Genomic DNA, 288,358 nt, shown 5'->3' with positions numbered 1-288,358 from the left:
AAAGTTTTGGGCCTGATCATCAGGCCCCAGCTACATTAGAAATTGTGCCTCTGTCCATGGCTGGCCAAGGCAAGTGTGCTCCTCTGGGACAAGGCAAGTCACGAAGGCCAAGAAGACGTGCATGAGATCTTGAGCCGAAGCACTGAGAGGATTTAGCTGTGGAATGAACTTCCAGAGGAGATTAGACAAACGTACAGCCTGACTACTTTTAGGTAATGCTGTGAAATACTCCCTTGTAATACAACTTCTCCACCATAACTAGAGAGGCAGTGTGGTCCCAGGATAGCACACTGTACAGGTCCCAGGAGACCTAGGTCCCATTTCCAGCCCTGCTAGTGAGTTGCTGTGTGACCTGGGATAATGCAATGTCTTGCTTCCTGCCTCAGTTTCCCCTCCCATCCTTTGTCTTGTCAGTTCAGACAGTCAGCTCTTTGGGGCAGGGACTCTCTCTCACTATATGTACGTACAGTGTCTAGCCAAATGGGATCCTCCTCTTGGTTGGTCTCTAGGTGCTATCCTAATACAATAATAACTAGATTGATGCTTATAACAGCCAGTGGTCCTCCTCCCACCCCTGAAAAACCCTACCCCAAGCAAAGCGTCCTAAAGTCAGAGAAGGAAGAAGAGCTGAAGACTCCATAAAAGTCCACATGGGAAGTGCTCAGATACCATGGTGTGGGCAGCAGTCCTAGGATAACTTTATTTCTTTTAGCACCAAGATACGTGATCCTATTCTCCAGCCAGCAACCATGGCTCTATTTTTAAAAAGCGTGGCTTTCTCTCCTCACCCAAGCCCCACATTAAGATGGCATTCACCTTAGACTCTAAACACTAGAATGGGTGTGTTTGACCTGCTTAAAAACAAATAATTTGGAGCCAAATCCAAAACATAAAAACCTAGGCCAAGATTTTCAAACCCAACTCATGATTCTGGGAGCTTCAATTTTTGGGTGCCCAACTTGAAACCTTATAAACGGGCCTTATTTTTAGACAATGTTTCTGAGAGCTGCATGGAAGAAGTTGCACGCCGGCAGCCATTTGCAGTGCACCACAGCAAGAAACATTATTGGTCCTACAATGTTCTTGAACACCATATCCTGGCACCTCATCTATTCACTGTTTATATACATGCAGACATGGAGCTGTGCTGTAACACTGTTCCTTCACCCAGGGCAAGTGGTAAAGGGTTTCAAGCTGGGATCCTGGAAAATTGAGGCATCCAAAATGACTAGTCACTGTTAAAAATCTTGACCCTGGAAAGGCTGCATTGCCGAGCGAGTCTAAACGTCCCTGAAGTAAAGATGGCCTGTGAGAGCTGCCAGAACCTCTTTACTTTCCAGTATTTAGAAGAAATGTACTAGTGAAACAAGACTTGACTGCATTTGGACAAACAGAATCAGGCTGGACATAGCGCAGAGGACACGGGGCTGTGCTATTGCTTATAATTTATAAATACTGCATGGTCTACAGGGTTGATGGTTGTAAAGTGGTTTATTGTATGGAAACAGGGTTGTCATTCAAGAAGCGGCTGAGTGCCCATAGGTAGGAAAGAGTACAGTGACTTCAGATAACCACCATCAGCGACACTTGAGGCAAGGCAGGAGCCATTTGCTTTGCTGTCCTGCCTCCAACCCCTCATTGAGCTCACCGGCCTCGCTGGTCAAGGGGGATGTCCCAGGATGTGAACAGAGAAGAACCTGAAAGCCCAGGATTCTGAGGCAAAGGGTATGTGTGAGAGATAGATGTGCAGTGGTTTTAAAATCCTCTTGCTCTTATGCTACACTTTGTTCCTACTGTTAAAATTAAACAACCCTTTGGTTGACAAAGGCCAGCTGGTTGTTACGGGTCACTCCCGTATGGAAGGCTGGCAGGTGCCAAACGCAGTCAAGGCTGCTGGCTGAGCATGGTCATTACTCAGGGAACCGGAGCCAGGCCCCAGGCTAGGAGTGGGAGAACTGTGGGCTGGCCCCCTGGGAGAGGTGAAGGCCTGAGGGGGGGCACTCAGAGAGACCTGAGAAAGGGTCAAAGGTGCATCTAACCCTTGAGCCATGACACACAGCACCAGGGATATCATTTCAGGCAATCTTGCCTCTTGTTCCTCTACAGTCAGAACATCGGTTTTATACAGGCCCATAGCGCCGATCAGTGCAAACACTACAGTCAAATGCACGCAGCATGTAGTCATGGCAACACTGGAGGCAAGCACTCGAAAGTACACCAGGTAAAATAATAATCATATGCTTTTGGGTCAAATAAACTATTAACTGTGACTAATGGCTTTATAAATAAAAAAACACCCAGCCCACATTTCTCCGCACTAAATTAGTAATGTCTCTCGACATACTGTGTTGCTGTAGGTGGTCCTTGGGGAATCATCCTTAATAAATACATGCTGCATGTATTAGGCCATCGCTCAGCGGGAGGAAATCTCGCCACCTTGCAGGTCGCAACCGCACAGAATAAAATCCAACAGGGAGGACCTGGAAGGACAAAATGAATGTGAAGCGGCAGAGCAAAGTTTCCCCCCCACCCCTGTAGAAATGGTTTGAAGTCGTTATCCATTTGTCAAACAGATTATTTAGTATTTGTGTTGGAGGAGCCAACAGAGCTCAGAGTCCTCTTGTACCAGCACCCTAAACACACGCAGAGGGGACGCCGACACCGCAAGCCAAGGGGCGACAGCACACAGCCTGGAGCGAGCTGTGATAACAAGAGCGGAGATGATGCAGCAGGGTGGGGTTGTACAGCCTTCCCTGCTAGTGTTGTTCAAAGCTAGCTCACATTTTTCCGTACATGCTGTTGCCGATGCGCCTCCAACTGCAGTGCAGATGGGCCCAGAGTGGGGCAGGCAGGGCCTGAAGAGCCGTCAGTTGAAACAGACAAGAGAGATGCAGCGTGTCAGGAATTAAGGCTTGCAAGGGAGCCAGGGACTCGCTAGCTCTACTTTCCCAGCGAGCAGCTGAGGCTATGCAGCTGGCTTGCAACAGAATCACTTGATTGGCCAGACATCGGCATGGCTGGTGGAACTAACAGATGTGCTCTTAAGCCCAGCAGTAGGCCCATGGCTGATCAGTGCTTAGGCCTGCAGCTGTGATGGCTCCTGTTTTCTGCCTTGCTCTGTCCGTGGCTCTGACTCCTGATTCCTGACTCCAGCTTCAACCACTAGATCTGATTGTCCACTTCCCACTCCATGACACAGGCTAAGAGGACAAATGGGGCAAAGTGAAAGACTAGGCCAAGGTCACCCTGCCAATAATGGTAGGGCAGGGCCGGGCACAGAACCCAAGTAGCCGGAGCCCCAGGCGAATGACTTACGTACTGGGCTATGCATATCCAACCAGAAAACCACCCAAAAGAAAACGAGCAGGCCATTGAAATGACAACACCATCAATATTACTGACATCAGGACAAAGGAAGGCAAGCACACATTGCTGCTGCTGTAGGTGCTTTGCTTTTCCTTTTTAAATCTTGAGATGGCCAATTCATGATTCTAATCTCAGTGTGTGCATGTTACAAATGCATGATGATGGGTTTGTACAGCACCTAGCACAATGGCCACCAATCTCACTGAGGCCTTCCAGTGCTACAAATGTTAAATGATGATGGAAAGCATGTGGTTTTAATAGTGTAGGTATATTTCTGTAATATACTTATAAACTGGGGCAAGGAAAAAAATGACCTGGGACAGCTCAAATTGCAGTTGGAATTTTTGAATACTCTAAGATATTGCAAAACAGATATTTTATGCCTAAAAAAGGCAGCCTCTTCCACAGAATTCTCTATCACAATCACCTGCCGATGGAAAGTGAAGTTCTGTTTAGCAACCATGGCCAAAATTTTCAAAAGCAACTCATGCTAATGGGTGTCTCAGTTTGTGGGTGACCCTTAAAGGGGCTTGATTTTCTGTAGGTGCCATGCACCAAACTACCTTAGACCCAACCCCTAAATCTATGCCTTCTTCATACAAACTGCACTTCTCCCCCCATTTCTTCCCTCATCCTCTCTTAAAGAACCTTTCCTCCCTTTGAGAGGCTGCATCATTGGGATTGGATAGCTTTTCATTTCCCTTTCAGCTACTGATTGCAACAGAGCAATTAGACAGAGCAGTTCTAACAGAAGAGCATGTGCCAATGCATACAATACCACTCATGCTATGCAAGAGAATCCGAACTCTGCAAAGCAGTGCTGGGACTTTCAACGGGCTGTTAATTTTGCATCCTGTTTGCATCTTCACAATTTCTTCAGTGTGTTTGCCCTGAGACATTCTAATACATAAAAGGTCATTATTCAATCAATTTTCTAAGGTATCAGCAAGATTACACTGGCATAATAGACACAACAGCATTTGCCATTCCCCCCCACATTTCTAGGCAGCTATTCAAAGACTCAAAATCCTAAGCAAAGGGGATTTGTTGTTTGGCTGTTTATCAGTAGGAAAAAAAAAAAGATTTGACTATATTTTAGGCATGCAGCCATGCCAGGGAAGGAAAGCGTTTCTCTCCATGATGCTGTCTTCAAAATTGACTTTTAAATTGATTTTTTCTCTTTCTAGAGGCTCTTCTTAACCAATTGAAATTCCTTCTGCCAGAGTCCTAAGATGCTTTTTGTATTGGCTTCTGTCGAATAGCACATATGAGCAGATTCAGGGATGTATCACAGTAATAGTGTCATAAATAGTGCAGCAGAATATGGTTATCAGCAACATCTTAGTACAAGCAAATTAACCAGGCTGATGGGAAGAAAAAGCCCCCAGACTATGAACCCAGGAATTTAATCTCTGGGTTGTGTTAATAATACCTAGCTCTTGTCTAGTGCTTCTCCTCAGTAGAACTCCAAGCATTTCACAATCTTTAACGTATATAGCCGCGATATGAATTGAGATTACAAACAGAGACATTATAACTCGGCTGGGTTAGTCGTAGCACTCTGATATGCAGCACACACTTTTCACTAGCTAGACTTGCCCATATTGTATCATAGTTCCAAAAAAGGGGGATAATTACAGAAGGAGAAAAACCTCAGCAAAGGTGAATTCTGTGAATCCAAAAAGTAGCCAGAATGGATTAAGACTCCTTTGAACTCTGCACAGCTCCCCCTCTCTGAACACACACACACACATATCTCCGCTCGATTTGACTTTAGAGGTTTTAAAGCTGCGGCTTGACAAAGCCCTGGCTGGGATGATTTAGCTGAGGTTAGTCCTGCTTTGAGCAGCGGGTTGGAGTAGATGACCTCCTGAGGTCCCTTCCAACTCTAATATTCTATGATTCTATGATTTAAATGCTGTCCTGATGGGTCACTATATCAGAAGCAACGCGAGGCCCTTAGGCCCTAGTTCGGTTGGAATAGTCCTGCTGACGTCTAGGGGACAGCGCATGTCCTGAGGCATGGTGCTAGATGGAGCCATAGGGCCCACGCCAAAGCCTGTGAAGTCTATGGAAAGACTCAACCAGGCGTCAGTCGGCTTTGAGTTGGCCCGTACTGGATCCCCCTCAATTCCAGCTCTGTCCGGATGTTCACTCAACTGTGAGCGAATCAAAGCCCTCACCCATGGCTGGCGCTGGCTGGAGCAGCAGTGAATGCTGATTCTGAGAGGAGCCTTCTCCTAGCAAAGGCCTGATGTTCCTTCATGGTGGCTGTCTGGAAGGCGGGCTGGGGGCACATACATCTGCACATACATCTGCGAGGAGGGCAGCTGAAGCCCCTGGACAGCCTGCTTTCAAGTAGTTATTCCCCACTGGTAGAAAACCTACTGTTCAGCTCAGCGGTGAAGGGCAATGTTTGGATGGACCCATTGTTCAGTGTGTGTTACCCATCCCCCTGGATGCCTGGGACACGGAGAATACGGATCTACTACAGCTAGTGTAAGCCACACCTGCTCAGTGTGATGTGCTGTCCCCGTCCCCGTTTGGTGGCGGCTGGGCCAGAGAGCCCGGTCGATGTGTCTATTATAGATTTTTCTGACAGAGGCAGGACTTCTTGTTCCGGCAGTAGAGGTTTATGCTTCTAGATCCAGACATTCCAGGTCCGAAATCCACAGCTAACAACCCATGCCGGGCTGCAGTGTTACACTAGCTGCCAAAGGACTTCATCCGGTAGCTCAAAAGGAAGAGAGCTATGCCCTTCATTCGGGGGGAGGAGGGCCTCTGATTCCAGAAGGCAGTTGCTACTCTCAATCACTTTTCTACTATACAGTTGTCTTCTTTTTGGCTTCTACAAGAAGCCACGAACTGCCCCAGATCCCAAAGAAGGAACCCCTCTATCAGCAGTGTCGTCTTCAGTGACTTGCTTTCTAGTTTGACTTAGACCTTTAACTGTTTTTTGTAAAGAAGATCATCATACCAACCACTGTGGTTTTAGGGGCCTGCACGACATCGCCAGTAATTAACTTCAGATTAACGCACTTCAAAACCAACGCTGCACTTCTAAATTTCTCAGGAAGCCCGGGGCTCCATACACTCACCCTGGCAAGTAACTGTGTGCATGAGGATAATGGAAGATACCATAAAATATAGGCTGTGAAAGAGCATTTGTGACATGAGTAATTCTTTTCCAGCTCCACACGTTTGTCAGGACGTTTTTTAATTTGTGTTTTACTGAGCAGTGTACAAACCACAGATGTGGAAACAAACAAACTGAAAGAAAGAAAGAAAGAAAGAAAGAAAGAAAGAAACCCCTGGAATTGACTCTAACAGGAAAAAAATCTCTGACAGCCGGTACAGACTAAAAGATACCATCAAAAACTAAATTCAGAAGCTGTGTGGGTCTGTGCATCAAGAGGGCTCCAGCAGAGTAGCTGCTACTCAAGGTAAACACCATCAAACACTGCAACATTTTCCAGACACAACAAAAGCCGAATGACTGAGCAGAGTGCTGTTTTGAATGCAGGCAATGTAAAGTCATAGATAAATGGAGTGCTTTTGATGTATTGATGCACTGATGACAACTACTACACTGGACCGGAGTGGGGATGTCTGGTTCAGTTAACAGCACAGTGCTGGGGTTCCTATATGACCAGATGGCCAAGTCACTTATGCCCAGATCCTCAGGTATTTAGGCTCCTCACTTCCTTTGAAACCAAGGGGAGTGAGGAGCCTAAATACCTTTGAGGATATGGGCCTCTGGGCCTCAGTTTCCCATCTGTGTAAGAGAGATAATAGCACTTCCCTCCTTCCCAGGGGTATATGAGGAGAAATACATTAAAGATTGTGATGTGCTCAGATACTGTGGTGATGGCAGCCATTTACACAGAGAACTGGCCACATTGACATATAGTCCAAATTCTTTCATACACTGTTATGTACTCCTATACCAATAAGGGAGATACATATTTTTGTGCACATGAAATATATGAATAGTTTCAATCAGATAAAAGAAAATATATACAGCAGGCTTAGAGATTCCTATTAAATCATAGGCCATTCATGTTTTGTCATAATTTGTATTACAAAACAGTTCTTGTCCAATGTTTATAGTAGGGTTTATGGCTAGAGCTCCAGATAGGAAACAACTCTCTACTCCCTTTGTTGGTGAAAAGGGAAAAGTGCTGCCATAGAGAACTTCATTAACATAGGCTATTTACCCACAATTCCTCTGGTGACACTTGGGGAGTCACCATAACTAGACAGGATCTTGGATTTTGTTGGCAGTGAGCTCACAGAATGACTTAGGAAGAGACAAAAGTTCTTACTTTAGTAAAGATCTTATTTTTGGGTAGTTGTAACTATGTTTAAGTCACAAAAGTACTGAGGATTTTGTGGTGAGAAACAATGTAGCTGGAGAACATGATGCTTATGAGTAGTATGTCGTGGGTGGGGTCCTGGAACTCTACCACATCTTTATTAGTGCTTGGGAGGAGACAGATTGATGCCAAAGCCACTGAAAGAGGGATATTTTACTCTTTATTTGCAAATCTATTGTGGTAGTCTGTTTCTGACTTTTTTTCCCCCTAAGAAGGATTTCCTTGTTTGTGGGGAGTCTCAGAGTGCTTGTGAGTTGGGAGTTGCTGCCTGAGAAGGGCACCCAGGGAAGTGCATTTTGATTTTCCAGGTTTCTGGGTGGAGTCTCAAGCTAGTTTAGTTACTTATCAAGTAGGATCCTCGTTACTGAACCTGGCCCTTACTATTGCCATTAATCACCTACCGGATGGTTACAGTTACAATAATAGTACTTTGTACTTATATAGCATCTTGTAGCTAAGAATCTCAGATAACTCTGCAATCCGTCACAGCCCATCCTAGGAGGTTGAAGTTACACTATTTTACAGATGGGTATACTGAGGCAGAGGGAAATTAGTCTAGCGTTTTAAAAGCTGGGCGTGTACAGTTAATCATCTAAATCCAAACTTAGGTACTTAAATAAATGGTCTGAGTTTTGAGGAGAGCTAAGCAGAGCTGGCTGAAAAATTCTATAACTTCCCCCCGCTTCCCCCACCAACACACACATCAAATGAAACCAAACATTTTCATTATAGCTGAAATTTTCTATTACATTTTCAGATCTCCGCCTCCCCCCACACACATTACTCTCTCATTTCCTCACTTTTTCCAATAGAAAAAAGAAGTAAGGGAGAACACGAGGGAAAACAGGGGGGAGGGGGAGGAGGGAACTTGAAAAACTACAATTTTTAGGTTTTTTTGGTCAAAAACCCAATTTCAACTAAAGCAAAAACTTTCCACAAACATTTTTGTCTTGGTTGAAAAGCCACTTTTCATTGCAAGAAGTGCTTCCATGATAAGGATGCACGGAGCTCTAGTGCTGAACAGTCAGTGCTTATGGAATCCAGGAGGAGCTCCAGGAACTCAGCACTTTTCTTAGGCCACTTATTAAAGTCCCTTAAAAGAGCTGCCCTTTGAAGAAGTGACGGACATCCCTGCTGCTCTTGTTCTGTGAAGTTTTAAACATCAACAGCTTTTTCATCCCAATTTTAAAATGCAGGCATTTCACAGAAAGTATCTCCAGCAGCATCACTTGACAAATGTTTTTTAGCCATTGGTCTCCATGGTGCAAGCTGAAATTATTGTAAAGAATAGTGCCACTAAAATCAAATGGTGACAGCTTAGATCTATTTAAAACGTACCAGGGAGACAATTTTCAACTCTCAAAATGCAGCCATTTCTTAGCTAGTGGAAGCTGAAAAAGCATTAGATTCAAGATGGAAAGATCAAAAAGATGCCACTCCTCAATTTTTCAGAAATGCAAAGACTGATCTGGAAAATTCATTCCCAGCTCAGAGAGTAGGAGCTGCAATCTTGGGAAGGCAACACTATAGCTTTCCTTGTGCATACAAGAAAGAGATTGATTCCCTGCTTTAAGTACAAAAATCAGTGCAAGTGCCTTAGCAATGGAGCTGTTACCAGCACCTCTATACTACTTCCAGGCATGTGTTTCATGGTCCAATAACAAGCCTCAGGTGGCTGAAGTGAATCAGTCTCTGGGCTGGTGTTTCACAGTGCACCAGGTGTGTATAAGAAGGGGCCACTAAAATATGTCCTCTTGGGGGATGTAATCTTTCATGCTTCTTATATAAACCAACCAGTGGGGAATTGGAAGACATTTCCCCTCTGGGTGTGCTATCTCACACAGGCCCGATCCAGTCTCAACTGAAGTCAGTGGGGCAAAGTGTGTCTTTCAAGGGGCTCTGGATTGGTCCCTAATAGTCCACATAGGGTCTCTTGCACCTTTGATCTGAAGCATCTGGTATTGGTCAGTGGGCCAGGATGCTGGACTAAATTGAGCATGGGTCTGCTAATTCCCAAGTCCCCAAGTGTCTTAACGTTATATTAGTGCAACAGCGTCATCAGAAAGGGGCAAGGAGACATCTGACCATTAGCAAGCTGTGCTGGGTGGAAATGACTAGCAAAGGAAAGCAAGACATAGCGTTTGCTGCAGGAGAGCTTAATGGGCGCTGCATTTAATGACTGCTGCTTTCCGGGCACCATGCATCAGGTCAAAGCCCAGTCAAAAAGCTGGGGGTGCTGCGTAGAGCCCACCTGTGCCAGCGGGAAATTACAACAGCTTTTAAAAGGTTAGAATTCAGGGCCAAACTGGGCTACCTTGGCTCCCCTGGAGTAGCACCTCGCTGTGCAGGCAGCACCATTGATTGCAAGGTACAATGCAGCCCATGTATAAGTGTCAGAATCTGGCCTGAAAAAGGCCATGTAATTCATGTGACTCTGGGGAGGGCCACCGCTCTGGCAGGCACTGTGATGCAGAGAAGCGCTATAGCAAGGGGACGTGGCCTCCCTCTGAGACTGACAAGGAGGGACCACCATCCACCCAGCTGGGCGGAGCCAGGAAGGCCACACCCACCATGCTGGGGAAGCAGAAGGGCGGGACAAGAACAGGAAGTATAAAGGGGGAGCCCTCCAGGTCAGCTTGGAGGGAGCTGCTGCTGGAGAAGGATATCCCTGGCCTGTTGCTGCTGGAGTGGGAATGTGGAGAGGACTCTAGCTGCACTGAGGACTTGCCTGACTCACCTCAGCTGCCCAACAATCCAGATGCTGAGGAACTACTGGAACTACCACTGGCAACTTACTCCAGGGAGGTGGAGGGCAACCCCTGGACACAGGTATACCTAAGGAGAGGAGGGGCAGTAGCTCAGGGAGAGCTCTGTCTGAGCACCAGTTGGTGTGTTTTGGTTGGAGCCCCCCTGACTCAGTGGTGGAATGCTCCATCACTGTTAGGGCCCTGGACTGGGATGCAATGGAGTAGGGTGGGGCTGGGTCCCCCTGCCACCCCAACCTTGGCATGGCCAAATTCCTGCCACTAGGCTGGGAGGCTTGTGTTTGGTGCTCACCCTGGCCTGTGAGCCCCCAGGCTGCGTGATTGCCCTGCCTGAGGGCCTGGGCACCAGAGAGAGCTAATTCCCTGCTTTGAGCCTGCCTGCACAGGTGCGACAGCGAGGGGGCCTGGCCTCCCTCACGGACCGACAAGGAGGGATGGCCCCGCACTCCTACAAACCCTCCGAGATGCAATTCACTCCCTGCCTCCTCCCGGCCTAGAGCTGCAGCAGCAATTCATGGAGCTTCTCCACCGCTCCACGTGCCCAGTTAGCTGTGCGGGCCAGTGGGCAGGGGCAAGCCAGGCTCTGGCTATTCTGCTCACTCTGTCTGTCTGTCTGCTACAGGGAGGGAGGAAGTGAGTGTTCATTTCCTGCTCGCCTCAACCCGAGGCCTAGGTAGCCTGGCTACATGCAAGGATGAGTGCTTGCTCCTCTGCAGGGGAACCTAGCTCAACGGGGGACTGTGTAGACTAGCACTCTGGGCACTGGATTGCAAGTCAGACCACCTGCGTTCTCAGCCCAGCTCTGCTACTTTGTCTCCCTGGGTGAGTCCAACATCCTCGCTGTCTTGTCTATTTACACCGTGAGCTCCTTGGAGCACAGGCTGTCTCTCACTTTGCCTGTGCAGCACCTAGCGCGATGGGGGTACTCTTAGTTTGGGCCTCTTGGTGCCACCATTATACACACAAATAATAACAGTCATCTGAGTCAAAATCTAACCTAAAAGAGAAGTTAGGGAACACTTTGATTTTTATACCATAAGCAAACAGGTGAAACAATTGATACTAGTATGAAAAATACTGCTAATGGGCTTGTCTACATGAACATTGAGTTCCCAGCAAGGTGGGACAGGCATATAGCCTGCACTAGCTTGCCATGCATTAACTTTCCATATGGACCCTGCTGACAGGCATTAATGGTTTGCTAATGCGCTTTGCTCCAGTCATGTTTCATAGAGAACTAGATCAAAGCATGCTAATGAAGTTAACGCACATTGGCAGGATGCCTATGGACAGTCACTGTGCACCAGGTTGGTGTGGGTTAGGCTTATGTCCCTGTTTGCCATGAAATAATGGTATGGGTAGGTAAGCTCTTAGGGTATCGCAGCTGATCTATCCTTAGTGAAAAGGAAATAGACTCAGATTGAGCAGTTTGGTATCTGTTTTTAAAGCCAGAGGAGAAACAGATTATGGTGCTCTCAGTTTAGGAGGTGGAATGAAGACAAATTTCCTAGGATCTACTAAAGAGGAGTCTATTAAACATACACTGTGCTTACCAAGGGAACTCAGCTCCACTGCTGCAGTAGGAGATGGATAACTTTGCAGTTTCTCTCTCTGGATAGATGTAATGCAGGGTTGTTAGCGAGAGAAAGCACTAAAATGCCTTTCCTGGCAGTACTATAGATCCGCAGGAGAGGACTTGCATCTCTCCTGCTTTTTTATTTCCATTTGAAATCTGTAGTTATTGCTCCAGTTGTGGGTTTATTTTAAAAGAAGTTTTCTAGCACTCCCAGCTATTCTGTCGTTAGAGCCACTGGTCAGCCCATCTACATGGTACAGTGCCTTTTCCAGGAAATGAGAGGAAGGTGTCAGACAAGCCTGGGAGGGTATGAAAAGGCTTTTGGCAAAGGAAACATGGTGATAGTTGCAGTGGAGGTTGTCGGCAAGTCTCAGAAAGAGAGAAAGTGAAGTACCCCTCCACCCCATTGGTAGGATGACTGTGCGTGGGGAAAGCTGAATGTACATTGGGCAAAGACTGGCTTATGCATTTGATGTGAATCTTCCCCATTGGTCTCCATCCCCCATCACTCTCCTCAGCTGACTCCTCACCGCTCTGACAGAGCTGCATGGCCAATGGCAAAATTCCCATTGACGTCAAAGGACTTTGGAGTGGGGCCAGAGTGAGCAGATTTTCCCCCTGTAACTTATGCTCTGAGCTACTGGGGGAGACTATTATGAAGAATCAACCTGACCTGGGTCCTAACCGGGACCCTGAATTTAGGTTTCTAAATCTGCACTGAGGTATTAGGAAGAAGCCTGATATTTGGAAGTGCTGAGCACCCATTGGCTTCAGTGAGAGATGCTGGGCGCTCAGCACCTTTGAATGCCAGGACTTAGGAGTCTGACTTTAGGTGCCTGTTTTTTTAACTCTTGCCCAGAGTATTCAATGCATTTAAAAAAGCCATTTTGCAATGGAAGATGTTATAGTCTGTAAAACCAAAAGTTTGTTTGTTACAAAGGTGTTTGTTGTATGTTACCAAGTTTCCTTTATTCTTACTGTATTAATGTGATTAAATATTGCTTGCGTAAAAGAAGCTCAGCAATATTCCAGTTGGTGCATAGCAAAGACTAATGGTAGAAGGATGCAATTAAGACAGAGAGAGAGCCCAAACTAAACCCAATTAGGTCTCTTTAAACCATAAAAATATATGAAAACATAAATTTGAGCACATTCTGGAATTAGAATAAATGCAACGATAAATAAAGGAACCCACTAATGCAATGACCGCACAAGCTAATAATACAATCGCCATGTAGTATCTGCTTAGAAATGGCCATATATAAACCAGGGATAGAGCTATTTTGGAAGTCACTTCCTACAACTGCCAAATGAAAATACAATTCTGTCCAACAAGGCCCCATGGGGCATGTCCTGGAGAGTTCCTGACGTTCAAGGAGAAGTGAAAGGAGGAGAAAATGTATCTGCTGTCCCAGCCATGCTGGCATGTGCGAAACAGAAATTGCACTTGGTCTCTCCTAATCCTGGTTAAAACTTGGTCACTGACTTGACAGGTCTAGCTGATGGATTCCTAAAGGAGTACAGTAGATTTTTTTTTTTTTTATATTTCTACCCTAACTGACTCTGTACAAAATAACCCACAAAATCATCATATAGTAAATACAAACATCAGCTGTAACTGTAACAAGATGAAATGAAAGCAGTTAAATAATTGAGTCTAGATTAGTAACCTAAAATACTGTGGTGCTATATAAACCTCAGGCTTGGCAACAGAACTATATACAGTACTGCATAATTACAGCCATAAAAGTGCGAGTGCTCACTCTCCGAGAAGAACCAAATTCTGCTAAAGTTTGGGAAGCAGTTAACTGGCTTGGTCTCAGTAAGTTTCCACTTGGTCAGCTGGACCCTCAGCTGATGTATATTAGTGTAGCTTCAGTGAATTCAATGCAGCTCCGGTGATTCACACCAGCCAAGGATCCGGGACAATGATTCTTGTCTGAAATTACAGTGAAATGAGCTGCATTATTCATAGGTGCATATAGATTTTTAAGGCCAGAAGGGACCATTACGGTCATCTAGTAAGACTTCCTTCATAACAGACAGCAGAGAACCTCACCCAGTGATTCTTGCATCAAGCCCATAACTTCTGTTTGAATTGGATCATATTTTCTAGAAATACATCCAGCCTGCCTCTAAGCCTTCACATGATGGTGGATCCAGCATGTCCCTAGGTGAATTGTTCTAATGGTTAATTACCCTTACCGTGAACAAATGGTGCCTTATTTCTCATCTATATTTGTCTAGCTTCAGCTTCTAACTGTTGGATCTTGTTCTGCATTTTTCTGCTACATTAAAGAGCCACCAACTATCAGACATCTCTTCCCCATGTAGGTATTTATAGATCATAATCAAATACACTCTTAACCTTCTCTTGGATAAACTAAATACAACATGCTTCTTGAGTCTCTCGTTAGAAGGCAGGTTTTCCAGACCTCAGATCATTCTTATAGCGCTTTTCTGAATCCTTTCCAGGTTTTCAACATCCTTTTGAAAGTGTGCATGTCAGAACTGGACACAGTTTTCCAGTAATGATCTCTCTAACGCCACCTAAGAGGTAATACCATTGCCCCATGCCTACTGGATATTCCTGAGGGCTGGTCAAAAATTTCCCATTGAAATGTTTTGTTTTTTTTACAGAACATTGGATTTTTGATTAAATGAACATTTTCAAGAAAACTGCTGGCTTTCTGTGGAAAAATTTAAAACTCTTTCAGGTGAAAACCAAAAGTTTTTGGTTGAAAACTTTTGGTTTTTGAGTTTTTGGCCAAAAACTCCCAAATTCCCATGGGATAAAAAAATTCAAACCAGCTCTGATATTCCTCTTTTTTCTCCTCCGTCATTCTTCTTTGTCCCATCATGATTGGTAAGATACAGCAGGTATCTATAAAGATCAGGGAACCGATGAGTGAAATAAACCAGTCATTTCCTCCAGCACCGTCATCTGCTCCTGAGGTAAATGGATCATTTGTGAGCATTGTCTGGGTGGTTATTACGTGGGGTTCTCTGGAGCATACAGTGGTTTAATTGTTACCCATGGTTACATCATAGCACTGGTTGGACTCCTGATGCTGTGGGACCTACAAGGGTATTGAAAGGATCTCTAGAGAAGGTCAGAGCCAGTATAAAAAGAACAATTTCTGGATCCTTTCCTTCCTCATGTCTCCTCTGATCACTGAGAGCCACAATGAAGTTGTACTCCCAAACCTGAGAGGCTATTGTGACATGGCTTGCCTGGGACATAGGAGATGTGCATTCTGTTCCCGACTCTGCTATTGTTCTGGTGGGTGGCATTGGACCCATTGCTTCACCTCTTGTGCCTTGGTCTCCTCACTTATAATAAAGGACTAGCACTGATCACCTCCCTCATACAGTGCTTTGAGATCCATGGAAAGCGTTATGAAAGCCAGAGGTGCGATGACTGAGCAGCATCAGGTGAAGGCAGCTATGCTTCCAGGTGCAATGCCTGAGGCTGTCTGCCAGGATTTCTGCATGTTGCCATGTCTTTGATTTTTCAAGAAAAAAAACCATACAAAAATGCCACAGGCAAGATCTTTACATGAACACAGCAATCGTCATCACCAGCGTCCAAACAATTGAGTCATTAAGAAAATACCCAAATTAGGTAATTTTGCAATGGGAATAGTAACAAACACCCAGTGGCAGCTTTCTTATAATGGACTTTGGGTGGTGAGTCGACCTCTGTTGAAGTCAGTACAAGTAATCTGACTTCTCACAGATTCATAGGATTAGGAATGAATCAGCTGATAGGAGCAAAATTGGAATTAGACAAATATTGGAACATCTCCCCCCCTCCATGAAGAGAGCTGGAAACATCTTTCAGGTTTGTATCTGCTTCTCCAGGCCCCGATCCAGCAAACCACATGCATAATTTTAATGGTGTGAGGCCTTCAGTGACACTATTCAGGTGTCATAAAGTTATGCCCATGCTTTGCTGGATTGGGGCCTGTCAGTCCCTCCCCTAATGCAGGCCTAAGGCTGGTTGGCTTCCATTCCGCAAGGGCTGGATTCTGATCCCAGGGACCATTGTAATGTGAAGTCACTCTGGCTTTACACTGGTGTAGGCAAACAGAAGATGGCTCTCCATCTCAGCAATTCCCCTCCGCCATCAGAAAGGTGCCTCTGGAAGGCGGATGCCCAGCATATACCAGCAGCTAGTGTGTTGGGTCCCACTGCTTTGCTCTGGAAAGGGGAGCAGCAAAGGATTCTTTCTGAAATTGTTTGTGTCTTTTCTATGTTGTTTGTTTGTTTTTTTTTTTTTGCTTCTCTAGAACAAAGGCGTGATGGGACTGGGGTGTTTTAATCTTGGCGAGCTCCGTGGCCATGGCTAGTTTCTGTGACTTAAACAAGCCCCTAAGAAGCTCTAACCTGTGCTGGGGTTTTGGGTGCATAGCTCTGGCCTGCAAACTGGGGAGCTGTAACTAGTCCTGAGTCCTTTGTCCTTCATCCCCCAGGATTCTCTTGGCCTGCGTGGACCCTGCAAAGGACACGGCAGATTGGGATGCTACGAAGGCTCTACTTTGCCGTCTCCTATTCACCACTTTGCCAGCAGGCTGGATGCTCAGTGTACTCATTCCCTTCTCAGCTAATCACCCCAGCACATCACACTACCACCGCACCCAGCTCCCACTCAGAAGCAAACGCCTTTAGGGGTGGCATTTGCTCTTCTGCTGCCTTATTCCCTTGCTGGCTGGCCGGCCACTCAGGCATCCAGCCAATAGCTGGCCTTGAAATGGTTTAAGCTCTCCAGTCAATGTAAAGTAGTCTAAAGTTCTTTAAATCCTTAAGGCAGTTTATGGTATTATGGTCCTAAGAGGCTGTGGGAACAGCATCAGCCCAGATCCATGCAATGTCTGAGGACATGGTCTCCTTTCCCCCCAAGTGAAGCCCCCCAGCCCTCCCTGTGGTTGGCTGGGTTTGGAGTCCCAGGCAGCCCCTTTGCACTTGCTTCACAAGCATCACATTCACTTGCACCTTCTGAGCGGTGAGAATAAGCAGAACTGCTGCAGCACGTCTGCCTGGGTGAGCCAGGAGGGAGAGGGGCTGCCTAGAGGGGTTGCAAAGCCACGAGGCCTCTGCTGGGCTAAACGGCCATAGAGAGGAACCTCGCAGCCCTAACAGCAGGTGATCGTGACCAGGGAGGAGATTCAGCCTCGATCTCAGCGTGCCTCGTTGGCTGTCTAGACACAGCTTGGTTTACCCCCGTTTTAACTCAAGGTAATTGATTGTCAGGTATGATGGAGTGGGAGCAGTCTCGTGGGCTTGCTGCTCTGAACACTTCGTAAGGGAGATAATTGATTAGGGCGGGGTGCAGAACCAGCGAACAAGGGGACTGTTAAATGGGAGACAGGAAGGGGGCTGGAAGGCTGGCATAGATGCTCAAGGTCTCGGGTGAGAATATCTTAGCCCCCACCCCTGTGCCTGGGGGAAGGGGAGTACACTGACACTGCGGAGAAGCCTTATGGCAATGGGACATAAAGCAGCATGAGACATTGTAAATCAAGCATGCTGTGTGTGCAGCCTGCCTGCAAAGAGAAATCCAGCGTGAGGGAGCAGGCCCTGTAACTTCGGGTAAAACATCTGCAAAGGGGGATCTAGGCTCCTGTAAAGGTGTGTTCCCCAAGACACAAATATCTGTGGTTAACTCTCAGCTGAGTTAAAACAGGAGCAGAATTGCTAGTCCAGGTGTGCTCTGCCAGAGGCGTTCCTGTGGGAATCTGAAGCCACCCTCTCGCTGTCCCCCTTCAGGACCCTAGTTATACCCCCCTGCTGTCCTCATGGGGCATGACTGCCTCTCTCGGCACATGGGAACCTCTGTGCCAGTGGGGATGAATCAAGCCCATTGTCTTGTTTGATTATCTTATCTAGCCTGGATGTGTGTTTGTGAACGCTGTGCTCTGGTTCCACCGCAGATCAGTGACTCAGTGCAGCGATCAGTGGGAGAAGTCCCGTGGCCTGTTCTATGCAGGAGGTCAGACCAGATGATCAAAATGGTCCCTTCTGGCCTTAAACTCATAGGGATGCAAGCCGGGCCCTGTTGCACTCGGTGGGGGTTTTGACACTGACGTCAGTGCAGCTAGGATTTCACCTTATGGATATATGTACTGGAGTGCTGCAGAATCACCTTTCTTCTGGGCAGAATGGCAGTCTCTCTTCTTTCTTTTCAATCTCCTCTTCCTGTCAGTTCTCTCAGCAGTCTGCAGCACTAACCCATCTGTTCTCCCTGGGCTAAGCACCATCGCACCGACTTCCTCACTAGCTGATGGCTCCTCTGTCTGCAGCACTGGTTTTGCTCTTGAAAAGCCTGATCCCAAACCTACTGAAATCAGCAGAACTCTCATTGACGTCAATGTGCTTTGGATCCAGTCCCAAATCTGTTATTTCCCAAAGCTCACACTAATCGTGCTGCTTCTTGATTGCACATGATGTGGGGTTCTTCATGGTTGCTGCAGTAGGGGTCTGAAATGAGGTTAGTTATTTACCCTCTAGTACAATCTCAGGTGTGCAGATGCCTAAATAATGAAACACAGCCAGTGCTGGTCATGTACAATTGATTCAGTGCACACTGAGAAGTGAGCATACTACTTGAAACATTTGGGATGATCCCTCCCCCCGTGACTTGAAACTCACCTTGTTTCCGATTTTATTGTAAACCCCCAAATTCAGACCAGGTGCCTCAGGGTTCTTGGCAACTCATTCAAGTGACTCTGGGTCCACTTTGGGGTGAATCTGGTCTCAATTTCTGAGTGAATTCTCAGCCTTATGGCTTTGCAGTTTAGATTGTAAGAGTCTAATTTTCAGAATTACTGACCACAGTTGGTTCAGGTTTATTAACACAGCTTCAGCCTGGAGCCATAGCACGATGCAGCAAATATAAGACAAATACAGGTTTCCAAATCAGCATAGCTCAGCACAATGAATACAAATTTCTAAAATACAAACATTAAACCAGCGGCTCAGCCCTCCGGCCCACGATCAGCTACGCCTTTTTAAATCACAATCCCTGACCCAATGTAAAGACATAAAATAACCAGATTTAGGAATACATTATTTCAAATAGGCCACAAAGAGCCTCTCACATACTTTTCTCTCCCCTTCCCCCCCGTTTTTGCAGCTGACTAGGTAAATAGGGCAAGGGCTTGTAGACTCAAACTTAATATTGTGGCTATCACAGTCTCAGGGTTAACCGTGTCTCTGACCCCCCTGGGATTTGCGCAAGAGTTGCCCTCTCAGGGCTCTAACCATCACCTTTCTATAGGCAGAGCCCAGGGGCAGAGCCGGGCTTTGCAATGGGGGGGGGGGGGGGTGATGGGTCATTGGTGGTGGGCTGGAGAGTGAGCCGGCCCCATGCTCCCCCCAGCAGCCTGTCAGGTGGAGCTAGGCCTGGCTCTGCACTGTGGGGACTGCAACATGGCACCCAGGGTTGTAGCGCCATTCAGGTTTGGCCCGGTTACCCCGTCATGGTGGAGGGGTGGGCAGACCAAGTTGGAGTGAGTGGCATGGCGCACAGGGCTGCAGCACCATGCGCCATGTTGTGATGCCCAGTAGCTGCTGCTGCTGGGTGAATCCAGGGTGAGCTCACCCTCCGGGCCGGGAACCAGGCTGCAATTCGCCTGCCCTTCACTGTGCGTCTCCTGGCAGCCATGACCTTACCTCAGCACCTGCAGTTTCATTCTCTCCCTGGGGTGCCGACTGTGAATCCCAGGGACCAGCCAGCCTTTACAAAGCAAAGTACAGTGATATGTAGGACAAAAGCATAACCGAGAACAGATAGAATGAAACAACTGAAGTCTGCACACACATGCTAAGGCTTACCCGGAGGCCAAGTGTCAGAGGCTGGGTAGCTGCATAAATGCACTGGGACTTTGCCTTACTCACCCCTGGAGCTTACAGGTTCTGCAGGCAACCCACCCAAGGAGCCAGGAACATAAAAATACATACAGCACCAAATCCATGTGGCTGGGGCATCTGGCATGTTCCAGTATATTGGTCTTTTGAAGTTTCCACCCTTCCAAGGTCTTGCATCTGTCCCAATGGCTTCGCTGTTTAGACTATCAGAGTCTGATTTTCAGAATCTCTGGTTCCAGTCCATGTTGCGAGTGCTCAAGATTTCTAAAAATCAGTCCCTAAACAACTCTCAGCAGGCCTTCTTTCTGTGTTGCCACCCCCAGACATTCAAACTTCACCAGACAGCTCTCCACCCCAAAACCATGGGATTGGCTAAAAACCAGATGGAACCCAACATTTATTATTCGTTCTTTTCTTTGCTTAATGGTGTTTTGAGTCTTTCAGGGTCAAGTTTCCAAGTTTTTCTCTGTGATCATGAGGGCTAGAAACATACTTTTTAAAATAGGAAAGCTGCAGATTTTCTGGAATCCACCTGAATCCTGGAGAAAAATATCAGATATCAATAAAATCGTAAGAGTTGGCAACACTATCTTTATGGCTCTGTGCAGATCATAAATAACCCCCACTTTTGCACAGTTTCCATGTTACAGCAGGTGAATGTCAAACATCATTTGGTGTGCATTTCATGTTGAGAGCCAGATTTCAGCTGGTATGAATTGATATAGTTCCAGCAACTTCAGTGGGGCCTGCTAGTTTACACCAGCTGGGGACCTGGCTCTGAGTTTGTAGGATCCCTGAACCCCAGAACTCAGTGTGTAAAGCGGAGAGGCACATTGAATGGTTTGCATAAAACTCTGCAAAGCAGAAGCAGTGAGCTTTGCTCCAGGTTAGTCCTGGCTGGCCTGGGGTTTGATCCATTCACTACCAAGGTCAATAGGAGTCTTTCCACTGACTTTCATGGACTTCAGCTCAGGCCTTTAGGAGGGGGTGAATCCTGTTCTCTCTCAGATCAATGGGAGTTTTACCCTCAACCTCAGTGGGAATGGAGTCAGTGCTGAGAGCTTTGGAAAACCCCCACCCTCATGCCACTAGCTGGATTTCACCTCTCAACATCAGCACACAGCCTGGCGTGGTGCAAAATGCAGACCCATGTGGACTCTGGGTGCAACATACCCAGTCACAGATCTTGAGATGCCAGCCTGATTGTGGTCCTGTGCACAGTCTGTACTAGGGAAGGCAGTGTGATCTAGCAGGTAGATCTCAAAGACCAGGGTTCTGTTTCCAGCTCTTCCACTGACCTGCTGGGTCAGCTTGGTAAATTGCATTGCCTCTTTGTGCCTCAGTTTCTCCATCTGTAAAATGAGGCTAATGATATTGACTTCCTTGGTAAAAGCACTTTGAGACCTACTGATGAAAAGCCCTCTGCAAGAGCTAAGTATTGTTATTACTACCACCATTAGAATTTCATGGCTCATTTAACGTTTAGGCTTGTTTTCTTTTCTTCTTCCCCAAAGCTTATTCAGAAGAAACCGATTAATCACTGCTAAATTACTGAAACAATCTCCTTCTGATTTGTTTGACATTCAAGATGTACTACGAGTCAGCTCCTCCAAGAAATACTTGCCCTGGCCTTACTCAGAAAACTTACTCACTTAAAATCTGGATTCCTTGTTGAGATCTTTGGATCAGCCGGCTCTTTGATTTCTTTTCTATTGCTAGGTCTGCACATGCGCACAGACACACACTCCCTCTCCAGTGATTTAAGGTGCAATAATTTCATGCAGAGCTCTAAAGCCTGAATACGCTGAGGTTCCTTTTCATCACTATCTTTGTCCTTATTAAACGGGCTGTTGCTGTGTACAGCAAGGTTCTCTAGCCTCAGGAATGGCAATTCAGACTTATAGAGATCTTGCCTGTATCTGGCAGGGGAAATTGATCCAAGATGGCTGAAGAACAAAGGCAGCTATTTGTTTAAATTAACTATTGTCAGTTATATACACTCCCTGTAACTGATAGCCTTAACTGGACAAGGAAAGCACAGTAGAGTCAAATGTATGTGTCTTTATCACAGCTGAGTCCAGGCTGTCCAGCATGCATTAGTGGAACATTGCTGAAAAAGTCTGCATTGCAGTTGCTTTGAGTTGGACCTTGTGTGGGGATAATTAAAGGCTCTTAATTAGTGCTCTGCACCTGCATCTTCTATAAGCATGCAATAAATCACTTCCAAAATGGGAACTTGTTCTGGTTCCCAAGCAAAATGTATAGTGCAACTTACAAACAGCTGAAGAGGATTTGCAGGATACTTTTTCAAACGTGATTACATACAGTTATAGTACCTTAATTATTTCATATGTGCATGTGTCCCTGTCTCATTGGTTGTCAGATTTTCAAGTGAAATGTTAATTAGAGAGCAGTTATAAAGAGCAAATTTACAGGTTTCTTCCTCTAGATGTTAAAAGACATTTCTGTATGTATATTTTTCCCTCTAGCCCCATATTTTTAGCTCTTTCTACAGTTGGTGCACCCTGAATATACTCAGGCATATCCCTGTTTAAAAGATGCCAGTTACATACATGATGTACTTTATAGGTACAGTTGGTTGACAAACAGGGTAAATGAGATGATGGAAAGTTTTTTTTTTCCAAAGAAAACTTCCTCTTTATTTATCAAAATTAAATATAATATATATATATATATATATATATATATATATATTTTTTTAACAATTCTTTGGTAAAATAAATATATTTTGTTATTGTGAATTTGAAACAACCAGTGCTAGAGGGGTGGTGTTTTTTTTTGTTTTTTTTTTTTTTTTTTTTTCATTTTAAAGGGATGTGATGGGAAATAGTGACATTTTAATAAAAACAAATTTTCACCTGCCAATTTAAATGTTTTTATCACATTTTTTAAAAGTTTTTAATCTCTAATAACAGGGTTATGTTTTGTGTTATTTTTGAGGATGTCTGCCATATGTTTTAGCAACTGCATGAACGTATAGGTGGTCAGCTTTTTATCTTATGAAAAGTATTTTCGTTGAAAAAATGGGGCTCTATCAAAAATGTGTTTTTGGTGGAAGATTTAGTTTTCAATGGAAATACTCAAAAAAACAAAAAAGAAATCTCCCAAACCAAAATGTTTTTTGCAATTGAAAACTTTTCATTTAAACCCCAAAATGTTCATTTTTGGGGGCTTTTAGCGTCTCATCAAAAACTGGAAAATTTTCATGGAACACTTTTGATGAAAATGAAAATATTTTTTATTAAAATTTCTCATTGGAGAAATCCTTTCCAACCAGCTCTAATATGTCTGTGTACATATTATATTATAACAGTAATAGTATCCAACTTTTCTGAAGAGCTTTTCATCAGCAGATCTCAAAGCGCTTTGCAAAGGAGGGTCAGCATCATTCTCTCCATTTTACACAAAGAGAAACTGAAGCTCAGTGATGAAGTGATTTGCCCATGGTTGCCCATTAGGCTAGTGACAGAACTGAGATTAGAACGTAGGTTTCTTGAAACCTTGTCCTGTGCTCTAGCCACTAGGCAAGACTGCCTCTGCGTATAACCATATGTCTCTATATAGTGTATGTGCACGTACATATGATGAAATCCTGGCTCTATTGAAGTCAGTGGGAGTTTTGCCATTTATTTCAATCGGGCCAAGATTTCACTCCTATAGTGTCTCACAGGGGAGGGAGCTTGTTGCTGAGTGGATTACAGCACAGGCTGTATAATAAATGAGGAGGAGGTCAGGAGGTAGTGGGGCTAATTGATCCCTCACCCTACCTAGGATCTGGGTATTTTAGGCTTGGTTTGTTTCCAACAGCTCCCACCAGGTGCTAGGAGCTCTTCAGACATGAGAGAAGGCCCTGTCTCTGCCCCTGCCCCGCACAGCATCCAGCCCCTGAACGCCAGTCTAGCTCTTGCTTTCCTTGACCTTCAATGGAATTCCAGCCTGAATCTGTCTGGTGGATCCTGGCTTGGGCCCTTCCTCAGGGTAAAATTCTCTCCTGGTGCAAAGAGCTGGCACAAGGCCCCCTGCTGCACCAGTTAAACCATACGTAGGGGCTGCCCTTGCAGCGGTGCAATGGAAATAGTCTCCTGGCTGACTTGGGGGAGGCTAGCACATAAGTGGAGCCATGCTGGGGGTGGCCATGGAGCCACATTTATGCTGATCCAGTGATCCCGGTACCCTGTGCAACCACTGGGGGTGAGGGGGATGCTGAAGATGCCCATCCATGCCTTAGACTGGCAGCTGGGGTGGTCGTTATGGTCCCGACATCCCCACAGAGAAGTCCAATGAAACCATAAATACTCTTGTTGGAAGGCTGGAAGGTGACACTTTTATTTCCTAGAATTCAGAGGTGCAGGTGCTAATGTGACCGGCTCAGGCTGTTGCTGAAGGGTCTGGTTTGGAAGGAGACTCACCCGGCGCTCTCGTCTGGCAGTGGATGTTTCTCTCTCATTGGTGGCTCCTAGCTAAATGGCATTTCGGAACAGAGGGGCAGTGAGCAGCTCTCTGTCCTATGTCAGCCACGGGGCTCTCCCTCTCGCCATACGCAATTCCACCCAGGATGTCCTTCTGGGCACATGGTTTAAGGAGCTTGTTCAGGGCATGAAGCTAGAATAAAAGCTGCTGATGGCAGGAACGTAAACATGGACTAGTCACAAAGGGAAATACTTAATGAGTCCCAGTGCGCTAAGCAGACCTTTAAAATAGATGTTGGAACAGCAAGCTCTCATCCGAGCTGTCTCCTTTGCATTTTAGGTGCTGCAGAGAGTCTTGAAACACATTACAGTGCTGCTATCTGTCAAGGGCTGCATGTGTTCTTTCTTTAAACTAACATTTCGTACATTGCTTTGGAAAAATTCAGTCCTGCAGGCCCGAGTGAACACTGCAAAACTCACCTTGATAAGCTGCCCTGCCTGGGCTAACGAGGGGTCTGACGGCTCCGTGCTACTTTTCTTAAGGAAAGTCTGTTCTTTTTGGTTTGTTAAGCACCTAAAATGGCAGGATGAAGTGACAAAGGTTTCTTTAATGATCTCAAGAGAGGATTATGCTGGTTTTCCAGGGTGTGTTCTGCCAGTGATGTAATTGGTAAATAGACAATGGACATGTGAGTCGCTCTTTTGGGGGAGATTGCAAATTAGGCAGTTACTCTGCTGCGAATTAAAGTGAGATGGCATTGGCTATTATCACTGGTCCAGTTCTCTCTGCACAGGGTATTAGTGAGGCTTGAATACCACTGAGACGGTATGCATGGCCTCTCATGGTAGGCTGTGGGCACTGCAGCAATTTAATGTCTGTGTGTAGGACTCTGTGGTCTCTAGATCTGTGCAGGAAGCAGGAAGATTCCCATTGATTTCAGAGGGCCACAGTGTAGCACTAGCCCATGGGTGTCGGAGAGCCATACAAGTATCTCATGGCTCTGAGTAGGAACAGTGGGATTTTAAACATGGCACCTCTTGCTCAAAACAAAAATAACAGGCTAGACCCCAGGAACAGTGGGATTTTCACCCAGTTAGGGGCTGGGTAAAAACTGATCAATAACTTTGTGCTTCAGGCCAATAATAATAGTTTGTGTGTGTACAGCACCTTCTGGCTGTCCCTCATTCTGACTCCCACTTGGGCTGGCTGGAAAACAAACATTTCGGTCTGCGAAAAGTTTTGGGGGTTTGCAAATCGTTTTAGTTTTGCATTGAAATAAAACTGAGACCGTGTGAATTTGTTTTTTACAAAAGGATATGAGTGAGCCTCTCCCCAGAATAGCCAATAGCCCATGGGGTAGGACTCTCCCTTTCAATGGGGGAGAATCAGGAGCAAGTGCCTGTTCTGAATTGCTCTCTCTGACCTGCTGAATATTTATTTGTTACACAAAGTGGAGCAGATTGAACAGGAGAGACTGACTCATGCACAGACTCTGTATGCCAGTGGTAAGCACGCCCATCTGGGATGTGCGAGGCCTAGCTCAAGTCCCTGCTCCAATCAGGCAGAGCAGGCACTGAAGTCTGAGTATCCCATGTGCTATGTGAATGCCTGAATCAGCAACTGATTGGCTATCCAGGGATCTCATTTGGGTTTTGACCAGAAATTCCATCCTGGACCTGAGAAACCTTCCTGATGAAAGTTTAATCAAGGTGTTTCCATGAAAAGCTTTGGTTTTGACAAATCAGCATTTTCCAAGAGAAAAATGTTCCATTGAAAAATTCCCAACCAGCTCTTGTTACAATAGTACAAGAAGGTTCTGCCTGTTACAGTATATTGTATAAGGGCAGGCCGCCCTCAAGGGCCATTATCTGAGAGATGTATAACTAGGCTGCACAAACATTAAAATACACAGCGATGTTAGAAATGGTCTGCATGGGAAAGGAGGTGGACCAGAAAATCTTATCAGTCCTATTCAACTTCTAAATCTTCTGAGCCGGTTCCTCAGCTGGTATGAACTGGTCTAGTTCCATTTCAGTCACTCTTGATCTGTCTTAAGGGTGGCAGGAGGTCCATGCTGATTTCAAAGGACAGAGAGCAAAGCCGCATCATTGAACAGGATAACCATTGTTCCAGTGTCCATCCCCTAGATTCATAGAGTTTAAAGCTAGAAGGGACCATTAGATCATCTCACCGTGACACATATATCACAGGCCATTGAATTTCATTTGGTTACCCCTATATTGAGCCTAGTAACTTGTGTTTGGCTAAAGCAGATCTTCTGGAAAGGCACTCAATCCTGATTTGAAAACATCAGGAGATGGAGAATCCACTGCTTCCCTTGATACTTTGTTCCAGGGTCAATCCCCCTCCCTGTCCAACATTTGTGCCTTATTTCTCATTTGAACTTGTCTGGCTTCAGCTTCCAGCCATTGGTTCTTTTTCTGCCTCTCTGCTAGATTAAAGATCCCTTTAGCTGCCAGTGTTTTCTCCCCATGAAGGTGCTTATAATCAAGTCACCTCAAGATCTATTTTTGGCAAGCTAGCAGATTGAGCTCTCTCAATCTCTCACTGTCAGGCATTTTCTCCAGCCTTTACATCTTTGTTATGGCTCTTTTCTGCCCCCTCTGCAGTTTTTCAGCATGCCCTTAAAATGTGCCCACCAGCACTCGATGCACTATTCAGTATTAGTCTCCCCAAAGCTGTGCACAGAGGTAGAATCACTCCCCTGTTTCTACACCCAAGGATCACATACTCTTTTAGCCACAGCATTGCGCCAGGAGCTCGTGTAGAGTTGCTAGTCCCTTATGATGCCTGAATCCTCTTCAGAGTCCCTGCTTTCCAGCATCTAGCCCTCATTCTGCAGGGATGGCCAGTGTTCCTTGTTCCTAGATGGATGGCCTTGCATTTCACTGCATGTTCACTGTTTTTTGATTGCGCCCAGCTTACCAAGCGGTCTACAGTGCTGTGTATCACTGACTGTTGTTCGTTGTCAGATATGTTCAATATGGCCTATTCTCCATCATCCCATGTTGACTGGCATTAATTCTATTCCTATCCTTTAATTCTTTATCAGTTGAATCCCATATCAGCCTTCCCATTATTGTGCCCAGGGCTGATATCTGGTTAACTGGCCTACAGTTACCAGAGTCAGCCAGCTTACCTTTTAAAATATTGGCACAGCAGTAGCACTCTTCCAATCTTCTGCTATTTCCCTGGCATGCTAAGATTTATGAAAAATGAATAGCAGTGGGCCGGGCATCTCCAGAGCCATCTCTTGCTGGGACTCTTGGGTTCAAGTTATCCAGGCCTGCTACTTTAAACATGTTTATCCCTAGTCAATGTTGTCGATGTTGTTCTCCTTGGTTACAATAGACTGCAAAGTAGCTCATCATCCTCATATAATACAAAATCATTCTTTTGCTCTGGGGCTGAGCTTCCAAGTGGTTGATTTAATGGGTACCTCAATGGGGTCCCAGAGAAACCTGGTAGTTAAAATAGTGAGCTGGGGCAGGAGGGATGGCTAAAATCGGTGACTGTGGCTTTATCATGATCGTTATTTATTTGTATTGTGGTAGCGCCTAGGAGCTGCAGTCATTGAGCAGGGCCCCATTGTGCCAGGCACTGTACAGACAGAATGAAAAGCCAATCCCGGCCCCAAAGAATTCTAGGGGCTCATACTACAGGGTCACTCACACCAGAGGCCCCAATGGCATTTGAGGAGAAGGACTTTTTGGGCTGGAGCTGTTCGCAGAATTTTCCTTGAAAAGCTGTGATTTGAAACTTTGAAAACTGAAAATTTTTGGCCACAACCAAGAAACCTGTTGGTTCTCCAACAAATCCAAACCAAAAGCACAGACTTAACCTGCCTCCACCCTTCCCAGGGTTGAATGTCAGCCTTCCCCAGTACTCTTCCGAGCCTTCCCCAGTACTCTTCTCACTTCTCCTAGGCCATTCTCAGAGGGCAGGAACTCCCTACTTCCTCTCTCCTGGGTTTGCCTCTAATGGAGCTTTCTCAGTCCATTTAAGAAAACCTGACTCCTTTCTGGGTTGCCCTGCTTATCTACCTACTAAGCCTCCATCTAGGAGCCAACAGCTGGGTAAACTGAGTTCCGAAGCTTCCACTAACCTCTCAGTGCCAGTTGGAGAATGTATACATCACAGTGTTACATCCAAGCTCAGAAGTGTGTGCCATGCTATCTTCATCATTTTGATCAGTGCAGTCACAGTGGATTTTCATTCTGACACCCTGCCCCGTATGCCATCTGACTGTGGTCTGCATGCAGATCACAGCTTGTGGACAGCTGCACTAGGCAATCTCTGGCAAAACCTCAGAACTCCTGCTATGCAGCATGGCCAACCACTGGTGTGTTTTGGTTTTGTAGTTTGTTTATTCCCCTGCTTGCATTACTCAAAAGAGTAAAGGGAAAGCTGTTGTTGAGAAAACAGATTTGAATGAAATAGGTTAAAAAGAGATTCACAGTGAGTTAAACCCCAGAGAAGGATCAAGTTCGACTATTAGAACCCTTGGGTATCTACAGTTTGGCTGGAAGGAAGCTGGGAGATAAGACCATTTGTTTGTACTCTCGCCATGCATCCTTATGTGCCTGCCAAAGCCGTTCTGCACCTGACTGTCTGGCAAACAATATTGATCCAAGTATTCCAGTGCAACACTCTGAGCTGTTTCCAATGCGGTCATGTCGCTGTGAAGCTGGCTTCTTAAATTTACTTGGATAAGTTTGGTTTTGTGATACTAAAAGTGCCCCCGATTTCAGATACAGACTTGCTCCGAGTTTGGGGAAGGTCTAGTCTGGGCTTTCGTTTCAGCCCATTATAGGGGACCGGGGAGCTTCCCACCATTAATATTTATGATTTGTGCTGTGGTAGCATCTGGGAGCCCCAGCCATGGACCAGGACCCTGTTCTGAATATGAACCTCCTCAAACCCTGGGGTGTTCAAACCTGGCTTTCAATTCAGCCCATTATATGGACTTAGGAGGCACCATGAACTTTGTAAGGGGGTGCTGAGACCTGTTTTGGTCTGGGTCCATCTAACTCCAAGCAGCAATGAAAATCAGTAAGTGTCAGACTCCCTCAGTCACAGACCCTGCTCCTCGAGCTAGGTGCTCACAATCTGGCCCTAAACAGCCTAGGTGAAAAATGGTGCTCTATCCGTCCTGCGATTGAGCTGCAAGATACAGGGGAAATTCATTTTTTTCTTACCTTGATTCATGTGTGTGCTACCTGGGCTCGTCTTAGAACTAATGGTATTCAGTCCCGGTGCATTTCTAACGTGGCTAAATAGCCGCAGCCTGTAGTTTTAAGCCAACATTTTCCAGTTTAGATGCCTGAAGTTAGATGCGTACCCTAAATGCACAGTTAGCAGCCCAATGTAAATGGTCTGCTTTTCAGAAGTGCTGAGCATCCAAAGTAGAATAGAATAGAAAAAAATGATTGGTTTGATTTTCAGTGGTGCTGGGTCTGAGCACAGATTGTTGGCATGCCACTTGATTTTTATTTTCGGGTCCCAGTCCTATGAGAAGGGTTGTGCTGACAAAGATCACATAAGAGGGGACAGTATCCACTGATTCAGGTAATGACCGTGAAAATCAGGCCAATAATTCAGTTCCATTCAGTTTTTTATTCTACACCCATCATTGTGGTATGTGAGCATCTGCCGTAACTTCAAACATCACAGTTTGAAAACTGCATCTGAATGATCAGGTAAGCCAGGCAGTCCCTAATCAATGATTCTATGTGATGCAATTGTAGTTGGCTATGCAATAGCACTAGATGCAGCTTTTATTTGAATCCTTGCTTTTGGAAGAATTAAAAGCAGTTTCTCTCGGACATTAAGATCTGCAGACAGAACAATAGGGCATTGTATGATCTGTGGCTCTTGTGAGCAGTCTTTGGCTTTTTCCAATAAAGCATCGTCATCCTGTTGTGTTCTTCATGTTTACCACGGATGTCAGTAATTGTAAGCATGGCCTCCTTGTATTTCCTGTATTTTCCTCTGGATTTCCTGTGTCAAGTTCAGAAGGTTCACAGGCTGGGTATTATTGAGTCTTTGCTCCCTCATTTTGTTTTGATTCAATTTTAAAATCCAACTGTTATCAGTCAGACTTGACCAAGTTCTCTTGCAATGCTTTTCCTTCTCTGCTACTGTTAGTTACTCTCCAAACCGGGGCTAGATCCATGGCTAGAATAAATTGGCCTGGCTCCTCTCAAGTAAGTCTGACGATGCTGATTTACACCTGCCAAGGATCTGACCGCATTAGGGTAAGTCCAAAGTCTGCCCTCGCTGTAAGCTGCTAAGACGTGAAGGGGAATATCCTGAAGAATGTAGTATGAATAGAGGAAGATGCATTTACCCAACAGCACATGCTCAGCAAGGGGCAGAAAGGTGAGTGCCACCACAGGACAAAGTACGCAGGCAACCCCAGGGAGGAGGGGGGTAGGACTTCATAGAATCACAGAAAAGTTGGGCTGGTAGTGCCTGAAATCGATGGCTGTGTACTCCGACCGACTCAGCTGGGCCTCTGCGGATGCCACCCATGCTACACTGGCTATGCTGCTGTTCCTACTCACGCTGGCTCGATGAATTGGATGACTATTGGGCACTGAGCATTCCCCAGGGTCCTCCTGGTGGCAGCTGCCCTATGTGCATATCAGGGGAATAATCATATGAAGTTGGCTTGTGGGCTGCCCATTCAGGGCAACTACTGTGAACGCTGCTTCTGTTCCTGTCAGATGATATGCTGTTGATGCTGAAATCCTTCTAATGAAGACAAGCTCTGTGTAGCTCTAAAGCTTGTCTCTTTCATCGACGGAAGTTGCTCCAATAGAAGATATTACCTCACCCACCTTGCCTCTCTTAATAACAATAGCAGCCAGTAGCTGCAAACATCAGAGAGATTGTTTAATTCGAGGACAGGTCAAAGAAAGTCAAGAGGGACACAAGAAGATAAGGAATAGGTGCAGTGCACAAGCTGGTGTAATTCAGACAGCTGTGCTGCAAAGAGCTACTCCAATCTGCCCTTCAAGGTTGCCGCATCCATCCCATTTGAAGGCCGATGAGATGTCAAGTGGAGCTAGTCAGGAATTTTCCAACACAGCATTTTTTCCCCAAACAGAAGATTGTTTTCCCAGTTTTTAATGTTTTTAGTAAAAATTAAAAATCAAAAAGTCAAGGTAGCGAAAAATGTGAGAGGCTGAAATCAAAATGAAACATTTAGGAATTAATTGCCATGCAGTGTTTCGACTGACCCAATCCCTCCCTCCCTCCCCCTCGAATTATCAGTTCACAATTTTTTTTTTTTTGTGCAATTTTGACTTTTAATCCTGATTCAGGGTGGGAGAATTGTTCAAAATCTTGAATGTTCTCATGGGACAGGCAAACTCTTTCCCACCCTGCTCTAACATCTGGACATTTTCAGAAGTAGCAGATCCCACTCCACTGCTTTAAACCTAGTCCTGGCCTTCCTCATCGGGATTGGATATTATTGAAGGATGAACTCACTCCAAATAGACTCGATTGATTCACAAATGGGAAAATGTGACCGTTTCTATGCACGCTTCCTGCATGTGGTTGTGAGGAAGATAAGTGACATGAAGGAAGGGGATCACACACAGCACAATTTTCTGTAGTTAACCCACCTGAAACAACCTGCTTTTTCATGGCCTGAAATGCACTAGAAAGCCCCTAGCTCAACCTTTCAGGCATGTTAACTGACATTAACCACTCTGACAGACAAGCTGGGTGAGGTAATATCTTTTATTAGGCCAGCTTCTTTTATTGGTGCAAAAAAAAAAAAAAAAAAAAAAAACCTCACCCACCTTGTCTGTCTACTATTCTGGGACCAACATGGCTAACACTGCATTAGCCACGCTGGCCAAGACTAAATTGGAAAACAGGATCTGAAAAATCCACGCTGCCTCCCTTTTAGACTCACCCAGAGTCGGCAATAATTTTTTCTGATGCCTGCTCTGCAGCTGTCTCCAGCCTGTCCTCCTTGTGTCTGTGTGTGCATGTGAACTGCTTCAGGGCTGCACGTGGCTCCAGAAGTCAGTTGTCACTGTGGTTAGCATCAGAATATGTTAATATTGCTAGAGGGATGGAAAGACCGTGAAGGTGCTGGGTGTCATGGAGGAGAAAACTTATGTTTCCCTTAATGCTTGGTGTCGTTGGGGCAGAGAGAGGGGGGAGGAGAGGACTCTTCTTTATGGGAGAAAGGAAAAATAACAGTAAAAAAAAGTAAGTGAAAAAATATTTATAAGGTGAACAACTCAGGGCAGGCAACACAGAGGAGAGGTGCGGGGCTGGTGAAGGACGGCAGGTGGAAATGCAGAGGTATAAGTCGTACCCTTTGCATAATGGGAGCACTGGGGAGGGGTTGTTACGGGGCACCCTCAGTGCTGATCCACAGAGTTCATTAGATGTTATAGGCCCAAAATGCAGTGCTTCAGCTCCGGCTGTAGGGCTTACACTTTGGCCACTGGAGGTCCCCGATTCAGCCCCTGCTGTGTTGGCCAAGATGGTGGCCATCCGGGTAAGTGTGTGCGAGTGGAAGAACTCCTACTCTGCAGACAGAGGGCACAGCTGGGGGCAAAACATGCTGTTTCAGAGGGGCAGGATGATCTTGTGGTTAAGGTACTGGACTGGGACTCAGGAGGTTTGGCTTCCGTTCTCAACTCTGCCACAGACCTCCTTCGGCAAGCCAGCTAGTGACTCTCTATGCCTTGTTCCCCACAGCTGTGGCATGTTATCTTCCTGTTCTCCCCCTAAGCTTTGTCTGCCTTGGCTATGTCGGTTATGGTTTCTTTGGGGGCAGGGGCTGTCTCTTGCTGTAGAATCGTAGAAGTGTCGGACTGGAAGGGACCTCAGTTGGTCATCTAGTCCAGTCCCCTGCATTCCAGGCAGGATGACGTAATTACCAGCCCATTCCTCACAGGTGTGTGTTTAACCTGTTCTAACAACATCCAGTGATGGAGATTTCACCACTACCCTAGGTAACTTGTTCCTGTGATTAACTACCCTGGCAGCTAGGACTCTGTGTGTGTGGCCTGCACCCAGCACACAGTGGTTCCAATCTGGGTTGAGGCCTCTTGTTGCTACCATAATAATAAGAGCCTGGATCACTTTAGATATAGAGCGAGTTCCACTTGATGCCTGATCCTGCAGTTGTTGCACAAGCAAAAGTCCCACTGAGTTCCCATGGTGTCCCATCCAAACAGCTCTTTTCGGTAACTAGAATTTCTCAAATAGGGTTTGCTGCAGCAAGAGAATTGATTTAAATGACCTTTGAATGAGGCTTAACTAATTTGTAATGTCTTTGGGTACTACAAAGGCATCACATGAGAAAATCAGCAGTTGTGCTTTCCCTGGGAGGGAATCCCTTATGGAATTCACAGCAAAATAATCAAATCCCTGTGAAAAATGTACTCACAATCTCTTCGTGCCTCAGTTTTCCTCTGTACAATGAGGATAGTAACCCTTCCTTTCTCCTACCCTTTGTCCTTTTTGCCTATTTAGATTTCTTTGAGGCAGGGACTGTCTCCTACTTTTTGTATGTAAGGTAAAGCTGATTGGCAATTTGTTGGAAAAGGCTGATTTGTCGAACTCAGAATGTTTTGTCGAAGCTGATATCTTTCCATGAACTTCTGACGAACCAGAGACAGGTTTTGACCTTGTTTCCTGCTAGTTCATCCGGCAGCTGCTAGGGAGCCTGGGCTTCCAGGGTTTGCAGCTCCAGGGCACGCCTGCCATATGGACTGGCCCCAAGCTGGGGACCCTGGTGCTTCTAAGGGCTTCCAGGCTCCCTGCCATGCAGCTAGGTGCTTCACGGTTTCTAGGCTGCTGCTCTGTGGCAGGGGCTCTCCCTGAGTCCTGGAGACTTCTTGGGCTGACCTCAACTCTCTGAGAGCAGCCAAGTGAGTGTCACAGCTGAAGCACAGGCAATCAGGCCTACTGGTTGGAGCAGGAGTTAGGGTGCTAGGAATCGGGGGTCAAGCCAGAGTCATGAGAAAGTAAGGAAGAAGGGCCGGAGCAGACTGGAGGAAGGCAAGGAGCAAGACAGGATCAAGGTTGGTGTGAAGCTGGGAACAAGGCAGGCGTAAGCATTGAACAGCCACTGGGCTTGTGTCGTTGCTTGGGTGTAAGAGAAGGTCTGGTGACATCTCTCGAGTAGTCTGGGAGTTCGCTCTGGGTGTTCGGCTGCAGGTCAGTTAGCTGGTCCAGGCTCAGCTGCAAGTGTAAGCGGAGGAATGGGCCCGCTGTTGTGGGGAACTTTCCTTGCTTGTACAATACCCCGGTAGAGTTGATTAGCAAAAGGATCTGAGTCCCTGCTCCCACTCCCTTACCCAGAGGCCCCACTTGACCTTGAGGGCTCCCCTCCCACTCCCCTGTGTGGTGGGGTGCCCGTAACCCCGACAAGGCTGGGCCCAGGATTTCTGGGGCTCAACCCCAATCTTGCTGTGGTCCCTTAGGGCAGGGGCTAGGGTGTCCCCACTCCAGGTACTAACTCTGCACTGGGCATTTCCCTGACCCACTGATCATTGCATACAATACAAAGCAATACAATTTATTACACAAACAGCAATCAAATCAATTAAAAAATAAAGAGTAAAAAGGTTAAAGGAAAACATCCCAACACTGCCCCCTGGCCCGGGGCACCACAAACGGTGTCTCTGGGGTTCACAGTCTGTGTCACACGTTGCAGGCCCACTGTCCAGGCCCTGGCTATGCTGCAAGAATGCAGAGTCAGCCCCCTGCTCTGGCAGTAGCCACACACTCCCAAAGTCCCTTTTGTTCTCCCCAGCTGCTCACCACACTCAGCTCCAGATGGCTCCTGCCCCAGCTCGCTCTGCTCCCTGCAGCTGTGCTTCGTTTTCTGAGATGCCCCTCTGCTCTGCTGCTGTAGGTTGGGTCAGCTCGGCTCCATTCAGCTTTCTGTGCTCCTCTTCCAGCTGCTGGCTGCTTTGTCCTTAGCTCCTGATCAGTTCTGCCCCTGCATGCCCCAGCAGGCAGCTCCAGCTCACAGGGAGGGCTGGGCTCCCCCCACCTTCCTGGCTCTCTCAGTAGCCTGCCCGCCCTGTCAATCAGGCTGACCTGAGTTGGCCTCTCTCCACTGGCCCTGCGGGCTGTCCATTCCAGGGTCCTGCTTCCTCCAGAGATGGCCAATCAAAAAGATCCACTAAGTTTCAGTAAGGGGCTAATAGACTCCTTACACAAGCTCCAATTCCTGACAGGGAGCGCCTGGAAGTTGGGGCCAGGCTCAGCTGCAAGCTCCAATTCCTGACAGGTAGTGCCTGGAAGTCAGGGTCACCGGCTGCTACGTTTTCTTTCAAGAAAATGGAACTGAAATGGGTATGTTTTTCCAAAATGAAAAATTCTAGAATTTTTTTTCCATGGAAAATTTCCAACTAGAACTTGTGTGTTCTGACTCAGAGCAACTTTTCTGAAATCTCAGCATTTCCCACGGAACGGGAACTCTGAGTTTTGACCAGCTGTAACATACAGCAGCTAGCACCAGGGGATTCTGGTCTCCAGCCGCGACCGTGGTACCACGGTAAATAACAGTAGCAAAACCGAGGCTTTTCACTGCTTTGTGCGCAGCTGGAGAATTCACCCCACAGTATGAGAAGCTGTAATGTTGGAAGCCTCCTGTCTTTGAACTGATGCTGAAATGCTGGCAGTAGCCTTCCTTGGGCACACCAAGGTCATGACAGTGGGATCTATGTATTATGGCACTTGCTGGAGAAATACAATTTTCAGACCATAGGGAACATTGCATGCCCAGCAATGAGGAAGAGAAGGACACAAAAATCCCTCCCCCCCCCAAGGGAACAGCGGAACGCAGCTTTGCCAGTCGCTTTGCCAGGTGAGCTTGTTTTGTTGGTTCATGCACTTTCCCTTCTAACCTTGTCCTGAACGTTCTTCCTACTCTGTCTCTGAACCGATTTCCCAGTCAATGGTTCATTTTTCCTTAATGGAAACAGAACAGGAAGGAGTCTAAATGCAGGGCAAATGTCCTTATTTCACAGGTTGGGGATTTTTTTTTTTTTTTTGGTGCAGATTGACTGCAGCACAAGGGCACAGTTCATTCATGTGCCTTGTGACGGGGCATCCAGAGCCCACTTTGGCAAGGAGGGGGGGCTAATGAGGGCCTGGGACCCACCTGCAGCGGATGTTGGGTGTGGACGGGGGAGTTTAAAAGGAGAAGAGCTTACTCAGCGTGGGGCTGACCAGAGAGGAGACCAGCGCTCTGCCCCTCCCTGGGTGAGGGAAGCCTGGCTGTAGTGAAGGTCAGACCACTTGCTGCCTGGACGAGCTTCTGCCAGGTGGGATGATTGGGTCCAGGGAGACTGGCCACCTGAAGGCAAGTCCTGCTGCCGGTGCCTCAGGCTACTCTGTCCTTGAGCTTGTAACATTCCTTTATTCCTAACATGCCACTGCACCAGGCGCTGTGAGAGGGGGCCGGCACCCATCCGAGACACCCAGCAGGGTGAGTTGTGCCCCGTTGGGCCACAAGGGGCACCACAGAGGCAGGCCCCATCATGGTTCTTTACTTCTTCATTTTAATTAAATAACATTTAAAAAAAAATCAAAATAGATGCCTGAAACCAGCAACTAATGCTGCCGTAGGCCCAGATCCTGATTGGAAGCAGGTCCACTGAAATCAAGGGAGTGGTGTCAATGTAGCCACGTAACACTAGCCCTGGCGAGCCAGACTTGGACCCAACCTTTGACTGAGTGATTTGTTTGCCCCTGAATTTTCAAACCCATCGTGGTCATTTTTGAAAAGCATAGGGGCTCAAGCAGCATCTCTGCACCCTGTTGGTTGTTACCCAGAATCCACATAGCCGAGGAGATGAGGGGTCAGCTTCCGATTTCAAAAGGCGGAAGGAAGGAATAGTGAGGGTTGTAAGGAATATTCATGATAGTTCTTAGCTCTAAGGACGTTGAAATAAAAATGAATAGTCAATGCACTTTACAAGTACTGGGCAACTTTGTCTCAGGTTCCCATCATTAGTATCGGAGGGTATGTCTGCACTTAAATGATGCAGCTGTCTCCCATCAGCGTAGGTACTCCACCTCTCCCAGAGCTAGGTTAACGGAAGAATTCTTCCTTTGTGCTAATGCTGGCCATCAGGCCCTGTGTCACCAAGGGGTGTGGATTTTTCACACCCCATGAGCAATATAGTTAAGCTGTTTTAGTTTACTAGGGCAGCCCAGGCCTGATTGCCTGCCATTCTTTAATGTATTTATTCTCACAGCAGCCCTGCAAGGTTGGGCAATGCTAGTATCCCCATTGTACAAGCAGGGAGCTGAGACCCAAAGACTCCATCAGGAAGACTATGGTGGAGCAGGGAACTGAACTGAGGTCTCCTAATTCCTAAACTAGCACCCTAGCCACTGGACCATGCTTCTTCTTATGTAATAGTTAATGAGACTGAAGTTACTCCATTCTGGTTTCATGTCACAATCCCATAACAGCACCTTGGAAACCTTAAAGAGACATTAGAGTTCACGTTACACTTCTCATCCCCCAGAATTATATGTTGGTTTAATAATGTCCCTGGACAGGTTTTTTTGAGGCACTTGAACCTTGGCTTCTGGATCCAAAAAGCATGAATTTCTACTGCTTGTGTAGAGACTCAAAGCAGCTTCATAAACTGCAATACACGGGCTGGCCACGAGAGGAAGACAAGGCCTCGCTACATTGGCATGGGTAATATCTGCATATGCTAAATCTTATGCAGACTGATACGACGTGTGGAGAGGGGTCCCAGTACTTGCGGTTCATGGGCGGCAGTAGTATGAAGGAATGAAGAGAGAGGCTGGAGGAGAGCAGCTGTGCGTTAGGAAATGATCCTGAACACGTTCGATTATACCTTGGTATCACGGGCATGAACATGTCTTTAAAAGTGTCGGCTCCTAGTTTTTAATTGGTTCTGATTCTTTGCATGGTGCTGTATTCACCCCTGTCTCCCACTAGCCAGCACTCCCTCCCTGTTAAAAACCAAGATCTCAAAGAGCTGAGTTGTGTCTACCTTTTGCTTCACTAGAACAGTGGTTCTCAACTTATTTACCACTGTGGGCTGCACATGCGGCTCTCTGTGTGTTATGTGGGCTGCATCCACACAATGTATATCCTACCTCCCTGGCTCTGAGGATGTCACATGGGCTGCAGCTGTGTACTGATTGGGCTGCAAGTGGCCCGCGGGCCACAGGTTGAGAACTACTGCACTAGATGCTAAACAGCGTTAATGATATTAATGATACCCTGTAGTCAGTGATACTGATCTCCTCTCACTTCTGCCCAAGGCAGGAGCAGACTGACCTGGTAAAACACCCAGGCCATCATTGAAGTTCTGGAAAAGTGAGGCAGGTGAAATCATGCAGTGTGGGAGCCATGACATGAACAAACGTGCATATATTTTTCACCGACAAAACACTTGACAATGGCTAGGAAGCTGATGCCCTAAGACCATGGCTTATAATACTAGGAAAAATGGTCTCACTTGCACTCTCCCAGTCTGTCTGATCCAAATGTCATCTTTCGTCTATCAATGTTGCAACCCCCAGGCTTTCAAAAATCATGAGGCAGAGCCTACCAAAAATCATGAGTTTGGCTTAAAAACCATGTGATTTTAATCAAATAATAAATGTAGGGGTCGTCTTCTTTTCCTCCTGGGTTTGGAGGCTCTAGGGTGCACTCAGGTCACGTTGTCAAGCTTTTTTTCCACCACCATGAATGCCAGAAATGCAGATTTTTAACACAATGAAAGCTGAGTCATACAAAATAACATGACTCAAGAACCTGGGACTTTAAGAAAAAGGCCAAGGCATAAATTATACAACTTATGAGAGATGGCAAAACAAATATTCAGTGTTCAATTTTTCTGAGGAAAATCTGAAATCTTTCAATGAAAATATTTTGACCCCCCCCCCCCCCCCCCCCAAAAAAAAAAAAAAAATCCAGTTTGGTTGAAATTTTTCATGGGAGGAAAAGATCATTTCCCAACTATGTCAACAATCTGTGTTCATCTTTCCAGGCTCCATGCAGATTGCTTCAAAGCCTGTTCTTCTGCAGATGTGACTCACACAACACTAGTGTGGAGAAACAACAATTAAAAAGACTTCGTTAACAGTGAAGAGAAAATGAAGTTCCAAAACAATCAGTGGGGCCTACATATTAAGACCCTGCCTGTATTTGTATGATTTACCAGGACGTCACTTTAAACTGTATGAACAACAGATGCAGCTCCTCTCTTGATCCAATTTCCTAAATTTTCCAGGGGTTGCAAACAAGCAGCTCTTCAGTATTAGCTCTATTGTACATTGTGAATGCATACGCCACTCCCACGCTCATACAAAAAAATGGAACAGTCAAAGCGGGATCTAGTTATATATTCCAGATATATCTGCCGTTCGGTTCAATATACTCATTACTCTGGTATTGTTCAATGGCCATTGTCATCAATATACTAGAATAGCATAATATACAATAATGAAGAGCAATCGTCCCATTGTTATGCAGATTTAATAACTCCGAACAAAATAAACTTCCCTGTTACCAAGGGCCTGATTTTCCAGTTGCTCAGTAGACTGGATGTATGTGCGGTGCAGAGCGCTTTTGAACATCTAGCCCTTATTTAAGTGCCTAAAAGGGAACTAAACTCTTTTTGAAACTCCAGGCCTGATTGTGCATGCTGAGTGCATGAAAAATCTAGCCTGGAAGGTCTAATCCTGTGCAATGCTCAGTACTGAGTTCCCTCAACTTCCACTGACTCACAGAGCCACAAATTTAGCCACTTGAACACCAAACTTTTGACCCATGCACAATTGTATGTGACCCAAGCGCTGTGCCAGGTGGCTGTGACAGAGAAGCTGGGATGAATGAAATGGCCTTATTAACCAAGCACCCTCGTGGTGGAATTAGCTGCTGAGCCAGGGACTCTGCAACACAATGCCGACGACAAGACTTTAAAAACCAGGTGCCAAAAGTCAAGCTCCTAAAACGCTGAGCATCCTGAACTCTCGCTGAAGACAAAAAAAACTTGAAGGTGCTCAGCACTTCTTGAAAAATCAGATCAAACTTTGAATCCTTAATGGACATTTAGAAACCACTCGTTTCGCATCCAATTTTGAATAAAAGACTGTAAGCCTGTGGGTGACGCAAAGCAGCTGAATCTACAGTGCCATCAGTGAGGCTAACGAACAAGCACAATGATTTGAAGACATTTATGGCTTAGAGATAGCTGCACATGTCTGGCACGTGACCGTCAATGCCTCCTTTAGAGGGGCATTCAAATAAAGGGGTAGTGATGGTTGAAACACTGGGGAATGTACCTCTCTGAGACAGCTGCCGTCAGAGACCTGTGCTTTCGCCTTTGCTTTATTTTGAAGGCATACATTGGAGTTTCTAGGGCTAGCCCCGCTCGTCTTTCAGAACCCTTTAGCTCCCTAGTTCTCTCTTACCCGATGTGGTAAGACCTTAAGAACAGGCCTGGCATCACAAAGAATGACGAGGTGTACCCCTCCCACCGGTGTCAGTATTTATAGCGTATGTTTCCGTAATGAAGGATACTCATGAAGTTTCACCAGGAAAGGATAACAACGTTGGTCCTGGGTTCAGTCTGCCTTTTCCATGGCTTTCATCTCTGGCTGCATAAGCCCATGCTGGCTGTTTTAAGGAGATGGGCACAGTAGGCTGTCTGAGCTTGTAAAAAGCCTGATGGGGCTTTGAGTGATGGGGGAGAAGGAAGCAGGTGAAGCGCTCGCTGGCCTTTGAGCTTCCAAAGCAGCAGGGCATTCAGCCAGAGCGGTTCGACTACCAACAGACTCCATTCGTTAACAGAGGAGCGCAGGCCCCATCAATCTTCTGGCCAGCACGCAGAGCGCCTGGCGGGGCCAGGCGGGCGGGAGAAGTGGAGAGCTCTGCTGGATAGAAGAAGAGCTGTCTTCAGGCACTACTCACTGTAATGAGGAGGGGCGAGTGGTTCTCAGGCTGCTTCCCCACTCTGAGGGATTTGCCAAGGACAAAAGATAACCCAACTGAATTTGATGACTGAAAGACAGTTCCCAAGGAGACAGTTCCCAGTGTGTATGGGGCTGGGCTGGGGGGGGTGGGGGGAGCTCCTGTATATTATCAGTCCAGAAGCAGCAGCTGTCTCTTGGTGCAAGGTGTGATGGGGCTAGACAGTGTCTTTGGGCAAGGCAGTGTGACCTGGCCAGCCTTAGGAGTAGCCCAGGGAAGGGCTGTGTCTCAAAGACACAACTCCCTCTCTGCATGCCCCTGAGTGTGAGATGGGCACTGATTTACCCCCATTCCTCTGCATGCTCGCTCCACCCCTCTGGCTCTGAACTTTCCCTGGCCACTTCCTGGCCCACCTGCCCTGGCCAGCCAGTAAAACTCTGAGCAGCTCTGCTCACTCCTCTGCAGCATGCTGCAGGTCCCGGCAGCCTGCGTAGGGAGGTAAAGTGGGTTCTCACTCCCTTGAGGGGTGCACAGTCCAAGTCAGGCTCTAGCCTCCTGGCCAGTCACATCCCCACATCAGATCTCACTGATAAAATGCACCGTATCAAATGGGAGAGGAGCAGGGACATTCGTCTGACCCCGCACATTGCCGCGCTTGAGCTGCTTAAAGTGGCTTGGGGGCCAGTGAGCTATACACAAGGGCGCGGCCACACTCACCATTTCTTGTAGCTCTGCTTTGAGGTGAAGGGTCGTTCCTAAATCGAATGGCATACACAGGCTAGGGTGTCGGCTCTCCAAAGCAGCGTTCCTTACACAGCTGGAAGCGTTTTAGTTCCTCCTGCCCTACTGACCTAATTTTCGAGCAGCCCATCCCACAAAAGTTTCTCTTCCATCAAACCCAAGACAGAAGGACACGTGCACACATTTGCCTATAAATAGCAGAGCCTCCGCTTGGCTGTGTCCCATTGTGCCCTGAAGAGCCTACATCCTTAATGGGTCACGGCAATGGGTGCCAAGGAGGAAGTGGCATTACCCCATCTTAAAGAGGGGAAGTGAGGTGCAAAGGCCTTACCCAGGGTCAGAGTTTCTGAGGCCCAGATGGGTGCCTAATTCACAAGCCCCTCATCCTTCATCTCTCCCCCTTGCTGGTGAGAGGCTGTGTTAACTGTTGGAGAGGCCGCCTCACAGGACTTGTGGATGCTGGAATATACTGGGCTGTTGTTTTCACTTTCCTCCTCTTGAGTGGCTGGGGGCTGCAGCTGACCCCCGGGGACTTTGAAAGGCCAGGCATGTCTTGTCAGAGAATGGCCATCCTGGTGGGTGGTGATGAAGGTGCCTTTGACAGGGGTCAATCCGTGGGGATTGTAAAATGGGAAACTGAGGTGAGAGTCAACCGTATTTAGGCTTAGCAATTTTCACCTTTATTTATGAATGTTCAGACAGATTCATTGTTTCGTATCGTGTCTGCTCATATACACAGGACAGACAATAAGAGAGTGAAGATGGAACAGGTTGGGACCCAGCTAATCAAGTTCTGGGGTAACGGGGGCCTCTCCACTTCACGATGGTTGTTTCAGTCTCTGGACTGATGACCTCCAACCTGGGCCCTTGTTCACTTGCTTTTTCAACGCATTAAATTGTCCTCCTATGCTATCTACAATCTCACATAACCCGTTTTACAGTTACCCACATTTTCATGGTGGTTGTTTCATTTTTATGGTGTTATAAATCATTAACATTGTATCAACACAACTCGGTTTTACCATTCAACAGACAGTCATAAACTATTAACGTTAAACGGACAAAGTATAGCCTATATTTTTATCATTCAGCGTGACCAAGCACCACATGAAGTTGACCAGGAAGATGCTTCTGACAAAGTGACTCATCCAAAGCCCATTAGAGTGAACAGAAACGTGGAGTCCAGCCCGTAACGTCCATATGGTCAGAGAGCCACCCACTGGCCTATAACAAAATATGGCTGAGTCCAGCTGAAAGCAAGATGCCTTACAGAGTATCAGCTGTGTCCTCCTTTAACCGCCAGATGTTGATAGTGATACAGGCCAGACAAAGGGAAGTGACTTGACCAATGTCAGACAGCAGGGCAGAGTCAGGAACAGAGCCCACATCTCTGCTCAGGGCCTTCCCAGAAGACTGCAATGCCCATCTCAGTTGAGGTATGGCCATCCAGCCCGTAAGTCTGCCCCTGGCTATCCCTCTCCCAGTACACAAACAGCTTCTGAGTTGGATCCAGACCTGGTGCAATCAGCATGGCACTGCTGATTTCAGGGGAGCTGTGCAGATTGACAGCAGCTGAGGTTCTGGTCTTAGCAACTCTTTGTGCGGGACAGGTTTTGGCTCACCTACCTCCTGAGAAATGAGCTCCGGGCCCTCAGCTGCGATACAGATAGTGAACATTTTACTGCTGTCAGCTCGCTCTGTAATTTGCAGGACCTGCTGAAATCTACCCCTCAGCTGTCCTACCTTGGAAGAGCCACTTCTCCAGGCATGGTCAGACTCTCAGCTGCTTGTGAGGCTTTCAAATACGCATGGACTCAGCAACCACTCAGCTGCCTGAAAACCAGCAGTAATGAGTAGCGGGCCATCCAGTCTATGTGGTGCCAGCATTCCTATGATTCATCATGCAGCATGTCTTGCAACTGTTATAAAACTGATGGGCTTTGCCAGAAGGATGGAGGGAAAGAAAGGGACTTTGGGCTTCTTCCCGATGAGCTTTTATTCTTTCTATTTCTAATTCACATATCTTTATTTCCCATCTTTGTTTTCTTCTTTATCTAGTCTCCCCGCTGCACCTTTGGGTGCCATTTCTGGTCTCAGCCCTGTATCTGTTGGAGCAGAAGTGGTATAGTTCTTTCAGCATTAAATTAAGTCTGTGACACTTAGAGAAAATTATAAGGAGGCAGAACAATTGCAGCTGTACATGGGAACAAAACAAAAAAAAAACCCCAAAACCCCCCACAAGTTGGCCAATCCGTTATCTGGGGTTTATATACTTGATTCGTAATTAACCTATGTAATGCGGTGTTTTGAAGGGCATATAGGAAAAGGAAGATGCATGAAGCATTGTAGAAGATGCTGCATCTGCCGTGGGCAATGAAAGATGGTATCACTCACACGGTGAAAAGATTTTCTGACATCACGGAGCAATGGAAAAGGTGTCTCAAACAGAAATGCCTCTTCAACATGCTTTATGTACACAGAGTACCCTATGCAGAGAGGTGTTTGTTTGCTCTTCAGTCTGCCTGTATGTCAATGGATTCCAGTTGTTCTGAACATAGCTGCATAGGAAATATCTATATTTACATTCTCTTTGCTGCAAAACAAGCGAGACATTTGTCTTGCTAGGAAGACGTTGTGACTATTGTATTTTTTCTCCTCATAAAACCTAACAGTAGTGAGCAAGACCCATGTGCGGTATGGGCACAGTAGCAATGAAGGTTCACGTCATTTTCATGATGAACCATGGCAGGAGCGTGGATCCACGCAGTGCCATTTTCTGCTCTCTCTCGTTATAATCTTTGTCACTAGAAGAAGGATTTAATCCACCAAATGTTAGGTGAAAAGACACTCAGGAGGTATAGCAGTTTGATCTTTGCAGCAGTCTGTAATTCGACTGGCTACTAGCCATTCCTGCTGTCCCCTCAGGTTGTATCTGTACTGTGGGAGAGAGAAAGGAGTCATGTTTTTATAGCCAGAGAGGCTACAAAAACAGAAAACCCAATAATAATGGGGGATTTCAGTTGTCCCGATGTTGACTGGGTACATGTCATCTCAGGATAGGCTGAGGGGATGAGCCATACAAAAGAAAATCCAAATCAACTAAATACAGAGAAAAATGTGTGCTTTATTTAAAAGTGCCTGAGGATGTTTCACTGACCTTCAACCATTGTCAGCTGGAAAAGATTGCGGCTCACGAGCATTCAAATGCTGACTGCTCCCCATTCTGAGTGTCAAACATTATATAACAGTAACGGTGCAGATTGCCAAAGAGGGCTGGGGGAGAACAGTTATCTCCCTTTACAGAGTCATGGCAGAGGGCAATTATCTGTGAAAACTTCACAAGTTTGAATCTTACAGGGTGTATAATACCCACAATGGGAAGAAGGAACATGAACTTTAAAATAAATAGGATAAGAGAGTGAAATGACTATGCATTTCAGCCTAATATTGCTGCAATATTAAGACAAAAAAAAAGGATCAAGGCTATTAGACCAAGGCCTAGTTTTCATCTTGTTATATGGGTATTTCAATATAGCAATGTATGAAATCATCATTGTAGGTTATTTTTTGTCTCACAATATCCCAGCTTAGTGAATAAATAAATGCTGGTTCAGCTGGAGTATTATGACATTGGGTGCAGTTTTACCGAGGAAAATGCCTTCCAGTGTGACTGTTATGGAAATGACTCCTCTCAAGAGATTTGATATCACCAGCATGTGATCCTTGATTTTTTTCATTGCTTTTATATGCTCGGGCTGGTCTTTCAGCATTAATGTTCAAAATATACCACTACTTGCTCCGTATTTTATTAATCCACAAATCAATATGGGTGAAAGCGAGAAACTCAATGGGTGATTCCTTCAAACAGATTCTCCATAGCTGGGACGTTGTTGTCTGCTATGTGCTAAGACCTTCCTATTATTGAATTAATTCGTTCCCCTTTGTAGCTTGTTGCTAAGTATCTGTCACCAAGATCTTTTATTTTGAGTCTAGGTTCCTCTTGAATCAATTTCCCGCTGAGTGTTCTGCCTGCAGACCTTGTTAGAATGCATCCCACTGACGCCAAGGGTTAGGTGGTGGGTGTGCTGGGACTTATGTTTATTATATTAATGATAATTGCCACACTGTAACATCCTGATTCCTCTGTTTCCCCCCGCCCCCATCCCTGCCCCCTATCGATCTGACTTATCCACTACGTGTCCTATGTAAAGACTGCAAGCTCTTTGGGACAGGAACTGTCTTTTTGTTTCACTTGTGTAGAGCAGCGCTTAGCACAAAGGGGCCCTGATCTTGCTTGGGACCTTAGTCAGGGCCTGTGTTCCTACTGTAATACAAGTCATAGCATAATACCTGGTGCTGTCTGGCTGCAGGCTCAGGAAGTCGGCATCACATTGGTTGCCGTTCCATAGCACATCTTTGTACCCAAAACTGCTGGAAACATATTTCTTTGTGTTTAAATGAAAACTTGAATTCTGCACAAACTGAAGGTCTAGACCACCACATAGGGAAACGTCCCTCTCCCTAGTGAACAGGTTTTTCCAGCCTCGTTCACTGACCTGGAATGGAAATCACTGATGATGAGGGAGGGAGACTGGGGAGAGAGAGGAAGAGCCAGAAGATGACAATGGAAAGAGGAAGGAATGAGAAGGAGCCGGGATTCTGATGGACAGCAGTGACCCAGCTGGAGAAAGCAGAGATGAGCCAGACAGCATGTTCTTTAAAGGAGGAGAGTGGGCTGGAGTGTGAGAGCAGGAGGCCAGTTGCACTAGAGCACAACGGATGGAACAATGGGGGAAAGAGAGCAGCACAGGGAATGTAAATCGCCGGCTGTGTCAAGGGAGGCAGCCGGGCTTTAAGTGACGTAAGGAGCTGGTGGGAATGGGGAACAGAGATTGAGGCCGGAGGGTGAAATCAGCATGCAGGCGGCAGTGCCTGTGACATGAGAGCTGCCGCCAGCAACCTGGCAAAGATTGCTGCCTCGGCAACGAGGGTGGATGCAAAAGGATGGGCATGATCCAGTCAGCAAATATTCTGCCATCTGCAGCCAGCCCAGGCCATTCTGTTAGCGCTGAGACTTCTGCTGTGGAAGACAGCAGCAATAACTACTCCCGGGATGAATGCTGACTCCAGTTTATTCTGTCACTTACTCCTTATGCGAGAGGCTTCTTTTGTTCCATAGGGTCAATGGGCGGGGTTTGCCCCAAAGGTCCCCCATCCCTGTGCAAACACTTGCATTCATTTCTGTGCAGCAGGGGATACTTGACCTCAGGATAATCCCATGGATTCGATTGTATACGAAACCATCTAATTTTTCACAGACCTTTGGTCATTCAGCCATTTATTGTTACCACCAGGCTAGAGCCTCCTATTCAATCACTATGAAATAGCCTCCATAGGGAAGATAAGAGCCTGCGTTGGGATCATTATGCCTTCATGTTAATCTGCCAGTCCAGGTAGAACGTGTCGTTTGTGTGGCGCTGCTTCAGAGCCTGCGACTGAAGTTCCTGGAGCATGATAAAGCAGGGGGCAGGCTGACACTCCTCCCTAACTCACATCATCCCGGCTCACACAGACACCGGGGAACTCATAGCTTCGAAAGCCACAAGGAACCACTCTGACCATCTAGTCTGACCTCTTGCATTGCATGGGCCATGGAAACTGCCCCACTTATTCCTGAACTGAGCCCAAGGAGGAAGGGTTGAACTAGAGTGTGTCTTTTAGAAAGATATCTCATCTTACTGTAAAGTTTTCAGATAAGAGAGAATCATAGAAGATTAGGGTAGGAAGGGACCTCAGGAGGTCATCTAGTCCAAACCCCTGCTCAAAGCAGGACCAACCCCAACTAAACTATCCCAGCCAGGGCTCTGTCAAGCCAGACCTCAAAAACCCCTAAGGATGGAGATTCCACCACCTCCCTAGGTAACCCATTCCAGTGCTTCACCACCCTCCTAGGGAAAAACTTTTTCCTAATGTCCAACCTAGACCTCACCCACTGCAACTTGAGACCATTGCTCCTAGTTCTGTCATCTGCCACCACTGAGAACAGCCTAACTCCATCCTCCCTGGAACCCTCTTTCAGGTAGTTAAAGGCTGCTATCAACCCCCCCTCATTCTTCTTTTCTGCAGACTAAACAATCCCAGTTCCCTCAGCCTCTCCTCATAAGTCTTGTGCTCCAGCCCCCTAATCATTTTTGTTGCCCTCTGCTGGACTTGTTCCAATTTGTGCACATCCTTCCTGTAGTGGGGGGCCCAAACTGGACACAATACTCCAAATGCGGCCTCACCAATGCCAAATAGAGGGAAATAATCACGTCCCTCGATCTGCTGGCAATGCTCCTACTAACGCAGCCCAATATGCTATTAGCCTTCTTGGCAATAAGGGCACAGTGCTGACTCATATCCAGTTCCTTGTCCACTGCAACCCCCAGGTTCTTTTCTGTAGAACTGCTGCCTAGCCAGTTGGTCCCCAGTCTGTAGCAGTGCATGGGATTCATCCGTCCTAAGTGCAGGACTCTGCACTTGTCCTTGTTGAACCTCGTCAGGTTAAACTGAATCCATCTGGTCCCAGTCGTTCCAACGGTTAGTGACCCTCACGGTTCACAATGGGCACCTTGGTCCATATGTACAAACGGACGTAAGCAGGACTAGAGCCCATTCTGCTCCTTGGGGTCTGCTATTAGCTAGTTAGGCAGCCCCTGCCTAGCACGCTGGTGGCTATGGGTCCCATTCTGAGCCATCTGTCTCTCTCCATGCATTGTATAAGGAGTCTAGGCACCTAACCCAGCATTTGTAAATTCCTCTGAGTGTCTATGGGCTTAAAAGGTGGGTGTTGCAATGCTGAGCATTGCAACATCTGTGTCCCTTCATGGATCTGGGCCCTTATGTCCATTCTGAATTGGTCTAGCTTCAACTTTCAGCCATTAGCTTTAGTTCTGCCTTTGTCTACTTGATTAAAGAGCCTTCTACTATTAGAAATCTTCTCCCTGTGTTGATATTTATAGATTGTGATCAAATCACTTGTAACAGCATGGTCTGTTCTCTTTAAGGGAGATAAGGGTCAGGGCCAGCATGCCCTGTTCCAAGGCCAGCTCCTTTGGGCCAGGCATGCTGGGACATGTAGTTCCCTGGGGAATGTGGGGAATCGTAGTCCGGAGATGGGGCTATCAGGCGGCGATCACATGACCCACCACCATATATAAAGCAAGCCTGTAGCATGGCATAGTTTAGTCAGTGATGCAGAGCAGGTTCTCCAGAGTGCCCAGAAAGAGGAGCTCCTTGAGAGAACAGAAGTTTGCGAAGCGGAACAAACCCAGCTAACTGAGCCCGAGGGAGGAGGCTGGAAGGTTTGGACTATGATCCGTGCGGTAATAAGCCAGATCCAGAAGGGGAGCAGCACCGCGAAAATGCCAGCGGTGCGGGTTTTCCTGATGTGAGCTGGGGCGATGGGTGGGATAATCAGGAGTAGGAGGGATAATACTGCACTAGAAGGCCACCCCTCATTGCAAGGCTGCCTGTGAAAAGAGTTGCTGGCAGTCAACACACGGCATGTTTTCATCAACAGGCAATTGGGTGTTATAGACCGACACGGACCATCTGCAGCAACCACCTGCAGCTCAGACTCCTCCCCTGGGTAAGGGGCACCCCACGCCTATGCCCCCTTTACAAATGGGGGTGTGCTGCATTAGAGTTTGCAGGGCGATGGGGCTAGAAGCACCGCCAGCATTTCAGGGGTGAGGAAGGGGGGCATCTGCGGTTGTCCTGGCACCAGGAGCACCTGTGGCTGCCCCAGGACCCTGAGGGGGAGGATCTGCATCCAAGAGACTGGCTCAGTCTCTGCCTCTCCACCAGGCCTGAGCTGTTGAGGCCATCACACTGCAAGAAGTGGCCACAGCTCAGCTGACTCTGGCTCACAGGGCTAAAAATTGCTGTGTAGACATTTGGGCCCAGAGGTCCCAGGATGAATCCCAGAGACCAGCCCAAACCCGAGCCTGCACCACATTAATTCTAATACACTCCCGCGGCCTGAGTCAATTTTCCTGGGCTCTGAGATGGTGCCATGAGTTTGTTATGACGGTGCAGACGTGCACTAAAGCAGGGTGAAAAACCAGCAATCGGAAAACCTCCCATTGGAGTTGAATTAAATGTTTTGATAAAATGGACACACTTCACTTCAAATCTGAGCCTTTTAAAATGTGTTTGAATTTAAAAAAAAATACAGATTAAAGGAAACTCTTGAACTTCCATAAATTACTTGAAACCAAAAATCAAAAGTTCCATTAAAATGTTGAAAGTGGCTGTTTTGATTTTTTTTTTTTTTTTTTAAATTTCCAGAAAATTTTAGTGTTTTTTTTTAAAAAAAATTCAATGACATAACACCTATTTAAGAAAAAAAAAAGTGATGTCAGATCTGTATTTTGTACCCAGAGAAAGATTTGTGTGTGGAAATATTTTGCTCAACCTTTAGTTCCCAAGTATGTTAATGTAAAGCAGCAGTAACAATACAGACTCTTCTGTTTCCTCTGACTACCATGAGGCAATAGACCTACACCAAGCTAAGTTACCGTCACACACAGCTACACCATACACGTTTGCATGTTACCGTGGAAGCAATTACCATAATCATTGCGCAACTCTTGATGTAGATCTGGGGGCTTCATGGACTGGAATTCATGTCGATATTGCAGCTGGTGGTGGCCCCGCTATGATGCTCTCTTGCTGCCCTTCAAATAGTCGTTAATGGCTAGATTTGTGCAGCCCTCCCTCATGCTGGCGAGCATTCACTACCACCAGCGAGTTCATGGGATACTTGCCTGAGGAGGTATTTTGGCTGAGAAAGAGTTGTGCAGTCTAGCCCTACAGGGCTGTTTTGCTGCTACTCAGGGATGATGCCCCACAGCAAGTTGAGAGACACAGATTAGGCAGAACGATCTTCTCTTTATTCAAAGAGTCGCAAGTTCTTTTTCCCTCTAAGTCTGGCTGAACGAGAGCACAGCGTGTAGCTGTGCATAATGAGAGGGAACAATGCAGTGTCTGTTTACGCAAGATCCCAGTGGCAGCTGGCGCCTGAAAAGAGTAGCAGGGCTGCAGGTAGCTTTATGCCTGTGCTTTCTGCAAGGCTGATCATATGCACAAAGGGAGCATGAGACAGAGTTGCCAGAGGTCCCTCAGAAGCCTCTTGCTGGGGGACCAGGGAAGTTGGTAGGGAAGAAAAAATGGCTCTACCGCCTTCTCTCAGAATGAAAAACTTGCCAGGTGTCTGTCTGTCTGCCTGCCCCCTGATTAGTCCATACCTCTGTGCCCAGGCTGTGGGATCTTTCCCATAGAGCCCCCACCCCCCACTCATCTCCTCTTATTAGATGTCCTTGGGCCATAGCCCCATGGGAAGCAATGTGGCCCAGATCTGCAAAGGTATTTAGGAAATAGGAATCTAATTACTCAGATTTGAAACTGTGAGGCCAGATCCTTTACCAAAGGCCATCCTTCCTCTCCATTTCAGGTCCGGGATATTAATGTGTTTATTTCCTTATCCCCTTTATTGTGAGATCCCTCCTCCCACTCCAAAATCAGATACAGCATAGAAGCATGGGGATTTCCTGACCAGAGTGCACTCTATCCGATCAGGTATCCTGTCTCCAACACTTGCCAACATCAGGTACTTCAGAGGAAGGTGCAAGAAGCTCCTCAGTTGGCAGATACGGGATGATCTGCCCACCCACCTGTTGTGTGCCGATCTGGCCTCCATTACAACCATATCTGAGCACATCATGACCTTTACTGTGCTTATCCTCACAACATCCTTGTGAGGCTATTGTCCCCATGGTACAGGTGGGCAACTGAGACCCAGATGAAGGCCAATATTTTCAAAAGTGACCAATGATTTCAGGAGTCTCCGTTTTTGGGTTCCCAGCCCAGGTTGCATCACCTAAAGGAGGTCTGAGATCTCAGAAAGCACTGAGCACCCAGCCGCTAGAAATTGGGCCCTTCCAAGACCTCTCAAGTTGGTTGCTGAAAAACTAAGTCATTCTTGAAAACATTGACCTAAGTGACTTGCCAAAGGTCACCCAGGAAGTTGGGTGGAGTCAGTATTTGTACCCAGGTCTCTGGAGTCCTATCCTAACTCCTCAGAGTTAGACATTGGCTTAATCCCAGAGACACAAAGTTTTATATCCCTTCCAAAATCTCTTTTGTTAGCATTAACTGTTGTAATTCTAGATATTCTTGTTGCCCACCGAACTGTCCAGGGCCGGCTGACTTTCCGTGTGCTTGGCTCTTTCAGAATCAATTGCACTGCGTGGCTATTATCAGCGCCATCTAGTAAGTTTCCAGCAACTGTTTGTAAAATGGATCAGGTTAATCAGCTACTTGCTCTCGCAGCCAGACTTAGAAGGAAAAAGAACTTGCGACACTTTGAATAAAGAGAAGATCGTTCTGTTGCCTAATCTGTGTCTCCAAACCACATGTGACTTTGTTCATCATCCCTCAAAGCAGGTATGGAGCCAAATTATTGCAGCTGTTGGACACCTGTACAAAATTACTTTTTTTTTTTTTTTTAAATATATTCAGGCATTTTTCCAAATGACACTAATTTTCTGGTGGTAGTGAATGCTCGCCAGCATGAGGGAATGGCTTCTAATTTAATCAAGTAATTTTGAAGTCAGCAAGAGAGCATCATACAGTTCTTCATCAGGACATTGCAATATCGACATGAATTCCAGTCCATGAAGTCCTGGATCTACATCAAGAGTTGCACAATGATTATGGTAATTGCTTCCACGGTAACATGCAAACGTGTATGGTGTAGCTGTGTGTGACACAGGTAACTTAGCTTGGTGTAGGTCTATTGCCTCATGGTAGTCAGAGGAAACAGAAGAGTCTGTATTGTTACTGCTGCTTTACATTAACATACTTGGGAACTAAAGTTGAGCAAAATATTTCCACACACAAATCTTTCTCTGGGTGAAAAATACAGATCTGACATCACTCAAACCTTTCTTAAGTAGGTGTTGATGTCATTGAATTTTTTGATTAAAAAAAAAAGTTAAAGATTTCTGGAAATTTAAAAAAAAAAAAAAAAATCAAAACAGCCACTTTCAACATTTTCTAAACGAACTTTTGATTTTTGGTTTTAAGCGACTTTTCAGTTCAAAGTTTCCTTTAATCTGTATTTTTTTTTAAATTCAAACACATTTTAAAAGGCTCAGATTTGAAGTGAAGTGTGTCTGTTTTATCAAAACATTTAATTCAACTCCAATGGGAGGTTTTCACGATTGCTGGTTTTTCACCCTGCTTTAGTGCACGTCTGCACCGTCATAACAAACTCATGGCACCATCTCAGAGCCCAGGAAAATTGACTCAGGCCGCGGGAGTGTATTAGAATTAATGTAGGCGCTCGGGTTTGGGCTGGTCTCTGGGATTCATCCTGGCGTCTCTGGGCCCAAATGTCTACACAGCAATTTTTAGCCCTGTGAGCCAGAGTCAGCTGAGCTGTGCCGCAAGTCTTCTTGCAGTGTAGAGGCCTCAACAGCTCAGGCCTGGTGGAGAGGCAGAGACTGAGCCAGTCTCTTGGATGCAGAGGTCTCCCCCTCAGGGGTCCTGGGGCAGCTCCAATGGGGCTCTGGTGCCAGGACAATGGGGAGGGAGATGCCCCCAGACTGCCTCACCCCCTGAGAACTCCCGCAGGGTTTTCCCTCGCAGAGACAGTGAGCCAGCCACCATCTCCAGTGGCCTGTGGTTTGTGGGGGCTCCCAGTGGCACAGGACATTATAGAGGACCTGAGCAGCAGCCCAGAGAGGGCAGGACTCCAGCCTTCATGCAGAGCTATTAGGGAGATTGCAGAGAAGAGGCAAGGGCCAGAAACGCTCCCCCACAGGGAGAGGGAGGAGGAGTCAGGAGCCCCATGTATTTCATTTGTCCAAGGGATGGTTAAGAGGTGACACAGCCAGTGCTCAGCTGATTGGCATCAGGATAGGAGGGATAATCCCTCCTACTCCTTTGCCTGGTCCTTGTTGTCTTCTCCTCAGAGATCTGGAATGAGAGATGGGAAAAAAGGGTCATGTTAATGTGACCTTACCTGTGGAGTTCAAAGTCTCCAGGCCAAACCCTGAGGACTGGTGACCACTTTGTGCCCAGAAGAGCTTGGTCAGAGTGCAAGTTCACAACAGAACCATCTCCTCCTTCATCCCCCAGCTGCTGGTCCCGTCCCCAGGAGTAATTTGGAGCAGCCTCAAGATATGAGTCCAAGCTGCCATGGGCTCAGATCTGCAGAGTGCTGGAGTGCCAGGACGTTCCAGTCATGTCCCCTACCCCTAAGGCTTGCAAGGTGGAATAGTGTAGTTCTGGCTGCCACTCCTTTGCCTCCATGCAAGGGGAAAAATTAGCTCCCCCTCCATATTCCCAAAGGCCATGAACCCCCAAACCAGAGTATTTTGGCATTTAGCTACTGAGGCTTCAGACTGTGCCACCTGAGTCCAGCTGTAGCAATAACGTTTGGTCTCTGCCTCCCAACTTGGTCTGGACTTGAGCTAGTGAGTAACTGGAGACTCTGGATCATATTGGCAGCTACCTGCACCATCAAGTCGCCTTCCCGTTCACTCCCACTGACTCCTGTGGCAGCTGGAATGCTGGGCTCGCCGCGTTCAAGAATCATTCTCTTGGGAAGAGGTGATGAATCGCTTGCTGGGCTGGAGAGCAACATCACAGCAAGGATAGTCGTGGAAAAACTGGCTGAGTGCAAGGGAGGGCAGCACCGGCAAAGTGTTGATCGTGGGCTAACGTTCTGTGGAAGCCATCCAGATACTGGAGGCATGGGAGAGCTCACAGCACTCTCAAAGCAGGGGTAAGGATCTGCAGGTCCAGAACCCCTGGCTGCAGGGAGCTGGGCAACCAGGGCTTCCACATCACTCTAGAGAGCCAGGCAAAACAGCACTCAACAATTACTGGCGGCTGGGCACTGCAGGGTGTAGCCCCGAAGGAGGCCGGAGCGACAGAACCTCGACTGGTCTGCACCAAATCTTTAAATTGGCCCAGGGAACTGTCGGAGCAGCGGTGCAGACTCTGGCTTGCCACAGATTTTCTCCCCTCCCCCCCTTCTTGCTCCTGACATCTGCCTTTGCCCCTGGCCTGGCTTGACCTTGGTACTGTCTCCTGCCTTGGTGTGGTAGCTTAGCCTGTCTCCTGCCTTTCTGCTTGGCTCAGTGGGAGCCGCTGGCCTGGCCGCCTTCGGCCCGGCCGTTCCAGCTGGAAGCGCAATTAAAGGCCAAGGATTTCAAACGTGACCAATGAAGGTTGGGCTGTTTGATGTGTAGGCACCCTGTACTTCTGGGGCCTTGGAACTTAATTGGGAGTTTTACAGTTGGGAAGATCCTGGGAGACTACAACCCCCATGATGCCTTGGGGAAAAAGGCAAGAGACTCTTCCCCTTCCAGGGAGTGAGAAAAAAGCATGTGGGGGACTCCACTTTGGTGCTGGGGTGGAGTGCAGCTGAGGCTGGAAGCTGCTGGCTGACTGCTGCTGGGGTCGAAAGCTGCTGCTGAGAGCCTGCTGGAATTTTGATCGAGCAGGGAGCATTGGAAGTTGGTGGCATTGCCCAAGCCAGGGCAGGGACTGAGCTGCAATGAAGTGGTGTGAGTGTTTCCCCCCCCGTTGTTTGGGGCAGGGCTTGTAAAGGAAGGGGCGCAGCAGAGAGACTTTGACTGGGCCTGAGAAGAGGCAGAGAGTCAGAGTCCCTTCAAGCAGGGCTAGGACTGCTGACGTTTGGTTGGGCCAACTTCAAATCTTCAGCTTGATATGTTGGCTGAACTGATTTACACTGAACCAACAGAGTGCTGTCTCCTTCAGATCTTCAAGCGTGCCCACGCAAGCAAGGGGTTAGGGCTCTAAACCTCTAGGGCAGCGGTTCTCAACCGGTGGTACGCGTACCACCAGTGGTACGCGGAAGACGGCTCGGTGGTACACGAGGCAAACCTCGCCGCCGATTCCGCCGCCGAATCCCCCCCCCTTGCTGCCGCCGGAAAAGCTCGCTGCCACCGAATCCTCCCCCCCCCTGCCACCGCCGAGAAACCCCCTTTGCCACCGAATCCTCCCCCCCCCCGCCGCCGCCGAGAAACCCGCTTGCCGCCGAATCCTTCCCCTTGCCACCGCCGATCACTCCCCCGCCGCCCCACTGCCGCTGAAAGTCCCACCCACCCTGCCGCCGAAAACGATCAAATGGCGGCAGGGCTTCGGCGGAGGGTATTGAGCCCTCCACGCAACCCCGCCTATTTACCGAGTTCTACTTGGGCCAGGTACAGTCAGGTGAAGCGGTACTTGACCTGACTGTACCTGACCTGAGTGGTACTCAGGGAAAAAAAGGTTGAGAACCGCTGCTCTAGGGGAGTGTACACTCCGGAGGTGGGGTAAATAATGGCAATGTAAATGCCAGCTAGACAAGTTTCATTTGTTACTGTATACTATTTTTATTAATTGATTTATTCAACTGCCCCTGTGGATTTAAAATAGTAGTGATGTTTAATTTCAGTCTGTTATGCCATATTTCCTTAATTTGTTAAATAAAGACGTGTTAACTCTAACTTAAGTATATTGGATGTTTAGTTTGCATAATTGCAATTGTTGAGTTAGATCTATGTCTCAGATTATTATAATTATTAGACTAAGTTTAGTCCTGGAAGCTCCCAAAGTCCGCTATTGAGCGTGTGCAGGGGCCAGCCAGGTGAAGGCACCGCCAATTTTAAATTCCTTTAGAGGTAAAGGGACTGCGGCAGTGGGGTGGATAGAGGATTCCCACCTATCCTACATCATCACTGGCATACTCAGGATATCCTTTGTTGTCAGCAACCTTAGGTGCCCTTGCACACCAGTGAGTGTTGCCTGCTCCCAAGTAACACAGAAAAAGAAGTGGGTTCCAGATGCAAGGCCTGATTTGCAGGAGTTCAGGGCAGCCAGGCCCTCTGTCTCCAGTTGGACACCTCAAATCACTAGTCACGTCAGAAAATCTAGCCTTTCTGTGGCTGTCAGCTTTGAGCTGGGTGACGAGGGGCTTCCCCTTGCCTAGAGGCTGTGGAGGAGAGCAGGCTCCGGCACAGGTGAGCCTGCTGGGAGCTCTCTGCCCCCTTCCAAGGGGAAGTCGGGAGATGGGCCCGAGCTGACTGCAGTGGCTTAGATCAGGCCCGGTGAGCACAAGAGACAGCGACCCGTGTGGCTTCAGGCACCCCAGAAGGAGATCAGCTGGGCGGAGTCCCGGGCTTTGCTTCTTCAGAGCTGGTGCTTGGATAGCGGTTGGCATGGGGTGCCCCAGTGAAAAGGGGGCAGTAGCTGCTTCTGTGTTGCATGCCCCTCCAGTGCCTGCAGTGCCATAGGGCCTGGGGGAAAACCCTGCAGGGAGAGTCCCTGCGCAAAGGTCAGTGTGGGGGGCCCAAGCATCCGATCCCTGCCCTCTCAGCCTGGCTGTGTGGCTCCAGAAGCCCCGTACTAACCGGGCAGGTGTACCGGAGTCTCAGCTAGGCATTTGAGCGCCCGGGGGAGCAAGTGTATTTGTGCCACCTACCAGAGGTGATGTGTGTCTGTGTGAGGGGGGCACGTAGGGTTATGTGCCTCCCCCTTATTTTTTTGGTTGGGGCCCCTCCCAATCCGTACAGTCTGGGTGGCCCGCTGAGGTTGGCGCTCCCTCCCCACCCCAGAGAACTGGCCCCACGGCCCGACCCACCTGGTGTCACTGCTCGCCCCCCCAAACATTTCTTTGCCAACGCCCCACACGTTGAAACCTCTGTGGGGTGATCATGTGCCCCACCCCCTCACTATCCACTGTTACGTGTCACCTCTGCCCCCTACCGTTTTTTCCCATTGTTTCTTCACCCCATTTTTCCGCCCCTGCGGCTTTGCACCCTGGGCGCTGCCCCACTTGCCCTGCCCTGGTGATGGCCCGCAGGTGCACTGTACGTAATTCACAGCAGAGACACTTCTGTGCACGGCTCATTTTCCAAGAATCCTACTTAGATAAATGAATATGGAAATCAGGCTTGTAATAAAATTTGAATATTTTAATTTATGCATCTGATTGATATTATGCTGTAATTAAACTATATTCCCATGGCATGTATAACGTGAGGATGGTAGTAATATGAAAAATTAGTAATTAAATCTAATTAGTTCAATTAGCGAACGGCAGATTCCAGTTGAGGAAAGGCTTTGCAAGTTGCTCAAGGAAACCACAAAGGTGAGAGAATTTAGCAAAGCTCTTGGCTGGCTGTATAAAAGATGGAAAATGGTAGAAAACTAACTTGGGAGGATCCCAGGGAGGAGGGGAAAGTATAATTTTCTTTAAATAGCCTCCACAAAAACAACCAAACCCTGAGAAGTCTCACCATCTCCTGTGTCAATGAGTGCCCCATCCTTTGCTCTGACCTTGCTTTGAATGCACTCTTGCCCTGTTTCTACCCCGTCAGAATGTTGCCGCAAAGATTCTTTTCGTAGCCTGTCGCTTTCACCAGGTCACCTCGCTTTTTGCAGCCCTCCACTGGCTCTCTCCTCTCTGCTGCATCAAACACAAGCTACTTGTCTTTGCTTTTCAGGGCCCTCTGTAGCCTATCCCCAACACACATCTTTCATTCACTGGTGAGATATCTGTTCCTGCCTCTTCTCTGCCAGTGATGCCAGCCCTTTCTCCATTTCCAGACAAACCACTGCATGCTTTCTCCCATACTGCTGTCCCTCTTGCTTTGGAGCAGCTCCCCAAACATCCACAGAGCTACCTCGTTATTCTTCAAATTTTCCTTTGCTGTGGTACCTACAAACCACTTGGCATTAGTTAAGCTATTTGGTGTAAAGATCATTGCCTGTGCCCACCTGTAGCCATCTATTGTCTCTAGTCTTATAGTTAGATTATAAGCCCCTTGGAGGCAAGGATCATCTTTTTGTCCTGGCTGTACAGCACCCAGCATTCTGAGATGACATAGTGCATCCAGGGGTGATCAGTCCTTGGATGAGAAGAATGGGCCATAATCCTTCCTTTTGCCATACCTTGTTGGTAGTTGAGTACACAGATCTAGACTTAGCATGCTACCCTTTTTATAATTGCTTACAATAACTCTGTAATTAATTAGCATTAACCCTGCCTTTTACCATATCTGTATTTCTGCTACTGTGTTTAAAATACTCTCTGCTCCCTCATTGGCGATTTAATTTTAAACATCACCTTTAATTCACATCTGCGTAAATAGCCTTCCAATAACTATCACTCTAACTAGCATTCTTCCATAAACATTCACATGGCATCTGAAACACTTGTTAGACCAAACGTGTTACAGCATGACCTGAGTTATCTTCCAACTCATTTCTCACTTGCCCCTGAACTGTCTCACTTCACGCCAGCCAGAATTTCTCCCGCCTCATTATTACCAAGCTTAAGTTTAGGCCCAAAAACCTATACTCTACTTACATTTTAGAACATTTCTATTGATTTGAGATAAACATCACCTCTGTAGCCTACAGGTGCTACAGTAAACTAATAATAATTACTAATTAAAACCCTAATAAACAAGGAAGCATACATTAACCCAGTCTAGGGGTGTGTAGCCCTCTAGTGCCTGGAGCAGGTAGGACATTTGACTGTACTGCTTGAAAGCTGCTTGCCATAGGGCTTGTCTTCACCTACTGCACTGGTGCTTTAGTGAAGACGCTACTGTGCAGACGAGGAGGGGTTGTTATGTAGACAGGAGACGCTCATCTGTCGACCCAGCGCTGTCTACACCAGGGGTCAGGACAGTATAATTACGTCGCTCAGGGGTGTGGATTTTTCACATCCCCGAGCAACGTAGTTATACCAGTATAAGTCTATAGTATAGACCTGGCCTGGGTCCCCTAACTCAGGTGATAGAGGCTTCTGTTATTAGACTGAGGGCACCCAAATTCATTTCCCTTTGGACAACCCAGCTGGGTTTGCTACGCATGAGATAAAGTAATTTGGAAATCTCAGACATGCTGTGCTGTTTGCAAGAAAGTCACTTGGGAAAGGCATATTTTCCTCTACAATAAAGTAGCTGCCAGGTGAGTCAATTGAACTGTGCCTCAGAAGTGTGTACTAAAGCCAAGTCCTGTGAATTTGAACAGGACAAGCTGTAATAGCTGGACCAATTAGGGACTGCATTATTTGTAGTGAAACTGATAATCAGGTCAGAGCAAGGTTACCCCAAAAAGCAAACTTGACATTGGAGTTGACATTGGATATTTGCAGGGCTGGTGAAAATTGTGCTTCCCCAATGAAAAGGTTAGCAAAGAGCAGCAGAAATGAGGTGCATTTAATTAGAAAAGCCCACCGAGGTATGAAGATAGAATATAAAGACATATATTCACAATCAGCAGGGTCCCAGCGTGTGGGCAGTAAATGTGGAGGCAAATACAACTCAATTCAGAGCGGTGCACTGTCATGCTTGCAATAAAAACAATCATTTTGCATGTGGGTTTCTCTCCTGCATAAATTGCAAATAAATACAGAAGCAAGATACGTTCATAAGCGTACCACTGGAGTACAAAGCGATGATGATGATGATGATGGTGATGATTAATGATGATATGGAAACAGAGTTCTTTGGTGGATCCCTTAACACATCTAAAACAGCTCTGCTCGGGACTGGGGCCATAAACAAAGATAAAGGATCGAAACTGATACTCCAGCTGCATGCCAGGTCGTTAGGCATGTAATATCCCATGGTATGTTACAATTGAAAATTAAGCTTGCTTGAGGTAGCAGTCACACAATGAATCCAGATGCAAAGCTGCTATGTCTGTATTATTATTATTTTATTACCATAGCACTTAGGTGCCTTTGCCATCTATCAGGCCACCCGTTGTGCTAGGCACTGTACAAACACAGAACAAAGAGATGGGGCCTGCATGGAGGAGCTTAAGGACATTCCACTTGGTAGAGCTGGAAACAAATCCAAAATGTGTGTGTACTTGGGTTGAAGGGCAAGCTGAAAATACAAAGGATCAAACGAGCGATAACCTGCCCACACCGCACGATGCAGGAGACATTCTTAAAGAACTCGCCAAGGCTGTGCCCCTAGTGACGTATTAAGGATGGAACACCTGACACTGATACCTATGCCAGGGCGCCACCAGCAACCCATGCACCGCATTATGTCCTGTCGTTAACACAGAGAAAGCATCAGCTGAACGTGATGTAGTAAAATGAAGTGACTTCAGACGCCAGCTGCATGGTCACGGCTCAGTTTTATTGCAGGTTAAGGAACTGTAGAGATTGGAAGGGTGCCATCGGCGGGGAGCTCTGCTCTCTCAGATCAGCTGAGGTGGTCACGATTAGACCTCAAAATGCAGGAGTAACTTTAGCATTGGGGGCAAGCTGAGGTTTTTGTCTGGCCTGACTTGGCAGAGAAGGGGTAACACTCTGCACCTTCAGCTCTCCTTTGGGGAAATATGTTCTAAGCTGCTGCTCTCTGGTCTAGGATCGTGGTTCGAGCACTGGAACACCTGTGTCTTGCTCTGCTGCTGACCTGCTGGGTGACCTTGGGTAAGTCACCCCCTTCCCCCTTCTGGGCCTCCGTTTCCCTTTCCGTATGTTGCTTTTTGACGCAGGGTCTGTTTCTTGCTATGTATCTGGACAGGGCCTAGCACGTTGGAGCCGGTAGATCCTGCAGTGATATTAATAATCATAATTTATAATTGGCTCTGCGGTGATGCTGAAGTCTCAGGACCCATCCCACAGAGGATCAGGCGGAGGTGGAAGTAATTGTTGCCCATGTGCTGCTCTGGGCACTAGCGATGATCAGCACATAGAGAGATATGTAATGTGCTCAGGAAGAAAGCTGGGCTGATTGAAGTTATTGCCTGGCATGCAGGAGACGTACGCAGTGACAAAGGAGTTTGACTAGGTCTGGACCGATGGAAATGCCCCCAGAACAAGGAGTGTGGCTGAGATACATGGACATATTAACAGAGAAGAAACTGAAATCTAATTGGCAGGCCTTAGTTGAATGTGGGAGTGGATTTAGGATCCCCCTTAGGGTGTGTCGACACTGCAGCTGGTGCTGTGCCTCCCAGCCTGCACGTAGATGCCGGCACAAGCTCCGCTTGAGCTAATAGGAGTGTGGTCATTGCGGCACGGGCTGGCTGCCCGAGTACACGTGTGCCTCACCCCTGGCTCTGAGCTTAGGTGGGCAGCCCAGGCCACCACCCAGGCAGCACCAGTCCCCACATGGCTATTTTCAGTGCACTAGCTCAAGTGGACCTAGAGCCTCTCTGTCCACACGGGCCAGGAGGTTTGCTCCCAGCTGCAATGTCAACATGACCTTCACGTCTGGGATTTGAAGGGGATCCTTGGGATCCAAGCTGTCCATTTGCACCATGGCCAATGTTAGGGAAAGTTGTAGGGTGAACATAAAATTAAAGCGCTAGAGTTAGCTTAAGTTTGGTTAATGAAATATGTGAGTGTTGTAAAGAAAGTTCCTGCCAGTAGAAGGCAGGCCTTGGAAATAATGAATTATAAGGGCAGAAGAAATGAAACAGAGGGTGTCTGATGTCAAAGAATAACTAATGAGCTAATGGAAAGCTTCTGAAAAGAAGGCCTGTGACCAGTAGGGGTGACTGCAGATGGTTTTAAATAAGACAAAGAGAATCTGTCTTAAAATGAGCCCACATGGCCCTTCCCAACCCACCCACCCGTGGGAAAGCCTATGTGAATCCAGGTGCAATGGAAAAACTGTTGGGTAGCAAGAAGGATGAGAAAAGAGGGAGGAAAGGCCTTGGGGAGAAAGAAGAGTGTAAGAGTGTAAGAATTGTCTCCAATTGGTTCTTAGCTGTAGTCAGTAATTGGCAGTGGCATCCATTGTTTGTTAAAGGGTATAAAAAAGTTAACTTGTAAAGGGTTCGTCACTAACACCTGCCTCACCACATTGGAGCCGCCTCATATGGGTCTAAGCACCCTGGGTTTAGCCCGTTTGTAAGTATCTTGATCAAATGCTTATCAATGTTTTGTTACCGTTTGATGTAGTAAATTGCTTATTCTTCAGGCTCTTTAGGCATGTTTAAAGCGAGTGTGTAAGCACAATTTGGCCTTTGGATTTAATAAGGTTAAATTTGTTTTTTTGGTGGTTTCCCATATTAATAATTTCAACAAAAGTCAATAGAAATTTGTCTGGAACATTCATTCCTCAGGCGCTGTGGTGAATCCTGCAGTCTGACACCTCTTTACAATGCAAATGAAAGAAGGGATGATTTTACCGTTATTCCTGGGTTCTTAGCTCTGTCTAAAGGTCTGTCTACACTGCAGCAAAAGTCCTGTGGCTGGCCTGGGATCAGCTGACTTAGGCTCACAGGGTCCAGGCTGTAGGGTGATAAAACTGCAATGTTGACATTGCACTTAAACAGCCTCTTAGCCCAAGTCTCAAGAACCTGCCTCAGAGGACCCAGGCTAGCCGTGTCTGTCCTGTGGGTCTTTTACTGCCATGGAGACTTACCCTCAGACTCCTGATTGCAGGGCTCTGATTTCTTCTCTCCAAGGTGGGTGAGGTCATGTCTTTAATTGGACCAACTTCTCTTGGTGTCTTTTATTGGACAGAAGTTGGTCCAGTAAAAAGGTATCACCTCCCCCATCTTGTCTCACTAATATCCTGGGGCCGTCACGGCTACAGCTAAACTACATCTATTCCTTCTCTGCAGCATTTGAGTGCGAAACTCTGGTTGGCCCACCTATGTGTCTTCTAGCTGGTTGGCTCGCTCAGTCGATGTGGTGAGTCTTGTCATCTGCTGTGTTAACAGCACCCAAAATGACGCTTCTGCATTGGGTGCCGAAAGCTGGCTTGCCTCTTGGGCTTTTGGATCCGGATGTCACAGCGCTCGATGGCTTTAGACATTGAAGACAGCGAAGGGCAATGAATGATGTTCTGCAGAGATGCCGGAGGGCTGGCTCTCCCTGACTGGACTTGCAGGCAAGGATCTTTGCCCGCTCCAGCTTTCAGGCTGGTGTCTTAGAATCAGTCATGACAGGATTTTTCTTAATGATCTTGTGTCAGGATGAGATGAGAAGATGTTAGCGCTAGGGTAGAAAGGATGGACTAGTGGGTAAAGCACTGGGCTCAAGGGCTGGGTTCAATTCCAGCTCTGCAACAGACATTCTGTGACCGGAGACAAGCCACTTCATTGCTTTGTGCCTCAGGTTCCCCACAGATAAAACCCCTCTCCAGTGTTTAGACAGTGAGCTCTGTGCTTGTTTCTGGCTAGGTGTGTGTACAGTGCCTCTCACGTGGGCTGATCTGAGATGGATCTTTTAGGTGCGCCTGCACTATAAAGAATGACCGAAACAGAAAACATTTGAAAGAGGGAGAGAGAAACAGACCGGGAGTCATTCTGGCCTGTTGGCTGGCCCTAGTCCTTGGGCTCCTTGCTGGCTTTGGGAAGAGGACCAGCAGGTCTGTTTGCTTGCAGATTGAAGGATACCGGAGAGGAGAGACCAGCTCCGTACATCTGGGGGTCACAGCTGGGGATTTGAAGCCTGCTCCTGGCAGAGTGCTGGAGGGGAAGACTCAGGTCTCCTGGCCCATCGAGTAGGGGCAAGTTAAACGGGGGCTCTTTGGGAGTTAATTCAAACTTGCTGAGCTACAGCTGCCCTGTGCGCCATCCTGGATTCATCCAGCCGAGCTGCTGGCGGGAGTCTGTCACTTCTTTGCTGAGCTTCTGGTTTGCGCTCAGAGCCGAGGCACTTTGCGTGCTGAATGTACCAGCAGGCAGACAGCCTGCCTGTCAGCTGGAGAAATGACACTCACGTGGGGACACTTTTCTTTTTCTTCAGGCAGAAGCTTTATTCCCCAAAACTCAAGTAACAGAAAAATGAAATCCCCTGGGAAGCAGCTTCCCCTGTAACACGATGTTTTTGCCATCTCGAGGTGGGGCTGGCTGCTGTGACAAGCAGCAGTTTGGGGGGGGGGGGGGGGAATAGCTAGATCTGATTATTATTTTTTTTTCTTTTCTTTTAAAGCTGCTCTGTCACACTCCCTTTATTGTTCCCCCCCACCCCTGGCCATCTGCCTAGCTCGTTCAGCAGGCCCCCCCCCTCCCCCTCGGGCTCAGGAGGACAAGTCCAGGCAAAACAATCTATCAGTTCCAGATCCCCAATCTGCCCCACACCCGCTCTGTCCCACTCTCCTTCTGCTTTTGCTGTCATGCTTTGTCTTTCTCACTGAGGACTTAGTGCGCTCCCGGAGGGTGCTCAGGTACCACGGGGATGGTCATGGTCTGAGAATCAAGAGACTAAAGCAAAATCCTGCCCTGTGTTACAAAGATGCACTAGGTGAGTAAAGGGACCCAGGGCCCATATAGTTGTGATGAGTAGTATAAGAACCTGTGTAGAATCGAATACAATCTGTCCACCCCGGCAGACCCACAGAGCAGCCAAGCAGAAATTCAACTCAGCACTTCTTCCCAAATGCTGGGTGAACGCACCCTGAGGGTACAGCAGGGCAGAAAAGCCCGGCCATGCCTCCAGGCTCCCTTTTCCGGACACTGATGTTGGCAGCAATGTGCTGTGAGATGGGAATGCGCACTGCTCCTTCTTTTCCACAGTCATCCTTGCAACTGCAAGCGCCTTTGCACTCCTCACCCAGTTACCTGCCTCACCTCTGTGTCAGCTCCCCAGAGGATAAAGCTGCCTGTTTGCCTGCTCCAAGATGTAACCCTTTATCTCCATCTGTAGAGGCTCATACTCTTAACTCTGGAAGAAGAGTGGTCAGTGCTGGAGACAGGAAACTAGACAAGATGGGTCCACGGTGGCTATTCCTAAAAGTGTCAGTAAAAAACTGTCTCCCAAGTCTATGACTAGTAGAGCTGTGTGTGAATGGGTATTTCCATTGTGTGGGAAATTACATGATTTTCGTTCTGTGTTTGTACAGCACCTAGCACTAGGGGACTTTGGGAATACAAATAATAATAATTAACAACTTGAGAATGTGTCTGGCTTCAAACTGGAACAAAACATGCAATTCTGAAGTTTCCCACAAAACAAAATTTTCAAAAAATGTTCATGTCAGTTCCCTTGAGACATTTTGCCTTGATAAAACTGAAACATTTTGTTTCAGTTTGGCTACTTATTTTTGGGAATTTTATCATTTTAAAATCAAACACATTTCTAACTGAAAAGGCAAAATGTTCTGTTTCAATGTTATCAAAATGTATCGTTTTGACTTTTTTAAAATGAAATTTCATTGACATTTCATGAACCCGCAAAATTTTTTTGATTCAACGGAAACACCATTTTCCAATGGAAAAAACTGAAATTTTTCAACCAGCTCTAATTACAGGTATGTGCCAGGAGCAAAATGTCAGACAATTCCTGCTGAATTTCACCCATTTTCTGTTAATCAACCTGTGTTACTGAGAAAACTCAATAACTGCTAAGGAACTATTGATTGTGAACACAAAGGAAAGCTACAGAACCAGTCTCATAAAGCAACAAGATAAAGCTAACCTTCGTAACCCGCATTGTTTCTTATTGACTTTCACTCCAAATCCTCTTCAAACACACTTGTCATTCAGCTCCGTACCATGCGCAGCAATGTATACAAGAACAGAAGAGCAGCACGTGTTGGGTTATAATAATTAAAACCAATTAGGGTGTTGGTGGTGTACGCCGTGTGCGCAGCACCACATAATGTAATGGAAATGAACTTATCAGGATGGCAGCAGCTGGGCTGGAATGTAAATGAGGATTGCAACTGTAAATCATTGTCCCCAAGGCCATGCAGAGTACACGTGTATTTCTCTGTCCTTAAATATTCACTAAGGATATTTACATCCTGTGGGCCAGATGCTGTGGCTTTCACTAGTTTGAAATCAATGCATCGAGGTGATGGAAGAGGATTGGGATGCAGGGGGTTGCAGTAGCTCAGAGAAATTTCTTGTTAAAATTCTGCCACTATGCCTAAGAGACATTTGATGCTTAACCTTACCTGATTGCTGCCAAAGATGACTTATTACTATTATGACAGGAGTCGTCAGGCTGCACTGTTATACAAAGTCTTAAAAATGTTTTTTCTTAGCGGCTGAGCTAATGTTCAGTTTTTGGAAGACATCTTGTGATGTTATTTTTCTTTATTTAAGGGTGCTGTGGCTAGCAACAACAGAGTTTTCTCTCTGTGTTATGTGAGGCAAAGTTGCTCTGGGAGCTGAGTATTGGTCTTGGGGTGAGATCCCTGAAAGAAAGATTTTCCCTGCATGCTGCTTGACCATCACTGCTCCAGGACTGGTGTATATGTGAAAATTAAACTAATTGTACCAAGCACATACCCAGACTCTGCATCACTGATTTCTCTTCTAATGGGAAAGCTGACCGACAAGGCCCTGATAACTGTTACAGCTAAGCAGAGGATCAACATTATCATTATTTTTCTATTATAGAAGTACCTAATGGTTCCAACTGAGATCGTGCTAGGCCCTGTGGAATTGCATAAAAAAGGCAGTCCCTGCCCTGGGAAGCTTACAATCTACAGCCTTGTCTCCATGGGAAAGTTTTTTGGGTCTGAATTTAAACTGATATGGTTATGCTGGTATAATCCTCTGGGTGGACACTGATTCTGGTGCCAGAGTGGCCTTTTTTGCTGTTGTTTGGGAAGGGGGGCTGAGCTAAACTGGCGAAAGTCCTGCTTACACAGAGTAAGAGCGTACAGGGGTTGCACCTGTGTAACTCTATCGGTATTTCCTGTGCTGACATGGCCTTTAGAGTTGCCACCTTTCTAAAGGCCGAGGCCCCGCCTCTTCCCTTGAGGCCCTGCCCCTGCTCTGCCTCTTCCCCAGATAATGACCCGGAGCCTCCTGCTGCCCCATGGTAACCAAACTTTTGGTTTGGGTGCCATTTAGGGTAGCCAGATCCTGAAAACCGGACACTGGACACCTGGCAAATGACACCGGACACAGAAGCCAAAAACTAGACAGGCTGGTAAAACCTGGTCGGGTGGCAACCCTCCCCTATCCCCTTCTCTTCTCCCTGCCCCATCCCCTTTCCTCTCCCCACTGTCCTCTGCCCCATCACCTATCCCTACCTCTCCCCACCCCACCCCACCCCGCTTCCTTCCCCTCTTGCCCTACCCCTCCACGGGCACTCCCCATTGCCCAGAAACAGAACCCAGCTCACACAGAAAAGGACATTGACAGGCACTAGGACTTAGGAGGCAGCGTCCCAGAGCTGCCCGCCTCAGCTGGGAAGAGGGGCCAAGTGAACTGGCACAGTGTGGGAAGGACAGGGCCCCCTTTCCTCCCCCGTGCCAGGCCGCACAGAACAAGCCCTGCTCGGCACTCACAGAAGTCGGGGGTGGAGGGGCAATAAGGGGGCAATGCCTTCTCCAATTACACCCATGGCGGGTACGGATACTGCCCCTTGCCTGTGGTAACCGGACTTTTAGTGGTCAGTCAGCAGTAGTGACCGGACACGCTCGGTTCCCTTTTCAACTAGCCTTTCCAGTTGAAAACCAGACACCTGGTAACCCTAGCCTTGATAGATAAGACAGACAAAGGTGGGAGACGGGGCATATTATTATCCCTGTTCTGCAGGTGCGGAATTGAGGCACAGAGGTATTAAGTGACTTGTCCAAGATCACAGAGGAAGTCTATGGCAAAGCCAGGAATTGAACCCAATTCCCTAGTCCAGGGCTTTACCCACAACACTGTCCTTCTTGTCAAAATATATATCTTCAGGGTTCTGGCTTTGGAGTGCCTGCGTGTGCACCAGTGTTCAGGAAACCACTTCCTTGGGTAGGATATTCTCAGCGTCCCTTACGAGGTCTTTGATCTCCATCCCTTGTCAACTGAGACAACGGTGCACTGGGTCACGTTGCCTAAGCTGACAGAGATACTTGTAACAGGCCAACTGCGAAACTAATGCAATTAAGGCCCAGGTTCCCATGTGGCTCAGCTCTCGACATCTGGTGACTTTGTTCATTATGGGCAATGAGTGTTACAAAATGTTGGCTTTTTGTAAATCCCACTTCTGACCGCAGACCTTTTCATTCGAGGTCAGCACCCTCTCTTGGTGCATTTCAATTTTCCACGAGCCCTCCTGACCTACTGTTACTGTGCTTATTCACCTTGGGCTGCTGGGTACAGGGAAAATGGCACAGCTGGACACTCTGTTAGAAGACACGAAACAGTAATTGGCCAGAGGCACAAAGGTTCTATTAATGTATTCAGCAAGGGGGCATGCAGCGCCCAATCAGGACTAGTCAATGTCAATATCAACCAAAGCCAGCAGTCCTACACAGTAGAGTTTTAGCCAAGGAAATTTTGGGAGAGAGGAGGAGGCATTGTAGATGCACTGCTTTGATAACAAAATCCACCATGTGGTGGGGTATTTTTGTAATGTCACATCCTCATGTATCACTGGGAGTAGGACTTGAACCAGGGACCTTTGAGTCTAAAAGACCCCACTGTGGTAGCCCACACTGTAGCAGGCTAACCGGCCTTTGGAGGTGTCCCAGCCACCATTAAAGGGTGACAGCATGCCCAACGGAGCCAGCTACACTTTCACCTAGTGTGTGTATAATAATCTTCAGATCAAAACACATGCATTCTGGAGCAGATTTGAAGCTCCTGGAAATCTTTCCGGATAATGTTGCCTCCCTGTTTTCACTGTTGTAATTGTGCACAAGTGTTTTCATCTGAATGGGAAGACAAATGAATTGAGCAGTTGGAAGCACGGCTAATCTATCCCCACAGCAAGTTTCTCTGGCAGGAGGGATTTATTACCAAATTTCAGGATGTTTTTGGGTTAGAAACCCATGCCAAAATATTGGCGTTGGTCCCTGATTCGACTGGCACCACACCTTCCGGCTGGAACGCACTTTATGTGTAATGAACAGAGCCGGTTTGGGATTCTTTGACAAAATGGTTTTTCATTGGAAAAAACTGATTCAGTGAGACTGAAACTGCTGGTGCCGCCGTACCAGGTTTGAAGAAATTTTTCTCAGACTCCAGATAGACTTCCTGGTCAAAAGGGGAGCCCAAGCTGCCCCCTTCATTCCAGAGTAGCCAATAGCCAGGTGGCTATGGCACCTGTCTGCGTTCAAGTCCCCACTGTACTGAGTTAGCACAGGCCCCTGAAAAGCCAGGTCTCCCACAGCCCAGCTGGGTGCTGTAGCTACCAGCTATTTTCCTGCTAGAGCTGCTGTTCTTAGTGGAGCAGTGGCTTGAAGCTGGATCTCCCACATCTCCCAAGAGGGCCCAAACCACCAGGGCATTGGGAGGGCTTCTGGTTTTTCACTGAAAAGCTTCAAGCGGTCTCTGTTTCCTCCTGATGCAGATGGGGGGAAATTTCCAACATCTTGAAAATATTTGTGGGACAGGAAAATTTTTTCCTGCCCAGCTCTGATTATTACTATCTGTATTCAGTGTCTTCCTGCTCTCCATAGTCTCACGTCCCTCACTGCCTCAAATCACTTATAACTGTCTCCGCTGCACAAAGTTATTCATAACCGAAGCACTTGAGTGCTGATGTGTCATGCATTCACATTTGAAAGAAAATCTATATTCCTTAGCCCAGAGATGGGTTCATCAGACCACTTTTGTCAGTACTTTAGCTAAGCCTGGCATCTTGCGTATGTCTTGAATGGTTAGAAAATAACAAAGACCAGGTCATGACTAAGTTGGTGAAGTTGGTGGCTCCAGGAAATATACTGGGCAATCCAATTCTGTGCTCTAACAAGGAAGTCTGGCCACAGTCTCTTAGTTTATGTTATCAAACGCCCCTCATCTTTTCAAACAAACCTAAGTATGGAGGAATGTCAAAGAGGAGACTAACACCACCCTGTTCTTCCATGAAAAGTAGCCACGAAATGAATCAGACTTGTGTATCCGGGTACTTATATACATCCCTCATCACAGTACCTGTCTACAGCAGGGAAACTAGGGCACAGGAGATGAAAGGCCAGATTCTTAGTGATAAGTAGCCACCTAACTCCCATTGAAAGGCACCTAAATGCCTTTGAGCCTTGTAACTTGTCCAAGGTCATCTAGGAAATCTGCAGCTCCGCTGGAATGGAGCCACATCTCCTGAGTCCCGTTCCAGGGTCTGAACTACACAACTAGCCTTCCTCTGCAGAGCGTCATTTCTCAGGTGGGAATTTGGCCAGGACAAACTTCTCTTGTAAAACTGATCAGAGGAGCTTTACACACTACACCTGTCCGGCACCTTGGTCTTATGCTCCCCCCAGAAACTCACCTGTAATATCCCTCTGTCCCCCAACACGTTGCTTGGGAAGTGTACAGGGAAGCATGCCACCTCCTGACCCATCAACACCTTGCTGCAGTGAGTCTCTGCCTGCCCTCTGATACCTCCCACCAAAGTACGGGCCCAGCTTTCCGGTCTGTGAAATTTCCCAACAGTGTTGCCTGAGCGAGGTCAATCAGCCTTTCAGAGTGAGGCGTGGATGGGTGCAAGGGTAAATGTGGGAAAAAATTAGCAGAGGAGGTGCGGAGAGAAAGGAAATAGAGAGGGACGGAGGGTGAGCAATTTGAGCTGTTTTAGTAGTGTGGTGGCATCAACCAAGACTGGGGCCCCATCACACTAAGTGTCGTGTACATGTATGCTGAGCTACAACTGCCCTCAATAGCTTACAACAGAGAGCGCAGGGAAAGGGTGGGAGAGGATACAGAGATGAAGTAACTTCTCCAAAGTCACCCAGCAGGTCAGTGGCAGAGCCAGGATTAGCCCCCGGTCGCTGACTTGAAGTCCAGGGCCACTGGCCACCAAATCTATTTTCCCATGACCTTTGTTTTAGCATCTGTTCCAGAACTGGGTGACTGACCCTCCAGAGGTGAAGGTTCAGCCATCCCTGGACTATTGTTTTATTTTCATTAGCCAACTTGAAAAGCAGCTGCACAATGAAGAGCTTCCCTGCATGCCTGGTAATGGCATAATTACCGCCAACTGCCCCCCCGCAGCACAGGATAAGCCAGTGTGCTGCGTTCTCCCTGATGCCTTTCAAAAGCAAGAGTTTGATTTTCCTCTTGGTTACTTTTTCAAAGGCAGATGAGGCAGTCTGCACAGCAGGCAAGCAAATAGCCCTTCTGTCATGGGGCGATGAGACTGGCTTTTTACCCCTGCACCGTTTGCTGCTTGGCAATGTAGTTCCTGAAGCCTGACTAATTAGTTATGACCCATAAACACTGGGTCTTCTGAGAGAGCGAGCTTGGTGTGTGAAATGTGCCGTCGATGGGAAGGCGAGGGCAGGCACTGGAATAGTCGACAGAGGTCTGGTCTCCTCTGAGTGTGTCACTGTTATCTGGGCTTTGGGTGAAATTCCTGGAAGCACTGATCTTCAATGCCTGCAGGTTCCCTTTCTAGACCTGCTAACCTCCGCTCAAAATGCAGCTGGAGCTCTTCAGTAGCCATAGAAGAAGTTTAATTTATGGACAACACTGGACTTCATTATTCTGCTTGTGCTTTGTCCTAGCACTACGGGTCATGTTTATACAGCCTGGCAGTCTTCCGGGTATTTGAACTGTTTCCAGCTATGCTTACGCACCTCACTCACACACACAATCATCTCAGTTACTGTACTTGGCGTACGAACAGAAGGCAAGAAGGAAAGTGGCTTTAAGCCACATTTGTGGTGCCAATATGCTGGGGCAGCTACGGGCCTACTCCGTGCCCAGTGTCAGTTAGAGCAGCTTCAGGGCTGCTCTCAGAAATGCTCCGGCCAGCAGAGAATAATCAAAGTGCAGCATGCTCCAGCAGCAACCCCCTCCCACCCCACTGTGCCAGGTTGGGCCAGTGCAGAGCCCTTAGGCTGCAAGCCCTCCCTCAGCTCTTAGAAATAGCACCAGGCTCCCAACGAGCAGCACTATGCACTGCAGAAACAAATGAACTGACAGCAATTATAAGGACATGCTACCTTTCAGGAAAGCAAGAGATGGTGCGGGGTGGACGTTTCCCACCAAGGCTGCATCAGTCCTGTTTGCATGGAGCAGAGGAGGATGTTCTGCTAATTGACAGGTCAGCTTATTATGCAGAGGATGTCCTCATGGTGGTGCAGCGAGGAAAGCAAGCTGACTGCTTCTCTCTTTGTTCACCCCGTGTGTCCGGGGAAGGGCAGATTTACTGTAGAACATTATTCACACCTCAGCTTGTATCCACGAGACGATTCATTACGAAAACATAAGCAGACCAAAAAGTTCTCCCAGTGCCATCCCCAGGCTTCAAAGAATGTCTAGGTAAACAGGTATGAGGTCCCTTTTGAACTCCACATGGACCCACCTCACTGGCAAGGATTAATTTCAGAATCCACTGCTCTTTGTTACACTGAACAAAACCGTGGCTGTTCTGGGCACCTCATTGCACCAGTTTTGCTGAAGGGGGAAATTCCCACTCTTTCTAGAGAAAGGATGCTCTTTAGAATTTGTCACCTGTTGTAAATTACTGCTTTGTGTGTGTGTGTATGTGTGTGTGTGTGTGATGTGTAAATGGAGTAAAATCTTAAAAGATGGCCAGAGAGCAAATGATCAAGGGCTCATGAAAGGGACTGGCTGCAGAGCCCAAAGGGTGTGAAATTGTCTCTTGATCTAAAGAACAGGGCAGGCAGGATGGCTGCCCCGTGCATTTCAAAGCGGAGCTGGAGGGCCCGCTCCTGGAGGGCTGCCTACACCTGAGAAATGTCAGACACCGGGGGAGAATTCAGAACTGTCTTGTATTATGTGTCTGCACCGAACACAATGGAGCCCTGATCTCACTTGGGGTCCTCACGGCATTTGGAACAGAGTCGAATAGAGCTGGACCATTGGCTGGACTCACTATAGCCCTTCTTATGTTCTTCTGCTGGCCCTTTAAGGCTGGGCCTGCGTCAGGATAGGATGTCAGCCCAGGCTGGGGCGGCAAGGCATTCTGGGAAAGGGAACAGGGGGTGTAAAGGCAGCCTTCTCACCTAAAGTAAGAAGAACCCTGAAGAAGGTGGGGCAGTTTATAAGCTCTCTCCCAGCACCTATGATGTGTTTTGGAGAAGAGCAGGGAAGAAGCTGGACACGATGTGGGTCTATGAGCAAAGACAGACCTGGTGGCTTGTGGGTCTCTCTGCCGAAGGATGTGCAGCACCTTGGAGGCCCTTCTGCAAAGGGAGTCAGGCAGAGGGTCCACCCTGCCCTGGGAACGTTTCTTGTGTAAGGGATGCTGGAGTAGGCGCTATATGTGAACCGGAAAGCTGAGATCCAGAACATAAGAATGGCCACACTGGGTCAGACCAATGTCGCCTCTTCCGACAGTGGCCGGTGCCAGGTGCTTCAGAGGGGCAATTATTGAGTGATCCATCCCCTCTCATCCACTCCCAGCTTCTGGCAGTCAGAGGCTAGGGACACCCAGAGCCTGGGGTTGCCTCCCTGACCATGTTGGCTAATAGCCACTGATGGACCTATCCTCCATGAACTTATCTAGTTCTCTTTTGAACTCTGTTATAGTTTTGGCCTTCACAACATCCTCTGGCAAGGAGTTCCACAGATTGACTGTGCATTGTGTGAAGAAATACTTCCTTCTTTTTGTTTTAAACATATTGCCTATTAATTTCAGTAGGAGATCCCTGGTTCTCGCGTTATGTGAAGGGGTAAATAACACTTCCCTATTCACTTCTCCACACTATTCATGACATCATAGATCTCTCTCATATCCCCCTCTTAGTCGTCTCTGTTCCAAATGGAACAGTCCCAGTCTTTTAAATCTCTCCTCATGTTCTATATCTGTAATTGTTTTTGTTGCCCTTCTCTGTAACTATTCCAATTCTAATATATCTTTTTTGAGATGTGACAACCTGACCTACACACAATATTCTAGGTGTAGGTGAGCTATGGATAGTGACATTATGATATTTTCTGTCTTATTATTTATCCCTTTCCTAATGGTTCCTAATGTTCTGTTCTCTTTTTTGACTGCTGCTGCACATTGAGTGGATGTTTTCAGAGAACTATCCACAATGACTCCAAGATCTTTCTTGAGTGGTAACCGTTAATATAGACCCAATCATTTTATATGTATAGTTGGGATTATGTTTTCCAATGTACATTACTTTGCATGCATCAGCATTGAATTTCATCTGCCATTTTGTTGCCCAGACAACCAGTTTTGTGAGATCCCTGTGTAACTCTTGGACTTCACCCAGCTAGTCACTTAAATCAAGGAGCTGAGGCTCTCAGAAACACACCAAACGTTGCAAGATTCAGGGTGAAATCAGGAGAGTTGGCCACACTCTGAGGACTTTGGCCCTGGGCCTGAAGTGAGGCGCTGGGAACCTCAGGGACAAATGGGAAGAAGCCATTGCCGGCTTTTTGGATCTTACAAGAGGCTTGTGGGAGGAGAGCTGCATGTGGGGAGACCAGGCTTCTCTGGTGACCCAGGGAAAATGGTAGAGGAAGAGTTGGTTGGGGTTAAAACATTTTGGTTTGGTGGGAAAACATTGGGGTGGGGAAGAGATAAAAGTGAGAGTGGTTTGTTTTTTTCCCCACCCATGATAATATGTTAAGGCTTTCTCAAACCCCCAGGAATCCTGTGAAAAAAGCAACTGAATAAAACGGCGGGAAATAACATTGTTTCTTCCTACATTTTTTGCAAAATAGATTTTGGTTGGATTTTTACTAAGCCAGAAGAGGAAGAATTTTATTGGTTTAGCCAGTGGGTTAAACTAACCAACCACTGAGGGGACACAGGCTCCACCTCAGCAATGGAAAGGTAAGCTGCAGTGCCACTGCTACTGTAATGCACATAACTAATAACAACCACTTCCGATGCTTTACCTGCCTATGCACTCAGGGTGTCTGTTGTCAGAGACGTTCCATTTGCAGCCACTTCAGCTAGCAGAAAATTCATCCAGAGCAGTGTGGCCAAGGTGCAGTTATGCAGGGATTTTTGGGTGCATACCCAGCCCTGTGGTTCCAGGTGTCACCAGGCTATACTGCTAATATAAGCCTCTTTTCTTAAGTGATAGCCTTTCGTCTTCCATCCCACAGCAGCTGTTGCTCAGAGTGGTACATCTCTCCCACTAATTGCTTGAAATCAAATGAATATTAAAGATCTACCTGGCAAACTGAATGTTGCACAGTATGTTTTAGTTCCCGTTCGCTAAGGGTTCAGTTTTCCTGTTGGATCTAGTTGTCATTTCTACAAACGTGCTTGTACCCTTTTTCTGCAGGCATTTAGGCAACTTTGGCCTGTCGGTACAGCATGGAACGTGTTGGGAATGTGAGTGCCAGGGAGAGTTTTTCTGCCAGGTTCTGAATACATTTCCTACAGCAGAGGACACAGTTCTGTATCCAGTTTCTGTGGCCAGAGCTTACACGTGCATCCAGCCTTTTCACTGTAATGAACAATTCCAAACAAGGCTGTTCAGCCGCTTTATTAAATGTGTAACTGAAGCTCCGACCTGGAGATTTGCCTCTCTGAGCAGCAGAAGCCTTGGAAAATGGCGCTAATTAGTCCCAGAGCAGCAACCCCCTGCTTAGTAGTCCAGGCCACCCTTCAACAGGTCAAAAAATATCCTTCTTGAAGACTGACACCAGCCCCTGGGCTTTAGCCCTTGGAATAGGCCACGGAGACACATCTGGATCCTGAGAAGGAATGCTCGGTAGCTCCATATCTATGGTACAGAGTATACACTAAGAGACACGGGCAATTCAAAATCAATAATTATGACAGATGTTCTTGAACTACAAGCACTGCTGACATCTGCTTCTTTCTCCCCATTTCCAGAGTATGGTAGCAGCCAGTTCTCAGATTTGCCTACTCTCTGAAACAACGACAGCTAAAGCCAGTGATGTCTCTATTCCACAATAGGGAACGAGCATGGATTGAAAAGGCAGAGTCCAGCCCCAGAAAACATGCGGCTGCCTTTGAAATGGCATCCAATTGCAAGGCATGAACAGTTTATCAAAAATCCAATGGAACAGCTAGCGGTGGAGTTTCCGTGGGACTTTGGCCTAAGAGGAGAGCGGTGATTTTTGTGTTCTGAAGGTGCAGTGATTTATTCCAGTTGTGTGGCTTGATTCAGTGCTTGCTGATATCCCTTAACGAGGGGGCAGTACTGACCTAGTTTGGCTAGATTAAAAACCTGGCACTAGCCAACATTGGAGTGGTGAACAGCTAGCAGCAGTTTCTGTGGGAGTTTGGAGGAAGCATGGAATTTTTCCCTCTTTCATTTTTTCCAGGAGTAGGATCTAGGAAGAGAAGACAATGATGGCTAGTGAGGCGGCACTGAAAGCGTCCTGAGGAGGAAAGGAGACAAAGAAGATGGTCGGATGCAGAAGTTGCAGGATATACATCATCCTTCAGTGGGTATCTGATGGAAGTGAGTGAAATAGCACCTGATGGAGCTCATGGCAGAGAAGATCCAAGGAGCAGAGATGCAGATGGAGAGTGTGATGAATTCAGAGGGGGATTTGAAGGGATAATGCAGGAGAGCAGAGAGAAGCGGGTACAGACAGCTCAAGATTTGACAGACCCTTGTCCAACAAAAGGACAGGGTGTGCCAACTGCCAGAAGAGGAAGGGTATCTATGGAAGAATGTGACTGTGAAGACAAGGCAGAGGAGCAGATCAGGTAGTGGTGGTGAAATCGAGGTGAGTAACAGGTTTGCTGCACTGTGGAATGAGGATTAGAAACGGGCAGAAAATGGGATGAAGAGGAAAAGAAGGGAAGCCTGTCCTTGCAGAAGTGAGGAAGAGATCAATGGAGATAGCCAAGGACTAGAGTCCAAGGAAAAATGGGAATGATACACAGGAGGCTGCCAGGCAGAACACAAGACAGATTCACACCACCGGGAAGAGACAGGTCTATGTGACTGGGCACTCCATGCTCAAAAGGTTCAACAGGCCTGTCACCAGATCAGATCCAGAGAACAGAAAAGCATGTTCTCTGCCAGGATCAAGGATACAGGAATGGATGTGAGGCTGAAGACAATCCTGATGGGATCGGGATGAATAAGACTGCTAGATTCCCACTGGAATGGATAAAGGACGACTGTGCTTCGCTGGGCAAGCATGTTAAAGAAGAGGAAGCTCACTTTGGCGACTACTTCCGGTTCTTAGTGAAAGACGGCAAAGGCATGACAAGGTAAAGAAGAACAACAGGTGGCTCAGGAAGTAGTGTGATGAGGAAGGTTTTGGGAGGATCGACCATTGGGAGGCATTTACAGAAAGAAGACACTTCTGAACTAATGGACTGAGGTACTAATCTTCTGGGACAAGGCTGGCACGATTGATCAGAAGGGCTTTAAACTAGGAGATGCGGGGAGAAGGTTGGGAGAGATCTCCACACCTGGCCTCAATACATTGAAGCAGGAAAACTAGCTAACTGAAGGTATAGTAAGGGATAATGGAACACCACAAGGTAAGGGTATGGACAGCAAGGAGAAAGAAACATTGACCAGAGTAGCAGTCAGATAAGTGTTACAGGTAGTGAAAGGGCTATGTGTAATCCAGCTAGAAACCTGGGAGAGATCTGAGAGGAATGGCTGACATGAGTACATGAATGCCAGGGGTCTGGGCAATAAAATGGAGGAACTGGAACTACGGGTGCAGGAGGTCATGCTGGACTTTATAGGGATGACAGAAACCTGGTGGGGCAGTACTCGTGGCTGGAATGCAGGCATTGAGGGGACGTGGTTGTTTGGAGAGAGAGGGTGGGGTAGCATTGTGCATTAATGAAGCAGTAAACTGAAGAAGTAAGACATGACAGTATGGACAAAACATCTGTTTGGGTCAAAATCACTTTGGGGAAGGACTGTAAAAGAGCTTCTATTGGGATAGAGTTGGAGTCATCTCCCCACAGTCAGACTTGGATATGGATAGAGAGCTCTTCAATGTTATTAGAGAGAGAAATACTATTGGGAATTATTATCATTGTCATAATGGGTGACTTTAATTTGCCAGATAAAGACTGGAGAATAAATGCTACTAATACTGGTAGAGCCAATTATTCCTGGAGGTGATAGATGAAGTTTTCTTCATCAAACTGTCACTGAATGAAGAAGAGGTGATGCAATTTTAGATTTGGTTTTGGTAAGTAGGGAAGACAACATGGAAGACCTGATCATAGGAAATAACCTTGGATTGAGTGATCATGAGTTGGTTCAGCATAAATTAAGTGGAAGGACTACCAAAACCAGATAATCAGATACGGTTTTTGATGTCACAAGGGCAGACGTAGGGCAATGAAGGTAATTAATTAAAGAAGCCAACTGGCCAGTAGAGCTGGAGGGCTTAAATTTGGAGGAGGCTTGGAATTTCTTCAAATCAACTATACAAAAACCATCTCAAACTTGCATCCCAAGCAAGGGGGAAAATCCTATAGGGAAAGGCCGGACCCAGCTGGATGAATAACCACCTCAAAAAGGTTATTTGCAATAAGCAGAGAGCCTTTAGGAAATTGAAAAAGAGATCAGCAAAGAAAGCGACCTTGTGGAGGTTAGAAAATGTAGGAATAAAGTCAGAATTGCTAAAAGTCAAGCTGAATTAGCACTTGCCAAGGACATTAAAATAAGTAAGAGTTTTTTAAATTGTATGAATAAGGAAGGATGAGATTGGGCCATTGTGCAATGTGGATGGGGAGCAGGTTACAGATATCTAGGCATGGCCCAAAAACTAAATGAATACTTTGCCTCTGTTAGCAGTAACAATGATAGTATGGAACATGGGCACGCAGGGAGGACAGCTGAAGGAAATGAGTGTCTAGAGATGGAAATGACCACATGAGAGGTGAAAGGAAAACTTTAAAGAGCTCAATGCACTCGTATTGGGGGCAGGAAGGGGGAAGAAAATTTCCAGTCCAGAATACTGAAAGAACTGGCGCATGAGATTGCTAGTAGCAAGAACTGGTAATAAATCTGTCTGGCAGTATTACCATATGGCTGGAGAATAACTAATTTTGTACCTATATTTATGAAAGGGAAATAAAGTGATCCAGGCAATTACAGATCTATTAGACTGCCCTCAGACAGTGCTACTCCTAGTTTTTCCTACAAGGCAGTAAAAAAAATTGTGGTGGAAAGAATAATTAAATTAAAATAGGTAGACAGTAAAGAGGATGTAATGCAACATGGGTTTACCAAAGGTAGATCATGCCAGACTAATCTGATTTTCTTCTTTGAGAAATAACTGATGTTTTATGTAAGGAAAGTGCAGTAGATCTAATGTACTTGGACCTTAGGAAAGCATTTGGCACAGTACCACATGGGAAATTGTTAATTAAATTAGAGAAGATGAAGATCAGTACAAAAATTGCAAGGTGGATAAGGAAGTGGCTAAAGGGGGGAAGGCAATGGGTTGTGCAGAAAGGTGAATTATCGGACTGGAGGGAGGTGACTAGTTGAGTTCCTCAAGGATCGGTCTTGGGACAAATCTTATTCAATATTTTTATTAATAACCTTGGCACAAAAAGTCTCAGCTCTCGAGGAAATACAGACGCTTTGCTTAGATGGACTCTGAGCAAATAACACAGTCAGCTCAGAGACTAATTACACATTACATCTACTGGTTGATAGGATTTCATAACCACTGAGATACTTTCATTGATTCTCAGTGTCTTAGAGTGGAGATCTCAGTAGCTGAGAGCATCGTTTACCACTCCGTCAATCTAAGATGAATTCCCCAGTTCTTCCTGGGAAGCCTGGAGTGTGACTCCCTTGCAGAAGCTTCACTCAGCGGTATTGAGAGGGCAAGCTAAACAAACAGAAGCAAGGCATGAAGTATGCTAAATGCTGTAACCAGATGGCTGATTCTGCCCTCGGATTACAGATCCAGCTTCCATTCTGTTGCTTCTTTTGCCCCTCCTTAATAATCTTCAGACACTACCGCAATAATAATGGTGCCAGTCACTGCAGTAGCTAGGGCCCAGATCTTCAAAGATACGCAAGTGCCTGACTCCCACTGAAATCAAATCATAATTAGTTATGAGGATCTGAGCCTAAATGCCTCTTGAAGACTTAAAGAAAACAAATTCACAAAGAGCCAGTGTTCTAGTTTTCTTCCCTGCTTCCACTTTAATCTCTCCTGGCCTCATGCCCCTATTTAGAGTGTGCCTAATGAGATATGCATTGGTATTTTTATATGGACAGCAAAGGCACATCTTGGAAAGTGTTTAGCACACAGTAGAGTAGGGATGGACCAATAGGTTAGTCACAAAACCAGAACTGGTCCAAACCTTAGTCGCTCTTCAAAACGAAACTCGAGGTTCTTTTTGTTATGCCTGGTGCTGGGACGAGCACAAGCCTTCACTCCAAACGACCCACAGGCCTCCATGGTCATCGAGTTTCAGCCCAGAAGGGACCACCTGATCATCCAGTCCGACCTCCTGTATAGCACAGGCCCCCGCCACCGTCACACTAAGCCCAACAACCAGAATTAGCCCCACGTATTACAGCCCACGGGAGACTAGCCATGCTCATTTACCCCTGCGCAGAGCTGCCTCCCTCTCAGTGCCCTGAAGGCACAAGCCAGGTCAAAGGACACAAGGCCCATGGCTCTGCTCCCTAAAGAACTCTTCATACTGGTTTATGGAGATCATGAGCAATGCCTTCTCCCAGTACTCCCATAAGTACTGCGGCCCTAACCCTCTACCCTGCCTCTAGGAAGCCCTCTTTGCAAAGAAGCATCATGTCTTGGGTTCCCACGTTCTCCATCCTGCCTGCACTTTAGCCAATAAGAGTTCTCGTTTAGCTCGGGTAGTTCCAGAGAGGGAACAACACCAGCTCATTCACCTACTAACTCCGATAGCATGGCCTCACTAGCCCCTCTCCCTTCCCCTATGCTGTGAAATGCTCACGTCCCTTCCCCTGTGCGGTACAAGCCACCTAAAAACCAGTGCCACGGGTACCAGAATAACTGGATCCAGAGCAATCCTGAGGCAGCAGGAAAACAGTATCTCATCTGCGAATAAGGCTAATACTTGTGCCCCCAGCTGTCTGTATCTCGGGTCTGGACCATGTACAAGTGCCAGCTATGTCTGCATACACTAGTTTATATTTCTGCAGCATCTTCCACCGTCTCTCAATGCACTTTACAATGATTAATGAATTCAGTCTTGCATTTAGAACTGGGGGAAAAATGGATTTTTTTTGGTTTGGTGGAAGTTCCAAAAAAATTGAAGAAAAATCTCAGTTCAGGTCCCATTGAAGACGGAAATTTTTTGGAATTTTCAAAAGTCTGCTTTGGCTCTGTCCCAGGGCAGGGATCTGACTCAAGGGCTTCCACACCCAGGGGGAGGGGGGGTCCCCTGAACACTGAGTTACATGTTATAAGCATGTGGGGGGAATATCAGTGGCACCACCATCCTCTGGCTGTCTTGTGAATTGCTGAAACTATTTGTGTCCAATATGTGAATACTTTTGGGTTGCCAAAAACTGCATTTTTGGGGGCAAATACACTTTTTGTCCCAAAAATTTCACCCAGCTCTACTCTCAACGCACTTACGAAGTAGATTGGTGTTAGCGCCGTCTTGCGACTGGGGGAACGAGACACCATGAAGATAAATGGCATTGTTAAAGCCTTCTGGCAAGCCAATAGTAGCACTCCTGATTACAATCCAGATCCTCTGCTCACCCGAACACAGTATAATTACTGGGAAAGTCTTTGCTGGGGTATGGAGTCATGGGGCAGATCATTGATGCCTGAAGGAGAATTGTCTGATTCATGTGTTAGCAATATTTCACTGTAGTAAGAGATGTATGCATCTCTCTGTGTGTGCGCTGTTTGCAGGACCAATGGCTATATCTTCATACAGGTACAGTATACAGTGACAGGGCATTTGATTCTTTTGCTCAGCGGTGGACATATGCAATGAGTTTTAGGAACAGCTGGTACCATGGGGAGAGCAATCGTGCTGCGCCACTTTGCTACCTCATCACTCCAGGCAAAGAATGTTCATTGCAGATAATTTACACAATAGAACTGATCCTTAGCTCACGTAAATGGTCCTTGCTGTTGAAGACAAGCTAGGATCTTTTCTATTTGCACAGCAGGCCCAATTTCTTCTTGTGTATGTGTCATTTTTCAGTATTTGCTGGCTAGTCTATGCAAACAAATTTCAATCTGAGTCGACTGGAGGCCTCACTTCGATTATTTGCTATTCATTATTCATGTTGTGTGATTGGTCATGTCAGTCACATGGCGTTCCTTAACCGGGAGACTAACAATGAATGACAAAAAAGCAAACAAAGATGACTGCACTTTGGGTAGGAATTTTCAGATAATCATTCAGGCTACAGTGTGTGGAACTTCTAGGGCTCATGAATATTCTTATAAAGTAACCAGCAGCGGCTCAGGGAGTTAAATAATGAATAGTATGACCCCCATCAGTAACAGAGGCGTCTCTCGCCACAATGACAATGAATCATGAAGCTCCTCACAAATCGCTCTCTGAGTGTGTAACCCAGGCTAACTCAATGTGGTTCTTCATCCCTTGCTAGTGGGAGGCTGTGTACAAAGGGTTCTGAATCTACTATGGACTACAGTAAGGGCCTGTGCTTTGAGATCCTGCAGCTGACCTATCCAGCAGTGTCTTTCCCCTATCCCCAGTATTTGAGACGAAATCCTTTCATTGCCTTTGTGATGCTGGCAGAGCCGGCGCCAGCTCCTGGCAAGGTCCCTAGGTCTGAACTGAACATGGATAGATGCATAGCTGGACTCTGCCTGGCTCACCTAAGGGTACTAGTGAGAGGATGGGTAATAGAAATAGACGAAGTGAGCAGTCGTTGAACTCTGCCAAATGCTTGTGAGATGCTGCCTGCGTTAATATGACTTGTGATAGCTGCGGTCCGTACTGTAGTGTAATATTTGAGTGGGTGTATTGTGAGCCTCTGGCATGGTATGAATCACCCACACAGGAGAGGGACATTAATTAGTGTGACGAGTTGCAAAAATTGTTACGCTCCCTCCCAAAAGAGGAGACATCTCGATACCAGATGGGTACTGGGGGATCTTACAACTGGAACCTTCCTACATCTGGATTGATAAACCATCAACAAAATGACTAAAGATGCTGATTGTTGTTCTGTTCCCCTCTCTGTGAAGAAGAGTCATGAAAGTGGACTCCTCCCATTGGCTGAATTTGCAGCTCAGGGCATGTGGCAGGAGAGGGATAAAACCCCCAAACTGAAGGAACTAAGCATGTCTATGCTGCTTGGACAGTGTGTGTCACGTGGAGGGGGCATGGTAGGGGGTTTCTAGGTATAAGCAAGAGATCCTCAGCTGCTTAGCCTTGGTTAGCTCTAAAGATCAAACAGAGCTTCCTGATTATAGAAGCCAATATTGCCTTTTGAATCCTAGGACTGTAACTCATTTGTATGTTTATGTTTGCTTGTTTTAACCTGGGCAAATAACTCTCTGATTTCCTTTTCCTATTGAATAGATGTTCAGTTTCCTATAGGACTGGCTGGCAGCATCCTGTTTGGTGGGAGACCTAAAGCACAACTGACCTGGGGCAAGGAGCTGGTCCCTTGGGATTACTAGTAACCTGAATATTGCTGTGATTCTGGGTGCAAGGGGCCACCTATCCCAGAGAGACGCTCATCTGAGTGGCAAGACAGGCCAGAGCACCCGAGGGGATTGTCGGTGACTCCGTGTTCAGGCTGTTAAAGTGCCTGAGAAGTTTGCACTTGGCGCACTTGGTTAGTGACAGCTAAGTTTAGCACTCACAACCAGTTAGGGGTTTGTGCCTTGGTTTTTAACAGCCTGCCCTAAAGTTGGTGCTCACACTCTTGCATCGCTGTTGGGAGTGTTACACCCTCCCTGGGTTGTCATTACTGTCTTGGGGACGACTGCGCTATTCCAGCTGCCTGAATACTACACTGCAGCCTGCAAGCTCTTGTGGGTAGAGGCCTGTCCCTAGATGTCTGCAGAGCATTTGGTGCACTTTTCCGGTCACGATCCTGCCTATGTGTACATGACAGCTCTGTATATTCACCAGCTGGAAGGGACATGTGGGGAAGCTGTAGTGACATAGGAAACACATGGCACAACATTCATCAAGGTTCTTGTTGCTGCTACTCTACCTGTCCTCCAGCCATGACTGGCCACCCCCTCAGCTCCCTCTAGCTTGCTCTTGTGAATGGCAGGCCTTAAATCAGCTCGGAGTTGATTGAAAAAGGCTTTCTGAAAATAGAGAGCGTTCCCACTCCTCAAGCTTTGTCATCAGAGGCCTGGCAACATTTCCATGCCCCTTCAGCCATTGTCTTCCACAGATGCATCGCAGATGGCAAAAGACACATGCTCTGCCAAAATCTAGGCAGGCTTTCCTTTCTTGCTGTGCATCGGCCATGTGCAGCCGCGTAGGGAAGCCAATCTGAATGCTATATACTCGCTCCCTTAACCTCATTGCCACTGTGGGTGGCTGGGCATGGAAAAGTGCTGAAAACATGCTCCTTTCTATGGGTAACTCATGGATCTTAAGCCTGCTCTTCTGCTAGCTTCAGAGACTTAAAGCCTTTCGCTCAAGAGGTTCCCTCAGGCTTTTAGCTGTGTGGGGCCCATGTTCAAACCCTGTTGTTAGCCCAAGGGGAATCCGTTACCAAGGGTGATGTATGCATGTGCCAGGCATAATGAAAAGGGAGTGTGGGCAGTTCTTCATTGCAACAAACTCCCTCCTGTTTTAATAGGAGGCTTTAAATTGTTAGATGTTCCCTGGCCTGGGAGCTTGGGGCAGCAGGGACAGTCTTTCTGGACAGGGACTGTCCAGCCTTCATAATGTGGCCATCATGGAGCTTTGGACTGCCCTGGGTTCGTGACCCAGCCTGGGAGAGCCATAGGGAAGGAACAGATTTCAGGAGGAGTGAATTCAATGTTCAATTTATCCTCCACAAGGCAAACGCCTCTGGTGGGTCCAGGGCGTGTAGCAGAAGCCCCTGGGGCATTTCCTCTCATTCCTCCACTGCATGGGCAAGAGTCAGCATCCTTCTCCTAGTCCAAGAGAAGCCCGGTGCTGGGACCGGCCAGGGATGGGGAACATTGGGGTGCTTTCAGCACAGTCTGAGTATGTCTCCCACTCGGAAGGCTGGCTCCAGCACAGGGGACCATGCTGGACAGGCCTGGCTTGGCAGAAACTCAGCTCGTCACGCTTACTACTCTTGTTGCTGATCAGCAAAATGTGCTATGTCTCATTTTACGCCCCCAGGACTGGTGCTCTGCTGACCACACATGGCCTCTGTTAGGGTCCTTTGTTCCTCCCAGGGGGCTCTGTGCCTGCTGGGGCTGGGTTGCAACCACCTGCTATCCCCTGTGTGATGGGATAATCGGGCACATGCTCAAGCAGTGGTATGCCCTCGCCTGCCAAACGAGCAGCGGCTGGAAGATGTGTGCCCATTTAATGCTAACTGGGTCTCTCTGCAACCCGACTCAGGCTCTGCCCAGAAATTTCCAGTGAGTGCAAAGGACCAGGAGGCCTGCATGCCCCAGTATGGGACATTGGGCTTAAGTTACAGCAAGGGTGGTTTAGGTTGGACGTTAGGACACACTTCCTAACTGTCAGGGTAGTGAAACACTGGAACAAATAGCCTAGGGTGATTGTAGAACCGCCGTCATGGGAGATTTTTAAGAGCAGGTTGATCAGACCCTGGCCAGTGGACAGGGGCATTTTAGCACAGCCAGGTGCCCAAGCCACTGCCAGTTACTGGGATGGACGAGCAATTATTCTGCTTACTGCTTCTAGTCATTTTTAGGCCTCTGTAGCCATAACTAGGCAAACTAGGAGTGGGGGAGGGGGCAGGGTGGTCAGACAGAGAACATATGAAGTGGACTTGACTCTGTGTTCTCTTTCTTTGAATGTGCTGGGGCAGATGTCTGTGAAAAACAGGAAGTCTGGATTTATTTTAGGACTGCAGTTATGGGGCAATTAATGCTAGACTTATAGCTTAGGACTGCTTGCTTAACAATTATTTTTAGTGCCACGTCTCTGTAACTCCTTCTTCTGCCCAGTGATTGATTTGTTTGGTCAGCTGTGTAACAGTCTTTTGCTTGACATGTAGCTTTTGGGGTATAAGCGGGAGGTAGCAAGTCTGAGTCAGGTGGATCGCTTCATGGACACAGTGAAAAGATCTCCAGATGCAGACGGAAAGGCCGGGCATCCAGAAATCTGTAAGTGAATCACCCGAAGACTGCCTCAGATTTGTGGGGTAAACTATTAGTTTGGGATACGCTAATCAACTTCTGGTAAAGGCATTTCAATAGTAATCGTTTGAGCCCAATAAAGTAAAGGGCGAAGATAAAAGCACTTGGTTTTGACTTGTCTGTGCCAGCCATATAGCAGACGGATACCACTGCGTCACACCTGGTTTATGTCCTGATACCAATTCGCAGAGACTAAAAGTCTGGGAACTGCCGGGATGGTCTAGGTAATACTTAGTCCTGCCTGGAGTGCAGAGGACTGAGCTTTATGACCTCTCGAGGCCCCTTCCAGTCCTACGAATCTATGAGTCCATTGCCTCTCCAGTGTCATGGGAGGGTTTTTCTTTCTCCGCATCAGCCACTGCGTGCACTCTGCCTGGTCACAACGGTGTGACCTAGGGTCTCCTCTATGGGTTGGTTAGTTCTGGCGCTAGAATTAGCCCCATTCCGGCCTGGCCAAGTGTAACCAGCATGACCAATTCCAAACCATCAGAAAACAATAGTCAGGCTCCCAAAACCAGGAGATTTGTGTAAAATCATGAGTTTACAAAAAAAACCCAAAAATCTTAAAAAAAAATTTTTTTTTGCCTTTTGTGTCTTTAGGTTACACGCTTGGTCACATTTTCAAGCTTTTCTCTGTGACCTTAAGGGCTAGAAACTAACTTGTCTCCACAAGTTCAGGCACTAACCAGACCTTCTAATGTGGCTCTGAAAATGGTAGGGGCCGGCGGCTGTTGTAGTGCGAGGCTGCAACCACCCCTTTGTCGCCATGGCTGATACACAGCCATGGGTCTGCAACCACCTCTCAGGATATCGCCCCCGCAGCACGTCAGCCGCAGGGGCTCACAAGCTGCAAATGAAGGGGCTAAAAGCCTAAGAAATCTGACAACTCTGAACTCAGTGTGGCGTGTAAAAGCAGAGCTGTGGGTTGACAGCTGTATTTGCAGGGTCGGGGTTTAATACCATTAATAATAGGGAATTGGTCTAGTGTCTGGATTGACAGCTGCCCCCAGGGATGCCCCAGCACCCTCACTGGGGACCCCTTGGCTCCCATACCCCTGCTCCGGGGAGGGACTAACCTGCCCCCACTGTGGCCCCCCTGCTCTCCATAGGGAACAGCCCCCTGGATCCCAAACCCCTTGCCCTGGGAAGGGAGCGACAGATGCTCCCCAGTCCTTGCCCCCCAAGAAGGGATTGAGAGCTCACTCTGCACAGGCAGCAATGCCACCCCTCCCCCCCATGCAAAGACCCCCCCCCAGATCTTGCCCCCACCACCTTGGGGGCAGGCTTAACAGCCCTCCCCCACCAGGGCCAACCTGCACCCCCTTATAAGGACCCCCCCATACCTTGCACTCCTGCAGACCCCCCCTTACAACTCACAAGGAACCCCCAGAGGTCCTGCCCCAGGGAGGGACTGACAGGGCCCCTACCCCGCACCATGGACTCTGGGGATTGACCAACAGACCCCCCCCCACACACCCACTTCCTGGGGACCCACCACCATGTGGAACTTGCCCTGGATCCCACATTCCCCTCCCTTCCCTGAACCACCCTCCAGGAACCCCCAGCATCGCACACCCCCTGTCCTGGGGAGGGCCCCACTAGCGCCCCTCCCCTTCACTCCCCATAGGGAACCTCTCCTGGACCCAGCACCGTCCCAAAGGGATCCCTGTACCTGTCATAGGGGCCCTAGAGTCTGCCCCCTGCCTGCGGGGGGGGGGGGGGTATTGACTGCCCAGCCCTGCCATAGGGAGCCCCCCCACAACCCGAGGATGGGCCTGACAGACTCACACCCCATAAAACCATCCTACATACTGGATGTCACTGACAGACCCACACCCCATAAGACCACCCCCGGCCAGCCCACGCTCCCTGACCAAGGGAGGGACTCACAGACCCATGTATAGCCCCCCTCCCCTCCCCCCCCCAAAACACACGCCAGGAAGGGCCCCACCAACCCAGGCTGGGGCAGTGGGCCACAAAACTACCCACTGGCACCATGGCAGCCCCAGGTTGTGTGTGTGTGGAGCGGGCTGGTTGGGGGGGGAGGTGGGCGGCGCTCCATAGCAGTGGGCCACATAGGCTGGTACAATTGCTGCAGGCTGGTTTCATGCATAACAGCCTGCTCAGTGGCCTGCCAGATGCACCGCTTCAGCCACCATTAACTCATGCAGCAGTCGTGCCTTGCCCCCACAAACCGTGTTGACAGTCTGGGCTACCTTTAGTCCACGTGTGTGTGTGTGTGTGTGTGTGTGTGTGTGTGTGTGTGTGTGTGTGCGTGCGTGCGTCTGCACGCACGCGGCTGTTTAGTGTGAGGCAGCTGATGTACGTGTGCGCGTTGCTGGGGTTTAATGTGCCCCCGCCCCGAAAAAAAAAAGGGTCAAATTTAAGATTCTGTGCATGCCCCTGCCCTCCCAGGACAAACCTCACTTGGCCACCAGGAAACCCACTACGTGCTTCCCCCCGGCCTAGGATTCCTGCTCGTGTCGGGGGCATTCCCTGCCAGTCAGCAGGGAAAGGGTGCACAGCTGGTGGAGGGATGGAGACGCAGCGCAGGGTGCACCCAGCCTTCCTGTTCTTCTGGGAGATGCTATCACTCCCTGCCCCCAGGTCCCTGCCTACCCATCTGGGGGTATGTGTAAACTCCTCCCCTCCAAATAACCCATGATTGAAAGCTGGAGTAATCCCCCCCCGCCCAGCATGTCGGGTGGGGGGAGACCACTCTCTAGCGCCGCCTTCCCTGGGGATGAGATCCTCTTAGTGAGGGTAACACCCCCCCCCCCCCCCCCCCCCCCCCCGGCGGGCCCCAGTCCCTGACAGCACCCACAACTGTCAGCCTGGGGCGTCGCTGCCCCCCCCCGGATCCCAAGGGCCTGCTGATGGAGGCACTGGCGCCTGGCCCCGAAGGACTCGCAGCCCAACATGCACCGATTTAGCTGCAGCTGCAGCTGTTGGTCAGGCGCTGCTGGGCTGGGGTGGGGGGGGGGGGGGGGCCCGCGGGCGAGGTCGGGGCGCTGGAGCCTGGGGGCAAAGCAGCTGCAGCTGCTGGACTTTGGGCATGAGCTGCCTGTGCCAGGCCCAGGCTCTCTGCCTTTGTGGAAAATGGCAGGGGCAGGGTTTGTAACCCAGGGTAACCCCAAGACCCAGCGCTGCCCCTTTTATCTATGCAGGGGGCACCGAGGCACTGGGGGGGGCGCGGGCAGGGTCCTCGCTAAGGCTGTGCCCGTGCTGTGAATGCTGAGCCCAGTGTGTGGCTGGCCGAGGGCTCTGCGCTGGCGTTTGGCTCCAAGCCCAGCACTGGCACTTTGATTATAGATCATGGTCAGACTTGTCGCAAACCCGCACGTAGCTGGTTGTGCCCGGGGCCGCCAGTGTTAAAGGGACTTGTTTGTATGCCAGCTGGATGCACGTTTAATGTGCCATGGCGCTATTCTGGGTCAGCACCACTTTGGTAGGGCATTACCACGGCCTTGCTTTAGCTCAGGGTGTCTCAAACCTTTTTTCCTTGGATCCCCCCTTTGAAAATATTTCAGGCTGTGACAACCCCCCCCCCAAAAACGGTGATGACCCCTCCCATGCCATGCCACATCCCCTCCCCCCACCATGCCACCCTTACTTCTCTGCTGCTGCTGGGGTCAGTGCTGCCTTCAGAGCACCCGGCCAGCAGCTGCTACTCTCCAGCTGTGAAGGGCTCTGGCTGTCAGCCATGCATGGGGGCTGACAGCTCACAATCCCGCCCATAATAACCTCACAACCTCTTGAGGGGTCCTGACCCTCAGTTTGAGAACCCCTGCTTAGCTCATAGCAGAGCACTCATGTCACAGTCACACTATTCTCTTACCCAGGTGTACTCCACTTGCCACCACTTTAGCTCTCAGGCCCTCTTCCTCTGATCATGCCTTTGCTATCATTCCTGGCCCAGAGGTTCCCAACCAGTGCCCTTCAAGTGCTCAGTGTTGGTTGTTGTCGTTGTTAAGGTTTTGCACCTACAAATGCTCTTATGCATTGCCACACACTAGAAAATCAAAGTGGTCTCGCTGTAATGCAGCTATAGACTAAACGGTTGTGTGTTTACCTTACAATCTTGCCTTTTTTTCTCCTCCCCTTCCAGGGCTCATGTTGGCTAAGAAAGTAAATCAAGAAATGTCTTTTGGGAACATTTTTTTTTAAACTTAAATGCACAACCTGCAGTTCCAAGCTTGACTTAATTGCAGCCTTTGCTTTCTTACTCTTCAGACAGGAACATTTGATCAGCAAAATGTCTTCCATGGTCCAAGCGCATAATCTGTTCTGAAACAACCTGCTATTGAGGCCAACAGGGTCGTATTAAGGGCCAGGTATTCTAGGGCCCCATATCCTGAGCTCACGTGATTACAGAAGAATATCAGCACACTTTTTTTTTTTTTTAAGTGACACTTTCCAGTGTTCCTGGTTGTGAAGAACAATTTGAAAACATGACCCAAATGTAACTGAGGCAATGCCATCTGCCTGAGTCTGCAGGCAGCCTGAAACTAGTTTGGAGAAGTGTGAACTGTATCATACATTTCAATATTGAATGTAACACCAAGACCCACTGCTCTGGGGAGCTATGAGAACACTAGGGGGCCCAGGGTATGGCAGGAAGGGGCAGAAGGCAGCCAGCCAAGTGCCCCCATACAAGCAGATACACCCTGGTTGCTGTGGCAGGTACTGGGGTGCACCTTCTTTCAGTAGCTCCTGCTGCTTCTGAAAGGGAAGGGCCCCTGATGCTTCTCCTGGGGGTGGTGGGGCAGGACCACAGGCCTCTGGGTAGGTCTACACTGCAATGAAACATTTGTCAGCTGACTCAGGCTTGCGGGGCTTAGGCTAAGGGGTTATAAAATTGCTGTGTAGATGCTCAGGCCTGGGCTGGAGCCCAAGCTCTATGATTCCCCCACCCCAGCCCTGATGGCTACACTGCAGTTTTATAGCCCAGCAGCCCAAGCCCTGGCAGCCCCAGGCAGCTGAGATGGGCCAGTCACAGGTGTTTGACTGCAGTGTAAAATGTACCCTTGGAATTCCAGATTGCCTCAGTCCTGTGCTAGATTTCTGCAGGGCTTTCCTGGGCAAAGGCTGGGAACTGGAGAAAACTAACGTGAAGACGTTGCTTTCCGCCTCAGTCCTGAAGTGTGGGAGCATTACATCATGGACGTCACTGGCCTCTGGGTCAGGCCCCATCTACACCGCAGAATTGTGTCCTCTTCCCTTCTCGGGTGAACGCAGGAATTACTGTGCCTGGTGTACCAGTCCTGCACATTCTAGCCGTGCGTGGGCAGCTGTGGCTGGCTAAAGAAAGCACCACACATGCAGCAGCAGCTGGAGGCTATGTGTTTTAATAAACTGTATAACTAGCAGAAAAATAGTTCTGAATGGGTTTGTTCGCCCCCTCCCGCCTCCCTCACCTCCAAAAACAACCCCAAACAAAGGGAGAAATTTGGTCTAGCGGAAACCAGACAAGAAGTACAGAATTGGAACAGATGATCCTCAATGACATTCTTTGATAAATAAGTGGTGCCGATAGAACCCAAATGAATCAATATTAAAACAGCCATTTGCAATGATCAATTTTTCAACATTATTATATACACGTAAGGCTGATAAACCAGCTCACTTGAAAGAAATGCCAGATTTGAAAAAGAAAAGGTGGAGCGGGGAGGTGTTAGAAAGAAAATAAGCCTATTTTCCAGTCAGTGAAATGAGGACAATGCTTAATTCCTTTACAATACACCAGTTAAACCATTTCTCGGGGGCACAGCACAGGGAGAAAATGCGATACGTTCTCTCTTCTTGGCAAGGCGGAGCATTTGCTTCATAAGGATGAGGGGGGATGTCATGACGTTGGAATTCGAGCATCATCTTTTGCTGTTCTGTGTCTGAGTCTACTCCGGGGTGGGCTAGGAAGTGTTCCTTTCCTTTGTTAATCCCATGCTTTACCATGAAATATTTCTGCAGGGTGCTTGTATTTAGCTGCTGGATAACCCCCCCTCCCTACCCCGGGGGGGGAAGGTGGAGGCTTTCTGAATGAGTTGGGTGCCCAAGGCGTGCGTCACTGAACAGCAAGAACAGATCCCATGCTACACTAACTTCACATTCAGTTTACTGAGCTTCTTGCTGCTTAGTTGTTTCTATTCACGGCATTGTCCCATTATTTGAATTGGAAATAAACCAAAAGCAGGAAGGAAAAAATCATTTTCTCTTTTTTCCTCTTATGGCATTGAGTAGCCTGCCTCAGTCTCCCCTGTTAGCAAACGAGCCCTATGTTCGAAAGACAACATTTGCATCTTTCCGTTTCAGAAAATGCTCCTCTAAGAACCAGTAGCTGATTGTGCTCCCCTAGAATTCAGTGCAGTGTGGACTAATGTATTAACTAGCAAGCCAGCGGTGGGTGCAAAGTTCTAGATCACCAGTAAGAGCTAGCTTGGCCGGCTTCTTGTAATCACAGTATTGCGTAAAACAAAGAGGAGCTGGAGGATGAAAAGACGCAGGACTTGTGCGTCATAAACCATCAACCCACTGTATCCCATGGTCCCGTCTTTCCAGCATCCAACACCAACACGTGTCTCCTGGGCGCTTTGGAAATGTGCAGTCTGAGCTGCTGTGGGGTTCTGCGCTGCAGGGAGCTGTCCGGGTGGTACTTCTTCTCTCTCTCTCTCTCTCTCTCCCTCTTGCTCAGCTCATAAGTGGTTGTTTTTGGACAAGTAGGCAATCAGGGCCACAGCGACACCCACGTATATGCCTGTTCCGATCGTGATTGACAGCACGGCCAAGAAGAGCGCTCGCCGGGAGCTGGAGCTCGCGTGGTGGAAGTCTCCTTTGGCCACCGCTTTGTTCGTCTGCAAGATAAACCGACAAACCCTGTATTTAGTGGCCTGGAAAAGGACATGGACACACTCCTACGATACAGGGACAAATCTTACTGTTTATAAATTGGTAACAGCTTCTGAGTGGCACTTCATGGAGATAGGCTCAGATTTTTCAAGGTATTTAGGTGCTGCTTTGCTCATGTCACAACACCTAACTGATTTAGGAGCTCAAAGCTCCTTTTCAAAAAGGAGTTGGGCCCTTAGGAGTCTAAATCCTACCCTCGGTCAATGGGATTTAGACTCTTAAGTGCATAAATCCATTTTGAAAAGGAGATGCAGGCTCCTCAATCAGTTAAGTATTGCGATACTGAGCTTAAATACCTTGAAAAATCAAGGCTGTGCAAATTTAGCTCCTAACCCTGCCAGGGATGCTTGCAAGGTCAGGATCTTGTACTTCATTGGGTCCTACGATACCTTTAATCTTCCAAATGTTTCCATGCTACGCCTCATGATACTTCCCGAGGTGCCACAACCTCCACCTGAGTGGCTGGGCAGATGTGCTGTGGTGAAAACGAAGCTGTTGCTAAGCCTCATGTGCCCTTGTCAGCCCTTCCCGTATGAGCTACAACCTGCTTCTCAGATTCTTGGGTTCCAGCCTGATTAGCTTTGCACAGGAAAACAAAGCAGAGCAGAAAATTCTGCTTCACATGCTCGGTGCTAGCCGCAAGACAAGTGTTCTCTCCAAGCTTGCCTCCGCCAGGCTGAAACCGCTACAGACAGCCACTCCATGTGTGTCTGGGGGCAAGAGCCAGAGCCATGCTGGTCAGGGAGAGCTGGGTTGCTGCTGGAGCAGCTGGCGGCTTTGGGGATTCCCACTGACACTGACTATCAAGGTTACTACTCACACGCTTCGGTGCTTTGCGGAATCGGGGCCATTTAAGCATTCAGGGGATCTGGGGGGTGCTTCTCCATGGGTGTGGCTGCATAAAGCTGTATGTAGCCGCTTGATTCCCCTCTTTCTCCCAATAGCAGCGGGGCAGGCTCTGACGTCTCCTTGCCCAGCTGACTCGATGGCTTACCGGTGCAGTCCACAGCTGGCTGAAGCTGATGGGCACTTTGTGTTGCTTTTGGGAGCCCTCCCACTGAAACTAGACCATTGAGTTCTCCCCTCTCTGCCCTAGAAAGCTACATGGCAAGGATGCTAGATGGAAAACGGCAAGGTTGAAAAGGGCTCTTATTATTTTAATACAGCAATTCTATTCACTAACAATGAAAAGAAAGAAGACAAAGTCTCAAACAGCATCCATTCCCTGCTGCAAGTACTACCCATTTTGACCCCAAGCCAGTGAAACACAGGCCCAGACCCCCACATCAATGGGCGTTTGGCTCCTCCAGCCCTTTGCTGACATGGAACTTCGCCTCATTGACTGCAGTGGCATGTTCTTGTGCTTAACATTCTGCATGTGCGTACATGCTTTGCTGGGTGGTGACCCAAGTCATTCATTATTTTGTATTTAAAAGTATCTTACTCCTAGGACCCCTGGATATGAAATGATGCAGTGCATGGGCTGGCCTCACCTGCAGAAGTTTGAAAGGATATTTATTAGTAGTAAGTTTAGTAGAATTCAATTTTGATTTTTTTTTTAAATTTTGACAAAAAATAACGATGTTTATTTTTAAGCATTTTTTTTATTTTTATCTATTTAAATGTTCACAGTTTGTGGGAAATTACTGGGGGTGGGTGGGTCAGACACTAATTATTTAATTACAATAGACACCGCGATTCCAAAAAAGTTGAAGCTTTATAACTGTTAAAACACAAATTGTCAACATCACATGTCAAAATATACAAAGTGAATATTCTTAAATCAAACTTTCTCAAGCAGTATTTTTCTTACTTTGCCTATCTGTAAATTTTAGTGATTAGTGATGGAAATATTTTTTGGTTGGTTTATGTATGTTGAAATTGACATTTACGAATAAAAATCGAATCCTTCCAAGTCTATTTGTTATTATACTATTATTTATTGTTTGCACTGCACTAGCGCCAAGGGCCAGCAGTTAAGAACCAGGTGCTAGACACTGTGCAAACATGGAACAAAAAACGCCAGTTAAAAATGAATGATATCACAGGGTTAGAATGGCTGACTCATAATGATACCTACCTCTGATCTAGTGTGTTTCATCAATAGGTGTCAAAGCGCTTTACAAATGAGGTCAGTGTCATTATCCCCATTATACAGATGGGGAAACTGAGGCACAGCTGGGAATAGAAACTAGGGCTTCAGAGGCCCAACGCTGTACTCTGGCCACTAGGCCTCACAGCCTCCCAAATGTCTTCTGTAACTCAGTGAACTTCATATTGTCACTGGCAGACTTACTTTTGTCACTGAATTACAATATATCAGTGGGGGGAGAAGGAGGGAGGGGCATAATTAATGCTTTAGTCATGTTTCTTGGTGCACAGACCCTCTGGTTTTGACACTCCTCTGCCATCCTCTGGCTTTCTAACTGGTTCCTGCTACGCCTGTGTTTGTCTTTTTAGCATCTTGCTCCCTGAAGCAATTCTGAGCAGCCAAATGACAATCCATGAAGCTGACGAAAAGGCTGCCGGCCCTTACTTAGTGACTCTATTAGAGGAGCTGTCTCCTCTGATCTATCAGCCTCATTCTTTTTAAGTATAATGGCTTATGAGCGTTCAAAGCGAAAACAACGTCAAAGAATACGTTAGCAGAAATAAGGGGTGGGCTGTGGGCAGGCTGGGGAGGAGAATAATTCTTGGGAACAGCAACAAATAAACAACTCCCATGATGAGATTTACCAAGCCTGCACTGCTGTCTCTGGCAAAGCTGCCACTGACTTCCTGAGGATGGCATGGTCTTTTCCCGACTCTTGTCATCTGGCTGGAACACACAAGCCAAAAGTTTCCAAAGCGACTAGTGATTTCAGGTGTCTCCTGCTAGCCCAGCTTGGGCTGTATCCAAAGGGCCGGCGCTCAGCATGTCCTGAAAGGCGGGGCCCTTTGACGGGTCTCAAGCTGACTACAGAAATTGACTAGTGGCTCTTAAAGCTTGGCCGTAGGACCTGAAGTCTCCGGAGCCCAGCTCCTCAAAGGTATGTAGCCAGCTAACCAATGAGAGTTAGGTGCTTAAATACCTTTGAGGAGCTGGGCCTGGGTCTTTCCATTCACCCGACTTTGGATCACAGAGAGAGGAGTTTCCGCTTGCACTATTATACTCCGAACTTGTGCAGAGAGCCACAGAAAGCTCGAGAGATTGCTGTTCCTTCCCCAGGGGACTGCAATAGCTTCGATTTGCTCTCCCTCTCCCTATGCCTCTGCAGCAGTGTTAACAAATGGCCTGATCCAAAACTCTCTGAAGTGAATAAAACTCACTGAAGGGAATAAAAAACTCCTACTGAACTGAAGGGCTCTGGCTCTGGCCCATACTCCCTTGGGAAAGCTTTTCTGGAACACAACTCCCATGTCAAGATCCGCTCTCAGGAACCATTCTGACCCTAGCCACCCCGTGTTCACACCCTACACACTATTGTAATCATCTTTGTACAAAATATGCCTTGTGAGGTATCAGTTGAAAACTACTAACTTGCTGGTCAATAACATGAGGAAATGTCTGTAGCAACAGTTCTGAATTCCCGCTGCATGCTGTTACTAGTGCATGGTCAAGACCAGACAGCCCTGCTGAGGCAAAAAGGTAAAACCAATCTGTCTTAACCAAAGCCATGTGGGTTTACCTCAATTTACATATAAACAGTAAACAGGGCCATCACGCTACCAAGGGGAGGGGATGGCAGGAAATGGAACAATTTGCCCGGCAGGGGAAGAAAACAGCAGGGAGCTTCCTTAACCACAAGGCTACCACGTTGCCTTCCTCACAACTTGAATAAACTTTACTTGGAGGGATAGCCCACAGAAGAATCCGTTTTAGCGGGTCACTGGATTATAAAAGAAAAGCGCAAAGAACCCCAAGTTATCTCGTTCAGTGAAGGAGACAAAGGAACAAGCACTTTGGGCTTCTCTAGGAGATCCTGGCCAAGGAGGGTGGCATCAGTTATCTTGCTGGAAATCTCTGGGTGAGAAAAGCCATCTTGAGCAAAGACTTAGAATCATAGAATCATAGAGTTGGAAGGGACCTCAGGAGGTCATCTAGTCCAACCCCCTGCTCAGAGCAGGACTAACCTCAGCTAAATAATCCCAGCGAGGGTTTTGTCAAGCCGCAGTTTAAAAACCTCTAAAGATGGAGATTCCACCACCTCCCTAGGTAACCCATTCCAGTGTTTCACCACCCTCCTAGTGAAAAACTTTTTCCTAATGTCCAACCTAGACCTCCCCCTCTGCAACTTGAGACCGTTGCTCCTTGTTCTGTCATCTGCCACCACTGAGAACAGCCTAGCTCCATCCTCCCTAGAACCCCCTTTCAAGTAGTTAAAGGCTGCTATCAAATCCCTCCTCATTCTTCTCTTCTGTAGACTGAACAAGCCTAGTTCCTTCAGCCTCTCCTCATAAGTCTTGTGCTCCAGCCCCCTAATCATTTTTGTTGCCCTCCGCTGGACTCTCTCTAACTTCTCCACATCCTTGTTGTAGTGGGGGGCCCAAAACTGGACAATACTCCAAATGCGGCCTCACCAATGCCGAATAGAGCGAAATGATCACTTCCCGTGATCTGCTGGCAATGCTCCTACTAATGCAGCCCAATATGCTATTAGTCTTCTTGGCAACCAGGGCACACTGCTGACTCATATCCAGCTTCTTATCCACTGTTACCCCCAGGTCCTTTTCTGCAGAACTGCTGCCTAGCTCGTCGGTCCCCAGTCTGTAGCTGTGACTTATATTGCTAGGTTCAGTTTTAGTCTCTAGAAAGTATATGGCAGGGGGAATTATTTTCTTGGCCACACTGTCCATTGTTTAAGGGTTTCCACTGTCACCTTTTTATTTACTGATGATTTTGATGTTCAGTTAAAAGGAATAATTACATCATAAAGCACCATATGGCAGGGTGTGCAGACAAGATCTGAACTCACCCTTCGCATGATCATTGCTTAAATCACATAGCCTGCAGCTTCGCGAGTTATAATCCACTTTGAAGCAGATCACTTTTCAACTCCCAGGGAAATTATTTTGCACTACACACCTCAACCTCAGTATCTCTCTCTGTAGGTGATGTATGTTATCTTTAGTATCCAGTCATATGCATAATGTTTTATTTCCTTTGTGTTGAATCCTGTTAGGAATTGCCATACCAGATCAGAGAAATTGGAAAGGGTTCAGAAGAGAGCTAGGAGAATGATCTGAGGTCTGTAAAACCTGCCTTATGGCAAGAGGCTAAGGGAGTTCATCTATTTTGCTTATCCAAGAAAAGGCAAAGAGATGATTTGATCGTTGTCTACAAGTACCTACACGGGGAAGAGATGACTGATAGTTAGAGCCCTGCACGGATATGAAATTTGTATCCACAACTGATCCATGATCCACAAAAATGATCTGCAGATATAAAGCAGATATCCACAGATCTGTGGGGCTTTAAATATAAAATTTAGATCTGCATCCATCTGCGATCCACAAAAATGGTCCATGGGATCTGCAGATATGAAGCAGATATTTGTGGATTTGCAGGGCTCTACTGATAGTTGATGGCTCTTTAATCTAGCAGAAAAAGGCGTAGCAAGATCCATGGCTGGAAGCCGAAGCTAGACAAATTCAGATTAGAAATAAGGCCCACATTTTGAATAGTGAGATAATTAACCATTGGAACAAGTTGCCTGGTCTGTGGTAGATTCTCCATCACTGGGAGTGTTTTAATGAGGACAAGTGTCTTTCTAAAAGATAAGCTGCAGCCCAAGCAGAAGTTCTGGCCTGGTGCAGAAATGACAAGATGAGGTTCCACGACCCATGCTAGGCAGGAGGTCAGACCAGAGATTGCAATGGTTCCTTCTAGCCTTACATTCTATCAGTCAGGCCAGTATCCTGTGTAGGATGGAGGTCAGCACCAGCTAATTCATGAGAAGGCTCAAAAAACCATGAAGTGGGCAGTTGCTGCCCATAGAAGACTCTTCCTAGCCCACTCAAATGTCCTGAAGCAGGAGGGATTACCTGCCTTCCACACTTCTGGGAGGTCATGAGCCAAAGCCGATGGAATTCTATGAGGAGTCTCAATGGGCTCAATGACTTCAATGGGCCCTGGATCCACCTCCCACAATTCTGTCCTTCTCATGGGCCCCGACATCACTGGTGTGATTGCTTTCGTTCCTTGGCCCCAAACGAGTGCCTGAAAGCTTCAAGGAAACAAAGTTAACTCTGGTGCAGTCAAACCTTCGAAGGGAGACTGTCCATCTCAAGCCTGATCCTGCAAGTGGCTGGGCATTCTTGAGCACTTTTGAAGTCGGTATGAGATCAAGGTGCTCAGCGTCTCATTGAAATTGTTCAACAACTTATAGGATGAGGACCTTCATTGTAATCTTATCTCTGCCCCAGCAGGGATGTCAGCCTTTCAACACTCCCTCTCCAAATGCAACCTGCACACCTCCACCACAAACAGACCAGACGTTGCATGGGACTGTACTATTATAAGCACTCAGGGGTGGGGGAAGGTGTTGCTGGAAGATGGCCTTTCAGCTGGAGCAGGGTTACAGTTGTGGTGCGCTCTTTGTGGTGTATGATGGTTGTGCTATTGTCATGTGGGTGTCTCTGGGTGGGGGAGTATAGGCTATGAGCTGTTGCTCACCTTAATGTCTAATGGCCTGGGTTTTTAGGCTTTGTGCTAGGTATATAGGGTTAAATCTTGCCTCCTCGGCAGTCATTGGCAAAACTCACACTGACTTCAAGGGGGCCTGGATTTCACCTGTTCTGTATAGAGCTGTGACTGAGTCCCCCAGGAACTGGGATCTGGAACCACTTGGGCAAAGCCAGGCAGGACTCTAGCACTCGGAGGCTGCCCCCTCCGGTCTCTACACACCCGTGCAGCCGCCTCCTGAATCTGGCCTCAGAGGGCTCAGCCCCCCTGCTCTGCCCGAACTCCCTCTGTGGGCCCCCCTGGATGGGACCCTGGGGAACTCCTACATGCCTCCTTGCAGTCAGAAGTGATTCACAACCAGTATGGAAGTCAGAAGGGGTTATTAGTTCTCAGGACCACAGCATAGAGAGACTTTGTTAGCAGCTTAATTAGAAGTTACGGCAGCGACCACCTGGATCTCAGAGCCCCACTCTCGGGCCTTATGGCCCACGACCTCTCACCAGGGAACTCCCCTTCCTCCCAGCCACCAGACAGACCCACCTCTCTTGCCCATCTCCCCTCATTTGTCTCTTTCCTGGGCAAGATGTTACAACCTGTTGCAGCTGGTTTGACCCAGGAGCGCAGAGGTGTCTGACCATTGTCTGCGTACATGTGGCTGGGGAAGGCCCATCCGCCCTCTAGTGGTCTCTGCAATGATCACACACCCGGGTCCCATCACCGAAATACATGAGTAACATATGGGGGAAACTGAGTCTTCAATGAACTGCTTCGTCAAAGATCTTCTCTGATGCAACACAAAGCCTGTGACCTAGCAAGATCCATCCACCCTGCACCCAGTTGTGGGATACAGGAAACATTTCTGAGAGCACTTATCAAAGGCAGTTTTGTAGTCTCCTAATCAGTTCAGAAAGGGTTCCATATACTGCGCTGGAGAATGGACGTCACTGGGTATGTCAACCTTCCAGTTGAAGCTGTGACTGGATAATTTGCATCCCAGAGATTTAAAAGAGCTGGCTGAGGAGCTCTTAATGTTGATTTTCAATAAGTCTTGGAACATCAGAGAAGTTCAAGAGGACTGGAAGAAAGCTCCGGTTGTGCCAATATATTACAAGGGGAAATGAGATGACCCGGGGTTGGTTGGTAATCTGGGTGCAAGGAAACAATATGCATTTGAATATGGCTAAATGTAAAGGTATACATCTAGGAACAAAGCATTCGAGTCACACTTACTCTATCCTGGGAAGCAGCAACTCTGATTGCAGTGTAGACATGCCCACTGATGAGAACATTTTCTCAACTGGCTAACTACAGCTTAGAACAACTCGCTTTTGATTAGCAACATTCTTCCCCTCCCCCTCTTTCAATTAACAAAACAAAGACATAACTCCAAATTATAGTTTGTAGCTTTTAAACTAGACCAGCCCCAAAATCATGAAACTGCAGCAGGCAATTGGGGCCAATTTTTAACGGATTAGAACTTGGAAACTAACTGATTTTCTTGAACTTTCTCCAAAAATTCAAGCTTTACTCAGTTTATGTGCTGCAAATTTGGTAAAGATACATTGTGTGTTTCTTATCAGATGATCAGGTTCCTCTCCCCTGTAAGTGTGAATCAGAACGCAACTTTTAGAGATGGCATCGCAAAGCTCTTCACAAATATTGTTCAGTTCAGCTTTCTAAACAATTCTAAATATACACTGAAGAGATACAATATCTGGTTCTAGGGTCAAAACCATCTAGTAGTCTCTGACTGCCAGGATTCAGGAGCACATGTTAAATCCACTATGAAAATAAAGAGAAATCCGTTAATTGGTATATATCTTCGTTTCAGCCTCAGTTAGCCAGAAGTGATACTTTTACTCAAGGCGGCCCTGATTTGAAGCAATTTCACGGCTGTGCAACTTCAGCAGATGAGCCACTGGGGAAGGTCAATGGGCAAGTTCTCCGTCTAATTCTGTTTTCTTTTGCCTTGCTCCTGTGGCACAAATGGAACGGGAAGCTTCTTTCTCTCTGTTGGCTGCTCTAACCTATGCCAGTGTCAGCACAGATCAACCCATAGAATCTGGGAGAGGGAACCAGCGGCAGGTACCACTCCTTAGAACTCAGCACAGGAAAGAAGCTGAATCAATCAGAAGCCATCTCTACTTTAAACTGCAAGGGAAGAAGGAATTAAATCTAACACAATCCAAGGCTTCTAAATGAAGACACAGTGATCATAGCATGTCACTGTTTTCCTAAACTCTACCTCGGACACTATTAGCTTAAAGTGAAAACAAGTAAATTTCTTAACTGGCAGGCTTGTGTGCCAATGTGCTGCAGATCTATCTACTTCCACAGCCACGCCTCAAAGAGGGATAGAAAAGCACATTCATATCATGATAAACTAAAACAGATACAGGATTCATAGATAGATTATTGCTTTACACTGTGAAAATTTCCCCTGGTCATGAGAATGGTACCCAAGGTCGTCTCAAAAATCTAAGCTCCTTTTTTGCACAACGCTTTTTGTGGTTAAGTGCATAAAAGCTTTCACAGCGCTGCTTTGGTTATACACTGGGCCAGATCCCCAGATGGTCTAAACCAGCGTAACTGCTCTGGAGTCAATGGGCCAGATCCCCAGATGGCATAAATTGGGGTAGCGCCATTGAAGTTCATGGACTACACTATTTTACACCAGCTGAGGATCTAGCCCACAGTGTTTGCACCTCCCACCTGCGAATGAAGAAAATTGCATTTTAAGGGTAAAAGTAAAAACAAAGGGAGGAAAATCTCCAATGCCCTGCATTAGGTGGAAATAACAAGTGACTTCATCCACCGAGCAGCGGCTACAGGGACTGAAAATCATAAATATGAAAATAGAACTATCGTGCCCCAGTTAAGCCACGTGGGCTAAAACAACAAAGAGCGCAAGTGCAATTCTTCCTAAGCCGCTCAGACTGGACCAACATTCGAGAGAGTAGGCCATTACAGAGCCCTGGTACCTTACGTTGTGCTAATTAACTAGTCGACGAAGCAAGACGATACCTGTTATTTTTTTTAAAAAGAGCAGAGAAGTATTAAAAATGATGGGCCAGATACTTAGCTGGCATAACCTGGCATGGCTCCATGGGGGAGCTGATATGGATTAATGCCCAGAAAAAGATCGCAGTGCTCATTTTAGCTCAGTTAACAAAGACTCTGATTGAAGAAGGTACTTAGGTGGAGCCTAACTTTAAGCATGTGAGCTGTGCTCTTGTGCTTGAAATGAGTCCCATGAGGAACCCCGACCATCATTTCTAGAGAGTTTTGTCTGACATCCATCAGTTTCCTTCTGTTCTCTTGCCTGGCAAGAGGGAAGTTGACATCTAGATGACAGATAAGCCAATTTTACTCAGTCTTCAGACTGCAAGTTCTGCAGCAGTGGGGCCAACAGGTTTGATAAATAAAAGTTGTGACAAGCACAGAACATTGAACGAATTCTGAGCTGGGGATAGTTCTTCACTCGTTGGACTGGACCCTCTCTGACTGCACTGCCGATACAATCAGAATACGGCCTGCTTCTTGAAATGGGTTCGGATTCTTGTTCTCCACCGATTCTTGATTGTCCTTAAATTCAGGCAACCCACAAAAGGACCCTCTGACTCATGTGCCTTGGGTTTCTCATGGGACTGCATGCACTTTCCGGCAGCTGTAATATACTATATGGCTACTGGAGCAGGCTGTGGACACAGCTGTAGGACAGCATTTAATCACATACTCATTCTAGACGCTGTGGTGGTTGAAAGATATTTTCTGCAAAGCTGTGGAAAAGCAATGGGAAAAGTCTCATTTTGCTCGGCTACCAAAACGAATGTCTTGTTGCTTCAATAGACTGTTCAAGGAACGTCTCTGGCATTTCCGCCAGAGAGTTTACAGAACGTATTAATCATATCTCTGGACTGCTGGTCTATGGGCTCGAGGAAGATGAATATTACATCTCTCCAGCTGCAAGTTAAAAATCAGATACATTATTCAGTGCCTCAGACATCACACCCACATTGCTCACAAATACCCCTTCTGCTGTGCTGTCTTTTAAACCCAGAAAAGCATTTATCACGGTTATCAGTTAAACTCTGTCTTGATCCCTGCCACTGTCTGAGCACCTGGCAATGTGCTGGAAGGCCCCTGGGGAGCTGGAGGGAAAGGTGTCCTATTTGCCAGATTGCACTGGCCAGCTCAGGACTGGAGGAGCTTCCTCCCTTCTCTGCAGAGGGGAATGGCCCGTGTGACAATTTGGGGAACCTATTAACATTATGCAATTGTTGTAGCATGGAATGCCTCCGTGTGTAGTGGCTCATTCATGGGCTGACAAACTCCCCAACATGAATCACCCCCTCCATCTGGAAGAAGCTACAGAGCAAACAAAAGGAGTTAACCTTAATGAAAGTGCTGTGGCTGAACAATGGGTGTGCTAAGGAAGGTGCCTGAGCTGGAAAATGGGTCTGACCAAGTATATCTGCAGGGAGCTGGGAGTGGAGAATGGAAAATATCCAGACAGGAAAACAAAAGGGACAGGGGTGACACAGCAGGTGTTTAAAAAGATGAAGGATGCTTAGGGCAAGAGCACGGAGCCGGCTGTCCTGGCAGATGGGACTACAGGGCCAGATGAGGAAGAAGGAAACTGGCTGCAGGAGAGAGAGAGACCTCATGATTCAGAAGAGATGCCATGTCCAGGAGGGGCATCCTGACACCTTAGAGGTCTCTGACCAGGGATGCCATGTGTCCAGGTTTCACAGTACCGTTCCTTTTTGGGGCTTGCTCTCCGGGGAAATCCATAAGGGTGCTCAGTGCATGCTGCCAGTTGGCCAGTTTCATGGGCTAACCTCCGTCCTGGGTGTCCCATTTTTTTGTGCTTCAGTGGTGGCAACTCTACCTCTGACCAACTTCCAAAGCACACGTCAGAGTAGTGAGGAAACTGAAGCAGGGATGGCAAAGAGATGTGTCATTGTATATCTTGTGCTAGCTAAATAAGCAGTCATTGCGTTTAGAAACCTTCAGAAAGCTTGTGGCATGTGCCTCAACAAGTCATGTTCCTAAAGAGGAGATGTGTAAATGAAAGTGTCCAGCAAGATGGAGCTGTGGGAAAAGTTTGCTTAAGCTATTGGGAAGTTGGGGAGGATCTAGGGCAGCTGGGCCTTTGGGTTCAATTTCCCTAAAGGGGCAACAGACAGAGCCTGTGCTGAGGAAGTGTGAGAGAGGCCAAAAGAAGAGTCAGTAGAACTGCGCCTACAACCTTCTCAGAACCAGGGAAGCTTACAAGTCCATGGGCCTAGCGCGGTAGGACTTGCACACAGAAGCTGGATGTCCAGAAGGGGAAAATTTCCCAGAGCTGGGGCAACCAGTAAGAAGATTTCACAACATATGGGCTTTATCCATCATTTAACTGAGGCATCCATCTTTCTTTTTGACTCTGGAAATGCGGCACAGACTCAGTTCTGTCTGCCTCCAGGGAGGTGCCAGTGACATCTGCATTTACATTCAAGGGAAGATAAAAACTAAAAAGTCCAAGTGAGTTTTCAACACACTGAAAACAAGATAATCATAATGGGAATCCCCAGCACAATAGCCGAGAACTAGCTGAATGCAGAGAAATGTTGTTAGACAAGCACAGCAACAACACATGTTCATTTCAGTGTTGTACTTGAAAGAATGAGAACTAGTCTGAAAATGAAGACAGTTCAGTTTTCTTGTCAGACAAATGCATTTGAGGTTTTGGCTGCTTGTGGGTAAGTGATCAGGACTTTTCTTCCCAGCTTGGAGTAGAATTTGTCTCTTAATGACAGATTCTTGAATGAAATCCTAACAGGATGACAGATGCACACATGTGCACACCCACAACCCATAGGTAAGATGCAGCCATATGCATTCCAAGTATGTTGGCAATGGATGTTAACTGCAGGTCAAATTCCATTGCACGTCTTTGTATTTCAGTGCTGGTTGCTGGGGGGAGGGACTGTAGAAAGTGTAAAGGTTGTCCTATCAATCAAATCAATCAATCAATCAATCAATCAGTGATTTACAGGGGAGATTTTCAAAAGCACAAATAGAAGTGAAGTGCCCAACTCTCTTGGAAAGTCAATGGGAGTTAGGCGCCTAGTTGCCATTTGAGTCCCTGTTATCCCCATGTGCTTTCCACAATGTCACTAGTTCAAATGGACTGACAAAATATCAGGTAAGCGTTGTGGTTTGAGGGTATTCTTGCTTGAAAAAAATCACAGTTTTTCTTGCAAACCTATTCCATGTCCCATCAGCAGCAAAAGAGCCTTAATTCTTCTTAACATTTAGCTAGAGCTTTATGTTTTCCAAGTGTTGTACCAAAATTGACTGATCAAAACACCCCTGTAAAGTAAGTAAGTATTATCACCTCTGTTTTACACTAAAACTAAAGATTGGGGAAATTAAAGATTTCAGAGACGCTTTGGCAATTTGCACCGAGGATCTGCCCCTGATTTTGAATAGTGCCTCAGCTGAGCCTTCCTTCCTCCCTGCATGATGCTCTAGACCCATGGGGATGGCAGGTGCTTGGTCTGACTGGATTTCCTCTTCCCACATCCAGCACACTCAGATGCTGTAATGTGACACCTTGCAACTTTGGCAAATCTTTACATCTTTCTAAATGTTCTGTGTTGGCTCCACTAAATGGAAGTGGCACTTTTGATTGTTTCTTGCTTGGCTGCCTGTAAAATTTGTAATAGCAGCCTGGTGAGCTTTGCTATTCCTGTGATCAATATTCTTCTTCTGAGTGATTGCTGCTGTTGTATCTTTGCAACACATATGCAGCATGTGCCCCACAGACATACACTTGGAGGCTGTGCAAGCTCTCAGATCTTCAACTGTATAGACATGTTTTACTGTAAAACTGTCACATTTAGGATACTTTCCCAAGTGCACACCAGGCTTCCAAGGAGCCAGATTTTTCCCCTCATTATGTAGCTTTTCACTGAAGTCATGTCCACAGATCTTATCACAAAAGAAAAACTAGAAATACACAGACAATGTATCTTGGAAATGTGTCTGATTTGTCTAACGCCCCCTGTTTGCATTTGTCAAGCAAATAACAAAGAATGAATTCTAAGAAAGGAAATGATAAAATAATGAACCTGTTTCGTATCCTAATACCCAGCCCTGGCATTTGCACATTATGAAACAGTCATACAGTTGAAGGAGGATTTGCCATTCTACTCTTTTAAGAATACTCAACTAAAATTAATCCAGTTTCACTTTACATCATCCACCTGTCAATCTCTCTCTTCTTCTTCGAGAGGGTTTGAGATGTTCTATCACATAGTTAAAATAGGAGTCCAGAGCTTTAAAATTCTTCACTTTGTTTCAGAGAGAGTCAGTCACGCGCTCCATGCAATAGCAGGATGTTAGTCCAACATGCTTGTTCTCCAGTATTCGGTTCCACTAAGCATTCTTGCCTGTCATTACAGCTAGAACTAGAGTCAGAAGATCACTAGCACTATTCCCCACCTCCTGCCTTTTCTGGTGTGTCCATGAGCGTTTGCTTGGAGTGGTGGAGATGGATAATTCCGCAGTTCATGCTAAATGTGATTATGTCAGCTACAATTCAGGACAGCATGTGCTTAAGTCCCCCTGAGTATTATGCTTGAAGTGAGGCATGTGTTTAAGCACCTTTCTGGAATGGAGCCAAATTAACCTGCTTTAGCAGATGATTGTGAGCAACTATGTGGCTATAACGGCTATATGAAGAAAGAACCCGACTGTTTTGAGAATCTGCATGGATGGCGTTAACTGGGATAGGAAGAACGTGTCTGAGAAGCACATGCTGGGGAAGGGTTACATGTTTGCAGAGCATTTACTCTAATGAAGTGAATTGTTTGGAAAGCCAGTCATGCAGACTGTGTGCATGTTTCATAAACCATGTCTCTCAGCATAAATCGGAGATTTGGGACTGGTTTCTTTTTTTAATTCAACGGAACAACGGATAATGATACAGCCTGTTCCAGCAGCACTCTTGCAAGGAGTATCATTTTGTTCAACAGGATTACTTCCATGAGTAAATCCTACTCCCTGGGCTTGCACAGTGTAAATCAATGGAAGTCTTGCCTTCGATTTCAATAGGAGCAGGAATAAAGCCAATGTGAATAAGAGTTGCAAAAATGGTTCCAAAGGGCCTGGTCCAAAGCACATCACAAATCTTACCCTCCCTATGTAATAAGTTTACCCATTGGGTCAGACTGTACCATCAGTCTTTGAACAGAACCCAAAGGAGATCCAGACTACAAAGCTGATGGAATGATTTGATCTGTTATTTTTATCAAGTGCAAAGAAAAGCATAATTCTTCCCAACACAACAACCTGAATTCTTTCTTTCTTTCTTTCTTGGGATACTGTTAAATGGGAAATATTGTCAGGGAGTATATTTCTTAATCCATAATAGAACATTTGGTAAACAATTTATAATGGATATTATTTGAAACTAATGTTTTGTAAGTAATAAAAAAGTATATAACGATGATAATTTACAGTACAAATATGAACATGGATTTGCCTGGAGGCTAATGAAATGTGTTATTAAAATGTACATGTATAATTTTCATGTTGGTTTTACAAAAGAGTTTTGGTTTTGTATTTTTATTCTCAGTTTTCTAATATAAGAATAGCATTTCTTTGGGGTCAGAATTATGCTCCAGCTAAATCAGGGAAGACCAGACTTCAGCCATCTGATATTGCCCAAGTAAAAAACAAGAGCTAAAGATATTCCTAAATATTCAGGACTACTTGGGACATCAGCAAGGATATAAATGTTTAAATCCACTGCAGATTACCTTTAAATGCTTATCAAGATGGCTCTAACTCACTCACTGGTGTTTTAGTGCTCACAGTGTATCCACACCAGAACTGTGCACTCAGGTTTCTGCTGTCTGAGATAGAGCTGGGCAGCAAAACCTTTTCTAATCCCATGAAAACTTTTGAGATTTCACATTTTTTTCCCATCCCAAATTGGGACAAAAAATCAAAATCTCAAAAATTTTTGTGAACCAAAAATCCCCTTCATCAAAATGTTTTGTTTTGATAATTTGGTACATTTTTATTTCAACCTTTAAATAATATATATATTATATATATTATAGAAATAAAAATGTACCAAATTATCAAAACAAAACATTTCGATGAGGGGGATTTTTGGTTCACAAAAATTTATATATATAGTATGTGTATACACTATGGATTAATTTAAATGTCTAAATGACAAGTCGTTGCAAACAAACAAAATACATAAAAATGGATTTTTTTCATTTTAAAATGTCAAAATGGGTCATTCAGACAATTAATAATGAGAAATTCCTCGAAACTTTGCTGTGAAAAGTTTCAGTTTTGAGGAATTGGCATTTTCCAATGAAAAAAGTTGTGTCAAAGAATTCCCAACCAGCGCCCATCCCAGCCCAGATCCATCAGCCTCCTGTGGGTTTTACAGAAACTGACACATCCTGCCCCTTTGCTATCCCCAATCAATAGCACACAGGAGGCTGTCTATGTAGATTCCCCATTTACTACATGGAGGGGGCCTTGGCTGCCTTCACAGTACCATATACCCCTACTGCTCTCAAGTCAACAAACCTCTATGGGTCAGTGACTCATGGCTGGGGAAAGGACAATCTGGAGACAGGAGGTGATGGGCTGCGGGACTGTCATAAATCTCACTGCCCCTTAGTTCCTCATGGGAATCCATCAGAAAATTCATCCAGCAGGAGCCGGGCCTATGGGAAACCCTGATGAGTGCAATGACTGGGGTGCAGCTCCTTGAGCAACATTGTTTTATCTGCGGTCCCCTTGCATGCCTGGGAGCCCACCCGCTTCATGAATTCTGTGGGCAGCTTCTCACTGAGTCCCTGGCAGTGTAGCTGGTAGCCTGGAAACACGCTGGGGGCCCAGAGCCACTTCAAAGGTGGTTTTGGGAGTCCATAGGTTTAGAGCTGGAAATGCGCTTCACTCCACTGGGATAGGGCAACCCCATCCCTTTCCTCTTCTCCCCACGATGCCATGTTTTTGAAGGAAAATTTGAGAGGCTCCCCTACCCCAGATCAGCTCTCCTATGGCAGGGACAGTTGGTCCTGTAACCATTAATTCAATATGGGGGATTGCTGTAGGGATGTGATATTTGGGACCATACATAGGAGCTCCTTCCGCCCCATCAAAGAGCAACAATTATTCAGGTTATCAAGCTCAGGGCAAGAATCAGCGACAAACAAAGTCAACGTAAGTAGCTTGTCTAAATGCGAAAAGGCAACACTCCATTCCAAATGCCCCTTCAGCTGATGGATGCTAAACATTCACTACATGCCGGGAATATATGCACAGCTTCAAGTTAAGTGATTAGATCCTGGCTTCACTGCTTCACTCAACCTCTCACTCAAACAAAGGAATCTCGCTTAATATCTTTTAATTTGTGCCAGGAATAAAATTCACCAGCTGACCTGGAACAAAGAACATAAGATTCATTTTTATTCATCCTCTGATACGTGCGTCGACAAAGGAGCTTTAACTTTGCAGTAAGCTGTTTCTACCCTGGAAGAAAAGAGCTATGTTTTCTATAAGTCACAGCAGTCTGCGTGACTTCAGGAAGAGCCAGAACTTTATGTTCTCAGCCAGAACACACCAGAGCATCGGCACTCCAGCTGAAGTCCCAAAACCTGATCTGTTGCAAGCACAGAACTGACCAAGCCCTGCAAGGAGCTCTGTAGGGAGGAAGGATCAGCCCACCATGCACCTTCCTGAATGATCAGGGTCCAAGGGAGATCCCTGAAGAACTGGAACATTCATTTCTAATAGACAGGTTAAGCAACAGAATCTTCCCGGGGGAGGCAGGACTACGCACAGCAGCCGGGGAAGAATGCCAGATGAGCAGCAGCTCTGGCACAGGTGGGTGTGAAGGAGGCACAGCTCAGGAAGGAGCCAAGGAAAGCCTTTGTAAAAGCTTATCGTGCTTTTTAAGAAGGAGACATTTAGCAGAACACGACTCACAAGCCATCACCACCCCAGTCGAGGAGCCCCCACTGAGTGTATCACAGAATGAGTGCAGCAGGCCACAAGCCTGCCAAGACTGATGTGTCTGCTTCATTTTGGGACTACTCACGTACACAGTGAGTCTGCTGGATCAGGGCCTTCTAGCCCAGAGCTCCCAGCTGGAACCTTGCCTCTGCTTGTCTCAGATCCCATCTATCCAGGCCTGCGCTTTGCTCAGCTCAGCCTGTTTGACAGCAGGAGATTGCCGATATTCTCCCAGCCAAGGAATTCAATGTTTTCTCTGTTTTCAGAGAACAGAACAGTAACTCCCCCTATGCAAAACCAAAACTGCTCTGCCAAGAATCATTCTCCAGTTACACTGATTACAAAACCAAACAAAATGGCCACCCAACTGCTAAACTACATTTCCCAGCATACCGCAGGCCTAACGCGCTCTACGTATAAAAGCTGCAGCTGTTGGGCATTCCTCCATTACAGAGCGCTCCAACTACAGGCGGGGCACCCAAGGTGGAGAACAGTGTTCCAGGCCTTGTGAGCACCCTGTGGTACAGTTGAACACATAATCGCAACTTCAGTACAACCACAAGAAAGTGCTGTTGTGACATAGCACGTGTAGTCTGGGTGACCCTGTAGATATGGAGCTGAGCTCTCAGATATGTATCCTTTCCCACAGATAACTCCTTAAAATGTGTCCTTTGGTGCCCAGCCAACACTAAGGGAATGTCCACACTGCAAAAAAAGAGTGTTTTTAACTCTCCGTAACTAACTCGGACTAAAATAGCAGTGAAGACACAGGTGAGAACTGGGTTAGCACGTCATGTGAAAGTCTGTAGAGGAGCCTGGAGTTGAACTTGTGCTGCTATTTCTCTGCTTAGCTAGCTAGTGCGGGTTAGCTAACCCATGTTAATGTCACACCTTTTACTTGCAGGGGAGACTTCCCTTAAGTGTGCAAGACTCTTTACCAGCTCTCTCGCTTGGCGACAAGGTGCATATCGAGGAGAGCTCTGCTTGTTTCAGGATTATCATAGGTAATATCAGAACAACAAAGCAGTCTGCTGCCTAGCTAAAGAAGACACACGTGCCCACCCCGCTTCATATCCATGGTAGCAGTGAGCTATGTTTCCAGCTTCATGCATCTCTGCCACCTAACCCATGTGGTGAGGAGACACTGCAATGATCACAGGGTTCGGGTCAATTTGTACTGCAGTAGCTCAATCAGTGGTCAGGGTGCCATTGTAGCAGGTATGATACACACACACATAATCCGAGTCCCTGCTTTGAGCATCTTACAGTCTAAGTAGACCAGAGCGACACAGGAGGTACTATACTCACTGCCTTACAGCTGGGGAACTGTCGCAGAGAGAGATACAGGGATAGATTCATCCCTGCTACTCAGGGCCTGACTTGCACCCCTGCTTTAGTGATCCCTCAAAGGGACACAGAATGGCCAATATGCAGGGCTGTCCTGGCCTCACTTGCTCTGCTTCATGCCTGTAAAGTGATGGAGAGAGCTAGCCTGCAGTACAAGCCTCAGCATGGCAGCATTCACCGGGAGGCTATGCCTGCAACAGAGACCCGTTTAGCGGCCTAGCTGGTGCAAAGGGGCCTTAAAGCAATGCAGAATCAGGCAGCTAAGTGAGGTCACATGGCCCAAGTTTCCTGGGAAGTTTTTAGCAGAACCAGAAACCCAGATCTTCTGAACTTAATCACAGGATAATTCTTCTTTCTGTAGCAAGCCAGGAGCCCACGGCAAAGATGAGCTGGTTACTAAAAGCCACCATGTCTCCCAAAGAAGAGGAGAATTTCTCTGGGAAAACAAGAGCTCTCTTCACATACATCTTAAACATTTCAAACCCCACTTTTGTTCTGATCACGGGGAAGAAAGAATAATGAACCAGTGTCCTTTAGCAGTTCAATGCCATCTCTTTCTGCAGTGTTTTCTTAACACACACTACCTTTTCCCTTAATGGATTATCCTGGTCATGCTCTCTGTTCTCAAAATCTTTTATTGCCATGCTAATAGAAACTAAGTATTGTTGCACATGAAAATGAGCTCCTGCAATGGATTCTAAAGTCACTTTAGCTGATGGTGACCCTTTTAATTTGGAATCATTGAAGAGACTGAGTGCAATATTGGCTGCCTTGACACATATTGGTGGAACATAAAAAGAGGCCAGTCCAGAGGTTTCTTTCCACACCATCGGGTTTAACAAATGGCTCCACAGGGGTAGAACTTGTCTGTGGTGAAGATCCATTAGCATCCAAATGGCAAGCCATGAATGTCTAACCAGGACTGTGCAAATTGCCAATAATTATCTTCCTTTTAGTGCAGTGAGGCATGATTAGCAGCCTGGCGAGGCTCTATAATATGGCCTTATTTCACAGGATAAAAATAAGAAAATTAAACAGACCCATTCCCTCTCCTTGCTGCATACAGGCAGAGAATGCCTTGCTGCAGGCAAGTGAATGGCACCGCTCTCCCTGCAAAAAAAAAGGATACAAAATTTATAAACATCCTCTCTCCCATTTCACTTGTCTGACAACGGATGAGTCAAGCTTGAAGAGTAATCGCTGGATATGCCAGCTCCTAGTCGCATGGTCCTGCGGGCTGGTGTTTGAATTCCCCATGCTAATTGCACCACTTAGAAACACACTGGAGGGGTGGTGCAGGGAATCCCACACAGATTTTAATACATATTTAGCCAAAGTGATGCTGAACCTAATAAATGCACTGGCAGAAGATCATACCTGATATAACACCATCTGTCCATGGTAAGGGAAAAGCACCTCTCTAGAGGTCCCCTTCCCAGTGCCCTAAAGGCTGCACTAATGACTCAGGTGTGATTGGTGAAAACCTTCTGTTGGCTTCACAGAGCTTGGCATCAAGCCCTCAATGCCCTTCCGTCAAGGCATTAAAAGACCAGTGGGTTACACTTAACATCTGGCAGGATAAGGGCTCGTTACACATACAGTGCTGCAGCCGTGCTGCTGTTGTGCTTAGTGACGACCCTACCTATGCTGATGGGAAAGCACCTCTCATCAGTTTAGGGACTCTGCCTACACCAGTACTTTGGTCAGTATAACTGCGTTGCTCAGGGTGTGGATTTACCCCTGCGTGACATATCATACCGACATAAGTGCGTAGTGTAGACTGAGCCTAAGTAACTCAATGCATCAGGTCATTAAGTGGAGTATTCAGACAATCATGGCCTCAGAGGCAGAAGTTCCTTACAGATGTAAATACCTTTGGCCAAGCTAGGCAGTGTCAAAGGGATTGGAACAGGTTGGGAGAGTCGAAATAAGGGTTGGTCAAGAATAGAGTAAAAGATTTTTTTGTTTGTTTGTTTGTTTTCCAAAAATGTATTTGTGAATATGTTTTAACTAGAGGGTTGCACACCTACTTGCTGATGTCGGCCCAGGAATGCACCCAATGAGAGAGAGCAGCATATTAAGCTGCTGCCGGTGTTATATGTTGGCCTTTCTGGTTTTCCTGATTTTCACCAAAATCAAAAGCATTCAGCTCACTGAGGCCCAGAACATGTCCTGACATTTTGGAACTGATTGGATGAGGTGGTTCAGAGTTATTGTGTCACAGACAGACAAAGAGACAAATGCTGTTGCATGCAGAACCTTTCTTCGCTCAGCCAACTAACACATTTTAAAAGCCTCCATGTTAGTTAAAACGTGTTAGCCATCACCTCATCTTTTATCTTAGCCCAGTCAGATGCTAAGTGGCTAGATTTTCCCCAAGGGCTCAGCACATTGGGTGCACCTTGGGTGCTGAGCCCTTCAGAAAATCTGGTCTTTACTTAGGTGCCTAAATGGGGATTTATTTGAGCACTAATGAAAATTGGGTGCTCAGTGGGTGCTGAGTCCTTGGAAAACTGGCCTGGAGCAATTTTGAAAACGTAGGGGTGATGAGTGAGTGACAGTCACAGTGGGACGCCATTAAGCAATTTTAACATGTAAGGAGGTGAGTTAAGACAGGGCAGCACACAGAATGGGAGGCAATGCACACAGTGAAGAATCAAACACAGAAGCTGCTGTACACTTGGAGCTCTGAAAGTGATGCCACATCGATAGGTTATAAACTCAAATTCTAGTTGGCTGTTTGTTCATCAGCAAATTACAGGATCCTTTGTGGAGCTGCTTGGATAATATTCATTTAAATCATTTGTATTTTCTGACATTTGAAAAATACACCATTTGCTAAATATTTTTTTCTTTATTTGCTCTACCAGGCAAATAATTCTCTAATACTGAAATACATATTTTGTGAACATTTTAAAATAAAATAGTCATGAACAATTGTTTTCATTATTTGCTCATCTTTAATTCTGATTCCCTCACTTCTCTCCTGCCAAGGCACTAGCCCAATGCAGGAAGCCAACTACTTTTTAAACAGGACACAGACTATATTAGACTAGACTTGGAGAGCTTTTGTGGTTTTATGATTCACAAATTAAGACTCCTTGCAACTACAGGGACCTATGTTATCAGGTATTGCTTCTAAAGTATAACACATTGCAATAGTACTCACAACAGATAGACTTCAAGTTAGCTAGACACGCTGCATTTTTTAATTTCTATCCATCACAGAAAAATTGTCTGGTTGTTCAGTAAATATTTTCTTTTAATACCACTACATTGAGAATTTATGCTCAGTTAAATTCCACTATGCTTCCTTAGTCAAACTGCAGGACAGCATGTAAAGCTCTAAGTGATCTAAGATGAGTTCTTTGTTATTCATTCTGGGAAGCCAGCTGCCTTCAGGATCCAGATAATATGCTTCAGATGACCTTAGATTTTTTCAACAGGCTTCTGACGGTTTGTTTGTTAGATGGTGATGAAACTGATTTGCTCCTGTTATGTAAAGATGTGGGGCCAGATCCTCAGCTGGTGTAAATCAGCCCAGCTCCATTGATGTTGATGGATCTGAGTTGCACGGTCTAGTGGATGAAGTGAGGCACGAGGTCTGTTCTTGAGTCCCCCACCAGCCTGGCTCCGTGACCTGGAGTCAGGAGCTTCACCTCTCCATGATGCTGTTTCCCCTCTGAGCCAGGACCAGGACCTACATCTCTACCTCACCCAAGTCAGCCAGTGCTGTCAAATGCCTCACCTGATGCAATCTCCAGTACCTGTTCCAACTTTGCTTGTTTGCTGGCATCTTTCATGGCAGCCACCTTGATCATCTGTAGTGGTTTGAGGTGTCTTCTGGGTGCTTTGGTGAGAAATGCAGTGACATGATATTTCTCACAAGCCGATGGTTTGACCAGCATTTGGCGCCTCTCAAGAATGAGTGATGTGCACATCTTTAATATCTCTAGACCATACAATTACATAGTCCAGCATGTGCCACTGTTTCAACCTGGAATGCATCCATGCTGTCTTATATTTGTTGGTCTGTTGGAAAACTGTGTGAGAGAAATAGTTAGCCATTTGAGTTTGACCTTTCAGTGCCAGGATGTCCTAACACCCCGCCCCACGTGTCAGAGTCGGCTCCCACATGAGCATTATAGTCTCCACGGACAATGAGTGTGTTCTCATGTGGCACACCTCTGACAACTCTACTGAGATCTTCATAAAACACCTCCTTGACCTCGTCTGTATGAGTTATCGTCAGCATGTCAGCACTGATAATGTTGGCATAAAAATTTATGCAGGGTACACAAAGTCAGTCATTGACCCCTCAGGAAGTAAGTCAAGCTTGCGGACAATTTCAGACCATATGGCGACTTCTACCCCCGAATGTCTTGGTTCATCCTTAGCTTGCCAATTCAGTAAAGGCATAGCCAGTTCCCACTCCCAGCTCAAGGTGGGATTACATCTGATCTCCTCTGTAGGTGGCTCTCATTTATGGGTCAGCTCTGCCAACTTCATCCAGCTTCAACATGGAAATTCTCCTTTGGCTCCAGGACGTGCTTTGCTTTCCCAGGTGAGTTAAACGTGCATGGGGAAGTAGTAATCCTCTTGAAATACTGGCTATTCATGCATGACTATATAAGGGGAAAACAGGAGGCCAGAGTAGATGATCACAACGGTCCGTTCTGGCATTTGAAAATCTGAATACCTTTATCTCCTGCCCTCCTTTTATGATAATTCCCTCTGTAATTCAATTACTCTTATAACACTGTATTTTGCTATTCCAGCATGCCTAGAGGCAAACTGACTAATCCAATTACAGATTCGAATGCGGGCCCATATTTACTTTCTCTCTTCTACACAAGCAATTCTTTCCTTTGCCAGCATCATAGACTTATATGAACCAGTTCTCTTCTAACCCGTAAATAACTAGCCTTATAGTTAAAATAATCACTGACATCAATGGAAGTTGTCCCAGTCATCTCACAAGGGTATATTAAACTAGGTCTGGCTGGGCTGGTTGCCTCCCTCTCCTCACCCACCCCGATCAAAACAAAATTGTTCAGTTTCTGTTGACATTTTTCTATAGATTTTTGTTTAGGTTTTTGTTGTTTTGACAAAACACTGAAAAATGTTCAATAAAATTAGGTATTTTTCACGAAATTTTCCATTTTGTCAAAAACTGTCAAAACCACTTTGAGGGCATTTTTGGACCAGGTCCATGCTGACTTTTGGTAACCTGACTCGTATCAGCTGACTCTGGCCAGGAAATCAACACCAGTCCTTACTAGGACACCTTGGTGTTGTGTATGGACTTAATGGCATCAGAAGAAAATTAAACAGCTGGCAAAGAGAGAGCAAAGGAAGTCACCTGAACCCCTCAGTCCGGAAGGGAACCTTGCAGAGATTTGGAGGGAGGTGAGTACAGCGCTTCCAATTTTTCCTGGGAATGAGTGGCATTCAAGAGAAATTGCAAAGGAATCCATGCTCCACCTGTCCTAGTCCTTGGAGTGCAACGATCCATTCCATAGGGAGCAGGAAGGGAAGGGCATTGCCAATGGCTAGATAAAGTCATTGAGAAATTTCCAGTATTCCACGATCATACCAAATGTCACTTGATAAAGGCACTTTGTCTTTACAGTAAAGCAGCTGCCAGATGAAACAACTGACTCGTCTGGAACAGATCCATGTAAACACAATGTTAAATCATGTGGAGTTGAACCGGGCCTACTGCATGGTTTCTCTGTGATACATGCAAGGTTGTTGTGAGAAATTAATTTGATGTTGGTGAGAACAGGGTATGTATTGTGCCTCCTAAATGAAAGTGAAAAAGCTGACATGCATCTAATTAAAATATTGCAGTAATAGCCTGTGGGCTTCGAGGAAGAGAAAAAAGGTTCAATAAAAATGGAATTTGGTGATCTAACAAAATTAGATGGAGAGGTCACTGTCATAAAACCAAGCAAGTTAAGGATGTCCATAGAACCAAAACTTTTTATCAATATTACTACTATGACAACCTAGCCCTTATCTAGTGCTCTGCATGGGGGTCAGTATCAGAATACTGAGATCAATTAGGCACAGAGGGCCAAGAACACCCAGCACTGTGGCAGTGGCATAGCCAGGAACACAACCCTGGTCTCCTGAGTTCTAGCCCACTGCTCTATCCACTGGGCAACACCGCTGCTGTGAATTAATTAATTAGTAACATTATTATTACTTCATGTTCTTTTAGTGCTGGGGAGCCCCAGTCATGGACTGGGCCCCCACTACGCTAGAAGTTGTATAAACAAAACAAAGGGTTTCCAGGAAGAAACCTCTCAACTGCAACCTCAATCCCATGTTAACAGTTGAGAAGGTCATGTCTAGACTTCAAAATGCAATAGTAATTTCAGTTTTAGATGCAAGCCAAAGGTTTTGTCAATAGGTTCCCTTTTAGCACACAGAAGTTTAAGGGCTTGTCTACATGAGAACGTTGCACTGAATTAATGTGTCATTTTAAACCAATTTAGTTAACGTGGTGCAAAAGCTGCTTCCTAATTGACTTAAGCTGACTTGAAATAAGACTGTCAACACTGTCCTTTGCACTGGACTGACTAAATCGGTTTTAAAAATTTAAGTGCAACTTTCTTCTGTAGACTTAAGTGACTTCCCTTTGTTATCACCTGAGTCGCGGATATCTACAGCATCACATCTCAGCTCTTTGAGGGTCGGGATGGTGTTGGGCCATGCACAGTGAAATGATTTGGCAAAAAGTTGGTATCAACAGGACTTGATTTTAAAAGGAAAAATAAAGAGGAAAACAAACTGCCTGGGGCATTCCAAAGATCCATACGTGGCACACCATACTTAGCCCAGACCATCTCACAATGCTTTATTAGGCTTGCCAGTGCAGAGATTTATGTGCAGATGGACAAAAACCTCCATTCCAACATCTAACAAAGTTTCTTGAGCCAAACTTTACTTTATTAACTTTGAGGTAGTCACAAAAGTTCTGTCCTTCAGTTAACTAGAACAGAAAACAAAATACCATGACAAGAATGCCAAGCAAGAATGCCCCATCTCAAGTGGAAGAAAATGTCAGATTCTAAACAGGACATGGCTGGCAAACTGCCAAGGTCCCACCCCATCACCCCTGAAGATCAGCCTCAGAAGAGGAACAGAAGACATCTGAACAAAGCCAGCAGGACATTGATCTGCCTTTCTTGAGGAGTGTGGATGGACGCTGTTTTAGAGCACCCACTTATGGCCTGGGATAGTCCTTCAAGGACCCTGCCTCACTTTCCCCTTCTCAGGGCTTCCCAAGCGTGGTGCTCCCAATGGTGACATAAGAGTGTGAGTAAGAACCTCAGGGCAGGCTGTTAAAAACCAGGGTGCAAACCCCTAAGTGGTTGTGTGTTCTAAACTTAGATTTCACCAACCAACTGCACCTAGTGCAAAATCCACAGGCTCTTTAACAGCCTGAACACGGAGTCACCGAAAGTCCCTGTGGGTGCTCTGATTGTCTCTCTAGGATAGATGGCCCCTTGCACCAAGAATCACAGCGATATTCAGTTTTCTCTTAATCCCAAAGGTCCAGTCCCTTACCGAATGTCAATTGTGGTTTAGGTCTCACACTAAAGACAACGCCTGTAGTGAATCCTATAGTAAACCATATGAACATTTATTAAATAGGAAAAGGAAATTAGAGAGATACTTACTAGATTAAAGCACACAAACAGACACAAAATGAGTTACAGTCCTAGGATTCAAAAGGTAATATTGGCTTCTATAATCAGCAAGCTCTGTTTGACCTTTAGGGCTAACAGAGGCTAAGCAGCTGGGGATCTCTTCCTTATCCCTAGAAACACTTCACTCTACCTCTTCTCCACCTCCCCCGCCACCCTGAAGTTTCCAAGTGGCATAGACATGCTTAGTTCCTTCAGTTTGGGGGTTTTAGCCCCCTCCTGCCACATGCCCTGAGCTGTAAATCCAGCTGGTGGGAGGAGTCAATTTGCATAACTCATCTTCACAGGGAAGGGAGCAGAATAATAAGAGTCCTCAGTCTTTTTGTTGACTCTTTCTCGACCCAGGTGTAGGGAGTTACCAGTTGTAAGAACCAGCCAGAGTCCGTCTGGTATCGATGGATCTGCCCTTTCATAAGGGGCGTAACAATTTCTGTAGAAGAGCAACTCTTCACACTAATGAAAGTTCTTCTCCTGTGTGGGTGATTTGTACTGTCCCAGAGGCTTACAGTACATCCACTCAAATATTACACTACAGTACGGACCGCAGCTATCACAAGTCAGTTTAACGCAGGCAGCAACTCACGAGCATTCGGCAGAGTCCAACGACTGCTCACTTCATCTAATTCTAATATCTGTCCTCTCACTATTATCCTTCAGAGAGCACGCAGATCCCAGATTTGCATCTCTCAGTGTCCAGCTGGGACATGGGGACCTTGGCATGAGAGCGCACCAAGAGCTCCACAAAGGCTGGTTTTCTCTTGGCCAATGTAACCCTCATTAACAATCACAGACCCATGACAATAAAATGCTCAGCGTTTACAATCAAAGTCCATGTCTTCATCCTGCCTCACTCCTCATCAAACCCTTCGCAGGCCCTTCTGCCTGGACTTTGTCCCTGCGTTTACAGGCCACAGAAGCCTCCTTCTGTCTGCAGCTCTCTTCCCTGGTGTCTCAGGGTATGTCTGCACTACAATGCAGGCTAAACCCCTTGTGTCTACACTGCCATTGTGCTAACCCAGGGCTCAGACTCAGCATCCCAGAACCCTGCAGGACTGGAGGGTCCGAGCTCAAGTCAAGCCGGGACATCAGAGTCTGAGCCCTATTGCTTTGTAGCTGCAGCCCCTCTTGACTCAGGTCATAGGAGTCATCCGGGAGTATCCCACAATTCCACAGGACAACTTCCTTAGTCCTCTCTAGCCCAACAATCTGCAATCCACTCTATTGAAAAGGGAAGCTGCAGCAGTTCGGGTCCGTGTTAACCCATCTCTTGGGATCACTGTCAGAGAGCTGCCTGGGTTTGCAATGGGGAGTGACCCCATCAAGCCTTTTGCACAGCCAGCTGCTTCTTTGTAACATGCAAAGTGGGCGGTAAAGTTTTCCCATGGCACACCGGGGCGAGAGCGGCCACATTTCGGGAGGGATGAGGTTGCTAGCGATTGTAGGATACAGTTACTTTGATTCAGGTCTGAGCATTGGAGTGTGGACACCAGAGCCCTAGATTCAAGGACGAGTCAGAAAATTCTTAACCGAGGGTTACAATACAGTGTAGATGCTCAAGCCCAGGGTAACATGGGTCAGCTGCCTTGAATCCCACTGGCCCTGGGCTTCCATTGCAGTGTAGACGTACTCTCAGACTTTTCTTATAGCTCTCAGTAGCCTTCTCCAGGCCTCTGCTAGCCTCTTCATCTTCCACTATCTGGCCTCTGCCTTACCTATCTACTAGCTGTGTCAAATGTGGGGCTGAGACCCTCTGCCCCTGAAAGGGGCAGCCACCCCGTGACAAGGAGCGTCCCGCATGCTACGGACCGTGCCATCTGCGCATGACAAAAGAGATGCACACTGCCCCTCCTGCACAGAGAAACAGCAGGAGCTGCCACAGACAGCAGGGGATCGACTCTGCCTGCAAACAGCACACAGCAAGAGGAACTGTTTTAAGAACAAGAAGGGATCACGTCATCAGACAGCAGTTGAAGTTCAGAGACAGCTGTTACTTCAGAGGTCCAACAAGAAGCACAATATGCTTCTGATCTGTCAGAGGGTCCAGATCATCTGCTCCGCTGCTCCTTGTCATGGTCACGTCTATGGCCTTGACCCTGCTAACACTTATGCAGGCAGTTAAATTCACTACTGGAAGTCAATGGGATTATGGGTAGCAAAGGTAAGCATGTGCATAAGTTTTTGCAGAATCAGGGCCTATGTGTGTTTCTCCTTATCTGACTATTACCATGTGGTCTCTGTTCTTAATGATCATATTTGGGATGGAGGGGGCGTTTGCTGGGGAAAAAAATCAAACTGTTTGCAAGTGAAAAGTTCAATTTTCAAAATGTCATCCCAAAACAGTGATTTTTTTGCATAGAAACGTGAATTTTAGAAACAGTGGGTCCCCCCCCACATGAAAAAAAATGTTCATTTCATGCAAATCATTAATTAAAACTGGCTACAAAATAGCTAGGAATGTTATGACAAGAATTTGTTTACACAAAATGTTGCAAAACAAATGAAAGCCTCTCCACTATTTTGGTACAGTCATGGCCCACAATGCAGGAAAGTACATTAAACATACTTAACTTCAAGCACGTGAGTACTCCCACTGAATTCAATGCAACACAAGTGAAAAGTTACACCCATGCTTAAGTACCTTCCTGAATAGTGGCCTTGTCTAGCTTGGGATGCCATCTCTTACACCAAACATGTGTTGAACATGTGATCAGGAAGAGCATCTAGGATTCCTTTAGATAGCAATCTAGTCTCCCACTGGGAGAATGAACAACAGATTTCCTCCTGTTGTAAAGTCCAAGTCACCGTAAAGATTGTGCAGTACACCAAATAAACGGTGTCTTAATACTACTATTGGATAGCTGGTTTCCTTTTTTAAGGGGATCTGAGTATTCCACTTACCTCCACTGCTGAAATTTTGCATTATTTTAATTGCCTTATTAATTCCAGGCAGGTTCTGCTATATCTTGTAAAGGCTAGAGCACAAGATGTACTTTCCTTGAGGTGCAGAGGAACACAGGTGAGTGAGTTGTAGGAAAGGTCCTACTGGAGTTAAAAGGTACACAATGTGTGGCCTTTCAATGTTTCTGCTATTAAAAGTAGAAGGACATTATCTCAGTAATAACCTGATTTGTAAGTTATGTGGCAGAAAGTTGCTCAGAAATACAGAATAAGTGGCATTTTCTGAAGTCATGTACCATACTTTCAGTAAGTCAGAGTTCCTGTCAGCCTCTCAGAGCATCAGTGTACGAGGTGCAAAAAATTACAGTACATGCTTGTCACATTCACACTTCAACAACTAAGACTACTGGAGTGAAGCCAGCGAGAGCTGCTTGGTAGGTGTAATGAATGCCCCAAATCAAATGCTTGAGAAGATCTTCCAAGTAATTTAGGACTTTTTAAACTAGAAATTGGGGCTGACTTCTCCAAACACGCAGTTTGAAATGAAAGAATGGGAAGCATCACTTTAAGATGCCTAAGTCTGGTGTTTTCTGCATTTTAATAGAAATGGAAGAGAATGACAAGCCTTGAAAGTCTTGCAGACCAACATCCCACCAGGTCATTTTCTGATTATGATATTCAGCACACTCTTCTGGGACAAAAGGTTACTTGGAATTGAGAGGCATCTGTCTGAGTTTCCCACTATTAGGGAGAGTAGAATCACTGAGCAAGGTAAGTGCAGGCTGTCACCTTAAGATCATGCATGCATTTGAATGGATTCTTCCAAGAGGCTATTGCAGCCTGCATTATTTTTCATGTTGCACACCAAGATCACAAAGACCAGTAGCAGCTGATTGCTTATGCCAGCCAAGATTGTAGTAAAGACGAGACAAAATATTCAGCTTATAAATGAGAGTGTGTTTGGGCCTGAAATGGGAAGTGAGTGAAAAACAAACATGGCCAGTGTGAAGGAATACACGCCTGTATTCATACCTTACACACTACAGTAATAATCTCTGTACAAGGCAAGCCTTGTAATGTATCATTTGAAAACTCATAATTTGCTGGTCAGTATTGTCAGTGTGTGGCAACACTTCCCCTGTGTGATGTTATTAACATATGTGCCAAACCCCACAGCCCTGCCCAGGCTGACGCTGTCAAAGAGGTCTGTCCTACACAAAGGAAGGAATGTGTGCTTGCCTTAATTTGTATTTAAGCAGTAAACAGCATCATCAAGCAGGAAGGGAAAACGAAGGAAGCTCAAAGAGGATAAAAAGAACCCCAAAACCCAGCAGGGAACATCCCTCCACAGAGATTCTTTGCCTGCTGGTTCTCAGCTGGAAATGTTTTCAAGAGGAGGACTGAAACTATAAAAAGGGGGGCAAACACCCCATAGCACCTCCTCCTCCCATCCACCTCATTTTCCGCACCTGAGAAGACAAAAGGAAACACCTGTTGGCCTTTGGGGTTGGGGTCCTCTCCTGACCTGAGAGTTTGGTCAGTAACCTGCTGGAGCATATGGTGAGAAAGTTTACTTTGTAACTAAGATAGTTTAAGTAGAGGCTTGAAAGTGTTTGATCTTTTTCTTCTTGTAACAACTTCTGACTTTTATGCCTCATTACTTGTACTCACTTAAAAGGTACCTCTTTGTAGTTAATAAACTAGTTTTATTGTTTCATCTAATCCAGAGTGTGTAAATCATAGTGTCTGGGTAACTTCACCTATAGTGATAAGATGGTGTATATTATTCCCTGAAGAGAATAAAGAATTTCTGGACTACCTGGGAGAGAACTGGACAGTGCATTTGGGAAGGGGGGAGGGGGAGGTTGGTTGGTGGGGGAGTCTGGGACTGGGGGCATGTTGGGGTCACCCAGAAGTATAACCAAGGCTGGTGAGAACCAGGGTGTGACTGGAGGTTACAGATACACAAACACATCTGGGAGTGGTCTGCATTCTGGTGGCTGGTTGTGAGCAGTCCAAGGTGGAAGATGCAACAGCAAGACATTGCAAAGCAACCCAGGTTGCAGGGCAGGGGTAATACAGCCCCCCACTGGCCTGGATTATACTCTGATACATCACAGCCACCTACCCAGCAGGTGGTAAAAGAACACAAACAGCTGCCTTGATTTCTGGTCATCTGGGTTCTTTTGAACAAGGTGTTCCAGATGGTTCAGTTGACTGAAAAGAGTCCCTGATCCAGCAAAGCACTTAAGCACACAAGGATTCACACTGACTTCACTTTAGTACCTTTTAGGAAGGAATCAAAACTTGATTTAAAGACTCCAAGTGATGGAGAATTTACCACAGTCCTCAGCGTAATGTTCACTGGTTACTTGCCGTCACCGCTAACTGACAGCATCTTATTTCCAGACTGAATTTTGATGACTTCCATTTCCAGCCATTGGGTCTTGTTATGCCTTTGTCTGCTTGATAAAAGAACCCTCTAGTCTCACATATCTTTCCTCTTTCATGGTAATTATAGGCTCTGATCAAGTCACCTTTTCTCTATGTTAAGCTAAAAAGACTTTGCTCCTTTAGTCCCCAACTATAAGGCAGGTTTTCCAGACCTCAGAATTCTTGTTGCTCTTTCCAATTTTTCTACATCCTTTCTAATGTGTGGATACTAGAACTGACACAGTATCCAGTAATGGTGTCATGAATGCTGTATGTGGGTATCACCTCCCTAATCTTGCTTGATGTTCCCATTAATACATCCAAGGGTCATATTTGATCTCTTACATCGATATCTTACTGCATCACACTGGGAATTCGTTGTCAATTGGTTATCCACCATGACCCCCAACACCTTTTCAGAGTATCTGCTTTCCAGGATACAGTCCTCCAGCTGGTAAGGGTGATTTACATTCTTTGTTCCGAGTTTTATGACATTGCATTTGGCTGCATTAAACTGCATGTTGTTTTGATTTCACCCACTTTATCAAGTGATCCATGTTGTACTGTATCAGTGACCTGTCCTCATCTCTCTTGCCCACCCTGCCAATCTTTGTGCCACTTGCAAACTTTATCAGCAATGATTTTATATTTTCTTCCAGGCCACTGGTAAAAATAGCGAACCACACTGGGTGGAGAACTGATCCCTGCAGGACCCTACTGGTGTAATGGAAATAATAATAAATCTACCCGTGTCAATTAGGAGCAACATTAAGGGGGTTAAACTGGTGTAAAGTCAGTTGGAGCGAGATTAGAATCACGCCCATTATTGTTTCTAGAGAATAATTCACAGTTTTCCTCATGGCATCATCTGATCTTTCCATCGAGCGGGGGAGGTGTTCAGATTTGTAAATGGGTCTGGGCTATTTGTAACGAGCTGCAGTTCCTCCTGATGTTGTCGCGCTTCCTTTGAACAAGTTTTTACCCACCCACACACTGCATGACACACTCCCAGACCTGTTTGCAGCACTTAGCAACATGTTTCTGCTGGGAAGCCAGGCAGACATTAGCAACACATTGAAACCACTTTTTGTATCTGCTCTGCCAATTCCCACTCCTTTGCTTCAGACAACTTATAGATCCCCCTGCTCTCTTGTAGGGGTTCTGTACACCACCGCAAACAACAGATTTCATCCACAGATCACCACGTACTTTGCAGAAGAGGCAGGTATCGCAACCCCCATGTTACAAAAAGGGAATGGAAGGCAAAGTGACTTGTCTAGGGTCACCCAGGAGGTCAGCTGCAGCGTGAAGAACAGAGCCCAGGTCTCCTGAATCTCACTCTCCAATGCACTAGCTATTCGGCCATGCAGCTAAGTGAATACCTCTTGGTCCTCCATGTGGCTGCTTCATCAAATTTCTTGTTGGCTGTTCCTCTGGGGTGAATTTAATCATGATCAGATCTACAGATGCCAACACAACAGGAAGGGATCACCAAGAAACGAGAGTGCAGCCCCAAACCAACCCCAAGAGAGGAGAGGCCGGACAGTCAAAAGGGAGTTGGGCCCAAGCAACTGTCCGCTCTGGTGACTTTTGTGAGTTTTGTCCTAGTTGGTGTTTTCCTTAAAGCCCCAGCTCCTGGGATCAGGTCATGTGATGAGAATCTCAGCTTTCACAAAACAAATAGGAAGTCAGTTCCTAGTCCTCAGTGTTTGCAGAGAAAAGCTTTACAGTGGGAACCCTCAAGACTGATGCACCAGACGGCAAAGAAAATTAAACCCAAATTTATTATTTTTAAAATCTTGTGTCTTTTAAGCCAACCTCGTGCTTTTCCTGGGGCCTGACTCATGATTTTTCAATGCTTGTGGTTGGAATGACTACGACACAGACTCTCACTTGTGCCTTTGAAAAATCTCTTACCTAGTTGCTGCCAGGAAGGTGGGAAATCTGGGTTGGCAGCAGAGAGGGTTCTCTGAGTTAAGACATATTATAAAATATGCAACGACTTGAGAGCACTGCTCTAGTCCATCCCCAGCAAAGCATCCAGTCCTACGAAAGACCGAGTCCTTGGACACTCTCTGTTCAGTTAAGGAGGGATGTCTGATTCTACATACTTTGTTCACTGCAGATAGGCTTTTATTTTCATTTGTAGATGCATAGCCTTTAAGGCCAGAAGGGACCATTATGATCATCTCTTTCTGATGGTGAAGATACTACCAGAAACAACAGCCTGGTAAATAGTGTCCCTTGCAGATTTTAAATACTAATAAATATCTTCTTCCTATGAAACAATGTGATGATCCGGCTATGAACATGATGAAAGCAGCAATCTGCCTCCCATAGACACTTGCATGGGCCATGGGGACTAAAAAGCGGAGCACACAAAATGCAGTCATTGCAAAGACAGTGAAAGAAGAACTTTCACTGGTCAATGAAGCTGGCAAGGTGGTAGCACTTCTGGAAAGGAACTGAGGGATATAATGGATCACAAACTGAATATGAGTCAACAATGTGATGCAGTTACAAAAATGGCTAATATTCTGGGGTATATTAACAGGAGAGTCATATATAAAACACAGGAGATAACTGTCCCTGTCTACTCAGCACTGGTGAGATCTCATCTGGAGTACTGTGTCCAGTTCTGGTCACCGAACTTTAGGAAAGATGTGGGCAAATTGGTGAAAGTTCAGAGGAAAGCAACAAAAATGATCAAAGGTTTAGAAGACCTGACCTGCGAGGAAAGGTTAAAAAACTGGGCATGTTTAGTCTTGAGAAAAGACAATGATAACGTTCTTCAAATATGTTAAGGGCTGTTATAAAGAGGACAGTGATCGGTTGCTCTCTATGTCTACTGAAGGTAGGACAAGAAGTAATGAGCTTGATCAGCAGCAAAGATTTAAGTTAGACAGTAGGGAAAACTTTTCAGCTATAAGGATAGTAAAGCTCTGGAGTAGACTTCCAAGGGAGGTTGTGGAATCCCCATTGTTGGAGATTTTTAAGAACAGGTTGGACAAACACTTGCTAGGGATGGTTTAGATTTACTTGGTCCTGCCACAGTGCAGGAGCTGAACTTTATGACCTCTCAAGGTCGCTTCCAGCTCTTCATTTCTATGATTCTATGAAAATAAAACTGGGTAAAACACATAAATAAAACAACATCATTATGAGCCCCTTATGATTACCACTTCAGTGGTGTTGTCCGAGACTGAGGCCTAGATTCACTACAGAAAATCATTTGGGCTGGGTTTTTTTTTGTTTTTTTGTTTTGAAAACGGGGTTTTTTGCCAACATGTGACTGTTTTGCGGGAAAATATAGATTTGTATTGAAAAACAAACACCCCAAAACCAAATTATTTTGATTTGGATACCCTGCTGCATTACCTCATGGGACCTGTGCTTTGGTTTCCAATGTCCACATGTTCCCATTCTCCTCTACGGGCCAGGCTCTCTGGCCAGGCTACCTGTCCCATGATTCAACTGTCTCCCCTCACCACGAGCAGACATGATGATGCATCGTGGGAGAAGTAGTCCAACCAGAATGCCAAAGCACTCAAAGCATTGAAACTACAACTCCCATCAGGCATCAAGGCAGCATTTCCAAATTGAAATAGTTACGTTTCTTGTCCAAAAAAAATTTGCTTCTTGATTTTTTTGCTGAAAAATCAGAACTTTTCCACGGAAATTTTTGACAAACAATATTTTACTTGTTTTTGTCTACATGTTCTGTGAGAAAAAAAGCTCATTTTCTGATTAGCTGTAAAAATTATGTTTGAAGGAGAAAAACATATGAGCTTAGCCTGCTAAAATGAGTAGCAGCTATTCTTAGTGTTCCATGGCTTTAGTTCAATACTAAAAACACCCACACTGCTAACCATTTTTTTAGTTGATTTAAAAGACAATTTTTTCAAAGAGTTTAATTTTTAAAAATAAAGCACTGAGAAAGTAAACATTTCCCAGATTGAGAACAACTTTGATATCAGCAATCCTGAAAAAAGTGTGGTTAACCTTCCACAACAGAAGCCAACCCAGTGATTATAGCCTAATCGTAAAAGATACCTTGCCAAGAAAATCTGAGTAAGTCAGTATTGTTGATTTAGCTGTCGGGTGAATGTGGAGAGATTACATCCAGGCAACAAATGAAACATAAGGTATGCAACAGAAAACCCATCCTGTATACAAAAAGAGAGAAGAAGTAAAAGGAAGACTGGCTGCAAAGAATGAAGAAAGAACAGATAGTAGATAAATAATATAAATCAGCAGGATAGCAAGAACTGGCTCAGCAACTGGATTCATTCCATGGTTTAACAACATGGGAAGAAACTACAAATCATCTAATATCACTTGCCTTTATACTGTTAATATAATGTTGAAATCGTCCACATTTTCTCCCTAGTAACTGTGTTATTTGTTCTGGGTATCAACTCATTCAGGCTTCATCTATGCTACAAACTAGGGGTGTGATTTTCCCCTGCTCACATACACATACTCAGGCACCTTTCATCGAGCTAGTGTAACCGAAAGCAGCAGCGGAAGCAGGGCTGAACTGTGTTGAGTACTGACCTGCACTGGGCAGGTCCTTGGCATGTCTCAGCTGCTCTCTGCCATCACTGCCCATGCTGCTGTGTCTACACTGCTATTTATACTCTGGCGAGCTCAATGAAATCACACCCCTAGCTCACAGAGTAGTCAAACCTAAAAAACACTCTCCTCCATCAATTTAATTAAAAGCCCTATTTGGAGATTGATGGCAAAGGATTCTGCTAGTTATGCCCAATATTATTATTGTGTTAAGATAGCATCTAGCAAAGCCCCACCTGGGTAGAGATGAGCTGAGGACAAAAGTTCCACTTCATGAAGGATTTTGAGATTTCAAATTCTGACATCATTTCAAATCAGCGCAAAACCCAAAATGCTTCAAAATTCACTGTGAAGAAAAATTCTGGAAAAAAAAAACCATCAATCAAAACATTTCATTTTGATTTTAACTGTTCTTTAAATTGTGTGGTATATTATACAACATATAATGTAATACCAAAAAAAAAAAAAAAAAAAAAACTGGAACATTTCATTCCAAAAATGTCAAAACATTTTGACGTTGTCAGAACTTTTTCCCAGCTTTCTTCTACAAAAGGATTCTGGCAAAAATTAACCTGATTTTGCGAAGTTTCAGTTTCAACATAACATGATTCCATTGCAGTTTCTCTGACCTGTTCTAGGGCTAGGTGCTTAATACACAAAGCAACAAGGGGTCCTTGCCACAAACAGCTTCTTAATTTCAGGCCCAGATGACTTAGTTGTGTTGATTTGCTTTCTCTGCTACATCGTGTGACATGTGTGAGCTACCTGTCATCTCTTATCACAACTCCTATGCTTCAACTGACTGAAAAACATTCCACTGGTTGGTGTGATGCTCTGCAACAAACAAATAGCAACCTGTATAATACCCATAAGTAGAGGTATTCTATTAGTTGTATTTGTATTACAATAGTCTTGAGAGGCCCCAACCAGATTTAGGTTTCATTGTGCTGGGTAAACCCACAGTAAAAGACAACCTCTCCCTCAAAGAGCTCACAGTCTAAGTAGACAAAGGGTGAGAGGGTAAACTGAGGCACAGAGACAGGAAGTGTAGTGAAGTTCCTAGATTTGGTTTAATCCTGAGAATCCATGAATCTCTGGGGTGGCCCCGGAGGGAAGAGGGGCAGCACCAGGTAGGGTAGGGTGTGCATGCCTTCACTTACTGATGGAGAGTTTGAGAACATGGTGAAGATTCATATAATACCATGATCAAATGACTTCAGATCTTGACCACAAACTTCACCCTGGCCCCTGAACTAGCATACCAGTTTTCAAGTCAATCTGACTATCTACTAGTCAGATTTAAATCCTCTAATAGAAAATATATGTGGTGCTGAGAACAGAGATAATATGTAGCAGAGTGAAGTTTATGTAAGGACCAGAAGGCTCTTCATGACATGATTTTCTTCTTTATTGCTCTCAACATAGCTGCAAAATCTTAGATTGCACTTTAGAAATTGACAGTCTAATGTATGTAAATCACAAACAAAGCCAGGAAATGTTCTCTCGTGGCCCTCGCGGACCTATATGATCAGCACTGTAACAGCCCAGGGACACTCATTGCCATCTCCTCATGGTGTCTTTGCAGACCATCTAGCAGAGCTAAGAGAAATGGCTCGAAGCACTTTTTCCTTGCTTGGAATATGTCCAGAGTCATCACTCTGAATGTACCTGCTCAAGGCACCAGCTACAGCAGCTGATAACCAAGGATGGACATGGACGATTAAGAAATCTGTGGCACATTCTACCACACAGACTTTAGAGAGAATGCCACTGAGGACCATACTTCAGAACTTGCAGGGATTGCTTCAACAGGAGCCAGCAAATTCATCTGACCGAGGAATGGTCAGTCTCTTCTTGGCTTCTCTTTTGCACTGGGGTCACCTCTGCGACCATGAAATAGTGAGATGCTTATACCAGCAGAAGTAGAGGCCAATACAAGCAATGGAGAATGGGAAGAAAATGAAAGAGAACGCAAATCTCGCCTCTAACAGAGAAAGAGGGAGGGGTCCTGTGATGATGGCAGTGATTGAGAAAGTGCCAGAACGCGTGCTGGTGAAATTGTTACCCTGATCCCCAGGAAGAGGTGCAGCCTTGCAGGAGTTTCTTGTACAAAAAGAAATCCAGGTGCTGGAAAGCTCCAATTCTGGCTTCAGCTCTGAAGCTTCCCTGCATTCAGGAAAAGTCAGAGGCTCAACCAAAGGAATTTTCAGAGGTTTGGAACAGACAGTCGGATGGAAGGACAAGTGAAAATGGTGTGAAAATGGATGTTAGCAGAAGACCCTTAACTCAAGCAGTTAATGTGGCTTCACCACTCCGCTGAATGGGCCACATCCTAAGTTCTCAGTGTTGCTGTGACCTGAAGTCAGCCCCAAATCAGGGGGGAGTCCTCAGCTGGCATACAGGCAGCATAGCTGGCTTGCTGCCATCCACTCCAGCACAGGGGCATGATGGGCATGGGGAGAGGCATGCGGGAGTGGAGCAGGGCTGCAGTGTGCATGGTGGAAACGAGAGATGCTGGAAGCACAGTGGGTGACGCCTCACAATTCTCCCTCTCGTGGGGCTTGTTTTGGATGTTTGACCCACAGTGTGTTCTTCAATCCAACAGAAACCAGTAGGCGAGAATTGGAGATAATTTCTCAATAGCTGTAGGTCAGTGAGACCCTTCTTATTGTCCTCATTCTTGCCATCTCCTGAAATCTTCAGATCAAGACTGGATGACTTCTCAGCAAACACCAGTTCCTGGACTCAGTACAGGAGTAACCGGGTGAAGTTGTCTGGCCTGTATTACGTAGGAGGTCAGACTAGATGATTGACTGATCCCTTCTAGCCTTAAAAAACTATGAATCTAGGTCAGTGGTTCTTAACCTTTCCAAACTACTGTACCCCTGAAGCCTGAGTCCCACCCCCACGGGGCTGAGGCATGTAACTTAGTTTCATGGCGCCCCTGTGGCTCCAGGCAATTGCCTTTCTTGCCACCCCCAATGCTCTGCAGTCTAAAACCCCAGGTTAAGAAACACTGATCTAGGTGCTTCATTCAGATATTACTGGATGGGTTTTTTCCCCCAAAGGTATCAAGCTTTGCCTGTGAGGAAGTGGATTTACCACTTGTGAAACAAAGCAATTTGAAGAAGCTCCACTAGACGGGTTGGTTTCTGACCAGCTTTTTCCATGTCTTAAAAACCCACCAGTAATGATTTGTCACTGGTGAAATTATTGGTGGCATATAATTTCATGTTAAAAGCATTAATCTCCTCAGGGGCACGTTAACCGAGTCTGACTTGTGCTTATTTGGCCATCCTTAGCTGCTAGGGATTAGAGCTGCATGAATAATTGATTTTTGATTTGATGGCCAAACTGAAAAATCCCCCAAAAATGTGGTTCGGTTGAACTGAAGCTGACTTTTTGCTGGTTTTCTTGCTGAACTGAAAAGATGAAACACTTTCTTTGACCTGAAATGAGTTTTTTGGTTTTAGTTTTATTTAAGGTCAAATGAAATGTTTAATGTGACCTAAAATTATTTTTTGGTTATTTTCGGGGGGTTCACCCATTTTTTTGGTTTGCTTTTTTTTTTTTTTTTTAAATCAGCTAAATTTCTAAACAAATCACTGTTCTGAAATGAAAACTTGAAATATTTCATTGTGAAATGGCCAAAACAAAGCATTTTATCTTTTTTTTTCTTGGCTGAATTCACCAAGTTACAGTGTCCCCCAAACTGCATTTTTTGTGGGCAAATTTACTATCTGCCGGGGAAAAAAGGGCCCTACTCTACTAAAGATATCAAAGATATCAGTAGCCGTGGGAAGCCAGGCTGTTCTATTTATGGACCCTTTCAAGGAGTCATAGGAATTCACAATGATAGTCAGCTAACATGAGGTGTCATTGTAACCCACTGATGAGTGGGTGTTGTGGGGCTGTCCTCTGTGCTGATCTAAAGAGGATCTGAATCTGTTAGTACTACTAACTTCGGAGGTTCCCGATTCAGTCCCCAGCGGATTTGCTGAGAAGGCAGTCATCACATCAGCCGGCCATGATTTCTTGGGCTAGAAACAGGGGGATCACCAGATGCCAAAGCTATTGGAATTATCAGCAATAGTCTCCACTGATGTGAAGTTGAGTGAACATATCAGGATGCATGATGAGCAATGACCGGCGACAGAAACCTCTGATGCTTGCTGCTCTCAATCCACCACAGATCTTCCCAGGCATGCCCATTAAATTAGGTATCAAATGCAAACAAAAAACGGTAGCTGCCTAATTGACTAGTTTAAAATTGGCTGATGTGTAGGAATACCTACTGGACAAAAGGTAAAAGTCTTGAGCTTGGTAGCAGCAGCTGAGGTGTGGGAGGGCAGCACGGTGTCAGCATGTAGAGAGTTGGCTGAAGGGAACATGACTGGCTTGTGTTGGATTTCACCCACTCAGGGATGACATGAGATGTGTTGAGGGGTACCTGGGAGTCCTGGCCATAGAGCAGGACCCCGTTACGCTAGGTGCTGTACAAACACAGATGAAGACCGTCCCTGCCCCAAAAGGGCAGCACTGACACATTACTATTACCTCATGTTATATTTCAGTAACCCCGAGAGGCTCCAGTGAGATCTCCCTGTGCTGGGTTCTCTGCAAACACAGAATAAGAGGCAGGCCCTGCCCTTTGGTGCTCACCGACAAACAGCCCCATTTTGCAGGACGCTTTGGCTGTCTCCAGTCTCTGGTGCCCAGCAGGAGACACTTGGGATATTTGCGGCTCCCGGTGAGCTCAGCACTTGTAGAAATGAGACTGGCTGAGCCAGGGGTGGAAGCATGCTATGAATGGGGGGCAGGAGGGATAGGAGGGGAGATTTGCCAGGGATGGGTTGGCAGTCGGCTGGGAATGGGGAGTCCTGGTGGTTCCTATATGCCCCTCCTAGTCCTGCTTTTGCTTCTGCCCCCCATGGGCCCGAGTACAGGGATGCAAGCCCCCCACCTGGCTGGTTCCACTGCCCTTGAGCTGGGCACCTGAAAAAAGAAGCTGCCAAAATTGTGGCCCAAGGAGACAGGTGAGTGGGGGAAACCAGCTCCATGGAAAAACCAACACATGTCACTCATTCCATCTCTAACAAGCAAGGTGTATTTCAGTGTTGGGTGACTTTCAGTCTGATCTTGGCATCAACAGGATTCTTTCCACTGACTTCAGATCCATCCCACGGTGAAGGGCAGAACACGGCCATAGAGTTTTTTAATATTGATAATCCTTAAAGTGCGCGAGAGAAGATCGTGTCTGTCTCTACTATGTCTTGTATATTATTCTACATAGCAACGCTGCAGTGGCAGACAAACTGACAGGATGAACTTACAAGTTTTTCCATCTCTAATGTCTATGATTGTATGAAACATGCAAGGCAGAAAAGAGGAGATGAAATGTTCGACTGAAACTACAAGACATGACATCATGGCTTTGTTTCTTCTCTCTGGAATTAGTAATAAACTGAATTATGCTGCTCCACTTATCATGGACCAAAATCCTTCAACTTGCATCTCCTGAAGTATGTTTCCTCCCTCCCCTTCCACGTAACAAAAATGCCATCTCTTGCACACACGAGATAGGACAGTTTGCAATCTGAACGAGTAACATACTTGCATGCATTACAAACCAGGAATATTTCAGCCATATGTAAATCTAAGTGGAAACTGAAATGCCCTACAACAATCTTTAGCAGCATTTTCTTCTGGCTGTTCAGGGTAAGAATGCCTCTCGTGTTGGCTGCAGCGAATAAAACTGCTGCCTCTGGCTCTAACACACCGAGTTCTATTACCTGAGTGAAAGGATCAGCTTAATTAGTCCAGAGGCAGTAGCAGACTCATAAACCTTTATATGTGGCCTAGCTGCTAGCAGCAAACAAAGCGCCTCATGGACTGCAGTCAGCACGTACTGTGGCTTGCATTATTTCCTGGTTCAAAGAATGAGCAATTGTGAATTAGCATTTCCCTGTTTGAGGGTAAGTGTTGCTGAATCTGTCTTTTTGTTCTGTGCTTGTATTGCCACAAAACCAGGGCTGTAGCCTTTATGCATAATGTGGTGTATTAAAAACTGTGTTAAAATTGCAAGCTGCCACTTTAAGTTTTAAGATTCCTTGTCCTGCTGGCTGGGTAGGAGGCTCCGCAGGGAAGCCTGTGATCTGGGCTCATCAGGGCTTTCAGCTGCTCCTTCTCCAGAGCCAGCCACTGCTCTGTCCAAGGTGCTGATCTCCCTTAGTCTGCAGCGCAGCCAGTCATCCTTCCCCGAGCTTCTGGGAGTGACTGCCTTCTCTCCAGTCCTCTCTGCTGGCTGCCTGTATAGGGCCTTCTCAGCTCTGATTGGCTGTTCCTACCTCAGCCTCTCTAGGGCTTTATTAACCCTTCCCAGACTAGTGTGGGTCAACCATCCCACCACATGAAGACAATTCATTTTTTCATACATGGCCATTTTTTACCTTTTCTTCCATTCTTTTTAGAGACCTCTCCTTCAACCCTGCTTTCTTGATCAACCCGTGGCAATAAGGTCTCTTCAAATGGGATTCCAGCCTTGGCCCCAGAAATTTTCTTGCTATGTCTCCAGAATCAAGTCAATTGTGATGGCAAATTTGAGTGGCAATTTAAATATCTTACTACAACATTTTTGGCAGCATTTTTTCTCTAGTCATTCAGTGTAATGATGCCTCTCGTCAGTTCAATTGCGAGAATGAAGCCTAGGATCTCAGGATTTAAAAGCATAGACCTCTGCGGCTTGAGCTAAAAGAATTTTAACTTCACAGGAGTAGCAGACTCATAAAACTCTTTGCTTAGTGCAGCCACTAGACAAAATGCCATGAGTGTTGGGTGAGCTACAACACTCCAATGACTTTAACTGGATAGGAATAACAATCAAAATAATGTAGATGAATTGAGCTCATATAATGCACTGGTGGTGAATGGGCATGTGACGCTGTATGACGTATGGATGACCATTTATAATATTATTGATACCAATATTACACAATTGCAAGGAATCTTACAAGCTATGCCATGTAATGTATCAACGGAAAAGTTATAATTTGCTATGTATGATAATATTGTTTATGTGTATGTACCATCTTTTGTATTGTGAGTTATGAATATGTGTGATATCTCTGTATCTCAAATTGGTGTTGCGTTTCTGGGTGAAACCCCCAGACAGATTGGCAGCAGCACTATCTAACCAGTGTGATGGCCCATCAAGGACAATCAGCTATACAATGCACCCAGGGAGAGAAGCCAGGGCCTATGAGTCAGTAGGACATGGAGGGACTTGCCTGTGGACAGGGGACTCCAAGAGCTTTTCCATGTCCATGTGCTGTGAGCTTATGTTTGGGACAAGCCACATGGCAAAGGATATAAAAGGCAGCTGCACCATGTCCATCTTGTCTTCAATACTGCTTCTCACCTCTGGATTAATTTCACTACAACTGAAGCTTTGAAACAAAGGACTGACAGGCCCATCCAGGTACTGGATGTGCTCCAGAGGAACTTTACAAGCCTGCAAATTCACCAGTGCTGTTGAGAACTTAATATATGGACTTTAAAGTCATATGTATGTATCTGATTGCTTTGACCATTTAACATCTCTCTTCTTTGTTTGTTTCTTTTCTTTTATAATAAGCCTTTAGTTCTGTACCAGCCCACAGAGGACATGAGCTGTAACAGCACTGACCTATCGCTCATGCTTTTAGATCTGGAGGTCCCTGGTTCTGTCTCTGGCTTGTCAACCAAGATGGCGGTCACGACATATGCACAGTGAGCAGGTCTCTTATCTACAGGGTACATCTAGCCCCACTTCTCGCATTCTGCCACATGACAACTCCAGTGGCCAAAAATGTTTCAGGCCTTTAACATGTACAGTACCTACACACCGCCCTTAAAGCTCCACATACTGCAGTCACCTCCCCCACCAAAGCCCATCCAGGATGCGAGGGAGGCAGTGACCCAGGCCTGCAGAATGTAGAAGTCACTGGATCGGAAAGAGCTATCTAGTCTCCACAGACACTAGGCCTTCCCTGCAAGAAGACAACTCAAGAGAAGTCTGAGGGGGTCAGTCCTTGGAGGCAGGCCCACTTCCTGGGGCCAGCTGAGTGGAGGGGGATTGTGTGGGGAGAGCCTGGTTACAGTGTCAGTTTCTGGATATCCTCAGGAATCACTTGAGCCCTACTCCATGAGGACACTTTGTTAAGGCTGACATCCAGTGTGTCACATCCCTGCCTCCATTTCACAAAAGAAACACAAGAGAGGGCAACTGGCCACTGGTGGGAACTGATCCAAGCCCTTGTAGTAGGCTGTATCTCTTTTGTTAAAGGCAAACAGGAAGTTACATTGGGATTAGTCAATCCTACAGTGATCATTTTTGGCAGGAGCATACCATTATAGAGTCTCCTTTCTGGTGCTTAACAAGCTCTCTGCAGCCAGCCAGAGAGACACCATCCTAGCTAACTAACCGTATATGAAATGACCATATTTAATCTGGCCCTGTTGTGCTATAAGGGGATAAAATCATAGGCTAAGATTTCCAAAGATGCCGAGGTGGCTTTGTAAATTTCAGCCTCAATACACAACAATGTGATAGTTGTCGGAAGCTACCACCTGGGGTTTTCATCAACACAAGCCCACAGGGTGAGCCTTCTAGAGGGACGTGACCTGGCGGTTTCAAAGAGAGGATGAGTATAATGGAGAGGTATTTTTTATGTTGCTAATAGAGTCACCCTCTGCCCATCCTGGAGATGATGCATGTTGTTCCAAAGGAAGAGTGGAGGAGACAGAGATTTTCATGTGCTTATAGACAGGGCAGCAATGTCTTTGCTTAGATAGTAACTGCCGAAGCACATTACCTTCAGTAGAAGGTGAATTATTTTACTCTGTCGAATCATTTTAAAACATACCATTACTTTGTGGCCGCAAACTCAGCAAGGGGACTGCTACAAAACCATAACATTCTTACAATACTAATAGGATTTTAGAACAGAACAATGCACACACAGAGAAGCCAGCTCCCTTTGCACTCTGTGAAATACTCACTGGGTTTAGCTCATAAAGCCTTTAACTCTCCTAAAGGAGGCACAGCAGGTGTCTCTGCAGAAGGATCCAGGGAAGCATAAAGTCAGCGTTTTATGCCAAAACAGTGGTGGTGCACATGTGGCAATCCCCCCGACTCCCTCCCACTGACCCAACTCCCCTGATTTCGTGACAAAATAAAACCACCTCGATGAGAGGCATAGAGCTTGTTGTGCCAAACTTGTATTGACAAAGTGCCAGTGTAGACACTGTGCTTGGTTATGTCATTGTAAATGGCCTCCAGGAAGTGTCCCACCATGCCCACCCTGACTGCTCTGGCCATCAGTTTGAACTCCACTGCCCTGCAGCCATCCACCTCCTCCCCCTTTAAAGTTCCAGGAATTTTTGAAATTCCATTTCCTGCTTGGTCGTGTGGAGAGCTCACAGCTCATCTTCCCAGCTGGGCATGGGGGCTCCATGCACCAAATGCTTTCCCGCTTGGCGCACACCCTAGCTTCTGGATCTGATCAGCATTTGGAGACAGGAAGCTGTGCAGTCCCAGCTCCGCTGCAGCCAAAGGAACTATGATACCCAGATTTCTTACTTAATGGTGGAGAAGGGCTATGAATGAGACATGCTGCAGCACTGTGCAAAAATCAAGGAGCTGCGGCAGGGCTACCAAAAGGCTAGGGAGTAAAACCATCACTCGGGTGTAGAGCCAAAGACCTGCCACTTCTATAAGGAGCTGGAAGCCATCCTCAGCAGCGACCCCACCTCCACCGCCAAGAGACCCATGAATGCCTCCGCGGGCCTGGGGGCAGTGGACACTGGACTCACTGCCTCGCAGGGACCCGGGGTGTGGAAAGGGCAACTCTTCTCCCTCTCCCCACAGAGTGGGCTGTGCTGCGCATGTGGAGAGCCCCTCCTCACCCCACAGCTCTGTCCCCCCTTACACAAAGGGGCCACTGCCCTCGCTTTCCAGGTAAGAGCGGGGAGTTTCCTGGGACCCCTCCCTCCAACCGCCTGGAGACTAAGCCCAGATGAAGTGGGGTCCGCTGCACAGAGGAGACCATGTGACTGGTCTCCCTCCCTCTCACCCCACCCTTCCCCCGAGAAACCCCACCTCCACCCACTGGCACCCACCGGCAAAAATAAAAGTCGGCGCCTATGCTGTGTGGACAGGCACGAACGTTGTAATTACAGCACTTCTTGATCGTCCCTGTAACTTGCGTTGACAGCACTTTTTAGCATAAAGAAGGCCTCAGCCTTTGCTGCAGACAGAGATAGGCCTTGCAATATTACCATTCTCCTTCCCTCGCCTCCCATCAAACAGCAAAGCATCACATTTCTGCCAATGCTCAGCAGTTCACAGTAGGGGAGAGACGCTGGCAAGTTAAACAAACACTGGGGAGCTCCAGCTCCCGCTGGCTGATCCTTGACTACTTCTGGCCTTCAGACGACTCCCAGCCTCTCCAAGCTCATCAGCAGAAGCAAGCTCCCCACAGACCAGGACCTGCCCACTCAAAGTGGCACCAGACCCTGCTGGAACAACAGCTGCAAAACCTGTAGCCAGATCTTCACTGCTCCAGTGATTAACACACACCCCTCCCAACGCACCTTTCAGGATCCATTGGCCCTACACAAGCCTAGCACAACATGTGATGTACCACAGCCAGTGCAATAAATGCCCCAGGAACAACCGTGTGGGTGAAACTAGCCAATCACTGCTCTCCAATGAACTCACGCAGGAAAATGATAAAAGACAAAAACACTCTGTCACCTGGAAGTGAACGCTTCTCATACAGCGCTCGCTCTATGTCTGACCGCTCAGTCCTCATCCTCGAAGGAAACCTGCACAACGCTTTCAAAAGACAAGCCTGGAAGCTTAAATCTGTTACTCTGCCAGACACTAAAAATCACAGGCTGAACAGAGACGCTGGATTTATGGCTTATTACACCAACCTGTAATCCACTAAGTCCCCTTTTACTCCTATGACTGCAGCAGTGTTAACGGACCACTCTGCCTTGAATATGTGCTAACTACTTATGCTAAGCAATCTGTTCCCTCTTGGTCTTAGCTGTGATGCTCGATGTACCTTTCCCAGCCCTGAAGAGTTGTGTGTAGCTCGAAAGCTTGTCTCTCTCACCAACAGAATTTGATCCAATAACAGATATTACCTCTCCATCTTGTCTCACTGATGTCCTGAAATGATACTCCTGATTCCTACCCCCCGACATCTGACCTTTGATACCAGCTCTTGGAGCTGATCCTGGATATCTGACAGCTCAGGGAGCCCCAAATGGCAGGCTGAATGTTCTCAACCCTTGGGACAGTGCTGGCTAATGGGTGAGACACTGGCCTGGGCCTTAGGACACCTGGAGTCTATTCCCAGCTCTGCCGTGGGGTGATGTTGGGCAAGTCACTTCCCTTCTTTGTGCCCCATCTGTACAGTGGGGGAAATGATACTTGCCTGCTTTGTAAAGTGCTTTGAGATCTGCTGGTAGAAAGTGATGTATCAGAGCTTTGTGTGACCTTGGCTAAAACACTCTGCGATGGCATTTCACCATTGACATCACTGGGAGCAGAGTCAGGTCACCAATGAGCGCTTTGGAAGAACCTGCCTTCCCCCTCGCTGTGCCTTAGGTCCCAGTCTGTAAAAGGGAGATGATCATACTCCCCTTTTCCCACACGGGGCCTGCCTTGTCTATTTAGATTTAAGCGCTTTGAGGCAGGGACTGGCTTGAAACTTAACATTTAACATCTAGCTAATAGGCAGCTCAGATAATTTTGCAATATATAAACATTTATGTAGCTCTAGTGAATCTTGGCTGAGCCTTTTCTTCCTTCTCCGGGCCCCTGCCTGACACCTGGAACGAGTGGAGATTTAGCAATTAGTCATTCTTAACTGTGCTGCCTTTGCCATTCCCTTTATAGCAAACCGACAATGAGCACAACAGAGATTTGCGAAGCTCTCAAATGACTTGGGAGCAGGAGTCCCATTGGCTTTTGGTGGGCTCTGTGCTCCTGAGCTGTGGAAAATTCTGCCATGTAAAGGTAAGACAAGAGACAGAGTGATACAGCGTGGGAGGGAGGGGCGTGTCCAACTTTTGCACCACAAAGAATAAATATATTATTTCCAAGAGGACCAGGAGCTACAATCAATACATCAGGGGCTGCTTCCTTTGTGCCACTTAGCCAGCCCCTGATTCACGACACCACGTTTAAGAATGGCAGGGTCACGTTTTCAGTTCACAATCAAAGGCAGATTTCAATCTTAGCACAGCTGCAACAATTCAGAGATACAAGCGCCACTTATGTAGGGTGTGATTCTCTGCTTGCACCCCCCCGGAAGTCCAGGAGATACTAGAAGACGACCCATTCTACATACAGATTTTATACCTCCAAAACCTCTTTGGTTGGGGTGTGATTTTTTTACTGATGTAATTAGACTAGTACAACCCATGCAATTATAAGGGTTTTGTATACCGGGAGACATTATTTCCTTTCCCATCCAGGAAAAGCTGTACCGGTATAAACCCCTTTATACCAACATAACTGTGACCATGCTAGACGGGCCATACTGCTTCAACTATACTGGAGTAGTTAAAGTGACACAACGTTTGTGTGCAAACAAGCTGTAAGAGGGGGTTGGAGGACTGGCCCGTTTGTTTATTTAGGGCCTGATCCTGCTCCCACGAGTCAAAGGGCAAATTCCAACTGAAGCAAGATTGCGCCCTTTGTGCCCAGTGCAAAATCCAAGTCAGAAGAGTCAAATTGGCTGCTGTTTGCTGGACGGAGAGGGCAGTGTGCTCTGTCGTGGAGCTGAGAATTCTCTGCTCAGATGGCTGGCTGGGTCCTGCTCACATGCTCAGGGTCTAACTGATCCCCAGATGTGGGGTTGGGAAGGAATTTTCCCCCACGTTGGATCGGTAGGCCTGCAATGTGGGGTGAATATCGCTTGCTGGGAACATCTGGGCATAGCTCACTTCATTGTTCCCCGCCACTGCAGGTGCCGCGGACACTGGTGCCTCTGGGTCCCTCCTGTTCTCTGCCTGTATCACACAACAGATTCATCTCCTGAGGGCTGCAATACTTTGGTCTAACCTGGATTATTGGTCTCAACACAGTGGTAACTCGGGGGGACTGGCAGCCTGCAATGTCAGGCTAGATGAGCTGGTAGCCCCTTCTGCCCTTATATGCTAGGATGAGGACAACGCAGCAAAGGAGAAATGCTGTAATTGGTTAGGGCTCTGTGGCCCTCATTCAGCTCTCCTTGCTACAGCAGCCTTGCAGATTTCACTCATTGCCAGGGACAGTAAAACTCCACAAGTGAAACCAAAGGGAGGCTCAAAACGGATTTCCCAAGAGAACTGCTACTGAAAGCCACAACCAGCAAAAGTGGCATATACTGATGGTTAATTGCTTATGTTAATTGCCCTTGATCTTACTCTTATGTATTATACTGCACAACGAGAAAGCCCCACAGCCTCTCCTTTTCCTTCCATTGTTTTTGCTACTATTCCTTGTCTCATTTTTAATGTGCTCTGGATAATGATAATACCAAGCTCTTAAACAGTGCCTTTCATCAGTAGATCTCCAAGCACTTTATAAAGGAAATCAGTATCATTATCCCCATTCTACAGGTGAGGAAACTGAGGCACATCAAGGGGAAGTGACCTGCCCAAGGTCATCCCATGGCACGGATGGAAAGAGAACCCAGGTGTCCTAGAGCCTAGTTCAGGGCTCTAGCCACTAGACCACACTCATTCTAGTGATAAAGTACGTGTGTCCTGAACATTTGATTACTTCACCTACACTCTGCAATGTCATCGCTTCCCTGGAGACGTACTCTGGCATTACGTAACCCACATTACCGCTTATGGCTCTTAGCTTCCCTCCAGTGGCTGCTCCACCCAACAGGTTAATGAGTCTGCTCCAATAAGGGACTGAGGCCCAAATCCTCAAAGGCACTGAGGTGCCTAACTCCCAGGGGAGTTAATGTGACAAATGATTGCATGTCGTACCTGGAGCTGGAATTACAAATCTCCAAGTAGCTTCAAAGAGCTGCCTTTATTAATAAATGCTAATCGCCTCCCAGAAAAATATTTCCTCCCTTATTCCCTTCGCGGTGGAATTTTCCCCAAGAATTACACAGGACTGCGGATATAGGTATAGGAGGGTAAACACTCCCAGTCTGGTGACAGGAATAGGGGTCCATCCCTTGCAACCCTGCTGGGCTAGAAGGAGGTTGCATATACCATTTCGAAGTGGGGACTGCCGACTTTCAAGTGGAACACACAGCATTTGCTTCTCGCGCTGGACTGTCCCAGGAGATCAGACTTTAAACCAGGACATTCTTATATATGGAAAAATCTATTTTAGGTCAATGTTAGAGGTCCCAAAAATGTCAGCACTCAGCATTTTTCTCTCCTCTTTGCAACCTGTCCCGCTGGACTCATGGGGTGTCAGTTGTTATAGCTCAGTGGCGCTATCACAATTCACACCAGCTGAAGCTGGTCCCTGGGAAGCCTGACTTGTCCAAATGGAGGGGAATGAAAATGACCCCAGCAAACTCACCAAAGTGTTTCTGCAGCTGGCTTCTCTCAGACACAGGACAGGAAGAGGATTAGTAGTGGCAGGATGCTGCAGGGAGGCTTTCTGGGTGGGATGACCTGTGCTAGTCACTCCTGATGCTGCTATGTGTGAGCAGTGCAGACATCCCAAACTCACGCTGCTCAAATCTTGATTGCACCCCAGCAGCACATCCTGTGAAACCAAGGGGCTGATTGACAGGGCACTGGCTCGAGTCTCAGGAAAGCCGGGTTCTAGTCTGTGGCTCTGCCACAAATTCTTTGGGCAAGGCACTTGGGCCCAGCTTTTTAAAGGCATTGCTGCATTCAGTGTCATTTAGGAGCCTAAATCTCATTTACAAAAGGGATTTAGGCACTGAGGAGCCAGAATCCTATTGACAGACAATGGGACTTAGGCTCCTATGTGCTTAAATCTCTTTTGAAAATGAGGTGTAAGCTCTTAAATCAGTGATGCGTCACGCTGCAGAGTGCAGCAATACCTAAATACCTTCCGAAATCCAGGCCTTAATCTCTCAGGGCCTCCCCCCATCTCTAGAATGGGGATAAGAACAGCCCCTTTGATTATCTTGCCAATTTAGATTGTAAACTGCTTAGGGCAGGGCCCGTCTCTAGCTAGCACCTAGCACAATTGCCCCTGGAGCTCAATTGTGACCTGTAGTATTATGGTATTAGATTACTATGAATAATGACAATACCACTGCATTATACCTGTCACCTCCTAACCCACAACAGAACATCAGCGGCAACATTAAGATAATCTCAGACTTCATGCAAGTGAATATGCTCTCTGGACAGCATTTTGCAAAGCAGGGAGGTCGGTGGTAGAACCAGTGCGTGGATTTCTCAAGCCTGTGTTCTGAGCACCCACCAGTCCGCGCTGCCACCTGTTTCCATTTCATAGGAAGCAAAGGAGCACAATTTTGAACAATACTTAAAAAGTTGCATCAGAGGCCAAACCAATGTGAAGACCCTTGTCCTCTGTGAGAGACATCGCAACATCCTAGACAAACCTTACTGAACGAAGTTTGTTACGAGTTCATTCTGTTAAAAATGCAAATGTTTATGCACCATTGAGGGACTATCCATTTCCATGGGGGAGGAGGACCACCGCCCAGCAGGAACTAAGAAATGAAGGGGGTGGTTAGGCAAATTCCCTCAGGTTGTAACACCTCCAGAGAACTACCACCACCTGGACAGAGAGAGGCTCACGTATACTGGTTCAACTGGATCCTTTGGGGTCCAAGAGACAAAGAAAGGATTTTTGGTGAAACAGCACAAGTTAAAACTGACTCAGGGCCTGTGAATGGACAGGACCAATGGGGGGCCCCAACCTTAGGGAAGGGTTGGAAAGTCTTTGGCCCACTCAGGCCCCATAAAACTTGTGTGCTTGTTCCGAGTGGAAGCTGTGATGGACTTGTGACCCTGGGGAAAACATCCGTGCAGGGTTTGCAGAACTATTCACCGGCCAGAGCCCTGGTTGGAGGGCGAGGGCTGCTCTCTGGCAAGCTTATTAACATGCACCTTGGTTCTTTCATCGGTTTCCGTGTGCTTTCTCCGTAATACTTTCACCTGATGAACAAGAAGGTTGCTCACAAACAGCAGTGTGGCAGTTACACCAGGCACTATCTCTGGGGAGAGAAGCGAAGCAGGCCCCCCGGGTCTGACTTTTGCAGGAGAATAACACTGGGAAGGCAGGGAACCGTTCAGCCTGAAAATGCCCCGGTTGGAAGGGAGAGAGATGCCGGTCTCCGCTCAAAAGAAGTGATGGCTGAGGAACTGGGGGCCTAGGATGGGTGCCCTGGCTGGACCACGGAGGGGGTGCAGGTGCAGTTCTGTGACATCCTCACCAGAAATATGGAGGATAAACGATCTTCTCTTAATTCTTCTGTGATAAAGAAATGGGGCAATGTTCTTCTCAGGGGGGATTTCTTTGGAGGCAGCTTATGTGATAAAGCTGTCTTTTGTCTTATGCAACGAGGGCCCGACTTTGCAAAAAGAAAGCTCCTCACACCTGCTGTTTCATGCAAAGAGCATGAATGGATGATGAAATGAATGGGTGTCTTCAGCAGAACGGGTTTAACACTGACCTTTCAGCAGTCTGCAGTAGGCTGAGGTATCTCTTCCATTCTAATATAAATCAGAGCTGTATATCAAAGAGCCAGGCCATGATTCTAAGCTTAAGTAGGCAGCACATCTCACAATGGCTATTTTGTGTTGTGTTGTTTGGTTCAGTGTTTTCTGGTTTTGTGTGGACACCACCATATGAACTGATCACCTGAGGTGACAGTCGAGACACCTGTTTCTAACGGTTGACAAAAGAACTTCTGAAGCAGAAATTGATTCTAGCAGCCTTACATTACAAAGGAAGGTGCCCGACACTGCGAGCTCCCGATTGCACTGGCTGTTTCCACTTCTCAAAAAAGGTTTTCTGGGTGCGTTTTTGGCCAAGCTGCGAAATGTCTAAATCTATGTGCACTGCTGCACATTTTGGATTGTAAAAGACTTGGGCACTAGCAGAGTGTAAGCTGTTTGGGGCAGGGACTGGTCCGTCACTGGGGCACCCAGGCATTATGTTAATCATCAGCATAAAAATTATTAATAAAAATCCCACTACCAAAGTGGGTCTTGTCAGAGGTTCCCATTGAGCTCAGTAGAAGCTGCAAGGGGCTCAGCACGTCCCAGCACCAGGCTATTTACTTTGGTGCCTAAATATGGATTTAGGAGCTGTGCTTTAGTCTCCTGTGTTTTGCAAATCTCAGCCATAGATCTGAGCTAGCGGCTGACTGAGGTCCTCTTGGAGCAGTGGCTGATTGAAAGCTCTACAACTGAAATGCAGATGTGATCCCATAAAAAAAGCTCAATCATCTCCAGCTATATCTCCACGACCTTGATCAAATGACTGGGCTACAGCAGGAATAGTGACGATGCACAGCTTCACTGACAAATCAGTGAGGAAGTCAAGCCTGCGAGGATGTCAGGGAAAGCATGTGTTTTCCTGACTCAGTACCTTAGCCCAAGGTCTCTGAAGAGCCATCAGATGGTAATTACTTTTAGCCACTACCAACCTTGATCAGTGATCTAGAGATTAAATTTCCCATCGCCTATTACCAGTCTCCTGAGTCATCTAATTCCAGCACTCAATTTGCTTGTGTTTTAGGCAACTGAAGCCTGTACAGTCAGAGGCGAAAGGTTAGTCCATTAACTAACATTACTGCATCGTGCCCAAAGACAAAGGCTGTTTCTAATCAGAATAGCCCCCTCCCTAGATTCAGCTTCCTCTCCTATCTCAAAATCACAGAGGCATACACGGCCCTAGAATGCATCTGCTGATACCAAGCATACGTTAGCATCCAGTGTAATAAAACTAATGGAATATTTTATGTACACTGGGAAAAAGGTCTAGTGGCCCTTATTTGCACCTTCCCCCTCACTCCACATCTTCCTCATTCTCAAATGCCAGTAGCATAAAATCTACCCCGTTTGCAGACTGAGATGAATTATGAGCGACCTTTTACACACGTCCCTCTAGGACTGGAGAAATGTTAAAGGGCTCAGGTGTGATTCCAGCAAGTGGGGACTGGCAGCATCTGAACAGCTAGGGACGAAAGGAAAGGGCTTAATTCTCAGCTACTCTCAGGGCTGGTCTGCACTACAAGTTTTGTCGACACAAGGCAGCTGTTGGCAACAAAACAGCACGGTGCACACACTACAGTGCTCCCCCTGCCGACAAAGCTCCCCCGCTTTGGCGACAAAATAAAACCACCTCGACGAGAGGCGTGCAGCAGACTCAGAGCGACAAAGCGTCCGTGTAGACGCTGCGTGCCGTAAGCAGGCTCCAGGAGCTATCCCACAATGCCTGCCCGGGCTGCTCTGCTCACTGCTCTGAACTCTGCTGTGCTGCTCTGTCAAAGCCCCAGGAAGTTTTGCCAATGCTCTGCATGGAGACAGAGCTCACACAGCTAGTGCCCAGCTGAGCACGCCGGCTCCTGCAGCAAAGGGGCTCCTGCCTGGACTGCCGGGGAGGGGGCAGATCATTCTCCTGGCTCTGCGGGGAGATGAGGCTGTGGGATAGCTCGGAGAGAATCAATCCTGCTCTCCTATGGCAGCATGCAGGCAGCGTGGGCTGCTGCTGGGGAGAAGTGGGGAGAGACTCTTGATGTGCTGTGCAGAGCCAGGGAGGGAGGTGGGGCAGATGTCGGGGTGTCCCCTACCCCCCACCTGTGCACAGGTCTCAGCTGAGCTGGGGTGGGGAGACAGGGGGACCCCAGCTGTCTGCACCAGCTTCTGCCTCAGGACTGGTTGCTTCCAGCTGCTGTCTGAACTTAAAGAACCAGTGTGAGGACACACTCATTGTCCCCCAACACACACACACAGTCTCTATCTCTCTCTCTGGATTGTCACGAGGAAGGTCTGGCCTGGCTTGGCTGCCGCCTAGTTCCAGGAGCTTGTCCTAGGGGGTGGCACAGGCGTAGAGGTGGGACTTCCCCTGTTCAGCCCGTCAGGAATTCTCTGCTCACAGCTCTGGGGCCCTGAGGAGGCCATGCAGGGGTCTGAGTGGATCTACTGGGAGGTGGGGGTGGCTGCCATGCAGTCATGTATCATGCGGGGAGGGGAGCAGCTTGTGGAGTGGGAGTCCAGCCCCGCATGATTGATTGGAGGGACGCGGCTGCTTAGCACCAGGTCGTACGAGTTGTGGGGTAGAAAGTTCGGCCACTGGCAGACTGGGGTCTTTGAGCCCAATCAGTGGGGTTACTGACTAGCAGGAGACTGGGGAGGAAGGACCACAGCCAATGGATTTCAGCTAGGCTTGTGCGGGGCTGCAGAAATATAGGCACCCAGGGAACTTTTATTGCAAAAATTCAGGCACTAAGTGAGTTTAGGCACCCACAGGCGCGTTGGTGAATCCAGCCCTGCCAAGTCCCTGCTCCGCCATAAATGCCTGGTGTGACCTAGAACAAGCCTCTGTGCCTCAGTTCCCCATCCGCATACTAAGAGCATGGCCCTACCTCAGGCTGACAAGGCAGGTGAGGTAATACCTTCGACTGGAGCTCGGCCTGCTCAGATATTCTGGTGAGAACGGCCACAGGGCAGCCTGGGAGGGTAAGTGTTGGAGCCCCAGTTTTGCTCTGACACTCTGAGATCGTGGGGCTTGTGATCCTCACTCAGGGAATCCCCCCCATACTAAGGGCTATGTTACATGTCTGATCTATCTGCTGCCCTGGAAACAGAAGGGTTAAAGAATCCCGCCGTGTCTCTGGGCCTCAGAGGGGAGTACATGGACCAGGAGTGGTTTTCTCCCTCTAATTTATTACAAACTAGAAATCTCTGCCTGTTTAATAGTGGTTGGTGCTGGATTGAGCACGGGCCAGGGGGAATAGTATTTGCTTTTTTGATCCCAAACGGGAGGACTAATTTTTCCACCTGCTTTTTCCTGCCACTCCATGGAAATAGTGAAAGCTGAGAAAAATGAAATAGCTGCGACGGGAAATGGATGGTAGGCTTCAAACATGGGAGGGAGGCTGGGCTGGTGGTTAAAGCAGTGAGTAGGACTCAAGAGATCGACAGTCAGTTCTTGACTCTGCCATAAGGTTTCTGTGCGAGCAGAGGCCAATCACTTGCTGTCTCTGCCCTGAAATGCCACACCTATAAAGTGAGCTTAGGACAACACGCCCGTTGTCTGTTTGGACTGTAGCTCCTTTGGACAAGGCCTATCTCTCCCTAAGTATAGCGCCTACTGCACCGGGATACCGGCTCTTCGCTGACACCACCGGGTGTTGTCAATAACTATGAACATGCAGGAAAACACAACCATTTAATGTTCAGGGAGTTTGTTATTACTGGCAGTGACATCCTTTACCACACAGCCTCATAAATGTGTCGAAAGAGCGCAGTGCACAGGCTGGAAGCAAGAACAGGTCACGTTAAGGGTATTGTAAAAACAACATTCTCCCTTGGTGTTGGAACAACTTGTTCTTTCACTGATTAACATTGTGACACAAACTTTAATATATGCCACAACATCAGCACTGGTTTAAATTGCATTTTGTTTTTATGGCCTCAGAGCATAAAGTATTCATAGATAAATTCCAAGGCTGAAACAGCTCTTGCCATGCGGGGGTGGTTGTAAAAGGCACCTCATCTCTTTGAACATTTGAAGCCTGTTTCGTTTCCAGGTCACATCTTTCTCATAATTAAACAATGATGTGTAATAAATTGAACTGTGCTGAGAATGTTCCTTGCGAGCTACCTTTCCAATTATTTAAAATCAGCTCAAGGGCTGAGGCAATCAAGTGGTTCGTTAATCTGATCTCCTTTGGTGAGCCTGGGTTCCTGACTTGGGAACCCAATCAGACGATCAAGGGGCCAAAGGGGAAGGAAGGGGGTATTCTACAAGGTATTGCGAAAGTTTCCTGACCCACAACCCACTAAAGCCAATAGATAACACAGTGCAAAATTACGATAAACGGCAGCTCTTCCATGGCACGATCACCACCCATATCGAATTCTATTCTACGTTCAGGCTCCTTCGAGAGGACGGCTATTTTGTAACCCCAAATGTGCTAGATCAGATGGAAGTGAGCAGCACAGATAGGAATTTACCCCAGATCTCCCACATTCCAGGCCAGTGCCTTAATTACAAACCATTCTTCCTCTCTGGACACCACAGCTCAGTCCCCTTACACTGTGATAGATTTCCAGCTAGGTCATTCCTCTCAGGAGCTTTGCTGAGAACGGCTGTCACGTTATTTAACGTTGGCACTGGCTGCCAACATTCTGTATTCACTGCCACTCTTGCCCACCAAATTGCCATCTGTGTGATCAGAGCGATGATATGAGAGAGGGCAATGGAACACCAAAAGCTTTCTGCTGACCCACTTTGGATGGTAAATTTCAGCCTGGGTGCCTTTCAATAACAGTCCGTATTCACTATACTGCCATGCATTCATCCCAGCACCACCAAATTCATTAACAAAGGATCGATCTGTAATCCAACCCGCACATGCCTTCACCTCCAGTTCTCTACACTCGGAGACATGCAGACACACTTAAACTCAGCATGGAGGAAATACACAAGCACCATGTGGAACAATCACTGTCCTGACAGCCACATCTGTTCGTTGTGTGCAGCTGGCCAATGAACCTCATGAAGATCCAGACGTGTGAGTCATCTTGCTGGAGGGAAAACATTTCTTCAGTGAAATCTGCACTTGCATAATCTGGTCTTCACTATACTTTGTAAGGGAATGATGGGTAAGGAATCGTCTACCCGAGCTGCATTCAAGCACTTCTGCTGCACACACAGTCTGCTTTGCTGTGGAATCCCGTCTGTTTGCCTTTGCTACAGGACACCAGACCTGCTATACAAAGCTGTCCTGTCCATGCTGTGAGTCTGCTGCTTGAAGAGCTGTCAGTCAGATGAGATGTTAGACCAGTGGCCACTTGAGGTCACTGAAAGGCATGCTGAGAGCCAGGATGTTGGTAGGATCGGTGTTCTGGGCAACACCACCTGTGGCATGAATTGGATGTGGTATTCTCTCCGTGTCTGCTTGGCTATGCAGTGTTGCTGGTGGGCACAACACCACAGATGGCCCATTTCTTACCAAGCATTGAAGGGACCACTCCAAAGTATCTGTCTATCTGATCATGAGTCTGAGCTTGGAATTGCATCCTCACATGTGCACTCCTCCGTCCTCACAGACCAGAGCTCAAGTCACTGCGTGTGAGGAGGGGCCGAGCACCAGGGTTATTAGGAGGTGCGCCTTTCCAGAGAAGCTCCTAAATTGGGAACCTAACTCACTGCAAACTTACATGGGTGCATTACGCCAGCAAAGTCATTGAGTCATAGACTTTAAGGCCAGAAGAGACCACCAGATCATCTAGACAGACCTCCAGACAGGTCGCCCACACCACCCGGCACCTGACAACCAAAGTTAGACCAAAGTATTATAACCCACAGGAGACAAGACTATTATGTGCCACCGGTGGAGAACAGGAGGGGTCGAGGTGCACCAGTGCCTGAAACCACTGCAATGGTAGGGAAATAATTGAGACACCCCCAAATAATCCTGGCAAGTGACCCGCACCCCATGCTGCAGGGGAAGGCCAAAACCCCCAAGGTCACTGACAAAGGTGCAGCATTGCTCTGTTTTACGGTAGATTTAACTTGTAGGGCTTTCCTATCGATTATTTTCACTCCTCTGCACAGTGTCATGCTTTGGCCTGAAGAGTCCCGGCCAGTTGATCCCAGGATTTCAGAGACTGTTCTTGGTGTCAGAGGGCAGTACCCTATTGATCTGGAAGGGAGAGGAAAATCAGGAGTGTGGAGCAGAGCTCTGCAATCCGACCCAAGTGTCACGTCTGGGTCAGACAGGTGGGAAAACCACTGGGCCTTCTCTGTCTCAGGTCGCCTCTCCTCCCCCTTCCCACGGGGGTGGCAGCAGGGGTCTGCATGCCCAGCTCCTGCCAGTTGCCACCACTTCTATGCACTGTGCATGCGGCAGCTGACAGGAGCTGGGCCCAGGGGCAGCAGGAGGAGAGACGACCCCAGGGGCAGGAGGTGATGACTCTGGTTCAGCGGGAAGGCTCAGGATCAGGACAGAAACTGACTCAATGCTCTCAGACTCAGGTCAAGTGGGCCTGGGCCTCAGTGGAGATCAGGATCCCATTGCACTGGGATTGTACATACAGCACCATAAGAGACAGCCCCTATGCCAAAGAGTTTACAGGTTAAATAAACAGGGCAGAGAGAGCGTGGGAGAAAAGAAAATAATCATCATACATGATACAGAGGAGCACATGGTACTAGAAGATTGTACATATGTGCCTACAGCTTTAGAAAAAAATTGGGTGCTGCATTTGTGGATTAGAGAGTGTCACGTAACAGACGAGCGCAGTGTGGGATTGCAGAGTAACATCGTCCCTCCCTGACTTCTGAGTGCAAGCTTGCTGCTCTCACAAGCTGGATCTATTCTACAGGCAGAGCTGGCGGAACCACCTCTGTTTAAGAAAGCCCCCAGACTCCCCAATTTAAGGTCCTGTTTCCAGTTGCTTGCAACTTCTCCAAACTTTAACCCTATGGGCTAAAGTTTTCCAAGCCACCTGTCTTCCTGGTGGGATCCTCAGCCTAGCTGTTCCCCTGACTATCCGACCTGTGGGACCCGACCTGGTGGGCTCTCTCAGAAGCAGTCCACTGGATCAGGCCCTGCACAAACAATGCTGGAGATGTTCTGGTGTGGGGCTCTCTCACCCTTTCCTGTTGGATCTCTTCCCCGGTGTATAAATAATTAAATAGGCATTAGGCCAGAGACAGAAGGATTTGAGAGCCCTGTTTGTTAATGCACTGGCCTGGGGAAAAAGGAGGCCCACCTCCAAGTCCCTGCGACACAGCCAGAGGGGGAAATCAAACATGAGTTTTCCACAGCCTGGGTGAGTGTCCCAACCACTAGGCTGAAGGTTACAAGGACACCTCTGGCCCCTTGGTTTCGTATGAGAAAGGGCTTAGGTGCCTGGCTCCAGGAGAGGACTCATGGCTGGGAATCCTGAATAGAGGGAAGTGTCTTCCTTTGGACCAGACTTAGCTACCTAAGTCCCTTTAAGAGAAGGGGCTTAGGCCATATCCCTCCTCTTTGGCATTTCCTAGCAGCTAGCATAGGCGGGTCCCTGCTCAGAATGCTGGCTTTTGTGGATCCCTCAGCACCCATCTCTCCCCAGGCACTATATAGGGAACCTGGGCACCTAACTCAGGGCTGCGCCTAAACGTTGGGTGTTGCAAGGCTGTGTCTTAGTCCCCTTTTGTGGATCTAGCCCTCAGACACATGGGAGAGAGCACCTGGGAGGACATGAATAATTCTGTCTTCTCTGCAGGGTCTGGATGCAGGAAATAAACTTTGCGGCTGTGCTTTGAATGAAGAGGATAAAAAGAAATACCAAACTACCCAGTCGCTGAATGAGTTAGGCTCCTGGGGAAAAAAAAGTATGGGATCATGTAATTAAAGACTATCACAACACATATGCAAAGGGGACTAAATACAGAGAAAGGGGCCAAATTAAGGTTACACAGGCACCTTAATACCGGCATTTCCTAACTTTTGAGTGCTTGACTTTGCAACCTTAAGCACATACACGTGCAGTGTGGGGCAAATTCTGAGGCTATGCCTACACTGCTGGTGGCACAGCTAACAGTGCAGGATTGATTTTCTGGGTTCCATCGAGCGGCAGTAAAGACTCGCTCAATTGAACCCAGAAGTTGACTCCGTAAATCCACCCTGGCAAGCAGCGTAGCGCTGCATCGACGGGAGACTATTGCCCATTGGCTCAGCGCTGCGGAGATGCTGCGGTAGGTAGACGTTAGGAAGCCGACAGGAGACATGTAAGTTACTGTACACAGCTTGCGTATCTCCCGTCGACTGCTGTGTAGACCAGGCCTGAGGCTACCACTAAAGCGAACTGTCACTGAAGTCAATGTGCCGGATCCTCAGATGGTGTAAATTGGTGTAACTCCACTGAAGTCAATGGTGATACAGCACTATTCACCTGATCTAGCCTGTTGGGAGTTTCCCGGAGTAATTTTGAGTACAGATCTCAAGCTTTAGGCCAGTGTAAATACAGAAAGAATATGAACTAATTAGAATTAATATTAACTAATTATTACTATTTAAACAGTTTAAAAGGAACCAAGACATCATTGTGCCTTCTATATGATGCCTGAAAAGCCTTAACAGGTTTTTTTTTTTTTGGTTTAAAATCACAACGTTATAAGTACCAGTTCTCCCAAGGAAGTAGGATCTGAAGTATGATGGATGGAAATGCAGCCTTGGACCACTGGACCTGGAGACCTGCACAAAGCTCAGCCTTGAAGATTTCTGCCATGAACCTTCCCCTCTTTGAAGAACACCTCTCTCACAAGATCTCTGTGTGAGGACACTGAAGAAATGTTTCTAATTTTGACTCAGTCCCAGAACAAAAAAAATCAAGGTTACTTACCAGTAACTGATGTTCTTCGAGATGTGTTGCTCATGTCCATTCCACTACAGGTGTGCGCACGCCTTCGTGCATGGTTCCCGGAACATTTTCTGAAGGGATTCACCCGTAGAGGGTACCTCCATGAGGTCGGACTCCTCGTCCGAGGAGTGATGTCTATGGGCCTTCTCCTGTGCTGGGGTCATGGACTGCACCCCTGCTGACAGGGTGGATTGGGGCCCCGGTCCCATCTGAATGCCCCATGGGGTCCAATAAGGCCATTGTTGCGGCCATTGTCCCTGGGGCCAAACCAGGGCTGATTGTGCCACCTGCTTTGACACCTTGTGGCGGCATCGGCTGTCCCGACGACTGTCCCCCATGTGGGACCTCAAGCCACTAGACTGGCGGTGCCGTAGCCGTCCTCAGTCTTGAGTGTCGTGCTGGGGACCGTCCTCTCAATGCCTCCAACATGGAGGACAACGAGGACGGCCTTCGTTGCTGCAATCGATGCCGACAAACGGAGGCGCGCTCCGAAGAGCACTCGGTACCGGGGTGCCGTCTCGGTACCAAGGACTTGCGGTGCCGCTTGCCCCTTGGTGATCGAGACCAGCGGCATTCCAAACTCCGTGATGCCGAGCTGGCTTCCAGCGACCAGGTTCCGCGTCGGGGACTGCGCAGTGCGGGGTCTTTGTATGGCGACTGGGTTCCGTGCCACCTCGGTGCAGGCGAACCCCTCAGTGCCGAGTCCTCCGACAATGACCAGGTTCTGCGCCACCTCGGTGTGGGTGAACTCCTTGGTGCTGGGGATCTGGAGCAGGAGGTGTCTGAGCGCCACTTGGAGGACTTCGACCGTTGCTGCCTCTTGGCCTGCGCTGCCTCCGGTGCTGGGGACCGACGTAGGTGCCGAGAGGGAGACTCTGCATCCTGAGTCGAAGCAGGCCGACTCAACAACGCCGACCTGGAGCGACTGCTGGGGGAGCGTCCTCGCTCTACCCCCGGAGGCCGTCTGGCAGGAGATCTTCCTTCCCATACTGGGGATCTCCACCGCCCTTTGGGGGGACCCAGGACGGGCTTGCCTTGGGACACTGGCCCCTTCTCCCTTGGCAGGGGGGGAGGGGGTGGAGGTGGCATGGGCAAGGCCAACAAGGCTCTTGCCTCCTGAAAAGCCTCCAGTGTCTACGGCATCGGCAGGGGCACTCTCCCACTCCCAGGAGTTGGGGGAGGCTCCCTGTTCGGAGACGCAGAAGACTCGATGGGCCGTGGCCAGTGCATCTCTGCACTCGACCCTGCCCATACCAATGGGGCAGGGGAGTGTCCGCACCCTGTGCACTGTCTCTTCTTCTTTGGCACCGGGGATGTTGCTCAGTTCCGATTCGAGGCCGGTGCCGGCGGTGCACTCTGCACCGAGATGATGCTCAGTGCCAAGGTGGAGTGGGACAGCTCGGATACTGGGAGGACTGCTGCCTCCATGAACAGGGCTTTTAACCAGATCTCTCGGTCCTTCTGAGTCCGCGGTTTAAAAGCCCTGCAGATCTTACATTTATCTTTCCTGCGCTCTTCCCCCAGGCACTTAAGGCACCAATCGTGGGGGTCACTGAGCGGGAAAGCCTTCCCACAGGAGGCTTAAATCCAGGCGACTGGGGCATGGCCCAGCCACTCTAAGTTCCTCAGGGACTTCTGATCTAACTACACTTAACACTACTTAACAACTACTTAAAACTAATTAAAGTACTTAGAATTACAGAGTTCAAACAAGGGGAATAGTACTTGCTGAGAGCAAGGCTAGTTCCAGCAACCGTCACAGGCGGAAAGAAGGAACTGAGCGGGCATAGGGCCGGCAGCGCCTCATATACTGTGGCATGTGCATGGGACTCCAGGGGGCACCGGAGATGGCCCTATGGGATCTGCTAAGGGGAAAAAAGTCCTGGGTAACCGTGCACGGTGGCGTGCACTCACCTATAGTGGAATGGACATGAGCAATCACTCGAAGAAAAAGGGTTTGTTACAGTTATTCTTTTGCAAAACCATTTGAAGCTTAAGCCTTCTGAAATATTGCTTTGTTACAAGGACCAAAAAAAGACTCTTTTTCTGAGTTCTCGGGAGAGACACTTCAAAGCGCTCACTCACGCTCTGTTTCTGACGATAGCAGGCTATTTCATTAGTACGTGATGTTAGTGCTCACATAAGATGTCAGCCTGAAAGCATGGAGTGGATAAAGCATCCACAGAATAGATACTGCACAGGCAACAGCAATATAGGATGCTCCTCGCTGCCCCAGTGTGGCACTTAACCCTGAGCTGAAATGTTGGTCTACATTTTCAAAGCGACTAAGGATTTTCGGGGTTCAACCTGAGAACCCCTTAAAGGCAGATGCTCAGCTCTCATGGAAAGTCATTCCATTTTTTAAGGTGTCTCCACTTGTGTAAAAATAGGGACACTGAAAAATCACTAATCGCTTTTGAAAATTTAAGCCAACTGTCCTACATTCTTAGTCTCGTTCCCTTTGCTGCATGGGACAGCAACTTTACCAAAAAATGGAGCTGTTCCTAGGATGGTATTTGGTGCAAACAAGTTGTCTTATGAATTTAGCCTTTTATTCCTTTTCTATACATGTATTTGTTACACATGAGTATTCTCAGGATGGTCCATGCAAACAAATCTCAGCAAACCGGGTTGCAAACTATCTTCTTGGACTCTAGCTTCATTTTTTTAAATCTATCTGTAGGGTGTGATTTGTCACATGGCATGACATGGCAGGGTGGTCTAGTGGATAAAGCCCTAAACTGGAAATCAGTTGACCTAGGTTCTAGTCCTGGCTGTGCTACTAGCCTGGTGGGTGACCTTCGAGAAGGCACGTCACCATCCTGCATCTCAGTTTCCCTTGCCGTAAAATTGGGCCAGAAGAGGTTGCTCAGGAAAGATTCCTTTGAGGATGGTGCCCCCATCCTGTATGGGTGTAGTTGTTTTATGATGTCCCACAATGGGGTGGCTGGTGACAACTAGGCGTAGGTAATCGATGGGGGTTTTATTTCCAGTATTGAAGGGCTCGTCTGGGGTATTTGAGTAGCCTGTTCATGATGCACCATTTTGGCAGTTGGGGGTTTGTCTGTTTGAGTGATTGATTGGATCCAGGTGGGGCTAATTGCGGGGGCGGGGCTTTGAGGGGTAAGAGCAGGGGGGGGCAACTGCCCCAGCCTTATAAAAGGCAGCCAGCTGCGAAGCAGCTGAGCAGCGAACAGAGGGGCGGCTAACAGAAGGAGAAGGAGGGAGTTTGCCTGGGAGCTGTCTCAGGTGAGTGCTAAGTGAGTGCAGCTGTGTGGGGAGTACCTGGGAGACCAGGTGTGTGACTGGTGCAAGTACAGCTGACTGTGGGTGGGTGCTTGTGACTGGTGCAGTTACAGGCACCATTTTGGCAGTTGGGGGTTTGTCTGTTTGAGTGATTGATTGGATCCAGGTGGGGCTAATTGCGGGGGCGGGGCGCAACTGCCCCAGCCTTATAAAAGGCAGCCAGCTGCGAGGCGAACAGAGGGGCGGCTAACAGAAGGAGAAGGAGGGAGTTTGCCTGGGAGTTCGCCTGCGGAGAGAGCCCACTGCAGGTGCATTGCTGAGGAGGCTCTCAGAGCAGAGATATGGAGATGGAGCGATCTGTTGTTGTCACCTGCACTGGGTGTGCTATGTTTGTCTTCCTCCCCCAGGATAGAGATGACTTCATCTGTACCAAGTGCAGGCTGGTTGCCTTATTGGAAGAGAAGGTTAAAGGACTAGAGGCCCAAATGTCAACCCTGCGGTGCATTACAGAAAACAATGTCTTTCTCCATCAGGCACAGGCAGAGGGTAAGCAAGATTCAGAGAAGGCCGGGCAGGCGAAAATGAAGAACGGGGAAGGAAATTGGCAGCATGTGACCTCCCGAAGAAAGAGAACCCATGTGCCCACCATGCAGATAGAAGTAAGGAATCGTTTTCATCCTCTCTGCACAAGTACTACGGCGGAGAATGATTTGGAGGACCCTTCAGAGGGAATGGATCAGAAGGAGACCCATTTGATCAGAAGGCAAGGGATGCATTCTCCTAGGGATGGGGGTTCCACGACCACCATTCCCAAGAGGAAGAGAAGGGTGATGGTGGTCGGGGACTCCCTCCTAAGGGGGACGGAGTCATCCATCTGCCGTCCGGACCGGGAAACTAGAGAAGTGTGCTGCTTGCCTGGAGCTAGGATTCGGGATGTGACGGAGAGACTGCCAAAACTTATCAAGTCCTCAGACCGCTACCCCTTCCTGCTTCTCCACGTGGGCACCAATGACACTGCCAAGAATGATCTTGAGCAGATCACTGCAGACTATGTGGCTCTGGGAAAAGAGATAAAGGAGTTTGAAGCGCAAGTGGTGTTCTCATCCATCCTCCCTGTTCAGGGAAAAGGCCCAGGTAGGGACCGTCGCATTGTGGAAGTAAATGCGTGGTTACGCAGGTGGTGTCGAAGAGAGGGCTTTGGATTCTTCGATCATGGGATGTTTCAGGAAGAAGGACTACTAGGAAGAGACGGGATTCATCTAACGAAGACAGGGAAGAGTATCTTCGCAGACAGGCTGGCTAACCTAGTGAGGAGGGCTTTAAACTAGTTTTGACGGGGGACGGGGACCTAAGCCCGAAGGTTAGTGGGGAAGAGGGACACCACAAGGAAGCAGAAGGAGGAGGGGGCAGCAGGGGAGGCCTCCCGATTCATACTGTGAAAGTAGGCCAGTCGGCTACTTATCTCAAGTGCCTGTACACAAATGCAAGAAGCCTGGGAAACAAGCAAGAGGAACTGGAAGTCCTGGCACAGTCAAGAAACTACGACATGATTGGAATAACTGAGACTTGGTGGAATAACTCTCACGATTGGAGCGCTGTCATGGATGGGTATAAACTGTTCAGGAAGGACAGGCAGGGGCGAAAGGGGGAGGAGTTGCACTGTATGTAAGAGAGCACTATGACTGCTCTGAGCTCCAGTATGAAACTGGAGATAAGTCAGTTGAGTGTCTCTGGGTTAAGCTTAGAAGCAAGAACAATAAGCGTGATGTCGTGGTGGGTGTCTGTTACAGACCACCAGACCAGGAGGATGAGGTAGATGAGGCTTTCTTTACTCAACTGGGGAAAGTTTCCAGTTCACAGGGCCTGATTCTCATGGGAGACTTCAATCACCCTGACATCTGCTGGAAGAGCAATACAGCAGAGCACAAACAATCCAGGAAGTTTTTGGAGAGTGTCGCTGACAATTTCCTGGTGTAAGTGCTGGAGCAACCAACTAGGGGCCGTGCTTCTCTTGACCTGCTGCTCACAAACAGGGAAGATTTGGTAGGGGAAGTAGAAGTGGGTGGCAACCTAGGCAGCAGTGACCATGAGATGGTCGAGTTCAGGATCCTGATGAAAGGAAGAAAGGGGAACAGCAGGATACGGACCATGGACTTCAGAAAAGCGGACTTTGATTCCCTCAGGGAACTGATGGGCAGGATTCCCTGGGAGGCTAATATGAGGGGGAAAGGAACCCAAGAGAGCTGGCTGTATTTTAAAGAAACCTTATTGAGGGCACAAGAGCAAACCATCCCGATGTGCAGAAAGAATAGCAAATATGGTAGGCGTCCAGCTTGGCTTAACAAAGATGTCCTTGGCGAACTTAAACGCAAAAAAGAAGCTTACAAGAAGTGGAAGCTTGGTCAGATGACTAGGGAGGATTATATAAACACTGCTCGAACGTGCAGGAATGAAATGAGGAAGGCCAAAGCACAATTGGAGTTGCAGCTAGCAAGGGACGTGAAGGGGAACAAAAAGGGTTTCTACAGGCATGTTGCCAACAAGAGGAAGATTCGGGAAAGTGTAGGCCCCTTAAAGAAAGAGGGAGGCGACCTAGTGACGGAGGATGTGGAGAAAGCTGAGGTACTCAATGCCTTTTTTGCCTCTGTCTTCACAGACAAGATCAGCTCCCAGACTGCTGTACTGGGTGGCACAGAATGGGAAGGAGGCGAACATCCCGCAGTGCTGAAGGAACAGGTTCAAGACTATTTAGAAGGATTGGACATTCATAAGTCCATGGGGCCGGATGCAATGCACCCGAGGGTGCTGAGGGAGTTGGCTGAGGTGATTTCAGAGCCATTGGCTATTATCTTTGAAAGCTCGTGGCAACAGGGGGAGGTCCCTGACGACTGGAAAAAAGCAAATATAGTGCCCATCTTCAAAAAAGGGAGGAAAGAGGATCCGGGGAACTACAGACCGGTCAGCCTCACCTCAATCCCTGGAAAGATCATGGAGCAGGTCCTTAAGGAATCCATTTTAAGGCACTTGGAAGAGAGGAAGGTGATCAGGAACAGTCAACACGGATTCACCAAGGGAAAGTCATGCCTGACCAACCTGATTGCTTTCTATGATGAGGTGACTGGTTCTGTGGATGTGGGGAAGGCGGTGGATGTGATATACCTTGACTTTAGCAAAGCTTTTGATACGGTTTCTCACAGTATTCTTATCAGCAAGTTAAAGAAGTATGGGTTGGATGAATGGACTATAAAATGGATAGTGAACTGGCTAGAGCATAGGGCTCAACGAGTAGTGATCAATGGCTCCATGTCTAGCTGGCAACCGGTCACAAGCGGAGTTCCCCAGGGGTCGGTCCTGGGGCCGGTTTTGTTCAACATCTTTATTAATGATCTGGAGGATGGGGTAGATTGCACCCTCAGCAAGTTTGCGGACGACACTAAGCTGGGGGGAGTGGTAGATACCCTGCAAGGTAGGGATAGGATACAGAGTGACCTAAACAAACTGGAGGATTGGGCCAAAAGAAATCTAATGAGGTTCAACAAAGAAAAGTGCAGAGTCCTCCACTTAGGAAGAAAGAATCCCATGCACAGCTATAGACTGGGGACCGACGAGCTGGGCAGCAGCTCTGCAGAAAAGGACCTGGGGGTAACAGTGGATAAAAAGCTGGATATGAGTCAGCAGTGTGCCCTGGTTGTCAAGAAGGCCAATGGCATATTGGGCTGCATTAGGAGGGGCATTGCTAGCAGGTCACGGGAAGTGATTATTCCCCTCTATTCGGCATTGGTGAGGCCGCATTTAGAATATTGTGTCCAGTTTTGGGCCCCCCAATACAAAAAGGATGTGGACAAGTTGGAGAGAGTCCAGCGGAGGGCAACAAAAATGATTAGGGGGCTGGAGCACAGGACTTATGAGGAGAGGCTGAGGGAACTGGGCTTGTTTAGTCTGCAAAAGAGAAGAGTGAGGGGGGATTTGATAGCGGCCTTTAACTACCTGAAAGGGGGTTCTAGGGAGGATGGGGCTAGGCTGTTCTCGGTGGTGGCAGATGACAGAACAAGGAGCAACGGTCTCAAGTTGCAGGGAGGGAGGTCTAGGTTGGACATTAGGAAAAAGTTTTTTACTAGGAGGGTGGTGAAGCACTGGAATGGGTTACCTAGGGAGGTGGTGGAATCTCCATCCTTAGAGGTTTTTAAGCTGCGGCTTGACAAAGCCCTGGTTGGGATGATATAGCAGAGGTAATCCTGCTTTGAGCAGGGGGTTGGACTAGATGACCTCCTGAGGTCCCTTCCAACTCTAATATTCTATGATTCTATGATTCTATGATGCACTCGCTCCTGGCCTGGCCTGCAACCACCTCTCCAAACTTATCATCAGAAGCAAGTTACCCACAGACCAGGACCCGCCCACTCAAAGCGGCACCAGACCCTGCCTGAACAACAGATGCAAAACCTGCAGCCAGATGTCCAGTGATCAACACCCCCAGTGCACCTTTCAGGATCCATGGGTCCCACACAAGCCTACCACAACATGTGCTGTACCTCAGCCAGTGCACTAACTGCCCCAGTAACAGTGCTCTTGAATGAACCCACACAGGAAAATGATAAAAGACACTATCACCATTCAGAGACAATTTTTTTTTTTTGGGGGGGGGAGGGAAGCTTTTTAAAACAAAATTAACATTTAACATTTAAAAAGGGTTTTTTAATAATACTAACAATGTTTCACAATATATTTAAATTAAAAACAAAACCAAAAAATGTCCACCCTCACCCCCCGGTGGTAATATACAAGACACTGTATCTTCCTTGCTGACAATTTATGTTGGCTGCAGGGGTGCCTTCTGGTAGGAACATTTTTTCCCCAGCAGGCTCTCTGCAATTTGGCAGAGCCAAGCAATTGTGACCATAAGTAGGCTCTTGTCCTTTGCAACAGACAAGCCTCAGTCTCCTATTTCGCAAGTGCTCGTCACTTTAGTTTATCTCGGTTACAAAACCGGAGAGCATTTTCCATGGGTTTGTGTCTGTGTGAACGCACCAGGGAGAGGGTGCAGGGAATGCACACGGGTTAGCTTTCCCACAGGAAGGACTAGGTGTGAGACACCCATGCCAGTGGAGTTGGGCTGGGGAAAGGGAATGCAGGCTGTACCCTCCAGAAAGGTGTGGAAGTGGGCTGCAGCTGGATAGAACGCCAAAGCTCAGGGAACAAGGCCTCTAGGAGCTGCTGCAGATTCACAGTTTTCCTTGCCATCACATTGCGGGGTGCAGTTCAGACTAGTGAGGGGTTGTGTCACCACCTGTCCCCGCAAAATCAGAGGGCCGGTTCCTTTATCTTCTTAACTGAAAGCCAGAGTGAGAGAATGCTGGGGAGAGACAGAAAGAGAGAATCCCTGGGGTGGTTTTTGCCCCTCACTTTTATAGTCCAATCCCCCTTTGGAATGCATTTTCCTCAGGGTTACCCTGAGATCAGATTCCTCCCCCCTGTGGGGATAGAGACATGGAGTCTTGTGGTAACAGAGGTTCCATGTTGTTGTTTATTAAAATGTTCCTGTCCCTGCTTCACTGCCAAAGAATGGCCATTTGACCGGGGATTGCCAATCAACTTCCATGACAGCTGGCTAGAGGAATCAGCGTGTCCTTTAGTCTTTGAGAAACGGGTTAGCCCCCTCCCCAGACTGATCTGGTAAACATACTTCAGTCACTGATTTTGGCTTATGTTCATAATTTTACATATCATATAGCTACAGACATTTCACCCTGATGTTACTGACCAGCAAGTTATTAGTTTTCAAATGATACCTCACAAGGTGTATTTCATACAAGGATAATCACAGTAGTGTGTAGCGTATGAATACAGGGGTGCAATTGGTCACACCCACCCAAACACACACACACACATACACACAGGCAGTGTCTTTTAACTATAAGATTGATCCTACTAAGAAGAAACTTTCCTTCCAGAATATGGAAAATGCCTTTCCTCAAAAAGCACTCTAAATCCTAGAATGAGATGAAAGAAGGGCACAAGCTTTGACTGACCTCTGAGCTTTTGGTTCACTTAAATTGAAGCAAAATTCAGACAGCTTAATGCGACCAAATCGGGGGGCTTGGAAAACCTCCATCCAAGAATATTAAAGGAACTGGCACATGAAATTGCAAATCCACTAGGAAGGATTTTAATGCCTCTGTAAACTCAGGGGTCATACTTTATGACTGGAGAATTGCTAATATACCAATTTTAAGAAAGGGAAAAAAGGGGATCCAGGAAACTACAGGCCCATTAGTTTGATCTCAATTGTATGCAAGACCTTGAGTCAAATTTTAAAAGAGAAAGTAGCTGTGAAAAATGTTAATGCAGTCCTAGGATGCATCAGGTGAGGTATTTCCAGTAGAGATAGGGAGGTGTTAGTACCATTATACAAGGCACTGGGGAGACCTCATCTGGAATACTGTGTGCAGTTCTGATATCCCAATCTTAAGAAAGATGAATTCAAACTGAAACAGGTGCAAAGAAGGGCTACTAGGATGATCCGAGGAATGGAAAACTTGCCTTACAAGAGGAGATTCAAAGAGCTTGGCTTGTTTAGCCTAACCAAATGAAGGCTGAGGGGAGATATGATTGCTCTCTCTAAATACATCAAAGGGATAAATGCCAGGGAGGGAGAAGAGTTATCTAAGTTAAGCGCCATTGTGGAGAAGAAAACAAATGGACATAAACTGGTGATCAACAAGTTTAGCCTTGAAATTAGGCAAAGAATTCTAATAATCAGAAGCGTGAAGTTCTGGAACAGCCTGCCAAGGGGAGCAGTGGAGGCAAAAAATCTAGCTGGTTTCAAGCCTGTGCTTCATAAGTTTATGGCGGGGGTGGTATGATGAGACAGCCTACAATGGCATGTGGCCCATCTGCAACTGTTAGCAGCAAATATCTCCAATGGCTGGTGATGGGACACTAAATGGGGAGGGCCCTGCATCACTACAGAGAATTCTTTCTCAGGTGTCTGGCGACTGGATCTTGCAGACATGCTCAGGGTTTAACTGATTGACATATTTGGAGTCGGGAAGGAATTTGCTCCCAGGTCAGATTGTCAGAGACCCTGGGGAGGTTTTGCCTTCCTCTGCAGCATGCGGCATAGGTCACTTGCAAGTTTAAACAAGTGTAAATGGATTCTCTGTAACTTGAAATCTTTAAACCATGATTTGAGGACTTCAGTGACTCAGCTAGAGGTTGCAGGTCTATTACAGGAGTGGGTGGGTGAGGTTCTGTGGCCTGCATTGTGCAGGGGTCAGACTGGATGAGCCTGATGGTCCCTTCTGATGTCAGAGTCTAGGAGTCTAAAATGAAAGTGTCTGTAATGGGCTTCCTTAGGGAACTAGGCCTAAACGAGAACAGCTGTCAGCATTTTGTTGCTGCAGTTTAACCTTCCTTGGGCAGCCCTGGTAGACAGAAGCAACCCCTCTGCCCCTTCAGGTCTGCTCTCCCTGCACATCTGGAAACCCTGGGAAGGCTCCAGCTCTCAGAGGGAGTGGCTCTGTGGCCTTTGATGGGGGGCCGGTCTGGCTACCCAGGGACTGATTGTGCTACCCTCTCCTACGGAGCTCTTACTTTTTAATCACACTGGGAGCAGCAAGGCCCAGTGGGTAGACCACTGGCTGGACCCCAGCTGTCGTGGGTTCTATTAGCAGATTGTAAGGCCCAGCAGGACCACGGTGATCACTGTCTGACCTCCCGCATAACACAGGCCCCAGAACTGTCCCCCTGCAATTCCTAGTGCAGAGCTTGTAGAGAAACCTCCAAACTCGATTTGAAAATTGCCAGTGGTGGAGCACTGAGCTCCTAGGTGACCGTGGGAAAGTCACTTCCCCAACCTGTGCTTCTGTTTCCCCCTGCCAGCCCCACCCCCACAGTCTGTCTTTCATATTCAGACAATCCTTGCTCCAGAGAGTTTATAGTCTCTTACTGTGTATTTGTATAGCACTTAGCACAATCGCGTCTGGAGCGTCTCGCACTAATGTGTTACATGCAGACAGCAGTTCATGGAGGATACGTCCATCAATGGCTGTTAGGCAGGGTGGGCAGGGATGTAAAACCATGATCTGAAGTCTCTCTAGCTTCCATTTGCCAGAAGCTGGGAATGGACGACAGGGGATGGATCACTTGATGATGACCTGTGCTGTTCATTCCCTCTGAAGCACCTGGCATTGGCCACTGTTGGAACACAGGATCCTGGGCTAGATGGGCCATTGGTCTGACCCAATATGGCTGCTCTGATTTTCTCAGTTCTAATTTGCTCATCCATCGGGCTCATTTTGAATACACTGGCAATTACTTAAGGAGCAAAGCAGTGTAAATTAATTAATTAAGCAACAGTCCCCTCTGTGGAACTAATGAGATACTCTCTGCTGTGACTGTGGGCTGCACGGTCCAGTCTGAAGCCATCACGCCATGTTCGGCAAGCAAGCAAGCGCTCTCACACTATTGCGGAGGTTTGTCCATCCAACACCCACTGAGCGGAAGGCCAGGCTCTGGTTTGGAACACCCTTGGAGAGGTGCTTCAAGCACAGTCAAGGGCTTGACTCACCCCTTTGCTATGTCGTGCCCTCTCCTGCAGGAAGACGCAGGATCCACTTGCCTGATTCTTGACTAGGAGGCAACATATCTTCTGGCTACAACACTGGGTTCTAATCAAGGCTCTACCACTGACCTCTGTATGATCTTGAGCAAATCATTCCCCTGACCTGTGCCTTAGTTTCCCCGGAGCTGTGGTCAGATTATAAGCTCTTTGGGACAGGAAACTTCTTAGTAAATTTATGTGCAACGCCTGGCACAGTGAGGCCTTGATCTTAACTACGACTTCTAGATGCTACCATAATATAAATAATAACGAATGATACAACATATATGTTTCTTCCTCATAGATCAGCTTTTACAGGGAGGCATGGTGGCCTACTGGACATGGCACTGGATTGGGGCTTGGAAGATCTGAGTTCTGACGCTGGCCTGCTGGGTGACCTTGGGAAAGTTGGTTTTTCCATCTGTAAAATGGGGATGATGAAAGCGAACATAAGAACGGCCATGCTAGGTCAGACCAATGGTCCACCTAGCCCAGTGTCCTGCCTTCTGACAGTGGCCAGTGCCAGGTGCTGCAGAGGGAATGAACAGAACAGGACAACTATCAAGTGATCCATCCCCTGTCATCCAGTCCCAGCTTCTGGCAGTTGGAGGTTTAGGGACATTCAGAGCAGGGTTTTGCATCCCTGCCCATCCGGCTAACAGTCATTGATGGACGTATCCTCCATTAACTTATCTAGTTCTTTTTGAACCCTGTTATAGTTTTGGTCTTCACAGCATCCCCTGGCAGTGAGTTCCATGGGTTAACTGCACTGTGTGAAGAAGTACTTCCTTCTGTTTATTTTAAACCTGACCCTCCTTTGTTAAAGCACTTTGAGAGCTATGGATGGAAAGCACTGGATAAGAGCTTGGCCCTGTTATTATTTCTGTCACTGCTACAGCAGAGTCTCAGTCATGCTCTGACTGTTTTCAGTTCTGAGGTTTTAAGCCGGGGCTAGGTAGTACGCAGCGCTGCCATTATGGAGTCTTCCACCTGTGAAAGACACGTCACTCACAAAGTATTGCTGCATCAAGGAGTGACACATGGACCCTTCAGTACAACATTTGCCTCCTCCCCTCTAAGCATGTCTGTGCACTAGCAATTTGTTCAGTCTGGTAAGCTGATCAATGCACGTGCCTTCGGTGCGGCTTCAAAAAACGCAGCCCCCCTTGTTCTCGTGTGTACTTCTCTAGGGTCTGAGCCACAGTCCACTTACTTGCAGCATTACTGTAGACACAAGATGTTTCTCTATGGTGCACAATAATTCCCACTCTTCTTAATTGTGTTGTAATTTCTGCTACTTAAGCAATCGTCTGGGTAGGGGAAATGATTGCAGAGCCCCGTGCACCTGCTTCGCTGTGTGATGAGGTGTAACGAACGAGTGCAATGTAAGCGCTGCAGGCTGTGTGGAGGTGATTGCTCTTGCATTTCTGCATTGCAGTCTGCAGCCAAACACAATAGTCTGCCAGAGAGAAAATCAGAGCCAGATTTTCAAAGCTGCTGAAAGATGCAGATCGGCATCGTGTTTGAGCGCTTCTGAAAAATCGCACTAGATGCCAATCTGCATCTTTCGGCACCTAAATATCTTTGAAAATCCATCTCTTGCTGCCTTGGAGCCAGTGAAGTTTTATAGCGGCTGGGGAAGTCAGACTCAGGACTGAGGAGATGGAGCAGAGAGGGAAAGAATCACAAAAAGATACACGATTGTCTTGCTCCCTCGATCCCCAGACCAGGAGAAGCTGTGAGCGCTACAAAGATTCAGGCTCCGAGGGAAGGGTGTGCTTCACGTTCCTCTAAGGCAGGTCCATGGAGATTACCTGGCTGCTGTGTTTCTGGGTTTAAGCGGTGCCCAGCCCACCCGTTGGCCAACAAGACAGGCCAGCCCAAAACAGGGTCTCTGGATGGGGGTTGAGTCAGAGACGAAGGATTCCAGAGAACCCCACATCCAAAAGGAGGTGTCACGCAATGTGAAGGTGATACAGCATAGGTACGGACTTATGTTCCTGGCCATTTCATACGATCTGTGTGGGAGAACCCTGGACTAAAACCAGATTAAGCTAAACCGAAAATAAGAGAGTGTCTACACAGAAACTTCCACTGGTTCAACTAAATCACATTGGGTTTTTTTTTAACCCACCTTCAGTTAAAAAAGTGTAAATTTGCATCTAGAGGAAACCTTAGAATCAGATAAGTCTGCAAAACCTTTAAATTCTAAGATTAATCTGAAGTTTATAAACTTCATAGCGATTTCATTGCTATCCCAGAGGTTGAAATATTTAAATAACTGGCCTGCTAAACCACCAGCCTACGTATTAGATTTAATTGAAAATCAACAAGTAAAACAAGTTTGACATTTTCTGAGATACAATGTGCCAAAGAATCTTGGTAGGGAACTTCTCAAAAAAGTGGAGCTCCTTTTCTGTATTTCATACTCTTATCACAGAAACACCTTGTCCAAGAAAGACTGTCCCAGAAACTCTCCCCCGGGCTAACAGTAAGTCTGAAAATATCTCAGACAGAAAGACATTGCAGTATTGCCAATTTTCAGCAATCAAAAGTCCTGAGTCAGGCCCCTAAAAATCATGACGTTGGCTCAAAAGTGATGAGATTTTTAAAAATAAATGTTGGATTTTTTTTTTTTAAATTTGCTTTCTGATTTCTGATCCTCAAACTTGAACTCAGAAAAGTTGTTGTCCAACAGACAACGCTGGTGGGGGACTCAGGCGACCCGGGGTCTATTCCTGACTCTGCCACTGGCATGCTGGAGGACTTTGGGCAAATCCCTTCACCTCATTCTGCCCAGTTTCCCCATCTGTAAAATGGGGATAATGATACTGACCTTCTCTGTAAAGTACTTTTAGGTCTACTGATGGAAAGGCCTTCTAAGAGCTAGGGTTTGTTGTTATTCTCCACAAGCAGGAAGACTACAAATCAGTTTTTAATGAAAGCTGAGATTCCCACCTGACTCCAAAAGATGAGGCTTTAAGGAAAAAAAAACCATTAAATATCACGAGACTCATGATAATATGTAAGAGGTGGCAACACTGCTCCTAAAGTAGGGTTTTGTATTGAAACATGTTCCAAATCTGCAGAACAGGGCAGACTTAATTGAAAAACAATTTCAGTCATTAAAATCAGATTACTCTGAGACAGGGACTGCTTCCAAAAGTTATTTCAAAGTAATGCACATTGGAAAGAATAATCTAAATCCCTCACACACCCTGGGAGGGATTGTAATTTACCTGTGACCACTCAAGGAAAAAGACCAGGGCATCACTGGGTTTGACGGAGAAATGACTGGGAGAAACGCTACAACCTGTGTATACAGGAGATCAGACTAGATGATCACAATGGGCCCTTCTGGCCTAAACCACCTTCAGTGGAAACATCTGCTCAGCATGCAGCTACAGCTGAAAAAGTAAACAAGATGGTAAATGAGATGTTAGGAAAGGGCCAGAGAACAATACGGTTGCTATATAAATTTGCACTATGCCCCTATGCCCTCACCTGAGAAAGGAGCAACAGGACTTGTCTATATGGCACTTAGAATACAGCAAGCTGGGGTGTAAAACTACTGTGCCCTAACTTGCCATGTGTGGACCCTGAGCACCCATAAAAGTTCTGCCATACATCAGAGCGCACTCTGGTTCTGCCGTACCATGGTCCACCCAGCCAGTTAGCGCACAGCAACTAGCGCGCTGCAATTCACCCCCGGCTTGCTGCGCACTGACTGTCTGTGTAGAGAAGCCCCTAGAAAAGGCCTCAAGAAAGACAAAGAAAAACTTCCATTTAAGGGTTGATTTGAAACACTTGGAACAGATCAGAGAGGAGACAAACTGGAGTGGTTGTGTGTGTAAAATAGCGAGTGGTACAGTAAAGGCCTTGATTTCCCCTCTCTCAGGGGGCAGTCATTAAAAGTGACAGATAGCTAATTTAATGCTAACACAAGGAAATGACTCTTTTTATGAAAATAAGTGACCTGTGGAACTCATTGCCACAGGATACCATTTGCATCTGACAAGTTTAGCAGGATTGAAAAAAAGATTAGATATTTACATGGCAGCTCAGAATATCCAGTTACATTAGATAGAACACCCAGTTATAAGGGGTATAAACCACTAACAGTCTGGGAGGAAATTTTCCCCTATGATCAGGTTATTAAATAATACCTAGCCGAGTTTCTTGCATGTTCGTCTGAAGCAGCGGATATTGGTCACTGCAGGATACTGGACCAGTAGAGGGATGTGATCTGAGCTGCAATGGCAATTGCTTCTTTGGATTCGTAGTCATTAGGACAGGAAATTGGACACCTCCGTTTTATATGCTTAACAAGGCCCATAATATGACTCTTTTCAGTGCCAAAATACGTACAGCACCTTCATAGCTGCACCATTCCATTCAAATGGCTTCTGGCAGATTAAGTCTGCAGCATATTGACAGCAGCCTCTGCAGAAACGATCAGTTCCATGCAATGCACCAGAACTAGTCTCTGCAGGAGGATCATTGCTCTGTGGAGCCTGAGGAAAATTAATTTTTCAGTTCATAAAGAATGGCCAGGAGACTTTCACATGTCTATTAATTATTGCATGGTTCTGGCATCGGCACACACAATGCACTGATTGCTACACGCTGGTGAAATTATAATAAGCTCACCAGCTCGCTTGTATTTGTTGATGCGTGCGGCAAACAGTAAGGGCCAGATTTTTAAATACTCTGCACTCACAACTGGGGCCGTCGTAAAGGGAGCTGGGTGCAGCGCGTTTCTCAAAATCCAGCTCTTTTTTAGGTATCTGCATGGGAGCCTTGCTGTCTGGAAAGCTGGTTCTAGTTGTGGGTGCTGGGGCCTCAAAATCTGGCCCTAAGCTCTTTTGAAAATTCAGCTCTGACTTCTTGAGTACCAGTTGACTGCAACCCCTAAGGTTTTGACTGATCATCCATCCTTTGCACTCGATCACTGCACTGTATCTGTGGCATGTGCCAAAGATCTAGAAATGTTGGAATACTGCCTTTATTAGAAACAGGTCTCTAACACTGAGGAGAAAGGATGACATATCTGGAAGTCACATGTGACTAGTGTACAATGCTTTACCGCAATATACACATAAATGCATTACACGTGATCACATTTGATCAAATCTCCTGTCTTTTTATTTTTTCAAAAAAGGCAATTAAACGCAAAAGAGCTTCATTAATTCATCCCTGTGGCTGCCAATGTTAGACACACATTAAAAATTGCTATATGTAGCAATTGCCAATACATAAGAAATTCCAGGAATGAAACCAGTGATTTATTTAGTCTAGTGTCCTGTCTGAACGTATTGGCCAGTATGTGGTCAATTATGCAACAATATTACCCTGGGCAGAGTTTCTTCCTAAACCTGAGAAGTTAGCGATTGTAGGGTTAATGAAGGTCTGAGTGGATGTCACTCACACACTTTTTATCCTTGTTAGTTTTACCCGTGGATGGTATATTGACTATTCATACACAATGTCTTATCCATTTGTCAATCATATGAGGCTTTCGTCTCAGTTAGAACTGTTTGGTAAATTTTCAGTGTGACGTTTTTCCATCAGACAATGCCAATTCATCGGAACAGAAATGCATCTGTTTCAATAAAGCTTTTGTCAGGCAAGGGTCTCAGATCCGGGATGGATTTCTAGAGACACCGGCCCCAAAATAGCCCTCAGAAGTTGTGGAAGACCGTGGTTCAAGTCCAGCTCTGAATGAGGCAGGACTTGAACCTGCGCCTCCCACATCTCAGGTGAGTACCCTAATCACTCCTCAGCTATTCTGGGTGATTGTGTGTGGGGGGTGTCTCTCTTTTTCTTTCTGTTTTTTGTTCTTGTTCCCATGAAAAATTTCGAAGAGGTCTCTGTTTCCCATGCAGAACAAAAACAAAGTTTGAAACCTTGAAATCTCTCACAAAACACACTTCTTGTTTTCCAGCGAGCCCTGGTCCCAATAGTTTGCCTCTGAATTCACAGGTTAACTATCCGCTGTCTAACAAATACTTGCTTTTAGCAACATTGTCCGTAGTGGATATCAGCTCTTATTTCAGGAGAGCAAATTGGAGCAAATGACTGCCCTTTCTCTGCATGGTTGATTCTTTTATACACTTTTATTACGTCCGCTCTCCTTCATCTCCTCTCTAAACTAGATAGCCTCGGTGTATGCATCTTTCCTGATTTAGAAACAAACTTCATTGCCCTTCTCATGACCTTTTCTATCCCTTCTATTCCTTGCTGTGATAGGGGAGTCAAAGCTGAACACTGTGGGCTTTCCATTGCTTTATATAATGATATGATAGATCCAATAGTCTTCTTCTTAATCTAACCCACTACCTTGTTTGCTCTTGCGGTCGGTGTACAGGGCCTGATCCTGCAGTCATTGACACTGGTGGCGCAGGCTCATGGCTACAGAACATATGTTCCAATTTAAATGTCCACAAAGTTGTGGTTTTCCTGAGCAGTGAACTTATTTTACTTTGATTGGCGCAGACACACTAAAAGATATTACATAATGTACATGTAACCCACTACTACCATCACACAGCATTAAAACAAATCATAGAATCATAGAAGTTGAGGGTAGGAAGGGACCTCAAGAGGTCATCTAGTCCAACCCCCTGCTCAAAGCAGGACTAACCCCAACTAAACCATCCAGCCAGGGCTTTGTCAAGCCGGGCCTTAAAAACCTCTAACCACCACCTCCTTAGGCAACCCATTCCAGTGCTTCATCACCCTCCTAGTGAAAACTTTTCCTAATATCCAACCTAGACCTCCCCCACTGCAACTTGAGACCAATGCTCCTAGTTCTGTCATCTACTACCACTGAGAACAGCCCAACTCCATCCTCCCTGGAACCCCCTTTCAGGTAGTTAAAGGCTGCTATCAAATCCCCCCTCATTCTTCTCTTCTGCACACTAAACAGGCCCAGTTCCCTCAGTCTCTCCTCATAAATCATGTTCTCCAGCCCCCTAATCATTTTTGTTGCCCTCTGCTGGACTCGTTCCAATTTGTCCACATCCTTCCTGTAGTGGGGGGGCCCAAAACTGGACACAATACTCCAAATGTGGCCTCACCGGTGCTGAATAGAGGGGAATAATCACTTCCGTCGATCTGCTGGCAATGCTCCTACTAATGCAGCCCAATATGCTATTAGCCTTCTTGACAACCAGGGCACACTGCTGACTCATATCCAGCTTCTTATCCACTGTTACCCCCAGGTCTTTTTCTGCAGAACTGCTGCCTAGCCAGTCGGTCCCCAGTCTGTAGCTGTGCATGGGATTCTTTCATCCTAAGTGCAGGACTTTGCACTTGTCCTTGTTGAACCTCATCCGATTTCTTTTGGCCCAATGCTCCAAGTTGTCCAGGTCACTCTGTATCCTATCCCTACCTTCCAGGGTATCTACCACTCCCCCTAGCTTAGTGTCATCTGCAAACTTGCTGTGGGTGCAATCCACCCCATCCTCCAGATCATTAATGAAGATGTTGAATAAAACTGGCCTCAGCACCGATCTGTGGAGCACTCCGTTTGTTACAGGCTGCCAACTAGATCAGGAGACTGGCTTAAAAATATTAAATGTTGGATTCTTTATTTGTCTTCAGGTGTTTGAGTCTCTAGGGTCCTGCTTTCAAGCTTTTTCCCTGCAGCTGTGAAGGCTAACAACTTCTTGTTTTTAATTGAGCGCTAAGATTGTCACATAATCACATGCCCCCAGGAATTGGGGCTTCATCATCAAATATTGTGAGACTCTCGCTCAAAGCATGAGAGCTGGCAACACAGAGACGAAGCCTGACTTGTCCACTCAGCCTTTCATAAAATCGCCTCATCACCTTTGCCTTCTACTTAATTCCTTCTCCTACGTTTCAAAAGAGTGAGAGAGCATTAGTATTTCCTATAGCATTTCCTAGGCCAAGAGAACCCTTAGTGTGTCTGAGTAGTTCAGATTGTTCTCTTCCCGTTTCAGCTTGTCCTGCCTTGTCTACGGTGAATTCCACCTGCCAGCATGCAGCTCAGTCACACAGCTTTGTAAGATGCCACTGAAGCCACTCACCCATGATATGGAAATCATGCATTTAAAATCACAGCTATATCCCTACCTTAACAGCGGGGATTTTTTTCATTTAATAGATCTTGCTGTACATTCACAGCTTGTATAAAACCAGTTAGTATTTTTCTGTCTTATTGGAATAACAATATTATAGCAACCTAGGTCCCTTTCCCTCTCCCCCAAAAAATTAGGGTCATGCCCACAATGCCAGATCCCACAGGGACCCATCATGGAACAAGTCTCAATAGTAGGAAAATTTTGTATTGCCCTGAATCTTGTCCACTAACAGCTTTGTCTGGAGGACAGAGGACTAGAAATGTTGGGCACCAAAATGCTCTGATTCTGTACTAGGTATGCAATCTCCACTTTCAGCTTTCACCACTCTCCTACAAATTCCCCTGAACCAAGCCTGGAGTAATCAACACCACTCAGGCTTGGTCTACACTTATCCCGGCGATTCAGCGGCAGTCAACGGGAGTTACGCAAACTACGCAGAAAACTTGCTTAACTTCTGTCGACTGCTGTGCTTTTCTTCTGTGCACCGTCTTCGCTGCACTGTGCTGACGGGACCCACGTTCCCGTTGACACAGCGCTACTCCACTTGTGGGGGTGGAATAATAGTGTCGACTTCTGGATCAACTAAGCGGGTCTTCACTGACTTTGCCGCCGTCAGTGTAGACATAGCTTCAAACAAGGAAAAACTTTTAAACTCTCTATTGAATCCGTTTTAATCTTCTCTGCAATTTGGAGGCAGCTAAGATAAAATGTCCAGTGATTCATACATTTAAAATAAAGTAGCCTCAGACCTCTTCCCTCTAATTGTAACCTTTATGTTGAAATGTTCCCAATTAATATTAAGCTGTTAAAGATAAGGGTGCAATAAAACCCAACTTAGTTTTTCATGTTTGGTTACAGAAAATCAGTTCAGTAGAGGACCAACTGGTGACACTTTGAACGATATAATCAAATTTTATTAAAAAGAAAAAATAATTCATTAAGCAAACAGCAAACCACTTACACAACTGGTAACTGATACTCAAACATGAAATGTGTATCAATGGGTGATCAGACCAGAGGTACACCATATCATCTTGGAACCCTGGATGTTAATTGGAGCTCTTCCACAATTTAGCAAAACTGCTTCTTTTATGTGCCATTATAATACTAATAAGCATTAAACTGTCCTTTACTATAATTATATTTCTTCCACTTTCTTATTGGCTCTTTACATTACACATTATTTAGATTAACATCCGCACTGAAGTCCTTCCCATACTATCGTTTTAATAAAACATTCACAATTCTCAGAAACACTAATTAAAAACCTTGCTCAAACCAGTTATAACTAAAACATGATAACACAACCATGGGCCATGTGCTTCTAACTCTTTCTTTCCCATAACACTCTTTCTCCAGTTTATCTCTAACTTTTCTCACACTAGCAACTTTAATTTCCCATATTCCTCTACACCTAGGTTTTGAGCCTAAGTTAGTCTAACTTCTACTTATTTTTTAACTTAAACCATCATATAGGCGACACAACACAGTAAACCATATTTTTAGGTTCCTTTGATCTTAAGGACCTTAGACATCTATGGGCACATACAAGCATCACAGACACACAACACTGGTAAACATTAGAGCTGGGAAATTATAAAGTCAAACTAAAAAGCTAGTGATTTCAGGGCTGTGAAGCACAGACAGTATGTTCCAATGTGCTGCTCCATTTCTCTTATATTTTTGCCTAGTATTGGCAGCATACTTCATTATAACAATTGATGAGTTCACCAATGCGATTCCATTCCTGTCAGTTACATTACCCTCCACTCTGAGAGACTCTTCAGGCATTTCAGCCTTTATGAAGATGCATTGGACAGAGACATAGAGACGTTCAGTGGATATTAGCCATACTGTGAAGCAGAGCTGACTGGAAAAAGGAAATCCTTCCTGTGAAAAATTTCATGTTTTTGGAAAATTTTCCATCCCAAATGGGGCTGAGGAGTCCAAAAAAACCAACATTTTTTGCAGAAAGGAATTCCCAGAAAAATTCCATTTTGGAAAGAACCAGTTTGGAATTTTTCAACTTGCCATCTGCCTGTCTGGAATGCGTTTGTCAATTTCACCTTTTCCCTGGACAGAAAATGAAACTGACAGAACCTTCCATCTGTGCTTTCCCTGGGCAGCCACAAAGCAAAACAGACAAGAACCTCCCCAGTGGGTGGTCTGGGAGTGATCATTTGGCGTTTTCCTAAGGGGAAATCAAACATTTTCAGCAAAATTTAAATTTTCCAGAAAGGATATTTTCCAACAGAAAATTCTTGACTCACTCAACTATGAAACAACATAGAACTAGTCCACAGGAATCAGAGTTAAGGACTTTTATAGCATCTCCACTGAGTACAAAGTAAAACACATAAACACACACCACCGTCTATGTACACATTTACACAGCGGGGAACCTGTAACACAGACTCACGAGTGGGTTACATACACTCTGAACCCCTCTCTGCTTCTAGCTACTCACAGCCTGTGTGTAACCCAAAATACATGCCCAGTTGCCCCCTTCTACATTGCAATGGGCCCACCCAAAGCCTAGGATGCAGTGTTCTGAGTTAGCAGGAGAGATTTTTACGTTACCTCATGCGACAAATAAAAGGCAGCAATTCCCAGTGGCCAAAAGCAGCAGAGCATGGAGAATACACTGAGGCCAAGATGATCCCTTGGGGGCATCATCAGGAAATTGTCTTCGCTCTCTGTGTCACTCGAGTAGTCGCTCTGGAATAGCAAGTGGAAGAAGGGAAAAAGAAAAAATCCCAGTTAATGGTGCAATTTCTCCTGCCCTGCCACAGCCTCCGTCTGTGATCATCTCCTAGTAAACCCTCCCCGATAACTTCCAGAGTATTTTTATAGCGCGGATAGGATGACCACCTTTTCAAAATGCAAAAATGGGACACATGCCTGAGCCCTGCCCCCTCTGTGGCCCCATCTCCTGCTCCTCCTCTTCCCCCTGAGGTCCTGCCCCATGGTGAAGCCAGAAGCTGGAGCTGGGCTGTGATAAGAGCTCCACAGGAAATCTGGGGCCGTTGTGGGGAGCCCAGCACCCTCAACCTGCCCTTGGTGAGAGGCCGGGGGGTGCAAGAGCAGCCCCGGCCTGTGTCTCCATCCCCGGGGTGTGCCAACCAGGGCAGGTGGAGGGTCCAGGACTCCGGGATCCCCACAATGGCCTGGGCTCCCTAGGCAGCTCTTACTACTGCCCGGCTATGGCTTCTGGCCTGGCCAGGGGTGGGGCCTGAGGAGGGAGATAAGGAGCAGGGGGCGGGGTCTCTTGGTGGGGCAGGGCTAAGACCCACCTCAGCTCCCCCCCCGGAAGAGGCTGGCACTGCCCATGAGCCTCGGGCAGGTGCGGAGTGGTGGCGCAGAGAATCTGGGACAAATGCTGTCCCGATGTCATTCAGCCTGGGACTGGGACTGGAAATGTACATTTCGGGACTGTCCCACTCAGTTAGGGACGGGCAGTCACCCTAAGCACGGAACCGACTGATTTTCCCTATTATGGGGAAGGCCTGCAGTGCAAACCTTGGGATAGCCCCAGCAACCCCTTAGGAATCATGGTCATCTTTTATTATAACACGGCATCTTGTGCTTTAGTCATTTCTAACCACATCCCCGCTGGTGTCTCTCAGTACATGGCTGCCTGTACAGGCCCTGCAATGAGCACTAGTCCAACGGCTCTTCCCTGAGGCCGGTGCCTCCACTTTGCCCTGTGGAGAAGGACTCTGCACCAGCCTCACGTAGGCCATCCTGGCAAGCAGTAATGGGGGCAAGCGCCAGAGGCTTGGCCATGGAAGCTTCAAGTGCAGAGCTGGGAGCCCTAACACAGCCCACACTAGCTAGCGGCGTTCACCGGATGAAGCTTTCTGTTTAATTTTATCAATACTTCTCCCAGCCTCGTATTCCACCTCTCCTGCCAGCCACTTCCTGCCCTGCAGGGTGAGTTCCCTTGAACACTGAGTCCCTGTTAAAGCCCCCCGACATTCCCCTTCCTATAGGATAGTCGCATTGGTGAGGTTGCAGGGCCTCACTTCACCCTGGACCTGCCCCCTTCTGGCATCATTTGCATCCGTGCAGGGCGGGGGTGAAATGCTGCGGAGGCAGAACGGGAGAGCAAACGCTACCAAGTGATGGCGAGGGGGTGCAGCTGCACTTTCAGCTCTAGGGTTGGAGGGAGCCACAGAGCCTGGCTGTGGATTGGGCAGTGGATTTTTTTGCCTTCCCAAACTCTCCCCAGCCTAAAGCTTGGCTGAATCTCTTACTGTATGAATAACACGGAGTCCCTGGGTTCTAGTTAATACACGCTGGGGGAAATCTTAGCCCCCTAAAGTCAACAGGAGTTCCTCATGAGCTTAATGAGGCCAGGATTTCACCCAGTCTATTTTTATTACCCAGGACACAGGTTTTATTCCTGCTAACGTCTCCACAGCTTTATCAGCACTTTTCTTCTGTTTCACCATGAACAGAGATGGGGGGGGGGGGTCTGTCCCCATATGCACGTCTAGTTCCTGCTAGAATGAATGAAAGCTGCATGCATGCATCTTCATGGAGAGTTTGGGGAGAATGTATTTAAAAATGACCCCCTTTGTCCAGTCCAGCTGTATTAACTGACAGCATTCCTTTAACTACACTTCACTCTCTTGCCGTGGAGTCTGACATTGACTGGCAAATGCTGCTCATACACATTGGCACCAACACCATGGAACCACGTGGGACTCACTGAGGACTTCGAGGATCGCAGTAGGGAGCTGAAGAAGAGGAAAGCTCAAATGATTGTCTCTGAGCCCCTTCCAGCACCAGAAGCGAGAGAAAGCAGAAAACACTGGAGGTGAATTGTTGACTGTGCGACTGGCATGAAGCAGCCTGGTTTGGTTTTGAGGAACACTGGGCCATGTTCCAGGGGGAGAAGAGGCTGTACACAGAGGGCTGCCTGCAGCTCACAGGTCGGAGGGCAGACCTTCTGGGTTGGAGATTAGCTGGAGCAGCAAGGAGGGCGTTAAACTAACACAAGTTGGCAGGGAAAAGGGCAAATGTGGTATAAACTCAGGGAACTTACTGAACCACGGGTGGCAAAGGGCATGAAGAGAAGAAATGTTTAATTGCTTATGTTAGAAAGTCAAGGAGCTTAAACTCTGGCAAGTGAAGTGTAAAAATATAATTAGGAGGGCCAAAAAAGAATGCAAAGAACAGCTAGCCAAAAACTCAGAAAATAAAACATTTTCTTGCTTTTAAATACATCAGAAGCAGGGAGCTGCTAAACAACCAGTGAGGTCACTGGACCATCAAGATGATCAAGGAAAATGAGGTTGTTGCAGAGAAACTAAATTAATTCTTTGCATCGGTCTTCATGGTTGAGGAGGTGAGGGAGATTCCCAAACTTGAGCCGTTATTTTTAGATGATAAATCTGAGGAACTGTCCCAGATTGAAGTTTCATTAGAGGAGCTTTTGGAACAAATTGATAAATTAAACTGTAGTAAGTCACCAGGACCAGATGGTATCCACCCAAGAGTACTGAAAGAACTCAAATGTGAAGTTGCAGTTCACATACATACATACCAATAAATGTGGTATATAACCGATCATTTAAATCAACTTCTGTACCAGATGACTGGAGAATAGCTAATGTGATGCCAATTTTTAAAAAAGGTTCCAGAGGTAATTACAGGCCAGTAAGTCTAACTTCAATACCAGGCAAATTGGTTGAAACTATAGTAAAGAACTGAATAATCAGACACATAGATGAATACGATTTGTTGGGAAGAGTCAACATGGTTTTGTAAAGGGAAATCATGCCATACCAATCTACTAAAATTTTTTGAGGGTGTCAACAAACATGTGGACAAGGGTGGTCCAGTGGATATAGTGCACTTAGATTCTCAGAAAGCCTTTGACCAGCTCCCTCACCAAAGGCTATTAAACAAAGTAAGTGGCCATGGGATAAGAGGGAAGGTCTTCTCCTGGATCAGTAACTGGTTAATAGGAGACAAAAGGTAGGAATAAATGGTCAGTTTTCAGAATGGATAGAGGTAAATGTGGGGGTACCCCAAGAATCTATACTAGGACCAATACTGTTTAACATATTAATAAATGATCTTGAAAAAGGGGTAAACAGTGAGGTGGAAAAATTTGCAGATGATACAAAACTACTCAAGATAGTTAAGTCCAAAACACATTGTGAAGAGTTACAAAGGGATCTCACAAAACTGGGTGACTGGGCAACAAAATGGCAGATGAAATTCAATGTTGATAAATGCAAAATAATGCACATTGGAAAACATAATCCCAGCTATGCATACAAAATGATGGGGTCTAAATTAACTGTTACCACTCAAGAAAAAGATCCTGGAGCCATTGTGGATAGTTCTCTGAAAACATTCACTCAATGTGCAGCGGCAGTCAAAAAAAGCTAACAATGCTGGGAATCATTAAGAAATGGATAGATAATAGGACAAAAATATCATATTGCCTCTTTATTAATCCATGGTATGCCCACATCTTGAATAGTGCATGCAGATCTGGTCGCCTCATCTCAAAAAAAGATATATTGAAATTGGAAAAGCTACAGAAAAGGGTAACAAAAAATATTAGAAGTATGGAAAAGTTTCCATCTGAAGAGAGATTAATAAGACTGGGACTTTTCAGCCTGGAAAAGAGATGACTAAAGCGGGGGATATGACAGAGGTCTATAAAATCATGACAGGTGTGGAAAAAGTAAATAAGGAAGTGTTATTTACTCCTTCTCATAACACAAAAACTAGGGGTCACCAAATGAAATTAATAGGCAGCAGGCTTAAAACGACCAGAAGGAAATATTTCTTCACACAGTGCATAGTCAACCTGTGGAAATCCTTGCCAGAGGATGTTGAGAAGGCCAAGACTATAACGGGGTTCAAAAAAGAACTAGATAAGTTCATGGAGGATATGTCCATCAATGGCTATTAGCCAGGCTAGGCAGGGATTGCTGTTTGGCAGAAGCTAGAAATGGATGACGGGATGGATCACTTGATGATGACCTGTGCTGTTCATTCCCTCTGAAGCACCAGGCATTGGCCACTGTTGGAACACAGGATCCTGGGCTAGATGGACCATTGGTCTGACCCTGTGTGGCTGTTCTTATGTTCTAAAGTACTGGGCTTAATACAGAGATAAGTGGTTAAAATTCTCTGGCCTGCGTTAGACTAGATGATGTCCCTTCTGATCCTAGAGTCTCTGGGTACTTGAATACAGAATGTAAATACAGAGTTAGGGGAATGTCAAAGCCCTTCTTTGGTATGTCTACACTGCCATTGAAAACCCATGGCTGGCCCGTGCCAGCTGACTCAGGCTAAGGGGCTGTTAATTTGGGGCACAGACCTTTGGGGTTGGGGTGGAGCTCAAGGATTCTGTGAGGTGGGAGGGTCCCAGAGCTTGGGCTGCAGCTGGAACATCTACCCCGCAGTTAAACAGCCTCTCAGCCTGAGCTTTGCAAGCCCAAGTCAGCTAGCACGGGCCAGCCATGGGTGTCTTACTGCAGTACAGACATGCCTTTACATCCCCATGGATTGGGTACACGGACAATGATTAGACTCTAGGGCTGTCAAGGTGCAATCATACCCTCAGTGCCTCCGCCACCACTAGCAGGTCAGAGGGCCAGTCTCTGTGCTCCCATATCCGGGCCCATTAGCACAGTGGCTCTGCCCCTAGCTGGTCCCTCATTCTCCAGCCTGTCCCTTCCCCTCCCCCGGGGCCCGCACTCAGTAAGGATCTGTTCCTTTGGGGCCACGGCATCGTACTCTGGGAATTCCAGCACTCCTCCTAGTTGGGCAAGTGCAGAGCTTCTTGAAAACTCCCCATCTTCCCCCCTCCCCGCCCCAACAGAAAATGCCATGTGAGACAAAATGAAACTTTTTCATTTTGGTTGAATTTGTTTAATTTCTGGATAAAAAATAACTGGAAATAAGAATTTTTTGCGGGGTGGGGGGGGAGGGAGGGAGGGAGGAAGGGGACCTACTTTCTTCCACCTTTCCCACCGTCACCCTCCTTTTTTCCAGTGGGAAGGAAAGATTTTGAAAATGAAAAAGTGAAAGTGTTTCCCCACCAAAATGAAACTCTAAAAATTCTAAAAACTGATTGGAAAAAAAACTCAGAAAAGTTTAATGGAAAAATTTGAAAGAAACTTTTTAAAGATTGAATTTGTGTGTGTGAGATATACTGAAGTTTAGGCTAGAGCTGGGACTATAGCAGTGAAGTGGGCCAGTGTATCTTACCTCATGAAGAGGGTTACCCCTGTACCATGTCTGGATGGATCTGCTTACCCAAGACACTCCAGCTGGCAACCAGGACTCTACCTGCCAAGTCAACAGGTTTTCTGACTTTTCCATGCATCTGCCGTGAAAACCCCTCAGCTACAGGGAAATCCCCATTGGATTGGCTGCCTTTCCCCACTGTCCCACTTCCTGGGGAAGGCAGCCAATCAGAGCTAGATCCCTAAGGTGCAGTGGCTACTGTTGTTTTCCCCTCGTTTGCAACTTTGGCAGCTACCCCCACCCAAGCCTCAGAGGGTCCTGCCCTTGGTGCTTCCCCTCACCCGGCGAACAGCTAGATCTGCTGCTCCCTTTGGCAGAAGAGGAGGAGGAGGGAGGGGCAGGGTGCTGGAAATGCATCACGCTCTGCAAATAGGTGGGGGACAGTAGGGAGATTAGGGGATGGGGCAGCATTAATGGGGGGCGGATTAACTGGAGACAGTGTCAGAGCAGCTCTGTGGGGGGAGCAGAATTAACGGGAGATGGAGTGGGACGGAGGTCATTGGGCGGGAGTGGGGCTCTGTGAGAGAGAAGAATGTATTGGGGAGCTTGTGTGTGGATTTTCAACCTCTGTGCGAGGTTCCCGATTAACAGGCAGCTGTGCTGTGCTGAACTAACTAAGGGCACGGGGGTGGCACTTTAAAGAGGGTCTGGGGGGAAACGCACAACTGAGGCAGGTAGTTCTCCTACCCTCCTCCACCCCCCACTTACTCTTTACTGTTCGTTTGTTCAAAAAGCCCTTACAAAAGATTTCAGCAGGATAAAAAGTGGTGGTTCGATTTTCCTCCCCCTGTCCACACAAGCAACAGTGGATGAACTGTGTAACATGTTTTGGCCATCGCCCTGTTTAACTAGGGCACTTTTGATCACCAAGACTGGGTCTAAGAAAGCACTGAAATACTTCTGGTGACATTCAGCAAGCCCAGCTATTTCTGCGCTAACACTGCACTGAGACGAACGTGGCCATTAGCATCTCTCCCAGCTCGCAACTGGTTTACCTCTCTGAAGACAATACGCTGGGCATTCCTATTGGGAAGTCTGTCTTCACACCTCAAAGGCCTAGAAACTTCTTACAGGGGAAAGCTTAAATTGAGACAAACACATGCGAGAGAGCAGAAATCTGTGGGGAAACCCCGGGTGAGATCCTCTCCCCTGTGCCTGCCCTTTCAAGCTGGCTTAAAAGGGTGGGAGCAGCACAATGGGGCCCTCTTTGCCTCCTATTTGGCTTGGTAAGAATTCCCCCAGTGCCAGAATGGTGGGAGACAGCTATAAGGCTGCTCTCCGAAGACTCACTTGCAAGCCCTCTCATAGGGAGAGAGGGATGTGTCCAGGGCCACTGGACACAGTGGTGTGGAGATGAAGAGGTGCCTTTAAGAGGTGCAATGCAGAATCTTGCCCCCTGCGCTGCCAGGGGATGTTGTGAAGGCCAGAAGCATAACTGGGTTCAAAAAAAGAATTAGCTAAATTCATGAAGGAGGGGGGTTTATCAATGGCTCTTAGTCAAGATGGTCAGAGATCTAATTCCATGCTATGGGTGTCCCTAAACCTCTGACTGCCAGAAGGTAGAACTGGACGGCAGTGACGGATCACTCAATAAATTGTCTTGTTCTGTCCATTCCCTCTTAAAAATCTGTCACTGCCCCGTCGGAGGACAGGATACTGGACTAGCTGGACCATAGGTCTGGCCCAGAATGGCCGTTCTTATGTAACACCAAGATGTACAGAGAAACAAATTATAGAAGGCAATGTACTTCTATTTTACCACTTATGGATCCCTGCAGTGGACAAAGTAACAAACTTTGACTCAAAGTTAAACAGGAATGGTCGGAGCAGATGCCACGCACTTGTGCATTGCCAGATGTACTGCATTCCCCACAGCACTTATTGCTGGAGCTGCAAATATCTGTGCGACTGTGCTATGGAAACAATGAGGGTTCTGGCTGGTTCACTGATTGCACTGTAGGTGGATTTATTGCCTTCCAAGCGATCTTTCATATGAAAGAGGACTAAAATGGCATAGTTTTCCCATTTAACCCACTTCTATACTATGACAATCTCCAGGCCCTCACCTTCATCACCAGCACAGTTCTGCTGCTGTATCTAGGACTTCTGATTAATCCAGGCCCCTTCCTTGCACTACCTGACTAAGAAAGCATGAGGCTTTTCCTTGCTGCCTGTGGGCTCTGAATCCAAAACCCAGCAAGCTTTTGATTTTATCCTTGTAAAGCCAAAACACAGCAAAATGCTAAAACCAAAGGGCGGCTGTCTACACTTGGGCTACATGGATTTTGAACGTGCATATCACTGTGGTAGCTAGACACCAAGAGTTACTGTGTCTCAGGGTTGGCAATAACTTACATTCAACACATCACCTCTAGCACAATATTTTTCAGACGGCAATATACAAATCAATGTCAGAATAGAACAGTAATTGCAAGCACAGAGATGTCATCTAAATAGTCATGTTCTTTGGAGAGTGACAGGAAGCTAATCCCGTGAGCTTTCAACAATCTCGCCAACTCATGAGAGAGGTACATGTGCAATACCGGGGCGTGTTTATGCCTCTCAAGATGGGCTGAGAATCACACTGATGAATTCCCTCTGTCTTTTTAAAGAAAACTTCAGTCAGAACCTAATCAGAGGCTCAGTTTAGTTGTGTTTGATATAGTTTGCTTTTTAAAAACCCACCCCAGAAATCCTTGATTTGAAACGCATCTGTTCTGTGCGCCCTTGAGTGCTGTCCTGGAAATGCAGCACACGTCAAGGCCAGGGTGGTGCCCTGATAGGTGACCCTTACTTATGATGCATAGCCCCAAACACTCAGCTCCTGTGAACAGCTGCAGCTCCATTGGTGCCAGCAGAGTTTTGCTCATTAACACTTGCAAAGCCTGGGGCCCCGCAATAGCGACAATGGTAAAGAAGCACGACACTGATCGAGGGTACTTTCTAGACTACAAGCAGTTACCCCTAAAGCTGGTCTCTCTGCTTTACTACAGAACTGTTGCCCCCCATCTCGGCTTCCTCCTCCAGTTTTAAAGAAATAGCCCACACATCCTCTCACAGTGGAACAGCCACCATATAGCTCGTTTTCACTCTTTACAATCCACCATACAACTCTCTGCACAGAACCAGTATGGAGTCGCTATGGCTATTGCAAATACCGAGGATGGTAAAAGCTGACGTGGCTGGACGTCCGCTTTAGTGAGTGTGACTCAGAAGAAAGCTGGTAAGAGACAACTGAAAATTATTCCGAGGCCTCATTCACCTGACCTAGGCCTGGATAAGCAGGGTTAATATCCCTATTGCTGGACAGAGGGTCATCTACAGACTCCGGTGGCTTCTATTAATACATTTTCTTTCTGGGAAAAAAATCAAATGCAAATAAAACATCACTAGTACAGCCCGTTAATTAATTGCCTATGCAGCAGAATCAAGGAATGTCGGCAGGGGCTGTGACCTGATCTCCTTGTCTTCTCAATCTGTCTGTTCTACCGAACAGATTATTCCCTTTGCCACCCAAGCCTCCCACCCCCCGCCGGCTACAATCCACTGGAACGATGAACATTTCACCAAGGCTAGTGCACATGGGAGACGGAACGGCCTCCGGGCCTAGACCTACGTTACAGAACTTCCTCCTGCACGAGAGAAGGGTGACTGCAGACCTCAAAGTGCTGAGAACTAAGACTGGAGGTTTTCAAAGGGCCCTAAGTGAGTTAAGCACTCAGTTGCCATTGAAAGTCCCATGGGAGCTGGGCCCCTTTGAAAACCCCAGCAAAAGTTGTTTCTTTGATTTAACTTTGCTCTCAACACACGTCACACCAGTCTATGCAACTGTGTGTTGGGGAGAGGGGGAGAAGGTAGGGGGACAGAGAGAGTAAATGGGAAAGAATGTCACTGCACCTGGTTCAAGGCCATAAAAGTTATATGGACTGGGTTAGTCCCACAGCTTCCTGGGATTGCTGTTACCCCAGGGTTTGTTAGTTTTTTTTAAATGTTAATAGTTCATTTGTTTTAAATTAAAAGACAAATACAACCTCAAAGTTCTACTGCACATTGGAACTGGCATCTTGAAAACATGCATTTTAAGCATCAAAACTAGTTTGTGGATGGAGGATTCCCAAACTTGCATCTGAAAAAAAAAAAAGGAAGGGAAAAAAAAAAAACCCCGATGTGATTCCCACTAAGAAAATAAAAAAAGATCAAATGGATTGAATAAAAAAAAATGTATAGAAGAAAAAAATTTAAAGTTTCTCAGCTCAGATACAATGACAAGAATCAGCGGTCAATGCTAAGTTATATAACCCTGAAAAATGCAAGATTTCTAATGAAAACCCTGAGAGAGATTTCATTATTTTGGGACTTGAGGTTCTACTATCGTGTCAGATTCTGGAAACGCTTACACATGTGCATACCTTGACCGCAACATGACTAGGCAGCTGACTAAAGTGAAGCACGTGTGTGTTTGCAGGCTTGGGCCCAGAGGTTTGCACTTGCATAAATATTCCAGAAAGGAAGATTGTCCAGTGGTTAGGGTGCTGGTCTGTGACTCACGTGATGGGAGTTCATGCCCCTGCTCTGTCACAGACTGTGAGAGACCTTGGGCCAGTCCCTTAGCCTCTCTGTGAATTAGTTCCACATCTGTACAAGGGGGGGTAACAGCACTTCACTATTTCACAGGAGGTTCTGAGAACAAATACATTCAAGATTGCGTGGTGCTTGAATACTGCAGTAATAGGGATCGCTCAAATACCTCTGATAGATTATTCAACTCAAATGGCCATAGAAACTGCAAAGGTATGTTAAGTACCAGAGTCTCATCTTAAGCACATATTACATTATTGTTTCTTATGTCTAAAATCCCATTCATGTGCAAGGCTTTTCTCCAAAACAGGAGATTCTGTTCATCTGAGATGCGAATCAGACCATTCCGCTTTTTGCGCACACTGAAGATGCATTGCAGAATATTCAGTCGTCTCAGCATGATGTTCATCGCTTTGCTAGAGTGGAAAGCAATTCATTTCCCAACATTAGCTGAAAAGGCTACCACTGCATAACAGAACTGTATGTATTTCCCAGTAGCTGCGCTCAAAGGAACATATACATTGCATTAGCATGTGCCATCTTGTCGGAGGAGAAACCTCTTATTTGACTGTTTGTTCAGGGCACATGTTGTACAAACTGAGCTCTTGCTTAGGAATTTACAATCATTATCGAAGTCTGACTGCGGCCAGGAGAGGCCTTGGGGTCCTGCTAACAATTTCATCTTCCCTCTAGGTGCCACCAAGTAAGCAGAGTTTAGTAACAGAGACCAAGGTGAAATCCTGCCTTCCCTGAAATCAGTGACAAAACTCCCCTTGACTTCAGCCTGGCACGATTTCCCTCCGATCCTTAGCTGGTGTAAACCAGTGAACTGGCCTGTGACTTCTCCGAGTTCAATTCCCAGCTCAAGCACAGATTTCCCATGTGACCTAGGGCAAGTCATGTAGCCTCCCTGGGTCTCAGTTCCCCACCTGTCCAATGGGGAGAATAGCTCTGTTGTACCTCACATGAGTGTAGTGAGGATAAATTCATGCATGAGTCCAGGGCACTCAGACAATATGGAGAAAAGGGCCCTATAAGCACGTAGACAGATGTAGCCATTTTCACGAGACTTGAGCTGAGCGCCCACATGCAAGAGAACATCTCTCTGGCTACACCTCTAGTCTCCTTGGCCTTGTGGTTTTATACTTCATGTGAAGGGAGAGGTGTCATTTTTTACTCACTTGGACATTCTATTTTTCTTCTTTTTACAGAGACTATTTCAGACATCACTGGAATTTTTTTTTTTTAAATAAGAACTCAAATCCATTCTTTTATGGTATATGAATGGATGATTCACTGTCTCAATCCTGTATTTCATCAATAGCTCAGGTTTCTTTAAATAAGCTAGTTAGCGAGATGTTAGAATAGCAGCGTGAGTGTGGTATGATGAATGATACTCCTGGAGAAGAGACAGCATCACAGTCACATATGAATTTCAGGAGAAGGATACATAAGTAAGGAACCCGCACAGTATTTTAATAAAGCTTTATTTGAGCGTTGTCTATCCAAGAGGCATGGCATAAAGAACCCCATGGTGCCAGGTGCAAAGGTTGCAGACCTCTTGAGATATCTAGATAGACTTATGCACAGTGCGGGGGAGGCACCAGTGGTCGTGGTACATGGAGATATCAATCACAGAGGGAAGGATAAGAGAGAGGTTGGGGAGGCCAAATTTAGGCTGCTAGGTGAGAGATTAAATGACCATGCTCCATGGTAGCATTCTCTGAAATGCTTCCAGTTCCACATGCAGAGCCAGGCAGAACGGCAGCGTCTCACTACGTGGACGAGATGATGGCATTGGGTGGAGGGGTTTAGGGTTGTTAGGAACTGGGGAACCTTTTGGGAGAGGAGGAGCCCACACAGGAAGGATGGGCTCCACCTAAACCAAAAGGGAACCCGGTTGTTGGCATGTAAAATTAAAAAGGTGGCAGAGGTGTTTATAAACTAAGGAGAGGGGGGAAAGCCATCAGGTACAGAAGAGCACACGGTTCAGACAGAAACATCCCTTGGGGAGGGTTTATTAAAGGGGATAATCTGTATCCTAGCAAAGAGGAGAGGATAGAAGTGATAAAGTACAGGCAGGAATTAAAGAGAAATAATCAAATGACAAAGAACCCCCTTCAATTACATCACATGAAGGCAGACAACTAAATATTGACAAATTTTATAAGTGCTTATATACAAATGCTAGAAGTTTAAATTGAGAGAGACAGGGTAGGTGGGGTAATATCTTTTAATGGACCAACTTCTGTTGGTGAAGTAATATTAAAAGGAACCATTTAAAAAGCAGCATAATGGAGGCTCAAACTAAATGTATACCCCAAATTAAAAAACAAAAAGCAAGAACAGTAAGAGGACCAAAGAAATGCTGCCGTGGCTATACAGCATAGTAAAAGAAGCTATTAAGGCAAAAAGGCATCCTTTAAAAATTACTTCACCCATCTTGTCTCTTTAACACTGCAAACAGAGGTCTAAATACTAAGATGGGTGAACTTGTGTTCCTGGTATTAAATTAGGATATTGATATAATAGGCATCACAGAAACTTGATGCAATTATGATAAATCAATGGGGCAGAGTAATACCCGAGTATAAAATACATAGGAATGACAGAATAGGTTGTGCTGGTGGGGGGAGTGGCACTATATGTGACAAAAGCATAGTCAAATAAAGTAAGAATCTTCAGTGAACCAAACTATACCATAGACTTTCTACCAAGAGAGATTCCAGGCTTGAACAATAAGAGCATAGCACCAGGGATATACTACCAACCACCTGGCCAGGGTGGTGACTGTGGCTGTGAAACACTCAGGGAGATTAGAGAGGCTACAAAACCAGGAGACCATGTAAGAAATGGAGAGTTCAAGTATATCCATTTTGACTGAGTGTATGTCATCTCAGGACAGGAAGTAGTGATAACATTTCTAGACACCATCAGTGACGGCTTCTCGGAGCAATTATTCCTGGAACCCACAAGAGGAGAGGCAATCCTTGATTTAGTCCTAAGTGGAGAACAGGGTCTGGTCCAAGAGGGAAATATAGCTGAATCACTTGGTAATAGCAACCTTAATGTAATTAAAGATAACCTCCTTGCAGGGGGAGGACACCAAAGAAACCCACCACAGTAGCATTTAACTTCAAGAAGGGGAACTACACAAAAACGAGGATGCTACTTAAAACAGAAATTAAAAGGAATATTCACAAGGGTGAAATGCCTATAAAATGCATGGAAACTACTTAAGAAAAGCATAATAGAAGCTCATACTAAATGTATACCATAAATTAAAACAGAAGAGGACTAAAAAAAATACTACCATAGCTCAGCAACAGAGTAAAAGAGGATGTTAGAGGCAAAAAGGTATCCTTTAAAAAGAGGCAAGTCTAATCCTACTGAGGAAAATAGAAAGGAGCATAAACTCTGGCAACTCAAGTGTAAATGTATAATTAGGCAGGCCAAAAAAGACTTTGAAGAGCAACTAGCAAAAGACACCAAAACTAATAACAAAAAAAATATTAAGTACATCAGAAGTAGGAAGTCTGGCAAACAATCAGTGGTGCCACTGGTCAATCAAGGTGCTAAAGGAGCACTCAGGGAGGAAAAGGCTGTTGCAGAGAAGCTAAATTAATTTTTTCCATTGGTCTTCACTGCAGAGGATGTGAGGGAAATTCCCACACCTGCACCATTCTCTTTAGGTGACAAATCCAAAGAACTGTCCCAGATTGAGGTATCAGCAGAGAGGAATTTGGAACAATTTCGTAAATTAAACTGTAATAAATCATCAGGACCAGATAGTATTCACCCAAGAGATCTGAAGGAACTCAAATATGAAACTACAGAACTACTAATTGTGGTACATAACCTGTCGCTTAAGTCAGCCTCTGTACCAGATGACTAGAGGATAGGTAATGTGTTGCTAGTTTTTAAAAACACCTCCAGAGGTGTTCCTATTAATTACAGGCCAGTAAGGCTAACTTCAGTACCAAGCAAATTGGTTGAAACTATTGTAAAGAACAGAATTATTAAACACAAAATGAACATGATATGTGGGGGAAGCATCAACATGACTTTTGTAAAGGGAAATCATGCCTCACCAATCTATTAGAGTTCCAGAGGGGTAGCCGTGTTAGTCTGTATACAGCAAACACAACGAGAGTTCTGTAGCACATTAAAGACTAACAAATTTAATTTCAGCAGGCATAAGCTTTCGTGGGCTTCTACCAACTGCATCTGAAGAAGTGGGGTAAAGCCCACGAATATGCCTGCTGAAATTAAATTTATTAGTCTTTAAAGTGCTACAGAACTCTCGTCGCTTTTTCCAATCTATTAGAATTCTCTGAGGATGTCAACAAGCATATGGACAAGGGTAATCCAGCTGATATAATGTACTTGATGTAGTGTGCTTGGACTTTCACAAGGTTTGAGTTTGCTTTTAAACAAACTAAGCAGTCATGGGATAAGAGGAAAGGTCCTCTCATAGATCAGTAATTGGTGAAAATTAATGGTCAGTTTTCACTATTGAGAGAGATAAATGGCAGGGTCCCTCAAGGAACTGTACTGGGACCAATGCTGTTCAACATATTCATAAATGATCTGGAAAAAGATATAAGCAGTGAGGTTTTCAAACGATACAAAATTACTCAAGCTAGTTAAATTCAAAGCAGATTGTGAAGAGTTACAAAGGGATCTCACTAACTTGGGTGACGAGACAACAAAATGGCAAGAGCAAATTCTGTATTAATTCAATGTTTAGCTAAATCAGTTTAACGATGGATGTAAATTCAGACTGGTATAACTTTCCTGTGTAGACAAGGATTTGGCCACACACTGGCCTCCAGGAAAGGGTCTGCTGCTGGGGGTTAGCTCCAGAAAGAAATCACATTGCAGATGTGTGGAGAGCTGCAAACCTCCCTTGCAAATCTGTGCCTTGAATGGGCATGGTGCCATGCAACTCACATCTAACCGTCTCTTAGCACAGCAGCTGGTTCTCTGAGATACACAGCGCTGTGCAGCACATACGGGATGGCAGGGTCGAGTTCTTTGAGTCTCTCCACGGGCTGATGAAAAAAAGACTTGCCTCTCTGCTCATATTTCCCTTTACTGCTGATCTACCTTAAAAACTCTGCAGCAAAGCCAAGGAAGCTGGTGGGATGAAACCCTTTTCACTGCCTACATTTTATTAGGATGAGAGAGAATCCTTTGCTCACCAGTAACTGGTCACAAACAGTTTGTTTGCAGTGCTTCTATGGTGTCATTCAGAAACTGTTCTCTTCATTTAGACAGATAGACATTTTTATGTAATTAACAACCCAGCTCAGCTCAGTCCCCCCTCAGCAATTGCTGCGCTAATGTTTTCTTCATTAACACTGTGGAGACCTCCAGCATCGGATAAGCCACATTACTGGATTCTACTGAACTGATGCAGGGACCGCACCCAGAAAGTCATGTTCCCATCCCAGAGGAAACCCACGGGGAGAAGAAAACTAGGGAGGAGACCCCACTAACGACCCTATGCAGTGTCTTCTCTGCGTCGCAGTCAGAGGTGAGGAGTTAGCCTTGTAACAGAGCAGGTGGGGGTGAGACATGGGAGCCTTCAGGACAAGAGGCTCCGTCTGTGCAGATGGCTAGAAAGCTAGAGATGTGCAGAAAGCTAGAGCTTGGGTTCTGTATTCAAGTCCTCATTCTGCCGTAGACTCTGATCTTGGACCCTAGCCTCACTGCTACTGGGGTAGCTGACGGCCATGGAATCAGTGGGAGTTAGGAAGCTAAATATCTTGGAGAATCTGGGCCTGAATCTCTCTGTGCCTCAGTTCTGTAACAGGGGGGTGATAATACTTTGCTGTCTCACATGAGGGCTGTGAGGTTACACCCATTATGGATTGTGACGTGCTCAGATGCTGTAGTATTTGGGCGGGGGAAGGGGAAGAGCACGAATAGGTTGATCCAGGGCTGTTGTGTGTCAAGGCTGTGCCCTGCTATTCACTTTCCTTCAGCAGGGCTCAGGGATCTTCCTCCTTGACAGATGCTCTCTGAAGCAGTGCGCTGCGATCGCTATCGGAGCTGGCTTGACACTAAGAATTTAGCTCCCACATGCAGCTGCCAATTCTGCATAGCCAGCCGCACTAACACGGCATTCTTCGGGCTGACAGCCAGCAGCCTACGGCACGTGCCTAGCACTTGGTCTTTGCTAGTGGGATCATACACAGATCTACTTCCCCCAGCTCAGCCCAGGCTCAAGGCGGGTCGAGCGCCTATCACGGCACCTGTGCCCATTCAGCACCGAGACAACAGACCCCAGCAGTGGAGGAGACACCAGTGTAGGGTCCTTCACAAGAACCTTCCCTTTCTGTTTGGGGGAAAGGGATAATTGCTGTGTGTTTGCAGCATTACAGCAGTGCTAGAAGCCTTGCCTGAGATCCGGGCTCCATTGTGCAGGGTGCATACAAAACACATTCTTCCTCTCCTCTCCTTTCTTAGGCACGCAACTGGAGTCCTTGCCGCTCTCTCCTCAGATCGGCACCTCCACAGGCCTTCGAGCATTTCCACTGCCCACCTCTGGAGCTCTCGCTCTATTCTTTTCACGCTGGGGTGCCCAGAACTCTACACAGGATCCCAGGCGAGAGTGTCCCATTTACCGTGCCTGTGTGTCTGCTCAGACCACGTGTGCGGATATAGCAATCTGCCCAGCGCCACCCCTCCATTCGCATTTTCTTTTTTGGTAGAATACCAGTACCTGGAGGCCCCAGCTGAAACTGGGGCTCCGTTGTGCTAGGCGCTGTATGTACGCATAATGTGAGACAGACCTTGCTCTAATTACGGTGCAGAATGCTTCAAGGTCACATTGAGGGTCGGGGCAGCAATGGGAACAGGACACAGGTCTCCTGAGCCTACCACTTATATGCTGCTTCCTACAGTGACAGAAAGGAAAGAGGACCTCTTTACCCAGACCTCTTTACCCACCTCCTTTGAGAGCAGTGTGGGAAAGCCTGGGGCGACTTTCTCCCCGACTCCGGTTTTACAGAGAGCTTTCCAGAAACACGCTCTCCCCCCTTTGCGCACAGTCACACATGACGGACCCAGGCTGCAGCCCATTAGAGTTAGAAAGATCCCCCTCCCCCCCCGACCACAGTAGCCTCATTTAGATTGGGCACCTTTTGAATATTTTGTTGTTAAAAAACCCCCGCAGAACCCCATGAAAGAGGGGAAAAAACATTTAGCATGCACACCAGCCCTCCGCTGAGCCCCACGGCAAACTGTTTCTAGGGGCAGTCTGCAGCTCACTCCGTGCTGTCACTGAAATTCCAGGGGGCCTCAGAAGTCTGGCTGGTTTGGGTTCAACTAACAGGAGGAGCTCTTGGTGCAGGATTTAGGGCCAGATGTGTCAACACCATCATTATGCAATTAAATGCTCACTGTAATTACCTACATCAAAACGCCATGTGTAAGTGCTAGCGTGAAAGGGGACAGCTGCACAATTTGTTCTCCTAAAATCACATCCCCCGTAGCTGAATAGCAAACGCTGCAGGACCGGATTATTTTAGCAAACTCCTCTGACGCACCTAGCTAAGGCAACTTCTCTTTCTGGGTGTTGGTAGCAAATACAGTATTGCAGACACTAAACCAGATGTGAAGGATTCCCCTTTCCCTGCCTTATCAATACAGAAACGGCAAAGAAAAAACAATTTCTGCCTTTTGTTGCATGTCTCTGAGCCAATCAAAGGGTAATTCCAGCCCTGGGAGAAATGGAAGCTTTCTAACTCTTCACATCTCAGCCTTTTTTAATGGAGGAACCCCCTGGCAAGGGAACAACATAAAGGAATATTTACCCTCTTAGGTTTTATTTGGCCCATGGGAGGCTACAGATTTGCCTTCACTCGGACTTAGGTCTTTGTTGGGTTAAGGGCCGAACACACTAATGTCATATGTGGACATGCTTATTAGGGCAGCTACGGGGGGGCCAGATTCTAGCAAGCTGCAAAATGGTCCAGGCCTCAGTCCAGCAAAGTGTGTGCATCCCTCTAAGCAGGTGAGTGTCCCAATTGCAGTGACCAGGTGGAATTCAGGCTCCACAGGAGTCAATGGGAATTTTTCCAGCAGCTTCAATGGGGCCAGGGATTTCACCTGCCGAGTTACCGTCGTGCATGTGCTCAAGTACTTTGCTGGATCGGGGCCACACCAGTGCTTGAAATGAGCATCATACCCCTCCCACATCACCCCAGATAAACCCCTTCCTCCGCTTTCCCTCCCTGTCAGGCTGCCGGTAACACGTAATATCTGACCTCCAGCTCCTGGAAATCCTCCTCTTCCTCCACGTCGTAGGAGAGGGTGTGTATCTTGATGTCGTCACCGGAGAGGTCAATGAACTTGCTGTCAGGGTACTCCAGGCTGTCTTTAGTGGGGGACCGGTCCTCAATGAAGGTGGTCTCGCAGCACTCGGCACTCACGCTCTCCCCCCATGAGCGCAGCACGTTCTCTGAGTAGAGGAGGATGTTGGGGCGGTAGTGGGACTCCACTGTCTGCTGGAGCGCGTTGGGGTCGAGCAGTTGCTGCACAGGGTCATTCCTGCTCTTGCCCGGACAGCTCGGAGAGGAGAGATTCCCCACCATGTGGGGCTGGTACTGCGGGGCTGGGTAAATGGAGACCAGGCCATCTCGGTTCTCCGCCATTAAGTTCCTGGTGTTAATTAAGCCATTCTTTTTCCCAGCTTCAGCGATTTTACTGTGCATTAACACGCTGTTCTGCTCAATGAGACCATCCATATTGTTTTTCCTTCTTCCTCCCACAGGATTATTAGCTGATAATTCGGATATGCTGGTCACACTGGAGTAATGGCTCCCATTTTCCTGAGGAGGGAGGGGAAATAAATACTAACATGAGAAATTAAATATCAAAACCTCCCAAATCTGCATCTACCACCTGATAGCAGGAATTAATGACTAATCTTGCCTGAGAGAACCCCATGCCCAGAGGAACCCCTCTGGCATGCCACAGCTTGCAAGACTGGGGACTTCATAGGCCTGGTCTAATCAATTCCTTTTAAAACCACACTTGAACACAGCAAACAAGAAGGAACACCGAAGCAACTGGCCCATGCCCACCCGGGGCTTATGCTTTGGCCCCGGGGCATGCCGTGCCCAAAGGAGGATTTCAGTTAAGCACGGGCCCTCCGTACTCGCTGCTCAAAAACTCACGCGCATCCACCAAATCCGCCCCTGTAGCGTTAACACAAGAAAAGGACAAAACACAAATCTTGGACTCTGACCTGCCCTGTTCACACAGACAGTGTTGAAGACTCGAAGCCACTATCCATACTTCAGCCATGAGCAAGGCCAGAGAGACACTTTGCCAACGGGGACCCCAGCCCCTCCTAGCCCAGTAAGCTTATCCTGAGCTTCAGGAGTTCAGAACCCCATATGGTCACCACCTCTCAGCGACACCACAGGGTGATTCACATCAGGGACCGAACACTAGAGCCTAGACCTAAAAGCAGCAGCAGACACCACGTGGCTGGGGCTAAAGCACCACAGCCAGCAGACTTGTAAACCTCCTGTATTAAACAACCACTAGAGGGGGACAGAGCCATAACGCAGGGTTTCTTGTTCCTCCCTCTGAAGCCACTGGTGCTGACTGCTGTCAAAGGCAGGACAATGGGCCAGGTAGACCAGTATCGCAAGTCCTGTGGGTCATGTACAACGTGTATCACATACAGCTCAATTCAGGTCATCCCAACCCTCTGGTACAGTCTCCCTTAAGTCCCACATGCATACACCAAGAGATCAGGTTCCAGGAGAAACAGCAGGTACCGTGGTGGTGTGTGGTGTGACAGGGGGATGGGAAAGGCAGGGCGCATGCCCGGCACATCAACCAGAACATTTCATGAAGTGGTCGCATGGCGAGGGCTTTTCACTTTGCTCACATGCAGACCACACAGTGCTTTCACCCCGCTCCCATTGGATGGAAAATTCCTGTCCTGGTGTGCGCTCACCACGCCCCAAAACACTTCAAAATCAAAAAGAAAGGTGAAGTGAAAGCATCCATTGTGCTTGTCCAGACGCGACAGCAACTGGATTCTTGAAGAGCTCTCAGGACCAAGCAGGTATTCATTAGCAGTGGAAATTTCAGCCTTTTGGTCTGAGGAAAACAGACCAAGGGAGGAGGCAGTTTCCCTTCAAACTGTCTGAACTATAGCGCCTGCAAACAAGGGACTACATCTGCTCCAAGGAGCTGATGGGACTCAGTTCTTCCAGAGATTGCCCCAAATCTATAGTATGGTTTTGTGCATTAATATTTCTACTGAGACCTTCCCGTTCGCAGTTATTTTCCCACCCATCTCCAAATTCCTCCCTCATTTAAGGAGGCTGCTGTATATTGATGGAATATGGATTTGGGGATCGGTTTCATCCAGAACTGGCTGCTATTTCACAAAGAGTCTGCCTACACTGCAACTAGACATCCACGGCTGCCCCATGCCGGCTGGATTGAGAGGTTTATTTGCAGGGTAGACACTCCAGCTGCAGGCTGAGTTCTGGGACCCTCCCACCTCACAGGGTCCTAGAGCCCAGGCTCCAACCAGCCTGAAACTGTGTTACTCCAGAATTTGACATTTCTGTGTGGACCCCAGAATTTGACAGAACTGCAGTCAGCAATTTTGAATGTTCAGCCACTGACAGCTGGAAACCCAACATCACACAGCTAGGAATATCTTAGGCCCTAAGAGGCAAGGCTGCATTTTTGCAGCTTTGCTATCAAAATAAAAAATGAAAACAAAACATTGTTTTGAAAATTTAATAAATAGCAACCTTGGTTCTAAGTGCCCCTAACATATTATTGTTGTAACTAAAAATGTTGTAAAATAATAAATAGTTTATTAAATTTTTAAAAAATTGGTAACCCACTAAAAATGACCACAGGTTATGTGCTTTGTTTAAAATTAGCTGTATAAAAATTAAATAAAATAAAAAAATAAATAATGCCTTAAAGTAGTCAAGGGGATCGTTTCTTTGGGTAAGAAGCTGATATCTAAAACTCCCGATCCATTGGAAGAAAAAGGGGGCCCCTAAAAATCTGGCTGGTGATCATTCAAACCACCTGAAACTGTAAATAACTATCTAAAATGTCCTAAACCTATTACGTGTGTGCACTTAAAATCTAATAAATAGTTTTAAATAAAAACATGCTTGCTTGTATCAACCATTTATCAGACAGATGAGCTGTGCCCTATTAATGTATTCTTAACGCTATCTATAAAAACCCCAACAATTAAATTACCACTGCTCTGGGTTCTAAAAATCCCCGGGTAACACCCAGGCATCTCCATCACAATTAAACTGCCTTGCAGCCCAAACCAGCTGGCGCGGGCCAGCCGTGGACATCTAATTGCAGTATAGACATACCCTTAGTGTCAGCGTAACCAATGCTGCACGGATCAACCAGCGGGTTTGAACATGGGACCTAAAGAACTGAAAGCAAAAACACCTGCTGCTAAAGGACTAGTCCCCTACATGGGCACAGTAGTTGCCTCATTAACTTCCTAAGTGACTCAGCTACTAGAAGAGAGCTAATCTGTCTTGTCTAATGGGATTCCAGCAAGACACTAGAAATCAACAGGGTGGTACACTCGGCTAAAAAGCACTTGTTTCTGGCCAAAACGATGCCTTTCTGGGATACCTGTTTGCTTCCAATGCAGCCAATGTGAATTGCTATTTGAAGTACACAGGTATCCAGCAAATCAACAGTGGAGCCCAGCTGATCTCTCCCTCTCCCAGCCTGATTCAAAGCCCAGAAAAATTTATTGACTTCAATGGGCTTTAGACCAGGCTCTCCAAGATAACCCACTCTAATGGGAGGATTTCACTCCTATGTATTGTCTAGAGACAGCGCTGAATTAAATCTCTTTCTAATTAGACGTCTTTGCCCCCTCACTCCATCCCATGTGAGCAAGGGGAGCGGGGAAATCCTGTAATGGAGTGATGATGACAAGCAAAATCCTAGACTTTCATGCTAGTTTCCGCTAAACAATTTATTCCCTTGCCAGACAGTTTCTGAACTTGCACTAGCAGAATTTGCATGAGGGCAGGGTGGGTAAAATTCCACCCTGGTGGGCGCCCAAGAAGTTGTAGACAGGATAAATTTGGCCCTAAATCTGAAGAACCTGCTGAGAAAATGTAAACTAGTTTGCAGATTAATTTAGCTAGGAATTTGGGGTTCAGTTTCACTGAAGGATTAAGTCCCTTTTCAGTACACGTAAGGTGAGACAATATTAGAGGAGTCAGAAAAGGTGCCTCAGCTTTATGATTAAAACTCATTTAAATGAACAACGTCCATCATTCTGCAAAACAAACAATGAATCAATGTAACTCCACTGACGCCATTGCCGTTACACCAGGGTAAATGTGGCATAAGTGAAAGGAGAATCGCTTCCTAAACTCATAAGGAAAGCTGGCAATTTGAGAACAGTGATTACGGCAACCTGCATGGAACTCGGAGGGTGGAGCACAGGTTGCAGGAGTGTGAGGAAAGCACCAGGAAGTCAGTCTGTGTGCACATGGCGGAAGTGCCGGCTGCGGCTGTAGCCTCTCTGTAAAATAGGTCTCTTAATAAAGAGCCAGTTTAGTTTTACAAGCATGACATCATTTTATGTTATTACCCAGCATGCTGTGCATGAAACAGTGATGGCAAATGGCACATTGAAGATCTACCTGGAAGTTCATTCTCACTGAGCTTCCAGACAATAAACATGTCTCCTAGTCAGTTTCCAATGTGTCTTTAAGAGATCAGCGTGTCCGTTTCATTCACCTCATGCAAAAACCCCTCAAACACTATAGTAAAGGGACACGATCAGCTTGAGATAGTCCTAAAATCGAACCTATCTTCAATATTTGATATTCTGGTTGGCACTGGGGTCTACTGATTTGACTGGGAGTGAAGAAATCTGAGCTCTAATCACACTTTTGTCACTGATTCTGTATGACCTTAGCCAACTCATTAAATCTTCACCATCTGTAAAATGGGGGATAATATTTATCCAATGAGGTAAAGTGCTTGGAGAGCCTCAAATGAAAGGTATTATGTAAGTGCAAAATATTACCATTAGCATTGTACTATCATAGACCAAGAGTGCATGACTGACCTCCGGGCTCTAGGGTGGGGGTATTGTACAAACATATAAGAAGCAGTCCCTGTTCAAAGACATTCCGGTGTGTGCATAGTACAAAAGAAGTGTTATGACTCCCATTTAACAGAGGGGAAACTGAGGCAGAGAGAGACAAAGGTCTGGATCCTCAAATGTATTTAGGCATCCAACTTCCACTGAAATCAGTAGAAGTTAGGAGCATAAATACCTTAAGGATCTGAGCCTAAGTGACTTGCCCAAGGTCACAGAAGAAATCTGTGGCAGAACCATGAACTGAACTGATGGCCCCAAGTCCCAATGCCATCACCACAGGACCATCCTTCTCTAGGTCACTTACAACCTGGAGCAAAGCAGACTTCCAAGATCAGCACTAGGCTTGTAGCTGTCGGGGCTGAAATCTTCACCCCACTGAAACGACTGGGAGTTTTGCCACTGATTTCAGAGGGAGCCAGATTTCACCCCAGTTCTTTAACTGCTTGAGAACTACCCCTGTGGTGCATCTGCGCTGCAGCTGGGAGCCTGCGTCCCAGCTTGCGCAGATGAGCACGCACACTGGACAGAGCAACATGCAGCAGCGGCCTGAGTACAAACCTGCCGGAGTCCCTGTGAGGATCTGCATGTCTGGAACCCGGTGCTGCAGGCTCACAGGCGGCCACCATGTCTGCACCCCCACTCCAGAGCTCTGACGGAGCAGGGAGGGTCAGGCTCTCCCAGATGTCCCACCCACAGAGGACTTGCTTGGTGGTGCCTGCTGAGTTCCCCCATTGGCTCAGCCATGCTATTTAAGGCCTAGGGAAACACCTAGAGACAGTCCCTGGCTTGCAGTTGCAAACAGACTCTGGTGTGTTTTGATGCTTCATCAGCCTCCCGGCCCCAGGTTCCACGTGCTCCACTGCTGGCCTCTCTACCTCCCTCTGCTCCACTCCCCCCATCTCAGTTCACCCACGTGGCTTCTGTCTGCTACAACCTGACCCTTTGGCATGAAACCTGCACAGACCGTGGCTTCCAGCCTTGCCCCCTGCCCCGCAGCTGGGACCCTGAGCCCACCTCGCTGTGCACACGGGTGACTAGCCAAACACTGCCAGTGCAACCCCAGCTACGCTGCAATTTTTGGCACACTCGCTGTGCTGAAGCTAGCACATCTCTCCCCCCACCCAAGCTGGGAGGCACGCTTCCAGCTGCAGGGTAGAGCTGCCCTTCTGGCATTTGTCCGCCCGGAAGGAATGCCCACGGGGAGCTCCACAACTGTGGCATCATTTGGGATAAAAGTTGTACGGCAGACAGTGCCCAAAAATAACGCACAGGTGCAGCAGCTCTTGCGCCGGTGACCTGAGCGGCTGCTGCAGTGTGGCGTGTTCAGGACTCAGACATCTGGGAGGTCGCACCGCCCGACAAACAAAGTATTGTCTGTGTCAAGTAGCACTTGGGGAAATGCAGTTTCAAACCAGCCTCGTCTCTGCCTTCAAGTTCAGCTGTCAGATTCCCTGCCTGCTTTCTGTAGGTCTAATAAGGTCCAGATAATGCTCAGCTCCAGGAGCCGGAGTCTCATCCAGGGTTGTTATTTGCAACAGCATAAGTGGGAGTAAAACGCTTGCCATCTCATCTGACAGTGCTTTAAACCCACTTAGGATTTGCTCCATGCAGCTGTGAACTGGGATGTAAAGCGGTGGAGAACTGGGACCCTTATGGCCTTTTCAGGGTCAGACATTATCCTCGGGAAAGCATCGGGGCTAATCCTGCCTCCCCTTCCACAGGGGCAGAGGGGCTCAGGATGGCTCAGAGCCGTGGGATTGGAGAAAATGGACGTGTGCCAAGCGGCCTAGATTTCCAAAAGTGACCAGTGATTCTGAGGCCCCAACTCGAGACACCTTAGCGAGACCTGAGAGTCCCAGGCAGGGGGCTCAGAACTTTCTGAAAACTGGACCCAGTGTCTCAAGTTGGCCACCCCACAACTGAGACAGCCAAAAGTCACTTGTCCCTTTTGGAAATTGAGGCCATTTTCCCACTTCTTCTCCCATCCTGGGGGACAGAAGTGGGGGAGGGGACACAGAGGAAAATTTTCCTAAGGGCCAGATTTTTAAAGGCATTTAGGCACCCATCTCCCCTTGAGTCCATATGAAATATGGACCTATGTGACTTAGGAGCCAGGAGACATTTTCAAAAGTGACTCAGGCACTTCAGAACCTACACCTCATTGAAAGCCCGTGGGATTCGGCTCTGAGTGCCTACATCTTTTGAATATGGGATTAGACTCCTTGGTCACTTAGGGGATTTTGGGCGGGGGGGGGGGCAGGAAGGCCACCAACGGCCACTCTAATTGTTACGGTGACCATGGAGGGCATGTCCACGGCATGGCACAGCACGGCAATGGTGCTGCAGCACTGTAGGAAGTATCGACATTACATCGATGGAAGGGGTTTTTCCATCCATGTCATTAATTCACCTCTCAGAGACGGTAGCTTGGTCAACAGAAGAATCCTGCCATCACCCCAGCCATGCCTACCCGATGTCTACCCCACGGGTTGGGTAGATCTAAGTAGGTGTGAAATTTTTCACAGCCCTGACTGACGTACCCGTTTCAATGTAGACCTGGGGCTAAGCTCAGTCTCCTGCTAGGAAGGCTTCTGAAAAGTGCCACACCAGAAGTTCCAGACCACGCAGGTGAAGTAACACGTACACTTCTTACAGCGCCACACAGAAGGGTGCCTCGCCATGCAGAAGGGCTCTACGCTCCAAAGGTATCACCGACACCAGTGAGGCCCATCCTTCACCCCTTTGACTGACTGCTCAGTTCTGTTGCTCAGCACACTTCTCCCCTTTCTCTGATCCCTACCCCAGACACAGTGTGGGTCTCTTAGCCCCACCCACCTGGCCACCCCCCACTCTGCCTGGGCCTGGCATTACGCAGACTCCCAGGCTGCCCCAACATCCTATCTGCCAGGCAGGCAACCTGAGAGTGGGGGGCAGAACACACTGGCTCCATTGATGTCAATGGTTCAACTCCCATTGACTGCCACAGGGCTAGGATTTCGCCACTGCTGCTTTCACTTGACCAGGTCGCACCGCTAGGGCCCCTTGCTTCACTGGTTGGGGTGGGAAGGCAAGGCAGGGAAATGCTACAGCTTTCCCCATGCCACCTTCTCCTGCAGCTCTGGGCTGCCCCCCTCCTGCCTTTCCATCCAGATACTTCTACTCCTAGCAAACCCCACATAGATCACCCCCAGGCAACCCCAAAGAGACCAACCTGTCCCCCAATGATTTGGGGAGGGGGTTTTGGAGCTGTTCGTGTGCGATACAGCCTGTGAACTCCAGGCGGGGAGAATGAAGTTTTCTAGAGAGTCACAAACTAATGTCAGCCCACCCAGCTGTCTGGTGGCATTGCTACAGAGACACAAAACTGATCATAGCTAGGACTGTGCCAAGCAAGGTCCAGCACCCAGAAATCTATGCCTAATTGCAAAATACTGGATTCAGCAATATGCTGCAGATTTCATTATCTTCCTCATTTTAATTCCACAGACATGTCCCCACCTCCCTCAAGTACACCAGCCAAAGAGCAAAACCTTTCCCCAATACCCAGCAGGTCAAAAGGTGATGGCTGTAGTGTTATATGGGCCATAGACAAAACCGCAGGGTTTTAGGTTTTTAGTTGCAATTGATTGTGCATTTGTTTGTTTTTCAGTGAATTACAAAAACCTCCCGCCAAATGGTATTTTGGTTCTTTCATCCTACAGAACCTACAACATCGTGTACAGAAGGGCCTTTTGCTTAAGAAAAATGATAGCCACGGTGTGAATCCATATGTTTTTCATTATAAAGTCGACTGTTTAAAGAAAAGAAAAACCTCCCCCGCTTGGATTTTACTCATTTTAATAAACAGGACTCATTAAAAGAGGTTTTGTTTACAATGAACATTGCTATTACATCTGTGGAAATTCCTTGTGACCTACTAAGTAATCAGCACGGAGTTTCAGAAGCCATTATAACTAATGCAAACAGCAGTGATTTCACACACACACACACACACACACACACACACACACTCACGAAAAAAAAAACTGGGTTCAGCTAACTAAGTTCCTGGAGGATAGTTCCATCAATGGCTATTCACCAAGATGGTCAGGGATGTAACCCCATGCTTGGACCCAGAGTAACTCCACTGACTTTATTCTATTCTAGTCCGAGTTTATAATGCACTATCCCTGTGGTATCGAAGCAGCTTAAAGGGGAGGCAGTGTAGCTCAGTGGCTAGTGCACTGGATGAAAGGAAGTTAAAGAAGTCTGGGTTGGATGAATGGACTATAAAATGGATCAAGAACAGGCTAGATCATCGGGCTCAACGGGTAGTGATCAATGTCTAGTTGGCAGCCGGTCACAAGCGGAGTGCCCCAGGGGTCAGTCCTCGGTCGGTTTTGTTCAACATCTTCATTAATGATCTGGAGGATGGGGTGGATTGCACCCACAGCAAGTTTGCAGATGACACTAAGCTGGGGGGAGTGGTAGATATCCTGGAAGGTAGGGATAGGATACAGAGTGACCTGGACAACTTGGAGCATTGGGCCAAAAGAAATCGGATGAGGTTCAACAAGGACAAGTGCAAAGTCCTGCACTTAGGATGAAAGAATCCCATGCACAGCTACAGACTGGGGACCGACTGGCTAGGCAGCAGTTCTGCAGAAAAAGACCTGGGGGTAACAGTGGATAAGAAGCTGGATATGTGTCAGCAGTGTGCCCTGGTTGTCAAGAAGGCTAATAGCATATTGGGCTGCATTAGTAGGAGCATTGCCAGCAGATCGACGGAAGTGATTATTCCCCTCTATTCAGCACCGGTGAGGCCACATTTGGAGTATTGTGTCCAATTTTGGGCCCCCCCCCCCACTACAGGAAGGATGTGGACAAATTGGAACGAGTCCAGCAGAGGGCAAGAAAAATGATTAGGGGGCTGGAGAACATGATTTATGAGGAGAGACTGAGGGAACTAGACTTGTTTAGTGTGCAGAAGAGAAGAATGAGGGGGGATTTGATAGCAGCCTTTAACTACCTGAAAGGGGGTTCCAGGGAGGATGGAGCTAGGCTGTTCTCAGTGGTAGTAGATGACAGAACAAGGAGCAACGGTCTCAAGTTGCAGTGGGGAAGGTCTAGGTTGGATATTAGGAAAAAGTTTTTCCCTAGGAGGGTGGTGAATCACTGGAATGGGTTACCTAGGGAGGTGGTGGAATCTCCATCTCTAGAGGTTTTTAAGCTGCGGCTTGACAAATCCCTGGTTTAGCTGATTTAGCCCTGATGATTTAGCTGAGGTTAATCCTGCTTTGAGCAGGGTGTTGGACTAAATGACCTCCTGAGGTCCCTTCCAACTCTAATTTGCTATGATTCTATGATCTCTAATATTCTATTATTTTATGAGGATTCAGGAGACATGGCTCCTATTCCTGGTTCTGCCACTAGCCTGCTGAGTGATTGTGGGCAACTTTGCATCACTGTCCCGTGCCTCAGTTTCCCCCTCCATAAAAGGGGCGTAATGATACTGACCTCCTTTGTAAAGCACTTCAAGATCTACTGATGAAAACTGCTCTGTAAGAGCCAGAAATTATTAGTAATGGAATTAACCTGCATTTGTATTGTTCCACTGGAGATGGACTTCCCCTCAGATCTTGAGAGGTGTGTGTATTACCAGGGCTTCCTGCCTGCCTGCCTATTATTATGGGGTGTGTTACAATAGCACTGAAAGGTGCCCTCTGAGATCACAGCCCACAGTGCTACAGTCTCTACAGACACAGAGGAAAAATGGGTCTCTGCACCAGATACCTTACAGTGTAAACAAAGAAGACAAAGAAAGGATGGGAGAAAAGAATTGTTATTAACAGCTATCTTGCCGATGGGGAAATGAGGCAGAGAGAGATTAAGGCCCAGATATTTGGAGGCCTAAGACCCAGTGACAGTAATGGAAGTTAGGCCTACATGCCATCAAGGATCTCCATCTAGGTACCTTCTAGAAGAAGGGGGTGGTGAAACTTAGAATTGAAACCAGGCCTACTGGCTCTCCAGCCAATACCTAAATCACAAGACCATCCTGCCTCCCTGATGTAAATGGTATCAGGGGTCCTTGTTCACCACCTGCTAGTCGCCGTCAGTTTGCAACCTGAATAGGCATCGGGGTAAAGCAGATCCTAGCAGAGACGATAACCAACATCACAATGTGCCAGCAGTCTGATTTTTCTCCCCAGAGGCGGTCGGGGCTGTGCCCCATGGTACAAAATCAGCTGTGATCTGGCACAGTCTGTTTAATCAGAATAAACCCCGAACAGCGAGGACCTCACTCCCAGAGAATCCCACTTGTGGGAGCCACTCGACTAGAACATTTTGGTTTATCAACAAGGCATTTAAGGGAATGATGCAGGATCAGACACCCCCAAGCAAGTTCCTGGCTTGCTTCAGAGATAATATATACAGCAGGTCAACCGCAAGACAAGGAAAGAGGCCAATTTAATAGGCAAGGTGCTTTTCCACCTCTTCTCCCGTTTAATCTGGAGATCTGAGGGTGCCTGGGAAGATAGCTGCCATTGCTGCAATAGCTGGCCCTACGCCCTCAGCAGGACTGCTGGGCTCAGTCTCCTGAACTCGTTCCACCAGGAGTCTCAAATTTGACATCAGTTTTTCAATTACATTTTCAGGAGTAGCCTACAGAGGCCAATCCACTGTCATTTGTAACAGAGGAGGCCCACCGAGCTGTCCAAGGTTTGCAGGAACTGGATTGGGACCAAGGAGACCTGGATTCTATTCATGTCCCTGCCATTCACCTGCTCTGTGACTGTGAGCCAGTTATTTCTCACCTCTGAGCCTCAGTTTCCCCTCCCACCCCCCGGTTTCTGTCTCGTCTATTTTGACTGCAAGCTGTTCAGCATGAGGACTGCATATGGACAGAGCTCAGCACAATGAGCCCTGATCTCAGCTGGGGCCTCTGGGTTCTACCGTCACCCACACAGCAGTTAAGGACAGCACAGAGCAGAGAATGGGAAGCAACAACGGGGAAATAGAGAGAGAGTTCAGAATTAATGCTCCCTCACGAGCAAAATACAAGTGAATGAACTGACTTTGCCTTGGAAACAATTCCCCGGTACTGTAACATAGCGAATACCAGTCTATCAGCAGCAGGACGATTAGATTAAGCTGACACAGTCAGGGCAATAAAACAAAGCTTGTTTCATCAGGTTTTAAAGCAATTACCAAGCCAGAAACAGTGGTGCCAAGGCATCATACAAGAGTGACTTAAGTGGGGCTGGGCTGTAACAAGTCAGACCGGACAAGAGGACAGTCAGCAAAGAGCATGGGACACAGATGGAATAAACCAAAGTCAGGCTGAGTGTGGCTTGGGCACGATATGTAAGCCACGGGTAAATGTATTTAGGGTCTGATCCAAAGCCCACTGAAATCAATGAGAGGCTTTCCATGGAAAGGGATGGAAGCATGGCAGTAGAGAGGGGTTAGTAGCCCTGCAGACCCACTCCCACCTGGCCTGACTCCTGAGAGAACTCTGGATGGCAATGGAGCGTCACCCATGAGCCCCAATCCAGCAAGGTGAGTAAACAGATGCATAGCTTTAAGCTTTCCTAAACTTTGCTGGGTTAGGGCCATGGGGAAATCATGGATAGGACTGGCAGGAGTAGAGCGCACATCGTCCTCTTCCTGCAAACCAGTGAAAAATCCACTGGAAAGCGAGACTATCTTGGGGCTGCATCAGCTTTTGGGTGCAGGGTGCAACCCCCCTTTGGAGGAGTGCAGGGGGCACCTGCAAGCAGAGGAAGCCCTGTCAGCATAGCTACGCTGCAGGCCCTGGCCACAGCTAGATCCCCTATGATCTCTGCAGGCCTCGAGAATAACCCCCTGCTTTTTCCATGGGCCAGGCAAGCAGCAGCCACCAGCCAACCAACCAACCAATCTAGTGGAAATCACACAAGGAACCACTGGACTTTCCAGCTGCTATGCAGGTTTTTTTGGGAAGAGGAAAAAACAAGACCGGAGCTCCAGTTCAGCAAAGCTTAAATTCCCCTGACTTCAAGTTAAGCACACACTTAAATGCTTTGCTGAATCGGGACTTAAAAATAAAGATATTTTGCAGCTAGGTGTGGGAGGAGAATTGGGACCTTTACAAAGGCTAATTGATAGATACATACACAATAGAGACAATGATATGTCTGTATAAAAATATCCTACCTACTGCATCGCTATTTTGAAATGCGGTCTTGGCAGGTGCAATGAAAACATCAGTGCCTTCTTACCAGAACCCATCACACTTCTCTGACGACACTGAGCAGGCTTTAAGTCAAGTCTTTCTGGCCAGACCCTTAGCATCACCCCATCTAAATCACTAGAGCTACATTGGCTTTTTGTTTTATTACCTAACAGACTGGAACAGCTCTAAGGTCCTATAGTGTTAATCGTGGTTAGGAAAGTTTGGTCAAAGAATGAATTATTTATTGTGTGTGTCAGGACACATAAGCGTATACACAGACTTACTACATTCTGGTTGAACCAAAGTTATTAGTTATTTCTAATATTAAAACCTTCGCAGTGTTTTCATTTGCTCCCCCCCAGCACAATGCAAATCATGGCTTGCAAAATTTCAGTTTCAGAACAAATACAATAAGGCTGCGCACAAGAATTCCGAAGTCACCAAACCTAATTGGTTTTGCAGTCTTAATTTAATAGCAGACCAAGCAGTTTTTAATGCTGTCCTGCACTGAGACATTTATGGCTGAGTTATAAATGCCTGCGGATAGGAATTTATAATGGAGAGAAAGATAAGCATATCAGGGCACTAGTGGGCATTGCTATAATATGCTACACCTTCTAATACCATCCTAAGAAGCCAAAACATTTGGAATACTGAAAGCAGAATTAATTAGGTTAAATGGAATAAGTGGCTGATGTACAGTGCAACTGCATTATCTCTGCATTTGTAGAACTAAGAGCTTTAGTTATGTGTGTGATTTATTAAGTGTGGTGATGGTAGTGGAATGCAATGTTCTTTTCTTAGATTAAATTTATTACAAATGCATTTATCTTTCATAAACACTCACATGAGCTGTAGTTACAAAATTGTCACTAAAATGTCACCTTGACCAGTAAAATGAGAACTAATTTTTTCTGTGGGTCAGCCTAGCTTCAAACTAATATGAGGAGGCTCCGAATGCCGATAGTGTTAGGAAGACAACTCATTAACAATAATCAACAACTAACTTCAATACAGGAATGTGTACAAGTGTATTCTTTACTCTGACTGCAGTTTACAGTCCACAATAATCCCCTTGGAAATACCAGTTAGCAGATCTTCAGGGTTTTAATAATATTAAAGCATTTTTAATTGTTGTTAATGCCCAGTTTCAAAGGGGTTGGTAGCTCATTATTTTTTAATTTAATGTTTAATCCCCTTCAAGAAAGTTTAGATTTTTAATAGGTTCTTTCTGGTCTCTCATTTCCTTACCTATCCTTAGTTGTTTATCATCATTTGTCTTTCATTCTTATGACTCAGAGCCCAAGAGATTTTTTTCTAAAGCTACTGTCTCATGTCACTAGATAATTCAGCAATTCTTTCTATTTAAAAAAAATACAACGAATATATCTTTGCACACCTCACTGCTACAGTTTTTGCTGCAAACAAATTGTGCTTTGCAGATGACGCCGTATAAACTATACCTAGAAATCCAAGTTCTATCTTCTGACAACACTTCAGTTTCTTGTTTACAACAGCTGGTACTCCTGGAATGTCTTGCACAGAAAAATCTTATAGCATTTTGCAGATTGTCATTAATTTAGTTTCTCAGGACCCATGTGAGGCATTTGGGCAGGAAACTGACGAGCAAAAGGATAAGAGATTTGCCCTAGGCAGCTCACACAGCAATCAGTGGCAGAGCCGGGCACAAGGGAGACCCAGATTTCCTGACTCCAAGTCGCTTGCTTTACCGACCAGATTCCCTCCCACAAAGGAATCAGTTCCTACCTGTAAGCTAAAGGAACAAGTCTCTCAAAATGAGTCTGCTTGGACAGTCACTCGGATACAACAATCAAGCCCTGCGCCACCTTCCCCTTCATCATGCCACCTCCTTGACACTTAGTCCTATACGGTGCAATGACAGCTACCGCGCTTCTCCTTTCCTCGCCTACCGCAGTAGGGCGCGTTTCCCCATCCAGGCTGGAATGGAGCAGCCCGGAGTACCCAGCCGGCAGGACGCTCTGCCCCACTCCGCGGCATTGCAATCGCCCCCGCGGGGGGCGGCCCTGACTCTTCGCCTTGGCCAAGAGCAAAGTCCCGCTCGATGTTTAGCGCCGTAGGCGGCTGGGTCGGGTCAGGCCAGGACCCCCGCTTCTTCCAGCGCGTTCCTGGCACAGCGGGGCAAGCTCCCCTCGGTCACACGCGCCCTTTCCTCGCCCCTCCTGCAACCGGAGTCCTGGGGAGGGGGTCGGTGCAAAGACCTGGGGGCCAGGGCGCGAGGGCCCTGCTGCGCCCCAGGGGAGGAACCGGGACCTCTCGGCTCGCCGCATCAGCCACCGCAGCGCCCGGCCGGGGAGAGGGGCAGAGGTTGGGGCGCCCGACCTCCCTCCAGCCCCCGGCCCGGCCCCGGCGGCTCCCAGCTCCCCTGGGCGCACCTGGCCCCGCCGGCACCGCTCACCTGGCGCCCTGGCTCCGGCTCCGCACACGCCGCGCTCCAGCCGCCCGGCTTCCCGCGGCCGCATCCCCGCCCCGGAGAGGCTGGCCCGGCGACGGGTTGCAGGGGCGCGGGGCAGAGCCGGCGGCGGCTGGCCGGGGAAAGCGGCGGAGACGGGACTGGGAGGGAAAGAGCCGCACAGCAGCCGCGGCTTGGCCCGGCTCGGCTCCGTCTCCCTCCTGGTCCTAAAGGCAGCCCGGCCCGACCCGCACCTCGCCCGCCTGCCGCGCCGGCCCAGCAGCGGCCCCGGGACAGGTGAGGCCGCGTGGGAAGAGGAGGAGGAGGAGGAAGGGGCCACCGAGCCAGGAGATGCCGCTCGCTCCTTTTCCTACCGGCTCTTCCTTCCTTCCTATCCTGCCCACGCCGCTGCCCCAGGGGGCGGCTCCATTCCGCCCTCCACGCACGGCAGCCGGCCGGGGGCTGATGCACAGGATTTCCCTTCGTCCCCCGGGAACGGCGGGCAGCAAAGGGCACCCGCCACCAGCCGGGCTTAATTGTATTCCCCCCTCCCCCGGTCTCCTTTTGTAAGCAAGCGCTTGCGGCAGCCCGGTGCTCTCGGCGCGGGGCGGGGGGAGTCGATCTGGAACCAGCGGCGTGGAAGAAGCTGGTGTGTGTCCCAAACAGCCCTGCCTGGGAGCGGGAGAAGAGCTGTGTGTGGGCTCCAAAGCTGCTCTCCTCCGGCTCCAGCAACAGCAGGGGCCCAGTCAAAGATATGACCTCACCGGCCTTGGCCGGCTAATGTCCTGGCACCAGCCACCCTGCATAGCCTTTTAGTCAAACCCCTGCATGAGGCTGGTGGTTAGTTTCACACCACAGTGGTGCTGGAAAGCTCATCTGTAGGGCTAGCTACCCTGGCTGCTTTTAAAGGTGGACCTGCTTATTTTAAACTATAGCAAGGCCTGGATTGTCCTTGTGTACAGGGAAAGGGACTCTAGTGCTCCAGCCACTATGTGAGACAACAGGATTGTGATTTCACTCAGGGTCCCAGACTGATCCGGAGTCCATTGAATGAGCCCTGTTAGCTTCCACAGCTTGGGCTTATGCCCAGACACTGGTGTAAATCAGACTAAAGTCTACTGAAGTGAAGTCATTTGAGTTACACCAATGTAAAACCAGTGTGAGATCAGAATCGGTATGAAAGACCGCTCCACAATCTGGCAACATACATTCTTCTAGATTATGGACTAGCCAGAAGCCCCATTGCTTGAGGCCTGAACATAGCAGTAGATATATACTATGGAGCGCTATCCTTCACTGGCAGCTGGATAACGGGAACAATCCTTCATGGAAGAACTATGGTTCAACAGGTTTGCATTGCTACTTTCTAGGACTCCTTATTCTGTAAAGTCTTTGGAGCAGGGACCATCTCTGTTCTGTTTGTACAGGGCTGGACACAATGGTGTCCTGAGCTCTCCATGGGGCTCCTACACAGCATGGAAATACAAACAAATTAAAATGATAGCAGGGTTCATTGATTCCGTTGCATGTCATTTTCCGCCATCGGCAGCATTGCTAGACGAGCCACTTGGGCAAAGCTTCTGTCACCCTTCTGGAGGCTTCAACTTTTGTTGCTTAAATTTCAAGCACAGGGTCCTACCCCTTGTGTGTATTTCATTTCTTTATTTGCTCTTTGTTTTCTTTTATCAACACAATTGTCAGTTGTCCCATCTGCAGATCTCCTCCACAATATGATATTCAGCTGCGTAGCACCTCTGTGGCTCCACACGTATTCTGTGTCTTGGAAATCTTTAATGAGGATCATGATGGATTTTCTCTTTGTGCTTACACTTTCATCATTAGTCATACTTGCAAAAGCACTAGTGGCAAATAATTAATGAAAGATCACTGAATATTTAAATTATATTTGAAATCTCCTGTGCATGCCTTGGAAATTAAACCACTCTGGTCACATTTTTCTTTCTCCATTTATACAAACTTTTCTAATTTGATTGTGCAGTTGCAATGTGAAATGTGAAAAAGCTGTAGAAATAACTGAATTGCACCCTGATCAAAAATGGAATTTCTGTCCCATCTGAAATTCTGATATTTTGACATTTATTTTCATCCCAAATCAGGACAAAAAGTTTAAATGTTGAAATCTGTGCTGCAATGAAAAGCTCAGGAAAAAAAATCTATTGAGAAGTATCAAAATATTTTGTTTTGATGTTTTTAATCAAAACATTTTGATGTTCACACATTGATGCATTTCATTTTGATTTATTTTCCCCAACAGAGAATTCAGCTACAATCAGTCTTTTCCCTTGGAAAATTTGTGTTTTAATAAAGCCCCATTTTTCTGAAGGGTAAAAAAAATGTTTAATTGAAAACTTTTCTTTTTATTTCTTGGCTGACATCGGGGCTTGAAAAATCCACTTGCCCATAATGGCCTCAGCTGGAGTATTGTGTCCAGATCTAGGCACCACATTTCAGGAAAGATGTGCACAAATTGGAGAAAATTATTAAAGGTCTAGAAAACATGACCTATGTGGAAAGATTGAAAAAATTGGGTTGGTTTAGTGTGGAGATGAGAAGACTGAGGGGAGACATGATAACAATTTTCAAATACATAAAAAGGTTGTTACAAGGAAGAGGGTGAAATATTGTTCTTGTTAACCTCTGAGGATAGGACAAGAAGCAATAGTCTTAAATTGCAGGAAAGGAGGTTTAGGTTGGACATTAGGAAAGACTTCCTAGCTGTCAGGGTAAGCACTGGAAATAATTGCCTCAGGAGGTTATGGAATCTCCATCATTGAAGGTTTTTAAGAACAGGTTGGACAAACACCTGTCAGGAATGGTCTAGTTACTACATAACTACATAGTTGTTATGTAGTCCTGCCCTGAGTGCAGGGGATTGGACTGGATGACCTCTCAAGGTCCCTTCCAGTCATCCTACATTTCTGATTCTGTAATGAGTAGGATACTTTCCTGGACATATATCATCCACTTCTGCAGAATCTCTGTGAGCATGTAAAAAAAAATCCCAGTCCTGCTAGTTGTGAAAAAAATCCCCTTGCAGACATGCCAGCATAAACCAGTACAGTAACTCCTTCCCGAGTCTGCAGAGAGCCGCCCTGCAGAGAGGAAGGCTAGTCCAATGATTAGGGCACCAGCCTGGAACCTGTCTTCCATTCCTGGCTCTGCCACGGGCTTCCTCTATGGCTTTGGGCAAGACCTGCCGCCTCCGTGCATCAGTTCCCCTCTGTGCAATGGAGACAGTAACATGAGGCTGCCAGGAGGATGAAGCCCCTAATGATGGAGAGGTGCTCAGCTATCACGGTGATGGGGGGCAGAGAAGTACCATACCTGGAAAGAGCATCCCGCTGCCACCACTCTCAGGGTGGGTGTGGCCCAGAGGGTCAGTGCAGGCCACTGCTTGGAGGAGGCACTGGCAGAAGAGTTCTGCATGGGGGCGGGTGGAGAGAACTCTCTGCTGAGAGTGGCCCCATGAGGGGAGGATTCCTGTCTTGGGGGGAGGGGGGGACAGTGTGAATCAGCATTGTGCAGGGGTTCTCCAGTATTCATTGATGGGGATGGGGGGGAGACAGCAGCATTCATAGATGTATTTACTCTGTTTTGTGGAGGATGAGCAGCCAGCCTCCACTGATTTCTGGGTCTTGAGGGGCAGCATTATTTGATTTAACTAGCACTTGAGGAGAGAGCGTGCAACAGGAACTGAGGTCCAGAGTTCAGACAGCAAGACAGCATGATCTCTGGACCTAAGCAAAGGGCGTGGAGGGGGACCAGGCCCCCAGGAGAGCTGGCAGACAGGGGTGGGACTCAGGAGGAGGTATGGCCCCAGGGCTGGCAGAAAAGCTTAGTTCCTGAGCCAGTGGATTCTGGGTACAGCTGGGATTCCCAGCTCTGATTAATGTACCCCAGCTTGGGGGCCCGGTCCCACTTGTGCAGAGCTCTGCAAACTGATGTGCTGCTGTCTCAATTCTTAAAGACACAGCCTTTGATTCAGCTGAACAACTTAGCCAGTGGTTTCCTTTGGGCTGTTCTCAGCAGACACTTCTGACTGTTAAACACACCACCACAAGGCACTGGTTAAAACATTCCTGAATGTTATTTTGAACTTCAGCCCTACTGATTGATTGAATGCATAAAATACTCCTGAGAAAACCTGGGAGTACAAAACAAGGGTATTCTCAGATATCTTAATATCTTCAAAGCCAGTTTGGAATATGTTCCCGTGGCAGCAGCTGTGCCACTTTTCTATCATAATTTGCATCTACTGCAAGGCTATTTACAATCAGAGATTTTATTACTATCAGAGATAAAAGACACGAATCAAGGAAATTAAAATGGAGTGGGAAAGGAAATAATAAAATAGGGATCTAAGCCATAGGTTAGATGGAAAATACAACACTATAATGAACTGGCTAGTGTGCATGTCTCCTGCTACCTACTCTCTGCTGCATCAAACTACATTCGCTCAGCAACTTGTCATGGGCCCCATTCTCCTAATAGCTAGAGATAAGCCTTCGTTAGCACAGGTGGTGGAAGCTGGGTGTTTGGAAAAGGAGAAGCTGAGTTCTGATCCTGTGAAGCAGGGTGAGCATCTTGTACAGCAGAATAACAACCCTGATGTCTTAGTTGGCAACAGGTGTCTTAGAGCAGGCCATTATAAAAAACAACAACTTTGTGCATGCTGGTGAAAAAGAGCAATGCAGCATTCAAAATGCCAGAGTGGAATAAACCCATAGTCTGCCTCCGACAGGGGCAGCACCAGCTGCTTCAGTAAGCAGTGATGGGATAACCTGCCCTCAGAGAAAATTCCCTCCTGACTCCTGTTAGTTAGATGTTTTTCTTAAACCCTGAAGCATGAGGATGTGTAGCCATTCCAAACTCCTGTTTATATTTTGGTATTATAACTGGATATTTTTGCTATCTGGTGTGATGAAGAGGGAGTTTTCTGTATTCATTTAATGAATGATACGCATGACAATGATTTACTTGACTAGGGAATACTATCCAGACAGGCAAAAGGGTTAAAAAGCGACCCTGGGGCAGACCATGAGCCCTGGGTGTTGGTTCCACAGCTGTCTGGGGTTGTATGAATGCATCATTAAAGGAGTGGCTGAACCCTGCGTAGTCACTGGAGGATCCAGAAAGACAGTGGTAGCCCCAAAGCCTGAACAATTAACACCTAACAGGAAATGCCATAGGCAGAGCATGTGAACTCAGGAAAAGGACAATGGGCCACAAGGTGATAGGAAGCTAGTATAAGAGCTGGCCTCTGGACACACAGGGGAGCTCTCCCAAGGAGACAGAGAGAGAGCCAGGAAATGGACTCCACGACAGCATGGCTGGGCAGAGTTGTGTCTTAACCGTTGTTTCTCTGTGCAGACCCAAGCATGGCTCGGTACTGGGTTTCGGTTGACTAGTAAACCCTGCTTGTTTTGAACAGACTGCCTAGTGTCACTGCAGATACGGGCTGAGGTGCCTTGGTTCCTGCAGCATGTAAAACTCTTGGACCAAGTGTCCATCACAGCCGGACTCATGGGGCAGATTCACTGTGTGAAACAGGAGGGCTGGAACGACAGGTTCAGTCTGGGAGGTGGAGAGGGCACGTGGCCAACTGCAAAGAAACAGTGTGACTGGTTGGGGGTCTGGCATACCACAGCGACTCCTCCAAGGGACTGATTAAAGCTGGGACAAAGCACAGAACAGAGCCTGTGGATCTGTGACTTCCAAATACATGTCTAATCCCTTTTTGATTCCTGATAAACTCTTGGCCTCAGTTCCTTTCAAACTGGAGGACGGCTTGTTGGAGCAATTGCCTGATTGCCTGCCTGCCTGTCAAGCGCCTCTGGAACAACAGAACAATATAATCTTCATATAACCCCTCCTCCCTCGGTTTTGACGGTCCCAATCCTGCAAAGTGCCAAATGCGCCTCACTCCCAGGGAGTCAAGGTCAGTTGGCGTCCTACAAATGTTGTTTATCACATGCTGAAATTGTCAGTTATTTGCGATGGGGACCATCGCTTTGTTCCGGGATTGTACAGAGCCTAGCACAGTGCGGCCCTCCTCCCGAACTGGGGCTCCTAGGTGCTACCACAATGCAAACAACCTGCCAGCAGCCTCAGGCCATGGCAAAGAAGATCTATATATGCCATGCAAGTGACACGTCTCATCTGCTGCACGTCCCGCATTTGGGTAAGTGCTGTCAAAAAAATAACATATAGAGCTTGCACTGGGACAAATCACAGAATTGGCCACTAAGGGCTAGATTATTATCCATGTTACCATAGCAGCTAGGAGAATAGTGATGGGCCAGGACCATACAGGGCTAGACCCTGTATAAACACAGAACAGAAAGATAGTTCCTGCCCCAAAACACTTGCAGGCTAAGTATAAGACATATTGATTCAAAGGGGTAGCCAGTGGTTTAACTACACTGAGGGTTCATTCTTAAAAAGGTTCAAGAGAGCAAATAACCGAACTTGGCCAAAGGGATTGTCTAAAGACAAAACAGTACAATAGGAAAAGGAGATGTACGCACCCTCCTTCTAGGAAGCAAATTCTCACAGCACGTTCCCCTGACACAAAAGATTGCTTCCAAGAGCCTCATTTCACCCAGAGGTATTTATAGAATGATTTTATAAGTTACAAAACTCTTCACGTCACTAAAATCCAACCCACCCATTTGTACCAGTTCCTTCACTTGTGGTTCTGTTCCTTCCTTCTCTTTGTTTTGGACACTAGCATTCCAGGTACAGTTCTGTTAAGGTACCTCCCAAGCCTGGACCAGGGCAGAACAATAATAGATTTTGCCTTTGACAAGTTTTCTATTTTCTAATGCCAAGGCTGACCAGGTTTGCCAAATGTTGTGGGATACCAGGCGTGGGAGAACAGAATTGTGGAGGGAGCATAATACATTCAATTAACATAACTTCTTAACACACGCATAGAGTATATTATATCAATACCGTGCCCATAATACCTATTCAAATGGTGTATACTATGTCTAACATATATGTATTGGCTCACAGACAACAGATGGCTAAAGCCAGACTGACAGGGTGGCTGATAGCTCAAGGAGGGAGAGTACGGAGTGCTGGTTCTGGGCTTTGGCCCAGAAGAGGTCATTAGAGACTTTGGCAAGAGCAGGTTCAGCAGAGTGCCAGGGACAGAAGCCAGACTGGAGAGGGTCTAGGATAAGACTGCGGGAGAGGCACTGCAGACAGCAATTGTGAGCAGTGCAGTGCAGTGTGGTCAATGCCCTTAGAGTTGAAAGGTGGAAGGGAGACAGGGCGTATTGGGCCGGGATTGATTCACATACCCACAGCTGGGCACCCAATAACCATACCAGTGAAGACTAGGATTCAATCTCTTTAATGCAAAGCTAGTTATTGGAAAGCAGGTATCACAGACAAACAGAAAAAGCCATACAATGCCTCTTCTTAGTAAGCCTCAATTCTCCAAGCATAAAACCTCAGTAACTATGCTGGCCCCACATAGTATCCTGATTAGCAAACAAAGCAGGTACAGATACCAATTGTAGATGGAGACTGTTTCCTTCCTTCTTTTGGTTCCTTTAGGTATTTGGTCTGTTTTCTAAGTCCCCCGTAGCAGAGTCTTGGCTACCCTGACTTTCTGGTTCTTCTTGAGTACCTGGTCTATTTAATGGTCCCTTGTGGTAAGGTGTTGGCTACCCTGACTTCGGTTCTAAAGTCCCTCTTCAGATGTTAATTGGGATGTCTCTATATGGCATGTGATATGCCCCAGTACTTATACCTTTTCCCAAAGGAGTCACATGTCCCCAAAATATGCTCTGCTAGCACTTAGTTAGCATGTCATGATTATTTATAACTTGTTTTTCCAATTAATTTTGGGAGGGAAAACAGGGATTGGCCAACATGTACATACTGTCAAATATTCACTCGGGCACCTGATGTTGTGCCATTCTACAGGGTCAGTTGACCCAGGTCAGTTAGTCCCAGATTCACCATTATACACACCCACGTGTACACACTAGGCAAACTGGCCATTGACTGACCATGATCGTTGGTCTGTCACATCAGTACAGCTATACACACAGGGCCTGGATAAACATTCAGTGCCAAGTGCAAGTTCTGTACTCTTAGTGATTTGCCATACAATCTGTCTAATGCTAAGAAGCCTTGCTCCCAGAATCCTTTAGCACTCAGACTTACCAAGCTTTACTAGACTTATGTCTGTCACAGTGATTTATAGTAATTTAGTACCGTCCCAACAGGGTGGTAGCTGGAGAGATCAGTGGCAGTCAAGGTGGTGACATTCCCCAGGGTATAATCTGGATCATTGAACAGCTGTGAGCCCTCAACTCTCCAATTGAGGTGCGTTTTACACTCCTTCACTGTGAGAACAACCACTCCTAGTTTGTTTACAGAGCCGATTGTGTATTCTATCACTCCCAGCTGAACTATTAGTGCTTCTCGGCAGCCACTCCTGAATTATACTGCAGAGTGACACCAGCAACTCCCACTCCCAGACTTGTCCCCAGCTCATTCCTTCTGTGCAGTACAGGCTCATAGCAGGTCCGTCATTTCATTAATAGGCAATGATATGCACAAACCTTGTTATCCCAAATGGAGGTTTCAGACACTTCAATCCAAACACACATGGTTTAGATAAAACAAGTTTATTAACTACCGAAAGATAGATTTTCAGTGATTACAAATAATGAGGCACAAAAGTCAGAACTGGTTACAAAGAAATAAAAGGTAAAACACAAACTAATACCTACTTTAACAAACTAAGTAAACTTAAAGCAAGAGGATTTTTCTCACCACATGTCCACAGCAGTCTGGCTATCTATTTCAATTGGAACCCCTCCCTCACTTTGATGATGCTCCTTTCATCCTTCATATGTTAATGCCATGAGTAGAGATGAGGGGAGATGGGTGGTTTGTGTTCCCTGTTCTCTCTTCTTATAGCATTTCTCTTCTTTGAGAATCATCTCCAGCTGGGGTTCAGATGACAGCAAGACTGACTCCCAAGATGTAAATTTCTCGCTCACAACCTTGTTCCTGCCAAAGAATGGCCACTTAATCAGGCGATCACTCATTTGATTATGTTGACATCTGGCTGAGATGCTGGCTAGCATTTTGTCTTGGAGGAACTGGTCTGCTTCCCCAGGTTTGATGTATCCCTTAGTAACATCATGCAGTAGAATCTTATAACTTTACATACAATGTTGCCACACATCTTTTACCAGGACAATAATGATCAGTGAATTATGAGTTTTCAAATGATACCTCACAAGGCACACTTTGTACAAAGTAAAAACAACGAGAGTCCTGTAGCACTTTAAAGACTAACACATTTAATTTCTGCCCACGAAAGCTTATGCCTGCAGAAATTAAATGTGTTAGTCTTTCAAGTGCTACAGGACTCTCGTAGTTTTTGCTGTATACAGACTAACACGGCTACCCCTCTGGAACTTTGTACAAACTTTTACTAGTTTTGTAAAAATGGTGAACGTAGGGGTACAGACTGTCACACCAGGGTGGGGGGTTTTTTAAGCTGAGAGAGACTAATGCATGTTTAACCTGTGAAGGGAAGGCCAGGTGGGAGAGAGAGATTAAGTAGAAAAGCAAAGGAGGAGATGAGTGAGCATGAGGGGGATCAGGAGAAGGGTCGGGGTCAGGAGAGAGGTTTGAGGAGGAGAGCAAATGAGAAGCTTCGGCATCTGAGATGGGGGAGGTGGGTCAAGCGGAGGGGAAAGGTCCTAGGCTGTCAATTTTCTTTTGATAGAAATCAGCAAGACTCGGCACGGAGAAAGAAGGGGTGGCAGGAAGAGGAGAGGATTTGGAGAGTGAGTCAAAGGTGGCAAAAGGGGAGCTGGGATTACAGGGGTGAGGTTCAACTCATTGCACCTATGGGATTTCAGAGCAGGCTGAGCTGTGCCAGGCAAATCACTCTTCATGTCAGTATGGCACCGGGGGCGTGGCCGCGTATTGGTACAATGCCTTAGCTAGTGTTTTTAAAAATGCACCTTTTATCCTAGTGTGGCCAGGCCCTAAGAAGCTGGTGCTAGGACAACTTCAGCTAGACATTTGCAATGCAAACTCCAGCACAGAGGTGGCTAGAGAGAGCTGGGATGGAAAGAAAGCAAAGGGTGGAATCGTTGTTCTGGTCCAGTGCGCTAGATCTCATGAGTCATATAAGTTTCATGTGCTTCCAACCCTCCATTTGTTCTTTATATTTGCATGAAAAAAAGGAATTAGATGGTTTTTGAAACACTGGAAACAGCTACAGTTTTCGGTTGCTATGACGCAGGAACCTCTTATTTACCACTTTGAATATCTAGCCTTATCCAACTTTCCGGGACAGGGAAGGGGATAGATTTTGGGGACGATGGGAAGTGTGGCTTTAAACATAGGGATAACTGTGGCCTCCATCAGTACTGGTTTGGCATCGGCCCCTTTCTTGGTATGGACATATTATGAGAATGACAGATCAATTAATTCTGAAGTGTGCGTACCAAGGGGTGCCGCCACATGGCCAGCGATCGCACAGGGGCCAAAGCTGCAGTGGCACTAAAGGACTGTGTGTTCAGTTTATGTCCATCACTGGCACTCGGGACACATTGCCCGAGATCAGCCCAGGTGAGGTTCGATTTGCAAGGAGGCCACATCCCTTTGGGACTCGCCGTGATGATGATGATGCCTCTTAGCTGAGGAGTGGTTGGCAGGCCGCTGTAATGTGACTGGTTTGTTGTGTGCTTTGTTTCCGGGAAGGAGCTCATGAAATGAGACCTATTTTCCCCCTTGGGTCTCAGAATTCCAGAGACGCCGGCTCTGTACATGTAGCGAGGGGATGTAGCCTGCCTCAGATTGATGAGGAGGGCTGGTCATGGACCCCTACAGCACATCAGGACATTTCTTTCCTTTTTCTGAGCAGGAAGGTGGCTGTTCTGGGAGGCTGCTCGTCTTCTAGGGACGAACTGGCTGGGTCACAGGCTGGGATGACATTGCAACTCCAGCTAGGCAAGAGTGAGCCGTGTCCCCCTCTAGTGTCTGGGCACACAGAGCATTTATGAGTTTGCGGGTGCTCACCACTATCCACTTTAACCCTTTAGCTCAGTGGTCCCCAAACTGTGGGGTGTGCCCCTCTAGGGGGCTGTGGAGGAGCATTTGGGGGGTGGGGAGAGGTGCAGCAGGGCCAGGGTCAGCCCCCACAGGGGGTAGGGAGGGAGCAACATCCAGTCCCACTCTGTCTCCAACTCGGGTCCCAGCCCTGCTTCCCGGCCTCAGCCCCAGCTCCGCCCTCATTCCCCTTCTGCTCCTATTCCCAGTTCTGCCCCAAGCTCCACTGCTGAGCCAACTGTGCAATAATGGGGGATGGGGATGCAGACAGATTCTGTTACCGGGGGAGGGATCAGAAAATTTTGGGCACTGCTGCTTTAGCTTATGTGGGGAAAGGCTCCTGCATTTGGTAGGACAGTCCCGGGTTCAAAACCCACTATAGGCCTAAGTGGGACTCTTCCACTCCCCCTTTCTTCCTCCTCTGCCCTCATTCCAAGGCAACCACCCTCCTTCTCATCCAGTGCAAGACTCAGGTTCTTACTCACTCCTGGCCCAACTCATCCTAAGCGCTGTTTGCAGCCTGGGGGGTGACGTTGCAGGGAAGGGCTGGAGTTGGTGGGGATAGGTGTCACTGCTGGATCGCTGGGATCGCACACCTTTCTTTCTGGTCCTTGGCCTAGCACTGGGGCTTAGATACAATTGCTGGGTCTGGGGCATTTGTCTTTACCCACTTCTGCCCTGAAAATCCAGAGCATTGGATCCTGTAGTGTGCGACCCTTGATGTATTGGTTTAAAACCTCCAGGTTTTTGTCGTTGAGTGTTAATTTGAAATGTAACTTTCAAGAAAGGTTCATATTTGCCTCCCAGCTGCTTCCTTCTGCCACAAAGAATGAGGGTCTTTCTGGGAACCATGTTGCCGCTGCCGCCATGAGTAGTTTCCACTTCCACATTCAGGAGGAGCTATGACAGCCAATCACATTAAAAGGGTTTCCTTATTTTCTCCTAGGTGTGATATTTTCTTACTTTCCAGGATTGGTGCGGGGCAAGAAATACTGAGTGAAATGCACATATCCCAGGGATCGGTGTATTATAAGGAATACAGTAGAGTCCAGATCCTCAGTGGCTGTAAACTAGCATCACTCCACTGACTTCAGTATCAATTTGTACCAGCTGTGGAATTGGACTGAGAAATTGCTTGTCATCGGCAGTCGCATTCTCCAGACCTGAAGAAGAGCCCTGTGAAACTCGACAGCTTGTCCCTTCCACCAACAGAAGTTGGCCCAATAACAGATATCACCTCCCCACACCTTGTCTCTCATATCCTGGACCACCACAGCTCCAAGACCACCAACAAAAATGCTCCTCACCCATTCATTTCACAGACTAGGGCTAGAGTCCAGAACGTCCACCACTCCAGCACAGACTTCCACCACTGGAACGAAAGCAATAGCTCCTTTCACTGGCAGGGGTAGTAGGCTGTGATTCTGCTACTGGACTAGCAGTTAAAGGGAAAACATGATCTCTGCTGAACCAATGGGTAACACTTATTTTCCCCCTTTAAAGTACCCATTAACCTAAAGTAAATCAAGTATCATTGACCCCCTTTTACAAATCATAGAATCATAGACGATTAGGGTTGGAAGGGACCTCAGGTGGTCATCTAGTCCAATCCCCTGCTCAAAGCAGGACCAACTGCAACTAAATCATCCCAGCCACGGCTTTGTCAAGCCACATTTTAAAAATCTCCAAGGATGGAGATTTCACCATCTCCCTAGGTAACCCATTCCAGTGCTTCACCACCTTCCTAGTGAAAAAGTTTTTCCTAATATCCAACTTAGACTTCCCCCACCTCAACTTGAGACCATTGCTCCTAGTTCTAATTCCCACCAAGGGCAGTGAGAGTTTCTCCATTTACTAGAGGGGTAGCCGTGTTAGTCTGTATACAACAAAAACAACGAGAGTCCTGTAGTCCTCTGCCATGTACATTGGCCAAACCGGATTGTCACTATGCAAAAGAATAAATGGACACAAATCAGATATAAAAAATGGTAACATCCATAAACCAGTCGGAGAGCACTTCAATCTCCCAGGACACTCTGTAGCTGACTTGAAAGTTGCCATACTTCTACAAAAAAACTTCACAAACAGACTTCAGCGAGAAACTGCAGAGCTGGAACTCATATGCAAACTGGACACAATCAAACTGGGTCTGAATAGGGACTTGGAATGGTATCTCATTACAAGAAGTAATTGTCACTGTTCACACATTCTCACCTCCTAATCAATGGATGCGAATAGGCCTCAACTACTCTAACTGAATGGATTTTTCTAACACCTACCCTCCCCATTGTTGTTCCTTATCCTTGGATGTATATATGTACCTCCTATCTGATTTCTATTTCTTGCATCTGACGAAGTGGGTTGCAGCCCACGAAAGCTTATGCCTGCAAAAATTAAATGTGTTAGTCTTTAAGGTGATACAGGACTCTTGTTGTTTCTCCATTTACTGGATCAGAACCCAAATGGGTAGTCTAGTGCAAGATTAACTTTCAGAATTAAAAAAAAGAAAAAAGAAGTCCATGCAGCTCTGGAGATGTGCATTTTTCCACATCTTGTGGATCAGCTGATTAAGATATATTTACATGATCTCTTCTCTTTGGCTTCCTGCACCTAAACTGTAATACAAAAATAAAAGTCTAGCCTGCCTCGTCTCAGATAAACAGCCTCCTACCCGAGGTTTCCCAGTCATCTTCAGCTTGCATGGCACAGAACAGCAAAAATCACTTGGGATTAATAGAGCCTTAAATACATTGGTGAATAATGATATGACTGATTTCTTCTCCCTTGTTTTATTCTTTACTATCAATACAGCCAACACTGAAAACAGATTGCCATCATTACCATGCTATCCATCATTTATGTTACAACATGTGTTCTCCCTGCACAAAAGCATCCACATCTCTTGGAGACATCAGGAAAAGGAGACTGAGTTGATGCAGCTTCCCCATAGAGCAGCAGGGTTGGTCATGTAGCTTTAAAGAAATTGGAAGTCGTTTTACAGGGTAAAGAGAAATGAGGTTTTAAGAGCCAAGCTTCTGTGCTTACTTGGGAACTATTGTAACACTTAAAAGGGTGCGGGGAGAAAAATCAGCATTCCCGCAATGCTTAAAAAAAGCATTGAAGGAATAATGTGCTGAAACAGAGGGAAAATGAAAGATTCTGGTGGACTGGCACTGGTCTCTATAGAATCCATGCTAATAGAGTATGGCTTTGTCCCCCTCTAGTGGCAAGACCATGCACATAGGTTTATGAGCCTGCTGCTGCCATTAAGTTAACATGGTTGTCCATTTGGATCAAGTAAGCAAGGCTTTTGCTTTTAGCTGCCGAGGTCCTGGGTTCAGTCCTCAGTAGCCACTGGTACCTCCCCATTGCTCTATGGGAAGATGTATACATTCCCTGACCCTCCACCAAGGTTAGGTGAAACGACTTCTTCCATTCAATTAGATGAATGTTTTCAATCTTGGGTGTGTAAAGGCAGTTATCTAAGTCCACACTTCGGTTCACGTGGGTCTTATTTTCAGAATACAGGAGCTGTCGATGATCAGCACTTCAGAAAATCATGACACTTTCATTCAGACGCCTACGTATGGATCAAGCTGAACATGCGTAGGTCCTTAGGTTTTAATCTTTTGGCCTAAATGCACAAAGCAGTAGCAGCGTGGTGGGCAGTGTCTGAGCCAGGATTGCTGTATTAACATGGCTCCTCCTTGGCCTGGAAGGACAAGCCCGAGAGATCAGAGGACTATTCCATTTCCATGCCTGTTGGAATTTTTGATCTATCTTCTGCAACTGCCACGAAAGGCACCAGTTAGTGCAAGCTGAGATGTGACCATCTGTCAGCTCGGAAACAGACTGGGTCCACCATCTGGTTTCTTATAAGGAAGCAAAACAGCCGTCAACTTGTAACAATATTCCGACACTGCAGCTTTGGCCAGATTCAGACAGACGGTAGAGATGTGAAAGACTCCCCTTGGATGCGATTAGTGATCTCCTGAGCCCATTCAGGCTCCTAGTACAGACATGGCTCTTCATTCACTGAGCAACTGGAACAAAGCTGATGCCCATCTGGGTATTTATGTCACACACTTCTATTAACAACTTCTTCCTAAATAGCCACAAACACTGACTGGTTATTACTGAGATCACAGGAGTGCCTAAAGTTCCCACATGAGATCAGGCTCCCACTGTACAGGCATTGTACATACACATAATAAGAGACAATCCATGCCGCAAAGATTTTGTAGTCTAAATAGACAAGACAAGCAAAGGAAGCATTATTGTCCCCATCTGGGAACTGGCAAGCTGTGCAGGAAACAGGTTTCCCATCCCACTAAAAATACAAGATTTTGAAAAGTTTCCCATTCCACACTGGGACAAAGCTGAGCCTTTTGAATTTTTTGTAATGTAACAGAGAGAGACCCACTAGATCCCCAATAGCCCAGTGGTTAGGGTGATCACTGGGGATCTGGGAGGCCCGAGATCAAGATCCTAGCCTGAATCAGGCACAATCTATTCTGGGCAATGTGCCGTAACCACTGGGCTTATAGGCTGTTCTAACACGGGGTGCTCACTCTCACCTCCTGGAGTCATTCCACTTTGCCCAGTGAATGTTCAATTAGTTATACAAGCGGGATTGACTTTACAGTCTAGTAGTTAAGGTACCTACTGGGCCTGTAGAACAGCCCAGTTCAAGTCCCACCCATGATTTCAGCCTCCCTAGCCCCATCAGTATTTAATTCTTTACACAAAGTCAAGGATAAGACTACAACCCTTCCTCATCTTCTTGTGCCCACAGAATACGCAGAACACATCTGACGAAGCGGATGGCAGCCCAAGAAAGCTTATGCCTGCAGAAATTCAACTTGTTAGTCTTTAAGGTGCTACAGGACTTTTGTTGTTTTTGCTATACAGACTAACACAGCAACCCCTCTGGAAGAATACAGTGTGCAACGTATGTTGGATAACACCTGGTTCTGAAACCTGTGTTACATGCAACCAAGTCAGTGTCTGAATTTCCTGTGCTTCCGACTCTTCCTAATTTTTGTGGGTTATAGCAGGGGTGTAAAACTCATTTCTTATGGCAGGCCTGGTCAGTTACCTTGCACTTGACTTGAGCCTCATTCAGCAAGTTATTAAATCAGAAATAAAGATGAGCCATGCCGGTGATTACTTACATTTACCCTTTGACTTATCTGAAGTTTCGTTTTCTTTGACTTGCTGGGTCTGGGTATCTACCCTGCAGCTGGCAGGTAAGCACTTTTCAGTGCCATTTCCCCTCACCCAGACACAGATCAGCTTTTCCCACACTTATGCCTCTCCAGCCCCTCTTAAATGCGACCAAGTGGTTCTACACTTGCATGTGCGCTTTTGCTGGATTGCTGCACCAGTGTGTGGACTATGGGGGTGTGATTGGTAGAGCACACCATTGTGTTGTGCTCTAACTCCCTTGTGTGGACTCTGCTGGCACACGCCAAATGTTCCTTAGTGGGCATTGATCTAGTCGTATTTGAAACAGAACTTCTACATCAGTGCACACTAGCAGGGTCTACACGGGGGGTTAGAGTGCAACACACTGGTGTGCTCTGAAAATCACACCCCCACAGCATGGAATCCAGGGTCATGCAGACAACCCCAAGGATTCATAGAAAACCCGCAGGTCGGATCCAGCCCAGACTGTTTGTTTGACACCCTCAGCTTCAACTATCTGTCACCTTCACTGTGATTTTAAGAAAGAGCTTTGAGGTTGATTTAAGTAATGTCTTTTATTTTTAGGAGAGCAGAAAATGAAAGAGAAACATCGGCCCAGATTCTCATCTAATGCAAATTGTCATAGCTCCATTACTTACAATTCAGATTTGGGTCTTTTTCCAATGCTACACCAATGAGATGGTTATCCAAAGCTCTTCACTTCAGTGGAGCTAGGCCAATTTACATCCGCTGAGGGACTGGATCTTAATTTCAGCTTCCAAGTCAAAAGCCAAAAGGAGACTCCAGTGTCCCATTTTAGTATTTCACACTCTGCTCATGGAATCAAAGTAGGAGTAGAACAACAATGATGCGAAAAATAATGGAAGGGCAACATTGATGAGGCAAGGTAAAAATGACTTGACGTTATGGTGAATGCATACAATAGTCATTGGGAGATAGCCTGCATGCTTCTTAATGAATGGGCTCCTGAATGTATCACAAGACTCCGGAAAGGAATTAATCCAGCCAGCTGATGCATACCAAGTTGCCTGGCAGGCTCACAAAAGGCAGGGAACATGTTAACGAAAGTATCTTACCAGTGAACTTGCAAAGCTCAGTTAAACCTCAGAAATGTGTTCTTTAAAGATGTTTCACCCTCCTTGTATAGATGATTAAGTATTTTCTTGTCTCTAAATGGCTATTAAACAGAGGTGATGGAATGTTAACAACAACAAACCTGTCCTGTTTGCTTTGTTAAAACCCTCGTGGTCATACAGTAACTCCCTAGCTACTCACAGAGATGCCCAGGGATCAGGCTGCATTTAACAACACGAAATGCTCGGTCTTTAACCGAAGTGATGTCAGTGGGAGCCCTGATCAGTCACCAAGCCACGTTCTCATTGGTGTGACGTCACTGTCTGAATTGGTGTGATTCGTTATTGTGACATCCAGACACTAGACACAGTCAGGCTGGAGGGAGATTTTAGACCCAGCAACGGACACGGTGTCCCAGAGACACTGTTTCACCCTCTTGCTCCAGGAGGGAAATAAGATAAAGTTACATTGGAAAGGGTGCAGCTTCCTTTACCCTCATAGCTGGCCATGGAGCCAGGGGTAGAGGCAAACCTGCCTTGCCCTTCTCCTTTTGCTCACAGCAGGGAATATAGGAGACTTGGTCCCATGATCCAGGTAGATCTTATGGGCAAAGAGTGGGACCTTTCTACCACATGCAGCTGCATAAGTCAAGGGTGCAATCTAACTTTTATGCAACAATGTCCTTTTTACCCGTTAATCCAGCCATGGACTGTTCTGAGGGACCTTGCTATAGAGAAACAGAGAGAGACCCCCTGAATGGAACAGATTTTTCCCTATAAATATAACACTAAGTTATGTAGGGCCTGATCACACTGTGGGTGTTTAAGAAAAGCTCTCAGCTGAAATCAGTGAAGAGTTCTGCTTCCAAATTAATTGCACGCTACGGCCCTTAGTGTCTGGGCACCATGTCAAAACTGACGAACCAACACAGCAGCCAAGGACGGCTCCTTCAAATACTTACCATCAATAATGAGAAATACTGCAAAGCACTCTTTGAAATTCAACTAGAAAGCGACATCATTTGAAAAGGGAACTCAGGAAAAGGACCACTATCACGCACCTCAAATTGTCATCTACCTGACAGGAGTCTCTGTGGTACTGTTACTTAATGGCATTACGTTTATTCCAATATATTAATTACTTCATCTGTGATGTGGCATTAAACTGGCAGATCCTTTTGTGAGCTATCCGTCAGATCCTCAGCTGGTGTAAATTAGCATCCCTCCATGGAAGTCAAAGGAGTGTCACTGATTCACACCGACGGAGGGCTGGAACGTAGATTTCTGAGTGAGGAGAACCAAATCAAAAATCAAAACAGCCACCAGCATATGATTGGCCCCGTCTGATCCAAGCCAGGGTAAGCTATGCTAACCACTCAGCCACACTGGTTCCCCTAATGTGCATCTCATACTTAAGGCTGTGTTGTGAGCAGTCCATAGAGTCATTGACTTCAGTGGAATTATGCCAGCAGAGAATGTAACCTGTTATGTTCAGCTTACCCTGGCTTGGATCAGACCCTGAACATAACAGGCTAAATTCTCTGCTGGCATAACTCCACTGAAGTCAGTGACTCTATGGACTGCTCACAACACAGCCTTAAGTATGAGATGCACATTAGGGGAACCAGTGTGGCTGAGTGGTTAGCATAGCAGACTATTATTCAAGACACCCAGATTCCAGTGCCTACCTTGTCACTGGCTTCCTGGGTGACCTTGAGCAAGTCATTTCACCAATCTGTGCCTCAGTTTCTCCATCTGTAAAATGGGAACGATGTTAATGACCTCCTTTGTCAAGCACTTGGAGATCTACAGATAAGAGCTAGGTATTAATTATTATTAAAGGGCAGAATGCAAACTCTGTACTTGCACATGTGAGTAGTTACTCACATGAGCAATCCCACTAAAATCTAGGAAGTTACTCAGGTGAGTACTCACCAAAGAGGATAAGGCCTTGCCAATGAGTCCACAAATATTCATGTCCATTTTCACACCAAGTGCTTATATTAAGATTGTTCCCATTTTAAATTTTAAGCTTCCGCCATCCCTGCTGATTTAACAAATTAAATTCTGAAGGCTAAATAATTAATAGCATGCTAGAGATTTCTTCCCAGACAATTTACTTGGAGTAGGTTATCTCCTATTCCCTTTTAATCTCACTCATCGGAAATATGTGATGACTTGTTTTGACAGGAATTGTATATTATGTACGTGGAAAACATGGAAGAGAGTTGATGTAGAGTTCACCACTCTCTCCTATGCTTTCATCCTTCTCTCCACCTCTATTTCTCAGCTGCTCGCTCCAGACATCAGGTCTGAACCCCTCTCTGTTTCACCACTTCCCCGCAAGTGTAACTCCAGTGGCATGAGAAGTGCAATACAACTGGGGTAGCAGAGTGAAGAGTCAGGCCCATGGAGTACAATATCTAGCCCTTTAAAATTCCAGGCATCTTGAAATAGAGAGAGATTTTTTTTTACAGGAACTCAGCCCTTCTCAGTGGAAGAACCCCGCAGGACATGTGGGTTCCAAAGGCCAGAACTATAGAGGAAGCAGTGCTGGGGCCTGATCCAAACTCCAGTGGAAAGATAGTCATTGACTTTAATAATCTTTGGATCAAGCCCGTAGTTGTTATGAGCTGTGTGCTTACCTAGGGGAATATGACACCTGACACCTCTCCAGGTGCTGCCCAGATCTGAGGCTGGACACACAGAATGTACTGCCTCTCTCTCCCCTGCCCCAGAGAAGGCAGCAGAGGGTGGAGAATGACTGGCCAGAGTAGCTAAGCCAACATGGAGGTGCAGTAATTTACTGCCATAGACCAGCAGCAAGTGCTGTCCCCAGGAGCAGGAAGAAAGAAGAGAACAAACGGAGTCTCAGAGGGGCAGTGATGCCTCAGAGACTATTCCTGCAGTTGTGCAGCCTCCACTGGTCAAGCTAAAGGCATCATCCATGAACATTTTGGGTCAAAATTGCCCTTCCCCTCATCACCAGAAAATTGGAGGCTTGGGCTACGTGAGAAAATTCGCAGCAAGTTTCTGGTTTCCTTGACATTTTTTTAAATTTTTCCTCAGAAAATCAAAAACTTCAAAACCAAAATTTCTCTGCCAAAAATCTTGAGTTTTCAGTTGCTGAAATCGGAACAAAAAAATTGCTTTTCATTTTTTTTGATGAAAAGTCAAACATTTTCCAAGGGGCAAACAAAAAATCATTTTCCAACCAATTCTACTCTTCATGTTAGATGCACAAATACCGCAGAAAACCAAACCAAAACAAAACAAACAAAACAAACAAAACAAAAAAAAAAAAACCCAGAAAAACAAAACAAATAAACAAAACATTTGTTTTGTTTTTTTAAACAAAAACCCAAACCGCATGTTAACATGGGAAAAAGATAGGCATCCAAGCATTGCTTTTTCAATGAAGGAAAGACTACAACCTTTACCTGTAAAAACTTCTAAGGCAGTGATTTTTTTAGGGGATTTAAGGACTTTCCCATTGAAACTGTGCCTAAATCCCCTACTCAGTTCTGAAACTCTCCTCTGAAGCCATTTTGAAGCTCTTAGGTTGCATGCTTCCCAAGGGATTGGTAATGTCTCACTCAGTGTATTATATTTACTTCAGACTAATGCTTTTCAAGAGTGCAATTTGTTAACATTTCACAATCTAAAATCAGGCCTGCAATAAATTCCAGCTTCTCCTCACTGGAACAGATTCTTATCTGCCTTATAGCCACACAAAAGCTCTTGTTGCCCTCAATCTGCTCCTTGTGTCAGCTTCGCCCACCTGCCATGCCCTATCTGTCCTGCAGATTGTAAGATCTCTGGGGCAGGGTCTGGCTTCTTCATTACATGTCTGTACAATACCTGTCACAATTGGGCCTTGATCACTGGTGCTGCCCCTAGGCACTATCATAATGTAAATATACAAATGAGGACACCCCGTTTTTGTGCCAGTAATCGACTTTCCTCCAGGAATCTGCAATGCAGACTCTCACAGGAACAGTTCCCACTAATCAGCAAGAGAGCTGTACAGCAGAGCTCACTGAGTACACAAGTCCATAAATCAGCGTAGGCTACTCAGTGTGCAGCTGGCATACCAGAATTACCAAAGCCACGGTGATTCATACATCAGTGCCAAGGTTTGCAAAGATAGGGAGGGCAGCCCAGAACTTGAGGGTTGTGACATTGCACCCAACACATCGGGCACAGCAGGACTATTCCAAAATAGCTACAAATAAGACGACAAGGAAATCATTGGCACTTCTAATAGGCCACATCTTCAGCTTGTGTAACTCAGCATCATTTGATTCACTGGAGCTAGGTGGATTCACACCAGAAGAAGATCTGGCCCCAAAGATATTGATGACCCATAGACCTGTTTTGAGAGCATGTTTTGAAACTCATGTATAGTAAGAACAATTCTTCTAGCAAGTAAAGAGATATATAGTCACGGGTCTCCTTGTTTATTGGACGTGAAGACCAGTATTCACGCAGCCAGGGCTGGCCTTAGAAATTTCAGGTGAGTCTCTGAAAAGGGTTTTTCTGTTGCCCACCCACACCCCATTTAAGACTCCTGTCTTCCACCATCTCACTGCTATGCACTGGGTCTGCAGGAGGCATACAGGGAGCATCAGTGAGATAGTCTCTGGGATATGCCCCAAACCAACTGACTTCTAGATCAGGCTGAAAAGCAGGAAAAAATGTTTATGGAAATTTTCTCAACATTCCTCCTCTCCTCCTCCCTTTTTAATCAACATTTGAAATTTCAAGGAAAATTTTCATCGAATAATCAAACTTTGGGAAATGCTTAGTGCTTGTCTTACTTTAAAGGGGTGTGTGTGTGCGTTGGTGAGATGTTAGGCCCCCACCTTCCAGCTGCGAAAGCTCTAATGGTTGTCTCACATTGATTTTCATTTTCAAGGCCATCTCCGCAAGGGCTAGTGTTGCTGTAGCCCTGTGACAGGGTGCTCCACTCACCACTAGTCCAGCGCCTCCTCCTGGCAGCTCGGGGATTAGCACCGTGAGGTCAGCGATGCCCCTTCCCACAGTTGCAGGCCGTCACACCCTCTCTCTCTGGTCTGCAGCCCCTCTCTCGCTCCAGGAACCACAGCATCCTCTTCATGACTCAGCCCTCCAACCAGGCCACTCAGCATTCCCCCTTCCTTCAAAATCTCCATCTCTCCCATGGCGGCCAGGCAGTCTTCCTATGCATTGCCCTGCCGGTGCCACTTCCCCAGTGGCGGGGAGGGGAACCCAGGCCTGCCTTCTTCCCTGGGTTCTGGCTCAGACACCCTCTGGTCCGCAGTCAAGGCCTGTTCTACCCCAGACCTTGCTGTGTTTCCCTGAGCCCTTTCCTTCCTTCCTTCCTTCCTTCTCCAGGGCTGCCAGTGTCACCGCTTCCCGAGGAGTGACTGCAGCCTTTCCTGGCAGCCCCCTCCCTGGCTTTATAGAAACCCCGCCTGTCCCATACAGCTGCGCTGCCCCTACTTAGGTTGAGAGGAAAGCCCTAGTAGGTTAATTGGCCCATCTGGCCTCCATTAACTCCTTCAGGGTGAGTGTGGGGTAGACAGCCCTTCACTAGCCTGCATGGGGAGACCCCCAAGGGACAAGAACCCCGGATAGTTCCCCTGTCCCCCTGCCCACGGGTCTGGTGCGGCCCCTTGCTGGTTGGCAGCTCGATTTCAGGGCTGCCAGTCGTTGTTGGCATGGGTGTGGGGAAATGTCCTGCACCCCCAGTTAGCACAGAGCTTGGCAGACCACATGCGCCTTCCCACAGGCCCATAGCAGAAATGGGACCAGGAGGGCTGTCCCCATGCGCATGGGGACGGGGAATGCTCTCGGCGGGCCTGAGAAACAGCACAGGGCCCAGGCGGGGCTGCACACCCGAGAACGTGGCTATGCCTTGGCCTGTGGCAGCTTTGGGCATAGGACTCACCGGGGACGCCGCGGGGGCTCAGCATTCATGGGGACCCAGCTCCCTGGCCTCCCTGCCCAGCAATGATGCCAGCTCTGTGGTGGGCCGCTTCTCAGTAGGTGGCAACGTGGCCCTCTGGCTGGGACGCCAGCTGAATTCACCCCCTGCTAGGGCAAGAGAGGCCATCAAAACAGAGAGAGCTCAACATCCTCCCAACAGACAGGGTCTACAGCCCACCACTGGGCAACCCACCCTTGACTCGGGGCATCTGTCTCTACTCTCTCCTTATCTCCACGAGGGGCAAGGAAGGGGGATATCTATCTCCCCTCCAGGGAGGGCAGCTGGTGGAGAAGCCCAGGCCCTTCTTCTCCCCCCACCTCTGACCCAGGGCCCTAGGAGGGGCAGTGATACCCAACACCCAACGCTGCCTCCCCAGGCCACTTCCTGCCCCTCGCTTCTCCACAAGGCCAGCAGGACTCTTCAGCCTAGTGGGGCTCAGCTGGCAGCCTTCTTCCTTGCAGCTTCCCAGTGGCCACGTGGCTGGGTTTCGCTCTCCTGCCCCAGGCAGTCACACTCCCCCACTCCCCAGGGTTTCAGGCAGGCTGCAGGTCCTGATCAGCCGGTCTCCGATCAGGCTTTCAGCTCAAGGCACAACCCCCTGGGCTGCCTTCAGCCTAAGGGAGAAAGCTTCCAACTACCTCTCATCTGGACCCCCTTCCTGCCCCTCCTCCAAGACATGGGTACCTGTCACTTGCAGACACCCCCCACTGCTTACCTTAGGAGTGGGGGTGCTTTTGCCTGGAGCTGGCAGGCCTGTCACAGGGTATAGGCTAAAGCAGGAGTTAGAACAACTCATCAGCTGCTAATGCAGCCCCTATGGACACAAGCTAGCACCACTTGAGGGCCACGAGTCCTCCAGTGCCTTTCCACAATTCCCTCACGTGCCCAGAAAGGGCAGACAAGTTCTCCCATGCTTCACTGGGAAAGAAGTGATGGAGCAGCTCAGCTTACTGCAGCCAAAAAACCACGGGATGTGCCCCCAGAGTTCTTAGCACCACATAAGTGAATGCACCACTAGTGTGGACACAGCTGCTTGAGTATTATTTTGCAGCGTGGCCTCTCTCACTTGAGTTATGTACAGTTAGCCAACTGGAGTGCAGCTAACTGCAGGAAGGAGCTCTGGTTTTTGAGAGGTGGGCCTTATTTCATCAGAGAGTCCTTGTTTAATCTGATTGGATCAGCTGCCACCCTAGTCACCCTTTTCTTGTGTTCTCTTTATTAATCCCACATGAAACACACCCTAAACTCCATCTTAATGTAAAGAATAAGAATCAGTAAAACACATTACAAGGATATTGCAATTGTCCCCAAACCAAGCCTCATAAACCCAGGAAATTCAGAATGAAGAAAAATCCAAATACAGAGAGGTACGAAATGCAGTTAAGACACTCAGACAACCTTAACTCTGCCCTTCAGTGAAATCATGAAATAACCATATTTTATGATCAGAGCATTTTTATGGTTGTGGTCCTAGATTGGATTAAACTGATTTTTGAAGACACATTTTTTCAAACGTTTTCTCCCAATTTTAACTCAATCTATTTAACAGATGTATTTGTAAGTTATCAGAAAATTCATTCTGGCCTAAAAGAGTAAATGCTGTATGTTTGGGAATGGTAAGATGTATTTTTCAGGCAAAGCAAAGAGACAGAAGTCCTGAGTAAACAGATCTCAGTCTTAACTCTGGAGTCACCACCGTTTCCTCGACAATGTGTGGAACTATCTGGGAAAACACAACAGGGCAAAGGGAGCCACTCAATAACAGATACATGAGATAGCTCACACATTACATGTACAGTGTCGGCTTAGCTTGTTCTGTGTTTGCACAGCGTCTTGCATAATGGGGGCCTGGTACACGGCTCAGGTCCTAGGTGCTAATAATAATTAATAAGCTTAGCTAATAATGGTCAGGAATAAGAGTCAGGTGAGGTTTCATTGGCCCTGGAAAAATTACCTAGGGCTGATGGATAATCAGTGACTCAGGGCGGCTGTTTGTGTAGGGCACTTATCGATGATTTATGGCCACTGAGGTATATGGGTACAGCCTGAAAAGAAGAGCTCAGGAAAAGCTGCTGCCCTATTCCAGCCCGACAACACACATTCTTTGCCTTTTCTGTACTAGGGACGTTATTTACCTGCAGCCAGTAAAGAAGTCTGCTTAAATCGCGTGCATTTATCTCTGCAATACCCCAGTGGTGCATGATCCCTGACATATCAACATGGGCCACACTGTGCCTAGTCATTACTCAGCCAGGCAGGCATGTGACACCTACCCTCCCTTTCCTGCTCAGACTGCAGCCCTGGCTGTGAGTGTCTCGCCCTACATGAGCAGTAGGCAAGAAGGCAATGGAGAGAGACAGGGAACAGAGAGGAACCTCGGCTCTGCCTCCCCTGCTCCCCAGGCAGTCGCTGACTTGGAACATGGCAGGTAGGGGATGGAGCAAGCTACAAGGGCTGCAGTAATTGACTGTCCCTCTCTGAGTCAAGCAGGGAGGGATTGGTCCACCAGGCCTCCGGGCTCAGCCTAATGGCCATATCAGACCCAGAGAACTTGGAGGTAGCACTAGGCTGATGAGAATTTTCCACTAAAACTTTTCTAATGAAAAATTAGATATTCCACTAAATGAACACTCACTGTCTCTCTCTCTCTCAGACACACATACGCACACACATCCCTTTTCCAGTTTAATCCCGTTTGCAGCCAAAAAGGTGCAGTTTTTGTTTTGACAAGAAGTAAAAAATTTCTGCACAAAAAGGAGAGAAACAAGTTTCCAACTTGTTTTCAGCACTGGATAAAACTCTTAAAAGTGTCTAAGGAGCCTAAATCCTCTTGAAATTCAATCAGGTTTAGCTGCCTAAGAAGAAGTGGTTGGAATATTCTCTTCTGTCCGCCCAAGGAAAATTTTGACTTTTTGTCAAAAACCGCAAACCCAAAGACTTTCGTTTTCAGCCAAAAAGACTGTCCAAAGCCAAAATGTTTTCAGCTGAAAAACCAAAAGGTTTGGGTGAGGGCTTGTTTTTGTCATTGAAAAGTCAAACATTTGAAGAAAACAGACACTTTCCATGAATCTTTTTGTTTCGTCACAAAGCCATTTTTATGACAGGAAACTGTTTCAATGGAAACGTATCCAACTAGCCCCCTTCTAAACCACTTGGACATTTCTGAAAATATAAATCAACCGGAACAAGGCCCTGCTGGAGGGGTTTGATATTTACGCTGTTATTTCTTAGCTGCATTCATAACTGCGCGCCTGGGAAGTGAATGACTGATCCTTTAGCCCCGATTCAGTGGTGCACTGGAAAGGTGCGCTTTCCTTTTTAAAAGAAACAGGATAAAGATGAAATAAGGAACAAATGACAGTGCAGTCTAGGGTTGCCAACTCTCTAATTGCTGAAAACCAACCACCCCTGTCCCACCTCTTTCCTCAAGGCCCCACCCCACTCATTCCTCTACCCCCTCCCTGTCGCTTGCTCGCAACCTTAGCCCCAGGACTCACCTGCTACCTGCACAGCCAGGGTGGGAGGAAGTGATGTGGAACTTGCCTGCCTGCCCAATCGGGCCATAGTGGGGTTGGACCCCAGAGCAAGGGAGCAGGGAGGGGTCGGTCCCTTACAGAGGGGTCAGTGCCAGGGCAGCTGGGGCACGGTGGGGGAGTCAGACAGGATCCGCTCCTCTCCCACTAGGTGACAGCTCTTGGAACCGGGCCAGGAAGCCAGTCACTGCTCTCCATCAAGTGTCAGCACTTCGGCTGAGCAGACAGCAGCTCCTCCAGGTTCCCTTTTCCACCGGAACCGGACACCTAGCCACCCCAACTGCAGACTCCCCGCTGACTCCTGGCCAGGACCCAGAATGACATGTCTGCGCAATGTGAGCGTAGGGCACATGCCCTATCCCATGTTCTCATGCCCCCTTTGCCCCACTGCTCTGCGGGTCACCGTGATGCTGGGCAAAGCAGGGGGGTTTCAAGCCCTGATGTGACCAGGGGAGTAAGGCCCTTAGTGCTGAGTGACTGGGCTCGGCTGGGCTGATAAGGGCACCTGCCCCCACTTGGGCTGAGGGCTTCTGAGCTACTATGGGGGTGTGAGAGAATTCCCGCCAGCCCCCGGGAGCAGCCCCGGGAGGGTCCTGGTGCCCGACTCCTGGCACTGGGCCTGGGGAGGGATCCTTGTGCAGACACTAGCAGGAACCCCCCAGTTTTGAATTGTACCCAGTTGGGAGGCTGTTGGGTCTCTGGCCTGCCCTGCCCCTCCACTGCTGACTGTGTCAGGGCTGGTGTGGGGGCAGGGAGACGAGATTGTTCTTCAACCCAGCGACAGCCCGTTACAAAGCTCTCCTCTGGGAGCTTCCCCTGGGCTCTGCAATGCTAGGGATCCCCTCTGACAACAGGCCATCGGCTGGGAGGGGTCCAGCCTTTTCTCAGTGGCTCACTGACATGCTGTTACTGGTGGTCAGGACCCCACCACTGGACTGTGGGAGGGGAGGCTGGTGGCAGAAGAGAGGCGGGGGGCTGAGCTGGGCTGCTGAACCACAGGGATTCAAATCTTGAGCTACACAGATTAAAGACACCCTGCAGCTATGGTGTGACTCCATACGGCTGGCTGCACGCACAGAGATTGAGTGAGCCAGGAGGAGTCGTGCTTAACACCAGACCCCCTTATCGCCAAAGCATCCCTGTCCCAGGATCCGGGGTGCGGAGCAGCCATAGGCGTGCGCAGCACATTTCATTAGGATGTGCACCCAGGGAATTTTCATGATCTTTATCGGGGTGTCAAACTCAATTCCACCGGCGAGCCACATTTGAATTACCCGCCGGCAGAATTCTCCTAGACTCCTCCAAGAAATGTCACGAGGAACGATATTTCGGCGGCAGATTGCGGTGTATTCCCAGTTGCCTCAAAATCTCGCAGCTCCTTCTTTTTCAGCGGCAGCTCGCTGTGTCTTGCCATCCGCCGAGAAATCACGCACCCTCCACTCTTTCGGCGGCAGCTCTACCCTCCAGCATCAGCTTGAAACACAGCGAGATGGCGCCGCGTGCCACATCCTAAAAGGTTTGCGGGCCAGATACAAAAGGTTCACGGGCCACCGTATGTTTGAAACCCCTGCATTAGGGTGTGCCTGGGCACAGCCGGCACACCCCGTACGCACGCCTATGGGAACAGCTATCACAGGTGTGCAACAGGGACTGAATTCCACCATGGCCGGCAGGGCTCTGGCCTGCAGGCACAGCTCAGGAAACAGCAGAGTGCTGCAGACAACAGGCACTGGTAGCGACTGCTCTGCAGTGCCGAATAAAAATAATGTTGTGATTAAATGCCAGCTCGCTGGGCCTTCCTGATTAGGACAACGGACCTCAAAGTGGGCTGTATGGGAACAGATATCTTCCTGGGAAACAGCCACGTGAGAAGAATAGGTTTTAGTCTCCCTGATTCCCTGTAACTCCACATCGCCCATGCCCCCCAGATCTTTCGTGACCCATTTACACAGCGCTTTGCTCCCATGGAGTTTGCTCTCTGGCTCACAGGCGGCCCCAGGATTTTCCACGCAGTATGCAAACCAGCCCTTGGGTTTGTCTCCTTTTTAGTTAAGAAAAGAAATCTTCATCATCTTCAACTATTGTCTCCTTTTTTCCCCTTTCTGGGCGATCTGGTTTGCTGTGGAACGGCAGCTGGTTTTCTGTCGTGTCTAACCCAAAGCGTATTGCCAAGATGAGTAATGCAGACAGGCTTACGGAGCCACTGTATTTTCAACAGTAGTCCCCCAGCCTGGCCAGCCCACCCTCTTTTACTGAGTGAGGCAGAGGTGGCCAGTGTGCTGGCTTTAGCCTCTTTTTTTTTGTTCCCAAAAAGTGTCATTAGGTTGTAAACGTCCTGTTTGCACGCATTAGAGATGTCAGCCAATTACAGAGCCGAAAGGGTCCCAGGGCACTGAAAACCTCAGCTCTGGCACTGGACTGGAATTAAAGACAGTGAAACATCATCAGCAAAGGTTTGTTCCCTTGATGCAACCCTGAACGCTGACACAGACCAATCCAGACTATAGTAGCAACAAAGGCAAAACTCCCAATGGCTTCAATGGAGACAGGATTCCAGCCGAGGATTTTAGCCACTGGTAGAGCTCCACTTTCCACTCACAGCCCCCCCCCTGCACCTACCTCTCCCTCAGGCTGGGTCATGTCCCCTTCACCCTCTCTCCTGGGAGCCCTGGCCACCACCTCAGAGTCCCTGCAGCCCCCACTCATGCAGTGGCATCCACTCTCACCCTCCCCACCCCCCCAGGGCCCAACCGCTGAGGCCGAAACCAAAAGGCTCTTTCCCAGCACTGTGGCGCAGCCAGAGTCGGGCTCAGACGGAGCTGTGTGCACAGGAGTCATGCTTCCCTGGCTCCCTTCCTGCCGGCACACAGGGCTGTGCGTTAGGGCTCCCACCAGGGCCGTGAGATGCAGCACTTCGAGCTGGTGGCAGGATAAGGACTGGGGTTTCCAGTCCCAGGTCCAGGTGGGAATATTAATGGACAATCTTCCGTATTTCACCACAGCCCCTACCAGGAAATACTGAGAGAAAATGGATGGAAGAAACTATTCCAGACTCTGCTGCAGCTCCGTGGTCAGGGGCTGGGCTGAGCTGTCAATCAGCTGCCCCATGTTTGGAGGCAACCCCACGGGCTCTGCCCCCTCGCAGGCTGGGCTAGGCGGTGTGAAGGGTACCTAGCCGCACTCTTTCCATCAGGCACCACCTGCCCCTGGGGTAGCCCAACTCTTCCTGGAACTCAGCCCTGCATCAGGGGGCTGGGAAGTCTCTCCCCTTCCAGGGCAGTCCATGAGCAAACAGCCAGTGGTGTTCCTATAAACCAGCTGAGCTAATAGGAAAGCGAGGGAACGACTCCGCCGCGGGGCGTGTAAGGACCTCAGCAGCAGCCAGCGGGGAAGCACTTTTCCTCAGGAGCTGCAGGTCTGTTCTCTGCCCTGGCCCATCCAGCAGTGAGCTGTTCTGCTCCCCTTTTAAACGCCTCCTCCAGCCTTGGAGACCCGTGCAGGAGGGTTTTTTTTGGGGGGGGGGCGGGGGCCTGGCTGAACACAGAGCAGCTCCTTACGCCCTTGTTGTCCCATGTGGGGACTATTTGTAGCCCCCCAGGTCTGATTCCCAGGACTGTTCTGCAGCCCGTTCCTTCTGGCCCGACATCTCCTTCACGCTCCAAGGCTGCCACCAAGTTGCCCACAGTGAATCCTCTCCCTGCACCAGCATCTTCTTCCTGGACAGAGGCTATTAACTGGGACCCAGACACGGTTGTGAATTGTTCAAATGGCCCCTTCTGTCGGGCAGCAAGGGTCATCTGTCCTGCATTGCCTCCTCCCGGGGGGAAGCTGCTGCTCGCTGGAGGGAGGAAGGTCTGCAGCTGCTTGCAGCACCAGGGCCTGCCCTCTGGGAGAGGTGGCTCCCATGGGCGGTGGTATCTCCTGCCAACTGGTGTTGTGCTCGCCGCAGTTCTCTGACCATGGTTCCTCTGCAACATCCCAGGGACCCAAGGAACCTGCTCTGGGGAGAGGGTGAATGGCTCAGGAAGAGGCCCGGGTCCTAGATCTTTATAAGCAGTAGGGCAGGCAGGACACAGGCAGTGACGGCAGAAACTTCTGCCCCGTGGGGACTTTGCTGAGGAGGGTGATGGGGTCGGTCCGCTCCCTGTGACCCTGGCAGATGACAGCCTTCCAGGCCAGCTCTGCTCCCTTCACTGGAGCACGGTGGGGTGGAGTGATGCTCTGTTCATTCCAGCCCCTCTCCACCCAGCTGCAAAGGGAGGGGGAATTCCAGATCCCTGCTTCCCCCACCCTGCCTCGCCTACAAATCTGGGGGCTTACCCCGACCTGGCCCTTCGGCTGGATAATCTGCAGGCTGATCTCCAGCTCAGTTCCCAGACCAAGGGGTCTGCTCTGCAGCGTTGCAATTTGGACTCCGGGCTATTTATGTTGATGAAGACGTATTATTGTCATTGCCATTTTAATTAACAGCATCTGCCATCTCTCGAATCTGTTACTTTTCACCAACCTGTCCACGACGGCGGCACGCGGCGATGCCGGTGAGTCATTCGTGGCCCAGGTCCAGGACGGGCCGGCGGGTTGCGAAAGCAGCTGCGCTCTCATTGGTAGCACTTCCACCCGTGACTGCTAAATGGACACAGTGGGGAAGGGGGAGATGTTGATCCAAGACACAAGTGGAAGTCCGGCACCCAGATGACCTTGACTTTCCCTGGCACCTGTCTGCTCTTCGTGCCTTTGGCAGTCATCCTTCTCGGTTGATGAGGCACGGGGCTGGGACTCGGGAAGCCTGGGCTTCTCTTCCCAGCTCTTCTACTGAGCTGCTGTGTGCTCTGCTTCCCATCCCAGCTCTTTGGTGCAAGGCCTGTTGCTCACTACGTATATGTACAGTGCCTAGTGCAATGGAGCCCTGATTTTGGATGAGGCTTCTTGATGCTACACATAAATAATAATAAATCCCCAGCTCTTACATAGTTTTCTTCCTCACTAGATCACATAGTGCTTTACAAAGGAGGGTACTAGCACTATTTATCTCGTTGTACAGATGGAGAAACTGAGACATGGGAAGGTGAAGTGACTTGCCCAAGGTCATCCAGAAGGCCAGCGGCACAGCTAAGATTAGCTCAATCTAGTGTGCCGTCCACTGAGGACAATAAAATCTATGGAGCTATACCAGTGAACTGAGATGAGCCTTTGCCGCCCGTCTCTTTAACAAAATGCCATGCACTGGGCTACATGAAAATCTCGCAGGAGCAGAAGACAGCTCTGTCAGCGGGATATTTTTCAAACAGCGCTGATATAAATGATATCAGGAGGAGTTAAATAAACAGCAAATCCATCGTTGGAGCTATTCTAGGCGTCATGTTTTCTCAGAAGTCTCTTGAATAGAATCAAGACAAATGGCTTCTTTCTGGTTTTGTACATCTGTGCTGCTTACACAGTTAGGGGAGCTGGGGGAGGGAACAAAGAGGGTTCCCAGCTTGTCCTGTCAAAGAGGAGCGGTTTCAATCTGGATTTCTCAGCATGCTGCAAACAGGAGTGCAGTTTGTGCTGGAGGTGAGAGAAAAAGCAAATGCACTCTGGGTGCTGAACAAAGCACCTAGGGTAAAGGCCATATTTCAATATGGGTGCAAATGTTTGCAGGTAAAAGAATGCCACCAACTCTACTGCACTTCTGAGCTCTGTAAAATGGGGATAATGATATTGACTATTGGTTTGGAGATTTACACGTGAAAAATGCCAGGTGTTGTTGTTATTGCTCCAGAACGAGGCTCTCTAGCTGTTGAGGCCAGATTTGCAAAAGTGCTTAGTGGCCAACTGCTTCTGTTGTTCTCAGTGGGAGCTACTGGGTGTTAAGCATTTGAATCCAGCCCCTGACTTGAGTGCCTGAATAACTACTACTAAATACTAATACCTAGCTCTTGTCTAGCTCCTTTCATTAGTAGATCTCAAAACGCTTTACCAAGTGAAACAACTCTTTTGAAAATCTGACCCTGCAATATATTTATGGAGAAAAATGCCCATGGACTTGTTTATTTATTATCATTTTGTTCTTGCTGTCAGGTCTTCTCCGCCATAGCTTAATACCCTGGAAACACATTTACACAGCCAGCAGCCACTGGACAGTGCTGAAAAACTAATCAGTGAGTTAAAGTCATGCACTCATTTTGCTTGACAAATCACTGGCAGACAGCCGTAATTCTGTGGCCTGGTGTGCCAAGTACGAGGCTGCGTTTTGACACTGTGCCAGCATTCATCTGCATGGCAGATCAAAGGCAAAGGATGCAACATTCCAACAGCTTGTAAACAATCGGGTTGAGCTCATTTGTCTCTGGTGGATTACGCTGTTTTCTTTCTCTTCAGTTCCTTAGGGACATTGTAACCCTAACATTGAGCCATTGGGCAGACACGCAGAGGGGTCACCCTGCGACACAGGAGCGTATTTAAGAGTATTAGATGATGACACATTGTCTGGGGGAGGCAGATGTGGAGGGAACATTAATGTAAGAGAACTATGATTTCATTAGTAAAACAGCAAATACAAATGGGGCAGGTTGTTTTAAGAGGGGACAGACTGGTGCTCTGAGAGTCATGCACAGGGTCAAACTGGTTGCCGAATGCAAGGTTGGGAAGGAATTTCCCCCACATCAGATGAGCAGGGACTTGAGGGAGGGGTTAACCTCCTGCTGCAGCTTTGGGTGCAGGTCACTTGCCAGGGTCATCTGAGTATCTCTCATGCAGTCAATTCCTTGCCATCACCGGGCTGTAGGCATTGGTACACCTGGGTCCCTCCTGTTCTCTGCCTGTGGCACACAACAGATTTGTCTCCTGAGGGCTCAATAATTTGGTCTCATTCTGGTTCTTGGGCTTGGGTGGGGATAGCTGGATGGTGTTTAGTGACCTGTGAACTACAGGAAGTCAGACTCAATGATCTGATGGTCTCTTAGATTGTAGAATTAGTAGGATTGGAAGGACCCCAGGAATCATCTAGTCCAACCCCCTGCTCAAAGCAGGACCAACCCCAACTAAATCATCCCAGCCAGGGCTTTGTCAAGTCGGGCCTTAAAAACCTCTAAGGATGGAGATTCCACCACCTCCCTAGGTAACCCATTCCAGTGATTCACCACCCTCCTAGAGAAAAACTTTTTCCTAATATCCAATCTAGACCTCCCCCACTGCAACTTGAGACCATTGCTCCTAGTTTTGTCATTTCCCACCACTGAGAACAGCCTGGCTCCATCCTCCCTGGACCCCCCCTTCAGGTAGTTAAAGGCTGCTATCAAATCCCCCCTCACTCTTCCCTTCTGCAGGCTAAACAAGCCTAGTTCCCTCAGCCTCTCCTCTTAAGTCATGGGCTCCAGCCCCCTAATCGTTTTTGTTGCCCTCTGCTGGACTCTTTCCAATTTGTGCACATCCTTCCTGTACTGGGGGGCTCAAAACTGGACACAATACAGTAGAACCTCAGAGTTACGAAAACCTCGGGAATGGAGGTTGTTCATAACTCTGAAATGGTCGTAACTCTGAACAAAATGTTATGGCTGTTCTTTCAAAAGTCTGCAACTGAACATTGACTTAATACACCTTTGAAACTTTGCTATGCAGAAGAAAAATGCTGCTTTCCCCCACTTCTTTTTAGTAGTTTATGTTTAACGCAGTACTGTACTGTATTTGTCTTTCTTTTTTTTTTGTCTCTGCTGCTGCCTGATTGCATACTTCCGGTTCCAAACGAGGTGCACGGCTGACTGATCAGTTCATAACTCTGGTATTCATAACTCGGAGGTTCTACTGTACTCCAGATGCGGCCTCACCAGTACCGAATAGAGGGGAATAATTACGTCTTTCTATCTGCTGGTAATGCTCCTATTAATGCAACCCAATATGCTGTTAACCTTCTTGGCAATAAGGGCATACTGTTGATTTCTATCCAGCTTCTTGTCCACTGTAACCCCCAGGACTTTTTCTGCAGAACTGCTGCCTAGCCAGTCAGTCCCCTGTCTGTAGCAGTGAATGGGATTCTTCCGTCCTAAGTGCAGGACTCTGCACTTGTCCTTGTTGAACCTCATCAGATTTCTTTTGGCCCAATCCTCCAATTTTTCTAGGTCACTCTGTATCCTATCCCTACCTTTCAGCGTATCTACCATTTCCCGCAGCTTAGTGTCATCTGCAAACTTGCTAAGTGTGCAATCCACCCCCTCCTCCAGATCATTAATGAAGATGTTGAACAAAACCAGCCACAAGACTGATCCCAGGGGCACTCCACTTGTTAACGGCTGCCATCTAGATATCAAGCCGTTGATCACTCCCATTGAGCTCAATGATCTAGCCAGCTCTCTATCCATTTTATAGTCTATTCATCCAACCCAAAATTCAACTTGCTGGCAAGAAACTGTGGGAGACGGTATCAAAAGCTTTGCTAAAGTCAAGATATATCACATCCACCGCTTTCCCCACATCCACAGAGACAGTCATCTCATCATAGAAGGCAATCAGGTTGGTCAGGCATTACTTGCCCTTGGTGAATCCATGCTGATTGTTCCTAATCACTTTCCTTTCCTCCAAGTGCTTCAAAAATGGATTCCTTGAGGACCTGCTCCATGATTTTTCTGGGGACTGAGGTGAGGCTGACTGGCCTGTAGTTCCTCAGATCCATCATCCAGGACCTCCCCCAATCACCACGAGTTTTCAAAGATAATGGCCAATGGCTCTGCAATCACATCAGCCAACTCCCTCAGCAACCTCAGATGCACTGCATCGAGCCCCATGGACTTGTTCCTGTCCAGCCTTTCTAAATAGTCCTGAACCTGTTCTGTCAGCACTGAGGGCTACTCACCTCCTCCCATTCTGTGCTGCCCAGTGCAGTAGTCTAGAATCTGTCTGTGAAGACAGAGGCAAAAAAGGCATTGAGTACCTCAGCTTTCTCCACAGCCTCTGTCACTAGGTTGCCTCCCCCATTCTGTAAGGGGCTTTCCCTAATCCCACACTTTCCCTAATCTTCCTCTTGTTGGTAATATACCTGTAGAAACCCTTCTTGTTCCCCTTCATGTCCCTTGCTACATGCAATGCCAGTTGTGCTTTTTGCCTTCCTCTTCTTGCCTTAAGCTCTGTGACTCTGACTAAAAGGCTGGTGGTGAGAGAAGAGGCATGGGAATCAGGACTCTGGAGTTTCTTTGCCAAGTGTCTCTGACACACTGTGTGAGCAGAGATAAACACAGTGGGCCCACAGCCTCAAAGGGGCTTAGGCACCTAATCCTCATTGTATTCAGTGGGAATTTAGTGCCAAAATATCTCTGAGGATATGGATCTTAGCCTCTCTTGCCTCATTTTCCCCATCTGGGAAAGAGATCTCTTATTAAGCACGGTACATATCAGCCCACAAACATTAATTAATATAGCCTTACAGCACCTCTGTGCGGCAGGGAACCTTTAGTAACCCCCTCTCTTAGAGATGGGGAAACTGAGGCACAGAGGGTTTGGGTTTTTTTTAAGTGACCTAACCAAGGTCACACACAGAGTGTGTAGCGGAGGCAAGAACCAAACCTCCATCTCCAGCATCCCAGCTCACTCCCTCCACCACCAGCATACCCTTCCTTACAGAACCAGGCACTGGTGTTTTGCTATCACGGCACGGACCTCATTGCGGACATACAAACAACAACCCTGTAAATAATAAATCATTTATCATTGTAATAAATTGCTGTTCCATGTTTAAATTTAATTAGGCTGAGATTGGAAGAATAGGCCCTGGGCACTGGTGCACCTTGGTCCCTCCTATTCTCTGCCTGTAGGACACAATCGTTTAGTCTCCGGAGGGCTGGAATACTTTAGTGTAAGTGAGGTTTATTTTTGGACTTAATGCTAGGGTAATTGGGTGAGATCCTGTGATATGCAAGGGATCAGACTCGATGATCTGGTTGTCTCTTCTGGCCTTAAACTCTATGAAGGGAGGATGTTCTTATAAAGCAGAGTAGAGCACCAAGAAGCCTGACATTCATTTCTGGATGAGCCATGTCCTTTCTTTGCAACCTTGGGCAAATTGCTCATTTCCCAGCTGGAGGCTTGGCTGAATTCCATTGTTTTATTTTTTAAAATAATTTTGAAGGATAATATCAAAGTTTATTTTTAAGCTTTGTTAAAAACAATTTTATCGATGGGTCAAACAATGGAGGGGTCAGACAATAATAATTTAATGACAGTAGATGTCAAGATTTAAAAAGTTAAAGCTTTATAATCTTTAAAACACAAGTTTTCAATTTCCCATGCCAAAATATACAAAATACATAGGCTTAAATCAAATGATAATAAATTATCAAGCAGCATTTTTCTTATTTTGCCTGTCTGTAAATTCTGGTTATTCTCAATGGAAATATTTTGTCAGTTTCTGTGTGCACCATGAAATCGACGCTTATCAACTTTTACAGATAACAGTCTAATCCTTCCAAGCCTACCCATCTGTAGAATGGAGATACTACTACTTCCAATCCCACACATAGTTGATACACAGGAAGACAATTGAGTAATATAGGTAAAGCATGTTATGATCCTTGGATGGAAAATGCTCTATTAGTGCAATATTGTTATTATGATGAAATAAGTGGAAGCTAAAAATAGTATCGCACATTTTGATTAAGTTTGTTATTTTTATTTTCTGCTTCCGTAGAGTCTGGGCTTTCTTTTTAACTTGCTAATCAGTAATTATATTTTTCATTGTTATTTAATTACCATGTTCAGGCTCTGTTATTCCATGGCCAATACACTAATGCCTAGAGGACCCGGTTGAGATCAGGGCCTCAATTTGCTGGGTGCTGTGCAAACATCTAGTGAGAAACATACCCTGCCCAGAAAAGCTGACATTCTAAAGAGACAAAACCGGGGAAACAGAGATGAAGGCACTTATCTTCAGAGGTGTGGGGAGAGTCACGGCTTGATGCTGCAGAGGGACAGCTTTGCCAAAACCCTTCACTAGAGCTGTGGCAGAGGCAGTTAAAAGAGCCAGGCATAGATCAACACATACACATGCAATTACTTAGTATGACTGCGATGAGAGAGACTTACATTTAAACTTGGCACCCAGCCCATGAATTTTACTGGAGCCGGATGCATAATGGGCCCAGAAAGGAAAGGCTTACAATTCTTCTTCAGTCCCTTCACGCCCCCTTAGCTAGTCCCTCTCCCTGAGGGACTCAAAGCCAGACGTGGCTTCTTTAGAGGAAGAAAAGATAGTCCAATGACTACCTTAGTGCTTGTGAGACCTAGCTTCAATTCTCTGCTCTGTCACAAATTCTGTGTGTCGCTGGACCAGTCACTTAGTCTGTGTGCCTCAGTTTCCCCATTTGTACAATGGGAATAATAGCACGGTCCTGTTATTAAACATTGTGAGGTGTTCAGCTACTACAGGCATGGGGGCTCTACAATTACCTTAGGAGATTTATGATGAAGCAGGCAAAATCTTATCAAAATTCATATGTAACCACAAGGCTCTACCTCCGATCATGTTACGCACATCCCATCAGGGAAAGGTGATTGTACCATGTGATTGATGGATCCAGTCATAACAAACCAATGCAGCTCGTATGGTTCATATCAAATCTTGAAGGCTCACCATGAACTGTTTGTCCACTAAGTATAAAAACCTCCGGCAAAATGTAAGAAAACAGGTGGAAAGAGTCAAGAAAGAGGGGGGGACATCAGCCATTCCACATGCTCTCTGCCAGGAGTGATGGAAAAGCAGGGATAGTGGGGGTGCTGAGAACCATTGAACCAAACTGTAAACCCTGTATATGATGGAAACCTTCAAGCCAGAATTCCAGCACCGATGATCTCTGCCCCTCTCCTCCCACTTTGCTTAGCCTGCAGAAGCTGCACACCCCAGTGCCCATCTCCATGGGGTCCTATACAGGTGTGGCTGCCTGAAGCAGCTGTTTAGGGACAGGGCAGAAGCAGAGATAGAAGGTTTGACACTTTGCAGCTCCTCCAGTTCTTTATCCCTGTGATGTGTGTGCACGCCCAAAGATCATGAACGGAGGAGTAGCCACCGGGATATGGTTCCACAGTCTGGTAGGAGGATCCTTCCACTCTTCTCTCTTGGAGCTAACATCCAGCTGAGTTACTCAGTTAGGTGCTGGGGAGAAGACATGGGCTTCAGAACATCAAAACTTACCAGATTTTCATTTACATCAAACTTAGGCCTCAGCTATACTGGGGTAGCAGGTAACTGCACCAGTGCAGAGCCATGGTGTCAACAGACTTTGCACCAGTGCAGTGCGTCATGCACCAGTGCAACTTACTCCAGCTTCTGCACCGGCATAAATCATGTCAACACAAGGGGTTTGCATCAGTGCAACTACACCCCTGTCTGGGCTTGCAGTGCAGACACTGCCTTAACTCCCCTTCTGCATCAAAAGATATAGAGCTGTGTTCTAAAGGAAGGCTCTGTGAGAGGCAGCCTGCCACATCAAGGAGTAAGTATTGTACCCTACAGACTTGGCCTCTAAGCTCTTTGGGGCAGAGACCATCTCTTTGCGTTCGTACAACATCTAATTAACAATGTCCCCTGTGCATGTCAGCAGTGGGGATTGAACCTGGGAGCTCCGGAGCCAAAAGCACAAGCAGCTACTGACTGAGCTAAAAGCTCCAACTCCATTAGTCAAGGTTCCTGCCATCACTAGAGGGGGACAGAGTCCCACACTGAGTGGGTGTGGCTTATACAAGCAAAGTAAGGTCCTGAGCCAAGGCTACAGCCCCGGAATGCTACTGCATACAAATAAATGATGCTAATGACCTTGGAACCGCTGTTCAGACACACTCCCACAGATTTATCAGGGCAGCTACATCTTGGCATTAAGGTGCCAAACAAATTTCTATATTAAAACCAATATAGTGAATTTTTTGCCATTCTTTTTTTTAATAATGCAAAGTGGCAAAATATCAGCAGTTAGAGGCACGAATTCATTTTTCCAGGAATAACCTGATTGTCTAAATCAAATCCATAATGACAGCAGAAAGTTTTAACAATGTGATGAGTAATTAAAAATGCGCTGTTCCTCCAGTGAGCACCTACACCAAATTACAGTGGGGCGAGGAGGAGTGCAATGAAGGAGAATAGCAATTTCAATTTTAACCTTCCAAAAGCAGTCATTATTAGGGTGGATTTTTTTTTTTTTTTAAATCTCCTAGTAGATCAAAGTGCAGCTAAACATTTGCTTCAGAGAAACATGCTGTAGGTAAGGAATAGTTGTATTCATCAGAAAAGCTGAGTGTTTGATTCCTTTTTTTGTGGGTTTGTTTGAGTTAAGGCAGAATTAACGATTCGTAAGACGAGAACTCTTTGTGTCACAATTCAGGCCTTTTACAAGCGCTTCGTTAACAGATGAATAAAGGGGCTCAGCAGCTTGTTCTTTGTATTACAGTAATGGGGGCTTGTATTTAATAATTCTTTTTATCCAACAATTGTTTAACCAGAGGCAACTGGGAATGGGAGCCAGCTGTCTGATCTGCCCCTGCAGCACAGAGCCCTGCCGTCTAAAAATGGCGAATGACCTTTGGCCTCTGGAGCCCCACCCCCCTCCTCACATAGTAATAACCTTGGGCAAGTCACTACCTCTTGCTGTGCTCAGTTTCCCCATATGTAAAATGGGAATTGTGATACTGCCATCCTTTATAAAGTGGGGTGAGCTGTGTGGATGAAAAGAGGTAGGCATTATCATTATGACTCAGAGGACATCAGTAGCTTTCATCCCTATGTAAGGTCTGAGTACAGTTCTGTTGGGGAACCTGGTTCTGCAAAGCACTTAAGCACATGGTTAACTTTAAGCACATGCTGTACTTCTCTTCCTACAAAATCTTATTCACGTGCGTCCCTTGCAGCCTATGAGACATTCCATTGACTTCAGGGGTTTAAGGATAAATATGTGTAGGTTTGGGCCCTGAACAAATGGAGTCCTGTATATCCCCAGGAAACAGCGTGGCAGTGGTATGTAGACAGCTCAAGGAAATACGTTACACACACTCATAGGGATAAGATAAAATGAAAGCATTTGGAAAGAAAGGCAAGAGAGAATGACGAGATTATAAGCAGCTTGAGGGCAGGGACCACCTTTTTTGTTCTGTTTTTGTGCAGCCTAGCACAATAGGGCCATGGTCCATGACTGGGGTGTCTAAGTGCCACTGCAGTAAAAGTACCCTTCTTATCATTGTTTAGTACGAGAGAAGAAAAAGAGAGGAAAGAAATAGAAGTAAAGTAATGTCTGGCTGGCTACACAGCACACTCCTATCCCCAGACGCTCCCGGTCCAGGAGATGCTCCTGATTCAATCCTGCAAAGATGGAAGCACGTGTGTACTTTGTTTGCACAGACTTGAAGTTCCATTGAAGTCAAAGGGACTTTTGCCAGCACATACGCCTTTGCAGATTAGAGCCTTTGCCTTTTGTTCAGGTGGGGAAAAAACAGCTTCCAACGCTGCTTGGATTTCCCTCTCTTTCCTTCCGCCCCAGAGGGGAAATTGCTCCCTGGTTCTCCAACCCTGTATGGTCCAGATCAAGACCCTGTATGTGGTGAAGTCTGTGGCCGTGCAGGTGCGCTGTCCTAGTGACTGACCAGGGCATGAATCGAATCAGACACTTACAGTTTCGTCCCTTTGCTCCAGAGGGGAAATAACCTGCCCCAGCCCTTTAGCAGACGTAGCTGATTCCCCCTCCACCCTGACTCGGCTGCAAGCTTTGAGGATGGAGCAGAGGCTCCGCTCATGCCCCGCCCATTTACATGGGCAGGGGAAGGAGTGGCCTCACCCAGCCACTTCTCCATGCTGGGCCAAACCTGAGTGGTGCAGAGACCCCATGGGCCAGGTTGCAATGCCATTCACACCAATGTGGCCCTTCTGGCAGGCTGGAGGAGCCACCAAGCCAAATGGGGGGGGGGGGGGCATGGGAGGCGGCACACTGACATGGTGCCTAGGGAGGCTGATTTTGTTGAGCAGCCTCCGGTCTGCCTCCTAAGACACTAACGGGAGACCCCAGCATGATGTTCTTTGGACACACATTTGTCAGTATTCTCACACTGCTTCTCAATGAGCCGACCATTCCATAACAAGGGTACAAGGACACTGGTGTGATCACAGCATCTTCAGGATAGGCTAGGAGACCAGGCTGAGCCTCTAGGGTCATAGAATCATAGAAGATTAGAGTTGGAATGGACCACAGGAGGTCATCTAGTCCAAGCCCCTGCTCAAAGCAGGACCAACCTCAGCTAGATCCTCTCCAGTGTCAGTCTGTACAGAGTCTCTGCCCTGGACAGGAAGGTGGAATGGCTTCAGCCTGGCACCCTTTCCTTCCTCTATCATGGGCATTCCCTGCACCCCATTCCCACCTGACTGTAGAGGGAAGCTGGGTTGGCATTTCTTGTTGACTCAATGTTTTGTGTAATTTCCTTATGGCATGTTTATTTGTTGGTGAACTGAATAATTCATACTCCAGCACCATAGGGATCCTGAGTAATTGTTTTGAATTTTCTTTTATTTCCCCCCCCCAGCAAAAAAAGAAGTGTAACTGTAAATCAAGGAAACTTGGGAATGATTCCAAATGAATTTTGTCTCTAGCTGACCTAATGGAAGACAATCCTGCCATTGGGATTTGTGAAGTATTGGTCCGATTTACATGGATTTTATTCTGTGCATGAAGAATCTGCTCGGGGAATACAAATATGATTCATTCCCTGCATTCGGATGCATTTAATCACCCTCAAGCAAACTCAGAAACCCGATTCTCATTTACAACAAGGCCCCTTTCCACCACTACAGTGTAAATCAGAATCAGACCCATAGAATACATTGAGGACACTTTCAAAAACTCAGCTTCACTATTTCTTCTGCTATCCAATTTTCTTGCACGTAGGGGATGTATTATTTGACAGTCACTCTAGTGGTGCTATAATTATGGGTGCGAAGGTTCTTTCTACTTTGAGCCATTTTATTTAGGTTAGGAGTTTATAATTTCCTGTGGGAAAAAAACTGCCCTTGAGACTGAAAAGCTTCATGCTTGTTCTCACTGCCAATGCCATTTTTTTAAAAGGTGGGTTCGCCGTACCAGAAATAGCTGAGCGTGGAGGTGGGGAAACATTCTCCATCCATTAAGGAAAGGTGTCGACCTCCTACCTGCAGGGTGACTTCAAGGACTTTTATAAAGCAAGGAATCCAAAGCACTTTGTCTTTTCACGTGTCAGTTCTCATCCCCTTCCTTTTAAGGGGGATTAAGGGCATGGCGCTTCATGTCACACCTCCAGGCTGGGCTGGATTACCGCAGCACCAGACCCTAAGCAAACAGATTTTGCTTAGTTATCCCTGTCCCATCCAGGTCAATCAGTGACTGGGTCCCGCTGAATGGATGCTGCCTTATCAACTCCCTCGTGGTCATTCCCCCAGGGCTCCCTGCCACCCTTCTCCTGGCCAGCTCCCCCCACGCAGCTGGTCACTGCAGCTCCCTGTCCACTGCCGATGGATGGTTCTGGAGCTGGCCCTTCACCTAGGCTGCCTGAGCCTTGATCCAGCCCTGCCTCCACAAACTCCCTACAAACCCACTGGCCAATTGGGCTGGTCCCAGACACCCTGATGTATTGACATAGCCTTGATTATTACAGAATCTGAGCGCCCCCCCCCTCCCCTTACATGCATTCATCCTCACCCCACCCCCTGAGGGAGGGCAGTCCTGTTATCTCCATGGTACAGTGGGGGAAACTGAGGCAGAGAGGCTAAGGGACTTGCCCAAGATCACAGAGCCAGTTGGTATCAGAGCAGTGACTTCAGCCCAACTCTACAGAGACATGATTTAGTGATCCAACCACTGGAGCATCCTTCTCCCTGCCTGACGAGCCCTCCCTCTCCAAACCTGGCTTGCAGTACTCTGTCTCCCTGCTGGTTCTACCTGCCTCAGATTTCCTACAGCATCTGGGCTCCATGTCTGGTCACCTCCCTGATGAATGGCCAGTGATGGAAGGTCCTTCCTGAGGCTCTGCGGTCCAAGAGGGCCACAGCTTCCCCTGATAGCTATCCAGACTGCTTGTTCCACCGAGCCCTGCCCCAGGCTTGTTACTCTCCTAGTAGGAGCAAGCGCCACTGCCGTTAGAGCCGGGCAGACAGCATTGGACGCACAGCAGAGTCACCCATGTCTGAATGCTTGCGCAGACAGACCCAAAGACCACACCAAGAACTCCCGATTCAGTTTGACCTGAACTGAATTATTCTAAAGGGTTAGTCTATTATTTGTCAGAACTGCCACCAAACCAACCCTCCCCCCTGCCCAAATCAATAATCCCCCAGTGCGCGTTGCATTAGCAGGAAGCCTCCAAGCTGCCTGTATCTCGGGTGAAGATGCCTCCCCCAGCTCCCCGTGAAATAGACAGTGGTGTGGACTGCCCCCTATTCAGGACTGTGCCTTAATGGCACAATCCAGCTCCCACTTTAGTGGGCATCTGCGAAAGACCAAGGAGCGTTTAAAACGAGAACTTGAGAAGTCCCAGAGACTCACTGCACAAGCTGCACTTGGGATGGCTGGGCTGCTGCTGATCTCCTTGCAAGGACAGCGACGAGATGTGCTGTGGGGCAGCCAGCATTGCGAGAACAACTTTCATTTCTGAATCTCCTCGTCTGATTTGAAATTTACAGCCTTTGCTTTGCATGGAGGTTGCAATATCACCTTATAAGGGTAGGGTATTATCTGTGCATCTAATTAATTTATACTGTATGTTAATTTATGGCCAGATTTGCATAAGATGCACCTACCGCACTGAGCTCCGTCATATGCGTCACAATGGACGAGGAGCACTTTTGACAATCCAGGCTATGGGCTATCTTGCTGCTACAACTTGAACTAAATAGCAAGATTTTACAGCTTTTGGCTGTAATAGGCTCCCATCCTCTCTGGACTTGGGGCCCCTAAAAAACACACTGAAGAGCAGGTTACACCAAAACAGGAAAAGAGTTTTTTTTGAAACTCTGGCTGCTGGACAATTGAGCTCCCGTGCTGCTGTCTGTCTACTATAATTGCACCTGTTCATAGCACTTACAGATACTGCCACTTCTAGCAATTTTAGCCCAGGTCTTGTGGTATTGGGTGTTTCCAAAAACTTCAGTTGTTGGAGTCACAAGTTAAAGCTGAGATTCTCACTCTAATTTTTTAAAAAACAGTCTCTAGGCCCCCTGTTGTGGTTAGAAGCTGAAAATGTGACCATGAAAGGCAAATTAAAAGAACTCCATGTTTAAACACTCAGGATTTTTAAGTGAACCTCATGAATTTTGGGGCACTGACATGCTTTTTAAACTCTTGGGGTTGGTGATCCTTTCTTTCTTACTGCATGGGTTTAAAAACAGAGAGGCAGGTTGTTAGCTGGGGTAAGTCAGCATAGTTCCAGCCAATCTAATGAAGCCACCTTGATTTACAGCAGCTGAGGGCTAACAGCATGGTAGGATTTGTCCCTCTCATTGAAGAGATGCCATCGAATACATGAAGACCATGCACTAAGTGAAAATAGCTAAAATACACATTAGATCAGATAATGGACTTTAAGTTAAGCTATAGGCACCAGGATCACTTAAAATATATATCTGACCCATGCCATAAAAGCAGAAAACTTTACTGGTCAGAAATCTAATACAAGCCTGACCGTTCTGACTGACATTTGTACACATCTTTCTTCAGCTTTGATATACAATAGACCTCCCTCTACTAGAACGGCTGCATTGGAGAGTTTCTGCTTTACCTTCTTTTCAAGCGACTCCCCAAAGTGTGTTGGAGCAGTTTGTGGAGACCGGCTGGCATTCTGTGAAAAGAGGCCAAGGACAGCAGAGCAAAGGAAGTGAATGCTGGTTTCCTGCTGGGTAGTCCTTTTATACTGGACTCCCCTCCAGGCCAAGTTCTGCTCTCAGCCATGGCAGCATAATTCAGGAGGAAAACCAAATGGGTGCTGTGTAAGCATTACAAAAAAGCTTCCATCCCCACAGCAGCGTCCTTTTATGCGAGGACTGAATTATGCCTGTTGACTTCAATGGATGGTCAGAGGTGTTTAGACACCGATCTCCCATTGAGAACAGTGAGAGCTGGGTACTTAAATACCTGCGAGGATCTGGGTCTTGCTCTCCCTTTTATCAGCACTGATAGAAAGTGTTGCGGACTCTTGCGATTTTATTCCAAGTATTGTGCCGTGCAGGAGTTCAGACTAGATGATCATGATGGTCCCATCTAGCCTTGCAGTCTAGGAGATAGATACTATTTTTCTAAAAGACATAGCTCCCGGAGCTGGGAATCTCAGCTTTCATTAAAGAAACCCTTAAGTTTCTCATCCAAAATCTGACCCAAATGCACCTAAAGGCTCAGAAACGAGACAAGAATTCCAGCTTTTTTTTTTTTTTGAATCCCATAATTGATATGCCAATCTCATGACTCGCTGGGATGCCAACTCATGAGCTTTGAGCACGTGGCGTTGCCACGGTCGTATGAACACGAGCAGAATCTAACCCTGTGACTTTAAGCCGAGGTGTTTGCCGTTGAAGCTTTCACTCTGGAGGACACATTGATGGGGATCCATGTTAACAAGGCAAATTGTTTTTGCCATGCTGCTGGTGCCAATCCAGGGCTCTAGGAGAGTCTGGCCAGGAATTTAACCTCTCTGGCACTGGGTCTCGGGGCCAGGTGACCAGCGGGTACCTTGTGAGGCATGCTAACCCCCTGCTCAGCACTGTTTTTCTGCCCTGCAACAAGCCCAAGGAGCACAGGCTGTTGCAGAGAGGTATTTTGGGCTCGGAGGTGAAAGGCGTCTCCTTCCCAGGCCAGTGCATAGCAACAGCACTGCTGTACAGCTGCACCTATAGCCCTAGGGATGCAGTAGTGTGGCGGGGCAGGTCCCCCGGTCTGTGGGAAGCACTGACTGGAGGGTGTCTTTACATCAGCCCCCAGACAACAGGCACTGTGGCAGCCAGGGCCGTATTATCCATTAGGCACAACAGGCACAGTGCCTAGGGCCTACGAAACTTTCAGGGCCTACGAAAAAAATTTTATATATAATTTTTTTATTTTTATTTTAAAAGCTATTTATTAATAGCTTAAAATCAAATTAGTTATTTTGGTCGAGGGGCCTACGAAGGTCTTAAAATGGCCCTGGTGCCAGCAGGACGTCAGGGTGCCCAGTGTAGTGCACATACCAGAAGCCCATGAACCAAGGAGATAAGGACACAGATCCCACTGCCAGTTTACGATGAAGAGGCCTTGGACTTTCCCAGGAAGCTGAGGAAGTTAAAAATGAGATGCTAAAAAAATAAAAATTAAAAAAAAAAAAAGCTAGCCTGCTCTGGACTGCCATTGTTTCCACACACTCCTTTACCTAAGGTCCTTAAATCTGGCATTTCCTAACTTTTGAATGGTTGAATTTGCAACTTGAACTTTCTTTTAACCATCTTTTAGTTTGGGTCTTTTTTTTTTTTTTTTTTAAATGTAGTGATTATTTGGGCCTTAAAGCCACACCTCATTGTGCCAGGTGCTGTACAAACAGCAAGACACAATCCCTCCCCCCAAGAATTTACAATCTTAATATACATAAGACCGACACAAGTGGGAAGAGAAAAAAGAGGCAGAGTCCCGTGGAAATGGTCTAAAAGTTTTAAGCTGACCAAGTCCTTTAAGAGCAAAATACAAACGGTTTCAAATAATGAAGAGACAGAAGAAGGTCCATGAAAAAAGGAGCACTGTTTGGTAATATCAGCTGAAATCCCACATGAACCATTGTCACGGCATTCACAGAAGGGGACAGGAGCTAGAAACAGACCGCAAGGCCCTGCAGTTGAAGACACACATTCCGCAGTAAAATAGAATTGCGCTGCCTTAAGCAATTAAGGGGTTTAGGAGGACTGAAACCCTGGCTTGTATGACCATGGCAGCAGCTCCCCAATTTATTGTATGGCCCTTATAAGTTGGTCTATATCAATTTAACTAAATCTTTTCCAGCTTCCCAGGGTGTGTCTACTGGTGGAGCGAGGGGTGATTCCCAGCTGGAGTTGACAGGCTCATGCTAGCTCTCATCCACCTTAGCTAGGAGCCATGCAGTTGAGTAGAGGCTCCGACGCAAAGCTTCCGAGATGCCTGGTGTGATCCTGACGAACAGGGTCTGTCAGCGTTACACCTTCAGACCACTGTAAATACGGATTAACTCCACTCACATTGTCAGAGATGCTCTGGACTTGGAAGGACTTTTCTCTCTTTTCAGATTGACTGGAACATTGGAGGTTTTTCACCTTCTTCTGCAGCATGAAGCGGGGTTGAGTTTCTGGAGGACTGAATTTTTTTGTTTTGGAACAGACAGGTGTGCGGTCTGCCGGGTGCTAAGATACGGGATGTGGATCTGAGGCTGAAGAGGATTCCAACGGGAACGAGAAAGAATCCACTGATTGTCCTTCCTGTGGGTACAAATGATACAGCCAGATTCTCGCTGGAACGTATCAAAGGAGACTATGCCCGGCTGGGGAAGACTCTTAAGGAAATCGAGGCTCAGGTGAGCTTCAGTGGGATTCTGTCTGTCCCTAGAGGACAACGACAAAGGCGTGACAAGATTCTGATGATGAACAGATGGCTCAGGCAGTGCTGCTACAAGGAGGGCTTTGGGATGTACGGTCACTAGGAGGCATTCATGGACAGAGGACTGTTCTCTTGGGATGGACTTCACCTGAGTAGGGAGGGAAATGCACTTCTAGGAAGGAGGCTGGCACAACTGATTAAGAGAGCTTTAAACCAGGGAAATGGTTGGAGATGTCCAGGTAATCTCCACGCCTGATTTTAGCATTGAGAGGGAGGAAAATGAAGTAAGAATGTAAAGTACTTAGCACAATGGGGGTTTTAACTGGTTAGCTTTTCAGTGCTATTGCAAGATAAATCTTGTACAACAATGTTGTACTATAGACACACTGCTCTTCCATTCCTTCCATTCCTTTTCCAAATATTTTATTAGATCTGATTGGAAAACGTTTCTTTATCCCACAGAAAATTTGATTTTTTAATTAAAATACGAGAGCTGAGCAAATTTGGGGGAGGGGGTAGGGGAGCAATAGTTTATATGCTGAAAAATAGATGTTTGGTCAAATGAGAATTTGTGAATTCAGGTAAAATTCAGCAAATGGTTTCTGCCAAAGAAAAAATTGGAGGAAAAAATTAGAGGAAGCTGAAATGATCCATTTTGACATTTTGTAAAAGAAATGTTTCAACACTTTGTTTCAAAAAGACTTTTGTTTGAAATGTAGAGAGATCTGTTTATTTTTTTCAAAAAGGGTAAAAGATACCAAGAGTAACAAAATGAAATGAAAGCCAAAAATAACAACAAATGTGATAAGGTCAAACAAAATGCTATATCGTTGCTAGGAACGCTGCAGCAGCAGCGCTTCAATGCAGATACTACAGCCACAGAAGGAACTCTTCCATTGCTGTAGTACCCAAGAGACGGTAGCTAGCTCAATGGAAAATTTTTTTTGTTAACCTAGAGTAGTCTACACTATGGCTTAGGTTAGTTTAACCATGTCTCTCCTAGGTGTGGACTTTTTACATCTATAAGCGGTGTAGCTGGATCAACCTAACTTTCTATTGTAGACCAGTCTTTAGTTCAACTTGAAATGATGTGTTTTCCAGCGCAGACATTAATTTGCTCAGCTCTTAAAAAAAAAAAAAAAAAAAAAATCCATATACTGAAATTTTTCAGGCAAAAAGTGAAATATTTTGATTGCAAAGGCTGCTGCAGCATTTCATGTGGCCCTTCTCTGCGGGCTGGGCTCCCAGTCAGACCGCATTGGTCATAGACTATTAGGATTCGAAGGGACCTCAGGAGGTCATCTTGTTCAACCCCCTGCTCAAAGCAGGACCAACTCCAGGACCAAATCCCAGCCAGGGCTTTGTCAAGCTGGGCCTTAAAAACCTTTAAGGATGCAGATTCCACCACCTCCCTAGGTAACCCATTCCAGTGCTTCATCACCTTCCTAGTGACAAAACTTTTCTTAATATCCAACCTAGACCTCCCCCACTGCAACTTGAGACCATTGCTCTTGTTCTGTCATCTACTACCACTGAGAACAGCCTAGCTCCATCCTCCCTGGAACTCCCTTTCAGGTAGTTAAAGGCTGCTATCAAATCCCCCCTCATTCTTCTCTTCTGCAGACTAAACAAGCCTAGTTCCCTCAGCCTCTCCTCATAAGTCTTGTGCTCCAGCCTCCTAATCATTTTTGTTGCCCTCCGCTGGACTCTCTCCAACTTCTCCATATCCTTTTTGTAGTGGGTGGCCCAAAACTGGACACAATACTCCAAATGCGGCTTCACCAATGCTGAATAGAGGGGAATGATCACTTCCCTCAATCTGTTGGCAATGCTCCTACTAATGCAGCCCAATATGCTATTAGCCTTCTTGGCAATAAGGGCACACTGTAGACGTATGTCCAGCTTCTTGTCCATTGCAACTCCTAAGTCCTTTTCTGCAGAACTGCTGCCTATCCCGTCAGTCCCCAGTCAGTAGCTGTGCATGGGATTCTTCCGTTTTAAGTGCAGGACTCTACACTTGTCCTTGTTGAACCTCATCAGATTTCTTTTGGCCTAATCCTCCAATTTGTCTTGGTCATTCTGTATCCTATCCCTGCCTTCCAGGGTATCTACCACTCCCCCTATCTTAGTGTCATCTGCAAACTTGCTGAGGGTGCAATCTACCTCATCCTCTAGATCATTAATGAAGGTGTTGCACAAAACCAGTCCTGGCACCAACCCCTGGGGCACTCCACTTGTTACTGGCTGTCAACTAGACAGCGAGCCATCAATCACTACCCTTTGAGACAGATGATCTAGTCAGTTCTCTATTTTATAGACCATTCATCCAACCTATACTACTTTAACTTGTTGATAAGAATACTGTGGGAGATGTCTTTAGCAAAGCTTTTGATACAAAGATATATCATGTCCACCATTTTCCCCACATCCACAGAGCCACTCATCTTGTCATAGAAGGCAATCAGGCAAGCCCTTGGTGAATCCATGTTGACTGTTCCTGATCACCTTCCTCTCTTCCAAGTGCCTTAAAATGGATTCCTTGAGGACTTGCTCATGATTTTTCCAGGGACTAAGCTGAGGCTGACCAGTCTGTAGTTCCCGGGTTCCTCCTCCTTCCCTTTTTTGAAGATGGGCACTATATTTGCTTTTTTCCTAATCATCTGTGGCCTCCCCCAATCGCCATGAGTTTTCAAAGATAATGGCCAATGGCTCTGCAATCACATCAGCCAACTCCCTCAGCACTCTCAGATGCATTGTGTCCGGCTCCATGGACTTATGCCTATCCAGCCTTTTTAAATAGTCCTGAACCTGTTCCTTCAGCACTGAGGGATGTTCACCTCCTTCCCATTCTGTGCTGCCCAGTGCAGTAGTCCGGGAGCAGACCTTGTCTGTGAAGTCAGAGGCAAAAAAAGCATTGAATACTTCAGTCTTTTCCACATGTCAGGAGGTTGCCTCTCCCATTCATTAAGGGGCCCACACTTTCCCTGACCTTCTTGTTGCTAAACATAGCTGTAGAAATCTCTTTCATTATTCTTCATGATCCTTGCTAGCTGCAACTTCAATTGTGCTTTGGCCATCCTGATTTCACTTCTGCATGATTGAGCAGTATTTTTATTATCCTCCCTAGTCATCTGACCAAGCTTCCACTTGTAAACTTCCTTTTTGTGTTTAAGCTCACCAAACACTTCTTTGTTAAGCAAAGCTGGTTGCCTGTCATATTTGCTATTCTTTCTGCACATCGGGATGGTTTGTTCCTGTGCCCTCAATAAGGTCTCTTTAAAATACAGCCAGCTCTCTTGGATTCCTTTCCCCCTCATATTAGCCTCCCAGGGGATGCTGCCCATCAGCTCCGTGAGGGAGTCAAAGTCTGCTTTTCTGAAGTCCAGGGTCCGTATCCTGCTGTTCTCCTTTCTTCCTTTTGTGAGGATCCTGAACTCAACCATCTCATGGTCACTGCTGCCCAGGTTGCCACCCACTTCTACTTCCCCTACCATTTATTCCCTGTTTGTGAGCAGCAGGTCAAGAGGAGCACAGCCCCTAGTAGGTTCCTCCAGCAATTGCACCAGGAAGTTGTCTGCAACACTCTCCAAAAACTTCCTGGATTGTCTGTGCTCTGCTGTATTGCTCTTCCAGCAGATGTCAGGGTGATTGAAGTCTATGAGAACCAGGTCCTGAGATCTGGAAACTTTCCCTAGTTGGCTGAAGAAAGCCTCATCTACCTTGCCCTCCTGGTCTGGTGGTCTATAACAGATGTCCACCACGACATCACCCTTGTAGCTCTCTCCTCTAAACTTAACCCAGAGGCTCAACAGGCTTTTCTCCAGTTTCATACTGGAGCTCTGCGCAATCATACTGCTCTCTTACATACAGGGGAATTCCCCCACCTTTTCTCCCCTGCCTGTTCTTCCTGAACAGTTTATACCAGTCCATGACAGTGCCCCAGACATGTGAGTTACACCACCAAAGTCTCGGTTATTCCAAATCACATCATATTTCCTTGACTGTGCCAGGACTTCCAATTCTTCCTGCTTGTTTCCCAGGCTTCTTGCGTTCATGTACAAGCACCTAAGATAACTAGCCGATTGCCCAACTTTCTCCGTACAAATCATGATGTGCCATAGTCGCCTCATCTGAAGAGGAAAGGCAGAGAGTCATGGGAGTCTGTGGTCTTAGTGCATGATGTGAGAAGTAGTTCAGCCAGGGAGCCTGGTCCGTACAGGAGAATGGGAATACGAGGCAACTGACCTATAACATGCATCAGGCACTGTGGTAACATATCCGAAATCAAAATATTTGGGTTCAGGCATTTTTTTTTTTTTTTTTTTTTTTTTTAATATTTTCTGTAGAAAATAGACACTTTTTTTTTGGCCAAAAAAAAAAAAAAAAAAAAAAAAAAAAAAAAAAAAAATCCATTTAGTCAAAACCCTATTTTCTGTCCAAAAACTAATTTTGATGGAAAATTTTCAGCCAGACCTGTTTTCATTCATTTTGGTATTTTCTTTTCTGAAACAGAAAGGAGACAGGCCATACCTTCTGACAAGAAGATTGGCAACATCTGGTAAAGGCTGTTTCTCAGTATGAGATAGATGTAATCGAGACATAGGCCTTTCCTTCCTTCCTTCCACTCAAGGACTAAGAAGGATGCTATTGTGTCTGCTGGTTCCGTCAATATTTATTTATAGAATAAATAGCTGATCAATGAAGCTATGACCCTCTTTTTAGCTTGAAAAACCTTGATCAATAAATGTTGACAGCTGTCCTCTGTCAAATATTTAATTCCTTGTGGTTCTTGCAAAAGTTGAACTATACTAGAATCATGCCTACTTTCTGTAATTTGTATTTGAACTTGCACCGTAACAGCAACTGGATGTTGAGCTGGACTCAGCTCAACGGATCAAGATCTGATATTTCTTCAGTAAGAAAGAAATTTTTCTAACCCCACTCCCACAAGCACCATACTGCATGCACAATTTCATATATTTATGGGCTGGCTGTTTTAGATACTCCAGGATATCAACACATCACCATGGTTCTTTGTCTCAGCCCTGATTAGAGGAAAAGGTTTGGATGAAAAGAAAGAACACGGCAGAGTTATTCCATACTGAAGCAGCACTGTGACCTGTTAGGAGAATGAACTAACATCTCGCTGTCAAGCCATCTGCTCTTGAAGTAGTTAGGTACACATGGATGCAATAGCTTTTCATGAGACTGGTGAAAATAGACTCTGATTAAAGAGAGTCTTGGAAGAAACGAATAGTTTTGTTTTTGGACACTTGGTAGAGAGGATCTGGACAATGGAAGTGTTATGTTATTAATACTTAGCTGTTGCCTAGCACATTTCATCCACAGATCTCAATCACTTTACAAAAGAAGTCAGTATCATTTTCTCAGTTAACAGATTTGGAAATGGAGGCAGTTTATATTCTTCTCCAATATGCCCCTGCACCTCCCCATCTTTATGCCCCAGATCCCCCTGTACACTCTCAGCCTCCTCCTGACTTAACATCCTCCATATCACTTCCATCTCCTCCTACCACACACATCCCACTGCACTACTTGTGTCATCTTGTCCCCAGAATCCTTTGGGCCCCCTCATTTGGGATTCTTATTTGCCTACTGGGATTTAAGCCTTCCAGGCTCCCATTTTCAAGCTTTTCTTTCTAACCACTGGGGTTAGAAAGTTACTTTTTGATTAAAGAAAGTTGAAATTCTCCCATCACTTGACTCCAGGAGCTGGGAATTTACAAGACAGACCAACAATTGGAAGAGTCGATAGCATGGCACTATTCCAGTGAAATGCATTTCATGGTTTTTGAAGTGCTCTTCCAGATTAAGAGACAGCCGTGCTATGAAGTCTAGGAATATATTATGATTCTAGTTCTAAGTTTACAAATGACTGCAATTATAGCCAATAGGAGGTTGTCTATATTTGACCTCCAAACTACTCTGAACTAGTGTAGAGAGAGCTTTCTTAGACCTTAATCTGGGTCTGAACTCCCAGATGAATTTTCTGGCCAGTTTTTTTGCTCTCTCTGGAAACCCACCATCTTTCTGAGGTAGCCATCCATGAGGTAAATCAAGCTGAATGCGGATTGATTGGAGAAGGCACATGGGACAGGTCAGTCCTGCGGCCGAAAACATATAGTCTGTTTTCTGTGGGTGGGAAGGGCTGCTGGGACACCGAGCCCTGCTCTCTCCTCTCAGAGCTGGGGATGGGAGCTCCTGGGTTGCCTAAATGTCCTAGGTGCTGTGGGTGAGGGATACGGAGATGGGGAAGGCTTTGAGTTACTATAAAGAACTCTTTCCCAAGTGTATGCCTGGTGGCTCTTGCCCCTTTGCTCAGGGTCTAACTGATCACCATAGTTGGGGTCAGGCAGGAATTTTCCCCCATGTCAGATTGGCTGAGACCCTGGGAATTTTCGCATGGGGCCCAAGTCACTTGCAGGTTTAAACAAGTGTAAATGGTGAAGTCTCTACCTCGAAGTCTTTATAACATGAGTGGAGGGCTTCAGTAACTCAGCCAGAGGTTAGGGGTCTGTTCCAGAAGAGGGTGAGGGTCTGTGGCCTGCGATAGGGTCAGACAAGATGATCCTGCTGGTACCTTTGACTCTGAAGCCCGAGATCCCACGTGGTGAGTGTGGAGGAGCGCTCTTGGTTTCTCTGGGTCAGGAGCTCTCCTGCTTTCCCCAGTGAGGAGTGTGGCTGTAGCACTGAGGTGTTATATTTATGTTAGTGTAGCCCCCCCTCCGGGCACTCCTGAGCCCTCTAGTGCAGGAGAGCCTCTGATTCCTCCCTCTTCTGAGCCCTGCCTCGGACCAGTGGCACTTGAATTCTTTTTTCTCAGGGTCCACACGCATTAAGTCACAGATGGCTCCTAAGACTTCTAGGAAGTTGTAAGTTCGGGAGCAAGGGACAAGGCTAAATCAGTTTTTATCCCCACAAAGGCAGGCATAAAATAAAAGGAGGAGAAATGGCAGGAATCAGGAACAAACGGAAAAAAGGGTAGGGGACTCAAGGATAACTCTTTAAATGAGTAGCCAACCAACCAATGGCAATAATCCCTCCCTGAGCAGTTACCACAAGAATGCCCCAGAGTCTCCACCCACACCTGAGGGGGAAGAGGAAGAGAGTTGGTCCTTTTTGCTGGGAAGCCGACAGCTCTCCTTTAAGGTGCAGTAGATCACTGTCCCTCGCGGTCTCAAGCTCCAGGGTCTGTGCCTAGCTCCCGGTGCAGTGGTGGCCTATGGGGCTGAGTAAACAGTCTTCTCAGGTGGAGAGACACAGAAATGGAGCCTCCATCCCACAGAGAGCAACTCCTGGGCTGTGAGCTGGCGCCATCAATCACCTCTGTCCCTGGTGCTGAGCTCACATATCAGACCTTGCACAGGCTCTCCAGGACCTGCAGCTGGTTACCCATCCTGGCTGGTGGTCTGGTCTGCACGAACTGAGTTTGTCCCTCCAGCCGGGGAAGCATGCTGGCCAGTATCTGCCTCTTGTGCTGTTCTCTGTGGGAGATGCTTCCCTCAAGGCCCCCAACCAGCATACATTAGTGTAAGTAACGTTTTTTGCTGCAAAAACTGGATGGTGTTCCAGGGCTAGAATTCTTTGCATCCTGCCCCTTTAAGGTTGAGAGTTGTGCTGAGGAGTTCAAAGGGACACAGCTCTGGTGTGGTCACCACAGACTTTGATGCTCCTGAAGACTCGAGTGTTGAGCAAGCCAGAGACATTTGTTCTAGAACTAGAACAGGACAGTGCTCCAGTTCAAAACAGCCTCCTGCTCTGGGAGCTTCGCAATCTGTGGACCAGTTGGGAGAGGTTGACCTTCAATGATCTAGTTTCTCCAAGAGACCAACCCACCGCAGAAACTGCTGCAGGCTATTCCAGGGAAAGCTGCCAGAAAGCAAAGAAAGCAGAAAGGGATTTTGTAAAAAGAACATGGTCTCTGGTAACTCGGAGATGGAGAACAATAATGATAGAAGTGAATGAGCATGAGGCACAGCTGAATATCTTCAGTACCTACCCTGAACATCCTTTTGGGGGAGCAGGACACAAAGCAGCTCACCACAGTAGCATTTAATTTCAGAAAGGGAAATTACACAAAAATGAGGAAGTTGTTTAACTTCTACTCAACTAGGCACAGTGCCAAAAGTGAAATCCCTGCAAGCTGCATGGAAACTTTTTAAAGACACCATAATAGAGGCTCAATATAAATGTATACCCCCAAATTGAAATACAATAAGAGGACCCAAAAAGTGCTACCATGACTAAATAAAGTAAAAGAAGCAGTTTGAGGGGGGAAAAAAATGCATCCTTTAAAAAGTGGAAGTTAAATCCAATTGAGGTAAATAGAAAGGAGCATAACCTCTGGCAAGTGAAGTGTAAAAATATAATTTGGAAGGCCATAAAACGAATGTGAAGAACAGCTAGCCAAAGACTCAAAAGTAGCAGCAAAAAAAGGTTTTTTTTTTGTTTGTTTGTTTTTTAAAAAGTACATCAGAAGCAGGAAACCAGCTAAACAATCAGTGGGGCCACTGGACAATCAAGATGCTAAAGGATCACTCAAGGAAGATAAGACTATTGTGGAGAAACTAAATGAATTTTTTGCATCAGTCTTCACAGATGAAGATATAAGGGAGAGTCCCTGAGCCATTCTTTTTAGGTGACAAATATGAGGAACTGTCCCAGATTGAGGCACTAGAAGAGGTTTTGGAACAAATGGATAAATTAAATTAAAGAGTAGTAAGTCACCAAGTCCAGATGGGATTCACCCAAGAGTTCTGAAGGAACTCAAATGTGAAATTGCAGAACAACTAACTGTGGTATGTAACCTATCACTTAAATCAGTTTCTGTATCAGATGACTGGAGGATAGCTAATGTGATGCCCATTTAAAAAAAAAAAAAAAAAAAAAAGACTTGGGAGGCAATCCTGGCGATTACAGGCCAGTAAGCCTAATTTCAGTACCAGGCAAATTGGTTGAAACTATAGTAAAGAACAGAATCAGACAAACACGATATGTTGGGGAAGAGTGAACTTTTTTTGTGAAAGGAAATCATGCTTCACTAATCTAGAATTCTTTGAGAGGGTTAACAAGCATGTGGACAAGGGTGATCCAATGGATATAGCATACTTAGATTTTCAGAAAACCTTTGGTAAGGGTCCCTCACCGAAGGCTCTTAAGCAAAGAAAGTGCTCATGGGATAAGAGGGAAGATCATCTCCTAGACCAGTAACTGGTCAAAAAAAATAGGAAACACAGGATAGGACTAAATGGTCAGTTTTCAGAATGAAGAGAGGTAAATAATGGTGTCCCCCAGGGGCCTCTACTGGGACCATTGCTGTTCAACATAGTCATAAATGATCTGGAAAAAGGGGTAAACAGTGAGGGTGTTTATACTGTGGAGTGAAGTCAGTTTTAAAATTGACTTTTACCCTTTTGTTACAGAGGTTTTATAAATTTGCATCTTTCAACACACATCCTCGATTCAGTGTCAAAGGAAGGCTTCCTTTTAAGGTACTGAGTGTTATTTCTATTATATCAGCGGCTGAACGCAGTATAGCCTTCCTTTGCTGCAGGGGTGATTTGCTAAGTCATTTTAAAAGGGTGAGGTTTCTCTTCACATATCTAGACATCTTTTTGATTGGCAGCCCATCTGTCATTTTCATGATCTTGTCTTTGTACAGGATACAGGCCAGTCTCAAAATTATGACATCCTGCTGACAAATACACAAGCTCTTGCTACAAGTCAAATGGCTTATATTGCTTGTCTGGATGTCAGTCTAGAAATTCAGCTTCTTCTCCAGGTAGCATGCTGTCAGTGCCACAGCGCTCCACCCCTGGTACAGGCCCCACATCATTTTGGTTTTTTAAAGCATTAAACATTTTGGGATATATCCTTTGCAATTTTCAAGCCCCATCGTCTGTGGAAGCTTCTGTGCTTCGTAGGCATGATGTTTTAAGAGTCTATAAAACAAATACCCAGGGTCTTAACTTTCACATAATTTTAGGTAGTAAACTAAAGTATTAGTTCCACACACATCATTTCCTTCAGTAACGGTCTTAACAACAAAGTACATGTCACAACCTTTGGAATGGTGTGCTGGGAATGTGTAGTCCTGGATCTTTTTGCCAGTAAAGGTCTTAAAGGTAGAAAATGCTCAACACCCTTAAATTCCAGGATTTTTTTGGCTTTAGTGACATAGCAAAAATGTCAGGCACATGCAACCGTCTCCTGCGTGCATTCAAAATCGTTTAAAAAAATTGACTTTTCTGATGATTGAGGCTTTCTAATGTTGACCATAAAACACAGGTGACTACCTGCATCAGAGATCAAACCCTGATCAAGTACTGCGTTTGTGCTCCTTGTCTGCATAAGACTGACGCTTATCACGAAGTTTGAGAGAGACATTCAGCTTCGTTTTTAATGCCAAATCTACATATTGTCCAAATACTCTGTGGACCTGCATGCAGTCTCTAGCTAGGGCACCTCAACTGCATGTCCATACACATTGCCACCTCTGCCTGAGCACATCGGTATCTGCCAGCATCGCGGGGATAGTTGTCACCCACTGTACACACAATGATTTCTTGCAAACAACTTTTTCACTTGCAGAACCTCATAACAATGCTCATTGTGCAGCAGCTGAGAGACGTCCTGGGAAACACCAGCATCCCCATTTAAAAAGAAAGCCCACCCCACTGTCTCTGCATAAAGTGCAACCTGTAGGTTGGCAAGTTGTTCAAACACCACTACGTTGCGGAGAATGTTTTTTATCTGAACGCTCCAGTTTCTCATGCAGAATTGTTGGAGGGGCAAGAAAGCTGCATCTGTAGTTTACTCTTGGACACAGTAGGCACCAGCTCACCCGCAAAATAAATTAGTGCCGGTGTGAGTCAGGTTTATGCAATACTGTCTCTTTAGGGGCTATTAGACTATTGAGGATAGAATTTAAAGTGCTACAGCCACCTCTGCACACATTTTTACAATTGTCACAAAGAGGCAAGATGTTCCATCCACACGCATCTCTATTACTCTGTAGTTTAGCGGCCTGATTTAAGAAATCTTCAGCAGACAGGTCATCCCTAGCTCTTACTGAAAACAGAGGGTTGTTTAAGTTACGGCTCTCTAGAAGTCATCTGGGGCTAGCCTACCATTAGCATCATCAGGAACTAATTGTATTCCCTCTGAATGGCTTCCACAAGCTGCCAGCTTGAATTGATTTGCTGAAGACAGACAAAACAAAGTTCTCCATAATACGCTGCTCCCCTAAATCTGGATGATTCCTGTTGCCAGCTTGTCACTCGCTCCAGATACACATTTGTTTGAGGAGCTGCTGCTGCATTTTCAGGAGTGCTTGGGGGTTCCTCCACAGAACTATTGGGATGTCTTTGACATCAGACACTATTGGAGACACATGATCCTTTCAGGAGTGCATAAAAACCCTGCTACTGATTCTTTTGGGGAATTTTCTAAATCAAACTATGGGAGAGTCACCACAGCCCCATAGGAGACCTGGGCAAGATCCCAGGTCTTTGTTCCCAACCCTGGCCGTTTGAGAGCCTTCACACAGCAGCTTGTCTTTTTGTTTCTCATTCGCCTTTTTAAAAATGTTTTACAACAACCCTGGCCCAGAACTTTTTGGCAGCAGTCTGTTTATTCCCCAAACCCTACAGGCACCTATGCGGATGCCACATTTATTTCTCCCACAACTGTTGTGCACTACAGTTCTTACCTCTACCACAACCCTTTCTCAAACAGTGCGGACTGTTGTGTTCAAATCCCTTTGGCTGCACAGTCTTGGCATCACAGCTAGCCCCATTTGTTTACAGCTCCCAACACCAGTTAGAAAACCCTTTTTAAAAACAAAACAGAACAGCAGTCAGCATAGCCTTTGTATGCTTTGCCAGTCTCAGATTCATTCAAAGGGTCTGTACTAAGGGATATATAAAGTCCATTATCAATTTTTGCTTCCAATTTTCAGAATCTTTACAACCGCTATTAATAAGCGCCTCAACATCCTTCAAGAGTGAAATTGTTGAAGCGATATTACCACAGCCCATAGCCTACTTTCAGTTTTTGGTGTTCTAGTCACAACCCCTAGAGCACACACTCCAGGGTTTTCACTCACTGCTTTCTCAGGGCAGGGTGTTGCATTGACCACTGAGGAACTGGAGTTGTTTGCATTGGTGCTTTTTTCCAGAGTCTTTTATTTTGTCCTTTGGCTTAATGTATGTGAGCTTTAGACTGTCCTGATGACCCATCTGTGCTCTTCCGCTGTTCCGTGTTGGCGTTGTTGTTAGAGGTCTCAGAGCAGATTCCCAGTTCTTTTGTTGGAGGTACTGCAGTAACTCTGACTATAGCATCAGGAAAGGATCCCATTTATCATCAATAAATAGTTCACAAAAGACCCTTAACTCTATAATCACTCTGTTTCACCAACATCCACCCTCACCTATGTATTTGCCTAAACACAAAACCAATTAAGCGGCCAAGCAAATAAATCCAAATATATTTACTAGGTTTCAACCATCTGTCAGCTGTTGCTGCTGGAGAATTTTCCTTTTCAGTGGTCTTTCTTTTTGCTTTTGAGCTTGTATATACCACAGTAGAATAGTCTTTTGTTTTGACCGTATTTGTGGGGAACAATATTGCTACAAACACATGAACCAGTCTTGGAAAATTTAAAAATAAAATACTAATTAGGGTTTTTTCTAATATTTAAAAAAAAAGTCATTGCTTTACAAAATCCATTTCAGCTGTAAAACAAACACCCACATGCACCACCACCACACAGGTTTTGGCTTATTTCTACCAGTAGTGTTTCTCTAAAACATAGGCACATTTTTAACACAATCACGTTTCTCCCATGCACACAAAAACCAATTTTGCAACAAGATATTTCTAGCAATCCACACACTTGTGCCTCCCTTTCCAGACAGGACATATATTTCCCCTGAGGGGTGGGGGATAGATGACACTTAGCATATGCCCCTAAATCACAAAAAAATTTAAACATTAAAACCAACTTTTTTAGCCATTTTAAAAAACAAACACAAAAACACACTTTGCACAGAGTAAAAAAAACAAACCAGTATTTTAAAGACACCTAAAATCAAACGGGTTGCAACAAAATATTTTTTTAAAAAACCACACACCTACATACCCCCTTTTTCTGAGGGGGACACATACATTTTCCCTATGGGAAAATGTGACACATCCGGACCATTCCCCTAAATCCCAAAAACGATTTAACTATCAAAACTAACTTTAAGAAAAAAAAACCACCACACACAAACCCATCTTTAAAAACACATTTCAAACCAAGTTTCAGAAATTTATCTTCCACCACACAGTAAATGGGTGCTGGCACATTGGTATTTTGTTTCCTCCCACATGTATTTGGTTAAAGAACTAGCAACATTTTTGTTAATATTATTAGTCCCCAAATGCTCAAACTCCTACATAACATGTTCAAAAGGCTTTTCAAACAAACAGTATCAAACACAACCATAGTTAAAAGGGGGTTCTACCTTGCCCTGGTGAAATACAGCTTGAAGCAGATGTTTCTGTACTAAATAGATTACCCTGCAATAAAGATACACGTCATTATTAGCAAGGACAGCATGTACAAAGAGTAAGAATACATAGTGATATATATTTAATCTTCAGCATTCTAATTAAGCAATGTACCTCAGCAGCCATTCTGTTCAAAAAGGTTTCTGTTATAGAGAGAGTCTCAAGCAAAGCTCAGGTTTTTATCCCATCCTGCCTCTTTGTTTCAAATAAACTCCAGTGCTTGTCATTAGCAGGTGGATTTGATCAGTGCAGCACCTAATTAACAAATAGGTAAGGAATTTATGCAGCCCTCCCCAAACATTTCCTTTTCTGATCTGTGGGTGAAAATTAAATTGTCTACACAACAAGGCTGCTTTAAAATATATTTTTCCATTTCAATTAAAAACAGAGCCCTAGAGAGCCTTCTCACAGCATAAAACAGCAAACCACCATAAGCAACAGTCCTAAATATTACTGTACCCTCTCTTGACAGAGGATTTTGCAAATGTCAATGTATGTCTTCGTTTTTTCATTGTAAACATGTTTCTTTTATGCTTAAAGTTCTGGTTTGTTTTTAAATGTAAATGGAGGTAGCACAGACATAGTAAACATACCCAAATACCCACAGCTTTTAAATCTTTGATGCTCTTACAGCATATTCTTATTCTATAAATGTGGTCGTGGTTTGTGAACCATTGCAACATTTCAGGCGTGGATTGGATCAGTGTTTACTTTTGAAAATGTATTTTTTAAACTTGTAATGACTTTGAGTGGCTAGAAAGACTGACCTATAGCATTCTACAAGCAGTTTTATTTCATTTATAATCTAATCAGATGTCACCACTGTCCTTTCTGTGAGTGAACCCCCATCAAAACTCCCCAGCATGTCCTGGAGAGCCTGGGAACTGTCTCTGTGGATGACACACACAGGGCCCTGGGCAGGACTTTCAATATGGGTGGGGGTGGGTAGTGATTTTGGGAGAGGTTTGGAGGAAAATCCTCAAGTGTCCCCACATCCCCAAAGCTGAACTTTTCTCCCCTACCCACCAATATCCATCCTCTTGCTCCTCCTCCAGTGCACCCCCGTAGGAGGTTCCCCCCCATGAACAGGCAGAGAGGGGACCCCCCACACCCAATGGGGAAAGCCAAACAGCAAGGAGGATAGAAAAGTCCGCAAATCCAGCAAGGCCCCCGGTGAGGGGAACCAGGTCTAATCAGAATGATCTCCCTGACAGCCCGGTGCAAGGCCCATCTCTAAGGCTGCCTATTCCATAATCCAGCAGCCACCCCAAGGAATAAAGATACAGTTTCCACCTCCCCCGCATGTCCTCTCCACCCCCAAATCCACCCGAAGCCGCCCAGGTCCTGCTGTTCCACTAAAACACCTGCTGCTCCCTCAGTCAATCTCTATTCCCTCGAGCCCCATCAATCTAGCCTCCTACCTGCTCCCCCCAGATTCCCATCCAGCCCATTAGCCATAGAGCCACTGCCATCTCCCTCAAGGGCCAGCAGGCTTCAGTCTCCAGGCAAGAATTGGGCCGTCTCGCCTTGGGGTGGCCTGTGGGGCAGTGGGGGCCATTTTCCCTCTTTAACCACCTGACCATGGTCCCCTCCCAGAGCTGGGAATAAAAACCAAGAGCATCTCCTTCCCTATGCCCTGCACCACACTCCCAGAGTGGGAAAGAGAACCCAGGAGTCCTGGCTCCTGCCCAGGCCTGGTGCTGCACAGTGACTCTGGCGTCCCTTTCAGATGATACTGTGATTGCAACAGCTCCTTGGCTCTTGCAGGCTGCTGTGTCCTCACACGTCTCTGAATGGGCGTCTCTCTGTACCATACCCTGTGCATTGGCTGAGGGTGGCGGAGGCCTGCAGCAGGCTACAGTATATTTCACCCAACATGGCCACCTGAAGAGGCCAATTTAATCCCTGCTGTCCAGCTGCTCATGGGAGCCAAAATCTTTCTCAGACCTGGGAGACACAGGCGTGGAGGGGGAAGATTTGTTTCAAACAGACACAGGCTGGAGAAATATTCAGGCAATGTTAGAAAAGGCACAGAAAGGGAGTGGTGTTTATTCCCAGCAAGTGCCATATGCCAGCGAGAACTGGTAACACTGCAGCGTTGCTGGGAATGCAATTAGTATTTTGGAGATGGTCAAAGATTAGAAATGTGCATGGTCTAAATCATAGAATCATAGGGTGAGAAGGGACTGCAAGGGTCATCTAGTCTAGCCCCCTGCCAAGATGCAGCAGTTGTTGTGTCTAAATCATCCAAGACATCTCCTCTTTTCCAAACTAAACATACCCAGTTCCTTCAGCCTTTGCTCATATGGTTTGCATTCCATCCCTCTAATGTTCCATCTGGCCCTTCTTCCTCACTGTCCAACATGGCACAGGCCTTCCCCTCCAGCATACCGCTCTCAGGGCCTTTGCCCTTCTCTCCATCAGGCTGTGGCACATCCCTCAGCAAGTTCCCATCACGCTCCTTTCTAGGACTTAACACAACCACCTCAATGTCCCTGCAGCCCCTGCCCACACTAGCGTCATGGGCTGAGATCAGACATCACCATTCCTCCACGTCTCTGTCGTCGAAGGGAAACCCAGAGCTGTGGAGACCAGAGAATTACCATCAGCTGGAGCTCCATATAATGTATAAAGCTACTCTCCTTTTCTTCCAATACACACGCTAGGAGTCAGGACTCCTGGGTCCTATGCCTGGCTCTGGGAGGGGAGTGATATGGAATGGTTAGAGCAGGGGGGACGCCAGTGAGGACTTCTGGGTTTTGGTCCCACTAACCCACATCCCATAGTGAAAGCCGGGCTGTGATTTATACCACCAGCCCCACTATCTGCCCTAAACTCCCCAGTCAGGGGAATTGGGACAGAGGAACTAGAGGTTGGACGAGCAATGGCATTAGATTGCTAGATGGATTATGCATCTCCTGGCCTACATCTGTCCAGCCATAAGACAGCAATTAATTATGCACCTCCCAGCCCACGCATCATTTCTTCCCACACGTCTGCCTGCCCCCAGCCTCAGCTCTGCTCCTGCAGCTCCAGGGCTTCTTCACCACCACATCCCACCATCCCAGATCTGGTGTTGCAGGATAAATGAGGGAGGAGCGGGGATCAGACTGGCCCACGTTCCCAGGAGGGGAGGGCAGGGAGTTCCCTCCTGTGGGAATGGTATGGGCCATTCCCTTCCCAACCCCAAACTTCCTCTGAACTCCTGAAAGAGGGGGGTAGAGCTCAGCCTAGCTCCTGCAGCAGTGCTGATTGGCTGCCCTCCCTAGGAGGTGGAGCAGCAAGGAAGGCAACCAAACAGAGGGGGCTTCCCTCCAGCCAGGGCTGCAGTTCACAAGGGGGCTGGAGCTTCTTGCAGGGAAGACAGTGCCAGCAGAGGCCACAATTCTGCTGCTGGCCATGCACTCGTGACAGCTGGTGCCGCCATGCTCCCATGTGGGGGTGGGGGGGGGGGGGGGGGGGGGGGGGGGGAGACACGTCTCCGCCAGCACTGAGAATCAACAGCCACAGAAGAGGACAGATCGGGCATTGTGTGCATGGGCTCTGATCCCTCGGTGGGTCCACTCATTGCTGCAGGGCTTGTGAAGTGGTGACAGCAAACCCCCCATGACCACTGCAGTGGGGTGTCTATCCAAGAGCCAGGAGACCTCCCAGTATTCATGTGCCATGGGAGGCTGAGGCCCTGTTGTGCTCTGTGACCCATTGTTTTTAGATCACAGGAAATCTGGCTGTGCTTTTTCTTCGCAAGGAGCAACAAGCCGCTTGAAGCAAGCGGATACAGAGAGAAGCTGTGGCTGTTCTTCAGCCATCACAGCTTAGCCCTTGCAGCTTTTTCAATAGGGAACGAGATATGCTCTTTGTTTCTAGCTGAGTGTTCGTGCTGTTTAGATCACAGCTCAGCACAACAGCAAGGCAAATCCCCGACGGGCCTGGTGCCTGCATCAGAGGAAGAGATCAAGTCCCACAGAGAGGGATAGTAGATTTTCTACACTCAGAAGCCCATGATTAGCTGAGGCGTTATTATTTTATATGCAGGTTCCCTGATAAGTATCATATTAGATTAGCACCTACTGGCCTTTGTCTGCTGCCCAGGTACATAGTAAGAGGCCGCTCCCGCCCTAAAGCGCTTACAATTCCCACTGATGAGTGCCAAAGGAAGTATTACCGCTCCCATTGTCCAGACGGGAAACTGAGGCACAAAGATACCTTGACTCTATCACTGAGTCACAGGGGGAGTCTGTGGTAGGGCTAGAAATTGAACCTAAATCCCCATCCAGTACCCCAGCCACAGGCCCATCTTTCCCTTCTTGGGCCGGCTCTATCTATGGCTCTGGAGACTACTGCAGGCTCTAAGCTTTCACTGTAGGGACAATAAACAAGTCAGGAGCTAGCCCTGACAGTGGCGATAACTCAAACTGTCAACAGAGTGTAACAAAGGCAGGGATATCTACCTGAGTCTGCAGACAGCCTGAAACAATAGTTCGGAGCAGTATAAATTGCCCCTGTTCATTTCTCCCCCCAGTCAGGTAGAGAGACAGCTCTGCATGTGATGAGCAGCAGCGGCAGCAGCCAGCACAATGCTGGAGCAGCGGACTCTGTGGGACGCACAGCCTCCATCTGCCCGTACTGAAGGAGAGACTGTCTGCCTGAGCAGGCAGCCGCCATGGTAGAAGCTGTTCGGTGGGCTAGGCCTATTTACACAGCTGAGGACAAAGTTCCATTGACTTTAATGGAATGATAATCGTTCACACCAGTGGAGGAGCTGCTCTGTTATTTTCAGATAGGACTGCACCTTAGTGACATAGTGATGATGCTGAACTGGTGCTGCAACTAAAAATATAAAGATTGATCCTTGTTACCTAGTTTCTGACCATAAAAGGCAAGGATGAGCTTTCATGGTAGGTCTGCCTGAGAGCTAATTGGTACATAGCAGCATCTTTTCTTTAAAGAGACATTTGCACATTCAGCTAATTGAACAATTGGACTGAATGAATTGTCTTAGATCCTTTACAAAGACGATAGTGATAACAAAAAATATAATTTACTCTCTAACTTAATAGCAACAAGATTTATTAACAACAGCTGGTCAAAGAAAAAAAAGAAAAAAAAAATTCTGTCCTGTGGCGAATATGGAGATTTTGAAATTGGCTTTCTTCCCAAATCAGAACAAAAAGTGGAAAACTCTGAATTTCTGGCAAAATGAAATATTCCAAAAGCATTTCATTTTGGCCTTGTTGAAATGCTTTGTTTTGATCTTATAGAAATTTCTCATTTCAACTTTAATTTATAAGAAAAGTCAAAATGATAAACATTAGGGGTGCCATTGTAGTTCTCAATTCTGATGACTGTCAATGAGGCCAAGGCCAACGCACAATTCTCCAACATCACCTACTATAAAGAACTCAAAGAAGACCCTATATTACAACTGATCAAGGGATTTAAGGCTATCATTAAATCCTTTCCTGAACTCCAAGAGAAACTCTACAAGCTCAACCCCCACGAACCCACCTGAGGGATCATCTACATGCTTCCCAAGATACAAACAAGGGAACTCAGGTAGACCCATGATATCTGGCCATGGCACTTACTGAAGGAATATAAGGACTCATAGAAACCATCCTCAAACCACTCACCACACAAAGAATTCGCTGCTTCCAGGACACAATCGAATTCCTCCAGAAACTCTGCAACATTAACTATCTCCCTCAAAACACCATCCTTGCCACCATGGACATCATCTCCCTGTACACCAACATCCCTCACAATGACAGCATCGCTGCCTGCCTCAAGCATGTAACCGACAATGGACAACACAGATATCCATCCCCAAACATTTCCAGACTCATCCATTTCATCCTCACCCATCACAATTTTACATTCAACAGCAACCACTTTGTCAGAACCATGGGAACAGCTATAGGTACCAGGATGGCTCCACAATATACCAATCTCTTCATGGCCAATTTGAGGAAGAATTTCTGGACAAAAGCACCATAAAACTAATGATAAACCTGAGATGCATGAATGATATTTTCATGCTCGGGACAGATCACCTGCACTTCCTCAGATTTCCACCACAACTTCAACCACCACCACCCATCCATCAAATTCTCTAGAGCACTCCCGCGCCAGCATCAGCTTCCTGGACACCATGATAAGCTTCGACAGTGGAACTCTACAAACAACTATATACAAGAAACCCACAGATTACCACATCTACCTTCTTATATGAGGTATCCACCCCATCACACCAAGAAATCTATTATCTACAGCCAGGCACCCAGATACCACAAAATATGCTCAGAGGAGAAAGCCCGGGATACACACCTGAACACTTTTAAAATCAGTTTCACCAGACAAGGACATTCCACCAGAGAAATAGATTGCACCATGGAATGGGCCATCCAAATACCCCTGTTTCAATATAGAAAAAACCCTCTGACCATGCACCCCTAGGTATCACCTACCATTCCACATTCCATACAGGGTATTATTAAATGATTACAAACCATATTTGATGGGGACCACATTTGGAAAAAATATCTTTCTCCAGTCCCCCAACCTTGCCAAACACCGTCAGAAGCAAGCTCCCCACAGCCTAGGACACACCAAGTCAAAATGGTACCAGATCCTGCCAGAACAACAGATACAAATCCTACAGGCATATCTCCACTGCTACATCTTTCAAGATCCATGGGCCCTACACATGCCTATCACAACATGTGGTGTATCTCATCCAGTACACTAAATGCCCCAGCAATTATTTGAGTGAAACCAGACAATCACTACACTCTTGAAAAAACTCACATAGAAAACCAATAAAAGATAAAACTAGATCACCACCTAGGGGCAAACACTTTTCACAAAACAATCACTCCATAATCTGAATTCTCAATCCTCATCCTCAAAGGAAACCTGAACACCTTCAAAAAAGGAGCCTGGGAACTTAAATTCATAACTTTGCAAGACACTAAAAATGATGGCCTGAATAAAGACACTGGATTTATGGCTTCTTATAACTTACTGAAACAAAACATTTTTGCCATTTCTTTTTTTGAAAATTGACAAAATTGATGTTCCTGCTAAAATTGATTAAATTAAATTAGCTTTTTTCCAATGGAAAACCATTCCATTGGAAATTTTAACTATTTGGACAACAAGCATTGAAGAAAACAGATAGAATATTTTATAGACACCCACAGGTGAAGAGGAGATATTAACAACTAAAGCACAAATAGATGCATTAGTACTATGGGAAAGATGACTCATAGGACAACATCTTGACCTCATTTTGTTCACTAGCTGGAACAATGAATGTATACCAGGAAAGCTGAGATGGATAGCAGTAAAAATAGCTGTTTGTTCCATTGAGTAGATAAAAAAGCATGAAGTGTTCACTGATATAGGAGTATCAGAAGTTACTGCTAAAGTTTTGCACTAGAATGTACTGAGTTGATGAAGCTGAGGTGCATACTGCTTTTTGGAGTGCATACTGTTGGAGCTGGAAATGAAAACCTGTTGGAGTACATTATCAGCAGTGTCAAAGTGGCAAGGAATGCAAGAGATGTTTTCCATAACTTGTTATTTCCCTTCATAACAGGGTTCACTCACAACAGCTGGCCTCCTTGTAGCTGCTCTGGGGATCAGCTGTCACCTGATCTGGTGCCCTCTTCCATTGGTTATTCAAGCTGTGACCTCTCTCGCTTTTCATGACTTAGGAGGCTCCCTCCCTACCACCCTCTGGCCAGGTCACTCTATAGTCTTCCACTTCTAGGGTAACAAAGTCTTTCTGGACTAGCTGTCTGGTTGGTGTCTCCAGCACTCCTAATCTAGGACTACTTTCTACAGTGGGTTCCAGTATAGCGACCCTATAACAAACAACCAAGATCTGCACAGTCCTACCCCTTGCTGCTGTTTCTCTCGGCTTCTTCCTACCTAGCCCTCTCCAGGTTTTTTCCCCACGTAAGCTGGTGGCACGGTCCGGCCGGGGCGTTGTGACCCTTCCTCAGGCCCAGGCTCCAAGGAAGGCCACAGCACCTTCCTTTAGGGGAATAAACAGTGCCAGTTTATAAGTCTTTAGCCCCAGCCCCCAGCGGGGTGGGCTAGCAAGTACCCTCAGGCAGGGTGGGGTAGGCAAGCAGTCTACAACTCCCAACCCTCCCACAGACAGGGCTAGTAAAATAATATGGGGCCCCGGCCTTGCAGGCAGGCAGGGCCAGTAGAGCTCAGGATCCTCTGTCTCCCAAATGCAGAGGGTAGCACTCCCTCCCAGGGTGGTTAGGGAAGGGGACACAGGCCCACCCAACTCCACTGCGTCCCAGCCCAGGGCCCTATCAGTGGCAAAGCTGTTTGCCACTGAGTCAGCGGGGCTCCAACCGCAACAAGCTGATGGGGTTTATTCCCTAACTCAGACACTTGCTAGTTGGCTGTCCCTGGGCCATTTCCTCCCACCCTGTCCCCGGGTACCTGCAGGAAGCAGTCTCCTTCTGGGTTGCTGGGGTAGAAGGTGAGCGGCAGTCCCACAAGTCCCTCACCATTGACCGGCGGCGGGTCCAGGAACGCCTCTGCATCGTCAGCGGAGGGCAGCTCCTCCAGGTCCCAGGGGTTCCTCCAGTCCACAGGGTTCAGTCAACCCCCAGGGGTCCCCAGCATCAGGCAGCTCCTCCAGGTCAGGACCGGCCTCAGGGTGTATTCCCACCCAGGAGTCTCGGGTGGCCCCCTCCAATCACTAGGGTCCGGCGGCCCCCTCCAACCACTAGGGCCTTGTAATGTGGGCAGGTTTTGGATGCTCCGCTTGGTGGGGCGGTTGTTCCAAACAGCTGCTAGGTCAGGTCGCAGCCTCCAGGAAGACACGTCTGCCTTTTATAGTTCCCCTTCCTGTCTTGGCTCCGCCACTCTGTTGCTGGGCAGTTTGGCCTGTAGGGCCCTGTTCTGCCCAGCAGGGCAAGGTTCAGAGGAAGGCCACAGCACCTTGCTACACCCCACAATTCATCTGGGGTTGACCCTTCTTCCAGGGCTAGAACCTGAGGCTTATTCTCCCTCTTGGGTTCTTTCCACTCTGCTTCCAGAGAGTGACTGTAGACTCTGCAGCCCCTTTTTACTGTTAACTTCCTGGCTTTATAACCCAGCCTACTCCCGCCTATTTTAGCTTCTTGTTCAGTCAAGCCTGGCACTCCCTCCAGGTGTAGCCAGATATCCTAATTGGCCCCTCACACCCAAATTAACCCCTTCAGGACCTATGTGGGGGCAGACACCCCATCCCACCCTGCTTTTCAGGTTTTGAGTTGGTGGGGTTCATCTTGATTAAATCTTTTATATACATATAGCATATTTTTTAAAAAGCGGCCGGTGATCAGTTGTTCTCGATGTGCACCAAAAGTAGGACAGAAATAATGGGCTTAATCTGCAGTAAGGGAGATTTGGACTAGATATTAGAAAAAATTTCTGACTATAAGGATAGTTAAGCTAAGGAATAGGTTACTAAGGACAGTTATGGAATCCCCATCAATGGAGTTTTTTTAAGAACAGGTAGGACAAATACCTGTCAGGTGTGGTCTGGGTTTACTTGGTTCTGTTTCAGTGCAGGCGGATGGTCTAGATCATAGTTTCTCAACCTGTGGTACGTGCACCCCTGGGGGTATGCGAGACACAGGCAGGGGGTACTCAGGAAAAACAGAGAGAAGGGGAGGTGGGCAGCAACTGCCGATTTCTGGGGAAGCCTGGTGGGAGCAGCCCGCTTCCCACCCAGCCCCGACTTCTGGGGAAGTCAGGCAGCAACGCCCCCTCCCCCCCCATTTCGCATCCAGTCACAGCTCCCAGCTGGGAGACAGGCGGCAGGCACCACAGTCCCAGGAAGCCGGGCCGCAGCTGCCCGCTTCCTGCCCTGTCACAACTCCCCGCTGGGAGGTAGGCAGCAGCCGCTACAGTCCCGGGAAGCTGGGCTGCAGCCACCTGCTTCCCGCCCGATCCCAGCTGTGAGGCAGACGGCAGCCGCTGGCTTTTCGGGAAGGCACGCAGTAGCCCCCACTTCCCACCAGGTCACAGCTCCCAGCTGGGAGACAGGTGGCAGCTGCTAGCTTTTGGGGGAGACAGGCGGCAGCCGCCTGTGTCCCGTCGAGTCACAACTCCCAGGTGGGAGCCTGGCGGCAGCCTCCTGCATCTGGGGAACTGGGCTTCCAGCTGGGTGGCAGCCACCCATGCCCGGCTCCAAGCCGAGGGACAGCCTCCAGTGCCCCGGCTTGAAGACTGGCAGCAGCTGACAGCTCACAACCCTGGGTCCCAGCTGGCGCAGAAGCCTCCTCTGCCCACCTCGGAGTGAGTGGCAATCACCCACCTCCCAGGCTGGCAGCCAGGCAGCAGCCGCCTGCAACTTGTCCAGGTGGCAGCCCCCCTCCCTGGCTCAAAGCCCAGTGCCCAGAAAACTTGTCAATTTCACTGCTCTAGCTGAGTAGTGAAATTGACAACTATGACAGCCCCAGATTTCACCAGTTTAAAAATGTTAAGAGGAGCCCCAGACAGTGTGATTTGCCCCAGGCCTGCACCCCTTCTAGGGATGGCCATGGGGAGTGCTGCTATCCACTCTGGGCTGCTAGTGCCTTCTCATACCTCAAAAGTGCACACCCCTGTGAAGAGAACACCAGGTGACCCCTGCCATCAGGCCACAGTGATTGGCTGGTGTTGACCTTTGATCCTATATGGAGGAAGGGAAGGAGGGGAGAGAGAGCAGGGGGTTTTGTGATCTGCCATAGCCACACAACACTGCAGAACTCAGAACTCACCTGCTTTACGAGAAACACAGTCATCCAGAAGTAAAGGGGAAAAAGACAGTTTCTCAGAGTTTAAGCACTGGCCAGTTTGCTGTAGTTTCCACTTTTAGTGTTTGAATGTAATTGGACTTGTGTTACTGTTTTAATTTTATTGATTGTGAGGGTGTTAAAATGGATCGTTTTCTTGTTAAAAAAAAAAAAAAGACTTGAGATTCAGAAAAAAGTAGTTCCTATTCAAATGTGGAACAAGTGTTGGATCCAGAGGATCGTGTTTCGGGAAAAAAAAGCATCAGTAGTGAAAGTACAAAATCTTCACAGGTTCATAAAGCACATAGCTAGGATCCCAGTTATCTGGCTTTCGGGTTTACAACAAACAGAGGTATACCTCTGAAACCCGTCTGCCAGACAGAGTTGACAGGAGCAAGGGCCGGGTTCTATATCTAGGGATCCCTGTCAATGATACCACTCCACACTGGCTCGAGCACCCACCCAGTCACCTGGGTAATCACACACTATCTTCTGGGCACCCTAAGGGCAATACTTCCCCTCTCGCAAGCACAGACTCTGAGTGTAGAAAGTAAACCTTTTAATAACAGGAGGGAAGTAACACAGCACTAGCTTGAGAAACAGTGCAAACAGAATTCATGAACTTGTTGAGCCAAACCCACCCCAGAGTACGGGGGGCATGTCCTTGGCCTCTCCCTTCTTGCTTTCCCCTGTACTGACCTTTGAGGTTGCAATGTTCACCTCTCGGTTGGGACTCAGCCCATCCCCCTATGCAGGCTCCTGTCTGACGCAGGCTTGACCCCCTCTGCTGCTGTTTCCTACCACCTCCGGGCTTCACTGAGTCCCCACTGCAGGTGCCGACCCCACCTGGCTCCCGCTGACCGAGGCACCAACCGCAGGCGTTGACTGTTGCTGACTCTACTCTGTTAGTTGCCAGGCAAGGTTTCCCAGGTCGTCTAGTGATTCAGTTCGTAGTGAATTTCAGCTTTTAGTGCATTTCAGCTCTTAGTGAATGTCAGCTCATGGGAAAACCTTCTGCTGACATAGGAGCAATGTCCCTGCTTTCAATAAACAAAAGACTCCAAGAGGAATAATTAATTCTACCTTTTAACAATGGGAGGAGACAGTCACTCCATGCCTGAGGGTGGCCCTTTGTCAGGGTTGGTGCAATCCCAAAAAGAGACTTCTCAGACCTCCTCCTTCCCACCCCCCCAATGCTGAAACATCTATCCGCCACCCTTGTTGGGCTCTGTTTAGTTTAGGGTGAATTATTTTATCATAACAGGCTAAGCACAGTTCTGCTGACATCTGTTCATACAATTGAAGGAAAACATTTCATTATCCCAGCAGTTAACACAAAAGTGGTTTGTAGCCCAAACCAGCCATGCTAACCATTTCCCATTATGCTCAGCACCTAGGTGTGCTTATCCATATACAGTGAAATTATGCTAAATACTTAATTGTACTCGTGCAAATACAAAGTCCATGCAAATAAAGTGCCCCCTTTCAGCTGACTGAGCAGGAGGGAATGCCACTCAGACAGTCAGACCTTGCTTACATCTCCATTACCACTTTGTGTGATCTGCAGTGAGACATTGTCTAATCACTGTATGAAGCCTTCCCTTTTGAAAAGGCACCTTCAAAGGAAATGTCCTGATCTGAAGGCCAAATCAATAGATTTTTTCACAAGAAAATGTGAAAGTTGGACAAAATCAAGTGCTGCTCTGAAATTGTACTCTGCGATCCCTAAACAAGCTCTACAAGCTTTGTTTGAAATCGCACACATGGTGGCAAAACCAAAGAAACCACACACCATTGCTGAGAACCTTGTCATTCCTGCTGCTATCAGAATTGCTGAAATCATGTTTGGCAAAACAGAAGTAGATAAAATTAAAACCATCACACATTCAAATGACACCATGACAAGAAGAATTGATGACATGGCATAAGACGTAATTAAACAAATTTCAGAAAATATCATACAGAAAAAACAGTTCACTTTACAGCTTGATGAATCTACGGATGTATCCAACTATGCACAACTGCTGATGTTTGTCAGATACATTGATGATAAAGACGAGCAAGGAATACAGGAACAAATATATGGCTGCAAAGAATTGGACACAAGAACAACAGGAGAGGACATTTTTAAGATCTTAAATGAGCACATTGTAAAAAATGGATTGTCATGGGAGTGGTGTGTGTCAGTGGTATGCACAGACAGAGCAGCAGCAATGGTAGGTCGGCGAAGTGGTCTTGTTGCTCGCTTAAAAACTATAAATCCTTCAATCAAGTGGAACCATTGTATTATCCATAGACAGGCATTGGCTGCAAAGCAGCTGAATGAAGATTTAAACAGCGTGCTAGGAACGGCCGTGAAAACAGTAAACTTCATAAAAGTGCAGGCTCTAAATTCACATCTTTTCCGATCGCTGTGCCATGACATGGGATCTGAACATATTACTATACTTCACACTGAACTTCGGTGGTTGTCATGTGGAAGGTTGTTGAACTGCCTGTTTGAGTTGAGATATGAAGTTACCGTCTTTCTCAGAGA

The 288,358-nt window shown here is 46.8% G+C and overlaps 1 protein-coding gene and 1 long non-coding RNA gene across 3 annotated transcripts; both read right to left on the bottom strand.

Moving 5' to 3' along the window:
• Nucleotides 1-91,817: 91,817 nt before the first annotated feature.
• Nucleotides 91,818-213,629, bottom strand: SYNDIG1 (synapse differentiation inducing 1). Of its 2 annotated transcripts, none has more exons than XM_067532861.1 (4): nucleotides 213,013-213,629; nucleotides 197,493-198,056; nucleotides 178,939-179,076; nucleotides 91,818-94,070 (listed from the first exon to the last, which is right to left on the bottom strand). In XM_067532861.1, exons 2-4 carry the CDS (start codon nucleotides 197,970-197,972, stop codon nucleotides 93,912-93,914), a joined length of 777 nt encoding a protein of 258 aa, XP_067388962.1. In that variant the 5' UTR covers nucleotides 197,973-198,056; nucleotides 213,013-213,629; the 3' UTR covers nucleotides 91,818-93,911. The 2 variants fall into 2 exon arrangements, with proteins under 2 accessions (XP_067388962.1, XP_067388963.1); XM_067532862.1 differs by lacking the exon at nucleotides 91,818-94,070 and adding an exon at nucleotides 164,345-165,001.
• A 59,530-nt stretch (nucleotides 213,630-273,159) lies between these two features.
• LOC137143255 (uncharacterized) lies at nucleotides 273,160-275,204 on the bottom strand. Its single transcript, XR_010917138.1, has 3 exons — nucleotides 275,144-275,204; nucleotides 274,984-275,038; nucleotides 273,160-273,807 (listed from the first exon to the last, which is right to left on the bottom strand). It is a non-coding gene; the product is annotated as an uncharacterized lncRNA (long non-coding RNA).
• Nucleotides 275,205-288,358: the final 13,154 nt, after the last annotated feature.

This window comes from Emydura macquarii, unplaced genomic scaffold (genome assembly GCF_026122565.2).
Source record: "Emydura macquarii macquarii isolate MOO-44397 ecotype Brisbane River unplaced genomic scaffold, CSIRO-AGI_Emac_v2 contig_3305, whole genome shotgun sequence".
Classification (NCBI taxonomy): domain Eukaryota; kingdom Metazoa; phylum Chordata; order Testudines; family Chelidae; genus Emydura; species Emydura macquarii.
Note: the sequence above shows the minus strand (reverse complement) of the source record. Positions and strands in the feature narration are given on the sequence as shown.

Coding starts and splice junctions, on each gene's coding strand:
- SYNDIG1 (XM_067532861.1), bottom strand. CDS start 197,972: ATGGATGGTCTCATTGAGCAGAACAGCGTGTTAATGCACAGTAAAATC. Junction 179,077..197,492: donor AGGATTTCCAGGAGCTGGAG/GTCAGATATTAC, acceptor TTGCTATTCCAG/AGCGACTACTCGAGTGACAC. Junction 94,071..178,938: donor CCTTTTATTTGTCGCATGAG/GTAACGTAAAAA, acceptor TTTATCTTGCAG/ACGAACAAAGCGGTGGCCAA.